At 38.1% G+C, this 288,358-nt stretch overlaps 2 protein-coding genes, 1 non-coding gene and 1 pseudogene across 8 annotated transcripts; 2 read left to right on the forward strand and 2 right to left on the reverse strand.

The window, feature by feature from the left end:
• Positions 1 to 28,648: 28,648 nt before the first annotated feature.
• On the reverse strand, positions 28,649 to 177,981 carry WRN (WRN RecQ like helicase). 4 transcript variants are annotated; one of them, XM_064368777.1, is made up of 35 exons: positions 177,820 to 177,981; positions 154,464 to 154,571; positions 153,726 to 153,838; positions 147,682 to 147,827; positions 147,061 to 147,209; positions 145,556 to 145,705; positions 144,043 to 144,112; positions 136,156 to 136,270; positions 132,737 to 133,166; positions 130,211 to 130,291; positions 128,751 to 128,831; positions 114,893 to 115,031; positions 113,832 to 113,907; positions 106,264 to 106,331; positions 105,868 to 105,976; positions 104,894 to 104,962; positions 102,258 to 102,340; positions 98,098 to 98,204; positions 88,562 to 88,749; positions 84,273 to 84,447; positions 80,445 to 80,626; positions 76,436 to 76,537; positions 76,058 to 76,150; positions 69,420 to 69,561; positions 60,420 to 60,590; positions 60,245 to 60,339; positions 59,322 to 59,397; positions 58,373 to 58,446; positions 54,766 to 54,841; positions 54,412 to 54,524; positions 51,755 to 51,869; positions 47,622 to 47,753; positions 44,385 to 44,547; positions 35,397 to 35,587; positions 28,649 to 29,396 (listed from the first exon to the last, which is right to left on the reverse strand). In XM_064368777.1, the coding sequence occupies exons 2-35, from the start codon at positions 154,557 to 154,559 to the stop codon at positions 29,289 to 29,291; spliced, it is 4,278 nt and encodes a 1,425-aa protein (XP_064224847.1). In that variant the 5' UTR covers positions 154,560 to 154,571; positions 177,820 to 177,981; the 3' UTR covers positions 28,649 to 29,288. The 4 variants fall into 4 exon arrangements, with proteins under 4 accessions (XP_064224847.1, XP_064224845.1, XP_064224846.1 ...); XM_064368775.1 differs by having other exon boundaries at positions 35,379 to 35,587; XM_064368776.1 differs by having other exon boundaries at positions 35,379 to 35,587; positions 154,464 to 154,606.
• A 471-nt stretch (positions 177,982 to 178,452) lies between these two features.
• Positions 178,453 to 233,867, forward strand: PURG (purine rich element binding protein G). Of its 3 annotated transcripts, none has more exons than XM_064368891.1 (3): positions 178,453 to 178,719; positions 179,010 to 179,879; positions 233,255 to 233,867. In XM_064368891.1, exons 2-3 carry the CDS (start codon positions 179,016 to 179,018, stop codon positions 233,309 to 233,311), a joined length of 921 nt encoding a protein of 306 aa, XP_064224961.1. In that variant the 5' UTR covers positions 178,453 to 178,719; positions 179,010 to 179,015; the 3' UTR covers positions 233,312 to 233,867. The 3 variants fall into 3 exon arrangements, with proteins under 3 accessions (XP_064224961.1, XP_064224960.1, XP_064224959.1); XM_064368890.1 differs by lacking the exon at positions 233,255 to 233,867 and adding an exon at positions 214,332 to 215,230; XM_064368889.1 differs by lacking the exon at positions 233,255 to 233,867 and having other exon boundaries at positions 179,010 to 180,967.
• Positions 219,582 to 226,263, forward strand: LOC105728425 (acyl-CoA:lysophosphatidylglycerol acyltransferase 1-like; annotated as a pseudogene).
• A 42,071-nt stretch (positions 233,868 to 275,938) lies between the features above and the next one.
• Positions 275,939 to 276,045, reverse strand: LOC135271495 (U6 spliceosomal RNA). The gene has a single exon (XR_010339659.1). It is a non-coding gene; the product is annotated as a U6 spliceosomal RNA (small nuclear RNA).
• Positions 276,046 to 288,358: the final 12,313 nt, after the last annotated feature.

Raw genomic sequence — 288,358 nt, forward strand, 5'->3', positions numbered from 1 at the left:
TCTGAGACCAGCCTTACCAACATGGTAAACTCCATCTCTACTAATTCCAGCTACTCAGGAGGCTGAGGCAGGAGAATCACTTGAAGCCAGAAGGCAGAGGTTGCAGTGAGCCAAGATTGCATCATGCACTCCAGCCTGGGTACGGAGTAAGACTCTTCTGTCTAAATAATAATAATAATGATTGAAATATCTAGTTTCTTATAACAGTAAAAGTTCCCAAACTTTTACTGGCTTCTGTTTGGAGGTGGGGAAGCAGGTGTGTGGTTCCTCTGTCCCTCCTCTCACCTAGCCTACTTCTTTCCCCACTGGGAAGCTACAGTTCCAGACCCCTCCATGGTCAGAGCCACGTGGCAGCAAGTGAGGAAGTAAGGGATTCTTGCTGGCCTAGATTTCCCACGTGGGTTTGGCTGTTCATTGCACGTAGATTATGGTGGTGCTTTCCATGGGAACTTCAGAAGTTCCCACAACCTAGGGAACCTCTTAGCCACTCCTCCTTCAACCCTTGGGCATCTTCTCTCTGCTGGTCAACCTTGTACAACAGGCCCCAAGAAGACCCCATACCAGACCTTTACCTGACTTGGCGTAAATGTGTCCACAGGAAATGACCCCACATCCCTTTCCCTGACATTCTCTAGGAAGGCAGGCCACCGCCAGCGCAGCAGCACCCTCCCTGCTCTGTCACAGGAGCAGTTCATTGGCCCTTCTCTCGCCCTCTGGAGTTCCCACACAAGTGTGAGACCCAATCTTCTGTGGCTCCCTGCTGTGGTAAACACATTTCACAATGATTCCACTGGCCTCATAGAAGTCCTCACAGGTTGGGAATAGAAAACATAAACCAGGCGCAGTGGCTCACTCCTGTAATCCCAGCACTTTGGGAGGTCAAGGTGGGTGGATCACAAGGTCAAAAGTTCGAGACCAGCCTGGCCAATATGGTGAAACCCCATCTCTACTAAAAATACAAAAATTATCTGGGCATGGCAGCACACACCTGTAGTCCCAGCTACTCAGGAGACTGAGGCAGAAGAATAGCTTGAACCAGGGAAGTGGGAGGTGGAGGTTGCAGTGAGCCCAGATGGCACCACTGCACTCCAGCCTGGGCTACAGAGTGGGACTCCATCAAAAGGAAGGAAAGAAGGAAGGAGAGAAAGAAAGAGAGAGAGAGAGAGAAAGAAAGAAAGAAAAGAAAGAAAGAAAGAGAAGGAAGGAAGGAAAGCAATACCCTCTCAGCCCTTCACCTTCACCAAAGGGGGCATTTATCTGTGCACATGTATCCATTGACAGATGAATAGATAGGTAAAATAAAGTACATTTACTTACATGGGATCACACCATTTTTAACAACACATATTTATTTAATTTCACTTGAATTTCACAGAACAAAAATCAACTGGAATTGTGAACATCAAATCAATGTTCTTTAGATTTTATTTCTTAAAATAGCCTTCAAAGGATAACAAAAAAGGTTGAGGAAAACTGAGTTTTCAGTCATTAGGATCTTTTTTCTTACATGTTTCCATTTTAAGGATAAATAACTAACTCCCTACTATGAAAGAACACATCCTCCCGTACCCTCTCTCCAAATTACTTCAGTTTTTTTAGGTATATTGTTAAGATTTATGCCACTTCATATTCTCAAATCATGGCTCTTAGTGATTTTAGTAAGAGATATATATTTATTTATTTATTTTTTTTTTTTTTTGAGACGGAGTTTCGCTCTTGTTACCCAGGCTGGAGCGCAATGGCGCGATCTCGGCTCACCGCAATCTCCGCCTCCTGGGTCCAGGCAATTCTCCTGCCTCAGCCTCCTGAGTAGCTGGGATTACAGGCACGCGCCACCGTGCCCAGCTAATTTTTTGTATTAGTAGAGACGGGGTTTCACCATGTTGACCAGGATGGTCTCGATCTCTTGACCTCGTGATCCACCCGCCTCGGCCTCCCAAAGTGCTGGGATTACAAGAGATATATATTTAAATGAATTCAGTGAATCCCCAAGACATTTTATTACAGCTTCCCTATTGTATATTTTGATTCAATTCGTATTTTTCTAAATTCATTGGCAAAAAAAAAATTCATGGAGGTTGTATTTTCTTCATGCTTTTAAATCTAAAATTTAAATCTTCAAGGTAACGTACACCAGAAGTCTTTAGTTAAAGGACATCTTTGGCCAGGCATGGTGGCTCATGCCTGTAATCCCAGCTACTGGGGAGGCTGAGACATGAGAATAACTTGAATCTGGGAGGCAAAGGTTACAGTGAGCCAAGATCATGCCACTGCACTCCTGCCTGGGCAACAGAGTAAGACTGAGTCAGGAAAAAAAAAAAGCTTTTTTTTTTTTGTTTGTCTTCCATGTACTTGTTTAAACCACCCAAGCTGATCCTCTCTGGAGTTACCGATAATTCCTAGTTGTGGGTTTCTGTTGTCAGGCCACCCTTGCCCAGTCATCTGGCCAGGAGGAACAGGTCTTTCTTGTAGCTTTTTTCTTCTATGCCTGTGGGTGACTGCAGGTTGGAGCCTTCTGCAGCTCTGTGTCCAGGATATAAGGGAAGTGATAAGGAAACCCAGGGAACTGCCCACTGTGTTGTGTTCCAGGTCCTGAGGTCCCTAGGTAGTCCACCTTCTTTTTTCACCTTATAGAGCCTTCCATAAATTTCTGTGCTTTGTTCAGAGTTTTTTAGTCATAAGGAGGATCTGAGAAGAATGGGGTCATTCCTTCTTTGGAGTCATCAGAAGTCTGAAAATTTTTGATGTGTAAAATTTGGTTGTTGATTTGGTTTTTATATAAAAAAGCATTGGTGAGAAAAAAACAATCCTGTGAGTGACTGAAGATGCATAAAGGTAGGGAATAGCATATCCTCTGCAAGATATTCCAAACATTGGATTTGAGGAATTATAAATGAATGTAATACTATTCAGCACTATCAAGAAATTAGCTATCAAGCCATGAAAAGACATGGAAGAACCCTATTACTGAGTTAAAGAAGTCAGGACTTACACCAGAGGGAGGGATGAATAACAGAGCACAGAGAATTTTGGGGGGGCAGTGAAACTATTCTGTATTCTGTATGACACTGTAATGGCCAATATATCTCATCATACATTTGTCAATACCCACAGAATGTACAACACCAAGAGGGAATCCTCATGTAAGCTATGGAGCTTGGGAAATAATGCTGTGTTGACACAGGTTCATCGATTGTAACAAACATACCATTCTGGAGGGGGATAGGGAGTATACTAGTCCGTTCTCACACTGCTAATAAAGATATACCCAAGACTGGGTAATTTAAAAAGAAAAGGAGGTTTAATGGACTTACAGTTCCACATGGCTGGGGAGACATCACAATTATAGAGCAAAGGGACTTCTTACATGGCACCAGGCAAGAGAGGACTTGTGCAGGGAAGCCCCTCTTTATAAAACCATCAGAGCTCATGAGACTTATTCACTATCATGAGAACAGCAAGGGAAAGATTTGCCCCCACAATCCAATTACCTTCCACCAGGTCCCTCCCACAACACATGAGAATTGTGGGAGCTACAATTCAAGATGAGAATTGGTGGGGGACACAGCCAAAACATATCTGGGAGGTTCTGCATAGAGGTACTGTTTTTCTGGAACACTCTTTACTTTCTTCTCAATTTTGCTGTGAACCTGAAACTGCTATAAAAAAATAAAGTCTGGGTTTTTTTTAATTTTTTACTTTTAAATGAGCAATAAACAGATGTCAACACCAAGATGAATTAGATACTGGAATTATCTGACAAGTATTTTATAATACTTGTCAGATAATTAATACAGATAATAAAATATTTTATAATATCTTTATTATAAAGTGCTTCAACAAGCAATTACAAATTCTCTTGAAACAAGTGAAAATTTCAGCAAAAAGGGAAGTTATTGAAAAATAACCAAATGGAAATTTGAGAACTGAGAAACAATAATCAAAATAAAACCTGTGTGGTTGAACTCAATAATAGAGATTATAGAGGACAGAATCAGTGGACTTGAGGATAGATCAATGGAATTTACCCAATCTGAACAACAGAGAAAAGAAAGACCGAGATAAAATGAACCGAGAATCTCAAAGACCAGTGGGACGATAACGAAGAGAGCATCATATCACTGAAATATTTCAAGAAGAGAAGAAGACAATAGAACTGAAAAAATTAAGTAAAATTTGGCGGAACACTAAACCGACAGTTTCAAAAAGCTACATGAACTATCATAAGCAGGATAAACTCAAACAAATTCACACCACGACATATCAAATTAAACTTGTAAAACGTAAAGACAGAGTCTTGAAGGCAACTAGACAGAAAGCACACATTACTTACAGGGAAATACCAGTTTGAATGAAAGAGGATTTCTCTTCTGAAACCATAAAAGACAGCAGAAAGTAGCATAACAGTTTTCAAGTACTTAGAGAAAAAAGAACTATCACTCACAAATTCTATAACCAGTGAAAATATCCTTTGGGAATGAAGGGGAAATAAGGACATTCTCAGTTGAAGAAAAACTGAGAATCTGTTGCTAGCAAATCTGTCCTTAGAGAATGGCTAAAGGAAGTTTTTCAAACAGAAAGGAAATGATAACAGAAGAATGCTTGAAACTTTAGGAAAGAATGAAGAACATCAAAACAGGGGTAAACATAATAGACGATCCTATTCTAATGAGTGTCTTAAATTATATTTGAAGGTTAAAGCCAAAATAACACTATCTGGTGTGGTGATCAATGAATGCAGAGGAAATACTTGAGACACATGTTTTAAAATGGGAAGGGTAAAGGAATCTAAATAGAGGTAAGTTTCCCACGCTTGCCTTCAACAGGAAAAATATTGACAACGGCAGAACGTGAGTCTTGACATGTGTATATGGTAACACCTAGAGCAACCTCTAAGAAAACCGTACAAAGAGATGTACCCAAAATGCTATAAATAAATCAAGATGAAACCTTAAAAATATTTAAATAACCCACACAAAGTGAGAATAGAGGAATAAGAAACAAAGAAAATAAACAGAAAACAAATGACAAAATGGCAGACAAGCCTTAACACATATGAAAAGACAAGCTACAAACTAGGAGAAAATATTTTCAAACAATGTATCCAACGAAGTACTAGTATCTAGAATATATTTTTAAAACTCTCAAAACTCAACAGTTTTTTGGAAATCCCATGTCTTTTTTTTTTTTTTTGGAGACAGAGTCTCATTCTGTTGCCCAGGCTGGAGTGCAGTGGTGCTATCTCGGCTCACTGCAACCTCCACCTCCCAGGTTCAAGCAATTCTCCTGCCTCAGCCTCCCAAGTAGTTGGGATTACAGGTGCATGCCACCACGCCCTGCTAATTTTTGTATTTTCAGTAGAGACAGGGTTTCACCATGTTAGCCAGGCTGTTCTCAAACTCCTGACCTTGTGATCCACACGCCTCAGTCTCCAAAGTGCTAGGATTACAGGCGTGAGCCACCGCGCCTGGCCCCACCATGTCTTAAAAGACATGAAGTGTTTCACCAAGTGGATATACAGATGGCAAATAAGTACATGAAAGATGTTCAACATCATTAGCACTAGTGAACACAAAAACCTGTACACAAATGTTCATAGCAGCTTTATTCATAATAGTTAAAAATGAAAACAACCCTGATGTTTTCTACCAGGTGACTGATTAAACAAACAATGCGGCATTCATACCATGGAAAACTAGGTGGCAATGAAAAGGAACAAGCTACTGATACATGCAACAACTTGGATGAAATCTCCAGTGAATTACACTGAGTGGAAGAGCCAATCTCAGCTGGGCGCAGTGACTCATGCCTGTAATCCCAGCAATTTGAGAGGCTGAGGCAGGTAGATCACCCGAAGTTGGGAGTTCGAGACCAGCCTGACCAACCTGGTGAAACCCTGTCTCTACTAAAAATACAAAAAAATTAGCTGGGTGTGGTGGTGGGCACCTGTAATCCCAGCTACTTGGGAGGCTGACTCAGGAGAATCACTTCAACCCGGGAGGTGGAGGTTGCAGTGAGTCGAGATCACTCCATTGCACGCCAGCCTGAGTGACAAAAGCAAAACTCCATCTCAAAAAAAAAAAAAAAGGAAAAGCCAATCTCAGAGATGAGAAACTGTATGATTCCATTTATCTACCATTTTTGAAATGACAAAATTGTAGAAATGTATAACAGATTAATGGGTTGCCAGGGGTGAGGGATGGGGGTGGGGAGAAGGAGGCAGGTGTGGCTATGAAAGAGTAACACCAGGTTCTTTGTGGTGATGAAAAAGTAACTCGACTGTATCAATATCAATATCCTGGTTATTATATTTGTAAAATACCCCCATTAGAAGAAACTGTGTGAAAGAAGACACAGGATTTGAATATACAATAGTCTTAAAAGCAGAAGTTCAGACTGGGCGTGGTGGTTCACATCCTTAATCCCAGCACTTTGGGAGGCTAAGGCAGGTGGATCACGAGGTCAAGGGATCGAGACCATCCTGGCCAATATGGTGAAACCCTATCTCTACTAAAAATACAAAAATCAGCTGGGCATGGTGGCGCACACCTGTAGTCTCAGCTACTCGGGAGGCTGAGGCATGAAAATCGCTTGAACCCGGGAGGCAGAGGTTTCAGTGAGCCAAGATTGTGCCACTGCACTCCAGCCTGGTGACAGAGCAAGACTCCATCTCAAAAAAAAAAAAGTACAACTTTAATAAAACGTTTTTGGAACATTTTTCTGAGGGATGTTACCCATTCTTATATATTGGCCTATAGTAAAATTAACGTTTAATTTCTAACCTAGGCCCACTGAAATTCTAACGAGGCTGTTATTCTGGTCTCAGTGAAGGACAGTCAACTTGGTTCAACTCCACAATTGCTAAAATGAATATATATTATAAGTTTTAGTAATGTTTCCTAATCCTAATGGAGCCAGATGAAACCACCACTAATCATGAAAAGAATGGGAGGCGGATAGCTTATTTTCATACTCTCTTACTAAGGTCAAGAATAGTAACACCCTCTAAAAAACATACTTAGTGTGTGCAAGAAGACAGCATTCTGCTCTTGGCTGGGGGGCGCTTTCGGCAGCCCTCAGCTGCCCACCTCTCCTGAAGATCCTCCTGCCTGCCATCGTTCTCTCAAGGTTTTTATGTGCCTCACTGGTGCTCTTCTCAGTGTCCTTTACAGGCCTTTCCTCTTCTACTCACCATCTCTATGCTGGAAATCTCAGAGCCCATTTCTGTATAGAGAGCTCTTCTCTACAGATAGTCTCTGCCTGAGTGATCCCGCAGATAGTCTCTGCCTGAGTGATCCCGTCTATTTCTCAGTATGTAGATATCACCCTTATGTTGGTGACCTGAAATTTTCTCTATCCTGCCCACCCGCCTCTTCCCTGAAGTCCATACTCATATCTCCAGCTTTTACTCAATTATTTCACAGGCATCTCAACCTTAACATGTCTAAAACTGAAGACATAATCTACACACACGCACATACACACACGCAAACAAGCCTGGTCAACATGGCAAAACCCTGTCCCTACAAAAAATACCAAAATTAGCTGGGTGTGGTGGTAAGCGCCTGTAGTCTCAGCTACTCAGGAGGCTGAGGTACAAGAATAGCTTAAACCCAGAAGGCAGAGGTTGTGAAGCAGGAGCGGCAGGGAACAAATCTTTTGAACACAGAACTGAGGAGGGAAGTGGCTTTTTACTTGGCCAGGAGCTGCATGGGGGCTACAGCCTCATTCACCGAGCTCCCCGAGCTGCAGCTTCTCTTCCCTTTTATAGGCTTACAATGCTAAAGGGGAAACTGAGGTGGACCTATGTTATTGTTTATTTGCTGGATGTTTGACCTTACAATCTTTTGTCTTTACTGATTTGCTGATTTATATGCAGCATGAGTGGTGACTAGCAGGAGAGGGGGCTTACAGAGACAAGGCAAAAGCAACAAGCTGTTTGTTGGTAGAGGTGTTTCCAGGAGGGAGCCTGGTCTGTGGAGCTGTGGGGGCATGAACCAGTGCTGGGCTCCAGCCAGCAGAGATAGCATTCATCTGCAGCTCTTTCAAGAGCTAACAGATAGCAGAGATCCTGAGAAAATAACTCCCTTTTTAATTGCAGTGAGCTGAGGTCACACCACTGAACTCTAGCCTGGGCAACAGAGCAAGATTCCAACTCAAAAGAAAAAAGAAAGAGTGAGGGCCCATTCCACTTAGGGAAAGAACCTAAAGTTCCCCAGAGAAATGAGGGTAGAAGAAGAAGGAAAGGAGCCTTAAAGCAAGGCACAGCATACACATACACCCCTGGGAAGGTGATGGCCTAAGGAGATGCTGGGGAAAACAGGAATAGCAAGGAGATGGGATTACTTGGCAAGGAGCGTGCAGTGGAAATCCATACACATGAATACACACTCCCTGCAGAAATCTTTAGAAAAGTCCATGTGGCTCTTACATTCTTACTGTGTGAATAAATTCTCTTGAGGTATAGTAAGTTCTCCATTCAAACTAATGTGTGGGGCAGGTGGTGGACAGAAGATTCATGCCTTTTTTTTTGGAGACAATGTCTTGTTCTGTCACCTAGGCTGGACTGGACTACAGTGGCACCATCATAGCTTATTATAGCCTGGAATTCCTGGACTCAAGCAATCCTCCCTCCTCAGACTCCCAAGTCGCTGAGAGTATAGATGTGCACCACCATGCCTGGTTTGTTTATTTATTTATTTATTTATTTATTTATTTAGAGATAGAGTCTTGCTCTCTCACCCAGGCTGCAGTACAGTGGTGCAATCTGGGATCACTGTAACCTCCGCCTCCCGGGTTCAAGTGATTCTCCTGCCTCAGCCTCCTGAGTAGCTGGGATTACAGGCATACATCATCATGCTAAACTTCTGGCTAATTTTTGTATTTTTAGTAGAACAGGGTCTCACCATGTCAGCCAAGTTGGTCTCGAACTCCTGCTCAAATGATCCACCTGCCTTGGGCTCACAAAGTGCTGGAATTACAGGCGTGAGCTACGGCACCCAAGATCCTGGGATTCCTTTAAAAAAAAAAAAAAAGTCATAGGGAGAGTTCTCCAGTTTTCCAACATGTACTCAGCAGAGAATACAAGTTAATTACATTGAGATCACTGAGGAAAGGCAGGAGAGGGTAGTGATCCGCCAGCATCTGGCATATACTGTGTGAAGGGAGGAGTTGGAAAAAATCCAAAAAATCTTTCCATCTTCAGGAGATTATACATTAAAAGAATTAATCATATTTAGCAGTATCAGCATATTTAATACTGTTTGTTGATAAGTAAAGTAAAAATTAAAATTAGGTGAGGCCCAGCTGAATGTCCTAGCATTCACACAGAGCAAGAAATGGCCCAATACATTTCAGCACGACAGAGAGGACCATTTTTCATAAGAGCAGAGACCGAGTCCTGCTAATAAGAGAAATAGTTTTTCTTTATATAGGACTAGACTGCAATGTTTATTTGAAAATTGCCTTATAGGCTGGGTGCAGTGGCTCACACCTGGAATCCCAGCACTTTGAGAGGCCGAGGTGGGTGGATCACCTGAGGTCAGGAGTTGGAGACCACCCTGGCCAACTTGGTAAAACCCCATCTCTACTAAAAGTACAAAAATTATCTGGGTGTGGTGGCACAAGCCTTTATCCCAGCCACTCGGGAGACTGTGGCAGGAGTCTCACTTGAACTCAGGAGGTGGGGGTGGCAGTGAGCCAAGATGGCGCCACTGCACTCCAGCCTGGCGACAGAGTGAGACTCCATCTCAAAAAAAAAAAAAAAATTGCCCTATAGACAGTTGATTTGTTGATTTCCTAGCAGTTCTCCATACAGAAAAACTACACTAAACATGAACCACTGTTCACTTCCCTGGACTCCAGCCCAGTCTCCAGCCTGAAAACTTCTGCAAAAGCAAACATCATCTTTTTCACTAGGCTCATGGACATCCAAGATGTATTCAGGTAGGAACCAGGAAAGATTCAGGTAGGAACCAAGAAGATCTTTTCGTGATGGAGATGGATTTCGTGAGGGAGAACAGGGTGTTATCCAAATAAGAATTATAAAGAGGGCATATATAAGGCTCAGAGTAAGCCAGGCATGATGGCGGCACATGCCTGTAATCCCAGTACTTTGGGAGGCCAAGGCGGGAGGACTGCTTGAAGCCACAAATTCAAGACCAGTCTGGGAAACAAAGTGAGACACCCAGCTGGGTGTGGTGGCTCATGCCTGGAATCCCAGCATTTTGGGAGGCCGAGGCAGGTGGATTACCTGAGGTCAGGAGTTCAAGACTAGGCTGGTCAGCATAGCAAAACCCTGTCTCTACTAAAAATACAAAAATTAGCTGGGTGTGGTGGTGCACACTTGTAATCCCAGCTACTCAGGAGGCTGAGGCAGAAGAATCACTTGAACCCAGGAGACAGAGGTTGCAGTCAGCCAAGATCGCACCACTGCACTCCAGCCTGGGTGACAGAGTCAGACCCCATCTCACAAAACAAAACAAAACACAAAAAGCAAAGTAGGCCCTATCTCTATAAAAAAAAGAAAAGACCCAGGAGAGGAGTCTGAGAGCAGGAGAGGCAGAGACAGGAAGACCCCATCTTTGTACTGCCCTGTAGGACAGCAAAGGTCAATCTTTGGGAAGTGAAAGGGGATCAAAAATAACAAAAAAGAGAAAAAAAAAGGAAAAGAGGATCAATAACATCAGGAAAAGACTTGACACCACATCAAAGTTCCCTGTTTTATGTCTGACTTCGGCACTTTCTTCTGGCAACAGGCTCTAATCAAACACAAACAAAATCCTCCAATTCAGAGAGGCCGGAGCTTAAGCTGATGGTAATAAGGACTCAAAGCTTGGCCCTACAAGTGACTTCAGAAAACAAAATGTACAAAGAGAGAGACACAGTGCCAACCTCACTTATCGTGGGTTGAGTGGAGTCGTTGCTGTGGGAGGCTCCTAATGGGGGTGGTCTGAGCACTTAGAGCAAGAGGCACGGCCTCTGCTGACCTTGGCTTCCACAATAAACATGGAAAAGAAGTGACTTGGCTCAGCTGTGAAGTTCTGAGCCATTCAACTGCCTTGAGCTATAGCTTTCTTGATGCTTCCACAGTCAATTAGAAATTAAACTGGCAGAATAAAACAGAAAAGACAGGCGGCCCTATTTCTCCTTTTCCTAGGACTGAAAGATTTAAAAAGGCACCCATAGCTCTCTGAATCTCAAATTCTAACACTGGAAATACAGAAAATTATATACCTGTAAGATTGAACTAACAAGGGAAAGTGCTATACTTGTGGCTTAAAAGTAGACTACTGGGAAATGGAAGTATACATCCCCCTATGAGATAACTTTTCTACAGGAAACATACAGAAACCTTCAAAACACCCTATTGCATTATCACTATGATTCAGAAGGATGTTGCATCTTAGATAGAGGAGCAATTGGTTTTAGATATAAGGGAAATTGCAGGTGATATGAAATATAATGGAAGCAGTGAATGAAGGAGTTGGACATCACAGGAAAATCCTGTAGAAAATTGGTAGTCCAACTTGAGAAACTTCCCCAGAACTCAGAAGAGAAAGGTATCATGATGAGGGATGAAAGAAGAGATGTGAAAGGTCATATCACAGTGGCGTGGACTAGTCTAGGGGTCACTCAGGTCTGGGTTTCAATCCTGGCTCTGCCACTTACTAAATAAGCAATTTAGGAAATTATGTAGCCTTCCTAAGCCTTATTTTCCTCATCTGTAAATTTGAATCAATAATAATAGGGCAGGGCATAGTGGTCACACCTGTAATCCCAGCACTTTGGGAGACTGAAGTAGGAGGATCACTTGAGCCCAGGAGTTTGAGGCTGCAGTGAGCTATGATCACATGACAGTGCTCCAGCCTGGGCGACAGAGCAAGACCCAGTCCCTAAAAAAAATAATTTTTTTAAAATAGCATCTGAGTCTTAGGGATTGATGTAAGATTTAAGAGAGAAAAACAAAACACTCAATAAATGTTACTGGTGATGCTGTTGCTGGTGCTGATGAAACTGATGACATGAGTGACAATGAGCTTGTAAATATACTTGTAATAAGGATAGCAGAATGAGAGAATGAAGTAGATAGTGCTGTGATAAAGAAGATGTTTTAGCTACAAGTAATAGCAAACCCACTAAAGCAACTTAACAATAAGCAAACTTGTTAACTCACAAAAAAAGAAGTCCCAAGGTAGGGCAGCCTCTCAACCATATCAGGATCTAAATTCTTTCCATTTCTGTATTCTGTCAGATCAGAGAGTCAGCTGTTCCCCTCAAGTTTGCCAGATGGCTTCAGCAGCTATAGGCTTTATATACATCCCCCCGCACCAACATCTACACCAAGATAGGGACTTTTTCCTCACATTCCTCTTTTAGAAGCAAAGAAGCCTTGCTGAGAAGCACTCCTAACCCAATGGACTTCTCTTGTTGTCTCATTGGTCAGAATTAAGCTCCAAGCCCACCCCTAAACAAAGGGAACAGAGAACTGGATTGCTGTGATGTACATTTGCAGTCTAGATGCTATAGCAATTGGCATATCATGATTTTTTTTGTCCACTCCACTCTGTCGCCCAGGCTGGAGTGCAATGGCACAATCTCAACTCACTGCAACCTCCTCCTCCTGGGTTCAGGAGATTCTCCAGCCTCAGCCTCCCAAGTAGCTAGAAATACAGGCAGAAGCCACCATGCCCAGCTAGTTTTTAGGATAGACAGGGTTTTGCCATGTTGGTCAGGCTTGGTCTTGAACTCCTGACCTCAAGTGATCCACCTGCCTTGGCCTCCCAAAGTGCTGGGATTACAGGTGTAAGCCACTGCATCCGGTTGGCATATCTGATTAATATATAAAAGTAGACTTTTAACAAGCCATATTCTCTCGCTACAGGGTAATGTTTACATTAGCAATGCAATTAGCTGCAAATAACAAAATACAGCCAGCAGCAGCTGGGCATTCGTTTGACTTACATCACCATGAGTCTTGCTGGTACAATGATGCCATCGGGGACACAGATCCTTTCTATCTTTCTGCCCTGCCATCAGCCTGTTAGATTTTTATCCTTATGCTTTCTTTTTCCCGTTTGCATTTCAGTGAGGAGGAGAAGGAAAGAGCAAATGGGTTTTCTGCTGGTAAGTCTTTGTCTTTTTGTTCCGAGGGGACTCTCTCCAAGGACCTGTATCTCCATCTCTCTTGTCAGAGCTGGGTAACATGCCCTAACTACCTGCAGGAAACACTTGAGCAATTTTAGCTGGAAAACATTGAGCAGTTTTAGCTAGGCAGTTTGCTGCCTTCAACAAAACCTGAGTTCAGTTCCTAGAGAAAAACAGAAGAAATGGGTAAGACTAGACATCAAAAAGGAGCATAGCACTTTCAGAAGTCAAACCTCTTGCAAATTTAAAATGAGTCTCCTTAGTAATCCCTGGATGTAAGAGGAAGTAAGAATTGTAACACCATCTATACCGATGGCAGTGGGAATACTACACGCCAAAGCACATGGAAAGAATCCCACAGTAGTCAGAAGAAGATTTGGGACTTTATGCATTTTTATTATTAAGTTTTTAAAAAATGAAAATAAATAAATAAATTGAAGGAACTAGAAAAAGAACACAAAATTAATCCACAGAAGCAGAAGTTGGAATTATGGTAAAAGTTGGTAAGTTATGGTAAAAGCAGAAAATTATTGTAAGTTATGGTAAAAGCAGAAAACAATTAATCATAAAATTAAAAAGAAATAGAATTGATAAATAAATACCAAGGCTGTTCTTTGTAAAGAAAGTAAAAGACACAAATTATAGGAAAGCTGAACCAAGGAAAACTGGAATAAAACAAAAATGTAATGAATGAGAAATGGAATATAATCACAGAGAGAGAGGAAAATCTTCATTTAAGAGATAATACCACCAAACAATTTTTAACAATAAATGAGATGATTTTGATCAAACTAGTTATCTCTATACGGATATAAATCATCACAACTGACTCAAGAAGAAATTATTTTCAAAAACAAAAAAACAGTAGGAAATATCAATAAAGAAGAAAATGCAAATATGTAGGGTATACTTGGGGGGAAAAAAAGATGAAGAATATCTCAATTTTTTAATAGAACTGGGATAGCCATATCCTAGTTTATTTGGTTTGTACATATGTACATGAGTATAAATATGTATGGTTTCTTTGGTTTGTACATATGTATAAGTATGTACATATGTACAGTGATCATTACAAAACATATCAAAATATCACATAAATATAAATATAATTTAAAAATATATAAATATAAATATTTATATGATGCTTTGATATAAGCATACAAGGTGTAATGATCTAATCAGGGTAATTAGCATAACCATTATCTCAAGCATTTATCACTTCTTTGTGTGAGGAACTTCCAATGCCAATCTTTTAGTTATTTTGAAATATATAATAACCAGGAACAGTGGCTCCTGCCTGTAATCCCAGCAATTCAGGAGGCTGAGGTGGGAGGATTGCCTGAGCACAGGAGTTCAAGACCAGCTTGGGCAAAGTAGTGAGACCTTGTATCTTAAAATGTATACATATTCTGTAAATCAGCTACGTCTTAAATCAGCTACCTTGACTTGCTCCGACATGTCTGAACAGCACTGGGGAAGCTCCAAACCCTGGGGCAAGCCATTCCTTATTTGGAAACCCTCCTGACCTTCTCCTGACTGGCTTCCTCTCCTTCCTTGTCTTCTTTCCCTTTATCTACTCAGGAAATTTCCAAGTTTTTGGCCAATCAGGTCAAGCATAGAATGCGAGGTCCCATTCTGGCAAATGGAAACCGGACACAGCAGTAGGGCGCTTGCATCAGGTTATGAAAGTTATAAACGTCCCTGTCTCCTTTGTTCAGGTGTGCTCTCATGGCAAGACTGCCAGTGAGCTGCACCCTTCCTGCGGGAAGTAAACTAGCCTTGCTGAGTAATCCATTGCCTCGGCATGGACTTTTCCTGACGTTATAAACCCGTTTCCAACATTCTAGGTATCTGGATGTGAATAAGTCCAAATCATCACCCTCCACATTCTAGTGGAGAAACAGAGCCGTGCTGTCCAATACCGTAGCCACCAGCCATAGGTGGCTATTTCAATGTAAATTCATTTTAATTTCATTCAACTAAAATGGTAATGTGTCAGTTGCACCAGCCACATTATATAGTGCTCAATAGTGACTATATGAATACATGTGGCTTGTGGCTACCATATTCAACAGCAGAGAATTACATAGCATTATCATAGAACATCAGGACCACAGGACACAAGAGGACAGGCTGGGATACAGGGTAGTGGCGCTGGAACCGTTTTTGGTATGTTAGTCAAGGAAGGCTTCTCTAGAGAGATGACATTTGAGCAATGGCCTGAATGATTACACCATTTAAAAAGGAAATCTACCGATAACCTTAGCAAGAAATGTCAAGGACCTACATGAGAATAATGCTAAAACTTTCCTTATTGAACTGAATTTTGAAGGCCAAAGAAATCACGAAGTGGAGCTGATAGACCTGAAGTCTGGGCAAAGCAGAAGAATGAGGGGAAAGAAAACAAATTAAGTGTGCAGGTGGGTAGCGGGGTAATGGGAAGGCCTGACCCCCCACCCAGCACATCCCCTGTGCTGCTCACTGATTCTCGATCTTGACACACCCCACCCTGCACACAACACTCTGGTTCAATCAATACCTTGTTACTAGCTGGGCACAGTGGTTCACGCCTGTAATCGCAGCACTTTGGGAGGCTGAGATGGGCAGATGACTTGAGGTCAGGAGTTCAAGACCAGCCTGGCCAACATGGTGAAACTCCATCTCTACTAAAAATACAAAAATTAGCTGGGCGTGGTGGCACATGCCTGTAGTCCCAGCTACTCAGGAGGCCGAGGCAGGAGAATCACTTGAACCCAGGAGGTGGAGTTTGCAGTGAGCCAAGATCACACCACTGCACTTCAGCCTGGGCAACAAAGCAAGACTCTGTTTAAAAAAAAAAAAAAACCTGTTACTTCCCACATGCCATTCCATGCCTTTTATGCCCCTGCTCTACTGGCCCCTGCATCTGAAATGCCCTTCTCCTGTTCTCCACCCTGCAATTTTTTTTTTTGTTTAGGTGGATTCTCACTCTGTCGCCCCGGCTGGAGTGCAGTGGTGTGATCTCGGCTCACTGCAACCTCTGCCTCCCAGGTTCAAGCGATTCTCATGCCTCAGCCTCCCCAGTAGCTGGGATTACAAGTGTGTGCCACCACACCCAGCTAATTTTTTTTTTTTTAATAGAGACAGAGTTTCATCATGTTGGCCAGGCTGGTATCAAACTCCTGACCTCTTCTTTTTTCTTTCTTTTATTTTTTCTAAGATAGGGTCTTGCTCTGTCACCTGGGCTGGAGTACAGTGATGCCATCACGACTCACTCAGGCTCAACCTCATAGGCTCAAGGGATCCTCCCAACTCAGCCTCCAGAGTAGCTGGGACTACAGGTATGCATCACCACACCCAGCTAATTTTTGTATTTTTTATAAAGACCGGGTTTCATCATGTTGCCCTGGCTGGTCTCAAACTCCTAACTTTGTCAAGCAACCCGCCCGCCTCGGCCTTCCAAAGTGCTGGGATTACAGGCGTGAGCCACCTTGCCTGGCGGCTGATTCACATCCCGTAGAAGATCCAGACATCGTCTTCTCAGAAGCCCTCCCTGTTCCAGCAAGCTAGGTCTGAGTTCTCTTTCCAGAAGCTGCCCTAAGCCCCAGAGCCACCAAATTTGGAGATTTGGAGGATGTGCATATTTGTTGGAAAGGGCCTCGTCTTCCCGTCTATGTAACCAGAATACCCAGCACACTACAGAGGCCGAGGCAGGGCTACTCTCTTTGTGCTGGTTGTAGGGTTTGCTCTTCTCCAGACCAGCTGAGGTTAGAAGCAGAAAATCGACTGAGCTCCCCATTGTCTATGACAGAAAGACATCCAATGCCCCACCTGATCACCCTGATTTTCACATTATTTTGTCCTGCAAAAATCCTGCATTGATAAGTGGATGGACCAAAACCAAACACAACCAAATCAAAATGCTCTTGATTTTCCAGGGCCATAAAACCCGAAAATACCACATCTGACCAGTAGATGGTGCTCGTGAACCAATGAGGTAAAACGTTTGGTTCCTCCCTGTATGAGAATGAGTCAAATGAGGGGAAAAGCCGATAGGCTTTTGGTGAATGCTTAAAACAGTATACAATTCACGTGAGTCACTAAAAATAATAGACTGTCCCTATCAGGATCCAAAACAAAGAAGGTCTAGGGGGCCTGCCGAGTCCCACCCACCTCTTCTCTAAGGGTTCGAGTTCCAGCAGCCGCCTTCCTCCTTGTTCCTGGCTTGCAAGTTCAGCGCTTCCTCCGCATCTTAAATGTCCCTCCCCTTACTCAGTAAGCCTTGGAGGAAATTTAAAGTGATTTGTATTCTGTGACTTTCAGACTGTGATTTACCAGATAACTAATTCATGAACCAGAATATTGCATAAACTTCCGGGTATTTGATTATTCCAATTATTTTCTTTAAAGGTTCTGGAATGCCTATACCTTGAATCCATTGTTAATGAAGAGCAAGCATTACTCTGGCACCTCAAGAAATCTAGCCCCGTGCTCGATAGCTTTTCTACGGGCAAAGGATGAGAACAGCTGGCTTTTATTATTCCTACGCTGTGCTAAATGCAGCACCGTATTCAATTCTCCAACGGCTTTAGCTATGCCTCTATTTCCTCTTCCACACAATGGTGTTAACAAAAGACATTTAGAGTGGATCTACTTGCTCAAAGTTACAGTTACATGTTGTCAAACCCAGGCTAATTCCAGAGCTCAACCCTCACTTTCTCAGCAAGGCGTTTCCTGTCCCAAACTGAAACAGTGCAAGTCCCCTCCCCTGCTGTGTCCTCCTACCACTTTGTCACCATCTAAGGAAGAATATTTCATTTGTTTTGTTTGTTGCTGTATTCCAGCACCTACAACAGTGCCTGGCACATAGTAAGTGCTCAATAAATATTTGTTGAATATTTACTTCCATCTCTGTCAACTTGGATAATCAGATCAGTGGATCCCACTTTGGGGGGCTGACACCCCAGATTTCCGACCAAGGACAAAGAAGGGTCACACAACAGACTGACAAGTAGTGATTTTGCCAAGTAGTTGCCTGCCAAGTATTATCTAGAGAGAGAGAGATTGCTTCTCTCTGGACACCCAGCCACTGACGCTGTGCCTTTTCTGTCTACTATTTCCATAGCGACAGCTGAGTGAATACAACCACGTGACAGCCATTGTTAAATGGTCTATACGCATCGTGTCTAATTCCAGCAACGTCTCTGCATGTTACAAACAAGGCTCAGAGTGTCTAAATAATTTATCCAAAGTCACCCAGCTAGGAGATGGGACCTTACTGAATGTGTGGCTGACTGCTGAGATCCAGGTGTAGTAATAAAGGGATGTTGTGTGGTCCATAGGACTGGAAAACAAATATAATCTGGACATCTTAACAGAGGGCAACATGAAGGGTAACTGGGTCCAAGGACCAGATGGGATTGCGGATCTCAGTGGATACCTGCATGGGAGACAGAGATGACGAGGGTACTCGTGCCTCCCCAGATGCCAAAGCTTTGACCAGAATCCTGGAGCACTTAGGCATCACCATTCATTTATCTATTCATGTGTTTATTTATTCAACAGGTATTTACTGAGTTCCCTCTGTGTGCCAGGATTTTTTTCCAGGTGCTAAAGATATAGAAGTAAACAAAACAGACAAGAATCCCTGCTGTCAAGGAGCTTACAGTCTAGCAGAGAGAGGTCATATATTTAAGTATTGGAACAGATATGAGAGAATGGGACAGGGCACAGAGATTTTAAGTAAATTACTCACAGTATAGTACCATTTGAATAGACTGGAAGGAGTTGACGGAGTTTGCCTGTGGTTATCTGTGAAACAGCATAGCAGGTGAAAAGAGCAATCAGGACAAATGCATGTTACTCGGGCGGGGGGGCACTGCTTGGTGAAATCACATTCTCCCCTAAGACATAGCATGCCTGGTGTCTTCCAGGAATAAGACGTCGATCACCACCTGCGGAAGTCTGTTCTGCAGATCCTAACTCAATGACAGATGAATAAATGAACTCTCACACGTATTTCAGTGATTCAAGTGGGCTAGGGATGGTTGTCGGCTGCTTTCAGAGGGCAACTGCAGCCAATTAACTAAGACTCCCTCCACATACTCACATTTATTCAGTATAAATTTCACAACAGAGGTTCTAAGTCAACATGCTTGTGGACAATTGACATGGTCAAAAGAGTGGTTTTATGAATGATAAAAGCTTTAGGTTCAGGGGTCCAGAATAAACATTATTAATGGGTAATTAATTCCCTTGACCTCCCCGTGAGAGGACCATCCAGCACAAAGTTTACATAAGCAAACAAATTAGAGACAAAGGAATGCAGGGTAAACAGATTTAAACTGGGAAAGCCTTTTATCGTCCCTATCTTTTCCCTAACATAATGGACCAGCCACCTTTGGCCTGGCCCAATAAAACCTTTCAGCCTTCCAAAAGGTTTGAGACTATAATCTATAACTTTCTCTAGTATTTCCCTAATATTTTGCCAGCCATCCTGAGTGAATATCAACAAGGAACAATTCAGGATCTGGTATGGCTGGAGCAGAGAGAAGGACAGGGAGGAGTGAGAGCAAGACAGTAGGAGATGAGTCAGAGAAGGACTGAGTACAGATCCCAGCAGGGCTTGCAGGTCCCTGTCAGAGCTTCAGGTTTTACTCACAGGAAAAGGAGGAGGAGGGGGAACCTTGAAATGATTGAGTCTACCCAAAATAAACCATGATAACATTTTTTTTACTATCAGGAGGAATTGGGGTTTAAAATAGAGATTTCTGGGCAGGTATGGTGGCTCATACCTGCAACCCCAACACTTTGGGAGGCCAAGATGGAAGGTTCCCTTGAAGCCAAGAATTCAAAACCAGCCTGGGCAACACAGCAAGATCCTATGTCTACAAAGAATTTAAAAATTAGCCAGGAGTGGTGGTATGTGCCCGTAGTCCCAGCTACTCAGGAGGCTGAGATAATTCAAGCCTGCAGTGACCTATGATCACGTCACTGCAACTCCAGCTTGGGCAACAGAGCAAGACCCTAGCTCTACAAAATAAATAAAAGTGACTCCTGAGATATAGAAAGCAAAAGCAACATTTTTGAGATGTTGAATTTGAAGCCTATGAAATTCTATCTACCACATACATAAAGGTAATATTTTACTTTTATTTTGCAAAATGGCTAGGAGGAAAGAAAATCTTTCCCCCTACAAAATCCACACACGGCTTTGATAGGCAATTCTAATAAGCTTGTTAGTCACAGTGTTCACTAAGTAGCTTTTTGCTGTTGGGTTGTTTGGGTTTTTGTTTTGCTGCAATTTCATAAATTTAGCACCACTCTGGGAGGCTGGCACCAACACGTGATAAAAACATTGACTTCTTTGGGAGGCCGAGGTGGGTGGATCACGAGGTCAAGAGATCGAGACCATCCTGGCCAACATGGTGAAACCCCATCTCTATTAAAAATAAAAAAAAAATTAGCTGGGCGTGGTGGCGCACGCCTGTAGTCCCAGCTACTTGGGAGGCTGAGGTAGGAGAATTGCAGAGGTTGCAGTAAGCCGAGATTGTACCACTGCACTCCAGCCTGGCTCCTGGCAATGGAGCAAGACTCTGTCTCTAAATAAATAAATAAATAAATAAATAAATAAATTAAATAAAATAAAATAAATAAAAAAACATTGACTTAAGTTTCTTTTCTCATGTCTGCTTTTGCAAAGTTTAATAGTTTGGAATGGATACCAAATGAGTAATTAATGGGTAAGTGGGGATCTCCCTCTCTGAAGAAGAAAATGTACATGCTTGTGACTTTGTAACAAACGAACATAGATATTAATTATGGAGAAAAACCTATTGCTATGTGGCTGCTTGTCTAGACCACTGGGTCTCACCACCTGTTGAGTTGATAATGGATCACTTGAGCCCAGGAGTTCGAAACCAGCCTGGGCAACATAGTGAGTCCCCATCTCTAAAAAAAAAAATTGTTTTGTTTTTAACTAGCCAGGCATAGTGGTGTGCACCTGTGTCCCACCTACTCAGAAGGCTGAGGCAGGAAGAATGTTTGAGTCCAGGAGTTTGAGACTGTAGTGAACCATGATCATGCCACTGCACTCCAGCTGGGTGACAGAGTGAGACCCTCGTCCCCACCCATCCCCGTCAAAAAAAGAGTTGGTAGTGAATGAATGGTGTGTGGCTGTAGTCAGACAAACTTAGTGAGAAGATGAGGAAGGCATGAAAAACCAGTAAGCAAAAATAATGGTAAAATATATTGGTCCACTATATCATTGTTGACTAAAAAAAATCGTACTTTAGTGTTTACAAAATGGAAGTAAAATTGTATATAACACCACACAGAAAACTAGGAAGGAAACATTCAGAAAACAGTGGAAGCTTGCTGAGCTTCTTGTGTCCAAGAGAACAGACAGGCCTGGCTCTAATATATCTTTGGGACCCAAGACAAAGGAACAAATGGAAGCCCAAATATGAAATACATAAGTCAGTCAGGCTAACACCTTTAAATACAGTCTATCCTCCTACCTAGACAAATATATAACAACCTGGAAGACCAGACCAGATTTGAATTTCAAATGCTCGGATTCCTTAGGATTCTGTGCTGTTGGTGTGGGGAGAATCAGCCCATGGACACAACCCACTCCTTCTCCCCTGGCTTCATGCTGCACCACCAAGGGGCTATGGACATTGGGCCTGGATATCAAGCCTTGTCCATAACCTCTGCAAACAGCCATTATTTGACCATCTTTCAGACCAAGAAATGAACTCATCAGATGGGGAAACAGGGCCAGAAGCCCCTGCAGCCCCTGGAGGCTCAGGAGTGTCTGAGCCAGGCATTCTGGAGTACTGTGCAGTGTGGGCATGGTCTAGAGAAGGGAGACAGTGTGATCCAGTGAGCATGCCCCCTGGCTCCAAGGATTCTTCACCTCATGGGAAAGGTGGAGAATGTCTTCTCGTGAAGGCTTAGCTGCTGGGGAGTTTAACAGAAGTAGGTAGTCAGGTCTATGGTAGCACCAGAATGAGCTCCCACTGGAGTTCTCAGAGCCTCAGGGCTGGAAGGATTCCGTCCACCTCTTCAGCTTTTCCTAGACTCTTTGGGGGCCAAGAAGATCTAACATATTCCAGCAAACCTAGACCAACAGTTCCCTTGAGGTCCAAGAATCTTCTTAGAATCCTTCACATTCATAACCTTGCCCTGGGGCTTTCCAGACCTCCAGCCAGCACCCTAAGATCCTGCTCACCTGCCAGTCCTACGCATCAAGAGATGGCTCAAGAGAGGTGGATGGAGGCTAACATTCGGAATGGAGGAAAAGCAAAAGTAATGGTTGCCATCATCCCAGAATGTCCTGGCCACTTTATATTTATTGAAAGCAGGGCCATGTGTTTTGACTCATGCCTTGGGAGGCTGAGGCCAAGAGTTTGAGACTTGTCTGGGCAACATAGAAAGACTCCATCTCTACAGAAAAATTAGGGGGCGTGGTGGCACATGTCTGTCATCTCAGTACTTGGGAGGCTGAGGCTAGCTGATTGCTTGAGTACAGGAGTTTGAGGCTGCAGTGAGCTATGATTGCACCACTGCACTTCAAAGTCTAGGTGACAGAGTGAGATTGTGCCTCTAAAAATAGATAGGTAGGTAGGTAGGTAGGTAGGTAGATAGATAGATAGATAGATAGATAGATAGATAGGTGGGCAGGCAGGCAGGGCGTGGTGGTTCATGCCTGTAATCCCAGCTCTTTGGAAAGCCAAGGTGGGAGGATCACTTGATCCTAGGAGCTCAAGATCAGCCTGGGCAACATAGGGAGACTCCATTTCTATTTTTTAAAAAGTTTTTAAAATTTTAAATAAATAAATGCAATATATATTTAACAAATACAGAGACTATCGAAATTTAAACAGCTGGCCCTTCTACCCTTCTAATTGAAGTGGGAGGATTGCCTGAGCCCAGGAGTTTGAGACCAGCCTGGGTAACAAAGGGAGTCCCTGTCTCTATTTTTTTTAAAGTTCTTAAAATTTTAACTAAATAAATGCAATATATATTGATATGATTTAAAAGACACAGAGATTATAAAAATTTAAATAGCCAATCCTTCTACCCTTCCAATTCCACTCCCCTGAAATAACAAATGTTAATGATCAGGAATGTTTCAGTCCATAACTTTAAAAAAAAATTGCACAAGTCCTTCACATGATCTCTTTTTTTTCAGAGGGTCCATTTTTTTCTCATATCTTATTATGTGAAGTAAATGTTTTCTTTAAAATGCTTTGTTTCTTGTAGAAAAAACTTTTTGTGAATTTTTCATTGAATCTTCAGAGTAAATCTCTCCCTCTTAAGCATGAGATCTCTGTTGCATTTTCTTCACTTATTCCATCTTTCATGCATCTAGCATGTTGTCTTGCATGCTACAAATGCAAATGTTTACTGACTGAAGACATAAATAAGTATAATACATACCTGTCAATTTTTAAATACTAAGAGAATAAAGCTGATTGTGAAGCTAACGTTTAATTTTCTGAGACATAAGGCTCTGGTTTAATGAATCGATATTATTAGAATATAGTAATTGTAGTAATTTAGTACTAAGAGTAACCTATTAGATATCTTTCTCTTGCAAGTGAAATCTGTTTAAATACTTCTATGTAATAACAAAGTTAAATATTCATATGAAATATCTCCAATAATAAAGGTAAATACCTTTCAAATGGTAGGGTTCCTACTTAAAAATCACAAGCAGATACTAATTTTTCAATGATGCATTTTATATTGCAGTCACAAGAGTAATCTGTTACTCAAATCAGATAAATTATCTCAAGCATTAAATATTAAATATGTACTTATTCCTTAATCCTAAAACATTACTACTGCAGGTTTAATATATTCTGAATTCTACTTAGGTCTACATTTTCTCAAGGTTTAAACACATTTACCCAGTAAGGAAACGAGTACATTAACTCAAATGATTTCTGGATTACGTTCCCAACCATAATCTGGTAAATACCTTCTCAGATAGTTGAGACTGCTGAAGTCTGCTACCCCATCAAGGCTGTAATTAACCTTCTTCACTGTTTTTGTGTTTTTGCAATTCTTTTCCATAAGATAGTTAAATGTCTATTAAGTTCAAAAACTACTTTGAGTATATTCTGTTGGATCTTTCATGCTCTTAGTTAATCGTATGCAACCTATTTGGATAGGAAGAATCCTATCTTCTATTCTTATGCTATCTGGTAGGGCTACAGCTTTTTTGAATTCCAGATAACAGGGCTTTGTCTGACTCTATGGTCACAGGCTACACCTAGGGAATTGGCCGTCAACTCACCTGTTACTGTAGTAAATAGTTCGTAAAGTGCCGAGGTTACTCCGGGCCAGCTACTAGCACCTGGTGATCAGGCAGGTACACAGAGCTTCCAAACACACTCGGGTGGTAGGGAGCAAGAAGAGGGAAACTAGGAAGATACTAGGTTGGTGCAAAAGTAATTGCTGTTTTTACCATTACTTCTAAGCCCCGCCCCACTGGACCTGGAAAAGGAAGGAGAGGGGGTCTCGTCTGACTCCGCCCCGCAAGGGGAAGGGGGTTTGCCTCTGAGGGTGGGAAGCATGACTAGATTTGAATCCAGGACGCTGGGGTCCTGGTGGCACGCCAGTGGGCCCCCTCCCTGCACCCCTGTGACTAATCCAACCTCCCTACACCCTCAAATGACAAGTTCAGCCCTCAAAGCCCCCGGTGACGACTCCAGCTGCGCTGTCGTTCTTCACACAGGGTGGGACGGACTTTCAAAGACTTGGAGATCCCACAAGTGTGAGTTGGAGTCCTTCCTCCACTAGTTCCCAGTTCCCCTACCCTGAGCACTGACTTAGGCGCCATTGAATTTTCCATAAGAAATCGCTCTCGTGTATAGAGCGCTTGTTCTGTGCCATTACTTCTAATGGCAAAAACCGCAACTTTTGTTACCAGTGGAAGGTGTCCAGGTTCTTGGTGACTTGAATGAAGAATTGGACAAAAGGCACAAAACAAGTTAAGAATGAAGCAGCAAAAGCAGAAATTTTTGAAAATAAAAGTACCCTCCACAGGCTCCAGGACTCAAGAACCAATCGGAGGCTGAAGTGAAGTCACAATGGTTACACCCTATGCAAGCATCTGATTGGTTATGGAAAGCAACCAATCAGAGGTTAAAGTGAAGTTACAAAGTTATATTTCTATGCAGACAAGACTTGGCCAGCAATCAGTCTGATTGGTTACAAAGTGACTTTCCTATGCAGAAAGCAACCAATCAGAGATACTTTAAATTTTCCATCATGACACAGAAAGGTGTGAGGGAGGGGGATTGCGAAGGGAGTTGCCTCTGGTCCTTTTTTTATTTAGGTGTGAAAAGTTGGGGTTTTCCTTTTGATGTAGTTCTAGGAAGTCAGAGTGAATCCGCCTTAGGTTCCCTGCCTCCAGACACTATTCTTCTGCCTCACTTATGTACCAACCTAATACAACAACCCATGCAGTACTTGAAGATTCAGGAAGCCTCTGCCTCCATCCAGGAGCTGCCTCGTCCGATACTCTGTGTTAACTATCTCTGAAATTCCATATCCTCTGAGATTAAAAACACTTTACATCTTCTGTGTCTGCTGGCAGGTCTTTCCACCAATCACATCACTGTGCTTTTGTGACAACTGAACACAACTGGAAGTGAAAAACAACTCCTCATTCAAAGAGGTTTAAGGTAAGTAAAGGGAAGTTAACGACCCATGTTTCTGAAATATTCAGAAGTAGGGCTGATTACAGGAAAGACATGAACCAGCAGCTCAGCAGGCCACATGCCTACCCCAGATCCAAAGGCTGTTACTAGGGACTAGCTTAGATGAGGTCACAGGTGCCAATCCAATATCCAGGTGGGAATTATTCTCCTTGGAACTAACCCCAGCAAAAATCAAGAGCCACAAGAAATGGGGAAAGAGAGAATTTATGCTGGGAAGGCATAAAGCCTGCTACTGATGATAACATACACAACAACAACAAAATTCTCTCTCTCCCCGTCTGGCTATGTATATGCCATGAGACTATACCATATTTCAAGAATGTGCAAAGCAGCTGGGCATAGTGGTGCACACCTGTAGTCCCAGCTACTCAGGAGGCGGAGACAGAGGTATCACATGAGCCCAAGAATTCGAGGCTATAGTATGCTATGATCATGCCTGTGAATAGCCACTGCACTCCAACCTAGGAAACACAGCAAGATCCTGTCTCTGCTGTCTAAAATAGCAAAAAAACTGAGAGCAACTTTAATGTCCAACAATATGAAGTTAAATAATTCATGGTACACATTTATAATATTACATCAGCATTTCTCAATCTCTTAGGTCTGAGAATCCCTTTATACTCCTAAAAAAATCATTGAGGACCCCAAAGAGCTTTGTTAATACAGGTTATATCTATCACTACCACTTTAGAAATTAAAATGGACATTTAAAAATGTTGTTTTATTTAAAAATAGCAGTAAACATAATACACTAACATACTTTAAAAAAAACTAATATTTTTAAACAGAACAGCAGCATTGTTTTACATTTTGCAAATCTCATTGGCTTAATAGAAGTGGCTAGATTCTCAGATCTGCTTCTGCATTCAATCTGTTTTGATATGCTGTTTTGGCTAAAGTATATGAAAAAATCTGACTCTACACAGGCATGTAGTTGGAAAAGAGTATTTTTAGCCTGTTCAGATAATGGTGGATATTATTCTCTGAAATTTTACCAAAAACTGGACAAATGATAGTTTCTTAAAGATTAGCTGCAGAATGTACTGAAACTATATCAATCAACTTTTTCATACTGTTATATTCAAATCCATTGATCCATCTTGTGCTTAGAACAGATCTTTCACCCAGTCATGATTTCTTTTCTTTTTTTTTTTTTCCTGAGATGGAGTCTTGCTGTGTTGCCAGGCTGGAGTGTGATGGCACAATCTCAGCTCACTGCAATCTCCACCTTTCGGGTTCAAGCAATTCTGCCTCAGCATCCTGAGAAGCTGGAATTACAGGAGTGAGCCACCACATCCAGTTAATTTTTGTATTTTTAGTAGAGACGCAGTTTCACCATGTTGGCCAGGATGGTCTCGATCTCCTGACCTCGTGATCTACCCACCTCGGCCTCCCAAAGTGCTGGGATTACAGGTGTGAGCCACTGCTCCCGGCCTCAGTCATGATATTACCTATTAGTCATCCAGAACATACTGATTCACTGAGTTACACGTATCTTCTAAACACAGAAAAAATCTTTATATAATATTAAAAACTCAAATTTGTCAATTACTATCCATCTCATTAGAAAAGGCTTTTTGTAAGGCACAAATGGGGGCTCACATCTGTAATCCCATTATTTTCGGAGGCTGAAGGAGGGAGGACTGCTTGAGGCCAGGCACTCAAGACCAGCCTGGGCAACATAGAGACCTCATTTCTACAAAACATAAAAAGAAAAAATCAGCAGGGCATGGTGGCATACACCTGTAGTTCCAGGTACTCAGAGGCTGAGGTGGGAGGATCACTTGAGCCCAGGAGTTCAAGGTTAATAGTGAGCTATGATCACACCATTACACTCCAGTCTTGGTGAAAGAGTGAGAATGTGTGTCTTAAAAGGAAAAAAGGAAGAAAGAGAGAAAAAAGAGAAGTCTCTATGTTAAGGAAAGCTGTCAAGCTTCTAGTGGGGGAACACAAGTTTTCCAAAATTATACATTTTGCTAGAAATCTCCAATTTTATCATTGGCACAACAAATACCATCAGTTGTTTTCTGTGAAGAGGCCAACTTTGTTCAATTTTGAATGTCTGCCAAAAACATCCAAATCCAAATAACCAATCATCGTTTTTCATTAGTCATTCTTTTCAGTAAAAATAGCATTCCATGAAAAAAAAGCAGCAAATTCAACTGGCAACTCGAGTCATCAAACAAGTGTTTCTCCTGGAGACAGCCTCGTACCTAGGCATGCAGCGGACACGTCTGTGCGTACCTGCCACTCCAACACACAGGATATTCATAGGGTATTGCAGATGCACATGCAAACTCATGGAAATGCAGTAGACATGGCTGGAGAACTACATATCACATGTTTAACAGGCACTACTACCTTCTGATAATGGAATGCAGAAAAACGGGAATATACAAGACTTTTATATTTTACCTAAAAACAAATGAATATTAAAAAGTCTGGCAGGATACACAAAAGGGGTTGAGTAATTAGCTACTAGTAAAACTATGCATGTTTTTTTTTCCCATTTTTCTCACTTCCCTGGATTTTCTAGTCCTTTTATGATAAAGATATATTTGTTTCTTAACAACAGTTATTTTTATTTACAAAACAGCCAAACAAAGGCTTTGAAATGTATGGTGAAATGCTTAAAGTTATATAAACCATCGTTTATCCAACTCTGTCACAGTATAGGTTTTAAATTAAGTCACACGTGCTACATAAGAAAGATTAGAATCAAATTCTGACATCCTTGAAAAACACAGTACTCAAAGTAATTAATAAAAGTTAAAAAAAATATAATATTCAATATGAAAAGCATGTTTATTATTTGAAAAATAATAGACATACATAGAAATGTACAGTTGCCTAGTGCAACTGGTATCCATTTTACATTTTTTACATTCTTTTTCCCTATTTAATGGCACCCAAAATGTGGTTTCATTTTCATTGACCTGGTCAACTAATACCACTTTATAATGTGTATAAGAGCTTCTTCAAAAGATAGTAAAGACAATTTGTAAAATAACTAAGCTTTCTTACATTTACAAAACAGAATTTTGGAAATATATGAATATTTTATATCACGTGATTACCATGTAACTACTAATCTGTTATCTATATCAAATCACAGCACATAACATTTTCCAAATACGTTGTTTTAATAAAGAGATTAGAAAATAGGACAGTAACAGTTTCTTAAAACAATCTTACAGGAAGTCTAATTTAATATTCTTTTAGGTGATGTACTCACATAGGTGCCCAGAAGACCCAGAAACTTTACGTGAATTGTGGAAGGCTGATTAGTTTTTCAATGAACAGGTGAGTTTTATTTTGTGATTCGAATCATTTGTAAGCCAAAATACGATTCCTTACTCTTCAGAAGTAAATATGCTCTCCTCTTATAATACAGCAAGATACATAATTGTTTCGGTAACTGGCAGCTTAACTAAAAAGACCTCTGTTTTTTGTTTTGGCCATTAATTTTTTGCTGGTATCACTTTCTCCGGCAAACCATGCAGGTAATTTTCTCTTTCTCTCTGCAGATGAAGTCTATAGGAAATAGAAAGAAAAAGAAATCTTTGTACTACTGAGAAGGGGTATTAAGTTGCAAAAAAGCAACACAGGTTCCTGAATATACGCACCCATCTTTTCTCCCCTATCCAAACAAAACAGTGGTATCTATAGAATTTATTTCTGGATCAAAAAGTAAATATATATATAAGAGAGACAAAATCACTATATCATTTCTTCAGGCAATTACTTGCCATCTTATCATATAGTCTTAGACACTCAAGACACCCGGTTCAGGAAGTAAAAAAGTGGACATTATTTCAGATCTATGTCCCATGATGTACTTGCTTTGAGTTGACCAAAATGGTGAATTTAATGTTCTGAGGAAGGAACATGCCTGGGCATGTATACACACACAAAGTTATATTAGAAATGTGAAAAAGAATATAGCTTCTAACATCTACAATGGTAGATAAACAGACTGGACCAATCAACACCATGTAGAGTGCCCAAGGCATAATACACTTAACAAACATTTGCTAAATAAATGGAAAAAATAAAAGTTTCTTATCTCACAGACTCATCTGAGAATCACTACAGATCCACTTCCCAGAGAAACATAAACATGCACAACACTTGCACACACATTTTAGCAGCTCACATGCCAAAAAGCCTCTAAACTTCATGTTAAACATTCTTGAAAAAAAATAATTTAAGGCTAGGTGAGGTGGCTCATGCCTGCAATCCCAACACTTTGGGAGGCTGAGGGAGGAGGATCACTGGAGCCCAGGAGGTCAGGGCTGCAGTGAGCTATAATCACACCACTGCACTCCAGCCTGGGCAACAGAATAAGACCCTGTCTCGAAAAACAAAAGAATACAAAGGCAATGTTTGGGTACTATACCATCTGCACATGAAAAAAAATGAAATAACTTTAAGTAGATAAGTGTTTCATCAAACTAAAGTGGCACACATTTGTGTTATCTCAGAGTACTAGATCCTCAGGATAACATGATAGAGAAACCACTCCATCATGAGTACACCCTGGAATCCACAGAGTTAATCTGGTTATTATTAATAGAAGTAATTAAGGGATTTTACGGTAAGGTTGGCCTTATCTAAGGTACAAAGTGTCTGTTAGCCTAAAATACAAAAATACTGTTTATTGTATTTCAAGAATGAAAACCATCTAGATATTGTTCATCAGCTGCTTGCTATGTTTGATTATATTTTCTATGTTTAAAAAAGGTTTTGAAATATTTAACAGTAGGAAAACAGCAAAAGATCCTTGGCAGAAGACTCTGAAACTTCATTATTTTAAAAAGGTAAAAACTTAGCTGTTCCAGCTTAAGAAATCCACGTTAGAGAAAACGGCTTTTTACACATCAGCAAAAGCTAAAGAAAAAACTGGCTAAGATTGCAACTTTGTTCTTAGGTACCCACCTGCAAGGAGAGAAGAGAAAACCAAAAGAATGGATGAGGCTTATATACATTGTAAGATACTATGACTTAGAAATAATAAATATTGGGAATATAAGGTGGCATACGGAAAAGGCATTTTGCATTTTTCTATCAGTGATGTTGAGCTTTTCTTCATGTGTTTGTTGGTACATAAATGTCTTCTTTTGAAGTCCTTTGTCCACTTTTTAATGTTTTTTTTCTTGTAATTTTCTTTTTTTTTTTTTTTAGAGATGGAGTCTTGCTCTGTCACCCAGGCTGGAGTGCAGTAGCACCATCTTGGCTCAATGCAACCTCGGCCTCCTAGGTTCAAGCTATTCTTCTGCCTCAGCCTCCCGAATAGCTGGGACTATAGGTGCATGCCACCATGCCTGGCTAATTTTTTGTATTTTTAGTAGAGATGGGGTTTCACTGTGTTAGCCAGGATGGTCTCAATCTCCTGACCTCGTGATCCGCCTGCCTCGGCCTCCCAAAGTGCTGGGATTACAGGCGTGAGTCACTGTGCCCAGCTTTCTTGTAAATTTGTTTATGTTCATTGTAGATTCCGGATATTGGACCTTTGTCAGATAAATAGATTGCAAAAATTTTCTCCCACTCTGCCAAAAGAGGAGGACATCTGAACAGCAGTAGAACAAAGGAAGAAACCCTAAGTCGTGTTGTAGCCTAGTACCAAAGAGCAGCATAGACTTGAAACCAGGCAGAACTAGGTTTGAACTGTAATTGAGCCACTTGCTAAATTTATGACATTATGCATGTTAGTTAAGCTTCAATGTCTTCTCAGAGAAGTGGAAATAATAGTACATAACATCACTGAATTATTTGGAATTAAATAAGAATAAATATAAAATATCAAAACACATTCTGATTTCTTCTTCACACTCATTAACCAGTACCTAATATCATTTCAAGTCTTCTATATTTCTATATATGTGATCATCAGTGTTTATAATGTAATTATAATAATGATCTTATTTCATTGAGAAAAGGGGGGAAATGCTTACTTACACTGAGTGTATCTTTTGAGTGTCAACAGTAAGTATTTGAAGAGGTCCTCAGTATGAGATCTAAGTCACTTAATAGAAACAATGCCTTCCAGTGTCTATTTCCTTCATCAGTAGAGGACTAAAATTCCCAGCAATCAAAACAAAACTTTAAGGTGCTCTTTACATCTTTTTAATACTTCCAACTCTGTTACCAAACTATTACCATTAAGTTACGAATAGGAAACATCAACTCTTGTACTGATTATATGTGCACACACAGATGTAAGCAAATAGAGAAATAGGAAGTTACTTTCACATTTAATTTCATTTATAACCAAGGTGAATCCATATAGTTACCACGCCTGATACATTTGTCATGAAAACTATTTTCATAAACCAGTTTTACCTGTGAATATGAATCTGTAAATAAATCTTCTACAAAACAATTTGTGTATAATACTGTGTATTTTAATTTATAATTAAACTCAGTGGCCGAGCAGGAAATGTCATACATTATCTCTTATACAGTCAAGAAAAATAAGAAGAAAAAAATGACATAGGAGGAGAGAGTACTGGGAAGACGGTGGCAGGAGCAGCAGCAGCAAAGCTTTTTAACCTTTCTGAACTCCAGAATTAAGACAGAACTAGATAGCAAAACCCAAAGTCCATTGTGGATATTTACAATAAAACCAAGTGTAAAGGTATCCTTGGGAAACCCAAATTATAAGCATGTAGGGGCACACCACCCACACCCATTAAGACCTGCACGGTACTGGCAACTGTACACAAGAAAGCAGAGGCAAGCAGGGAGGTGTCTGAGAACAGGAGAACCCCAGGATAGCCCTCAGGCATACACTGGAAAGACGGATTAATGAGAAATTAATCTGATAATAGCATCTGAAAATGGGAGGGCTTTTGTCTAAGCCAATAGAAGTGAGTACAAGGAATCCACAGTGGTCTCTTAGGTGAAGAGAGCAGATGACTACTCTGAACCCTGGGACCAGCCAAGGCTGCCTTCCAGAAGGCTCCACATTCAGGAGAAACCACTGGGGCTAAATCAAAACCAAGCAGGACAGGTACAACAGAGACAAAGAGAAGAGAAAGCCCAGATAAAAATGGCAGAGTAGATGTCATAAACCAAGTTTCCACAGTATAGACATTACACAAAAACATTAGAGACAGATGTCAAATTGGCCTTCTTTTGAAAGTACAGAAAAACTAATTTCATATGAAAATGAGCAGAAGTATCAAGGTCAAATCTTCGATACCAGAAAGACTTGCTTAGATACAAAATAAAACTGTAGCCTTTCAAAATGAACTGGAAAACATTAGAAAAATTATCCAAAACACAAAAGGACATCACAAATCAAAATTAGAGAAATTCAAAACTGAAGGGGAAAAATGAGGAAAAGAATCAGAAATAAAAGGAAAAAATTATATAAGTCTTCAGTTAATAGGGTTGCTCCTTTGGTTAAAATAAAATAAGTATATATAAACAAAAAAAAGAATGTTTAAATCTAAAAAATGTGTTAAAAATAATTAAAAAATAAGTGAATACTAAGCTATGTGGAATACAGAAATAAATACAACTGATTACATTAAAAGAGAAATAGAAGTGAAAAAGAAGAGAAAAATTTAAATTAAAGAGAAATGAAGAAGTAAAAAGAATTAATGAAAAGTGACAAATACTGAAGCTAAGTAAAGAAGATCCAACATACATGTATAGCAGGAGTTCCTGAAGAAGAAATACGAAGCAACAGAACAAAATACTAAAAAGTATGATTTTAAAAAACTGTATAGAAATAAAATTTTTAAAAAACTATCATTTAAGAAAACTTTGCAGAAATGAACAAATACTACATAAAGAGTCCACCATGTACCTACAGATATTGAATCAGAATTATCAATGCCAAGACATCACCTTTCGCTGTTAAACAAAGACATGATTGAGCTTCTATCTTAATAGCAAACACAAGAGATGTAAACATAACAATGTGTCAACTAATTAAAAAAAATTGTTCTAATGACTTTATCCTTTGTCAGAAACCTCATAATTCTAAAATGAAACAGACTAAGGCATATAAATCAGGTCAGTAGAGAAGATGAATGTTAACATATGACAAATTCTGAAACTAGGTCTCCAACACTCCACAGAAACCAGCTTTTCATACAAGAAGGTCAATGAAGACAAAGTGCTTTGGATGACTCACTCACTTCTTATCTACTTTCCAGACCCAATACCTTTGTTCCCCTAAATAGGAGAAAAAGGCCAAATTAGGTATACCTTTCAGAATCCAGTAAACTTTGTCAGATTTCTTCCCACCCAACCCCCCCCCCCCAAATTCCCCCCATTCTCTTGTTGGCACCTAATGTTACTGAAATAGGGAAAAAGCAAAAATTGTAATACATAGTTAAAATAATATTTTACTACAAATGTGCTTCAGTATTAAGGGAAAATAATGTTACACATTTTCCTATATTGACAGGTTGAAGTTGGGAAAAAATAAGAGGGTCTTAGGCATCTGGTATACATTATAGAAATGAAAGGCTGGTATTAGAAGCTAAATTTCATTAATCCCACCCCAAATATATTTTCTTTAATGTTCATCTTATAGCTAGGTCAGTTATAAACAATATAAAGAATTCCAACTAATTAAATTTCATTAGATTATCTAGGACATGACTATATAAAGACCTAACTGAAATACAGAATTTTAAAAGACCAATTCCCCTTATTTTTAAGCATTTGAAAAAGGTAGGAGTGTAGCTGGTGGACATCCTACAAAGATTACCTTAGAACTAAAGTGAAATTCCTAATACTCTAATATAAATAATCACCACCACCTACTACCACACTCTATTTACCAACTAAGAACTAAAACAAATTTTTAATCATTTCAAAAACATTTGTAATGGAGTCATGTAATTTTAGAACTGGAAAATACTAAAGGTCAAATTTTCAAATTTATGTAACATTTAATAGGGTCGTATTACTAAATAATATTCTCTGATTGCTATTTATTTCTCTCACGCCATACATAGAGTAATTATTTATGAAGCATTTGATTTTAATAAAACATACCATCTAACAAAATAGTACATTTGTCATCTTTCTCTCATCATGCAAAAGCACTAGGATATGCTCAGAGCCACGAGCAACAATAACCCTTGTACTTCAGAACACAGCATGATGAACGACGGAATGATAGTCAACCAGTCTGGGAGGTATTTATAATATAATTTGTTTTCACTTTCATTAACTACATAAATTGCCACATGCTTAAATCCATTAACCATACCTCCCAAAAAAAGATTTTCCAGGGTATACAGTCAATATGAGGTACAGGTAAAATTTAAGCTGACATTCTACAAAATAAGCTAAACAGATGGACTAAACCCCCCTTTTACTGTCTTTTTATCACTTCTCAGATCATACTTATGAAAAGCAAAGGAAATGTAGCACATAGAGAATGTAATCATATCAGAATTTATAACAGTTCAAAAAATGTAGCATTCTAGTACTAGGATATGGAAACTGAACAAACTGACACTGTAAGAAAATTCTATATATAATTAACACCTTGGTATTGATGCCTACTTCTTCCTTGCTTCTCTTAGAAGTTGAACAGATCTCTTCAGAGCTGGGAAAACATCTCCTTAGGTTGGAATCACACGAAGGTTGAAGTCCGCTGTCAGGACCATGTTTAAGTATCTCAATCGCCATGTGGATAAGGTACGTGTCAATGTTTTCAGGAACTAGCATTCTGATTTGGTTAATTTTACGCATATCTGTAAAAGATAAAAAACTCCATTTCAAGATAAGTTATAGAGAACATTTTAGAAAACCTATGAGCTAGAAACAGTGAAATATTTTGTAGAAAGGGAGGATGAAGGTTGCCAAAGAAAAGTTTCCTCTTTCAAATGCCTATAGCCCCATGGAATGGAAATGGAGTAAAAACTTCCCTTGGGTATCACCTGAAGCCCCTGCCTCCAAGATCCAAAGTCAGGTCAGTACTATTGACACTGCGTAAATTGTGTTTCAAACTGTCTTTTGTGGGCTCCCCTGAGAATCAAAACCACCATTCACAGAATTGTTCTAAAGGAAATTGTGCTTCCAATTCCAAATATCGATTATAATTAGTTTGCTCTTAAAATAACTTATTCTCATCACTTCTTGGCCTTCTGCCTAAGATCAAGTATAAAAATAATTTATTCTTTAAGTAGAAGCTAATCGCACTTGTAAATAAGACTCTAATAAAAAGGATTATTTCAAAGGCTATTATTGTAATAACAAGAGATATCAATTATTTTAAATACATATTAACTAGAAGAGATTTCTGGGAACATATTTCTTATTTTCAGAATCAAGAAACTTTATGTTTTTCGCAACTCAACAGAACTAATTCAGACTGTGTCAATTTCTTGACACCTTCTAAAATTATGTAGCACTCTCCTATAGGCAAGCCAATAATTATGTTTCAGTGCTTCCTTCCAACATCACATTCTTCTGCAATGCTCCAGAGGGTGGTAAACCCAAGTAGTTTAGAACCTACTCATTCATCTTCACCCAATTTACAAAACATATCAAACATTTGACACCCAATTCAAATTAGTGATCAGAAACCAAGTATTTTTCAAATGACAACCTGAAAAGACGTTTCCTTTTTTAAATGTGGCTACTAGAAAATTTTAAATTGCATACGTAGCTCACATTATATTTCTACTGATAGTGCTGTTTTAGGAAGACCATATAAATTTTCCCACACTTGAAACCAAGTAATACAACTACAATGCATTAAATTCATTTTCTTCTGCAGGTATTTAGAAATTAGAAAAAAATAAACTATGTACGATTAATTTCTTCATACTATAAATGTAATATTTACAAACCAATTTAGGGAAAAAAACACAAGCTTGAGCTATTATCATGCCATGGGCTAAACAAATTAATTGTAAAAGAAAAAATAAGACATTTTATTCTCTTTTGAATCACTTTATTTCTAAAATTAGAATGTCCTTTTCATAAAATTATGATACATAAACATCTGCTTATGGTGTTAAACTACTATTAATGATTTAAATTTAAATGTATAAAGTTAATATAATTTCTAGATATAATTTAAAAATTCATACATGTTCCTAATACATTTCTATAAATACCCTTTATATTTCTCTGTAAATTCATCCTGTATTTTATATATATGCAAATAAGTGGCATTCAGCTTTAACAGGTGCATCTTATTCTGCTCTAACTTCCCATGTAAATAAGTGCTGAAAACATCTACTGGAGAATTAATGACAACACTGGCTACATGCCTTCAGTGTTTTAAAAGGGATCATATTACCCTTACTCTCCTAGTAGACCCCTTGGAAGCCACTCTTTAATTTTCCAGTTGCATGCACATAAAGAATGGGAGAATAAAATTCATCAAAATGCTATCTAGGTACCTTATTCAATGCCTTCATTTATTATTAAGCATAGTTAGAATCCCAAATCCATACACAGAGTTTAAAATTACATAAACAAGGAGAAACTAAAAGAATACAAAGGTACAAAGCTCCTTTAAATATAGTTTTCCAGACAAAACCTACTTAACAAATAAGACTACGAAAATAATAGCTACATTTTCTCAATTCATAATTACTCTATTTTTAGGTAAAGATTGTGTCGTAATAAAATAGAGGAAACTTCTCAATTCAGGATTGTACAAAGTTCAGATTTCAATCAAACTTGTTTTTTATAACACTAAATTATGTGGCATGGCTACAGTTAAATAAAACATGAAAATAACATATCTGAATTGTTATTATGGTATGTATATCCTCATTCCTTGTTATTATCATTTATAATCCAACAATGTTTTCTCCAGTAAGAGAACAAAGAGTATTTTATAAAGGAAAAATAAGAATCCAAAAGCACAATCTCACATCGATAAATGATAGTTTGGTGATTATAAGTGTACTATCAAAAGAAATAAAAGAGGGCCGGGCTCAGTGGCTCACACCTGTAATCCTGGCACTTAGGGAGGCTGAGGTGGGAGGATCACTTGAGGCTAAGAGTTCAAGACTAGCCTGGGCAATGTAGTGAGACCCCATCTCTACAAAAATATTTAAAAATTAGCCAGATATGGTCCCAGCTACTTGAGAGGCTGAAGTGGAAGGACTGCTTGAGACCAAGAGTTCAAGGTTGCAGTGAGCTATGATTGTGCCACTGCCCTCCAGCCTGGGCAACAGAGTGAAACCTTGTCTCAAAAAAAAAAAAAAAAAAAGCTCATGGTTATCACAACCTTCTTAACCTCCTCTATTTTGGATTTAAAAGTAGGCTTCAAAAATATACGTTTTCATATTATATGTGCAACTGCATACAGCGTATTAACAGGACAATGAAATACGTTTTTAATAAGTATATCTTAAGAATTTTTCATTATATTCTGCTTGATTTTAATATTTCTTACTTTTAAAAGTTATCTAACATTAGAAATTAAAATTGCAAATCTCAGAATGTAGAAGGTACTAGATATGGTAAGGGGTATTCAAAGGCACTCAATACATAAAGATATGAAACTGATTATAAGTAAGTTAATTTGTTTCACTCATCAAGTTAGAGTTTATATATCCATATCCTATATCAGGATTAGAAACTGCATATTTCTTTCAAGTTAATTGGCATTACAACTTTAACACTAGTAAAAAGAGAAACTTGCTCAGTCATTAATCTTAGACATGATATTAAAACAGTTTTATAACTCTCTAGGTCTCACATTCCTTATCTCCAAAACAGGGTGGGAATAGTAAAGGGAAAGTGTAATCATTTCCAATTTCATTTCCTAATCTAAAGTTCTGTAACTTTGTGCCTATATGATTTAGAAAGCAAATTAACAGCACTTAAATTCTTTACCATAGGCAAATAAAACAGATGTTGTCAATATAGACTGAATAATATGAAATTTTCCTTTACCATTTGACCCTGCTCATAATGAACTGATGTTAGAACATCCATTTAGGACATCAAGAATATATGCCCAAGAATTCTTTAGTGTGAATGCGCGCGTGCGCGCGCGCGCACACACACACACACACATCATTATATAAACTGCATGTTTCTATAAAATAGGAAACCTTCTTTCTTATGTACACATTAAATTCATATATTCTAAAATGCCTATTAAAAATGACAGACTACAAAAATAATCATATTTAGAGGGTATGTTAAGATACCACAAAATTTTACCATCTATGTCTTCAGTCATCATCATCATCATCATATTCACCACCACCACATATTACCAGTGTGCCAGAGCTTTCTGAACAGTATCTAATTTACAGTCATGCATAATGATGTTTCAGTCAACAACGGGCAGCAAACAGGAACAAGTATACATTACATTATCATGGAGCTGAAAAATACCTATCACCTAGTGACATCACAGTCATCATAACATCACAATGCAAAGCATCACCCATGTGTTTGTGGTGGTGATGGTGTACAAACCTACTCTGCTGACAGGTATAGAAGTCTAGCACATACAATTATGTATAGTACATAAACCTGATAATGATAATAAATGCTGTTACTATGTTTTTGTGTTTGCTATACTATACATTTTATCATTGTATTTTAAAAGCTCACTGTAAAACAGGCAGGCCCTTATGGAGGTGTCCAGAAGAAGGCATTGCTATCATAGTAGATGACAGCCTCATGCATGTTACTGCCCCTGAAGACCTTCTGGTGGGACAAGATTGCAGGTGGAAGACAGTGACACTGATGATCCTGATCCCACATAGGTCTTGGCTAATGTGTGGGTTTGTGTCTTAGTTTTTAATAACAACAACAAAATGTATAAAGTAAAAACATTTAACAAAATTAAAAACAGAAAGCTTATAGAACGATATATAGAAAATATATTTGTACAGCAGTACAATATGTATTTTAAGCTAAGTGTTATTACAAAAGAGTAAAAAAAATTTAATTAAAAACATTACAGTAAGGTAAGGGTAAGCTATTAGTGGTGAGAGAAAAAAATTTTCAGACTCTTATTTTAGTCTCAAGGGTACATATGCAGGTTCGTTAAATAGGTAAATTCATACCACTAGAGTTAGTGTAGCCTAAATGCAGTGTTGATAAAGTCCACAGCAGTACACAAAATCCTCAGTCCTCAAATTCACTCACCACTCACTCACTGACTCACCCACAGCAAATCTCAGGGTGCAAGCTCCATTCGTGGTAAGTGCCCTGTACAGGTGTACCCTTTTTTATCTTTTTTTGTTTTTGTTTTTGTTTTTGAGACAGTCTTGCTCTGTCTCCCAGGCTGGAGTACAATGGAGCGATCTCCGCTCACAGCAACCTCTGCCTCCTGGGTTCAAGCAATTCTCCTGCCTCAGCCTCCCGAGTAGCTGGGATTACAGGGGCACACCACCACACCGGGCTAATTTTTATATTTTAAGTAGAAACGGGATTTCACCATGTTGGCCAGGCTGGTCTCAAACTCCTGACCTCAGGTGATCGGCCTGCCTTGGCCTCCCAAAGTGCTGGGATTACTGGTGGCGTGAGCCACCGTGCCCAGGCCCCCCCCCTTTTTTTTTAATCTTTTACACTGTATTTTTGCTGTGCCTTTTCTATGTTTCACTACGTTTACATACACAAATATTTACCACTGTGTTATAATTGCCTACAATATTCAGTAACGTCACACGCTGTACAGGTTTGAAGCCAGGAGCAACGGGCTATGCTTTATAGCCTAGGTGTGTAGTAGGCTACACCATCTAGGTTTGTTTAAGTTCATTCTGTGAGGTTCCCACAACACGAAATCACCTAATGACACATTTCTCCGAATTCATCCCCATCATTAAGTGACGCATGACTGTATTTCTCACAATTCTATAAGAGAGGCAATATTAACTCTCCCTGTCTTAGAGATGAGAAAACTGAGGCTTAGGAAAATTGGGTCACTTGATGGAGGTCACAGAGCAATGAAATGCTAGAGCCAAGGTCTAAATACAGATCTGTCTATTGCCAAAGCCTATGCTCTTACTGACTAGACCAACACTACCTGTAAGTTTCAGGATATAAAGAAGGCAGCTAAATGACAGCAAAAATGTCCATAGAAAAAAAGGGGGGGAACTGCACAAATTCTTTTTTTTGTTTGTTTGAGATGGAGTCTCAGTCTGTTTGTTGTCCAGACTGGAGTACAATGGCGTGATCTCAGCTCACTGCAATCTCCACCTTCCTGTGGGGGGTGGTTTTTGCAAGCGATTCTCCTGCCTCAGCCTTCCAAGCAGCTGGGATTACAGGCAAGCACCACCAAGCCCAGCTAATTTTTGTATTTTTAGTAGAGATGGGATTTCACCACGTTGGCTAGGCTGGTCTCAAACTCCTGACCTCAGGTGACCTGTCTGCCTCGCCCTCCCAAAGTGCTGGGATTACAGGCATGAGCCACCACGCCTGGCCTGCACAAATTCTTTCAGAGAATACTGCCTAGTACTCGACATCTCATCAAAAGATGCAAACTGCTTTAAGTCCTGAGAGACAATACATTTCTAAAGGAAAAAAAATTCCTGACTGTGAGCATCAAGAAGACATTTGAGTCTTTTTGGCTTTCTCTAAAATGCTATCTCATTCTGCACTGGAGAAACAGAGGTTTTGACAACCATAAATCTAATCCTACAGAGTAATTACTATTTTCCTCCCTCTGCCTTAATTTCTGAAGTTAGGAAGATTAGGTGACTAGGAGAGGTGGCCAGCTTTCTGTTAACATGCCTCTCTACCCTACCTTGGATGTTTTACAGCTCAGTTCAGGATTTGGCCCTTAGGTTTTCAAATTTAGAAATCTAACTTAATCTTAGGAAATCAGTATTAACCAGGTTCACCAAATGCTAACTTAATAACTTACATCATTAATTTGTATGTATCACACAGATAAATACTCAAATTAGCATGACTACATGCATTCCTTACATACAGATCTGCACAGGAGGTTATCATCAGAAAGCTAGGAAGTAATACAGAAGCAGAATTCATTATTTGAAGTATTCCTCAAATATAATTTTTTCCCAATTTTTAATGCCTGTTATTTCTTCTTGTTGCTCAAATGACATTGGGTAATTTTTCTCCTTTTATCCTTATTGTGTTAATTAACATTTAAAGATTTTTTCCAATCTTGAGTCATTTTAGTATTCCTGCACAAACTAAACTCGTCAGGGTTCAATGTCTTTTTTTTTTTTTTTTAAGATGGAGTCTCGCTCTGTCACCCAGGCTGGAGTACAGTGACATGATCTCGGCTCACTGCAACCTCTGCCTCCCTGGTTCAAGCAATTCTCCTGCCTCATCCTCCAAGTAGCTGGGATTACAGGCATGTGCCACCACTCCTGGCTAATTTTTGTATTTTTAGTAGAGACGAGGTTTCACCATGTTGGCCAGGCTGGTCTTGAACTCCTGACCTCAAGTCAACTGCCTGTCTCAGCCTCACAAAGTGCTAGGATAACAGATGAGTCACTATGCCTGGCATAATATCTTTTTTTATATATCTAATTTTTCGGGGGAGAGATTTATTGTGCTTATGGGATAGCTTTGGTCTTTTAATTTTCTACCTCAGATTTTTATTTTCTGATTTTATTATTTTTAATTATAACTTTTATTTTAGATTGAGGTAGTACAGGGGCAGGTTTGTTACATAAGTATATTACAGGATGCTGAAGTCTGAGGTATAATTGATCCCATCACCCAGGTAGTGAGCATAGTACCCAATATGTAGTTTCTCAACCATTATTACTTCCCTCCCCTCAGTAGTCCCAGTGTCTATTTTTCCTTTTTCTTCTTCCTCTTTTTCTTTTTGAGACAGGATCTCACTCTGTTACTCAGGATGGAGTGTAGTGGCATGATCACGGCTCATTTTATCCTCCAACTCCTGAGCTTAAGCTTTCCTCCCGCTTCAGCCTCCCAGGTAGCTGGGACTAAAGGTACACGCCACCACGTCTGGCTAATTTTCTTGTTTTGTAGAGATTGGGGGGATCACACTATGTTGCTCAGACTGGTCTTGACCTCCTGAGCTCAAGCAATCCTTCCATCTAGGTCTCCCAAAGTGCTGGGATTTCAGACATAAGCCACCACACCTGGCCTGTTCTCATTTTTATATCCAAGTGCACCAACTTTAGCTTCCGCTTGTAAGAACGAACATGTAGTATTTGGTTTTCTATTTCAAACATGTCATATTGACATACCTTATAAATAGGTTATTTATTTACTCTACTTGGAGTCCCCTGGCCACTCTCCTGAATCCCTGGAACTTAGATGACCACTACCCCAACTTGCCTCCGTGTCTCTCCTTTCCCTGTGCTTCTACCGTGATCAACGGAAGTGAAGAAGTGTTTGTTCTTTGGACCTTCAGTCAAGTCATGCTCAAGCCTAGAAATAATCCTGTCTTCTAATTGACTTATTTTTGTTCAGATCCATTTAAGTACAGTATTGACTGTGCTTTCAGAGAGTTATCTTCCAGATTCTTGGGGGGAATTGTTCACAAGTGGGAAAGACGTTGAGGTAAAAAGTAATTATCTGCACCGCAGCTTTGGAGATGAGGCTTTTGGTATGGCCACTACTCTATCCTAACAGTCTAACGAAATGTATCAGAGTTATTGAGTTATAAGACCCCAAGTTTGTATTTACACATGTAGGACAGAAAATCCTCTAATGCACCTCCTCTTTACTTCTGCTAAAAAAAAAAAAGGGTAATAATTTAAAATATTTCTACAGGGCAAGCAAATGGGCTTGCTCCCTGTGAGCACAGCTGAGGTCCTGCAGCAAAGTGACAGGAAGTCCTTCTACATGGGGGCCCATAGAACTTGGTCTGTCCCTTCCATGTCATAGTAACTGATACCAGTGACTGTGTTGATTAGAAAGGCTATTCAAGTGAAACCAATGGCAAGGACTCAGAGGGTTTAGGGAAGAACTAGGAGTCAGGAAGCTACTAAGAACGAATGTGGAGAAAAATGTGGTTTTTGCAAGTGGTGAGGTAGAAATTAGAAAAAAATAAAAGTGCACTGTTTTGGATGGTGGGGAAGTTGTAGCCTTAAGCTGAAAAGGAAAATAAAAATTTCTCAGTATGTTGGCCGAGTGCAGTGGCTCACATCTGTAATCCCAGCACTTTGGGAGGCCGAGGTAGGTGGATCATCTGAGGTCAGGAGTTTGAGACCAGCCTGGCCAACATGGAAAACCTTGCTGTCTCTATTAAAAAATACAACAATTAGCTGGGCATGGTGGTGCACACCTGTAGTCCCAGTTACTCAGGAGGCTGAAGCAAGAGAATTACTTGAACCCGGGAGGTGGAGGTTGCAGTGAGCCAAGATCATGCCACTGCACTCCAGCCTGGGAAACAGAACAAGACTCTGTCTCAAAAAAAAATTTCTCAGTATATTTTCCTCTGAGTGATAATGGGAAGAAAGACTGTTTTCCGAAAACAAGGAAAAGAATCACAAAAGTAAGGTTTTCATAACAGCATAAAGGATTAATGCTGTTAAAAGTGAAAAAGATTAGCAGATTGCTTGTTTACTTCATCAGGTCATTAAGGCTGCAGAATAAGGTCATGCTTCTCACCTGAGTTGATGGGAGGGTTTCGGATAACATCAGCAATAATCTTCTGAACCTCTGGAGTCAGGCCTGCTCGCTCCAAATCGAGGGGGCAGCCAGCTTTCACCGCTTGGGATAAATGCATGCCAACTGTCATGAGAGGCAGAATCCTGCTCTCAGCTATGCTCTTCTAGAGAAAGAACAGCAAAAGAACCCAGTGAATTTTAAAAGTGTCCACTCCACTCATGGAAAGACAATGTCCAAAACATTCAGGTAGTAAATGCACAGTGTGAAATAAACAACGAACTCAATCTTTAATTTTCATTTTCAGAATTCCTTTAAAACTACCCCCATTGGAGGAAGGCAGCAAATCACGCTGCCATGTGTGTACCTATGCAACAATCTTGCATGTTCTTTACATGTACCCCAAAACCTAAAATGCAATAAAAAAAATTTAAAAAAAAACTACTCCCATTATAGCTCTCCATAGGTTCTACTTTTTATACTTACACTGTATTGAATAAAACAAAATCACCCAGCTTTACTATTCAATCCTCACCCCTCTCTAATTATTCACTTTAGAAAGCCATTAGTGACAGAGAAGTCATTCTCTGTAAGTCTAATAGTTGTCACAACCTCTGAAAACAAAGTAAACTGTAACCCAATACTCTATACACTTGAAGTAACACATGATGCTCTGGTTACATGAATTTCCAAGAAGACAAATCCTAAAATGCTTATTGATAACACAAGGCTCCAGATGCATTCTATAAAAGGTTCCTCAGAAGACTTTAATAGGTGTTTGAAATTGGCTCTATTCATAAAATAATAATAACCACAGTTTCACAAGGGCTGTCAGCATTTTCCTACTATTGAACTTCACACGAACAGCGCTACATATTTATACAGTTCTTTAAACAAATGTGGCTCCAAATACATTTCAGATACTTATTAGGTAAAACATTCTTTGAAACACTCAGAAAGCTTAGTCACTCAGCTCTTATTTCATGATCCTCTCTTTCAATACATTTTCAAAGTCTGAATTTAGACTGTATTTGCATGAATGTTGACATCTTCACAAAACAGAGCATTTAAGGCAATGTTTTTCATCCTTCAAAGGTAGGTTTTAAATTACTTTCATTAAATGTCTACTAGAAAAGTGTGCACCATGTGTGCATAATATCAGGGTTATTCGATACCAGGTTTCAAATTACCTCCAACTAATTGTAGTATTGCTCCTGATTAATTAGTCTAAGCATGTTTAATTCTGTGGTTAACTGGCAAGACACTCTCAGACTCCTGGGAGGTAAGGATAATTAAACCACCATATTACACTATATAATACAACCAAATAATAGCAAAAGACACAAATGAAGATATAACAGTCTTCACATCTTTAATCAGGAATACATAAACTAACACATGAAACCTCATATTATGGCTGAGCATTAGAATACACTTGATTCAGAAAATTTGGAGACAATGCCAAATTTTCTTAGTAACTGTTTTCATTTCTACTATATATAAATGGTCAAATTAGGCATATATAGGCATATTTAATATGTACATGTAAGCTATTATTTACATAAGAAATTGAACTTAAAATTCCCATTTATTATGTGATTTATTTCAAAAATAATATAGTAAAATTATTTGGTTTCTTGGGCAATGGCCTTTGTAAGGAACTTCAAGAAACATGATTGTCAAATTAGAACATTTATTCAGTAAGATAAGCTATGGACTGCTTATTCTTATTTATTTTTAAATTACAAAACCTGAACAAAAAGTGTGTAACATAGGCACTAGTGGATGGAAGCACAGACAACAGAAAAGCAGGCATTGGACCAATATCACTTGTTCCAAATCAACTCAATGTCAATTCAATCACTTGTTCCAAATCAACTCAATGATGGGAACTCAGACTTAATTGGAAGCTTCATTCTGTCCCATTCCATTAAAACTTACTTTCCGGGGGCCGGGCGCGGTGGCTCACGCCTATAATCCCAGCACTTTGGGAGGCTGAGGTGGGTGGATCACAAGGTCAAGAGATCGAGACCATCCTGGTCAACAAGGTGAAACCCCGTCTCTACTAAAAAATACAAAAATTAGCTGGGCATGGTGGCGCATGCCTGTAGTCCCAGCTACTCGGGAGGCTGAGGCAGGAGAATTGCTTGAACCCAGGAGGCGGAGGTTGCGGTGAGCCGAGATCACGCCACTGCACTCCAGCCTGGGTAACAAGAGCAAAATCTCCGTCTCAAAAAAAAAAAAAAAAAAACTTACTTTCCATTTTATATACAAAAAAAACTCAACAGTCTTAAAGATTTATCTTAGATCAATGAAGAAGCATTACATATGGTCTTTTTTTTTTTTGAGATAGAGTCTTGCTCTGTTGTCCAGGCTGGAATGCGGTGGCACAATCTCAGCTCACTGCAACCCCCGCCTCCTGAGTTTAAGCAATTCCCAAGCCTCAGCCTCCCAAGTATCTGAGATTACAGGCGCGTGTCACCACGCCCGGCTAATTTTTGCATTTTTGGTAGAGACAGGGTCTCCCTGTGTTGTCCAAGCTGGTCTCAAACCCCTGGCCTCAAACCCCTGGCCTCAAGAATTCCGCCTGCCTTGGCCTCCCAAAGTGCTGGGATTACAGGTGTAAGCCACCACACCCAGCCTATGTATAGTCATTTTTTACAATAATTAGATTGTTTTCAAAGAGCATCAAAACAGTACTAGAAGAGATAGAATGAAACACAATTTTTTAAAAACATATTTCCAGTTGTTTGGCTATGCTTCCAGAAATCCAGTATGTATTTTTTGTACACATACAAGAATATGTGACTAAGTAAGAATGCATATGCACACACATATACATCTGTATGTTTGTTTTTCTCACAGTTTTGCACCTTCCTTTTTCTTAATGTATCTTGAGATTGTTTCTTAACACTGAGAATATTTATAGTTTTTAAACTATTAGTCCCATTTTAAAATACAGCTGTTGTAGTATCACTGAGCTACAAATATGTTTATCAGTACCCCAATACAACCTCTAGAAGATATTCATGGTCAGACTCAATTTGCTGCTATTACTTAAACAGGGAGGCTTAACAGAAAAAGAAAACAACGTTCTCTTTTAAAACTAAAGATAAAATGAGATTTATTGTGGGGTTGGAAGAAATTGATCCCAAGTCTGAGCTTTAATACTGAAAAGCTGATAAAACACAAGTTTAAATAAACTAAAAAAATTCCCTGTAACTTGAAAGTAACACTTACCAAAGGCATCTTCTTTTCTTGGAATAAAGAGTATGTGATGGCCATAGACTGTGAAAGTGTGCTTATTTTATTTTTTGCTACCAGACTCATCTTCTGTTCTTCTTGAGGTTTTGTACTTGAAAAGAGGTCTGTCTACAGAATTTTAAATGTAGCACAAATGATCAGTAGTATCAGTATAATAGAATATAAATATGACCATTAGCCATTAAGAAAAAAATAACACAAGTTAAACCTAAGCAACAAATAATTCCCTCTTTTATGGGGAGCTCAAAAAGAAGCTGGATTTTTAACGTATTGATTTAAGAAGGTAAAATAAGGCTAGATCACACACATTTTTAATAAAATATTTGTAATAACAAACATTTCCTAGTCTTTAACCAATAAGAAGGACTACTGAGAAAAGGAACTATAATGTGACCCACTCTGTCTTTAAATAAGTCCCTAGTCCCCTGGAAATGAATACCAAATGAATGAGTGAATAAACAGAATCAATATTCGAATTTAGGTACTATAGCCACTAATATAAAGAAATATAACATTCTCTCTACATATCTAATTTTAAGCGATACATCCCAACTAGAAATCTAAGTATTCTATAAAATCTTAAATATGGCTCCTTAAGAAATTTAAGAGAAAAAAAAATTTAAAGAAAAAAGGGGGGAACAATTGAAAAACAAGATTAATGAAAAATAATTAAATCTTTTTAGAGGCTGAATAAAGGTAAAGAGACAACTATTTTTTTAACTACACATAAAAGGTAAATTAAAACAGCATACTATAGTCATAATAAAACCTGTAACAAACTTAATAATTTAAAGAAGAGCCTAGTCTCTTGATGAATAATATTGGTATCATTTTGATAAGGTATTTATCATGTGGTCTACTATATATGTATACATATATGAGGAAATGTGTCTATGAGCTTTTCTTTTGGAAAGAAATTTACTTTTTGTTTCCATACTCTGTTATTAGGGAGTTCAAGAAATTTATTAGTTGAGTATTAATTTACTGCTTGGTGAGAAACATAAATGTTTCTGTTTTACTTTTTACATGCTATATAGATGATGCCTAATGTTAGAATTTAAATGATCTGACCCAAGGTAATAAAATGTGCTTGCCAAACCTGTCGGGGGATTATATTTTACACATGGAAGAATCTCAGAGCTAAACTCTCACATCAACACAAAAGACCATGTCAATCAAATAACCCTAGCAGTGGAAATTTCATGTTCTGAGCATATGGTGGACCTAATAAAACAGTCTCAAGGGTTGCATGTTTCTGTTTCTATTTTACAGCTTCAGAATAGCTGCATTTTGCAATTTTTAGGAATTCTATCAAGACAAAATAGGTATTTACTAAGGAAGCATTGTTGGCTGTTCAGAGTAGTCACCCCACTATGGCATCGCCATGGTCTAGGCTGGCATTTCAGTACTCATCCTCACAATCTCAAAAGTCTAATGTGTCTTGTTACAGCAGAGTTGCAATACCCATCTGTTGAACTTAGTTTTATGTGTATGTGTGTGTATATATATCTGTATACATATTAGAAAGCAAATTCATTCATTCATTAACCTCTGAGGCATAAAACTGGACAGTTTCACTTGGCCCAACCAGGCTGTTCTGTCCTATATAGAAGCCAGGACACCTGAAAGTTGTTAGCAAGTTTGGAATACAACAAAGACACTTTTTTTCTATCACCCAGGCTGGAGTATTACGGTACAATCATGGCTCACTGCAGCCTCAAATCCCCAGGCTCAAGCAATCTTCTTACCTCAGCATCCCAAATAGCTGGGATTACAGGCTAGTACCACCACGGGTGGCTAATTTAAAAAAAAAAAATTGCTTTTGTAGAGATGGGGTCTCACTATGTTGCCCAGGTTGGTTTCTAACTCCTGGCCTCAAGCAATCTGCCCGTCTTGGCCTCCCAAAGTGCTGGGATTATAGGCATGAGGGCTCATACCTCGCCATAAGGGAACTTCTGATAGTGCCTTAAGTAGTCTCTAATAACAAAGATTAAGTTGAGGCATTCTCCTTGCGAATTAAACTATAATATTCAAATCTAGTTAGCGAAAAATGTCTTTTTATCTGAATAGTGCTTAGGTAAGCTTTGCCAATATTGCCTTTTCTATTTCTATCTTTCTATAATTGACCACTCATCTTTTTTTTTTAAGGTTTATTGTGGGAAATATCAAACATATACACAAGTCAAGAGAATGCTAAGATGTGCATCATCCAGTTTCAGCAATTGTCATTCATAGCCAATCATATTTCATCAACACCTTCAGGTATTTTCTAACTACCCTGCCCCTACCCCTGATTTTTTTACATATATAATATTTGTACATATTTGTACCATATATGTTCATATGGTCTTTTATCTAGACTATGATTTGATTAGATTTTCGATTACTAGAATCACATTGTAGCCCTACCATCCTAAGAGTATTACTTCAGATAACTTTGCCCAGTATTTTAGATATCCCTAAACCCTTTAATTGTGCATTTATGGATGATATCATTATTTTATTCCATAAATTCTCCAAAAATATATTTATATACAAGTATTTTAGCATATTTTTCCTAAATGGCCATCTTAATGTGTTTAATACACATGTCGTATTATAATTTTTAATGTGTACTGTGACAGCAAGAAATTTTACTTAAAATTTAAAATATATATATATATATATTCAAGGCTAATGAAACTCATGAATAACAAAACTTGCTTAATAAACATTAAAGTTGATTCATTTTTTTTAAATAAATGGTTTCAATTTGCAGAATAACGCAAATATACTTTCTAATCACAGAAATTAGCAGTCATCTTCTGTATCCAGAAGGTTCATAAAGGTTTCATACCTATTATGAATTTACCTTTTGCCCTACTTCAGTTTCCTCTCCTGAAGGGGAGTTGGGAGAGATCACTCACTCATTATTAAATAATATCACTAATTCATAAAAGAAGATACTACTGTCAAGTGTCCAAAGCGAGGGAACTTACTCAATTACTGCTGGTAGGTATGACAGTCTTTATCAAACCATTAAGACATTAGAATTTCATTTCCAAAAACTCAATAAGAAATAAGAATTTTCACATGATGTCTTATATAAGAGTATGAAAAGGAAAATTTAAAGTTGCCAAAGATATTCTATATCAAAAGAGGGAAATGCTACATTGAAAAAGCAGAAGGGTTTTCTACTTATAGTTAGAGAAAGATTTTTCTAAAGTAGGATCCAACTGTGCCTGCCCAAAGCTTCTAGGAGCTTCTTGGAAGTAAAACATAGTCCCTTAATACTGCCTTGTATGTGTTTAACTCTTCCAGCGTTTTACACTCATCCCATGTCTTTTATTTTTGTAATGTCATCCGTTGTTTCCTGGATGTGGAGAGGGAAGGAAGTGTCATTTCCACGGTGTAGCTGAGAAGGTGGAGACCCACGGAAGTTAAAGGACATGTGCAGGTTCCCCAGGTGAACAACTGTAAGGAAGAACTAAAGTCCTGATTCCCTGACTCCAAGACCAGGAGTCTCCCCTCTACCTCCCACTGCCTCACCTTCTGCAGAGTATACACCATTGAGTCTAATACATGGAGTTTAGAGAAAATTCCAAACTTCTGGAAATGGTCACTTATGGCAGGATAAGCAGTAATAAAAGGATATGAAGGAAATGCTATTAAAACTGAAGAGAATAATATGAAATTCACTTACTATCAAAAGACAGCATTGCTGAAAGGGGAGGGGGGATTAGAGAATACGCTAAACCAAAAGAAACTGGCTGAGCTCCTGACCAACTCATAGCAAGGATAACTTTTCAGCTTTAATTTCCAGCTACCACATTTGAGTGTAAAATTATATTTTATCAACCTAAAATAATGTTTCAAATTTAAAAACAAAACCTCCCAATGAAACAGAAAGACGTCAGCAGCCTGGACAACTACTTTTTAGTATCATCTTTAAAAGTAGATAACTGACATGTTTTTACAACAGATTGTAAAAACAATCTGAATTCATTTTCTAAGTGTCCAGTCTGGAAATGCAAATAAAGTGAGAAAATGTTGCTTCTGAAGGATACTTTTGAAATAACTACAAAAAAATGCTTATTCTCTAAGAGCTCCTGCAAACCACAGTATTTTACCTGAACACTCTTTGTTTGGCAGAAATGTTTGATGACTTCCAATAGAGGGGCCAACATGGCAGCTTTGCCTTCAGAAACACCATCAATCCTTTTCACGTCTGCAACCGTAGTTGGTCTGTGTTTAAAGACAACAACAAAAAAAGGTCAAGAAACCACTGAAACAGTATCACTCCAACAATATAGCTGATGTTCAGCTTCATAATGATCTCAATAAATATATAGTTTCTCCAACAACTAAAACAACGTATAATAGAAGTAACCATGTTTTATTTTATTTATTTATTTATTTATTTATTTTTGAGACGGAGTTTTGCTCTTGATACTCAGGCTGGAGCGCAATGGCGCGATCTCGGCTCACCGCAATCTCCGCCTCCTGGGTTCAGGCAATTCTCCTGCCTCAGCCTCCTGAGTAGCTGGGATTACAGGCACGCGCCACCGTGCCCAGCTAATTTTTTGTATTAGTAGAGACGGGGTTTCACCATGTTGACCAAGATGGTCTCGATCTCTTGACCTCGTGATCCACCCGCCTCGGCCTCCCAAAGTGCTGGGATTACAGGCTTGAGCCACCGCGCCCGGCCGTAACCATGTTTTATAATTTCTTTCTTTGCTTTCCACCATTTAAAGATTTGTTGTTTTATCAACTTATGAATAAAAACGCTATTGCCCCCATCACCACAAAAACACAGTTAACTGGTAAACAGGCCACTGTCATAAAGGAACAGGTTAACACCTCATATATTCACTTTATTACTGATTTTATTATTATTTTTATAGACATGAAAAGGAAAACTATGAGGCTCTACCTGGAAACAACTAAGAGGCTAAGAAAATCTCAGAAGAAAATCTCATTTATTATTGTCTTCTACAAAGTATTTACCTGTAACAGTAAATCTGCCAATTCCTTCAGAATTTTAGCTCAGTATTTTTTATTGTGTCCAATACCCAAGAAACTATACAATGCCCTCTTTCTACAAATCTGCCAATCTAATGATTATTCTTTTTCATTAAATATCTCCTCTGAATATTAAAGTATGGTCTTAGAATAGTTATTTTTTAACAAACGAATTAGTGTCAGATGTAGCACTGTGTAGTATCATTAGAAAATTCTGCAGTCAAGTAACATCTATTGGATGCAATTTAGTGACAGAAACAATTTTTTCAAAGGAAGCAAAAGACAAATACAATTACCAAGCAACTATTCTTGGGAAGGAATTTCCTCTAAATATGTAATGATCACCTCGTGTTTATGAGGCATTGTGCTAGGTGCTATGGGAAACACACAAAGTGATGAAGAGCTAATATCTTTATTTGGAGTTTAAAATCTAGAAGATATAATAATATATGTTTACTGCTAATTACAAAAAAAATAAAATATAGAATTGTGTGTTAAGTGACAGAGAAGCATCTTTAGATTTCATCTGAAAATCCTTTATGAATTCAAGAGAGCGAATTACTTGGCTGATAAGATTATAAAAGACCTTATTATAGTCTTGATGATAATAAAGCAAGAAATAGTAACACAGCAAGATCTTAAGGAATTTCTTAAAAGGAGTTTTAAGGAATCAAGGAAACTACAAGGAGAAGGAACATGGTAAATAAATATATGGAAGTTGAAAATGGGTCTTCAACAAGTGGTAAACAATCCAGGTAAGATAAATCATTTCAACTTCTGTGATGTAGATGGAAAAGTAAGTTTAAGTTCATAAATGGAGGGCCCTGAATTCTAAGCTAGAAAGAAACCATTTAAGCAGAAGTATGATATGATAAAAGGAGATTTAATTTGGCACTCATATATTGGATGAAACAGAGAGAGAGAATAAAGGGTTAATAGTTAAGCTGTTTCCCTTGAAATAGGTCCAGGGAAAATAGTCAGAACTAACTTGATGTCATGAGGAAGGAGGAGGAAGGTATAGACAGGCAACAGGGAACCTGTTTCACAAAAGGTTTGAAAACTATTTAAGTAACAAGAGGCCAGGCAAAGTGGCTCACACCTGTGGTGCTAGCACTTTGGAGACTGAGGCACGAAGACTGCTTGAGCTTACAAGTTCAAGACCAGTCTGGGCAATATGGCAAAACTTTGTCTCTACAAAAAATACAAAAATTAGCTGGGCATGGTGGCATGTCTTGTAGTCCCAGCTACTCAGGAAGCTGAGGTGGGAGAATAGCTTGAGCCTGGGAGGTCGAGGCTGCAGTGGGCAGTGATCACACTACACTCCAGCATGGACAATAGAGTGAGACCTGTCTTGAGAAATAAAAAAGAAGAAGAAGAGGAAGGGGTTTTATATTGGAGGAGAGAAAATTCGGATCAGAGGTTTTAAGCATTAAGAACCTCTGACTAGGAATCTGAAGGTATGATAATAAAAAATAAAGAATCCAAAAAGAGAAGTTTCGGCATTCGGATAAAATGCAGGGTGGGTAGATAATGAGTTAGATTTTATATATGTTGAATCTGATGGCTGAAAATGTAGCTGGTTTTTCTTCATAAAGAAACATGGTACTAAAGCTAGGCAAAGAGATAAGGATCACAGCAGGGGGAATCTGAGTCGCCTCCCAGATGTGACAGTGGAAGCCATGATCATGTTATCAACTTAGATATATTTTCCAAATCTATTTTGTTAGAAGGAAATAAATGAGAACACATGCAAAAGATAGTTTACCTCATTTTGGCCATATCCACCAGTATCTTGTTTGTTGCCAGAATAGCTGGGGGAACATCCATTTTATTGGCTTGTTTCTGCCTAGCTTCTACCAATTTGCCATATAATACAGTCTGAACAAAAAACAAAGAAACAACTCAACACTTTAAAAAATGTACATAGAAAGATCCAGTCCTTTATTTTTAGAGCTTCAGATACCACATTTTTCCTTAAAATGAATACAAACTGAAATATAAACTCAGACTCTTAGCTCAAGAACAATTTTTAAAATACTGGCAAAATACAGAATTTTAAGAATGCACGGAATCATAACAACTCCATCATAAACTAATTACCTGTTTACAAAAGACTTACCTGAGTCTCTTGCTCTTGTGCCGAAATAACAGGCTCTGAGGCACTGTGAAATTTTTCCAGTGACTGCACCATGATACTAAAATATTTAAAAGAAAACAAATAATAAAAACTTTTCTTTCTCCTCATTTATTTTCTATTTTATCCCCTAAATGAGAATATCTTTCCAAATCAGTACTAACATTTACTCTTCATGATACCAATAAGGTAATTTGTTATTTAAATGACAGCAGCCTAGATTTTAAACATTTTGGATCAAATACATTCATTATAAAGGTAAAAATTGCAATTTGAGTTCATTACAAAATTGATGTGTTTTAAAAAGAGCATTTGTCCCATTCTCTTCCTCAACCAAATGCTTTTGAAAGAAAATATTCTTTTATCCATACTGAAGATGGCACAATAACATCTTTTAATTTACTGGGATACAATAGGTATTAACCAAGGTTTCTTAACATACTGGTATACAATTTATGGTCCTTGCTATAACATCATACATTTTTTGGTCGGTGGGGAAGAAGAAACAAGAGGAGAACAAGAAGCATTCTTAGAAATTCAAAATTTGATAACTAAAATTAAAATGTCACCAGGTGGGAGGGGATAAAAGTCAAGGCACGCTCCAAATGAGTAAATAAACAATGAGAGATTGAAACAGGATAAAAGAAAATTAGGAAAAGGAGCACTAAAAATGAAGAAAAACAAAGAGAATCACTAACACCAGGAAAAAAATAAAGGTAGTGGTGGCCATAAGAACACAGTTGGGTTAGTAGTATGTACATAATATTTGTGTAGTTATAATAATATAAATACAATATTATATTATATTAAAAATGTATAAAAACACATTATTAGTATGATGAAACATAATTATATTGGTAGGGGAATGAACAAGGGGAACTCTACCATGATAGGAAGTCAGTAGAAAATTTCTAACATCAGTAAGTCAAAAAAAAAAAATAGTACTCTAACTGTGTCATTCAGAAATAAGAAAGCAAATGCCAGAGAAATCAGCTGGAAGATTTGAAGATGACAGCCTCTATGAAAAAAAGTAAAGTGGGTTTGGGAAGAGTGTGGACTAGTATGCTTGTTACAAGCCATTAATTTCCAATTAACTTTTTAAATCAAGTATAGGTATTATTTTAATGAAAATTTAAATAAACCTTAAAATAATAGTTATTGATATATAAGCATCCTGCTCACTTCTGTACACAAAGCCCATAGATTTAAATTAATCTCTGGACTACTCCCTAGGTATCCCAAACTCAGTATGTCTATCTTGATTTTAATCAGAATCAACTTCTTCCAAACACCTATTAATGTCAATATTTTGACCTACTCTCATGAATCACAAATATTCTTCATGACATCTAGAATAGTGAATATTTTCCAGAAGGTTTTCTGTAAAACCTCTTTAAAGCCTTTTTCTGATCATCACTATCTATGGAAGCTAAAGCATTACAAAATGTATTTCTTAAATAATAATACTTGAAAGGTGAATTTACTTCTGGATCCATGAGCTACAGACTGGATGTTGAGTTAGCAGTCATGAAAACAACATTAATCTCCTTATATGTCTCCATTACGGCTCTTGGTGACTAGCTGTTGTCAGTAATATTTTGAAAGGAATCTTTTGTCTAAGCAGGTTTCAACAATGGGCTTAAGATATTCAGTAAACTATGCTATAAACAGGTATCATCAAGACTTTATTGTTACATGTATGTAGCACAGGCTGAGTAGATATAGCATAATTCTTAAGGCCCTAGGATTTTCAGAAGGCTAAGTGAGCACTGGCTTCAACTTAAAGTCACCAGCTGCATCAGCCTCCAACAAGAGAGTCAGCTTGTCCTTTGAAGCTCTGAAGCCAGCCATTGACTTCTCCTCTCTAGCTATGAAAGTACTAGACAGCTCCTTCTGGTAGAAAGCATTTGGTCTACATTCAAAGTCTGTTAGTGAAGGTACCTTCATTGATGATCTTAGCTAGAGCTTCTGGATAACTTGCTACCGTTTCTGTATCAGCACTTGCTGCTTCACTTCGCGCTTTTACGTTAGGCAGATGGCTTATTTCCTTAAACTTCATGAACCAACCTCTGCTGGCCTCAAACTTTTATTCTGTAGCTTCCTCACCTCTCTCAGCTTTCCAAGAATTGAAGAGAGTTTGGGCTTTGCTCTGGATTAGGCTTTGGCTCAAGGGAATGTTGTGACTGGTTTGATCTCCTATAGAGACCACTAGAACTTTCTCCATATCAGCAATAAGGCTGCTTTGCTTTCTTATCATTGGTGTATTCACTGGAGCAGCATTTTTAATTTCCTTCAGGAACTTTTGCCTTTGCATGGCTGTTTGGTGCAAAAGGCCTAGCTTTTGGTCTACCGCAATTTTCAACACGGCTTCCTCACTAAGCTTAATCATTTTTAGCTTTTGATTTAAAGTGAGACACATGTGAATCTTCCTTTCACTTACTGCAGTGGCTCACCCCTGTAAGCCCATCACTTTGGGAGGCCACAGCAGGCAGATCACCTGAGGTCAGGAGTTTGAGACCAGTCTGGACAACATGGCAAAACCCGTCTCTATTAAAAATACAAAAAATAGCCAGGCATGTTGGCGAGCGCCTGTAGTTCCAGCTACTCAGGAGGCTGAGATGAGAGAATCACTTGAACCCAGGACTGGAGAACTGCTTGAACCTGGGAGGCAGAGGTTGCAGTGAGCTGAGATTGTGCCACTGCACTCCAGCCTCAGTCTCAAAAAAAAAAAAAAACCAAACACTTAGAGACTATTGTAGTTATTCATTGGTCTAATTTCAATTTTGCTGTATCTCAGAGAACAGGGAGGCCCTCAGAGAGTGACAGAAATGGTGAATGGCCAGTCAGTGCAGGAGTCAGAACTCATACAACACTTATTTAGTTTGCTGCCTTATATGGGCATGGTTAACAGCACCCCAAAACAATTACAATAGTAATGTCGAAGATCACTAATCACAGATCACCATAATATATATGATAATAATGAAAAGATCTGAAATACTGCAAGAATTACCAAAACATAACACAAAGACATGACAACAGAACATGCTATTGGAAAATGGTGCTGATATGACCTGTTTGACATAAGGTTGCCATAAAGCTTTAATTTATATGAAATGCAATATCTGCAAGTCACAATAAAATGAAGTATGCCTGTATATATTTCATACAAATAAAAATAAATAGTGTCTTGATGCTAGAGGTAGACAAAGATTTGAAAGCCAGCTTGGCCATTAGCCGTATGCTCTTGAACAAGTTAGTCAACTTCTTAACCCTTGGTATCTTCAACTATAAAATGGCAATAAATAATAACAGCTGTTAGGCTGTTGTAAGAATTAAACGAGATACCACATATAAAGTTCTTAGTGTTTAACATAATGCCTGGCAAACAGTAATATCCAAGAAGTGTTAGCTATTAAATTAACATTATTATTTTATAGCTCACTTTAATAATTTTAATACTGAAGGGCTTATGTTTTAAATTTAACTTCCTTTTGCCAATAAAATAACCCGACATCTGACAGTCCTTTCTCTTTAGAAAAAAAAATACTCATAAAGTAAGTATAGAACATAAAAATATGGAACTCCGTACCTTTTTTTAGAAATGCTACTCCCGGAAGAAATCTTATCACATGGTTTGTAAGAATATAACTTCTCCAAGTTAGACTGCATTTAAACATATAAAGGTCCATTAAAAAAAAAGTCTCGAAAAACTTTTAAATGTGAAGAAAATAAGATACAAAAATCTCACAATCCCAATTTTTCCTTTGCCTAATCAAGCCATCAAATAAATCACCTGAAAATAGCCTCCTAAATTATCAGTTTCTAAAGTTCTAAAGGCAGCTAGAAACACAATCCAATGTCCTATCCCTCCCAAAACTACAGAAATAAATCATCAAAAGAATGCTTTAAGATATAGCAAGTGCCAAAGTTATAAAAACAATTCAATTACATTCTGCATACTTCAATAAAGCAGAAAAGGCTCACCAGAAAATACAATTCACTCTATTTGTCTATTATTCCAGTGTTCTAATTAGCTGAGGTCTGCCAGTGGATTAGTATTTAATCTGTAATAGTTATCTAAGATCTAAGGCCAAAAAAAAAAGCAAGAAAGTATGTGAGAGAGAGAGAGTGTGTGTGTGTGTGTGTCTGAGTCTGTGTGTGAGTGTGTGTGTGTGTCTGAGTGTGTGTGTGTCTATGTCTGCATGTGTAGCTTTAATAAGAACACTTAGGAATCAGGCTTATTTTTTTATCAACTATAAGCATTATAACATGTGAACACTCTAACCCAACTGACTTAGAAAATAGGTTTAAAAGAATCCAAATAAAATCCTTTCTCAAATACTTCTAATTCTTTATTAGTCCCAGAAATTATATACCATATATTTTAGTCTGTTCACATCACTTCTCTTGCCAAATTTTATGTTTTGTTATATATGCCATTTTCTCTTTAATTGGAAGAGAATTAAAATATAAAACTTTAAACAGATGTTGAATCAATCAAGAATGAAATAAATAAGAATGATTTCTTTAAAACAAACCTTCTTCTCTGCAGTTAATTCAACTGGTACTTGATTATAAGAATGCTGTTTGGTGTCTGAAGATACAGTTTTCGAGCTGAAAAATAATAAAATTAAATTATCTCAAATGTTAAAATGCAAGTATCTAATTCATGAATCATCATACTCTCACTCTCAGAAAGAGATAAGATTATCCTTTTAGAACTGGCAATTTTTAAAACTGAATTTTTTTCCAGAAAAAGCTTTAGAAGCTTTAAGAAGTTTGAAAGAAAAAACTTACAAGTGATCAACAGCATGTAAAGGTACTAAAAAGTAAGCAACACATGTATTCCCTTTTCACTTCTACACACAAGAAGTAAATACGATATATGGATTCCTTAGCATTGATTTCAATACTGCTTCTTTAATCAATGAGACAGAAGTTTTCTAAATACCATGGTCAGCTACTTCCCATCAACCACGAAAGTGTTCTGGCTGGGAGCAGTGGATCATGCCGGCAATCCCAGTGGTTTGGGAGGCTGAGGCAGGAGGATCACTTGAGTTCAAGAGTTCAAGACCAGCCTAGGAAACACAACAAGACCCTGTCTCTATACAAAAAATTAAAATATATTAGCTGGGCATAGTAGTACATGCCTGTAGTCTCAGCTACTCAGGCGGCTGAGGATCACTTGAGCCCAGGAGATTGAGGCTGCAGTGAGCTATGATCACACCACTGCACTCCAGCTTGTGCGACAGAGACCTTGTCTCTTAACAAAAGAAAAGAAAAGTGCTCTATGATTTATCCTTTCCTCGCAGATCCCTTCCCCCAAACTGACTAAAATAGGCATATAAAAACAAATGGCTAATTCATTTTACCTGTGAGATGCCTATAAATTGGTATAATTTGAATCACATAAATAGTAACAAAACCCAGAAGTTACAAGAAAAAATACTGAAAAATGAACCTAGGCAGAAGAAACTTCTTTGGACACAATTCTTCATTAGCTTGAAGGACGAGGCTCTGAGATTCTGTATTAGCTTTATGAAGCCAATTTCTACCCTATCAAAAGCAAGAAGGATCTTTTAATACAGAGTGGGAAACAAAATTAAGTAAAAAAGGCAAACTCCTACACTGTTTACCTTTTTCGTAAGCATGCAAATCTTCACAAATTTGTTACGCCCAGAAACTTCTACCAAGAATCCCTCAATGATGAGCTGATGGGAAAAAGCCTTCCACCAACTCTCTGCTTGATCCTTGCCAGTGCCAAATAAACTGTGCCTGCGATATTGATCTGCAAGACGCTGAGAATTCTGAAAAAAGGAATAAAATCAGTATCTAAAAATGCTAATTTAAACATACAGGTTAAGTAAAACGCAGACCTGTCTATTGATTCTTTGGATTTACACTAAATTTCAGCTTTAAAAACCCACAAAAATGTTATACCAATCGTGGTCATTCTGAACACTCACAAATAAATGTATTATCAAAATAATGTTCCTTTTGTGTCTTAAATAATGGCAGGAAATTTCACATATAATTCAGATGCATTTCCCAGTGTATAGGTTTAGACATGGGTTTGGAATACTTAGCTTTTGTTATTTAGACCTCTCGGCAAACTCACATTATTGTTTGAAACAGTGATCAAAATCCTACAGCTTGAGACTAGAACCCTGAGAATTATATAAAAGGCAATGCAAACCAACAGCTACTCATCCATGAGTGCAGTGCAACAACTCACAGCTTCCAATGCATTTTTGTTTTTACTGTGCTTCTGTACATGATGCACTGCGAAGTTTACTTAATCATTTATGATTTAGCTGCTTCATTGAGATACACCAGGAAAAGCAGGTGCATGCTAAGCAGCTGATGGTTTTGAGGTATGTTTTCCTAAGTGAAAGGACAATTCCCATGGGAGGCTCTTCACAGCCATCAAGTTCTAGAAATGTTAGGAAAGCTAGTCTGTCAATATGCACCTCTGTTGTTCTCTAACAGAGAGGACTCTCCTGCTTTCACTCCCTACAGTATTTTTCATTACTTTGTCCTCTTACTGCTTCTTTCATTCATCCTATACATTTAAATACTAATTTTAAATATATATAGAAGTACATGGGCCAGGCACAGTGGTTCACACCTGTAATCCCAACACTATGGGAGGATCACTTGAGCCCAGGAGCTCGAGACCATCCTGGGCAACACACTGAGACCCCCATCTCTACAAAAAATAAAAAATTAGCAAAGTATGCTGGTGTGTACCTTTCATCCCAGGTACCCAGGAGCAGTAGCTGAGGCAGGAGAATTGTTTGAGCTCAACAGATCAAGACTGCAGTGAGCTATGATGACATCACTGCACTCCAACCTGAGCAACAGAGTAAGACCCTGTTGCAAAAAAAAAAAAAAAAAAGTACACAAACACAGGGATTCATGGAAAATTATTCACATTAAATGTATTTGTGGTGAATATGACTGACTGTAATTCAAGGGTTATTCTAACTTCCACTATGAATTCTTCCACTGCAGAATCTGGGACGATACATATACTACTTCTCAAACTCCCTTTCAGCTAGGGTTCTGGGTTCTGTATATTTGCATGACAGGTGTAAGCAGGAAGTGAGGCTAAGGCTACTCCTCTGCTGTTTTTGCAGGCATGCATAATTGTGGAGGTATTTAATTTTTATAAGAAAGTGTGAGCCAAGAATCCAGCATACAATGACCAGCTTCATAAGTATCAATAGGTATTCATTTTGTGGTTACAAATTATAGCAGATTAACATTGGCAATGCAGTTTAATCAAGAAGCCATCTGTCAACTTGGGAAGCTTCCACTACAGCACCTAACCCCAAACTGCATTGAGTAGGAAGCTGTAATAATCAGGAAGGTTCCACCTTTGCTTGCTCTGCAAACCAACGTATGTCGTTCTTGTTCTGTTTTAGAATGCTTGTATTTGCATTTTTAACATTCCACAATGGTAAACCTGTAATCATAATGTTTTCATCAATTCAATAAAACCAATACATTTGTAATAGAGAGCTTTATAGTTGCCACGGTTCTACTGCATAATAGTTCACCATGGGTTAGGTGCTGCAGTGGAAGCTTCCCAAGTTGACAGATGGCTTCTTGATCACAGAACCTTGTCAACAATATCATAAGCCATTTAATCCCTGTAATAAATACCTTTCTGCTTAAATTCACTGGAATGATTAGGAGCAATTTAAATTTCTATATAAAAATGCAGTCTAAAATTCTAGAAAAAGGCAGACTATAACTCAACATTCTTACATTTCATATATACCCTAATGAAGGTTTCATAATCAATTAAAAATCCAGGGATCAAAATTAAAAGACTATATAAAATGGGTTGCAGCAAACTTAACTAAGGCAACTATAAGGCTCTCTATTACAAACGTATTGGTTTTATTGAACTGATGAAAACACTATGATTACAGGTTTATCATTGTGGAATGTTAAAAATGTAAATACAAGCATTCTAAAACAAAACAAGAATGACATACTTAAATGTAACAATATACTGCTTTAATATTTGAGAATCTTCCCAAGTATATGACTGAAAACAAAAATAAATCGTATCATAAATATTAATATGCTTGTCATTTACTACTATTTCTAAGATGTAGATTTGCCAAAAAATAGGCCGAATAAGGGTGATCTTTCACAAAAAGGAAGCTAGGATGAAATTAGGTAAAGCAGGATAAATTCCCAACAGAGATAAACAGAGCATTGTCTATATATTGAACTTAAAACATAGGCTTCTGATAGGCATAGTTAAGATAATCTGTACCATGCTGTCCTAAATCTTAACAATAAAAACAGAATTTTTAATAGCTAAGGAATGAATTTTAGTGTCCTGATTATATTTATTAAATTATGATCAGAACAAGATTAAGAGAAATATAAACACCCAGGTACAATGTGGCACCTCCTTTCTTGTTAACAAGTCCTGTCTGTGCTAACCCTGACTTAGGACTGATTTGAGTAGAATGTTTAAAAGTCAAACATATGTAGCATAAACAAGTCTAGAGATTGAACGTATGACATGAGAATTACAGTTAATACAACCGTACTGTATTTGGGATTCCTACTAAATGAGTAGATTTCAGCTGCTTTTGCCACAAAAACAAAAAAAAATGGTAATAACGTAAGATAATGGATATGTTAATTAGTTTCACTAATCATTTTACTATACAGAGGTAACTCATAACATCATATTATATACCTTATATACATAATATAATTTATTTTTATAAGTAAAATAAGATTAAACATCATGGAATTTCAGAGCTGGAGGGAATGATGGAGCTTTTTGATCTATCTTAGTCATTTTTACTTTTATTGTTAACAAATTATCAGAGGCTCAAAGATATTAGATGGTAGCCTAATGTCTCACTGTATACCTGTACTAAAGCTAAGACTAGAACATAGGCCTCCAGATGACTAGTTCTGATTTTTTTTTTTTTTTTTTGAGACAGGGTCTCTCTTTGTTACTCAAGCTGGAGTGCAGAGGTTCAATCATAGCTCACCTCAATCTGCTGGACTCAAGGATCCTTCCGCCTCAGAGTCCCAAGTAGCTGGCACTACAGGTATCTTCCACTATGTCTGTTAATATTTTTCGAATTATTTTGTAGGGATGGAGTCTCACTATGTTGCTTAGATTGGTCTTAAACTCCTGGACTTGAGAGACCCTCGTGCCTCTGCCTCTCAAAGTGCTGGGATTACAGGCGTAAAAGCTAATTTTTTCTTATTATACCATACACATGCACGAGCACTCACAAGCATGCACACACACATACACACCTCACATGCACACACACATACACCCACACACCCCACACGCACACACACTCACGCCTCACATGCACATACACACACACCCAATATACATACATGTGGAGGCTCTTGAGCTACGTTACCTGGGTTCAAGTCATAGCTCTGGCAAGTTATTTATCTTCTATTTCCTCATCTAATATGCAGATATATTCATTTTTATCTCTGGAGGATGCTGTGAAGATTAAGTCCATAACCAGGACAAAGCCTGGTTCGGTAATGTTAATCTGCTTTTTATTAGTTAACAGCTGATCCTTTAACTCAACCCAAATTTCTTAACCTAAGAGTAAAAGGCATGACTTGGTATCTTGTGGGGTTTCTTCCCTGGAACGCTTGTTAATGGTACTCTCCAAGTGCTAGGGGTTACCTTTGTAGTAGTTTTATTGCTTGCAAACACCAAAAGTATCAAGTTGCCTAACTAGACTCACTAGCTTTCTAGACACTAAAAATTACTCTTCGGGCTTTTCCTTTCATAAGCAGAAAAAAACATTTATTAGTATGAAGCAATGAGGTTTTATCTGATCAGTACGGAGTAACTGTTCCTTCCCCTCATAATCAATAACTATGAACACTGTGTACTACGTGAATATATTTACGTTGCCTGGTTTCCATGGCAATCACCATGAAGAGGATGAAACATCTTTGCTTTAAAGCAGAGTATCTTTGTTTTAAAGGAATCATATTCCCTTTTTACTAAAACAAGTAACATTTAAAAAAAAAAAAAACACAACACAGTAGGAATTTTCAACAACAAATGCTTAATGATTTCACACTCTGAACAAAGCCTTCTCTGTTAATTGCTTAAGTGTTCTAGTTAATTTTGCAGGTTGTCCACTGATAGAGTAAAAACTACCTACGATGAAAAAGCTGCTCTTTCATTCATTTCAAACAGGGTATTGCTCTATCACCCAGGCTGGAATACAGTGGTGTAATCATGGCTCACTGCAGTCCTGAATTCCTAGATTCAATAGATCCTCTCACCTCAACCTTCCCATAAGGAGGACTACACACTCACACCGCCACACTTAGCTAATTTTTAATTTCTTTTTTTAGAGATGGAGTCTCACTATGTTGCCCAGGCTGGTCTCGAACTCCTAGTCTCAAGCAATCCTCCCACTTTGGCTTCCCAAAGTGCTGGAATTATAGATGTAAGTCACTGTGTCCATTGGGCATAAAAATACAAATTTCAAACTGCACGTAACAGCATAATAAATAGAAAAGACACTAGACTAGCAGGCAGGAAAGCCGTTTGCTCATCCTGACTCTGGCACAAAGTAACAGTATGACCTAGGGCAGGTCATTCAGCTTTCAATCTAACTCAATTTCAACTACAGTAAAATAAGGCAATAATGTTAAACAGTCTTTTTGCCAATGTTACATCTAAGCAGGTATACTTCTGTGGGATTCCATCTCAAAATAAAAATTTTCAGACCAGGCACAGTGGCTCATGCCTGTAATCCCAACCTGGGGAAGCCAAGGTGGGAGGCTCACTTGCGCCCAGGGGTTCGAGACCAGTCTGGGCAACATAAGAAAACTCTGTCTCTACAAAAAAGTTAGCTGGGCATGGTGGCATGCACCTGTAGTCCCATGTACTCAGAAGGTCAAGGAGGTAGGATCACTTAATCTGGGAACTTTGAGGCTGCTGTGACCTATGATCACGCCACTGTACTTAGAGCCTGGGTGACATATCTCCTTCTTTCCCTTTATAAATCAGATAGAAAAATAAGGGTCACCAAAATGGACATATCATGGAATGTGGAAACCTACTAATTGATGGGTAAGTGTTAGAATAAAGAGAACTGACTGCTCAGAGTAGATGACCCAAAGTATCAGTTTCTGGTAAAAGCGAAATCTTTACACCAGTATCTGATAGAGAAAAAGAACAAAAACAAACAAGCAAAATAAAAAACTTGCCACTTCTCCATAGTAACTTCTTTAAAAAATCACCACTGCTTTTTGTACTGTGAATGCCACATTCTTCTCCACCCTTCTTCCCTCATTCCTTCTCTGAATGAATGTCCAAATCAACAGTATCACACCAAAATCTACCATATACTCTACAAAAGTAGGAAGTTCTAGCAATACCCTCATGAGGACTCCTCTAATTTCTCTAAACACTTTCTCTCTTCAGAACTTCAATAACATTTATATTTACTCATAGGTCCCTTATCTCTTCCTCCGCAACATTACACTTATTTATTCTTAAGTAACACCTTCCATACTAGATGATGCATCTCATCTAATTAAACTTTGAATCCCCCTCAAAATACAACACAGTGCCTTATACAAAACTACATGTTTAATAATTAGTGGAAAAAAATAGTTATAAACTCCAACTCAGGAAATTTTAAACTCAGCATGGAACAGTGAATCTCAATGCTCTGGGAGGCCAAGGGTGGAGGGATCTCACTTCGTAAAATGTTCCCCTTAACTTCAGCCCAGGAGTTTGAGACAGGCAAGGCAACATGGGGAGACCTCACGTCTACAAAAAAATTTTTTTTCAAAAATAGCTGGGTCTGGTGGCACTTGTGGTCCCAGTTACTCTGGAGGCTGAAGTGGGAGGATTGCTTGAGCCCAGGAGTTCAAGGCTGCAGCAAGCTATGATCACACCACTGCATTCCAGTCTGGGCAACTCCTAAGTTCTTAAACTACAAAATGCCCATAGCCATTGTTAAAAATACTTTAACTTCCTTTGAGAGTAGGGGCGGGGGTGCTTTATCCCAGTTCCTACAGGCCAAGAAGCTCACAGCTGCAACTTTAGGGCTTCAGAAAGTCATTGTGAGCTATAATTCAATGTGCAAAATAAAACCAAAAGATAACGTAGTGATAATTATCTACAGGAATATATTTCATTCAGATGAAATAGCTTGTCTGGAAAATAGAATGGATAACTCTCTCCTGTTAGACAGTTTGAAAATTACAAGGGTGATTAAAACTACCAACAGTTTCAACAACTGTCTATAATCAAATCATGTTTTATCAAAACTACTCTCTAATTCTAGTGCCACAACAAGGTTTGGCATTCTATTAATGTGATCAGAAAAGAAGTTTCACATAATCTCTCAGTTACGAAAATTAATGAGCGTGTTTTTATTTTCTAATCTATAAAATTAAGGCCATTGCATATCTTATCACATTTATACAGTGTTTAAAGATTTTTATATGGTAAACTGTTTAGAAAGCTAAAACAAAGTTCCTTAAGTAATACCTTTACTGTTTAATTTCTAATCAAACTCGTGGCTGCAAAACAAAATTTTAAATTCCATTCACAAACTTTTAGATAGGCTACATAATTATTTATACTATTTAGAAAAATCTTGTGTAAGAGAGAATTAAATGCTGCTGATACTGTATATTATATATTTATACACATTATCTCTTTAAATTCCAATCATTTGCAGTTCAAAATGTTTATTTTACAGATCGAAATCACACACAAAGATATTAAATTTTCTTAAGTTGGTTAAGGGGATCATTTTACTAAATTCTCAAAGGAATTATAATGATAATTTTGAAAACAATATCCCAGGATACCAAGATCACTGAAAGGGGGAGAAAAAAAACTTGCCTTATTTTCACTGCATTTAGTGTCTACAGATTTTCATTAAGTAGTACTTTTAAAAAAGTTTTACTTTTATCTAGCAAGGGTAGTATAATATTTCACAGAGGATAAACTTCCTAATTTGAGGACTCCCAGAAGAGACTGTCAGTATAAGTGGTCTGATTTGGTTTTTTAATAGGTGAAATCTGATCTCTCTTGTGGCCAGTTCAAGTTTGTCAAGGAGCCTACTTAGACTTATTTGTTGATACTGGATATGGCTGGATTATACCAAATTAAAACAAGAATAATTTTTATAAATTATACATTCAATTGGGATACACAAGTTTTGAAGGCGATAGAGACAATACATTTTCATAGATCTCAATTATATTTAAGTTGTCCCTTACAACTAAAATTCATGTTATAAAAAATAGTTTCACTCATAGCATCTAAAACAGTTCCTTAGGCAACACTTCTGCTATTAAATTTCTAATCCAACTTGTGATTTGCAAATAAAATTTTAAACTCCACTTAGAATCTAAAAACATCAGCACGTGAAAAACAACAGAAGTTTTCAACATATTTCATTTAAAATATTTCACAACTAATTTAATATGTTCCTTTCTAAACAAAATAAAAACTCAGAAAGTATTTACACGAAGCATTTCAGTATTTCACAAATAAATGCTTACCTAAATGACTTTTTAAATTCTACATTCAAAATGAAAATTTTAATCTCTATTTTAAAGTATATTTTAATAAATATGCATATTTGCAAAGTATCCTATCTCTCACTCTTGATTTAGTCAGCCAATATCAGTGTGTAATACTTAGCTTTGCTTTATAGACTTTTAAATCTGGGGGAAAAATCATATAAAGAAAAGGACTACAGAACAAGCTTTCGGATTGCAAGGGTCATATCTTCACATTTGTACCTGTGGTTGTTTAGGAGAATACTGGCACATTAATCACTCCAAAAAAAAAAGTAGCTGAACTTTGCCAGGCACAGTGGCTCACACCTGTAATCCCAGCACTTTGGGAGGCCGAGATGGGTGAATCACCTGAGGTCAGGTGTTCGAGACCAGTCTGGCCAACATGGTAATACCCCGTCTTTACTGAAAATACAAATTTCAGTCAGATGTGGTGGCAGGGACCTGTAATCCCAGCTACTTGGGAGGCTGAGGCAGGAGAACTGGCTTCAACCCCGGAGGCTGAGGTTGCAGTGAGCTGAGACTGCGCCACTGCACTCCAGCCTGGGTGAGAGAGCAAGGCTCCGTCTCAAAAAAAAAAGTAGCTGAATTTAATTGACTATTGATTCATTAGTAAAATCAAAAAAATTAGATATTTACAAAATAGTCCATATAACTAAAGTTCTCCTTGAAGAATCTGATAGTTTCCTGGAGAAAAGGACAATTTTGTTCTACCTGTCCCTTAACACAATGAAAGTTAACTTTTCTTCATTATCCTAAGTAAGACTAGTCTAGGGATTCACCCAACTGCAATGTGATACACTAGCACAACGCTTCCAGACTGAACTGCAGAGCTGACCATGGCTTGGAACATGAAAACAGTGGAAGATGCCATACACACAGGTTTTATCGAAAGTAATGAATGGAGTGTTTAACTGGAACTTACTATGACTCTATGAGTTCCTAATAACCCATCTGAAGTCAAAGCTACAATCATAATACGGTAAATCTCTGAAGAAAAGCATAATAGAACTAAAAGAACGATGAAGGGAATTCACAGATATACTTACAGATCCTCGGAGAAATAAAATTGGAAGCCCAATTCCAAATTTTTCCCCTAAGATGTCCACAGCAGACAAGAGCTGAAATGCTTGTGGACCAAAGTCCCAAGATGCATCTTCTGAGTCATCCATGGAATAGCAATGACCCAATCTAAATAAAAATAATAACATATGAAGAAAGCTTAGCCAAGGCATGTATCTTTAGAAACTGAAAGATTTAGCATAACAATGAGCCAAGAAAAAAAATCTCAAATGTGCCAACTGCTCCAGAAACTACGAATAAAGTTCATTTTAGCCAAGCGTGTAAAGTATCTAAAATATGAAAAATATAAAGTAGCATAACAGACAGGTTATGCTGATGGTTCTCAATCCTAGTGCCCTAGAAGCAAGTTTCATGCAAGGTGCCTCAGACCACAGAAAGGAATAATGTTATTAATAGTATGAGCAAGCAGAGTCGCCGTATTTATAGTTAGAACAGCTCCACTTACTTGACCAATTATATAAATACTGGACCTCAAGGTTAAGGGTGTGTTGCAAAAACAGATTTGTTGCCCCCCAACCCCGCAAAAAAAAAAAAAAGGCTTTCAGCTTAGAAAAACACATCTCAGTTGCTGCCTCTTTCTTCTGCCACTGCTGGTGCTGTTTATGGGCTCACTCATTCGGGGCAGACCTGGTACCTCTTTTGTAAAGCAGCAGCTGAGGAGACTGCCGCACTCACCAGGATCCACAAAAAGCCCAAGGAAGAAGACTGAGAACAAGGATTATGTTCATTTGAAGGTGGTGGGGCAGGACGGCACTGTGGTGCAGTTTAAGATGAAGAGGCATGCACCACTTAGTAAACCAAAGAAAGCCTATTATGAGGGACACGGTTTGTCAGTGAGGCAGATCAGGTTTCAATCTGACAGGCAGCCAATCAATGAACCAGATATATCTGCACATTTGGAAGCGAGGCTTAAGATAAAATTGATGTGTTCCAGAAACACACATGGAGATGTCTACTAAAAGGGGGACCTGCCACTTTACTGAAGAACTCTGCTCTTCCAGACCAAGAATACAGTCTCAAGGAGAGAGCTGTAATTTGGCTGGACATGGTGGCTCACGCCTGTAATCTCAGCATTTTGGAAGGCCAAGGTGGGTGGATCACTTGAAGTCAGCCATTCAAGACCAGCCTAGCCAACATGGTAAAACCCCATCTCTACTAAAAATACAAAAATTAGCCGGGCAAGGTGGCACGCACCTATAACCCCAGCCACTCAGGAAACTGAGGAAGGAGAATGGCTTGAACCTGAGAGGCAGAGGCTGCAGTGAGCTGAGATGGTGACACTACACTCCAGCCTGGGTGACAAGAGCAAAACTCCATCTCAAAAAAAAAAAAAAAAAAAAAAGAATGAAAGTTGCAATTTGTTTCCACCACATCCTGACTACATAGAGTTTTCTCTATTCTTTCATTTTCCCTTCCTCATTATCTTATTGCACATAAAGTAACTGGTGTATGTCCACAAGTATATTACTTTTCTTTTTTTTTTTTAACTAAATGTCCAATAATATGTTTGGATTGACTTCGAATGCAGATGGGATGGGAAAAAGAAGCATCAGTTCTGTGAAGACTCCCTCTCTCCCCTGGTGGCCTGCTCATTCAGCTCTTATCTTTATACTCCAGGATGCTATTTTGCTTTAGCAAAAAACAATATAAAAATCCTCGCATACCTTGTCCAATTGGAGAATTTTAATGTTTTTCATTCATCATTGTAAAACCAAGGACAATTTTATAACCGTTTTTATGTAGCTGTTACATATAGACCAATCTGTCTTTAAGGAGAAATAAATTACTCTAGTAATCGTAACTCCAAGATAGTTTTCCCTTAGTCAAGTGTCTTGTTTAAATAAACTTCTTGTTTAAAATGAAAAAAGAAAAAAACCCAAATCCTATGCTATAAATTGTTAAACAATTTATATAATAATGACTGTAAAATATGACACAATTATTATAAACCTTTCATTTAAGTAGATTTGGAAGTTAAATTCCTAAGTCACCCTTCAGGTAGATCTGAAATAATCATAAATTCAAATGAGAATTCTTTAAGTAGGCTGAGAACAAAAGGACTCATTAAAGAAAATCTGCTATAGAGTTCAACTACCTAACTCAATTGCTTTCCTTAGAACAAGTATCTTTGAAATAGCAATAAGAAAGCATTTAATATTCCAGACATAATAATGTGGGGAAAAAAACTATGCTTAGGTTTACTCTCCTACTCTAATCTCTTTAGCGAGATGCTTAGCTGATTAATCTTCTTTTCTATTATGAGTATTTCAAGCTATCAAATTCCCACAAAGTACTATCTATGCTGCCTCTTACCAGTTTTTTGTTGTTGTTAAAATTTTGTAGCGTTGGGGTCTCATTATGTTGCCCAGTCTGGTCTTGAACTCCTGGCCTCAAGTGATCCTCTCTCCTCAGCCTCCCAAAGAGCTGGAATGACAGGTGTGAGCCACCATGCCCTCTTATCTTTTAATTTATATTATTATAATTATCCGTAAGTTCTAAAAATGTTAATGCATATTAATATAGTTATCTCTAGGTTTAGATTTTTTTAATTTCCAATTTGATTTTTTGAGTATGACTTATTTAAGGGTTAATTTTAATTTCCAAATGCATGAGAATTTTGTTGTCTATCCACTTATTTACTTCTAGCTCAAATGCATTATGGTCAGAAAATGTGGTGAGAAAAGTTTCAAATTCACTGAAAATTTTTGAGACAAGCTAGTCTAGTACAGGGTCAGAAAACAGTTTCTATAGAGGACCAGATAGTAAGTATTTCAGGCATTTGGGGCCATGACAGGCTTTGCAGTCAAGCACTCAACTCAAGCAGTCACAGATTACATATAAGCAAAAGGTGCAGCTGTGTTCCAAGAAAAGTTTATTTACAAAAACATTAGTCGAGTGTGATGGCTCATGCCTATAAGCCCAGCACTTTAGGAGGCTGAGGCAGGAGGACTGACTGATGCCAGGAGTTTGAAAACCAGCCTAGGCAACATACCAAGACTCTGTCTCTACCGATGATTTTTTTTTTTTTAATTAACTGGGCATGGCAGTGCATGCCTGTAGCTACTTGGGAGGCTGAGGTGAGAAAATTGCTTGAGCTCAGTAATCCAAGGTTACAGTGAGCTATGGTCCTATCACTGCTCTCCAGCTTGGGTGACAGAGTGAGACCTACGTCAAAAAAAAAAAAAAAAAAAGCAGCATGCAGATTTCACCCACAGGCCATAGTTTGCCAGCCCATGCTCTAACGCATAGTTTTTGGAAACATTCTATGTATGTTTGAGAAGCCAAGTCTTTCAGTGCTTCTCAATCAGTGTGCTACAAACAAATAAGTTGTAAGTGTGCTGAAAGGTTAATCACTCCAGATCTTAGGGTTTTGGACAGAAACTGATCTCTGACAATTAGCCCAGTGTGTTATATACACCTATCATTTGCCATGTGGGCCATGAAGTAAACATACTTGAGATACACTGCTATAGTTGCTTGGTCTAGGATTCTATATACTATGTATCTGATAAATCAAACTTGTTACTATGTTGACCAAATTTTCCATAATGTACTAATTTTTGGATTGTATATCCTACCAATAACTAAAAATTTTATCAAATTCTCCCACTTTGATGGTGAATTTATTGATTTCTCCACCTCTTCTGTCGGCTTTGTGCTTTATGTATTTGTTGGAATTTTTTTTTTTTTTAAATAAAGACAGGGTCTTGCTATGTTTCCCAGACTGTTCTCAGTCTTAGGTTCAAGTAATTCTCCTGCCTTGGCCTTCCAAGGTGCTGGGACTACAGGTGTGAGCCACCATGTCCAGACCAATTGTTTTTCTTTTTTATTCATTTATTTTTTATGTGAGATGGAGTCTTACTCTGAAGCCCAGCCTGGAGTGCAATGGTGCCATCACAGCTCAATGCAACTGCAGTCTTGACCTTCCAGGCTCAAGTGGTCTTCCCACCTCAGCCTCCAGAGTAGCTGGGACTAGAGAGGCACATGCCACCATACCTAGCTAAGTATATATATTTTTTTATTTTTTATTTTCATAGAGACACAGTCTTGCTTTTTTGCCCAGGATGGTCTCAAAAAATCATGGTCTCAAGTGATCCTCCCACCTCAGCTGATATTACAGGTGTGACCCACAGCACCAGGCAACTTGCTGTTTGTTGGTTGTTGTTTTGTTTTTTGTTTTTTGTTTTTTTTTGAGATGCATAGAACAATTCTGTCTTCTTAGTGAAGAAACTATTTCTCATTAAACAGAGAACAACTCCATCCCTAATAATGCTTCATTTGTCTTAAAGCTATTGCACTTAGGTATGTAGCTAATCCAGCTAGGTGAATAATTTGTTTTGATTTTATTTTTTCAATTAACATAGGCAAATTGGTTGTGTGTATGTGTAAAGTTCTACAAATTTTAAGACACCCACAGATTCATCTAACTCCCATCACAATCAGGGCACGACAAATCTAACACTCCAAAACACTGCCTTGTACTACCCTTTGGAATCATACCTTCTCCTTTCCCCTAATCTCTGACAACCACTGATCTTTTCTTCCTCCCTCTTGTATTGTTTAATGTTTCAAAGAGTATTATATAAATGGAATCATGATATAGAATTGGTATTATTTTGTCTTCTAAATGTTTGATAGAATTTGTCGTTGAAACCTTTTGTGCTAGGAAATTTCATTTTCAGAGATTTTTAACATAGAATTCAATGTCTCTAATGGTCGTAAGACTATGCAGGTTATTTAACTCGCTGTAAGTTTAATTGGTTTGAGATTATCAAGAAATTGTCCCACTTCATCTAAATTATTAAGTTATGTTCTGAGTTGTCCACAGAGTTCCCTTATCATCCCTATTAATACCTGTGGAGTCTGCAGTGAAATCCCCTTTCATTTCTGGTATTGGCTATCTGTGTCTCTTCTCTTTCTGTCAGTCTTGTTAGAAGTTTATATCAATTTTGTTGATCTTTACACAGAATGAGATTTTGAGCTGATTTTCTCTATTGTTTTTCTGTTTTTTATTCATTGATTTACACTCTTATCTTTATTATTTCCTTCTGTTTGCTTCCTTTTGATTTATTTTGCTCTTATTTGCTTGTTAAGATGGAAGCTTAGGTTTCAATTTGAGACCTTTCTTTTATAATATAGGTATTTAATACTATAAATTTCCTTCTCAGTAGTGCATTAGCTGCATCTCACACATTTTGTATTTTCATTTCATTCAGTTCAAAACATTTTCTAATTTGCCTGGCAACTTCCTCTTTGACTCATGTATTTATTTAGAGCTGTGTTATTTAATTTCCAAGGTTGTTGACTTCTGTTATCTTTCTGTTATTGCTTTCTAGTTTAATTCCATTATAGCCAAAAAAATACAAGATTCTTAAATTTGTCAAGGTTTGTTTTATGACTCTGAATATCATTTATGTTCATGAATATTGCATCTGCACTTGAAAAGAATGTGTACTCTGCTGTTTCTGGGTAGAATGTTCTATAAAAGTCAATGATATCCAGTATGTTGATAGTCCTGTTCATTTCTTCTATCTTCTTACTGATTTTTTGGTCTGTTAGTTTTATTGCTTATTGAGAGATGTTGGAAGTCACCAAATGTAATCATAGGTTTCTCTATTTCTCCTTTTGATTCTTTCAGTCCTTTTGGTAAGTATATATATATATATATATATTTAGGATGATGCCTTCTTGGTTATAATGATTAATATAATGCATCAACCTGGCTAGCCTATGACAGCAATTGTTTGGTCAAACACTAATCTAGATGTTGCTGTAAAATATTTTGTAGATGTCATTAACATCTACAATCCGTTGACTTTAAATATACAAGATTACTGTCAATAATGTGGGTGGGTCTCATCCACTCAGGGGCAGGACTAAAGAGCGAAAACTAGGTTTTCTAGAGGAGAAATTCTGCCTTAAGACTGCTACATCACCTCTTGCCTGAGTTTCCAGCCTATTGGTCTGCTCTACCAATTTCAGAACTGCCAACCCCCACAGTTTCGTGAGCTAATTCCTCAAAATCAGTCCCCTCATCCCACTTTCCCCACATCTGTTTTCCCTTCCCCTCCCCATACATATACACATAACATCAATGGTCCTGCTTTGCTGGTGAACTCTGACAGATACAATGGTGAAATGATCCTTTTACATCATATAATATCCTTCTTTATCCTGATAATATTCTTCCCTCCAAAGTCTCCATTGTCTGATATTAAAGTAACAACTCCAGCTTCCTTCTGATTAATGTTTTCATGGAATGTAATGTTTCATTCTTTTTTAAACCTATCTATATAATTAGAGTGGATTTTTTATGGACAACATATAGAACAAGGTCATGTTTTTAAACCAATTCTTACAATTTACGCCTTTAAATAATATTTTAGATCATTTACATTTAATATAACTATTGATATATTTAGATTTAGGCTACCATTTCATTGCTTTATCTATTTTTTTTAAGCAAAACACTTTAACATTGTTTGCTTTCTCTTATATCTAAACGCATTCATTGATTTTACCAGTCAACAAAAATTCAGTTAAACATGAAAAGGAAGAGAAACAAAGACTTTTAGAATGTCCATCTATAATAAGAAATCTTTACCTGGATCTGCAGTTATCACAGCATTTTTCAGTTCCCGTAATTCCCAAGGAGGCTTTTTGTACTTGTTTGTCCTCAAAATGAGACAAGATGATTCTACCCAAGACAAAATTTTAAATTAAATAAAAGAACAAAAACATATATGTTAAATTCATTCCTGAAAATAATGAGGGAAAAATCGTCATTAATTGATCCACTTAGGACCTCATTATTTGACTTTAGTTTACTAAGGCACAAAGAAGTTTGCCTTAAAAATTCAGCACACACGTAACATCAACAAAATATTTTTTAAAAATACTTATAATTATTTAGCAAAACTGTTTTCTTAAAAGAGCATCATAGACAAATCCATATCACTGGCATAAAATAAATAATCCATACCGTCTCCTACACCTGCTAGAATGAAGATACTTTTCCATCTTTGACATCATCTTTAATTTGTATAATCGAAATGTCTCATTATGTATCTCAGCAAGGAGGAGCCTGTCAATTAAAAACATCACAAGAATATGTAAAACTACTGGCAACTTTCTTTTTATTTACTTATTACTGTTTATTTTTCATAACCTATAAAACCCACATCCCATCAAGATAAAAAACATTTCTATCATCTCAGAAAGTTCTGTTGTATTCCTTTCCAGTCAATGACCCCCATAAGAGGTAAACATTTTTCTGATTTTATAAAAATTGCTTTTGAAAAAATTCTACCTGTGTCCAAGTGTCAGTTCGTTAGCTGCTTTGAAAAGGTATCATAAACTCTGAAGTTCTTCATTTCGATTTAACATGTCACACAGTTTTTGGCCTCAAACAAGGCTTCTATAATTTATTAATTTTTACCTTTTCCCAGTAAAAAGGTTATGCTTTAATTTATTTTGTATAAGAAACTAAAATCATTGATGTAAGGAATACTGAAAGAAGCTCAAATTTGAGCCTTTACCTTTATCAGCTCTTCAGGACTTCTCGCCCTCCAAAACTGTCTCTTAGTATTATGGGTTATTATGGGATACCAATAAAGTATTAGAATTAAGTTCCTTTCTCAATCAATTATAACTGATTAGTTTGCCATATCAAATTTATTCAAAATTATTAAATAACATTAAAGAGATGTTTGCTTTTTTAAAGTCAATGTTGCCATAATTCATTGTGACTCTGTTAATTTCTAGTCTTCTGTGAAGAAAGCCCATGAATATCAAATAGCAGATGACAACAATCTCCCAAATAGCTTTGCATATCTTTGCAAGAATAAATAAAAATCTGTGTTAACTAGGTTTCAGATATCTCAAAAGAAAACAATAATTTACTTATAATATCTAAGGGATAGCATTAGTAAAATCCTCATCAAAATAGACTTCACTCACTAATATTTTGACTATTCAACCTTCTGACTGATTAAATGTCTCTGTATAATTCTCAAGGAGTTCTGGAAAGTCTGAATATACAAAGGATCTGTTATTCAAAAACATTCTTGTCATCTGAAACCACCAGCCACCATGACCTTCCATGTAATTATCCCCAAAATCTCTTCCGACAGTTGACCCTAGCTGCTAGGTTAACCATATACAGTTTCTCCTTATCCACGGAGGATATATTCCAAGACCTCCAGTGGATGCCTGAAGCCACAGAATAGTACCAGATTCTATATGTATTATGTTTTTTTCTGTACATACATATCAATGAAAAAGTTTAATTTATAAATTAAATTTTAAAAATTATATAAATTAGGCACAGTACTCTTGTGCTTTGGGGCCACTCTTAAGTAAAATAAGCGCTATTTGAACACAAGCACTGCGATACTGCAACAAGTGACTAACAGATGGAGTAAATACAATGTGAATACACAAGACAAAGGGATGATTCTAAGGGAGTTCAGGCCAACTGAGTAGGATGGCATGAGATTTAATTACACTACTCAAAACCACCAGTGATTTAAAACTTACGAATTATTTATTTCTGGAATTTTCTATGTAATATTTTGAATGTGGTTGTAAGTAACTAAAACTACAGAAAGTGAAAATACAGATAAAGGGTTAAAAATGAGTACTTTTTTGCTTTATTTTGTTTGTTTATTTAGCTTACCTTGTTCCTCTCCTATAGAAAAAAACAAAAAACAAGAAAACAAACACCCACACTCTCAGAACTGGGTCGTTCTTTGTATTTGGTTCAGATGACCTACATTTAACTTATCAAGTGTCAGTAACAAATTTGACAACACAAAACTACAACTCATAACAGCAAATAAATAAATATTTATTCTTCTTTTGGGATTACAAAAATAAGTCCAATATTCCACAGAATAAAAACAATTTGAAAATAAGAAAAATTCTAAAGCATTCATAGAAATCAGTTGAATCCAGTGAAAGATTTATTGAACTGAGATTATTATGCAAATTATTCTCGCTTAAAAAAAGATTACTATAACTTTGGGGTTTGACTATTTAAGGTAACAGCAAATGCAGACATTGGGACTTTACCTGTGGTATGAATTCTGCATTAAAAATACAAATTTACATGAAGATTACATGATGACTGGAAAAGTTTCTTCTCTCAGTGATAGAATTACAGCATAAGATAGACTCCAAAAATTTTGTGAGTAACTGACCTTTCCAGGTGAGAACAAGCAACCTCACTTATTCTTAGACTTTCTAGTTTTTTCTAGAAGAGGTTTGTCACCAGAATGATACAGATCCCTCCACAATCTTTGCTCAATTCTTTTTTATCCTGATTAACCCTATAATTTTAGTTTCCTCAGAATTGATGCAAAGAGTAACCTGTCCATACTAAAAATTCAAGTATGGGTTGCTGGCACCACTATTTGATTTGAATCACTGTTCTTCCTGTTAACTCTTAATGAGATAACCATTTAAAATATCTTCTAAGACCCAGATAAATAAGAACTGTATTTATTGATGAACCTTCAAATGCACAATATAAAACTAGACATTAATGTACTCGGTACCTTTAACAAAATACACAAAATCAGAATTGGTAGGAATCAACTTATGTTTGATACAGCCTATATTTAATAGTAACATGTACAGCTGTGTTGTATCCCAATTATTTAAATTAGTTCATACGAAACTTGACAGATATGTTTCTAAAGGTAAATAAGAATTGTTCTGTACAAAAAAGGATGGTTTTGCCGTATTCTACGTTAAGAAGGAAAAGCTACTGACTACTCAGAAGGAAAACCTTAAAATTTGCATCAAACATTTTTATCTAATTAACCAGTATTCTTCTTTCAGATTTGAACTATCACTTCCACAAGGAAGCCTTATCTGACCATTTAACTTGGTAAATACCACACACCATTATATATTCTCACTACTCAATGCAATTTCCCTTCATAACACTTAACACAGTTATAATTTTAAATATGTTGCATGATTCCTTTTTAAAAACTTTTGATTGTCAACATTTTCAAACACAAAAGGAGAATAGTAAAATGAAGCCTATGTATCCATAGTTATATGATTCTCTAAAGAACTACCATACCCATTATACTGAGTTCTGTGGAAACAGGTACTTTGCTTTTCTTTACTATTATATTTCCAACACATAGTATAGTTCATGGAACACAGTGGGCACTCAAAACACATTGTTTAATGATGCATAAAAACAAAAACTGTAGTAGGAGGCACTCTCTTATCATTTTACTAAAATGACCTAATATGTCCATTCAAGATCTCAATTCATTCAGCTACACAAAGGTGTATCTGAAAATCTTTGCAAGATGAAGTTTTCCTTTACAATAAAAATCTCACAGACTTAAGTGCCAACAAACTACTTGTTGAGTACTTAAGTGGAATGGTTCTCCTGTACTTAAATACTGAATACTTAATATTTATTTATGGCAGTCTATCAGTGCAGTGCAACACAATGATTCACACACAGTCAAGGAGACCTGGTATGGTCTGATGGAACTAACCAAGGAAACAAATGGTAACAAGAGTCGAACAGGGATTGGGAGAATTCCTGTGGAATAATCACCACTGTAGCATGGGAAGAAAGAATCAGTAACAAAATCAATGGTAGCTGAAGTAACTATGGCTGAAGACATCACAACCTGAGAGGATCTGAGGAGAGGAAAAGAACCTGTTCATTAGTGCACAATGGTGGAAAGTATTCCATAGGCTCTCTGTTACAGGCTCAAGTATTGTCCTGATTTAGTTAATTTCTCACACTAGGGCATCTGAAATTAGCTCATCTCCTCCAAGTGGCAACTATTACCACAAATGTTTTCTTACATGTCCTCTGGATTCGGGGAGGTTTTTTGACTTTAAATGCACTCACTAATCACTTGGAATACTGGAAATAGCCTCAAATACTTTTGAGGTTTATATGGAAGGAAAGAAAGAAATCTGTAAGAGTAAAAACAATAAATGTTTTTTACCTATTTAAGTTAATGTCTGCTGGAGCCCAGAGGACATGACAAGAACTTTGAAGTCCATCACGACCAGCTCTACCAATCTCCTGATAATATGATTCCATTTCCTTAGGCGCACCGTAATGAATGACTTGGCGAATGTCAGCTTTATTAATGCCCATTCCAAAAGCTATGGTAGCTATGACACACTGAGAATAAATCACAACACAGTTTGATAAACACATTTAGCAGAACTAAAGCCTTACATCTATACCTTTTTGTAAGAAAAATTTGTTCATTAACTTAAGTCCCTGGCATAAAATGGAATTTAATGTGATTTCAACCACTCATTTATAGATTATCTGCCCAATTTACAAGTTAAGGACTGGTGACTAGAAATGGGATTTCTGTTCACTCTCTATAAAAAATTATAAATAAAGTGGTTTATCTGAACTCCTAAGAATACGAGACACAAAAGAGACTCAAAATATTTACTGTATTAAAGAAAACTTTTATATTACAATGAAGTTTCAAGTGTCCTTACCTGATTGAAGAGTATCTTAACATTTTCTTAATACTATCTAAGATGGAAGCTTCTCATTAAAGATAGTGGGATGAAACATGATGCATTATCTCTGCATCTTTAAGAGGATAAAATTGATAGAATGTCTCAAATGTATGAATATACTAAGATAAGTTTACACAATTGTGGAAATTGTAGGGAAGAATTAGGGATAAGACATAGAAAAGATTTTTTTAAAGTATTAACGATAAAAATACCAATAGATAAGAAAGAAAAATAGCCATAATATACTACATGGCTCAGAGATTATAAAAGGCACTTATAGAGTAATAATTATGTAAATCTTACACACTGATCTAGCCAAAATTATGATATAAACATAATAGGAGAAAAGGAGCTTAGAAATACATGGACAAGGTAAGAAAAAAGGACAGTAAAGAATGTGAAAGAGAGCTAAACTTACATCTTTCGGATAGATAATGCCTACATCTAATACACAAATAAACAAAAAATTAAGTAGGAGCCATTGAAGTAAATTATGGCAAGATATAGTGGTAAGCATCAAAAGAATCAGCTAAAATGGTTGGGAGTGGAAGACAGAAGTGAGGAAGGCATGAGGCCTTGAAGCTTTTCACTGTAAGCACAGTAGACCTATTTGCATGCCATTTAATAAAGAAAGATTACATGCTAAGATGGACCAGGAATATGAATGAAAGAAAAAAGAAGGAAAGAAAAGAAAGGAGGGAGGAAAGGAGGAAAATGCTGAATAAGTAAAAGAAAGTCTGAGAAAGGTGAGAAAAAGTAAATTTAGGAATGAATATCATACTAAGTAAAAGCTTTGGCTGAGTAAGACACTGCAATTTTGCTATATTTAAGAGTGAATAAGCAATACAATAGTAATTCTAATTTTCATTATATGATATTATTTTTAGATGAGATCAACCTATTTTACAGACATGATATTCAAACTATCCTTATAAACTCTCAGGTGTAAAGATATTTTATCAAATAATTCATTTACAACATCATTCCTAAAAGGAAAGGATTCAGACATCTTGAAATGGGAGATGAAATACAAAAAGATACAAAACTAAAAGTGAGAATTAAAAGTAAGAATGCCTATCTACATGCAAATGTGGTTGGATCTGGTTATAATAATAAGAAAGAAAAGTACACTTTTTCTAAAATTATAAAAGAAAATCTAGATTCTAAGCATCACTCAGTCTAAGACATTAAGAGCTACAGATTTCACCTCCATTTTTAGACTCACACTAAGGTACGTATCAACTGTAAAAACACAGCAAAGTGAATATCTAGAATTCTATACATTATGCACTCAGTAGATATTCAATTCTCAGTAGCAAATAAATCAATTGCAAGAGCACCTGACTATTCTATATAGATGATGATATTTTCATCATCTTCAGAAAGTGTCTGAGAACTTTCAATGCAAATATGAAGCTTGTGAATTCTTTGTAATGTCAAAGAAGGAGTACATCGGGCCAGCTGTCAGATCAAATAGAATATCTGACATCAACCTAGGGAGAAAAAAACAGTATCAATTTTTTAATTTTTGTAACGTGGATAAAAATTTGTGACATCTTGCCATAGAAAGGGAGCATAGAGTAACACATACATGCATATACTCTTCCAGAAATTAGGTGTAATTAATGATCATTGTGAAGTTTCCTAAGCCATATTTCAAAGCATTAATGTTTTCATGAAGCTGTGTATTGGCAGGAATATCAGGTGCATCCAATAAAGTCTCTTGTCACAACATAATTCGAATCAAGTTTGTATTCTTTCATGTTTTGGGAGATGTTTTACTTTAAATGAATAATTACTAATACATTAAGATAGAAGAAATTGAAGATTGATTATTAAGAGCAGTAGCAGTAGCAGCTAATGAATTTTATTTGACAATATTGAAGAGACTGAAACAACAGAACAAAAATATAAACACTGAAGAATCTGGACAAAATTTCTATTCTAAACAGTTATGAATAGTATTCCTATCTTTGGAAAGAGGGAAAAGAGAGACTAGATGCTTTCAGGCAGGTATGCATTACAGCATGACTATGTGTAGTGAACTTTCTAGAGAGTGAATATGAACATACTTAAGATAAGCTTTTCAACAACATTAGCTGAGGATGGGTAACAACTTGGTATCAGAAGGAGAGATGGCTAGAGAGGAAATGGATGACCAGAGGGACAGAAAATGCCAGAGCTAAAGTTAAATTCCTAACTTCAGAGGAGGGCTGTTCCCTGGGCTTATAGTGACAGAGTATGGATTTCATGCTGACAGTGTCAAGTTGTTGACTTAAACCTACTTATGTGCCTTGAACTTAAATCCTTCCAAATATTCTCTATGATACCCACTGAGCCAGTCCAATCAGGACAGGAATTTCAACCGTAGAATTTCACAATAACTGCATCGATACCCTTTCCCTTCTTCAGTTTCTCTTCTTTAAATCAATCCAACTTATTTCCCCCAGTCTACTGTTTCTATAATCCTATTATCTTGTTCAAAAACACAGAGTAATATATCATGATGGTTTTCAAATGATTCTGTGGCACTCCAAGGATTTTAAGACCCCAACAGGGACTGTCCTCAAAGTTTGGAGGCTCTTGGACCTCCTTTTCCCTCACATCAACTTCAGCCAGAGTTATTCTACTTTAATCCATTTTATCTATTACATAAAATTTTATTTAAACTAAAAATTCTAAGGCTAAAGTACTCAAGAAAAACTACAGGTGTAGGACACCAAGCCTGGACTGCTTCTTTGCAAGTTTTAAAGCCATCTATAACCTGGCCAACCAACCCATTCAACTGTCCTCCCAAGTCTCTTACAGTTCCACCCTGCCTCTTTGTCCATACTTTGTGCCATTCCTACCCCACATTCTCGTTCCCTCCAACCATTCCAAACCAGTCACAATTTCCTGAACCCAGTATACACTCTCATAAAGTATCTCTGTACCTGCTAGTCCTTCCTATAATTCTAAACCAATTTGTTTCCCTCATCACCTACTGGCCTGGCATACTTGAATAACTTTTCTTTACATGTTCAGACTCCAATTGCATTTTCCCGGATGGACCATCCCCATTGCACAATTACCTCGACAGAGCTAGTGCTCCCTCCTCTGTGCACCTAAGCACCAGGGACAGGCTGCTGTTTATACTAATCTGCAAGTTTGTTCTCTCACATTTATCAGAGGGACTGCTTTTTGTTCAACACAAAGAAAGTATTCAATAAAGATCTGGTAAATAAACACTTGAGAAATATCTATTTCCACTATGAGCAACAGAAAGCAATGACGACTGATCCTCATACCTGAATTTCATCTCTCACAAACCTATGATGAGTGTCTTTCCTTTGGCTAAAACTCATGCCCGCATGGTATGTTCCACAGGATAGTTTCAGTTTCCTAAGTTCAGCTGTAACTTGTTCTGTCATTTTTCTGGAAGGGCAATAGATGATTGTTGGACCTTCAAATTCCCAGCAGGTACTAAAGAAAAAGAATAAAAGAGCAAATGTATATACTGTATATATGCTTCAGACCAGTTTTGGTTTTATCTTATTTCATTTTTCCTTTCTATTTTCTAAACAAAAGACTAAAGGAAGAGAGCCTATCAAAAATAATGATATATTTAAGTGCATGAAAATTTAAAACATTATGGAGAATCAAATGTGCAAATAAATTGTGTGAAGTCCCCAAAACTCAGTTTGACTGTTTTAGTTCAAATTAAAGCTAAAACCAGAAACAAATTTATTTGTTTTAGCTAAAACTTTGATAAAAACTTATAAATAAAAGATAAAAATACTTTGGGGAATGCAAGGAGCCAGATTAACAATTAGTCTGGTGAGGGTTTACATAGGAGTATGTACAAAATTTGTTACACTTTTCTTATTCTCTCTTATGATAATAAAGAAGAGCTTCTAAATGTTTACTAAAGCAAGAGCTTTCTTATAATATTGAAAGATTGCATTTACAGTTCCAAGAAGTATTTACTAGTAATCTTGAGACTGAATGTTTTAGAAAACATCTATTAGAATGTCTGTTGCAAAAACTTGTGCTTCTTTATTAAAAGTGTAAACAATTTCCGTAGAAGTATAAACAATTTCCATGTTCTATTTCCACAGAACATTTTACTTAATGTCTAAAAATATTCATTTACATAAATATATTCATTTATGCTGCAATATAAAAATATATATACTATTTTAGATTTAGGAAAAGTTATTTAATTTTAAATGCATATAACCTTTGATCTAATTTCAATTTTAGGATTCTAATTACAAAAATATTTGCTTATCAGCCAAAAGATAAATGTAAATAAATATTCACAGCAAAACTATAGCAGTAAAAAGTCATCTAAATGTTCATCATTACGTACACTGATACTATGGGATATTAAGCAAATGCTTAAAAATTAAACATTAAAAAAATTGTAAAAGCTTTAAAGACTATGGCAAAAGCCACTGAAAACTTAAGCAGAGGAAAAAAGGCAGTAATTTCACTCTAAGAGTCATACTGAATAATCTGCTCAAAGCTATTTTTGACAGCAACCAAATGGGCTTCAGTATCAAAAATTCACAGTAAACTACTTAATGGGGTGAAAAATATATAAGGTTTTTTTTAGTGTATAAAAATCTTATTTTAAGGAAGGGTGTGGTGGCTCATGCCTGTAATCCCAGCACTTTGGGAAGCCAAGGCAGGCCGATTACCTGAGGTCAGGAGTTTGAGGCCAGCCTGGCCAACATGGTGAAACCCCGCCTCTACTAAAAATATAAAAATTAGCAGAGCATGGTGGTGTGCAACTGTAATCCCAGTTACCAAGGAGGTTGAGGCAGGAGAATCGCTGGAACCCAGGAGGCAGAGGCTGCAGTGAACTGAGATCACACCACAGCACTCAAGCCTGGGTGTACAGCAAGACTCCATCTCCAAAAAAAAAAAAAATCTTATTTTAAAAACATGTTTTCAAAGAAGAAAAAACTACTCATCAAAACCCGGATATTGTAATATCCTGTATATTAAGGCTCTAATTTAAGAAAACACAATATATGGAAAGATAGTAAAGATACTTTAAATGAAAAAAAATTTGCAGAAATAATAGATATAGTATGCAACTATTTCTGTACCAACTTAACAACAACAACAAACCGCAAGTGTACAACTGCAGAGTGGTAGAGTCAGAGAAAAGAAGTCTATATAACTAAATGCCAAAATACCAACAGTGACCACAAATGAGGAACGGAATTGAAAAATTGGAGCCCTTTTCAATCTATATGCATCAGTGCTGTTCAGATTGATATTGACCAGGTATCGCTCTTTTTTGAAAAAGGTGGAAAATATATAAAAATTTGAACTTACGTAACAGATAAATCAAAAGAGTAAAAATTCCTATTACAAAAGGAGTCATTACTATGCTAAGTGATTCTCTAAAGACGGCTATTTCTTCTCAATTTTCAGAGCGGGGGAAATTCTAATCTAATCTAATTAACCACTAGATTACATAAGAGAGGTTTGTCTATCTCATTTAAATGTATTATGAATATATTATAATTAAGACTTTAACAAAATAAGGTTAGTTTAAGAAACACCTTAGCTCAATGGATAAAAAAAAATATGAATACTGAGGCCAGGTGCAGTGGCTCACTCCTGTAATCCCAGCACTTTGGGAGGTCGAGGTGGGCAGATCAGGAAGTCAAGAGATCAAGACCATCCTGGCCAGCATGGTAAAATCCTGTCTCTCCTAAAAGTACAAAATTAGCTAGGCATGGTAGCGCATGCCTGTAGTCCCAGCCACTCAAGAGGCTGAGTCAGGAGAATCGTTTGAACCCGGGAGTTGGAGGTTACAGTGAGCCAAGATCATGCCACTGCACTCCAGCCTGGTAAGAGAGAGAGATTGATTCTGTCAAAAAAAAAAAAATTTTTAATACTGATAAACAAAGGAATTTGGCAGAATTAAAGGGAAGAAGATGGAACTAAAGGGCAACGATGCTCTAAAGCCTTAATTAGCCTCCACCTCACTGCTCATTAAGAGGAAAATTTTTGTTCACCTAAGATCTGCAGACAGCGTTCTGACTCTCAATGGTTTCCTGCTATCATAAGTCTTCTTAGAGGATTAAAAATGGGTATAAAAATCTTTCCTGATCTGCTTTTAAAAAAAAATCATATTAAATATCAAGATCTTTGATAATGCTGAATGTTACACTGAGTCTGGTCTTTATTCCCTAGTAAAAAGTTCCAGAAAAGGATTCCAGAATTAAGTATGTGTTTTCAGACAGTAATTTTTAAACTGTGCATAGAAAGCAACAAGGAGCACTGGGGAGGGAGGATATCTGTTGGGGAAATTATAATAGCCAGGACTAAAAAGTAACAAATACCTCAATTAGTAGAGTCAACATGAAAAACAGTGAGAAAGAAACATTTGCATAGGATATTTTAAGAGGACCACAGTATCAGAAAAACAGGAGGACAATATTATACACAAAAAAAGGCAAACTGCTTTAAAAAGGAAAGTACTGCCGGGCGCAGTGGCTCATGTCTGTAATCCCAGTGCTTTGAGAGGCCGACGCAGGTGGATCATGAGGTCAGGAGTTTGAGACCAGATTGGCCAGCATGGTGAAACCTCGTCTCTACTAAGAAATACAAAATTAGTCGGGCATGGTGGCACACACCTGTAATTTCAGCTATGGAGACTGAGGCAGGAGAATAGCTTGAACCCAGGAGGCAGAGGTTGCAGTGAGCCAGGATCGCGCTACTGCACTCCAGCCTGGGTGACAGAGCAAGACACCCTCTCAAAAAAATAAAATGAAATAAACATTATAAACTTTTCACTAAGCAGATATCAGAAAGTAAAGCTCAACAAAACTTAACATATATATATAATGCCTTTAAACAAAATAAACAGAAAAAAAGTATTAATGACAGTTTCCTCATCAGTAAAATGAAAATAATATGTAACTTACTGAGCAGTTATAAAGATTAAATTAGATCACTTATATAAAGTGCCTATGATAGTCTCTGAAACACAATACAGGCTCCAATGTGTTTATAGAATAAGCTTCCTAAGCTTCTTAAGACTGAAGTTAAGTAATTAGTAAACTAGACATAATTCAGATGAAAGAGTCATTTTATGTTTGCTTGTTTACTTGTCAATCATTAAGAGTATATGTCCTAGCCAGGCATGGTGGTGTGGAGCCTGTAGTTCCAACTACTTGGGAGGCTGAGAGGAGGAATGCTTGAGCCCAGGAGTTTGAGGCTGCTGTGGGTTGTGATTACATCACTGCACTCCAGCCTGGCAACAGCAAGACCCTGTCTCTATGAATAAATTAATAAAATTTTAAAAAATAAAAATACATAATATATGCCCTGTTTAAGCAACAGAATGGGGTAATAAACTATTAGAAGAATTAGTTTCTGCTTTTAAAAATAGACTATTCTCAATCACTGAATTGATTATATAACATCATGCTTGACTTGAACCAAAACTAGGTGGAATTTGAAATGTTAAATATGCATTAGAAGGAAATCATAAATAACATAAAATACGTAAGTTGTTAAAAAAAAGAAAAAGGAAATCATTACCAAAATTCATCAACCATTAAATCCTTACTTTGTTTTTCTGACAAGAAATGGCTTCAGATCCTCAAGGATATTCCCTGTTTTTCGTCCAACTTCTAAATATAGGTTTGGTCGATCAAAACCAGTACAGGTGATCTGAGGATTTTTCAGATTTAAGCAACATACAATGTCTTGCCGGATTGAAGAACTTGCAGTAGCAGTAACGGCAACAATTGGAACCTGAATGAAGTAAAATATATTTAAAAAAGGAGAGAGCTCATTCATTCTGATAGGTCTATTGCTTTCTTACAAAAAGACTGGTAAGACATCGGTCAGAGGTACAATGTCAAAGACGCAAACGTAAAGTTTTTTTGTAAAGAAAAAATCTCTGTACTAACTTGTTTTTCAGCCTTCTGGATACAATATTTATTTTTTAAAAATCAGAAACCATTTAAATAAAACACTAAATCCACAAGGTTTCCAAATGCAATTTACCTTGTCTTATTAAATTAAGCCTACTTGTTAGCTATCTACTTCTCCATTTATTATTTTTCAATATTTATTACATTTGAAATAGTGCTGATATAAGCAGGGGGTATATTATGCCTTATATTTGATTCATATATGATTCATAAATGATAAACACTTCAATTCACAGAAAATCTAACTATGTAAAACAATTAAGTCTTTTTTTTTTTTTTTGGCCTCCTGTTAAATACACAGGTTTATAGCTTTCACAAATCTAGAAGCAAAGTTCCAATGACCTGGATAACCTCTCTTCAGTTGTACTGAGATAATCAATAACATACTATATATAGGTAACATGTATAAATAAAACATGTATTATTAATTGATTGTTAGCAAGGACTTCTTGACTGAATTGGCAGACAGAGCAGGAGACTCAGCAGTTATCAGGAAACACATGAGTATGTCATCTTCCAGAAATTCTAAGGTATGGTAACAATATGCCTCTCCAAAAACTAGATTTCATAGTTCTGTCCTGATTATTATAGGAAGTTACATTTAACTATGGTATTTATTTATAATCACAAAAAATGGACTGTCTTACCGTTGTTTCTAAATTGTCAGCTGTTCTATCATCAAGAATATAACTTTCTTAAAAATATTCTTTTTGGCTCATGACAAATACAAGAAACAATATTCTCATAAAATAGCTCTTCAGATGATCTGCATCTATTTTACAAACAAACTATAGCAATTATCTTGTATATAAGTGGAAATTTATGTGCAATTTACCAATTTGCAAAGAAGAAATTATAGAGTATGACTCAAAATTAAAACAAAATCAATTTATTAAAAATTATAAACTACTTTTACAATCATTATAACTTTACTGTATTACAAATTATCTCCAAATTCAAATTTTTTTCAAATTAAAAAAATTAATTCAAAACTAATGTGACTAGGTAATGAGCATCATTTTTGCATTTTGTGAAACTATTTTAAAAGGCAACCCCAAAATTAATTTCATTGATTTTTGACTTACAATCAGATTGTTCTCTGAATTTATAGTGCCTGCCTAGAAACTTAGAGATGAACGAGCTAATCTACAAAGAGACTGGTTTCTCTAATCAAGCCCTAACATGGGTGTACCTCTGTTAATACACAGGTACTAACAAATAATAAGGTTAAAAAAAGGGAAATTTAAAAAGCAGAAGTTCTTAGAATATGCACATTCTCAATCCCAAAATAAAGCATTTTTACCAGTTTAAATGTTTTAGTCAAATAATTTATATAAATGCACTAATGAAATACTTGTTTAACTGCATATTAAAAACAGTGTTTTTCAGGATACAGTCCATAAGAAAAGAAGGTTGGGTTTGTTTCTAAGCAATATAATGTATACGTGGACAGGTAATGTAGTTATGAAAATAAGGAAATATGCGTGAAACATGACACATCTTTAAGAAGTTAACAGAAAAACCAGGCAAAAGAACGGCACTATAGCGGAAAAAATCTGTCTTGGAAGCAGATTGGTTGAGTTGAAATCTTGTTTTTGCCACTTACTAGATGTGAGATTTTGAGCTCTTAAGCTTTGGTTTCCTCATCTATAAAATGGCTAAAATAACAGTGCCAATCTCATAAAGCTGCGAAGATCAAGTGAGATAAAACATGGAAAGTGCTGAACATAATGCATGAAATATAGAAAGAACTCAAAAAGTTTCAACTATTTCAAATATTGTAATTGCAATAATTGAAAAGAACTCTATATAAGAACTCCAGAGACCTGAGTATTACTCCCAGATTTGCAACTGACATTTGCAAGGGCTCAGTTTTTTCAGCCCAAAACATGAGATGGAGAGGGCTATATGATTTGTTATACCCTTCCAACTTAAAAATTCCCATCTTGCTACCAGAAATTCCCTATTCCAGCAATCTGGTAACAGTGAAAATCACTATAAATTTACTCTTTTGCCTCAACATTCTAGGAAGTTACAGCTAAGAATGTTGCTTATACAATTAGAAAATAAAGTAACAGAATATATTAAAAATTAATGATAAACTTCCACTTCAGCAATGAATAGAACCTTTTCTCTTATAAATATGCGGTATTTTATGACATTTAAAATACATAAACTAGAGTGAAGCTTAAAAACAACACACAGGCAGGCTATGAGAAGGGTGAAAATACATCCTCGTTTGCTGGAACGTTCCCAGTTCATGCCTTCAGTCACGGCATAATTATTAATAGTTTGAACTCTTTAATTTTCAGGAGCAAACTGCTTTGGGTAACAAATTATACTGCCACTTACTTCTTAACTCACAAATGTATTTTTTAAGTTGGCAGGTCTTAATTTCTTTTTTAACAGGCATCAAGTTTTGCTAAATCAAACAACCAAATATAAATTAAACTTATGACTATAAATTTAGGAAGATCTTAAACATATACTTCAGTGATGTAGTGCCCACAGATTGAGAAAATTATAAGTATTCCACCTGCTTCTAAATACAGGTCATGTGGCTAATTCTAACTGTACTACATAACATCACACATCATTCATTCATTCATTCATTCACTCATTCCAAATAGTTATTGAGTACCTACTATGTGTTAATCTTTGTGATAGGTACTGGGGAGAAAGTAGTGGAAAACCCCCACACGTCTCACAGATTTCACAGTTCCTCTAACTTGAAATGTAAAGAACTTTAAGACTGATGCAAAGCTTTCTGCCTGGCTGTTCTGTCTCGAGACTTACTTTGTCTGATACCCTCCAAATAGGAGTCTTTGTGCCAAACAGCTTAGTGATCTCTGCTGTTTTAGAACTTACTGAAATAATACAGTGCAAAACATTCTAGGTTTATAGCTGTTGTCCTAGTATAACTGGAATCAGAAGGAGAAAAAAAGCACCAAGAGCAGTGAGAAAAAATGATAGTACTATAACCACCAGGTGGCATGTCTCACCACTTAGCTAATAAAGACAGTTCTTGAAAACACCATGGGAAAAAGGTTTTCTCAGCCATTGCTCGGCCAACACCCTCCCTGCACTGGAGGCTCAACAGAAGGAATGTGCTTTAATCCTCCCAAGAAATGAAAATGATCCAATGACATCCATGGCCAGACATAATAAAAGATTTAATTCAAACTAAAAAATATTTAAGAACTGTATAAAATATTTAAAACTCCTTTAACACAATCCTTCTAGAATCAAAGGCCTAGGAAAGGATTACAGAAGGTAATCTTCCTAGTTTCCAAAAGCTTACTTTAAACCATTTTAAATTAACGGAAATCAGTCCTCCAGGTGTACTATGCCTAGTGACTTTCACCATAGAAATCCCTTCTATCCTATTACATGTACTATTGACACTGTTCATCTTTTTGTATTATTTGTACCACTTCATAATACCATTTATTGTTTGGTACTGTTACTCCTACTTTTATAGGTATGAATCTAAACTCCTTTACTGAACTATGAGCTACTTGAGGGCAAAAACTATGTTTTATGCCTCTTTCAAATCATTTGCTTTAGAAACTAGCATGATGTCATATGGTGTAGCTACTTATGGCCCAACTCTATACTGCTCACTACCTGTTCTGGAAAGTCACTTTACTGATTCTCAGTCTTCCCATCAGAATTCATTCATTCATTCCTTTACCCCGTTATATACTGAGCACCTCCTATGAGCCAGGTATTGTTGCAGATTTTATAAACCGAACCATCAAAACCTCCTCCCTACAAAGAATATTCTAGGGAAGGACTCAGAAAATTAACAAAATGTAACACAGTAAGTTAAACAGTGATAGTGCTATTTGTAAAACAGCAAAGGTTCACGAGAAATGTTGAATGACGGGGAAGGGGGAACTAATTTGATATTTTAAATACCGCGGCCCAGACAGCCTAAATGCAAAAAACCTGGGAGAATTAGGGGAAAACATCCTATCGATAATGTGGGGGAAACATATTCAGGGAGAGAAAGCAGCAGGAGCAAAGCCCAGGCACTGGAGCATGCCTGGAATGTCTGAAGAACAACAAGGAAGGTGGTGTGGCTGAATCCGGTGAACAAGGAGACAGGGAGTAGAGTAGGACATCTAACTAACTGACCTCTGAGGTCAGTTAGAAAATGGAAGGTCAGAGAGAAAACGGAAGGTCAGTTCACATAAGGCTTGGTAATACATAGTAAGGACTTTTGCCTTTATTTAGAGTGAAATGGCATGTTGCTAGATGGTTCTGTGCAAAAGACATGATCTATCTGACTTCTATTTTTAAAGTATCACTCTGGATGCTATGTTGAAACAGAATGAAGGATGGGAAAAGTGAAAGCAGGAGGCTCTAAGGATATGGTGGCTTGTACCAGGGGAATGGCAGGGATCAAGAGAGAAGTGATCTAATTCTGCATATATTCTGAAGAACTCTTGAGATTTCCTTACTATTTAAATATACAGTGGAGTGTGAGAAAAAGAGGAAAACTGAGGAAAATTCCAAAATTTTGGCCAATGAAGTTGCTATGAACAAGATGGAGGAAAGTGAGGAGAGAGCAGATCTGGAGTGCTACGCAGAGGTCAGTTAGGAAGAGGTTAAGTTTGAGATGCCTGTTGGTCATCTCAGAAGAGGCATGTTGAGTGGTTATATAGATGTGTGCCTGTATGTACACACACATATATGTACATATATTCTATTAAATGGCTAAAATGAAAAAATCGTGACAACACCAAATGCTGGCAAAGAGGCAAAAAAACTGGATCACTCATATATTGCTGGTATCAGTCTATGATGGAGATATAAATTTGGGAGTTCTCAGTATAGAAATGGTACTTAAAATTGTAGGACACGCATGATGGCTCACATCTTTAATCCCAGCACTTTGCGAGGCCAAGGCAAGGTGGATCACCTGAGGTCGGGAGTTTGAGACCAGCCTGGCCAACATGGTGAAACCCCGTTTCTACTAAAAATACAAAAATTAGCCAGGCATGGTGGTGCGCACCTGTAATCCCAGTTACTGAGGAGGCTGAGGCAGGAGAATCACTTAAACCCAGGAGGTGGAGGTTCCAGTGAGCTGAGATCACACCACTGCATTCCAGCCTGGGCAACAAGAACGAAACTCCGTCTCAAAAAATAAAATAAAACTGTATGTTGGGTGAAATCACCAAGGGAATGAGTGCAAAGGTAGGTCCAAAGACTAAGGTTCTTGGAAGGCCAACATTAAAAGGGCAGAGAGATGAGAAGAAACAAACAGGAGGCTGAGAATAAAGAGACAGTAAGGAAACAAGAAATCCAGTAGTGTATGCTGTCCTATGTGACTGCTGAAGAAATATTTCAAGTAGTATGAAGATTTTAATAGCTACCTTGTTGAACCATGATACAAAAATCTGACCCAAGGCAAGCCACATCACTGGAGTTCAATTCACACAGTTTGATTTTCCCTCAATATAAACTTGCTAACTAGTTTTTTGTTTGTTCTGTTTTAATATCTGCTCCAACCAAATCTCTGTGAGATGAGCTAACAAAAGAAACTATTTTTGAGATGCCTCTCAATTTGCTATCTATAAGCAAGATTAATGAGCAATGAAATTGAACTAGAAAATCTACCAAAAGAATAACAAACAATTTCTAACACAGTATACTCACACAACTGTGAAATCCTGGGCTCAGAGGCCACCACTGCCTTACTACTATCAAGAAAACTTAAACATAAGCCAACTTTATTTACATTCAAAATTAAAATAACAGGCTAGAGAACCCAAAAATAGACCCACATAAATGCACCCAAATGACTTTCAACAAAGGGGCAAACACAATGTAATAGGGGAAGGACAGTCTATTCAATAAGGGGTCTGCAGCAATTTAACATCTATTGGGAAAACAATGAAACTTGACCTAAACCTCACACCTTATGCAAAATTTAACTCAAAATGGATCACAGACCTAAAACATAAAGCTGTAACAATTTTAGGAAAGAACCACAGGAGAAAATCTTCAGGATCTCGGTAGGGCCAGGTGAAGAACACAATCCATAAAAGAAGAAATGATAAATTGGATTTCACTAAAATTTAAAATATTTACTCTAAGAAAGACATGGTAAAAAGAATGAAAAAACAAGTTGTAAAGTGAAAAATATTTGAAACTACATATCTGATGAAGGACTCATATCTACAATGTATTTTTTAAACTCTTAAAACTCAACAGAAAAAGCCAAGCACTCTAATTAAATGAGGAATTTCACCAGAAGCAAATTAGCATATGAAAAGACATTCAACATCATCAGCCATGAGAGAAATGCAAATTAAAGGCGAGATACCACTCAACACCTATCAAAATGGCTAAAATAAAACACAGTCACAGCAACAAACAGTGGCAAGGATGACAAATCATTCACACACTGCTGATAGGATGTAAAATGGTACAGCCACTTTGGAAAAGCAGTTTGGCAATTCCTTAAAAACTAAAAATATACTGCTGGACATTTATCCCAGAGAAATGAAATCAAGTTGTTTAACCATTCACCTATTGAAGAACCTCTGAGATATACACAAATGTTCATAGCACCTTTATTCATAATAACCAAAAACTGGAAAACAACCCAAAAGTTCTTCAACAGGTGAACAGCTAAACTGTGGTACAGCTGTACCATGGAATACTCTGTAATAAAAAATAGACTTCCAAAATACAGTCATGTAGTACTTAATGGCATTTCAGTTAATGACGGACCACAGATAGAACAGTGGTCCCATAAGATTATAATGGAGCTGAAAAATTCCTATCACCAAGTGATGTCATAGCCATCATAATGTATTAGCACAAGGCACTGCTCACCTTTGTGGTGATGCTAGCGTCAATAAACCTACTGCACAGCTAGTCATTAAAAAGTATAGCACATACAATCATATACAGTATATAACTTGATGAATGAGAATAAACTATACCCTTTTCCATTATTTTAGAGTATACTCCTTCTATATTTTTTAAAGTTAACTGTAAAACAGCCTCAGGCCAGTCCTTCAGGAGGTATCTAGGAGAAGGCATTGTTATCATAGATGACAGCTCCATGCACTTCCAGCGAGACAAGATGCGGAGCAACACTGATGATTCTGACCCTGTGTAGGTCTAGGCTGATGTGTGTGTTTGTATTTCAATTTTTTTAAAAAAAGTTTAAAAAATTTTTTTAAATTTAAAATAAAGACTTATGGAATACATTAATCAAGGAAGAAAAAATGTTTGTACAACTGTACAGGGTGCTCATGCTTTAAGCTAAGTGTTATTACAAGAGTCCAAACTCAAAAAGTCTTTTTGGGTTTATGAAGCAAAGTTACTGTAAGCTGAGATTAATTTATTATTGAAGAAAGAAAATTTTTAAAGAAAAATTTAAAATAAATTTAGTGTAGCCTAAGTTATAAAGTCTACAACGTGTACAGTAATGTCCTTGGCCTTCACGCTCACTCACCACTCACTTGATCACCTGGAGCAACTTCGAGTCCTACAAGTTCCATTGGCAGGAAGCACCCTATACAGGTACACCATCTTTTATCTTTTATACTGTATTTTTACTGTACCTTTTTCTACATTAGATATGTTTAGATACACAAATACTTAACATTGTATTACAATTGCTTGGAGTATTTATTATAGTAACACACTATACAGATTTACAGCCTAGGAGCAACAGACTCTACCATATAGCCTAGGTGTGCAGTAAGCTTTATCATCCAGTTTGTCTAAGTACATGTTCAGACAACCATGAAATGTCCTATACACACATTTCTCAGAACATAGCCCTGTTGTTAAGCAACATGTGATCACATACAGCTTCGATGGATCTCAAGATAATTGTGTTGAGTGGAAAAAACTAAATTCCAAAAGGTGACAAATTGCACGATTCCATGAATATAACATTTCTTGAAACAAAACTTTAGAGATAGAGACTAGATTTCTGGTTGCCAGTAGCCAGGGCTAGGGGTGGAAAGAACAGCTCCAGGGAGCTTTGTGGTACGGGAACATTTGGTATTCTGACTGCATTGGTAGTTACACAAATGTACATGAGATTAAACTGTATAGAACAATACATATCCATATAAAAGAGTACTTATAAAACTAGAGAAGTAGGAGTAAACTCTAGATACTATACAAATGTCATATTCCTAGTTTTGATATTGTACTATAGTTATGCAAGATGTTACTGTTCAGGAAACTGGGTGAAAGGTACATAGGACCTCTCTTCTTGTGAATCTACAATTTTCAAAATAAAAAATAAACAGCACTAGTATTGTGGGGTTTTAACCCATTCATGTAAATATGCCATTCATGTAGAATATTCATGTAAAAATTTGCTTTTTTTTTTTTTTTTCAGATGGAGTTTCACTTTTGTCGCCCAGGCTGGAGTGCAATGGCACAATCTCAGCTCACTGCAACCTCCGCCTCCTGGGTTCAAGTGATTCTCCTGCCTCAGCCTCCTGAGTAGCTGCAATTGCAGGCACCTGAGACCATGACCAGCTAATTTTTGTATTTTTAGCAGAGATGGGGTTTCACCATGTTGACCAGTTGGTCTTGAACTCCTGACCTCAGGTGATCCATCTGCCTCAGCCTCCCAAAGTGCTGGGATTACAGGCGTGAGCCACCACGCCCAGCCAAAATTTGCTACTTTTTATAATTAAAAGAAAGAGAAATTCTAATACTGAAAACCTTAATAAAAATATCTGTAGAATAGTTCAAATTTTAGGTTTTGAATGTGATACAAGAAGGCGTAACTGGGCTTTCACAGCATCCTAGAGTAAAAGGACATATGGATGAAAGATCACTGAGAAGACATTAGAATAAATATGGCTCACAGCCTGTTTTGTTATGGCTCGCCAGTGAAAAATGTAACTCTTTACGTTTTTAGAGGGTTACTAACACGGAGAGGAATACGTGATACAGACTACATGTGGCCTATAAAGCTTGAAATATTCATTATCTGGTCTTTTCAGAAAAGGTTTGTCAAGCCTTGTTCTACTGTATTCCTCAATAGATTATATGCCAGCTTTAGAATTTAATAATAAAATAGTTCTCTTTTTACATTATCCATTTGCTCTTCTATAGAGAAGTTTTCAGCTTTTTGACCACTCCCTTTGGGGACGTTAGATTTGGCAAAGCTTACCAATGGGAGTGCTGTCTTTAGGGAGCCCAGTTTCCTGAATGAATTTCTAAAATCATGCCCCCACTCAGAAATACAGTGAGCCTCATCCACAGCAATGAGTGTGATACCTATAAAAAAAGAAAAACATATAATGGAAAAGATAAAGTTCAAAAGGAAAAAATAAACTCATAAACTCATTTACATCTCCAAAGGAGATGTAATAACCAAAATCAAAGTATCTGGTTCCTATAAAAACATAAGCATAAATACCATCATATTAACACCAAAAATCATTATTGGGAGTAAGGAGAGGGGAGATATATGAATAAAATGCTTAATTTTAAAAGGAAATATTTATGTATTAATCCAAATAATACATTTATTGGATCTCAGCTTTCATCACTATTCCTTGGAGAGATGAATTGCTTACTGTGACTTTGTCCCCAAAACTATCACTCGTGAACCACCTGCATTTCTCTTTGGTAATACTTTAAATTTTATCTCATGTGTTAGCTATTAAAAGAGATAAAAAGAGTCAGCCTATTTCTACTGAAATTAACTGCACTGCCATCCATGATTGATCGCATATCATATTGCAGAGAGTCCTCCGAAATGCCAGGCTAGGGCACAGGAGGACAGCCACATTTTCTCATGTAAAATGGTATGGGAAGAACTAAACCACATGATGTACTAAGTAGGCAAGAAGTAATGTAACTTGTTCTTTCTTCCTCTAGTAGCTTCTCTACTCTGCCCCCACACCAGACACACACACTGAAAAGGAATCAATAGTGTGTTATAATGCATGTCAGAAAAGGATTTTATCATAAAATCATCCATTAAAATGTCTTCAGATTTTTCAAAGTAGTAACAGTCATAACAGTCATGCTTTTGCCCTTAATTAACAAATTGATACATAAGAATAATTTTTTCCTTTAATGAGCATAATCATTCTTTGATACTTCTCTGAGCATTAATAATGTTTGAACACTAGGAGGAAGATGATTAAAAAGCTCTAAAGTCAGACTGCCCGGATGCAAAACCTGGCTCCACCACCCACCATGTGTATTACCTTAAGCAAGTTACTTTCCAAGTCTCAGTCCTCTCACAAGTAAAATGTGGATAATAATAGTACCTAGCATTTTCTAGATGCTCAAAAGGTTAAATTCAACCATTCACTTAAAATGCTAAAATAGGGCCTGGCACACACAAAAACAGGGTCAATTTAAAAAATACTAATACTACTATTATGGTTAATAAATGTTCACTATTATCTAAATACTTTTCTAGGAATAAAGAGACTAATAAAATACAATCCATGACCTGAGGAGCTCCCAATTTTAAAAGAGGAGACAGACGTGCAAATAAACAATTACAATTCATTGAGATTACAAGCTACGACAGTCCTAAGAGAGTATGGAGGAGAAAGAAAGCCAAAAACAAACAAACAAAAAACTTACTAAACATGGGTACAAAGTCAGTTATTTGTATCAAAATTCTCTGGGTACTACTGAGTGGCTGGAAAAAATTCAATATTATCACTATAATTATTTGGGCTTTAGAAACTAAATCTGAGTGACTGATTTTCTTTTTCTCTCTCTCTTTCTTTCCTTCTTTCTTATTCCTTCCTTCCTTTTTTCTCTCTCTCTTTCTTTTGTAACTGGGACTACAACAGGTACCATGCTCAGCTCATTTTTTATTTATTTTTTATTTTTTAAGAGATAGGGTCTCACTGTGTTGCCCAGGCTGATCTCGAACTCTTGGGTTCAAGCAATACTCCTACTTCAGCCCAGATTTTAAAGTAAACAGGTTAAAAACAGAGATGATGGTCTCTTTTATTTAAAACTTTCCTTTGTTTTAAAAGTTTTAGTTACAGGTTTGACAAACTAGCTTTTAATGGAGCTAAACCTTGTCCCTCAAAAACAATTTAGACAAGCTTTTGCTAACATTCACTTAAGTTAAAAGTTTGGTTGGTAAGGAGCCTCTCTATAAAATTATGTTTGCTGTTTCTGTTAAAAATCCAGACTACTTAAGTAATTTAACATTTACCTAAAAATGAGGAATCTGATTAGCTAAATGTCAGACTGCTGTACAAATAACATCCTGCATATATTCATTTTTGCAAGCATTGTACAATTTCCTGCCACAAAAGGCAAAGGAAAATATTTCAAAAATAATTTTTATTTAATTTATCCCTTTTTATTCAACACCGAGTCAACCAGAGAACATTTTCATCCATCAAAAGCAAAGTATGGTGCTCTAATTATTGCAGTGTTCATAATTCATCCATTACAAAAAATAAAAATAGAGAGTTTTAACTACTTGTCAAAAGTATTAAGTATTTGCTTAAATACTTCAGCTTATTATTCATTTAACACTATCACAGAAACAAAGCAAATAGTAAAAACGTACCCAGACCACTATGGACATAGACCCTAGCTTTTGCAATACAACCCATGAAACTTACATATGGGGTAGTTATGCTTAATCCAAAGTGAAATATTCACAAGAACTTATAGGAAATATATCAAATTCATTGTTCATTAAAGGCAAAAAATACAGTATGTCAATAAGGGAGTTTAAGAGCTCATGAACGTACTCATTGCTAATATATTTAATGAAATGTTCATTGCTGCCCCCATTCTTTTTTTTCTTTTGAGATGAAGTCTTGCTCTGTCACCCAGGCTGGAGTGCAGTGGCACGATCTCAGCTCACTGCAAACTCTGCCTCCCAGGTTCAAGTGATTCTCCTGCCTCGGCCCCCCAAGTAGCTAGGACTATCAGCAGGCGCCACCACACAGGGCTAATTTTTTGTATTTTTCGGAGAGACAGGGTTTCACCATGCTAGCCAAGATGGTCTCGATCTCCTGATCTCATGATTCACCCACCTCAGCCTCCCAAAGTGTTAGGATTACAGGCATGAGCCATCGCCCCAGCGCTGCCCTCATTCTTTTTTTAGTTTTAATACATACTAAAAGATACAAGTTTGTTTTCATTATATTGTTAGAAAAATTATCAAATGCTTTCTGACAGTTATATGAAAGTAACCATTAAATGGATGTTGCAATTTGAAAGCCTAACCTATCTGGAATTATTTCAATATATAATTATACAAAAAGATCATATGATACTGAAAAACCAAATTTGGTTAGGTTGACTGAAGGTGTGAAATAGGGGCATTTGCAATAGAAGCCATGATTGCAATTCTTGGAGAGTTATGCCTAACCACCAAGAAGAAAAAAAAATTTTTTTCCTGAGGCATGGTCTCACTCTGTTGCTCAGGGTGGAGTGCAGCAGCCTGATCTCAGCTCACCACAGCCTCTATCTCCCAAGCTCAAACAATCTTCCGACCTCAGCCTCCCAAGTAGCTGGGACTACAGGCATGCACCACTAGGCTCAGCCAATTTTTTAAAAAATTATTTGTAGAGACAAGGTCTCATTATACTGAGGCTTTAAAATATTTTTAAGTACCAAAAAAAAAAGCACTATCAGCTTTTGACTAATTCTTTATCTACACTTTCTAGGAAATAAACTCTGACTTATCTAAGTTTGTTATTTTGTGTAATAAATTATACTCACTAGCGGCAAATAATCAAAGGTACTGTAGTTTCCAACCCTGGCTATACATCAGAATTACCTGTGAAAAGCCACCAATGCCAGGTGCCGCCCCAGGCCTGTTAAATCAGAATTTCCAAGGTTGGGGGTTAGTTACCTACTTTTTTTTTTTTTAAGTTTGAAAAGTGATTCTTATGAACAAGGAAGGTAGAAAACCACTACATTGACTTAATTTAGATACCGAACATGAAAAACAAATAAATTAAAATTTCATAAAACCTAGGATTCAACATTCATTCAACAATATGTTTAAGTGTCAAGCACCGCACTGGGGAAATATAAATTTTAAAAAGTGTTATTTTTCCCTTGAAAAGTTTATAGCCTAGCAGAAGAAAACAGATATATAAACAGGTAATTATGATAACAGAGTCTAATTTCTACAGCAAAAGGAATTATAGAATACCATGGGATAAGATAGGTGAAACACCAAGTTGGACAGTCAAGAGATTTCTTGAAGGTAATAATGTTTGAAATAAACTTTAACAGAAGTGAAATCCAGTGTTCATCCATAGATTTAACCTTAAAGATTAACTCAGCAAGTATTTACAGAGCTCCTTCTTAATCACTTACCAATATCAGCCTCAAGTTGCTGGAGTAGGCTCAAGTTACCTGAACAGTATTCTGGAGTTAAATACACAATCCGATATTTGCCTCTGTAAAAACAAACAAAAGAAAAAAAAACAGGAAAGGAAACATATTAACAATAAAGAAAACAATCATCTCAAGGAATTACAACTTAAAATCAAAATATCTGATGGATTTTTTCTTGAAATAATATTTTATGTCACAAAAATCTAAAAGAGTGCTACATCATGCATGTGTATAGACAATATTCACATACATTTGTTCTCTGATTTCTCTTCTATGCATCAAAATTGAAAGTGGCAATGCCTGTCAGGGAGTACTTAGCACTAAGGTGACACTGGAAGCCGGGCTCTGATGTCCAGCAGTCTAGCTAGGAAACTAAAGTTACCGGGTTCAGTGGTCAAACCTATAATAAACCGTTCACGGTGTTTATCAGTCCGCCTGCACACCACCCTCCTGTCTTGAGAACTATAACCTACTATCCTGTTTTCCTACATTCATGTTCATTCTACATATTTTGCTGACTTGCCTAAAACAGATTGGGCCAAACACTGTGTTAACGTAAAGCCAATTAATCGCTGTCCTGAAATCTGGAGGTTTGATGAAACAAGTTTCTGCAAGTGGCAGGACCTGCAACATGTTTTTTTAAAAAGAAGAGTTACAAAGCAACCATCTTCTGTTTTGTGACTAGAAAAGCAGAGAATGTTTATCTCTTCAGAGAGAAAAATAAGGAAGACTCACTAAAGACTACAGATAAAAAGAAAGTCCTATTGTATTTTGCAAACCCAATTCTACTCTCTTCCTAAGGGCTAATTTCTCTTAAGTGGGATCTATGAGACATTTCTTTATCCTTAATATAAAATTCAACATACACTTATGCTAACTTGAGTTAATTTCTATTCTGGGTAGACAGAATCCTAATTAAGACAATGTTTGTAATAAGCCTAAGTCTGGGGCAAAATATTTACAGAGTCTGTTCTCCCAACACGAAAAAAGTAGCCTAGGCATCTATCAGTAAGAAAATGTAAAAACAAACTGTGTTATATTCTATGAAATACAATAAAATAACAGATACTAAAAAAAATTTAAAAGAAAACTACACAGGTGCAGTGGTTCACGCCTATAAACCCAGCACTTTGGAAGGCCAAGGCAGGAGGATCGCTTTCTAATTTTATCTCAGAAAAAATTAAATTAGAAAAAAGAAAATTAAACATATATCCACCACATGATCCAGTCATTCCACTCCTTGATATATATCAATAAAATGAAATATATGTCCATACAAGGACTTACATACAACTGTTCATAGCAGCTTTATTTGTAATAACCCCAAACTGGAAACAATCCTGAGGCCAGGAGTTCAAGACCAGCCTGGGCAATCAAGCAAGACCCTGTATCTACAAAAAATTTAAAAATTAGCCAGGCATGGTGGCACACGCCTGTAGTCCAAGCTACTTGGGAGGCAGGAGGATAGCTTGAGCCTAGTAGTTAGAGGTTGCAGTGAGCTATGATTGCACCAGTGTCCTCTGGCCTGGGTGACAGAAGGAGACCTTGTCTCTAAAAAAACAAAAACAAAATAAAAAACTACTGATACATGCAACAGCATGGAAGAATCTCAGAAGCATTACGCCAAATGAAAGAAGTCTTACACAAAAGAGTTCATATTGTGTGACTGCATTTATATGACATTCTAGCACAGACAATACTAAACTATGGTAGAGAAAACTAGAGCACTGGCTTGCCTAGGATGCAGATGGAAGGACAGACTGGGGAGGCACATGAAGAAACTTTCTAGAGGGTCAGTAATATTCTGTATCTTATTAGAGGTTTGGTTTACATCTTTGTATGTATTTATCAAAATTCAGTAAATACACGTGTGCCTCGGGTGTATCTATATACTAATATATACACAAAGAAAGCAACTGCTTAATGGGCATGGGTGTTCTTTTGGGAGTGATGAAAATGTTCTGAATTAGAACATCCATATATACGAATATATATTAATAAGTGTGTGTATGTGTGCATATGTGTATATACGTTTCTGTGTGTACATATATATACATATGCACACAAAATAGGTGTGTGTATGTGTGCCTGAGATGATATTCTCCTGAGGAATTACATTATGACAGAATTGGCTGGGCAAGAGACCTAGAATCCAGCCCCTGCTCAGCCACAGTCACTGAGTGACTTTGGGAAAATTACTTGTCTCTGAGCCTCAGTTTTCTCATCTATAAAATGAGACAAATCTAGATAATCTCTAACTTCTCTTCCAAAACCAAAATTTTTAAAATTCTGTGACTACAATGCTAATCTTATAGCCCAATAACTGAGAGTAAAATATTTCTTTAAGTTTGAAGGATTTAAAAAGTAACAGTCCTGCAATGGTATTATAAAAAATAAAATATATTTTAAAATCATGGACTTTTTTTTCCAAGCATTTAATAAAATTTGTTTGCATACAAAATTCTCTCATATACTACAGACATGTGACCAAATGATTAGAAATCATATAAATTACTCACAACTTCCTCAGCAACATGTAGTTCACCCATGTAACAAACTTGCACATGTACCTCATGAATCCAAAATAAAAGTTGAGGGGAAAAAAAATTACTCACATTTTAACATCTCTTAGAACATCTTCTGACTGTGCTGATCCAAGGAAGCAGGCTGGGATATTGGACATTCTATAAGAAGAAAAACAAACATTCTGGCACTGTATACACACTACACCTATCAGTTTCATTCTTAAGTGAGAAAGAATAAAGAAATATAACAATGTATATTCCTGTTCTCTACAATTTTCTCTTTTTCTGTCACTTACTAACTTGATAAGCAAATTCCTTCAAGGGTCTTATCAGAAGGCAAGTTTTTTAAGGTGGGTTTTGAAAGAGACTGTAAGCTCAAGGAAGCAGGGGATGATGGGAGGTAAAGGAATAGGCTGCTAGACCCTATTCCTTCTATCTAACTGTATGTTTGTACTCATTAACCAACAGCAGGGTAACTACAGTTAATAACAATAATATTGTATATTTCAAAATAACCCAAAGAAAATATTTAAAATGTTCCCAGCACAAAGAAATGATAAATGTTCGAAGTGATGAACAAATGCCCTGATTTGATCATTACATATTATGATCATTACATATTATGATCAAAATACCACAGTACTCCAGAAATATGTACGGATATTATGTATTAATTTAAAAACAGATAGCAAGCTCAGGTTGAAGAAGCTGAAAAGTTTTTCACAGATAAAAAAATACTTCCATATATACACTTCTTATCAAGCTAAAAAGCAAGGGTAACAGAAAGAGAAAATAATTTTGAGATATTCAATGTAAACCACCATAAAGTAATGATTTTTTTTTTTTTAATTTTATTGGGGCCACCTGGTAGCTTTGAATTACAGAGAACTCAAGAAAGAAGATAAGCTCTTCCACTGAAGTGTCATTTATTACTAGTAAAGATAAAGCAATACCTGTAGAAATGTGTTATTGTGAACTAGATTTTAACATGCATGATGGAACAGATGTTTCATCCACAGAAGAAAAAAATAAGGTGATGTTGTGGCAATGATAACATGACTTACCTAAGCTGCAGCACTTGGTCTTCCATCAGAGAAATAAGAGGCGAGATGACAAGGCCAATCTTGCCTACATAAAGAGGTGGATACTGGAAGCACAAACTCTTTCCATATCCTTGAAAAGAAAATAATATGTTCACAGAAATAAAAATAAACATTTGATGCTTTAATTTCCTTTTACGATGTACTTATTACAGATGAATGGTCAATACTAGTATGCTATCTTCCTAAGAGGTAATTGATACATAAATCCGAGCATCTGTTCTCTGTTCACTGTCTTCTATATTTTACACCATTTGTAGTGGCATCTGTATTTTGAGGGTTTAACGAAAGATTAAGCATTTCAAACTCTTTATGTTTTATTTTTGAAAGGATTAGGTTATTTGCTTAAATACAACTTACCAGTTGCCATGACAGCAACATTATCTCTTCTTTCTTCCAATATTGAATGAATCACTTTCCACTGAACCCTTGAAGGTGAAAAGCAAAAACCTGTTTTGTTTTATTAATAAGAAACCCAAGGTACAGATTAAAATCCATTCAGTTTTTCATTTCCTTTAATAGAATTTATTTTTGAACTTCATACATAAATCCGCACAAACCCTGGAACTTTAAAGCAAAGAACTCCATTTGACCAACCTCCCATTCAAGCTAACTAACAACTACCATTTAGTATATGTATTAAATTTCATTACATACATCTAAAGTAAAAAACAGATTCTAAGCTTCATACTAGATATCCAAAAGAATCAATGCTTTAAACTAGTAAGAGAAATGCTCCAGGGACAAGGACTGACTGAAAAGGGAAATAAGGGAACTCTGTGAGGTGATGATAATAATATCTCTTGATAAGAATTTAGGTTACATAGATATGTATATGTACCCTTAAAATTTGCAAATATATGCTTAAAGTTTCATATTTCCTTATATGAAAATTTTATACCAAAACAAAAAAATTAAATAAATATTTAACTCTAGTTAATAATTTATATGCTGAAATACTTAGGTGGAAGTGTAACAGTGTCCTCAACTGACCCTGAGATGCATTTTAAAACTTCAATGAATTAATGGATGGATAGAGAGATATGAATGGATGGGTATGTGATAAAGCAAGTATAGTAATAATACTAGAATGTAGGTGGTGGGTATACAGATATGCACAGAAAAAAGTTCTTTCACCTTTACTACATCTTGGGAAATTTTCTTAATAAAATACTAAGGGTAAAAATCAGTTGAAGAGGTGGTCTTCTGGCATGCCATTAATGACCTATTCTTAACTAAGGGCTGGCTACAGGATGCACAGTTTATGAAAATTCATTGATCTGTACACCATGCACGCTTTTCTATATGTAAGACAAAAAATGTTTAAGATCAAAAGAAAAAAGAAAGAAATACTTCAGTAGATTATATTTTAAGTTCTCAGAATAGGAAAAATTTTCCTATTTTCACATGCTTATTAGTTTTATTCAAATTTACTTGTTCATCTCATTCATCTCATTTTATCCTTACAAAAATGTGCCCATTAGATGTAAACACATTTTGAGTACATTAAAATAGATAAGATTACCACTATTCCTCAAATTGTTGTATTAAGAACTTCTAGTACATCAGCATGTTCTGGGTAATATGATACACAAAACAGGCACATAGACACTCATTTAATGAAAACAAGTCAGTATTAAATTAACATTTACTTGTAAGTACCTTAAACTAGTGTCTACTCAGAACTGCTCAGTTAAAGGAAAATCATTTTTCCTCACTTATAAAAACAATGTGCGGAAATGAATTTTATAAATATTACTTTGAAATAATGTTGCAGCCACATAGAAAATACAGTGTGGCGGGATTAGATCCAAGATGGCCGCTTAGGAGGAACTCGGGAATGCAGCTCCGAGAGAAAGCACAGAGGGTGAGTGGACGCCGTATTTCCAGACTGATTTTTACTGCCCACAGACCAGGAGATTCACACGCAGAGAAGCCACACGGGTCACCAGCGCCGCTGGCGCCGCTGGCTTGAACGGCGCAGCCGCTGGGCCGGCACCCTGAGGCAAGGGTTCACTGTATAAAGTGAGAGAGTCTGAGTCCCCTATAAGCCAGCAAGGGGAGCTGAAACGGGGAGCCAGGCCAGCGCCACGAATCTCAGAGCCGCGGCTTTAGCCAACGCAGCGGCTCCGGAGGCAGATCAGATGAGACGGTGTCCCCTCTTACCCAGCAAGAAGACCTGAAACACAACTGAAACCGGGACAGTCCAGCTCTGTGGAGGAGGGGCGTTCTCCATAGGCACCCTGCTGTTCTGTACCAAGGCAATCCGCCACTACAGAGACTCCGTCACTACAGGGGCGGGCCAACATAGCGGAAGCAGTTCTAACTGCACCCAGAAGCTCACACGGAAGCTGGGTGGAGCCCACAGCAGCTTAGCGAAGCCTCTGCAACCTGAGTGTGACTAGGCTGCCACCTTGTGGGCAGGGAAAACAGCAACCGCACAGGGGAACATCATAAAACAGTAACTCCCTGGGACAGAAAACCTCGGGGGAAGAGCAGGGGGTTTATGAGTTCTGCCACAGCAGACTTAAAATTACCAAAATCAGAAAGACAACAACTACAAAGTCAGCAGGTGGAAAAATCCACAAAGATGGGAAGAAACCAGCGCAAAAAGGATGAAAACACCCAAAACCAGAACACTTCTCCTCCTACAAGGGATCACAACTCCCCACCAGCAAGGGAACAAGACTGGACGGAGAATGAGTGTGATGAAATGACAGAATCAGCTTTCAGAAAGTGGATAATAAGAAACTTCCGTGAGCTAAAAGAACATGTTCTAACCCAATGCAAAGAAACTAAGAACCTTGAAAAAAGACTTGACGAAATGCTAACAAGAATGGACAACTTAGAGAGGAATATGAGCGAATTGATGGAGCTGAAAAACACAACACGAGAACTTCGTGAAGCATGCACAAGTTTCAACAGCCGAATTGACCAAGCTGAAGAAAGGATATCAGAGGTCGAAGATCAACTCAATGAAATAAAACGAGAAGGCAAGATTAGAGAAAACAGGGTAAAAAGGAATGAACAAAGTCAACAAGAAATATGGGACTATGTGAAAAGACCTAATCTACGTTTGATAGGTGTACCTGAATGTGACGAAGAGAATGCATCCAAGCTGGAAAATACTCTTCAGGATATTATCCAGGAAAACTTCCCCAACCTAACAAGGCAGGCCGAGATTCAAGTCCAGGAAATACAGAGAACACCACAAAGATACTCCTCTAGAAGAGCAACCCCAAGACACATAATCATCAGACTCACCAGGGTTGAAATGAAGGAGAAAATACTAAGGGCAGCCAGAGAGAAAGGTCGGGTTACCCACAAAGGGAAGCCCATCAGACTCACTGCAGATCTCTCAGCAGAAACCCTACAGGCCAGAAGAGACTGGGGGCCGATATTCAACATCCTTAAGGAAAAGAACTTTCAACCCAGAATTTCGTATCCAGCCAAACTAAGCTTCATAAGTGAAGGAAAAATAAAATCCTTTGTGAACAAGCAAGAACTCAGAGAGTTCATCACCACCAGACCAGCTCTACAAGAGCTCCTGAAGGAGGCACTACACATAGAAAAGAACAACCAGTACCAGCCACTCCAAAAACACACAAAAAGGTAAAGAGCATCAACACAATGAAGAATCTGCATCAACCAAAGGGCAAAACAGCCACCTAGCACCAAAATGACAGGATTGAATTCACACATAACAATATTAACCCTAAATGTAAACGGACTAAATGCCCCAATCAAAAGACACAGACTGGCAAATTGGATAAAAAGCCAAAACCCATCAGTGTGCTGTATACAGGAAACCCATCTCGCATGCAAGGATACACAAAGGCTCAAAATAAAGGGATGGAGGAAGATTTACCAAGCAAATGGAGAGCAAAAAAAAGCAGGAGTTGCAATTCTCATCTCTGATAAAATAGACTTTAAAGCAACAAAGATCAAAAGAGACAAAGAAGGACATTACATAATGGTAAAAGGATCAATGCAGCAAGAAGAGCTAACGATCCTAAATATATATGCACCTAATACAGGAGCACCCAGATACATAAGGCAAGTTCTTAAAGACTTACAAAGAGACTTAGACTCCCACACAATAATAGTGGGAGACTTCAACACACCACTGTCAATATTAGACAGATCAACGAGACAGAAAATTAACAAGGATATCCAGGACTTGAACTCAGACCTGGAACAAGCAAACCTAATAGACATTTACAGAACTCTCCACCCCAAATCCACAGAATATACATTCTTCTCAGCACCACATCACACCTACTCTAAAATTGACCACATAATTGGAAGTAAATCACTCCTCAGCAAATGCAAAAGAACGGAAACCATAACAAACAGTCTCTCAGACCACAGTGCAATCAAGTTAGAACTCAGAATTCAGAAACCAACCCAGAACCGCACAGCTTCATGGAAAATGAACAACTTTCTCCTGAATGTTGACTGGATAAACAATGAAATGAAGGCAGAAATAAAGACGTTCTTCGAAACCAACGAGAATGAAGACACCACATACCAGAATCTCTGGGACACATTTAAAGCAGTCTCTAGAGGAAAATATATAGCAATAAGTGCCCACATGAGAAGAAAGGAGAGATCTAAAATTGACACCCTATCATCAAAATTGAAAGAGCTAGAGGAGCAAGATCAAAAAAACTCAAAACCTAGCAGAAGACAAGAAATAACTAAGATCAAAGCAGAATTGAAGGAGATAGAGACACAAAAAACCCTTCAAAAAATCAATAAATCCAGGAGCTGGTTTTTTGAAAAGATCAACAAAATAGACAGACCACTAGCCAGACTAATAAAAAAGAAAAGAGAGAATAACCAAATAGATGCAATAAAAAATGACAAAGGGGATATCACCACAGATTCCACAGAAATTCAAACCATCATCAGAGATTATTACAAACAACTCTATGCACATAAATTAGAAAACCTGGAGGAAATGGATAAATTCCTGGACAGCTGCCTCCTGCCAAGCCTAAACCAGGAAGAAGTCGAAACCCTGAATAGACCAATAACAAGGTCTGAAGTCGAGGCAGCAATTAAGAGCCTACCACCCAAAAAAAGCCCAGGCCCAGATGGTTTCACAGCCGAATTCTACCAGACATACAAAGAGGAACTGATACCATTCCTACTGAAACTATTCCAAATAATCCAAAAAGAGGGAATCCTTCCCAAATCATTTTATGAGACCAACATCATCCTAATACCAAAACCCGGCAGAGACTCAACAAGAAAAGAAAACTACAGGCCAATATCCATGATGAACATAGATGCAAAAATCTTCAATAAAATAATGGCAAGCCGATTACAACAGCACATCAAAAAGCTTATCCACCATGATCAAGTAGGATTCATCCCGGGGATGCAAGGCTGGTTCAATATACGCAAGTCTATAAATGTAATTCACCACATAAACAGAACCAAAGACAAAAACCACATGATTATCTCAATTGATGCAGAGAAGGCCTTCGACAAAATTCAACAGCCCTTTATGCTAAAAACCCTCAATAAACTAGGTATCGATGGAACGTATCTCAAAATAATAAAAGCTATTTACGACAAACCGACAGCCAATATCATACTGAACGGGCAAAAACTGGAAGCATTCCCTTTGAAATCTGGCACTAGACAAGGATGCCCTCTCTCACCACTCCTATTCAATATAGTACTGGAAGTTCTAGCCAGAGCAATCAGGCAAGAAAAAGAAATAAAGGGTATTCAATTAGGAAAGGAGGAAGTCAAATTGTCTCTATTTGCAGACGACATGATTGTATATCTAGAAGACCCCCTCATCTCAGCCCAAAAGCTCCTGAAACTGATAAGCAACTTCAGCAAAGTCTCAGGATACAAAATCAATGTGCAAAAATCACAAGCGTTCCTATACACCAATAACAGACTTAAAGAGAGCCAAATCAAGAACGAACTGCCATTCACAATCGCTACAAAGAGAATAAAATACCTAGGAATACAACTAACAAGGAATGTAAAGGACCTCTTCAAGGAGAACTACAAATCACTGCTCAACGAAATAAGAGAGGACACAAACAGATGGAGAAACATTCCATGTTCATGGTTAGGAAGAATTAATATCGTGAAAATGGCCATACTGCCCAAAATAATATACAGATTCAATGCTATCCCCATCAAGCTACCAATGACCTTCTTCACAGAACTGGAAAAAACCACCTTAAACTTCATATGGAACCAAAAGAGAGCCCGCATAGCCAAGTCAATTCTAAGCAAAAAGAACAAAGCAGGAGGCATCACACTACCAGACATCAAACTCTACTACAAGGCTACAGTAATCAAAACAGCATGGTACTGGTACCAAAACAGAGATATAGACCAATGGAACAGAACAGAGGCATCGGAGGCAACACAACATATCTACAACCACCTGATCTTTGACAAACCTGATAAAAACAAGCAATGGGGAAAGGATTCCCTGTTCAATAAGTGGTGTTGGGAAAACTGGCTAGCCATATGCAGAAAGCAGAAAATGGACCCCTTCCTGACACCTTACACTAAAATTGACTCCAGATGGATTAAAGACTTAAACATAAGACCTAACACCATAAAAACACTAGAAGGAAACCTAGGCAAAACCATTCAGGACATAGGCGTAGGCAAGGACTTCATGACCAAAACACCAAAAGCATTGGCAACAAAAGCCAAAATAGACAAATGGGACCTAATCAAACTCCACAGCTTCTGCACAGCAAAAGAAACAGTCAATAGAGTGAATCGGCAACCAACAGAATGGGAAAAAATTTTTGCAGCCTACCCATCTGACAAAGGGCTGATATCCAGAATTTACAACGAGCTAAAAAAGATTTACAAGAAAAAAACAAACAAGCCCATTCAAAAGTGGGCGAAGGACATGAACAGATACTTTACAAAAGAAGACATACATGAGGCCAACAAGCATATGAAAAAATGCTCATCATCACTGGCCATTAGAGAAATGCAAATCAAAACTACATTGAGATACCATCTCACACCAGTTAGAATGGCAATCATTAAAAAATCTGGAGACAACAGATGCTGGAGAGGATGTGGAGAAATAGGAACACTTTTACACTGTTGGTGGGAGTGTAAATTAGTTCAACCATTGTGGAAAACAGTGTGGCGATTCCTCAAGGACCTAGAAATAGAAATTCCATTTGACCCAGCAATCCCATTACTGGGCATATATCCAAAGGATTATAAATCGTTCTACTATAAGGACACATGCACACGAATGTTCATTGCAGCACAGTTTACAATAGCAAAGACCTGGAACCAACCCAAATGCCCATCGATGATAGACTGGACAGGAAAAATGTGGCACATATACACCATGGAATATTATGCAGCCATTAAAAACGAGGAGTTCGCGTCCTTTGTAGGGACATGGATGAACCTGGAAACCATCATTCTCAGCAAACTGACACAAGAACACAAAATCAAACACCACATGTTCTCACTCATAGGCGGGTGTTGAACAAGGAGAACACATGGACACAGGGAGGGGAGCACTATACATGGGGGTCTGTTGTGGGGGAGTGGGGGGGACAGCGGGGGGGTGGGGAGTTGGGGAGGGATAGCATGGGGAGAAATGCCAGATATGGGTGAAGGGGAGGAAGGCAGCAAATCACACTGCCACGTATGCACCTAAGCAACAACCTTGCATGTTTTTCACATGTACCCCAAAACCTAAAATGCAATAAAAAAAAAAAAAAAAAAAAAAAAAAGAAATATACATGAGAAAAAAAAAAAAAAAAAAAAAAAAAGAAAATACAGTGTGGCATGTGTAACCATAGTGAAGTTGTGCTGTTGCTTCTAAGTCAATGGACTATTTGCCTTTTTCCTTTTTTAAAAGAAAATACTGAATATGTGATTTGATTAACTGAGATTATACTCACGGTTTAAAACTGGAATGGCCAAAATATGTCTTGAGGCAAGTAATTTGCTCTGCATTGGGTGCTGGCAACAAGGAGTCTTGAAATAAAATAAAATGGGCATTTATGTTCAAACAGAAAAACACCATGAAGAGGGAGAAAACGGTTTATTTCATTGGCTTTTTTGAAAGAATACAGTGATAGCTACCATGTGTCACTGTTTTCTATTTTTTAATTCCAATACAAATTGGCCCTCTGGGTACCATATATGACTCCAAGAAAACACTTGGATTACTTTTAAGTGTTAGAATTTTGTTGTGATTCACACTTTGCCAGCACTATTTTAAAAAATCGATGTTTTAGAATCAGGTATACTTCTAAAATCTAACATTTGAACAAACCATGGCAAGCAATATAGCAATCCAAATGTTAAAATATAACCCACCTTCAATTAATGGTAATCAGAAATGTTAGACTAAAAAAGTCCACGGATAAAATAAAATCTTCATTTTAGTTATCCAAAGCTAAATGTAGTTACACCTAAATTAAGTTACCAAAATCTCGTTTAGTTTAGTTACCTAAATCTAATGTAGTTAGGAAAACTCAAGTTACCTCATCTTTGGTCAAAATTCTAACTGCACAGCATAATGAAGTTAGGTTAGCTCTACCCAACTCACCTTCCCTGTCCAATGTGAGCTTGAAAGATTCATGAGTAGCCAAGAAAGGGAAAAAAAAAAATCAAGGTAATTTGCCACTAAACAAATGAAAGTTCATCACTAGAGTTCTCAGCTTTAATAATTCTAAATGAGAACTATACTGATTTGGAGAAATCACATCTGTATTTAACAAGAAAACAAAAGGAAAGATTTTTATCATCATAATGCTACTATTACTCTATTTCTGCAGGCAGTAAGATTTTACTTTATAGTGACAAAAGCACTAAGGAGACAAAAGCTCATAAGGATCCAATAATTAATTCTATGCCACAAAGTCTCTGACCTCCAAACCATCCAAAACTGGACCCTAAGTTAAAGTCAGTGGTAGGTATCAGAGGTGAGTCATTTCAAACACACTTCAGCACTTACCCTTATCATCATCTTCTTCCTCTTCATTAGCTTCATTTTCATCATCTTCTTCTTTAGTAGGAAGACTCAGATTTCTCTCCATTTCTAAGCATTTAGAATGAGTTGGTTCTACCGTGCCACTATTGAGGTTTTCTAAAGACTGAAAGTTTAAAAGAAATTTTAAAAGCAAAACCACTGACAGTGTCGTATCTTTTTCACCAAACACAAAAGGACTATTATTAACAGGGCCTACAATTTTGTTGAAAGCTGGCAGATGTGCAAGCCATACTACAAAAGAACATGTGTGCTCCAGTTTAAATATGTGCTCATGAATGGTTTCTAAGGCGCAAGGCCAAAGATGGAACATTTCCAGAATAAGCAAGGCTCATTAATAGCATATAATAAACTGCCCCTGGAGAAACCCAACATACGTTTTAAATTTGGATAATTTAAAACGTTTTTTCTTTATTGCACTTCAATATTTTTGATTCTCAAGTAGTAAATGTGGATTTTAATGTTATTTTTGTAACAAGTTTCTCTATATCATGAGTCGGTCACATTCTTTTTGAATAAGGCTGAAACTATAAACAAACAATAAATGTGTTTTGGAACTGTCAAAACAACAAAAGATTCAAATCGTTTTAGAAAAGGAATATTATAAATGTGAAATAAAGTTATTTGTTTTTATTTTGGTTGGAGAGTATCTGTATTCTCCCTTAAATAAAGATAATCTATTTCAAGAATATTTCAAAATTGTTTCCTCTATAACATTTTTTAACTATGAAGAGAGAGGAAGACTTTATTAAACTACAGTTTTCATTTTCTCTTTTTATTAAATCTTTCATTTAATATTTTGACTTTGAAGGTTTTTTTAAAAAGTATGTTCATTTCAAACCTTAAGGTGAAAAAAATGTGTTTCTCTTTGTTTTATTTTATTCAAGTCTACAAACAGAATGCATTTTTTAAACAGAGTTCTCTTAAAATATGGGCATCCAGGTTGCATTCTAAGAGATTTAATGTATATGTTTGTAGAAGTCCACATGTTTCCTATAAATGTACTATTGGAAGAGTACTTCTCAGAGAAATGGATAATTAATAACAAAATACAATTCAGTATTTATGTTCTAGTTTTATCGTTAGCTAATATTTATTAAACACTTACGGCCGGGCGCGGTGGCTCAAGCCTGTAATCCCAGCACTTTGGGAGGCCGAGGCGGGTGGATCACGAGGTCAGGAGATCGAGACCATCCTGGTCAACATGGTGAAACCCCGTCTCTACTAAAAATACAAAAAATTAGCTGGGCACGGTGGCGCGTGCCTGTAATCCCAGCTACTCAGGAGGCTGAGGCAGGAGAATTGCCTGAACCCAGGAGGCGGAGGTTGCGGTGAGCCGAGATAGTGCCATTGCACTCCAGCCTGGGTAACAAGAGCGAAACTCCGTCTCAAAAAAAAAAAAAAAAAAACACTTACTAGTTGCCAGGCTTTTCACAAGCAACACTTTAAATAATAATCCTAACTGAGTATCAAAAATGCTAAGAAACTTGCCCAAAGTCACACAGCTACTAACTGGAAAAGGAGATTCAAACCCACATCTGAATTCAGAATCTACTTTTTTTTTTTTAATTGAGACGGGGTCTCACTCTGTAACAAGGCTAGAGTGCAGTGGCACGGTCATGGCTTACTGCAGCCTCAACCTCCTCAGTCTCAGATGATCCTCCCAACACCTTAGACTCCCAAGTAACTGGGACTATAGGTACACGCCACCAGACTCAGTCCAGTCAATTCTCAAATTTTTTTATAGAGACAGGGTTTTGCCATGCTGCCCAGGCTGGTCTCAAACTCCTGGAATTAAGTGAACCTCCTGCCTTGGCCTCCCAAACTGCTGAGAGTACATGCGTGAGCCACCAAGCCTGGCCTTAGAATATACATTCCTACTCATTACCCACTACTTGGCCTCAAAACTAAAAAAGGAAATTAATGTCATTTCATAAAAACAAAAAAACTTATCAATCTAAAGATTAGGAATAAAAAATATGCATAAAGGTAAACTTCTGTGTTTTTCTTCATTTTTTTACTTAATTTAGCTAAACTGGCTTTTCTTATTAAACATCTTTGGTTCATAACACCTGACAAAGAAATTAGACGTAAAGGAGTGGAAAATATATAAATTATAAAGTACTATTTTCAATTTCGATAATAAAAGAGAGTAAAACTGAACCATTTAATCCATTAGAAAACTATAGATGTAATATATCCACAGTAAATAATACCAAAGAAAGTAAAGATGATTACTGAATGTATAAAAACCAAACTTCCAGCTTCTGCCAAGATGGTGGAATAGGAACAGCTCCCGTGACCATTTCCCAGCAAGAGGGACACAGAAGCTGGGTGATTGGCATCACCTCACCTGGGAAGCACAAGGGACCGGAGAACTCCCTCTTCTAGACAAGGGAAGCCATTAGGGAATTTTCCTGACACTTTGGCACTCTGGCTCAGATGCTGTGCTTTTCCCACAGTCTTCACAATCCACAGACCAGGATATTTCCTCCAGTGCCTACAATACCAGTGCCCCAAGTTTCCAGCACAAATCTGGGTGACCGTTTTGGACGCTGCAGTTTTTTTTTTCTCATACCCCAGTGGCTCCTGGAACACCAGTGAGACAGAACTGCTCATTCCCCTGAAAAAGGGGGCTGAAGCCAGGGAGCCAAGTGATCTGGCTTGGCAGGTCCCACCCCCACAAAGACCAGCAAGCTAAGATCTACTGGCTTGAAACTCCTGCAGTCAACACAGCAGTCTGAGCTCCACCTGGGATGTTCAAGCTCATGGCGGGAGGGGCGTCTGCCATTGCTGAGGCTCAGGTGTAGGCGGTTTTACCCTGGCCTGTGTAAACAAAGTCACCTAGAAGTTTACACAGCAACTGGGCAGAGCCTACAGCAGCTCAGCAAGACCTCTGCAGGCAGACTGTCACTAGACTTCCTTCTTGTTGGACAGGGCATCTCTGAAAAAAGGCAGCAGCCTGTCATGGACTTATAAAGCCCCCACCTTCCTGGGACAGAGCACCTGGGAAAAGGGGTGGTTGTGGGTTCAGCTTCAGCAGACTTAAACGTCCCTGCCCAGCAGCTCTGAAGGAAGCAACGGATCTCCCAACACAGCCCTCAAGCTCTGATAAGAGACAGACTGCCTCCTGAAGTGGCTCCCTGACCCCTGTGTATCCTGACTGGGAGACATCTCCCAGCAGGGGCAGAAAGACACCTCATGCAAGACAGCTCTGGCTGGCATCTTGTGGGTACCCTTCTGGGATGAAGCTACCAGAGGAAGGAACAGGCAGCAATCTTTGCTGTTCTGCAGCCCCTGCTGGTCATTCCCAGGCAAACAGGTTCTGGAGTGGACCTCCAGCAAACTCCAGCAGATCTACAGCAGAGGGACCTGTTATAAAGGAAAACTAACAAACAGAATGAAATAGTTTCAACATCAACAGAAAGGACGTCCACTCAGAGACCCCATCCAAAGATCACCAATTCCAAAGACCAAAGGTAGATAAATCCACAAAGATGGGAAGAAACCAGCACAAAAAGGCTGAAATCTCCAAAAGCCAGAATGCCTCTTCTCCTCCAAGGGATCATAAATCCTGACCAGCAAGGGAACAAAACTGGATGAAGAATGAGTTTGACAAATTGATAGAAGCAGGCTTCAGGTGGGTAATAATGTAACCAGATTAGATGCAACCAGATTTTCTGGTACTCAGGTTCTTGGCCTCTCCAACCCTGAAGAATGGGAAAGGAGGCCTCAGTGTCGCAGTGAGTGTTACAGCTCACATAGAACTCATGGACCCAAAGAGTGTGCAGTAGTGTGGTTTATTAGAGCGAAAGGACAGCTTCCACACAGTGGAAGGGGACCCAGAAGGGGTGCCACTGCAGGCTTGCGCAGCTGGAGCTTATACCCCTGAGTTATTCCCTCCCCTTTCTTGTTCTCGTCCAATGAGAGGGTTTTTTTTTTTCAAACTTTCTCTGGATCAGTTGATCTTTGAATCCTTTACCAGATTGGTTACTGTTTTAAAACCCTGTGTCACTGAGCCTCTGCCTTGAGGAGCCAGAGGCTGGAAAATTCCTGTACTGGGAACAAAGCGCCTAGCTGACCCTGGAAGTTCCTCTAACACAGTCCCTCAGTCCCCACTCTGAAAAGGCAAGTCCAACTGCTGTTGGGACATGGGCGACAACTGCTCTAACTACTTCCTGCTGAACTAGGGCGAAGAAAGGGGCCCTGCAGTTGAGGTTTCCTCTGGAGGGGAGTCTTCTGGGGGTGCAAGTCAATCCAGTGGTCTGTGATAGAAATGAGACAAGGACATTTGGGGTTCCATTTGTAGGACCATTTGTAGCTTCATGGCCTCAATTCTGGAAGAAATGAATTTGGCAAGAAAGTTAAAGATGCAAGGCCCAAAGCAACCAATAATGGGATGGTTATTAAAGGGCTCAGAAGAGGGGAAAGCCAGGGTAGCCAGTTGTTAAGCAAACTCCATGATCCTATTTCTTGGCAGTCCTTAGCCCTGTGTTCTATTTGGTCCCTGAGTTCTTTAACCTTGTTTAGGACAATGCCTGATTGGTTTACAAAGTAACAGCATTCTTCTCCTAAAAAGAGACAAGCTCCTCCTCTCTCTGCCATTAACAGATCCAGGGCCCTTCGATTTTGAAGAGCCATGGCACCTAAAGGGTTAAGCTGCTTTTGTAGAGTTACGAGAGAATCAGCAACCTTTTCCATGTCATTATTTAATTCCTGGGATAGTTTATAGTAAAGCTGAGTGGAGGTAGTAATTCCTCCAATACCAGTACTAAGTCTGCCTATTATTCCAGCCCCCATGATGAATGGAAGAATTGGGGTCCGCATATGGCGTAACCTGGCCAAGACAAGGCTCTACAATTCAGAGTCTGTGTAAATGATCATGGGGGGCCCTAGGAAGGATAAGGGGCATATTTCTTCCAGGGTATTGTTTAGACAGCAGTAGGCTAAGAAGCCACAAAGAATAAGCCTGGTGCTAGGCAGTTGAGGCCTGGGGATAAAGTAACCCAGTTTCAGCATAGAGAAGCATTGGAGTTGTTAGTAAAGTTCACGCAAGTGAAGTTGGAGGCAGATAGAATTTGTAGATTGGGGCCGGGCACAGTGGCTCACGCCTGTAATCCTAGCACTTTGGGAGGCCGAGGTGGGTGGATCACCTGAGGTCAGGAGTTCAAGACCAGCCTGGCCATCATGGTGAAGCCCCATCTTATAAAATAAAAAGAATTTGTAGATTGGTTACCAAGGGACCTACAAGCCCCATATGATTTGAGGGTGGGTTAGTTGTGTGCCGTAAGTATGGAATTGGAACCAGGATATATGGTTTGAAGCGTAGTGGGAGGCATATGCAACAGTCAGTTGGGTTGTCGGAGGAGGCCTCATGCATCCCCGTGAGAGTGGTGTTAAATAAGTTGAGCAGATGGGAGTGCATGTGAAGTGTCTCGTGTAACTTAGAAAGGTCCAGGCCTTTGTAGGGACTGGGGGTACTTCGTGGTTTGCCTAAGCTAGAGATTACTTCCTGGAGATGCTGTTCCTGTGCCTGATCTTGAACTCCACCCCCATCTGAAGTCCCAATGTGGTTAAAATCTGTCCAGTAGGCGGTGGTTCCCTTGGCAGCTAGACCATTAGGCCCAGTTATCGTTCCTGTCCAATAAGTGTGTGAGTTGTATGTGCACAGGGAAGCAGATGTATAGCACTTTTTGTGCATACAAGTATAAAATATAAAAGAGGCTGGTAGACCTAATCCCCAAGACTAACCAGAAAGTGGACTTTTTCCCTGTTATATATTATTCCAGTTGTAACCCCTTTGGGTGCATTTGCAGGTAGGATGGAAGTGAACCAGGGGACAGACAGCAAAGAGGACAATGAGGACCACAAGAGAGGTCATAGTAAGAGAGTGATAATATCAGAGGGAGAGAAAGAGAGCTATTGGAGATATAATTAGGCAGAAAGCCACGGATATGGAGAGTCTATGGTATGTGGGCCAAGCCTTATGGGTGACCACATATACACTGGTTGCAAACAGTAAAGTTAAGAGTGATATTCCTGTCAATGCCAGAATATAAGTTAGACTCATGAGTTAGTTACTTTCCTGAGGGTCTCATCAGAAAAGCAACTGCAAATCCTCTAATGGCTTCCAGATGTATGAAGGGTACTTCAGAGAGTAGAGAAGAGGGACCCTGGTCTTTCTGAGGAAAAGTCCAAGGTTTTAGCCATGTGTGATGGATCCACAAGTCAATTCCCACCACCTTAACTGCCATTGGGGTAGACAGAATGACTGAAAATGTCCTTCGCAAGATGGACCTGTTGCCTACAAAGTTGGGCTGCTGATTTGGAAACCTTATATCTACAGGTGGCCAGAAGGTTTAGGAGGTCCTGGGTGGCCTGCTGACACTGGGTTTCTGTGTTAGCAGTTAAAAGTAAGTCAACCATGTATTGGAGGACCAGGGTACCTGGATGTGAAAAATGACTAAGGTCCTGAACTCTAAAGCCTGGCCAAACAGGAGAGGGCTATCACAAAAGCCCTGGGGTAACACTGCCCAGTGAGCTGAGAAGTGTGGTCTGAAGGGTCTTCAAAGGTAAACAGAAACTGGGAGTCAGGACATAATGGAACACAGAAAAAAGCATCCTTAAGGTCCCAGACTGTAAACCATTGTGCCTCTCCCAGTATTTGAGACAGAAAGGTGTATGGGTTGGATACAGCTGGGTATAAAGGGATCACAGCTACACTGATAAACCTGAGATCTTGCACCAGCCTCCACTGTCCATCAAGTTTTTGTACTCCTAAAATTGGAGTATTACAAGGGCTGTTACAGGACCTTATTACACTCTGAGCTTTAAAATTTTTCACAATATCCTGTACCCCTTTTTGGCCTCCAGTCTCAGGGGATACTATCTTTGGTAAGGAAAACAGATGGGATCCTTTAGCTTTATTTGAATCAAGCAGGCATTCTTTGCCTGTCCAAATTGTACCTTCATTGTCCAAATTGTACCTCCATTGCTCAAACCTCAGGATTAATCCCTTCTTCAAATAATGGGCAGCAGAGAGGGATCTTTTCCCTGACATTCACATAGACAATGGTTCCTGCTCTGGCTAACAAGTCCCACCCTAGTAAGGGAGTGGGACTTTTGGGCATGATGAGGAAGGCATGGGAGAAGAGCACAGCTCCCCAGTAAAAGCTTAGGGGCTAGGAGAAATATCGGGAAACTGCTTGTCCTAGGACTCCTCGGACAGTTACAGACTGGGAGGACAACCATCCAGGACAAGAGAGTAAAACTGAGAAGGCTGCACCAGTTTTCAGAAGAAGATCAACCTCCTGGCCCTCTATGGTTAACTTTACCCTGTGCTGGCCCTTGCCCCAGGCACCCTCAGTCCTACTGTTGGGCCATCTGGTTAGCCACCTCAGGGCCTGGGAACCTTTGTCCCCTGGGACAGTGTGCCTTCCAGTGATCCTCTCAGCACAGTGGGCAAGGACAAGGAGATGGTCCATTCCTCTTGGGACAATCTTTTTTAAAGTGTCCCAGTAGGCCACAGTGGTAGCAAGCTTTGCCAGACTGGTGGATAAGTCAAGCCTTTCCCCTTTCCAAGCCTCTTAGGTACACCTGCCTGAGGGCCACGACTAGGGCCGCGGCCTTTTTCTTGTCCCTCCTGTCCCTTTTAGCTTGTTCCTCCTGATCTCTATTATAAAACACCAAGGTTACCAGATTTAGTAATGATTCTAGACTTTGTTCTGGCCCCAGAATCAGCTTTTGGAGCTTTCCTCTAATGTCCACTGCTGATTGCATAATAAATTTGTCTTTTAGTATTAGCTGACCCTTGATGGAGTCTGGTGACAGGGGAGTATATTTTCTTAAGGCTTCCCGTAACTGCTCAAGGAAGGCTGTTGGGTTTTCTTCCTTTTCTGGGTTATGGTGGATAACACTGCGTAGTTCATTGGTTTCTTTCTAGTCCATCTTAACCCCTCGAGTACACAGGTCCATAGGTGCCTACAATTCCAGTCCCCAAGTTCTGAGTCAGGATCCCAGTAAGGGTCCACACTAGGGACGGCCAGTTGACCTGTAGGGAATCTTTCCCTTTCCTGTGGCGTCATTTTGTCATTCACTTGACTAAGGTATCAAGTGCCCCGAACTCTTGAGCCGCTGTTAAGAGCAGCATTTCTCTCATTACTGGTTAAGGTCTGACTAAGCAGTAACATGATATCTTTCCAAACTAGTTCAAAGGATTGACCCAGGCCCTGCAGAACATCTATGTATCTGTCTGGGTCATCTGAAAATTTTCCTAAGTCTGCCTTGATTTGCTTTAAGTCAGAAAGTGAAAAGGGAGCACATACTTTGGTTGGCTGAAATTTTCCTCCTACAGTCTGTAGAGGGCAGAGTTGGGGCATCCTAGTAGCCTGTGGTGCCTTGGTCGTTTCGGTTTTCCCTGATTCCACTTGGGTCATAGGAGCTGGAGAGAGCCTGTTGGCATTGGTGGAAGGAGGAGCCATAGGGAGTCTTAGGTATGAGGGTAGTCCCAGGGAGCGGCCAATAGAACATAAGTTTCAACCTTTACATAGTTGAGGATTATCTCGTAGAGACAAGAAAGTTTGCACATAGGGACTTCACTCCACTTACTTTCCCTCCTACAGAAAAGGTCTAATTGTAGAAGGGTAACTGTCAACCCTGGGGCAGTTACCCCAGCAGCACAGCACTCTGTAAATTTCCTGTGCCCTAGATGCATGATCATCTCGTGGGCCTTCCCCATTTGCCATGTTCAATTACACTTACCAGCGTAATGGGCATATCCTCACTGCCTAATGTCCTTTTTTGGCCACCTTAAAGGACATGGGGACTGACAGGTTTAGTGACCTGTACTGGTGTGCCCTTGAAGAACCAGGACAGTGAGGCTTAGGCAATGGGCACCATTTATATTCCTGAGCAAGGGTCCAATTAACATAGGTTTGACCATAAAACTCCCCCAGGAGGATAAATTCCTTGAGAAGGGTCTCTAAATATAACAATCTTAAAGCAAGTAATGGCTGACTGCAGGGCCAAGGCCAGGACAATGCCCTCTGGCCAAAGCCTTTTCTCCCCACTTTCCATCACAAGAGTATGGCCTATTGCTGTGGGCCCTGTAATTAATTATTTGAGTCTCAGACCAGGTCTGACTATGGTGCTCTAGATGGAGAGGTTCTGCCATACAGAGGGCTGATCCCAAACATGAGAAATGGTAGGTTGTAGGGTCCTGGCACCATTCGGTTGTATTGGGAAATTGTGGGTAACAGAAAATAAAATGTCCTACAGCCTCCAGTACACACACAGGCTCAAATTAAAGGGATGGAGGAAGATTTAACAAGCAAATAGAGAGCAAAAAAAAAGGGGGCTGCAATCCTAGTCTCTGATAAAACAGACTTTAAACCAACAAAGATCAAGAGAGACAAAGAAAGAGCGAAACTCCATCTCAAAAAAAAAAAAGAGACAAAGAAGGGCATTACATAATAGTAAAGGGATCAATGCAACAAGAAGAGCTAACTATCCTAAATATATATACACCCAGTATGAGAACACCCAGATACATAAAGCAAGTTCTTAACGACCTACAAAGAGACTTAAACTTCCACACAATAATAGTGGGAGACTTTAACACCCCACTGCCAATATGAGTCAGATCAACGAGACAGAAAATTAACAATGATATCCATGACTTGAACTCAGATCTGGACCAAGCAAACCTAATGGATATCTACAGAACTCTCCACCCCAAATCCACAGAATATACATTCTTCTCAGCATCACGTCACACTTACTCTAAAATTGACCACATAATTGGAAGTAAAACACTCCTCAGCAAATACAAAAGAATGGAAATCATAACAAACAGTCTCTCAAACCACAGTGTAATCAAATTAGAACTCAGGATTAAGAAACTCACTCAAAACCGCAAAACTACATAGAAACTGAACAACCTACTCCTGAATGGCTACTGGATAAATAATGAAACGAAGGTAGAAATAAAGATGTCCTTCAAAAACAATGAGAACGAAGACACAATGTACCAAAATCTCTGGGACACATTTTAATCAATGTCTAGAGGGAAATTTATAGCACTAAATGCCCACAAGAGAAATGAGGAAAGATCTAAAATCGACACCTTACCATCACAATTAAAAGAACTAGAGCAAGATCAAATTCAAAAGCCAGCAGAAGACAAGAATTAACTAAGACCAGAGTAGAACTGAAGGAGACAGAGACACAAAAAAACCCTTCAAAAAAAAAATCAACAAATCCAGGATCTGGTTTTTTGAAAAGATCAACAAAGTAGACCACTAGCCAGACTAATAAAGAAGAAAAGAGAGAAGAATCAAATAGATGCGATAAAAAATGAGAAAGGGGATATCACCACCTATCCCACAGAAATACAAACTACCATCAGAAAATGCTACAAACACTTCTATGCAAATAAACCAGTAAATCTAGAAGAAATGGATAAATTCTTGGACACTTACACCCTCCCAAGACTAAACCAGTAAGAAGCTAAATCCCTGAATAGACCAATAACAAGGTCTGAAATTGAGGCAGTAATTAATAGCCTACCAACCAAAAAAAGTCCAGGACCAGATGGGTTCACAGCCGAATTCTACCAGAGGTACAAAGAGGAGCTGATACTATTCCTTCTGAAACTATTCCAAACAATACAAAAAGAGGGAATCCTCCCTAACTCATTTTATGAGACCAACATCATCCTGATACCAAACCTGACAGAGACACAACTAAAAAAGGAAATTTCAGGCCAATATTGATGCCAAAATCATCAATAAAATACCGGCAAACTGAATCCAACAGCACATCAAAAAGCTTATCTGTCGCAATCAAGTCAGCTTCATCCTTGGGATGCAAGATTGGTTCAACATATGCAAATCCATAAACATAATCCATCACATAAACAGAACCAAAGACAAAAACCACATGAATAACTCAATAGATGCAGAGAAGGCCTTCAACAAATTCAACAGCCCTTTATGCTAAAAACTCTCAATAAACTGAGTATCAATGGAACATATCTCAAAATAATAAGAGCTATTCATGAAAAACCCACAGCCAGTATCATACTAAATGGGCAAAAACTGGAAGCACTCCCTTTGAAAGCCAGCACAAAACAAGGATGCCCTCTCTCACCACTCCTATTCAACATAGTATTGGAAATTCCGGCCAGGGCAATCAGGCAAGAAAAAGAAATAAAGGGTATTTGATTAGAAAAAGAGGAAATCAAATCGTCTCTATTTGCAGATGACATGATTGTATATTTAGAAGACCCTACTATCTCAGCCCAAAATTTCCTTAAGCTGATAAGCAACTTCAGCAAAGTCTCAGGATACAAAATCAATGTGCAAAAATCACAAGCATTCCTATATATATACCAGCAATAGACAGACAGACAGCCAAACCATGAGTGAACTCCCATTTACAATTGCTACAAAGAGAATAAAATACCTAGGAATACAACTAACAAGGCATGTGAATGACCTCTTCAAGAACTACAAACCACTGCTAAAGAAATAAGAGAGGACATAAACAGATGGAAGAATATTCCATGCTCATGGTTAGGAAGCATCAATATCATGAAAATGGCCATATTGCCCAAACTAATTTACAGATTCAAGGCTATCCCCATCAAGCTACTATTGTCTTTGTTCACAGAATTGGAAAAAAATACCTTAAACTTCATATGGAACCAAAAGAGAGCCCACATAGCCAAGACAATCCTAAGCAAAAAGAACAAAGCTGGAGGCATCACGTTACCTGACTTCAAACTATACTACAAGGCTACAGTAATCAAAACAGCACGGTACTGGTACCAAAACAGAGACATAGACCAATGGAACAGAACAGAGGCCTCGGAAATAAGACCACACATCTACAATCATCTGATCTTTGACAAACCTGACAAAAACAAACAATAGGGAAAGGATTCCCTATTTAATAAATGGTGTTGGGAAAACTATCTAGTCATATGCAGAAAGCTGAAACTGGATCCCTTCCTTACACCTTATACAAAAATTAACTCCAGGTGGATTAAAGATTTAAACCCAAGACCTAACACCATAAAATCCCTAGAAGAAAACCTGGGCAATACCATTCAGGACATAGGCATGGGCAAAGACTTCATGACTAAAACACCAAAAGCAATGGCAACAAAAGCCAAAATCGACAAATAGGATCCAATTAAACTTAAGCGTTTCTGCACAGCAAAAGAAACTGTCATCAGAGGAAACAGGCAACCTACAGAACGGGAGAAAAATTTTAGTCTACCCATCTGACAAAAGGCTAATATCCAGATTCTATGGTGAACTTAAACAAATTTACAAGAAAAAAAACAAACAACCCCATCAAAAAGTGGGTGAAGGATATGAACAGACACTTCTCAAAAGAAGACATTTATGCAGCCAATGACATATGAAAAAAAGTTCATCACTGGTCTAATTAAAGAAATGCAAATCAAAACCACACTGAGATACTATCTCATGCCAGTTAGAATGGTAATCATTAACAAATCAGGAGACAACAGATACTGGAGAGGATGTGGAGAAATAAGAACGCTTTTACACTATTGGTGGGAGTGTAAATTAATTCAACCATTGTTTAAGACAATGTGGCGATTCCTCAAAGATCGAGGTATAGAAATACCATTTGACCCAGCAATCTCATTACTGGGTATATACCCAAAGAATTATAAATCATTCTATTATAAAGACACATGCACACATATGTTTATTGCGGCACTGTTCACAATAGCAAAGACTTGGAACCAACTCAAATGCCCATTAATGATAGACTGGATAAAGAAAATGTGGCACATATACACCATGGAATACTATGCAGCCATTAAAAAGGACTGAGTTCATGTCCTTTGCAGGGACATGGATGAAGATGGAAACCATCATTCTCAGCAAACTGACACAAGAACAGAAAACAGAACACTGCACATTCTCACTCATAAGTGGGTGCCGAACAATAAGCACGCATGGACACAGAGAGGGGAACATCACAAACCAGGGCCTGCTGGGGAGTGGGGGTTAGGGGAGGGATAGCATTAGGAGAAATAATGTAGATGACGGGGTGATGGATGCAGCAAATCACCATGGCACATGTATACCTATGTAACAAACCTGCACATTCTGCACATGTACCTCAGAACTTAAAGTATAATAAAATAAACTTTTAAATAAAAACAGTACACATGGATTGGAAGAAAGGAAAATCACTTTCAATACTGGACAGCTGAATCACTACCCACCTTCTAGGAAAAAAATTACAAGAAAGTAACATAAGAAGAAACACAGGGCTGGATGCAGCACCTCACACCTGCAGTCCCAGCACACAGGGAGGCTAAGTCCAGTCGATTACTTAAGCCCAGGAGTTCAAGACCATCCTGGGCAACACAGTGAAACCCCATCTCTACAAAAAATACAAAACTAAGCTGGACGTATTGGCGCATGCCTGAAATCCCAGCTACTCAGAAGGCTTAAGCAGGAGGATCACTTAAGCCATGGAGGTGAAGGCTACAGTGAGCTAAGATGGTGCCACTGCACTCCAGCCTGGGTAACAGAGTGGCCCTGTCTCAAAAAAAAAAAAAGGAACAAGGAAAGCACATTTAAAATTAGTATATTACCTCTAACCCATTATTCATAGACTACATAAAAGAAATATGAATTGCAAAACATGAAATCTATTGTTACATAATTAGTAGTGATCTCATTGCGGTGGAACCTGGGTTAGAATTAGTTAACATTTTACCTAATTAAATGTCCTTTGGAAAGAACTTGAAGTAACATTTCTATAATTGTAAACATACCTTAAGCATCTCCATTTCTAAATCTTCATCGCTCTCAATTACGTAGGATGTATCATTTTCATTATCATTGGGAGATAAATGCTTTTAAAAAAAGTTGTAAGCATTAATTTCCAATATAATTGACCTCATATCCTCTTTTCTGCAGAATAAAACTCCTATATACTAGATATCTTAGACAACCTCCTCTCCCCTAATGGATAAATATATAATATATATTTATATGTTTATACGATAGATAAAAAAGGGAGAGAGAGAACAATAAACAAGGAAACAAAGAATAACAGAGAAAGAAAGAAATACAGTTAGGAATACAAAGTTAGATAAACAGATGAAATAAAATCCCTGATCTAAACAAGAACACAAAATGACAAGTTCAACTCAGGTTAAACAATGTCAAACTCTGTCTCCCAAACTTTTTGAGTATAAAAACTCTTTGCAATGTTGAAAAATGCCGTACAAAGAACAATAGTTGTTCTTTGACATCCACGATTTTACAAAGATTACAAAAAACTACCATAATTTTAATAGCTTTAAATAAATCAATATTTTACAAATGGCATTCTACACACATTTGAAAAATAGTGTCAGAGATGTTATTTATTCAGTCTATTGCCAACGTTTGGATATAAGGAAACTTTTCAATAATTTAGCATCTCCAGGAACCAAATGTCCAACAAGATGGGAGCCCCCACAAAAATCCATACAAAGAAAACCCTCAAAAAATGCCAAATATTTAAAGAGGAAGTAGGAAAAGGAAGTACAGCCTTAATTAACCTGCAAAATTTAATTAAAAAAATTGAAAATAAGTTTTTACTAGGAAAAAAAGTTTTTTATTTTTTTACAAGTTCTTTTACTTCTTATTTAATAAATGAAGAAAACGATACTTAGTACCCAATAAAAAATGGCAAAAACAGGTGTAAAAGATGTCAGTCAAATCATGAGATCCTAAGCCAGGCATGGTGGCTCATACCTGTATCCTAGCACTTTGGGAGGCCAAGGCAGGCAGATCACTTGAGGTCAGGAGTTCAAGACCAGCATGGCGAAAATGGTGAAACCCCATCTCTACTAAAAATACAAAAATAAGCCAGGCATGGTGGCAGACACCTGTAATCCCAGCTACTCAGGAGGCTGAGACAGGAGAAATCACTTGAACTGGGAGGTAGAGGTTGCAGTGAGTAGAGACGGCACCACTGCACTCCAGCCTGGGTGACAGAGTGAGACCCTGTCCCCCCCCAAAAAAAAAAGAAGGAACAAAGAAAGCACATTTAAAATTAGCATATTACCTCTAACTCATTATTCACAGACTACATAAGATAAAGGAAACATGAATTGGAAAACGTGAAATCTAATGTTATATAATTAGTAGCAATTTGACTGTGGTAGAACCTGGGTTAGAATTAGCTAATATTTTACTTAATGAAATGTCCTTTGAAGTAGTGTTTCTGTAATTTTAAACGTACCTTAAGCATCTCCATTTCTAAATCTTCATCGCTCTCAATTATGTAGGATGTATCCTTTTCATTATCATTGGGAGATAAACACTTTAAAAAGAAGTATTAAGCATTAATTCCCAATACAATTGATTTCATATCCTCTTTTCTGCAGAATAAAACTGCTACATACTAGATATCTTTACACAACTTCCTCTTCCCTAATGGATAATATATATATTTACATGTTTATACAATAGATTAAAAGGGGAGAGAGAAAACAATGAACAAGGAAACAAAGAACAAAAGAGAAAGAAAGAAATACAGTTAGGAATACAAAGTTAGATAAAGAGATGAAATAAAATCCCTGATCTAAACAAGAACACAAAATGACAAGTTCAACTCAGGTTAAACAATGTTAGACTCTGTCTCCCAAACTTTTTGAGTATAAGAACTCTTCACAATGTTGAAAAATGCTGCACAAAGAACAATAGTTGTTCTTTGACATCTATTGTTTTAAAAAAGATTACAAAAACCACTATGATTATAATAGCTTTAAATAAATGAGGATTTTACAAATAGCATTCTATACACATTTGAAAAATCGTGTCAGAGATGTTATTTATTCAGCTATTGCCAATGTTTGGATGTGAGGAAACTTTTCAATAGTTTGACATCTCCAGGAACCAAGTATCCAACAAGATGGGAGCCCCCACAAAAATCCATAGAAAGAAAACCCTCAAAAAATGCCAAGTATTTAAACAGGAAATAGGAAAAGGAAGTACAGCCTTAATTAACCTGCAAAATTTAAACAACAACAAAAAATTGAAAATAAGTTTTTACGAGGAAAAATATTCCTTTATTTTTTACAAGTTCTTTTACTTCTTATTTAATAAATAAATACTAATAATTAGTACTCAATTAAAAAATGGCAAAAATTGGTATAAAAGATACCAGTCAAATCATGAAATCCTAGGTGTGGTGGCTCACACTTGTAATCCCAGCACCTTGGGAGGCCGAGGTGGGCAGATCACTTGAGGTCAGGAGTTCGAGACCAGCCTGGCCAACATGGTGAAACCTCGTCTCAACTAAAAATATAAAAATCAGCCAGGCATGGTGGCGAGCACCTGTAATCTCAGCTACTGGGGAGGCTAAGGCAAAAGAATAGCTTGAACCAGGGAGGTAGAGGTTGCAGTGAGCCGAGACTGTGCCACTACACTCCAGCTTGGACGACAGAGCTAGATTCCATCTAAAAAAAAAAAACCTTGAAATCCTGGTAATTCTATAACTTTATATGAAACATATCATTAAAAGTGTATACCTAATCAGAAATTCCCAGAAAATCAAAGGTAAATGCAGATGTTAGCAAAAACTGGTATTTCCCAAAAGGGGAACATGCTTTATAAATGGTTGGTATAAGAATATTTTGAAACCCCTTTTAAGATAAAATGCATTTATATACTGATAGAAGTGATTACTAATAGTTACCAAAATATAGAGAACTGCTCAAATACTAAAATTTTTGTTGCCATTAGGAAGATGATGGGGAAATAACTCTAATTAAATGGTCAAATCTAATTTTTAAAAAAAACTTATCATGAAATAAAATACAAAATTTCAGAAAATACAAGCATCTTAAGTAATTTTGTAAACTAATGAAAAACAAATGAGAAATTAAGAAATTAATTTAATGAAGAAATTAAGGAAAAAATGTGACTATGAGATGACAGTAAAACTAGTGTCAAGGAAAAACATCAGGAGTTTACTAGAAACCCTCTCACATGAGCAAGCAAAGAAATTCTGGACCAGCCACAGTGGATCACACCGAGAATCCCAACACATTGGGAGGCCAAGGTAGGTGGATCCCACTTGAGTCCAGGAGTTGGAGACCAGTCTGGGCAAAACCCCATCTCTACAAAAAATACAAAAATTAGCTGAGTGTGGTGGCAGAGGCCTGTGGTTCCAGCTACTAGGGAGGCTGAGGTGGGAAGATCACTTAAGCCCAGGAGTTGAAAGCTGCAGGAAGCCAAGATTATGCCACTGCACTCCAGCCTGGAGGACAGAGCAAGACCCTGTCTCAAAAACAAGAAAGAAAAAACAATTCTGTATAAAGAAATAAAAACAACCCCCAAAAATCAAGTCAGAAGAGTCAACACTAGTAAATATGAAGAGAATCTACAAAAAGCAGAGATACCTATTATGAAAAAAGCATACGAAATTATAAAATAGCAAATTACTACAAATGTCTGTTGACACTATACAATCTTTCCACTACACAATGCTGCATATCATACTACGTCAGGAACAGCAAACTACGGCTCACAAGCCAAATGCGGCCCACTGCCTGTCTTTGTAGATAAAGTTTTATTGAAACACACACAGGCACATTTGTTTACATTTGTTTGTGGCTGCTTTCACACTACAATAGCAGAACTGAGTAACTGCAACAGAGACTCTACGTCCCACAAACCCTAAAATATTTACTATCCGCCCGTTTACAGAAAAAAAGCGAGACCCTACTAAAAACTAAAAATGTGCTTCCTCTTTATTTAGTACCTCAGTAGATTTATAAGCAGTATTACTAAGATATTCTTCCTGAGCCTGCTGTTCCAAAATTTGGAGTTCATGTTCTGTAATAGCTAAAGACATCAAACAAGCTCTTTCCGTATTCTCTTTCAATTTATTGTCTTCTACTCCATCTTCAAATCTATCTTCTTTTCGTTTCACTTTATTTCCAAGTACATCTTCTCCATCATGTTTAGCTAAATGATCAAGTGTTGGGTCCCATGTTTCATCTTCAAGGTTAATAAAATTTTTATGTTCTCTAATTTGTTTCTGTTGTACTGCCCCAGCAGTTGAATCTTCAAAGGATAATGAGTTTAAATTCCTGCTGGGCCTCAGTTCAGTCTCCATGTTAGTAGATGTAAATATCATCTTCCTCAGTGAATACAGATTTTCTGAAATATCCTTTAGTAAGATAGAAACCCTAAAAAAAATTAAGAAAGGTTAATTCAATTTTAATTGCATTAACTATAAGGACAAATTGTGAAGCTTTTTAATAAGTAAAAGCTTTCTAAGCTGACCTTACTTAAAAGATCCATAGTATTAAAGCTGTTCTTCATTCCCTAATGCCCATATATAATTACAGCTTATAGGCTACTCTTCAGCATCAAGGAACTTCTGCACCTACAGTTGACTTGTATGTTTACTAAGAGTCAGTAGTGCTTGGTCTTGAATTTGTTTAGGCCAACTACATGTTTTTTGTTGATTAATTAAGTGTAAAGTAAGTTGATGATACATGACCACACACACACAAAAAAAAAACCTATTTCATTAAATTCCAAGTTGAATACATGGAAAGATTTTGTAAATTTATTTTTTTGTTTAAAAAAAAAGTTGTTTAATTAAACTGTGATTAAAGAACCCTAAAAGTCTGAAGAAAAATCAAAATGCCTAGGACTCTGCATTCAGATTGCTTCAAGTGTCTTAATTTTTCACTCTGTCTTAAAGAATTGGAAATTGTCGGTGGTACATTACAAGTGTGGTTTAAACACAAAACGCTATGCAGAACTCCAAACAGCTGGCCTGTATATAATGAAAAAGCTTTGACATATACCAAAAGACTGGGAACAAACAAATATTTTTTAACATTATTATTATTATACTTTAAGTATAATACCTTTATCATTATTATAAGTTCTGGGGTACATGTGCAGATCATGCAGGTTTGTTACATATGTATACACATATCATGGCGGTTTGCTGCAACCATCCCCTGTCATCTACATTAGGTATTTCTCCTAATGTTATCCCTCCCCAATCATTAACACTTTAAGTTAAAAGAAAATTTTGGCCAAGCGCGATGGCTCACGCCGGTAATCCCAACACTCTGGGAAGCGAGGCAGGCGAATCACTCGAGGTCAGGAGTTCGAGACCAGCCTGGCCAACATGACAAACCCCTGTCTCTACTAAAAATACAAAAATTAGCCAGATGTGATGACACATGCCTATAATCTCAGCTACTCAGGAGGCTAAGGCAGGAGAATCGCTTGAATCCCAGAGGCAGAGGTTGCAGTGAGCTGAGATAGCACCACTACACTCCAGCCTGGGCAACAAGAACAAGACTCATCTCAAAAAAAAAAAGAAAAGAAAAAGAAAATTTTGATGATCCTGTTTTGGCTAATTTTTTCACTTCACTGATCAATTACTAGTCCCAACTGCAACACAAGAGTAGTTGTGCTATAATTTGAAAATGATGCTGTTTTGCATCTCCAAAAATCTCAGAACTTAACATTTTTGGAACAGAAAAAAATCAATTTCCCATCAGTAGGCAAATATAACAAGTGAGAAAATATGGATACGATGTATATAAATAAATACGAACTAAATTTCTTTACTCTTTAATTGCAGTTGCTAACGTATAACATCTTAACTAAGTAAGTTTAAATGACTATATTATAACCCAACCTAGTTAGTTGGAATGGAAAACACTGCTAGAGTGTAAAATAAGGAACAACATCTTGTCTATTTGTTAGAGCTAAAAGTATTTCATAAAAGCAGAAATTAGTGGAAGTGAAGGGAGTATGATGAGCATGGACATGTTTTACTCTTTAGTGATTTTGTTTAGGTCATCTAATATTTACGTATTTAAAATCAATACTTAATAAAATCTGGCATCCTTTTAAAATTTTATATTAACAATTCAAGTAAAAGTTTGATCCTTCATGGGAATAAACTATCAAAAGTACTAAGTGGTTTCAAAAGTTATTTCCAGTTACTTCCACACTGAAAACACCACTCCAAAGTTGGGCTCAAGCTTAAGCAGACAAAGTCTACATTAACACCAACAAAATCAAGAGCAAAATTAAATTCAAAAACTAAAAACACACTGCTACCATGTATTCAACTTGGAATTTAATGAAATAGGTTTTTTTGTGTGTGTGTGGTCATGTATCATCAATTTACTTTACAGTTAATTAATCAACAAAAAACATGTAGTTAACAGTATCCTTCCCCATTTGAAAGTTACATCTTTCAGAAATTCTCCAAGTTGCATTAAAAACTACCAAAACAAATTCTAGGGTGAAAAATTACTTGGAAAAAAGCTAAATTTCTATATCATAGTCTCAAATCTCAATCAAAATCTATCACAAATCTTATCCAGAAAAGCATACATTAACTGCACTTTTTCAGAATCAGAATGTTTTCTATTCCAAGTAAGAGCTTCACATTTCTACAAAGTATTTTTTGGCCCAAAATTACATTACCACATTCTAATTGTTCATTGTTCCAGAGCATTCCTGCTTTTAGAGATTTAATAAGCAAGTCATTCAGCAATTAAGGCCAGGACAAGGTCTGGTTCCAAAAAGACACAGCACCTGTATCCAAGGTCTATTAATCTGCATAACATTTGATCCAAATATTTTAAGTTATCTAGTGCTTTAGCTATAAAAGAATCTCTAAAATTGGAATGTCTTCCGTTCTAATAAGCTATTATTTAATTAGAATTCTTAAGTAATAATCAGGTAATAACAAAAAAATAAAGCTACCAAGTATGAAGTTGCTTTTGGTCACTATAGATTTCAAGTGACCAAACTATAAATGTTATTAAATGAAAGATACTCATCAACAGAAAGAAAATGACAACTTTGAATCTTAATTTTCCTCAATGTATACTTAATTTATTTTGCTTTGAAAAAAATATAAATATAATTTCAAAATGTATAATATGAATACAATTTCTATTCCTTTGTTTCATAAAACATCCTATAAAGCAAACAGAAAAGGCTTAAACCTTTGGATTCACTATTTAACAACTGGAAAGATCTCTCTCAAATTTATATATTAGTCTGTATGTGTGTATTCAAGCAAATTTCTATGAGTCTACCTTAATGAATAGTAATTCTTCATATATAGGAAAACGTGATAAAAAATAAATAAACAGAATTAAGGAAAAAAAAAAGGTAATATTTAACCTCCGTGGGTTTTCCAATTTGCTGAAAGTGTCAGGAAGATGCTTAGCCAGATCCATCACTTCCTCAGAGATTGAAGTCAACTGTTTTTTCATGTCACTAAGTTGGATTTCTTCCTCTGGGGGAATAAAATCAATATTAATTTTCAAACCACAAAGCAGAGATATTCATTTAGCCGCTTCATTAAATAATATTAGGGCTCAAATTTTCATTTTCTTTCCTTAAATGAATTCCAACAAAAAGACCTTCTTATTCAATTCCCAAATTGCCTCAGTGGCTTTCCTTCTCTTTCAAATTTTTACTGTTTAAATTTAAAGTAAATTCCAAATGATCTGCAGTCATATGTATCATAACCCAGCTGTTATTGACCTAGGCAGAAAGTGAAGATGGAAATGAGAATCTGAACCCGTCTGCACTATTGCAAAATCAGAAGTCAGTATAACACCATGTGTGCTGCTACTTAATAATACTGTTATTAATAGTATAGCCTTCTCTAACAGTCATCCCTCATTGCTTTCATTCCCTGTTATAACCAAAATAAAATATAAGCCTTTCTTTTTTTCCTTTTTTTTTGGGGCAGTGGAGGGAGAGTCTCACTCTGTCGCCCAGGCTGGAGTGCAGTTGAACAATCTCAGCTCACTGCAGCCTCTGCCTCCCAGCTTCAAGTGATTCTCATCCCTTAGCCTTTGGAGTAGCTGGGACTACAGGCATGTGCCACCATGCCCAGCTAAATTTTTTTGTATTTTTAGTAGAGACAGTGTTTCATAATGTGGGCCAGGCAGGTCTCCAACTTCTGGCCTCAAGTGATCCACCCACCTTGGCCTCCCAAAGTGCTGGGATTACAGGCACAAGCTACCACCCCCGACCAGAATAAAATGTAAGCCTTTCTAATCAGTGATCATCTTCCAAAGTCTCAACTTCATCCCATCTGGCATATCATTGCCATCAACAGCACAAAGCCTGCCCTGCTTTCCCAAACACTTCCCCTGTTTAGAATTTATTCATCATCATTTCTCTTGTCCTTCAAAAGTCCATCTCCTCTGAAGCCCATGAGACAGAGCTCTATAACCTGCTATTCCTGATTACTACAGTTATCTTGTCAGCTCCAAATTGCATCCTTTCATCCCTGGAAGATCTTAGTGCCTGGTTTATTGTCTTTCCCTCCACTATTACTCCTGTGATCACTGCCAGTGACTTCAACATCCACAGGCCAGTTCCTTAACCCCTCCATTTCCAACAAACTTGTCTTCAACAGATCTTAGCCATTCAATTCCATAGTTATATCACTGACCTTATAATTGCCAATAAAATCACCACTTCCAGACTTCAACTGTAAGCCTTCCACCCTACCAACACTAGCATGCCTATCTTTCCTTCCAGCATGCATTCCCCAACAATACTTTGACACTTTCAGAATCAAATGAATTGATCCTATCACCTTTTCCTTATCTATTGCCCTCCCTACTCCCATTCCCCACTGAACCTTACATCCCTCTCTTACCCACATTACAGTAATCATTCCTTTGTATCTACAGACTCTCAACTCGTTTGCTTTCCACCTCCCCCTTTCCCCCCACGGCACTTACCTGGCAAAACCACTACTCTTAATAAAACCCACCTTTTTTACCTACCTGATGCCTACACCCAAGCAATTTAATATACTTGAAAATAAAGCACATCGATGATGACACAGATTTCAAATGAACCCTCAGTACTGACTGTTAATTCTTCTACATTTCCCACTCTCAAAACGACTATTTCAAACCTCTTCATCTCTGTGAACCTCTAACACCTGTTTGACCCTCCTATTACTCAGAGAACTTCACCTCTTATTTCACTAAGAAAAATGAAGTAATAACAAGAGAATTACCTCATCTTCCCACTTTTCAATTTGCTAATTATTCTGTCTTCAGATATCTACTCCCATTTACAGCGAAATTCCTTGAGTTTTCTATACTCACTGTCTCAAATTTTCTGCTCCCATTTCCTCCCAAACCAACTCCAACTAAGCTTTCACCCAAATCAGTAGAGCAAAGCTGCTTTTGAAAAGGTTACTGGAGCCAGGCGCACTGGCTCATGCCTGTAATCCCAACACTTTGAGAGGCCAAGGCGGGTGGATCACTTGTGGCAGGAGTTCAAGACCAGCCTGGCCAACGTGGTGAAACCCCGTCTCTATTAAAACTACAAAAATTAGCTGGGCATGGTGGCGGGCACTTGTAATCCCAGCTACTGGAAAGGCTGAGGCAGGAGAATTGCTTGATCCCGAGAGGCAGAGGTTGCAGTGACCCAACATCTGTGCCACTACACTCCAGCCTGGGTGACAGAGAAAAACTCCATCTCAATAAAAAAAACAAAGAAAGAAAAGGTTACTGATGGCCTCCACACCGTCAAACCTGTTAATTCTAGACTCTCATCTCACTCAACCTCTCCAAATGATTTAAAGCAGTTGACAACTTCTTCCTACTTAAGACATTTTCTTCAGGTGGCTTCAGAACTAAACACCTCCTGTACTTCCCTCCTTCATTAGTGGCCCCCCTATAGTCCTCTTTGCTGCTCTCTCCTCATCTTCCCAACCTCTAAATGCTGGTGTCCCTTTGATGTCAGTATCACGTCTATTTCATTCACTCCTTGTTTTATCACATTCAGTCTCACTGCTTTAACTACCATGGGATCAGAATTACATCTCCAACCTTAACCTTGAACTTCGGGATCATATTTCCAACTAAGATATCCTCTTGGATAGCCATAATCATCTAAAACTTAGGATATCCAACACCGAAATCTAAAGTTTTCTTACCCAAACCTGTTCTTCTCATAGATTGTCCACTATAACTGACCTTTCCATTTATCAGATAATCTGACCAAAATATCTTCAATGTTCTGTCAATCTTTATATCTAACCCCATACAGGGAATTCATCAGCAAATCCCTCACAATATAGATCTTCAAAATACCTATACAAACTATCACTTCTCACCACTTCCATTGCTATTAGCCTAATCCAAACAATTATCATCTACTGCCTGGACTGTTACAACAGCCTCCTCACTCTCTGCCTAAATACCCTCGGGCCAGACATTTTTCAGCTTACAACAACCAGAAAAATCTTTACAAAATAAAATTTTGATTATATCATGCTTCTGCTCCAAACCCTCTATGGGTTTCCCAGCACCCATTATCATGTTTATTTTCATTAATAAGACATGAAGTCAGATTCACAGCCTACAAGGCCCTAAGTGATGTGGCCCATGTTCCTTTTCTAGCCTCATTTCCTGCCACTCTTACCTTCACTCATTTCGTTCAGTTATATGCAGTTCCTCCAAACAAGCCAGCCAATCACCCTACGAGGCTTTGCACTTTCTTCCCTCTAAGCCTGCTGTGCTCTTCCTTCAGATAACCACATGGCTTCCTCACTTCACCCAAAGAAAATGAAGGGGCGTGGTGTGTTTGGTTCATGAATTTTCCCTAGCAACTCTAACAGTGCCTGACATATGAACACCTAACAAGTAAGTGTCACATGAATCAATAAATATTCGCTTTCCAAACTAAGCTTCTACAAAAATAGTTGTTTACACATGCCTTAGTTATTTCTAAAACAAGCTTCTAAGAAAATGTTTTCAAGCCAGATGCAGTGGCCTGAAACCCCAGGTATTTGGGAGGCTGAGGCAGGAGGATCACCTGAGGCTACGAGTTTGAGCCAGCCTGAGCAACATAGTGAGACCCTGTCTGTTTCCACATTCCTTAGCTCTTACTCCTCTATTCATGTTAATATGATTTCCACCCACCTCATACTCTTGCTATGGTTATAAGACCTTTGTGTTACCAAAGCCTGTGGACTCTTCTCTGTTTGAACAGCACATGCCCCAAGGGACCACTCCTCAAAACACTCCTTTGCTACTCAGTACAGCAAAGCTACTGTTTAAAAGATTACAAATGGCTGGCACATTGCCAAATCTAATGATGAATTCTAAGTCCTCAGTTTCTCACTCTCAGCAAAATGTAAAACAGTTGATAGCATCCACCTACTTAAAACATGTTCTTCACTTAGCTTTCTGCATACCACACCTCCTAATTTCCTCGATGTCTATGGCAACTCCTTTGGTGTCCCCTCCTCCATGCAAATGTTCAACACTAAGAGTTCCTGGGGATTCTCAGTCCCAACTCTCTAACTCAAACTGTCCTCTGCACTACAGCCAACAGAACTAACGCTTGCACCACCTCCACCTAGCTGTCTTACAGGTCTCCCTCCCTTAACACACTAAAATCAACTGTGATGACACATCCCAAAATCTTGCTCTTCCTTAATGCTTTTCATCCCTGTTGCTCATGCTAACAACACAGGAATAATCCTTGACATATGTCTTTCATCATTACCTCAAATTCCATTGGTTTAGTAAATGTATCTTGAGGCTGGGCATGGTGGCTCATGGCTGCTCTATCAAATGCATTTTGAGGTCAGGTGTGGTAGCTTATGCCTGTAATCCCAGCACTTTGGGAGGCTGAAGGCAGGTGGATCACTTGAGACCAGGAGTTCGAGACCAGCCTGGCCAACACGGCGAAACCCAATCTCCACTAAAAATACAAAAATTAGCTGCGCATGGTGGCAGGCACCTGTAATCCCAGCTACTCGGGAGGCTGAGGCAGGGGAATCACTTGAACCCAAGAAGCAGAGGCTGCAGTAACCTAAGATCACATCGCTACTCTCCAGCCTGGGTGACAGAGCGAGGCTCCATCTCAAAAAAAGGAAAAAAGTGAATTTTTTATCTGTCAACTTCTCTCCGTTCTCTATACAATTAACTGATTTAAAATGCCACTACCTCTCACTTAGATTATTGTCACAGTCTCCCAAAAGATCTTACCACGGTGATACCTGCCCTCATCCAACCATCCATTTTTTTATCCTAGAGCCCAAGTTCTCATTTTTTAAATGCAATTCACTTCACTGCTGTTTAAAGCCCTCAGTCACTTCGATTGCTCTTGGGAGGAAATATAAACTCCTTACCAGGGCCCATCTGTTTTCCTTTTTCGGCTTTGCCATCATCCATCCAGCCCTATTCAATGTTCACTATACTGGACTACTTTCAATTATCTATAGATACCATGATTTCTCTTACCTCTGAAACTTGGCACCTGCAGTTTCCTGTGCCCATTCTTTCCCATATTCTTCTGCTAGCTCTTTTTTTTGTTTTTTGAGATGGAGTCTCACTCTTGTCGCCCAGGCTGGCGTGCAATGGCACGATCTCGGCTCACTACAACCTCCACCTCCCAGATTCAAGCAATTCTGCTGCCTCAGGCTCCCAAGTAGCTGGGATCACAGGTGCCTGCCACCACATCCAGCTAATTTTTTATATTTTTAGTAAAGACAATGTTTCACCATTTTGGCCAGGTTGGTCTCAAACCCCTGACCTCAGGTGATCCACATACCTCAGTCTCCCAAAGTGATAGGATTACAGGCATGAGCCACCAGACCTGGACTTAGCTAACTCTTGCTCAGATTTCAGGTCTTGATTTTACCTGCACTTTCTCCAGGAAATATTCTAGAATATTTCCCCCAATATGTGTCAGATGTCTCCCCGTGTGCTAACTACAGCACCTTGTTTTCCCAGGACATATGACTCATCTCCTTATACTGAAATTGCTTTTTTCACTCATCTATATCCCCAATAAACCTATAAGCCCCTCAGGAAACAGATCATGCCTGTCTGTTCACTACGGTATTCCCATATCATAAAATGCTCAACAATATTTAACAAATGAGTAAATGTGTCTTTAACTACTATATAATTTGGTGTTTATTAACTACCATCTTGGGAATAAGTCAATGAGGAAACAATGTGTAAATATCCTTTTATGTTCTAATCTAATTTTTATCCTTTAACAAGAAGAAAAAAACAGTCTAATAAAAAGCAAAAGAGAAAAGTGTTCATTTGAAAATATCATCCACATATACATGAAGAAAATTAGAGAACAGTGAGGCTGATACTTCTGGCTAAGAAACAGAAAGGAAGGAAAGGAAGAAGGAAAGAAAAAAATGGTAATCTTAGTTACGAGGTTGGTACAAAAGTAATTGCGGTCTTTGCCATTAAAAATTACCAAAACCACAATTATTTTTGCACCAACCTAGTATAATTCACTGGGATCTCAGTCAAGATGTCACAATATACTCACATATATAATGTAAGAAAGGGGGGAAAAAATGTGGTCAAATAATGTAGCATTGCAATGACAGGTACACAGATACCGGGACTTCCAGTACTGTGTTATTAATATATGTTACCTCAGTGAAAAATATTGTAAACATTCCTTGGAAGCATTTTCACCAAAACTGCACAAGTAACAAAATTGTACATGTAACCTACATGCAATTCCACAAGGCACAAAACCAGAAAAATATAAATCTCCTGTTAAATTTTAGTTTTATTATGAGTTAAATAAGTTCTTATATACTGTTTACCAAATCAGCTTAAAATAATCTATCACTTGCCTCAGTTAATTAAGATACAGTCATTCCTCTGTATCCTTGAGGGATAGGTTCCAGAACCACCCCCCAGCATGGATAGCAAATCCATAGATGATCAAGTCCTTTATATAAATCCGTAGATGATCAAGTCTCTTATATAAAATGCTTTAGTATCTGCATATAACCTATGTACATTGTCCTGTACACTTTAAATTATCTCTAGATTTCTTATAATTCCTTATACAATGCCTACACTTCCCTTCATTCATATGGATTCAATGTGATACTCCATGCAAGAAATTCAAGTTTTCATTTTTTTAAACTGTGAAGTTTTTGGTGTTTTTTTTTCTGGAATGTTCTCAATCTGCAGTTGGTTGAATCCACAGATGCAGAACCCAGGGGTATCGAAGCTTACTCTAAGTTACAACCACAGGATCTCTGACTACAGAGAATCAGCAGGCATTCATCAGAAGTGGCTCTCCGGGGAGGGGAAGAAAGTATAAAGACTATTCTACCTTAACATATAAAGGAGGGCTGTCACCCACAGAGGCTCTGATTCTCTTCTCAATGACAATTATAAAGAATATCATATCATTTTATCTGAGGCAGTCATGCCATATTTTTAAGAGTATTTAGCAAAATGGTCTAATTTAATTAACATCTTAACAAACACAATCATTTTCTTAACAAATACATTCCTCCAAAAGGAAGCTACAAGAATAGTGATAACTTTACACAAATCAATACAGATGCTTTGAATACTTTGTCCCATTTAGTGTTCACAATTATTCTATAAAACGTATTATGCTAGTATCCACATTCCACGCTTGGTGAAACAGGTACATCCCAGGTCACGTGGCTGGGATTCACGCTGGTCTATGCAACACAAAAGCCTGGAGCTCATCCACTCCATTACGTGACTCTTTCTGCTTTCCCTGGACCTCTAAAAACAGCACTGAAGTTGAATGACACGTCCATTCTTTTTGAAGAAAGACGACAGAAAAAAATTAAAATGTAAACCAGTATGCTTGAAAGCATTATAAAATGCTCAACAATAAGTAATAAATGAATAAATGCATCTTTAACTACTGTATCACTTAGTCTTTTAAATCATTATATACAAAGCATTTTAAATAGTTATAGCAAGGATGTATAATCTCCAGACTGGGAGAAAGCTGGTTGTGTCACTGACATTATGAAAGCCACAAAGCCCCAACTCTAGAAGCCTAATACATAGCAATGCTACAAAGTAAAAGGAAGGGCTGCTTTGTCACAAGTAACAAAGGTGAAACACTAATCTTGGGCAGCACTGCTCACACATTCAAGAAGTTACGGTACTAAATGCTTTGCAAATATGTGAATATTGCCTTTTTTGGAGATAAGCCTCACAAAAAACTGAATTCACATTTTATTTATGGATCTTAACATACCTTTATTTATAGCAAACATTTGCAGAGCATCATCCATAATTTCTAATTTTCGGGAAATAATGAAACCAGCCTATAAAAAAAATAAAAACAAAAACAAAAAGAGTATGCTGAAGATGACCAAAATAAAACTGTAAGTCCCATCTTCAAAAAAATCGAAGAGAATGATTCGCAAAGCACCCAAACATGGAATTCAACCTATTATGTGACACAAATACCAGTATGTCTCCATTTAAAAATCATACCAATTATGAAAATTAAGAAAGTAAGCTGCCTAAGCCTTAAAAGTTTGTTTTCACTTTTTTACATTCGATATTACATACAATATCCAAATCAAATAACCTATAATGGAATCTCACAAAATCCAATCTAGTAAGAGAAATCTTACTTCAATCAACTGAGAATGTTAGTCAATGTATGAACAGTCCTCCTTCTAAGTCATGTTCACAACGACAATCAAGTCACATTGATTTTTCATGAATAAAAATGCTACAGAACTTGTGCTAGTTCTCAAGAAGTTTGGGGATATCTTTTAAAGCAAAATTATCATCCTAACAAAAATGAATTGTTTGCTGGTTACAAATCAAAGGAGTTTCCATTCCTTTGATAGATGCAAAGGACAAACAATAAAAAGTTCATCTACAAATAAAAGCTTCAATTAGGAGAAAACATTCACTATGGAATAAAATATGTTTCTTTAAAAACACAGAATATCCCAGCACTTTGGGAGGCCGAGGCGGGTGGATCACGAGGTCAAGAGATCGAGACCATCCTGGTCAACACGGTGAAACCCCGTCTCTACTAAAAATACAACAAATTAGCTGGGCATGGTGGCACATGCCTGTAATCCCAGCTACTCAGGAGGCTGAGGCAAGAGAATTGCCTGAACCCAGGAGGCGGAGGTTGCGGTGAGCCGAGATTGAGCCATTGCACTCCAGCCTGGGTAAGAAGAGTGAAACTCCGTCTTCAAAAAAAAAAAAAAAAAAAAAGATTAGCCCAGATTTCACTACATACAAACATGTAAATATAAAAATATGCCTAATGGCAGCAACAAGCTAAACTTGGAAGCAATTTTTCTAAAATTTCACCACATTTTATATATAAATGTAAGAAATAAGGCTTGTTTCAAAATAGAAACTGTACTATAATTATTTTCATTCTGAATTGCTTATATATCAAATCCATCATTAGTACTATTTATGCTTGCTCAGCCTGGGTTTATTAGCCTTTCATGTTTTCAGCAAGTTCACATTTTTTTCACATACAAATTAGAGATGAATTTGGCTTCATGACAATGAAAATAACTAGCAATGAACAATCTGTTGATTGGTACTTGCTAATTAATATCGAGAATGAACAATTTCACTAAATGTCTTCCCAAGCATTTTCCAATGCCAAACTGATATAAAATATTTTGGTAGAGTTGTTGCCACTACTACAATAAAATTTTTCTAAAGTAATTTATAATAATGTTTTTAAAACACATCATCATTTCTAAAGATCTTTAAGCACGTACATAAGCATCAGTGGCTGCATACAGTTTCTGGTCCTCAGTGAGAGGAAATTTACTCCAATTGCTACAGCGGATAGACTTGTCTTTCAGAAGCTGTTTACCTAAGAGGTGTTTAACCAGACCGTTGAGGCTCCAGGTCTCTATACATTTCAGCTAGAAATGATGAAAAAGCAACACAGTAAAAATTAGTTCCTGTTTTCAGGTATTACCTAATGACATCAAATAAACATGCCATAAATAAAATTAGGAAATGTCATACCAAAATACAACCCACAGATAGCCTTCAACAAATTCCCTGTCACTAAAAGCCTCATTTGTAGTCCACACTGTAAGAATTCTTAATTCTAGAATTTCCATAATGTAGGTATTAAAATTCTTGGACTTTGAAAGTATTGTTCATGAAAAAAGTTGAATAGTTAGTAGGCTTTCTACTTCCCAGCCAAATGAATACTTGGCTAAATATGAGGATTTAATTTAATGACTTAATTAATAAAATATGTGAAATATAGGTAGTGGAACCGATCGCCAAACTTCCACGAAGAGCATTGTATCACAAGAGCTACATTATGCTCTCCCTTAAAAAAAATTTTTTTTAAAGTTATTGATATAAAAGGATTAAAAATATATACCTAAACACAATATTTACATTTGCAAATATATGAAAGTAAAAGAGTACCAAGAACTGGGAGGAAGAAAAGGAGAAGGCTTACTTAAAGAAACCGTATGGCAAGATAGTGAATTAGAACTAAAGGTTTTCCATTGTGGAAGACTGTGTGGAAATTCCTCAGAGACCTAAAGAATGAAATACCATTCGCCCCAGCAATCCCATGACTGGGTATATACCAAAGAGAACATAAATCATTCCGTTATAAAGACACATATATGTTCACTGCAGCACTATTTACAATAGCAAAGACACAGAATCAACCTAAATGCCCATCAATAATAGACTGGATAAAGAAAATGTGGTACATATACACCATGGAATACTATGCAGCCATTAAAAAAATAAGATCTTGTCCTTTGCAGGGACACGGATGGTGTTGGAGGCCATTATCCTTAGCAAACTAACACAGGAACAGTAAAGCAAATACCATATGTTCTCACTTATAAGTGGGAGCTAAATGATAACACACAGATGCATAGAGGGGAACAACACATACTGTGGGAGTTGGAAGGTGGGAGGAGGAAGAAAAGCAGGAAAAATGACTAATGGATACTGGGCTTAATACCTGGGTGATAAAATAATCTGTACAATAAACCCCAATGACACAAGTTTACAGATGTAACAAATCTTCACATGTACCCCTGAACTTGAAACAAAAGAACAAACAAAAAAACCTAAAGGTTTTCCTTATAGAACATTCACTTGGAACTTTTTTATTGCTACAAAAACATAATATAACTTAAATTATTTTTCCAAAAAAATCTAACATTCAGATAGAAAGTAGTCTGTACAACACAAAATTATCTCCATTATGAAAATAATATATATATATTGCTTTTACCTTTTTATTGGCAACATCTGTCAATTCTACAAAATTCTCCAATTTGACATCAAAGTCACGTAGAAGTTTCCACTGATCTCCTTCAATTCCTACACCTGCCTTTTTAATTGCTTTATTTTCAAGCAACATTTTTAATCTCTGCGGAAAAACTGTAACATTTTCTTGTTATTTCCATAAGTTCTGTCAAGTATGATGGATTTATTTCCTACTTCTTATATGTACCATGTTTATGTTTAAATTTGTGTTTAACATTAAGTTTAAATTCAGAAACACATTCACCTTGAGTATTTCTTAACTAATGCAACCAGTCTTGATTGATAAACAAGAAAAAACAACTAGCTTGAATGCCACTCCTGCTAGCACTGGCAGTATATATCCTGGTCATTTAGCCCCTTAAAATTTCAGTTTTCTCTAAAACAGAAAACATGTCAATGCCTCACAGGTATGTTGTGAAAATTAAATAAAACAAGGAATGTGAATGAATCAGGTAGAACATAAATACTTATATAAATTTAAGATCATGAGAGAATAGCTAGCTAAAGAAAGAACTTAATTGCATAGAGATAAAGTTGACCTATTTCAATTACCAACCATAGAAAAATGAAACAAAGAGATACCAACCTGACATGGAAGAAATGTGGAACAAATAACATTTGCTCTCAGACACACACAACTGAATTAGTGCAACTTTGCCAAGTTTCCCTTTATTGTATACTGGTGGCCACTCCATGTCAAATCCCACCACATCCCCATCTGACAGACTCATGCTAAAGGGAGAAAAATAGTGTAAATTAATTATGTTAAAAGTTTAAACTGCTGCATAAGTAAAGACATAATTCAAAAATTAAAAGGCAACCACAGACTGTTAGAAGATATCTGCAGCTAATACAACTGATAATGAACAGCCTTTAGAAAACATGTAAAATTCCTTGAAAAATAAGTAAGAAAAAACAAATTATTCAGCAGAAAAATTGAGAAAAATATGAACAGGTAATTCCCAAAAGAAAATCCAAATGACCAATAAATCCAAAAGATATGGCTGGGTATGGTGGTTTACGCCTGTAATCCCAGCACTTTGGGAGGTCAAGGCAGGAAGATTGCTTGAGACTAGGAGTTCAAGACCAACCTGTGCAACACAGCATGTCTCTACAAAATAATTTAAAAATTAGCTGGGCATTGTGGCGCACACCTGTAGCCCCAGCTACCCAGGAAGCTGAGCCAGGAGGATCACTCGAGTCCAGGAGTTAGAGATTAGTGTGAGCTATGATCGCATCACTGCACTTTAGCCTGGGCAAAAAGGCAAGACCCTGTCTCTAAGAAAAACAAAAATAAAAAATAAACTTTAAAAATCCAAAAAATATTTGAAGGCGCTACTTCTCACTAGAAGTCAGAGAAATGTAAATTAAGCCTACATGATTTCACAACTATCTGATCGATAAAAGGTAAAGTTTCAGAATACCAAGTGCTAAGAGGTTATCTACGAGTGGTTAATGTATAAATTGGTAAAATCCTTTTGGAAAAAACTTTGCCAATGACAGTATCTAACTGAAGATACATAAACACTATGACCTGGCAATTTTTGTCACAGATAAATGAAACCCTCAGATGTATACAAATAGGCATGTTTAAGAATGTGCATTGCAGCCAGGCGCAGTGGCTCACACCTATAATCAATCTCTGCACTTTGGGAGGCCAAGGTGGGCAGATCATGATGTCAGGAAATCAAGACCATCCTGGCCAACATAGTGAAACCCTTCTCTACTGAAAACACAAAAATTAGCCAGGCATGGTGGTGCGTACCTGTAATCCTAGCTACTCGGGAGGCTGAGGCAAGAGAACTGCTTGAACCAAGCAGTCGAAAGTTGCAGTGAGCCAAGATGGCACCACTGCACTCCAGCCTGGGGACAGTGAGAGACTCCTCTCCAAAAAAAAAAAAAAAAGGAATGTGCATTGCAACACTGTTCCTACTGGCAAAAATTAGAAACAAACTACATTTCCATTAACAAGAGAATGGATTGAACCAACTGTTGCATAATGAAACATTGTAAGATATAACAGTTAAAATGTTAACTACACAGATCAATAAGAAAAACTCTTATATAATATTTTCAGATATAAAATTATTAAGTAATATTATAAAAAACATGTGAGCGGCCAGACACAGTGCCTCACGCCTGTAATCCCAGTGCTTTGGGAGGCCACTTGAACCCAGGAGTTCAAAACCAGACTGGGCAACATAGTGAGACCGTCTTTAAAAAACGAAAATAAAAAAATTAGCTAGACGTGGTAGCACATACCAGTAGTCCTAGCTACTTGAGAGGCTAGGCAAAAGCATCACTTAAGCCCATAAGGTTAAGGCTGCATTATGCAAGAGCTCGCCACCACACTCCAGCTTAGACAACAGAACAAGACCCTGTTTTTATTAAAAAGAAAAAAAAATGCACAAAAATCACAGAAGTTATCTCAGAAGGGTACAGGGGGAGAATCAGAAAGAACACACATGGGACTTCAGCTGTATTTTATTGTTTCATTTCTTAATAAAGAATTGAAGAAAACAGGCTGGTGACAGTGGCTCACACCTGTAATCCCAGCACTTTGGGGGGCCAAGGCAGGCAGATTGCTTGAGTCCAGGAATTTGAGACCAGCCTGGGCAACACGGCAAAACCCCACCTCTATTAAAAAACAATACAAAAATTATCCAGGCGGCCGGGCGCGGTGGCTCACGCCTGTAATCCCAGCACTTTGGGAGGCCAAGGTGGGTGGATCACGAGGTCAAGAGATCGAGACCATCCTGGCCAACATGGTGAAACCCCGTCTCTACTAAAAATACAAAAAAATTAGTTGGGCATGGTGGCGCATGCCTGTAATCCCAGCTACTCAGGAGGCTGAGGCAGGAGAATTGCCTGACCCAGGAGGCGGAGGTTCCAGTGAGCCGAGATCGCGCCATTGCACTCCAGCCTGGGTAACAAGAGTGAAACTCTGTCTCCAAAAGAAAAAACAAAAACAAAACAAAACAAAAAAATTATCCAGGCATGGTGGTGCACACTTGTAGTCCCAGCTACTCAGGAGGCTGAGGTGGAAGGATCACTTCAGCCCAAGAGGGGGAGGCTGCAGTGAACTGAGATCACAGATCACACCACTGTCACTCCAGCATAAGGAACAGAGTGAGACTCTGTCTAAAAACAAAAGAAAAAAAACAAAGAAAATTAATACTCATATTTGATAAACAAAGTGGAAGGAATATGCATATTATTATAATGTTATCTATTATTGATACTTACCTATTTAACAGTTGTTAAAAACTGAAAATATATTTAAAAACTAAAAGAAACTCAACTTCTGCTTCAGGGCAACATGATATAACAAGGAAGATCAGACTCACCCTCCCACCACAAACAAATCCAAACTTGGACAAAACATATAAAACAACTGTTTTGGACACTAGACAACAGGCAGTACAGGACTGCGATCTCCAGTGGAAGGGAAATAAAGGGTGAACCTTACTGTTGCCCCACATTCTTCCTGTGACCCATTGCAGATAACAGAACAGGGAGAAGAATCCCAAGGAAAGAAGCACTGAGTTGGGGAGACAGAGTTCAGAGCCCTGGAAAGAGAAGGACCTGGAACTCACAGGGCAGAGTTCTGGAAAGGAGGAAGCTAGGCAGGAAAAGAGCTCCGGAAATCTTCCTAAGGGACGTCTTTGGTCTTTGAAGAATACGAAGACATGCATGCATAGACTAAAACTCTGTGGGTCTGGGCAAACAACCATAAGCTGAATGATTCCTAGGAAAGACTTACACAAAAGTAAGAGGCATTAAAGTTCTAAAAAGTCAGAGAAAAGATCGTTGATCACCAGAGGCAGTCAACAAAGACCCCACACAGGTCACATCTTATTACAGGGCTAAATTATCCTTAGACTTTAGGCAAACATGGACCTTCCCTGATCAAGCTTGAAAACAAGCCTCAAAACATAAAGTTGATCTTCAAGTAACTTAGATGTCTGACAAACAAAGTTCCTTTCTTTAAAGGAAAACAATAAAATCTAACATTCCACAAAGTAAAATCACAAAGCCTAATTTAAAAAATTAACAGCTGTAAGAATAAACAGAAAAATATGACCCATAACCAGGAGAAAAATCATCTAATAGAAAGAAAAATCCTACAATAATGGAATCAATATACAACGTACATTAATGTACAAGTACATTAAAACATCTATTATAAATGTTGAATATATTCAAGAATGCAAAAGAAACATGAATATAATGAAAGCTAAAATAGAAAAAAATTAAGAACAAAATGGAACTTCTATAGATAAGCAAAATATATAATATCTAAAAAAGAAATTCACAGGGATTGTGAATATTTTCATCAAATTTTAAAATATCCCATCCCACAGGATGGGATAAACAGATCAGATACTACAGAAGTACAAAATATAACTGAACTTGCAGACATAGGAAAAGAAACTATTCAAACTATTCAAAATGAAGCACAGAAAGAAAAAAGGAAGAAAGAAGAAAAGACTGAAAGGAAAGAGCCTCAGTGGCCTGCAACACAGTATAAATCGATCTTGTGTATATTAAGAGGCCGGGAAAGAAAAAAGAATAACAAGATAGGAGGAAAAAAGATCTGAAGACATTTTCTAAATTTGATTAAAGATATAAGCCCACAGATCCAAAAACTTTAATGAACTCCAAGCCAGATAAACACAAAACACATTACACAAGGGCACATCATAATCAAACTGTTGGAAACCTGTGGTAGCAAAAATTTTAAGAGTGTCCAGAGGAGGGAGAAAGCAAACAAACAACTCTGCCTACCTTTTACAAAATAAATACAAGTCATCAAAACTACTATTTTTCAAGTCACTTGTGCTAACTGCCTTCAGATATGATATACTATAGCAATGCTGAAGGTAAAATGGTAGAGTTAATATGTAATCATAAATAATAAATTTTACCTCCTCTGTGAAACTAATTTAATTCAGTATAATGAGTCCCAAAGGGACCAGATAGCTGTAGTAGAAGTAAGGACTCTTGAATGTTATTTCTAGCTTATATCTATACCAGTAGACCATTAATAAATAGTTTAACCTACTTCTGCCTTTTGTTTATTTGTTTGTCTGTTTGAGATAGGGTCTTGCCCTGTTGCCCAGGCTGGAGTGCAGTGGTGTGATCAAGGCTCACTACAACCTCAACCTCTTGGGCCAAAATGATCTTCCCACCTCGGCCTCCTGAGTAGCTAGGACCACAGACACCAAGATAATTTTTTAATTCTTTTGTAGGGATGGGGGGGTCTTACCATGGCTGTTCTCAAACTCCTGGGCTTAAGTGATCCTCCTGCCTTGGCCTTCCAAAGTGTAGGGATTACAGGCATGAGCCACTGTGCCCAGCACCTCTGCTCTTTTTTTTTTTTTTTTTTTTTTTTTTTTTGAGACGGAGTCTCGCTCTTGTTACCCAGGCTGGAGTGCAATGGCGCGATCTCGGCTCACCGCAACCTCCGCCTCCTGGGTTCAGGCAATTCTCCTGCCTCAGCCTCCTGAGTAGCTGGGATTACAGGCACGCGCCACCGTGCCCAGCTAATTTTTTTGTATTAATAGAGACGGGGTTTCACAATGTTGACCAGGATGGTCTCGATCTCTCGACCTCGTGATCCACCCGCCTCGGCCTCCCAAAGTGCTGGGATTACAGGCTTGAGCCACGGCGCCCGGCCACCTCTGCTCTTTTTAATTCAACAGTTTTTTGTTTGTTTGTTTGTTTTAAAGGACAGGTATAACAAGTTCAAAAAAGATCTGAATGAATTCCTTATTACTTCTGTTTCATGCTTTGAGAGCTTTAGATTACATTATTGCAGTCTTAATTTTACAAGGCAACCTTTAAAAGTACTAATAGACATTTCTAATGTTTAATTAGAACAGTTTTTAAGAATCATTTGCTACAATTGTTGCTAATTAAACACAAGAGAGCCAATCATAGCCATTATTCAATATTACTATGTAGATTTTTTAATGAAATATAAAGGTGTATTTAGAGGTTAAATAATTTTTGCATTTTTTTCCCTAAATTGGTAAAATAAATACAATGTGTTCAGTAGCTCTACATATAACATCTTTTTTTTTTTTGAGAGGACGTTTCGCTCTTGTTACCCAGGCTGGAGTGCAATGGCGCGATCTCGGCTCACCACAACCTCCGCCTCCTGGGTTCAGGCAATTCTCCTGCCTCAGCCTCCTGAGTAGCTGGGATTACAGGCACGTGCCACCACGCCCAGCTAAGTTGTTGTATTTTTAGTAGAGACGGGGTTTCACCATATTGACCAGGATGGTCTCGATCTCTTGACCTCGTGATCCACCCGCCTCGGCCTCCCAAAGTGCTGGGATTACAGGCGTGAGCCACCGCGCCCGGCCCCATATAACATCTTAAGTACTAAAAGTCAAAAAATTATCTAAAGTAATAGAAAAGCTTATTAATGAACAAACCAACAGATTATATATTAATTCAGTGATTATTTTTTATTTGAAAAGTAAAACTTGGTGATAGTCTATACATGAAAATATCTATTGAGCATACCTCAACTGTAAAACTCAGTATATTCACAAATATTACCATAATAGTACCTTCTAAGGGTCCAAATTCAAATGAAATCAGGAAATTCACATCTCTTACCTAATATCCTCTGACAGGAAAGAGCCATCACTAGCTTCATAACTATACACAATGGATCCGGTGAATTCTAAGAAGGGGAGGTCATCTTCAAAAACACTCTTCTGAACACATGCCTTGAGTTTAGTAAATTTCAAAATAGGTACAAAGTTCACATTAAATAACAAATGTTCACTGAAATAATAAAGTTCACTAAAGCATTCAATTTATAGTTCTAAGTGTTATAAATTAATGTTTTATAAACTAATTAAGTCATAAGGACAACTTAACAAAGATAAAGCCATCCTATTGTAAAGTTATTTTTCCAAACAAGTTTATTTTCAAACGTCTAATCCCATTTTCCTAAAATCATTTATTTTCCTGAGGTTTTTTTTTTCCTGGTAATTATATTCGTATTGTAGCTGTAAAAATAACGTTGCCTTGAAATGCTGAATACTGGCTGGTAAACAAAAAATTCAACACAGTTAATGTTAACTAAATTATCTGAACTAGAACAAACTGGTAAAGTCAACCATGCAAACTGAATACAAAAAGAGAAAGTATATGCTAAGAATTCTCACTTTGTAAACCCAATTAAAGTTTATTCCAGTTTACCCTTTCAACAACTAGGTCCTGGTGAATTCAGACAACAGCAACTCTGACCTAAACAATGACTTGAAGTTTTACAAGTAACAACTGACTCTGCACAGTCAAAGATAAATTAAATTTCCCACCTGAAAGAATAGTCAATGAACAATATACCTTTCTTTCTTCTACAGCACATCTTTTATTCTGCACAGACATCCGTTCAGGACATTTCCACTGCTGTGGAGTTGTTTCCAATTTTTTTTCATTCATCTTTGAAATATCCTATATGCAAAGTCCAAAAAACAACGTCCTGATGACTAAATACAAAACAATATTTGAAAGAAAACTGAGAGGTAGTACTGTAGATATAAATGAAAACCAAACATTCATATTTAAAGTAAGTTATGACACCTAGGTCCAAGCATAGGTTATAAGAGCTAGAATCGCAAAAGAAAAAAGATACAATATGCTGCATCTAATAATTATGTATTTAGTATTTCTTCCTTTTAAAACAAATCAGCCATTTTAATTGACTTGTATAATTCTGGCAGTTTCAACATTCCATTATTCTATGACTTTGATCCTTTTTCAAGAATAATTTTACCTCACTATCAAAAAAATCCTTTGATATATGAATTATTATGAATTCCTGACATCTTTAATTTTCTACATGATTATTCTGTCTTAAGATCTAAGTAAATTCAGCAAAACTATTAGATTTATTCACAAGTCTACCCAAAGATTTAATTTTGAAGATAGATAATAGCTCTTCTATATTAAGGTTTTTTATCATACTTCTTGCCCAGTAAGTGAACAAATTTCTCTAAGAACGAGTTTTTTAGATTTTTTAAAAAATTTGTTAGTATCTTTGAGGGCTCTCCTCAATGTAAACCAAAATTCAAATATAATTAAAGAAAACAGTGAATGAGAAACATCCAAAGGTGGTGTGTGCATTAAAAAAAAATAGAACATATTTGTTTTGTTAATAGTAAAATGGGGCCGGGTGCAGTGGCTCACGCCTGCAATCCCAGCACTTTGGGAGGCCAAGGTGGGCGGATCACAAGGTCAGGAGTTCAAGACCAGCCTGGCCAACATAGTGAAACCCTGTCGCTACTAAAATTACAAAAATTAGCCTGGTGTGGTGGCATGCACTTGTAGTCGCAGCTACTCAGGAGGCTGAGGAGGGAGAATCGCTTGAACCTGGGAAGCAGAGGTTGCAATGAGCTGAGACCATGCCATTGCATTCCAGCCTGGGTGACAGAGTGAGACTCTCTCAAAAAAAAAAAAAAAAAGTAACATGGATCCCTACCATAATATGACTTACACTAAATTAAAAAAGCATTAATTCAAGGCTTAGTTCTTAGTAAATTCCTCATACTTCAACCTTAGTTCCTATTACTTTAGCTTTCATAATAAGGAGGTAGTAGTTTTTAATGTAACACTAAAGAGTCTCATGATGAAACAGGATGTTAATATTAATCACAGCAACTATTTATGATTTGAGAACAGTCTGTTGTATTTGATATTTAACCATATAAATTCTAACAAAATTGAACAATATGCAGCAACTATCCCAAGCATGAATCAGAAACTGTAAATACTTACAATTTATGGAACAAAAATTTTTAAAGATTACTTTATCAAACATAAATTTTTCATATAGAACAAGCTCCATCGCTATTGTGCATTGGGAAGGAAAGGGTTAACAGAGCAGGTTTATAACTCATTCTTGCACCAGTGAGGGGAGAAGATGAAAGACCTCCACCAAGGTCCCCAGTAAACATCCTAATGACATCAAACCAGAAGGCAGCCTTGTAAACTTACTAAGGGTTTTTATTAGTAGAAAAATACCAAACAGTCCATATCTATAAAATGTTAACAAGAAAGAGCTCAACTATTTAGATTGTTTATTGAAAATAAGTCTGGAATTACGGATTAATTTATGCTTGAAAATGTGGGGTAGTCAAACAAACCACATAATTTAAAAAGCATAATACAGGAGTCATAAAACCAACAGTTTCCTTTGTGCAATGTTTTTGCACATATTGCTTAAAACTAGTCTGTTGGCTGGGCGCGGTGGCTCAAGCCTGTAATCCCAGCACTTTGGGAGGCCGAGGCGGGTGGATCACGAGGTCGAGAGATCGAGACCATCCTGGTCAACATTGTGAAACCCCGTCTCTATTAATACAAAAAAATTAGCTGGGCATGGTGGCGCGTGCCTGTAATCCCAGCTACTCAGGAGGCTGAGGCAGGAGAATTGCCTGAACCCAGGAGGCGGAGGTTGCGGTGAGCCGAGATCGCGCCATTGCACTCCAGCCTGGGTAACAAGAGCGAGACTCCGTCTCAAAAAAAAAAAAAAAAAAAAAACTAGTCTGTTAATCCAAAACCAAAATGTGTCCTAATGCAGAAGAAAGGTACATTTTTGGAATCTGTTTCTCACAGTTTGGGATTCAAAAAAAGAATGTTCTATCTTTTGGCGCTTGCCTCTATTAACTGAATCATGACCAAAGTTTGCTGGTGGGTAAGATCTAAGATTCACTGAATCAAAATTGACAACTCAACTCTTGGGGTTGCTACATGCATCATATGTAGTGAAAAATATGTAAAATACATATGCTTTATTAACTGTAAAGCATTTTGTATATGTCACTGGTTATTAATAAGTGTATATTTTGTCACAAATTCAAAATCCTTGACAGAAGTCAAAAGCTGAGTCCAGATTTTATATATATATAATCAGTTTTTAATCTTAAAATATATATTTATAAAGCTGGAAAACAAGTTTCTGCTATACTTACAGATCTCACTGGCAAAATGCCAGAAAACTGAGATTTTCCACAAATAACACAAACTTTATCAAAATACCTGTAGACTCCTGGAATTTTGTGAGTAATTCATTTACACTGCCAAAACAGAAACAAACTTCAATAACTCTTCTCTTCTATCTATAACACTAAAATCATTTTAATTTGAAATGTGTAATTTTTAGATGTAAATACTCTTTTGCATGAAGAATTCTATCTAGATACTTCCAGGCAAATAATTTGAACATAAATTTTTTTACAAACCTAACATCTTTGTCAAATTTTCTTAGATCTTGGGATAGATAAAAAGCACACAGAAAATTAATGTTGTGGAATAATATGCAATAGGGAAATCCTTTACCATACATGAGGATTGTAATTCCTGACAAGGTAAAGGTTATTCTTGGTCAAATTCACAGCCCAAAATAATTTATTTACATATTTAGTCACTATGTTATTGAAAATGTATGACTTTGACATGTTTTTTTCTAAAATCATGTCTTTTAGCTTCTGCACAGCAAAAGAAACTATCATCAGAGTGAACAGACAACTACGGAATGGGAGAACATTTTTGCAATCTATCCATCTGACAAAGGTCTAATATCCAGAATCTACAACGAACTCAAACAAATATACAAGAAAAAAAGTCCCATTAAAAAGTGGGCAAAGGATGTGAACAGACACTTCTCAAAAAGACATTTATGCAACCAACAAACATGAAAAAAAACTCAACATCACTGATCAGTAGAGAAATACAAATCAAAACCACAATGAGATACCCTCTCATGGCAGTCAGAATGGCATATATTAAAAAGTCAAGAAACAACAGGTGCTGGCAAGGCTGTGGAGAAATGGGAATGCTTTTACGCTGTTAGTGGGAATGTAAACTAGTTCAACCATTGTGGAAGACAGTGTGGTGATTCCTCAAAGACCTAGAACCAGAAATACCATTTGACCCTGCAATCCCATTACTGGGTATATACCCAAAGGAATATAAATCATTCTATTATAAAGATACATGCACACATATGTTCACTGCAGCACTATTCACAATAGCAAAGACATGGAAACAACCCAAATGCCCATCAGTGATAGATTGGATAAAGAAAATGTGGTACACAAACAAAGGAATACTATGCAGCCATAAAAAGGAATGAGATCATGTCCTTTGCAGGGACATGGATGAAGCAGGAAGTCCTTATCCTCAGCAAACTAACACAGGAATAGAAAACCAAATACTACATGTTCTTATTGTAAGTGGGAGCTAAACAATGAGAATACATGGACACAGGGAGGGGAACAACACACACTGAGTCCTGGAGGAGGGAAAGCATCAGGAAAAACAGCCAATGTATGTGGGGCTTAATACCTAGGTGATAGATTGATAGGTGCACCAAACCACCATGGCACACATTTACTTATTAACAAACCTGTATGTCCTGGACATGTATCCTAGAACTTAAAAAAAAAAAAAAATCATGTATTTTATCATTTCAGAATGCTTCATATTGTACCTTTAAAGGATTTTAAATCCCCCTTTAAAATAAGTAATGTATTTTGATTTTCTTTAGTTTGGACTTTTCCTGAAATCATCTACCACGATCTACAATTTATTAACCTTTGTCATTATTTTAAAGGCTGTCTGGAATCTTTTGTGTTGTTTTGTTGCTTAATTTTGTTTTTGGCCAGGCACAGCAGCTCAAGCCTGAAATCCTAGCACTTTGGGAGGCCAAAGCAGGGAGACTGTCTTCCCGCTTTGGCCTCCTGATTGAGGGCAAGAGTTCAAGACTAACCTGGTCAACATAGTGAGATCCCATCTCTTATCAAAAAAACAAAAACAAAAAACAGTTTTTTGTTTGAATGTTTTTTATTCTGAATGGCTTAATTGGAATATGTTTGTCTTTCAGTAGGGAAATGAAAATTAGTCTCATTCACAGGTAGTGTAAAAATTTAAGTTTTCCCCTTCACCTTACTTTCATTAGCTACTTTCTTCAGTTTCCTCTTTTTCTTTTTCCATTTTTCTGACTTGATGAAATTATCATGCATTCCCTTTTTCCTCGTTATTAATGTTAAAACACATTAGGTTTATGCTACACTCTACTCCTGATCAAGATTTTTTAACAATATTTTCTTCGAATTCTGCATAGCAACCACCACAAAGAAGTAAATGACAAAAGAGAAGGCTTTGCTCTCAGACTGAAAACTTTTTCACCATTAACTAGTATTCCAACAACTCGGTCTCTTTAAATTGTATGTATTTGAAGGGTGCAAAACTTCTTTAGGTCTAAAAGCTTCTCCTTTTCTTTAAGAAATATGTTAATTTATTCTGATGATTTAAGTAAGCTTTGAGTAAACTTGAACTTTTTTTCTATCAAGTATTTCAAAATATACTAAAGCTTTATCACAGACACACACTGACTTTGCTCTCTCTACTAGTACCATTAATTCTTCTCTAGGATTCAAATAACACCAATTAAACGTAACTTCTAAAACCATTTTAACTTCACTTTTCCAAAGCTGAATTTTTGCTCTGAATCCAAGAACTCTGTCATATACCTTAATATATTTTCCAAATGATTACTGCATTTTTTTAATGAGTGAATTCAAGCGCTCAAAATGTCGGTCAAGGATATCACTTTTTGAAGCCAATAACTACACTTCAATAAATTTGCAAAATAAGAACCACTCACGTGGAATAATTTAGATTTTTCCTTTTTGCTTATAAACCTTCTTTGGACTGTCCACATAATCAGCAATAAAATAGCTCATCACATTTCTTCACCTAAAGGTGAAAAGAAGGTATTGCAGGAGCTTGGATTTAGCTGGGCTAGCCATTTTAATTTTTAATATAATCATTTAATGTGAAACTCCAAACCACAGGCAAGTTTTAATTTACAACTGCGTCTCCATGAATAAGACAACCTGTTACTTAGAGTATAGTTTTAGACTGAAGTTAATGGAAAGCCTTTACATGTTCTGTCATTACCTGTCCCAAACTTCCGCTCTGTTTCCATAATATCTTGTGTGTTTCAAAGTATTCATTTATCATTTCAAATATTTCATCCCCAGTTGGTTTGGGAACTTCTCTTTGCCAAGCAAATAATGTCTTCTAGGTTGTTCTTTAGGGATTCTATACAGTCTTCAAACTGAGGATCATTACAAACATTTATGAATTCGTATCTGAAATGAATGCCTTTTTGACTAAATAATCTGGATTAGTGTTGTGTCTATGTCATTTGACAAATCTTCAATGTATCTTCTAATACAATAATTGAAAATGGCAGCTCTTCAATTTCCTTTGCCTCATTGGTCCCAAACGTAGTGTTCCGAATAGTCAGGAAAAATTTTCAGACTCAGCAACCCAGCAACGTACCTGGGATTCATTAATTGTACAACCCTATAACTAGCTTCTTGAGCTCAATCTGATGATCATGTTTATCAACCTCATAATAATAAATTATGGCTAAATAATTAAGCATGGTACATCCATAAAACAGAACACTACAGAGTCATTAAAAATAATGTTCTTATAATTATTCAAGTGAAAAAAGCAAATTAAAAAACAAAGGTGCAGTGGCTCATGCGTGTAATCCCAGCACTTTGGGAAGACAAGGCAGACGATTTGAGGCCAGGAGTTCAAGACCAGCCTTGGCAACATGGTGAAATCTTGTCTCTACTAAAATTACAAAAATTAGCTGGACATAGTGGTGCACACCTGTAATTCCAGTTACTCAGGAGGCTGAGGCACAAGAATCAGTTGAGCCCAGGAGGCAGAGGTTGCAGTGAGCCAAAATCTCGCCACTGCACTCCAGCCTGGGCAACAGAGCAAGACTCTATCACAAAAACAAAATTCGACTCTAATTGTATAAAATAAATTTTGTGTGCGTGCGTGTGTGTGTGTGTGTGTGTGTGTGTGTAAGTCTGGAGCAATGTATACCAAAACATTAGTGGTTATCTCATAATTGCAAATGGTTTTTCATATTCTTCTATATACTTTTCTATATATTCCAACTTTTCATGTGTTCCTTTTAACAATCAGGGGACAAAAGTATGTCAATAAATTAGGAAAATAATTTTTAATGAATAATCAAGGCTATATTTTTTCATAGAAGAAGGGTCAGCAAACTTTTTCTCTAAAGGGTTAGATAGTAAATATTCTAGGCCTTACAGGCCAGATGATCTTTGTCAAAACTACTCAAGTTTCTCATTATAGTACAGAAATCATAAACAATACTTAAGCATAACAATGTTACAATAAAACTTTACCTTTAGACACTGAAGCCTGGATTTACTTAAATTTCATAAAATAGTCTTCTTTTAACTTTTCAACCATTGAAAAATGTAGAAATCATTTAGCACATAGTGCAAAAACAAGCAGCAAGTCAAACATGACACACTGGATACCTTACGAACTTCTACTACAGAACACAGATAAAATGCTCTAAAACTGAAAGTCCAAGGCTGGCATCATTAACAACCCACTGTAGTGATTTTAATCTCCATAATTTATTCATAAAATATCCAATAAGAATGCTACTTCTTGGTGAAGACTTTTTGATAAATTAGTTGCAAAATGGTCCTCATAATAACTAAATGAGTGGAGCTACTCCGTAAGGTTGGTAATATTAGCCAATTAAATGCTAAGAGATTATCTGTCAAAATTATTAACTCTGTTTTGGAAGAAATTCATCTTAAGTGATTCTATTTGACGGCATTTCGATGTCAGTACAAGTTGTCTGTGGAAGTCACTTCTAGTTCAGAACAATAGAAATCACGCCAATAAGATTTTAGTTAGAACAAATTTAGAAAAATTAAGACCAATTACATTCCAAATTAGCTAAGAAAGGTAGCTTTTTAATCACCTAACCATACTCTACTTCACTCTGATAGAGGAGAGATTCACCTCAAGAGAAAAGCATTTTCCACTTTGAATAGTGTCACCTTCTAGAAAATAGACAGGTTTAACACCAGTCTCAAGAGGCCAGTCTCAAGAGAAAGTTGGGTTTTGGTGGATGAACTCAGAGATTTCTTTGTTCATAAAACCTCTAACTAGGTAAGGAAATTAATACCTACTGTTACCATGGTAACTGACTTGTCTAATTGCTTGAGGGCTAAACCAAATAAAGTATCCCACTCTTTTTGAAAAGCACTAAAAAAAAAAAAATTGTCAAGTTATATGACATATACAGACAATAATCTGAAGTTCAGGAAAAAATTATTAGTTAAATAATGCAATCCTTAACTCTGATAGCCAGGTATACTGTTTAATGTGGAAAAATTTCCACTTACTATTTAAAACAGTTCAATTATATTTTATTCAACATATGTAAAGGTTAATCTGTTGAAATGCACTGTTTTATAATACTGATTACTTAATAAAAATGCAAGAATATTTATAATTACTCTGAAATTTGCTAACAAAATATCACAAAAGAATAATTGCAATATTTAAGTTATAATTTCAATTTCTCATATTGGGCATTTATGCAAATTTTACAAATATCCATTGACTTTCACAATGCTTCTCTAAAGAAGAAAGCCGTATCTACATCACTTTGAACAAAGGAAAACTAATAACAAAGACTAGCTGATTTTGCAAAAGTTATGCAGACTGCTCTAGTATTGAAAATTATACTATGAAGAAGCAGGAAGAAGAGTGGAAAGAAATCTGGACTAAAAGTCAGAAAACCTAGGTTTCAATGCTGCTTTGCGTCAAAAAAAAAAAAAAAAAAAGTACCCAAAACTTAGAAGACAAAGAGAAGGCAGTATGTCATTTCAATGTCATATAAGAGCACAAGCTCATCCAACGATTATCAGTATTTCATTAGGGGACATATCTTTATTTGACTGGTAATTTACTAATCATTTAAAAACTCAGACTCTAATATCCACATGTTAAATAATACATTGTTTCATAAAGGTACAACTGAATCCTATCTAGTACAAAAGATAATCTCAAAGTCTATGGTTTTTATTGCCCTGTAACACAGCTTTGCATCTAATCTAGCAATCTTATTCCCAACTTTTTCCTCCAATGTCTATATCTTCACACTTCTCTGAACCAATGTTGTCATCCTGCTGGTTCCCTCATTAATATGGCACATATGACATGTGTTCCTTCTATGTTTGTACAAGAATTATCTTTAAATTATTTGGAAAATTCTGCTTTGACACTTGGTCACTTAGTAGCCATGTGACCTTGGACAAGTCACTTTACTTTCCTAAATTTTCATTTCCTCATTTGTAAAATGGGATTTTATTCCCATATTACTTGTCTTATGATATTATATCATTATTATATATTATTTGCTTTCTTGATCACAAGATGAAAGTAAAGGATAAACAGCAATACACATGACATCCCTTCTTTTAAACTATAATTACACGAGTTGGAATGATGACAGGACTAGTGATAGGTCTTTTACTGTTATTATATCTCTTCCCTATAGTATACTGGGATCCCTTTAGAGAGGTCAAGAAACTGTAGGCACAGATAAAAATAGCAAATCCATATGAATTAGAGAAGATATATAAATTCACTGACAGCTAATTAAGCACTGAAATACTTCATAAGTAGATATTCTTTTAAATTACAAATTCAAACAGAGAAGAGAAAATGGATTCATTTATCCAATTATCCAATGCTTCTTTCTTACCCACTGGACCTCACTCAAAAAAAAAGTATTGAATTTTAACACATATCTACTTTCTTTTTCTGAGACAGAGTCTAGCTCTGTTGCTCAGTCATAGCTCACTACAGCCTCAACCTCCCCAGGCTCAAGCAATTCTCCCACCTCAGCCTCCCAAGTAGCTGGGACTACAGGCATATGCCACCATGCCCAGCTAATTTTTGTATTTTTTTGTAGAAACAGGGTTTCACCATGTTGCCCAGGCTGGTCTCGAACTCCTGGCCTCAAGCAATCCTCCCTACCTCAGCCTCCCAAAGTGCTGAGATTACAGGCGTGAGCTACCGTGCTGGGCCTATTTTCTTTCTCTTTATACTACACAAACTATACAGAGGAGGTTTCCAACTACAGTCCAACTGACAACAGAAATTCATATACTCATCTAACTTTTCATGTGTGTGAAAAAGAATATTAAAAAAGAGATTTCAAGATAACTTATAAGATTGGATTAATAAGTGTTTTTCAAACATTCTGACACAGAAAGATTACAAAACCAAAGCAGCTTAAGTACTCCAGCAATTCAGTTTGGTTGTCAATACCCTAATTTTGATTAGAATCTCTGGGCTTCACCAACACAATTATGTTATTTTTACTGAGAACCAGCTTCCAGTCAAAAGAGTCTTTCATTTTTAACAAAAATACAAAACGCAATAAACTTTAAAAAAAAAAAATTCTGGGCTTGACTTATTTTATTAGATTACATATTTTCTGAAAATGTAACATTGCACAATGAGTTTTCATACATACCCGTATGACAGTAACTAATTTGTATATATACACACACAGATTGTGCATCTAGATACATATGCATGTATACAATCTATAGTTTATTGCAGACGATATCATTTATAAGGTATTCTCCTGTATGGTTTTTGAGAATTTCTTTCTACTTTTCCATGAACCAAAAAGAATTTGAAGGAGTAGAAGAAAACAGAGAAGAATCAAAGAATGCATGCCAAAGCCCTCATTAAATTCTCTAATTGAAGCTTTCAAGATTTTCATTAATCTATTATTACATTTCTGCTCATCTTAATTTCCCTCCAAACAGCCCAAGCAAGCAAACCAGAAAAGCTAAATAAAACCACTCATTCGCATCTGGGTTAACTGTAGTAAGACGATGTAATTTTTAAGAGTAGTAGAATGATAGTTTTGAGAGATCTGTTTTTTTATAGGTATCTAACAAATTTTCCTAATTGCCAAATATTATGTAAAGCACAATTTTGTACAAATAAAACCAAGTGAAATAAAATGTAAATGGAATCAAGCAAATAAACACAATAAAATGCCATTAATTTTAGCTAGCAACAAGGGTAAAGGACAAAAGCCACGTTCTTTGCTGTGTCATAGTGAGAAGCCGCAATGCCCATAAACCAGGAACATTACTTGACCTGAACTGAATCCATGGCACAGTGAAGTAAGTGCTTTATAACTGGATTTCACTACCCAACTGAATAATTCATTATTTTTAATGAATTTCCTCTGTTCTCTAAGTAGCTATAGCCAGTCAGCTGAAATCAACCATTATAAACTGGGAAACTGGAGAGAAAGTTTTCAAGTAAGTCAATTTAAAAACTTGCTTAGGCTGTCTATTTTTCCTTTTATATTTATTACTATTACTTCGTATGACCTGAGATAAAATTTTATAGGACTCATCAGTAAGTGGATGTTGACACTGCCTTGCCAGCATCCGTTCCACCCTGGACCCTTTATACGGTACTGATAAATTTTATTCAGGTAAAGATCAGTTACCCACAAAGCCAATGTGCTTTAAGGAAAGTGTCCCACTCCCAGCTCCCACATTAGAGCCAGTGGTCTAAAGGTAATCTGATTCCTTTTGCTACAGGATGATTCAGAAACTGAGCCCTAGCTGGGCGTACTGCCAGTAATCCCAGCTCCTCAGGCTGAGGCAGGAGCATGGCTTGAGTCTAGGAGTTTGAGACCAGCCTAGGCAACATGGCAAAACCCCATCTCTACAAAAACCACAAAAATGAGCCAGGTGCAATGGTACACATCTGTAGTCCCACCTACTTGGCAGACTGAGGTGGGAGGACTGCTTGAGCCCAGGAATTCAAGGCTGCAGTGAGCCATGATCGTGTCACTGCACTACAGCCTGGGTGAAAGAGAAAGACGCTGTCTCAAAAAAAAAAAAAAAAAAAAAATTCAGCATTGCCAGGTAGAAAGAGAAATGCATAAATTTTATAAGACCAATTTAAGTATAGGAGGAAGATGGAAAGGTAAAAGCAAAGACTGGCTTAAAAAGAAACCGGAAAATTAATACACAATTCTTTAAGCAGCTATAAATTTACCTAATCCAAATGTTACACAGTAAGTTCAAATATAGTCTCCTCAGACAGGGTAAGTTTATGTAATATGAATAAGATCAGCAATTCTGTGATTGTGTAATTCCTGGAAGAAAAAAGTCATCCTCCAGTCCAATTATTTTTCTACTGTACTTCAGAGACTCCGTTTTATGAATGAACAGCAAAAGCAAGTCAGGTACCAATAGGTGATGTATCCTGCTTCACATCAAAACTTCTAGCAGGAGCTAAAAAGCTTTGGTATTTTTTCTGATGGCTTCTATTATTCTTACCAGAGACTACAAATATCTCATATCTCTATCTTCTTGGTTTCAAAGACAGCTCAAGAGAAGGTGAATCTCTGCCCTACCTGAGGAGCTAGCCTAAAACACTAGCAGTAGAAGAGATCAGAAAAATGCACATATGAAAACAATACAGTCAGAAAGAAACAGAGGCTTGATATAGGCTCAGGAGGGAAGGTCACTGTTCTTTTTTTGGAGAACATGAAATTATTCTAATTTCTTATTTCCCCATGAACAAACTGTTTAAAAGCCATCCTCTTTCTTAATCCTCACTCATATTAAGCATTTTACCAAAGGAAAGAAAAAAAAATCACCTTTAAAAAAATCTGATTGCTATCACTAACTAGCTTTTACAAAAGATAAGCCTAATTTTTATCAAAGCTCCAAAGTCTCCTAAAATAAATAATTTTTCCATAGTTATCTCTTCGAGGACAGGTAATTTTATCTATTTGTTTAATAGGAGTAAATAAGGTAACCAGATTCAAAATAAGCATACTCAGATTAAGCTTATTTTTATATATCAGAAGGAATCAAATACAATTATATCCAAGTCCGAATTATACAATTATATCCAAAATGTATATCCAAAATCAATAAGAGCAAAAATGACAACCTACCTGGGAATAAACCTAACATAAAATATATAAGATCCATTTTAAAGACAACTAACAAATTTTATTAAGACAGTTAAAAAAGGACTGGATAAGACACACTGAGTTCCTGCATAGCCAGATCCAAAACTGTAAATATAGTAATTAAATCAATACACTCAAGAAGCAATACCAAAAAAATGTCAGCAGAATTTTTCATCGAACCACTGAGAAGAAAAAATGCTTAAAAGCAGCAAATATTTTTTGAAAAACAAGACCAAGGGAAAATTCACCATACTAAATATAAAGCAAAACTACAGTAATTAAAATGGTGTGGACTAGGCGCAAGGGCTCACGTCTGTAATCCCAGCACTTTGGGAGGCCAAGGTGGGCGGATCACCTGAGGTCTGAAGTTCAAGACCAGCCTGGCCAACATGGTAAAACCCCGTCTCTACTAAAAACACAAAAATTAGCTGGGCATGGTGGCAGGTGCCTGTAATCCCAGCTGCTAGGGAGGCTGAGGCAGGAGAATTGCTTGAACTCGGGAGGCAAAGGTTGCAGTGAACCAAGATCGTGCCATTGCACTCCAACCTGGGCAACAAGAGCAAGACTCCCTCTCAAAAACAAAAAAAAACAAAAACAAACAAAAAAAAGAGCACGGAATTGGTGTGAAAATACAGAAACAGATCAAAACATAGCATGTCCAATCCCATATACAGAAAACCCTAAAAACTGCAGAGAATTTGGAAGATGGTGAATATGTTCATCTGTTTGACTGCAGTAATCATTTCACTATGTATATGTGTATCAAAACATCGTGTTATACACTACATATATATTGCATAAATATATACAATAAATAAAACTTTCCATGTCCAGAAATAGATCCATGTAAATATGGAAATTTGACATATGATGGAGGCATTTCTTATCTTTGAGAAAGAACAAGTTATTCAATAAATGGGGCCAAAAAACTGGTTATAATTTTAATATATCATTATCAACAAAAATCTAAAAGATTGATCATATGCAGTAATTACAAGAGAGAAGGAATTGGCATCACCATTTTGAAAGATGTTCATACAAGGCATCAAAATTTTAAATCTGCATAACCTTCAAGTCAGTAATTACATCTGTCCTACAGAAATATTTGCACATACGCACAAGGATGTATGTAAAGGATGTTCACTACATCCCTTTGTAAAAGCAAAAACACAGAAAGCAGTAGGGTAAATTAAGAGTTAAATAAACAGAGACACATCCATAATATGGCATACTAAGCTGCAAGTGAAAGAATAAAATAGAACTATATTATTAACATTATTCTCTAAGATAAATGCTAAGTAAAATAGAGAGAAAATGAAGTATCAGTGGTAGTTTAAATTTTAAAGTAGAAAATGAAATTCTATGTATATATAAATGCAAAGAACAATCCAGGAAGACCCTCAAACAGGGTAAGTTTACAATATACAAACAAGAAGAAAAATCAGCAATTTTGTAATTATGGATTTCCTGGAAGGAAAAAAGTTACCTTCTAGCCCAATTATTTTTCTACTGTACTTCAGTGACTCAGTTTTATGAATGAAAAGCAAAAGCAGGTCAGGTACCAATTAATAGGGGACCCTACAGGTAACTGAATGGGATTGAGGTCAGGTATGTGAAGGAGGAATTTCAATACTTCTCACTTCATACTACTCTCAGTAATTTAATAAACAATTTCTTTCTCAGCAAGCATGATCATCACTCCCCCCGCCACTTCCTGTCTACGTCTTTCTTGCCATCTGAGAGTAGTATGAAGGGCCTCTGTAAGTAATAAAGTAAATAACAGTCTATATTTCTTCAAATTGAAGTCCTGAAGTTAAACATGTCTCATGGTTCTAGTAAAGTCCAGCATAGGAGGAGGAAAAAGAGGCTGATTACCTTAACACTAAGAAAGAAGACAATAACAATCCACTGTGTACCATAAATTTTAATAGCATCCTAATCTCCATTCAGTCCTCCTCACCCCATCCCACAATGTGTAACAGCAAAGTTTTAGGGATAGAATTGACCTCATCACCAAGACTACAGGTGAAATCCAACTGTCTCAAGGCCAATAGGAAAATCCAATTCCCCTTGCTACACACCTGATTGAAGCATAAGAGCTATAACCCAAGTCTCAGTTGTCTAGCCTCCATCTCCTGGCCATTATTATTGCTTCCAAGGCAGTCCAACTGCAACAAAGCTCAGGACTCTCCCTCTCTGGTGAGGGAAAGGATGCTTTTGCTCCTGCTAGATGTACTCATGGTTGATGCAAGCAGCCATCTTACAAGCATACCAGAAACCACCCTGAAGAAAGTTTCATAGAAGAGGGCCAAGCATAAAGCCAGAAAAATAGTCAGATCCCTGAGTGAGCTTGCCTGAAGGCCACTCTTCCTCAGTCTGTCTCCATTAAATAGACCAATAAACAACCTTTTATTGCTGAAGTCAGTTTGACTTTGGTTCTTCCATTACTTCCAACTGAAGGCACCCTTGACGACAGGATGGAATAATGTAAATATAATATCACTTCTTAATCTGATTTCTTTGAAGATTGTACAGAATTACATTTTCTTTATCTATCGTAATTTATTTAACAATTCCCTATTAATGATAATTAGGTTGCTTGCGAATTTTACCACAAATACTGTTCAATGAATACCTTTGTGGGTATGTGGATGTTGTTAGGCATTCCTATTATTATCTCTATAGGACAGATTCCTAGATATGAAATTACTAGGTCATAGAGTACTCTACTTCTCTGCTTACCTTCTCACCAATAAATTATTCACAATAGTCTGCTAATCCCAAAAGCAAGACTAGACAAAGAAGCAGCCCACACAGAAAGCCAAGAGAAACTTCCACAGTAGCCGGGTTAAACTAAACCCTTGGTGAAGGATTTCAAACCGACCACTACAAACAAGTACTTTAAGGCAGCTACTCCTCTTACAAGAAGAGTCTCATCAAAGAATAGACGTCCATGAAGGAGTATGGGTTGACTATTAGTTACAATATAGCCACATGTAACTCAACACCTAACTTTGTGGTGTTAGATATAAATTAAGTTGATGGTATTTAAGTGTTACTGGACCATCATCATCACCATGACCATTAACATCAAAACTACAGTCTTTTATATTTATATTCTACCCTTTCCCCACTATTTGTCTGGTGGGTCACAATCTTTGATGTATAATATCCAAAGGAGATAGTGCCTCCCAGTCTTCTGACCAGCTCTCCTCCAGTGATCTTGTCTGTATCCTGTTCCACCCATTTATTCCTACAAAGATACCATGTTATTACCAATGACAGAATCCTCTCATAATCTCAGTTCCACATATACCACTCTCCAATCAACACCTCCTGTTTTTCAAGTTCATTTCCTCCAGAAACTCAATTCTAACAATCCTGGGACCTGTAATCCAAAGGTCCTGCTAACATTTCATTGTCCTAAGACCCTGGGCAGTCCTTAATTTTCTTCTTGACCAGTTTAAATTTCAAGTTAATAACGACTTCCTTCCATACTCCCTCAAATTCATTGCTCTTCTAGCTTTATTACTAACTCCTGGCAAAACTCTAACCCTGAATAAAAAAGAACTCTTTACCTACTCTGTGCCTGTACCTATGCAGCTGAATGAATGTAGCAGGTGAAAAACACACCATTTTGACTGGTCTCACCTTAAATTTGTGACCACCAGCCTCAAGTGGGCCCTTGGTGCTTCCTAGCAATCCTACAACTTTTCCCTATTTACTATCCTCCCCTCCTAAGACTATTTCATACCTTCTCCTCTCCAATTAAACTTCATACCTCCTCCTCCAATCACCACTCTTAGCCTATAATCTTGCTTCAGATTTCACTAGAAGCAATCAAAAATGAATTTCTACAAGCTCTCACCCTGAAATCTATTCATGTAATTCTATCTGTACCCATATACTCTACTGTGGTGGTGAATTTTATGTGTCAATTTGAGTGGGCCATGGGGTGCCCAGATATTTAAACATTATTCCGGGTGTGTCTGTGAGGGTGTTTCTGGATAAGACTAACATTTGATTCAATAGACTGAGCAAAGCAGACTGCCTTCCCTAATGTGGGTAGTCCTTCAATTTGTTGAAGGCCTGAATAAATTAAAAGGCTAAGTAAGGGAAGATCTGCTCCCTCTGCCTGTCTTTGAGCTGGCACATTGGTCTTCTTCTGCCTTCAGACTTAGACTCAGACTAGAACTTACACCATAGGCTCTTCTGGTACTCAGACCTTCACAACTGGACTGGAACTACACCATTAGCTCCCCCGGGTATATCTCTTGGCAGATCTTAAGACTTTTATAAATCTCTTGATAGATACAGAGACAGAGACAGAGACAGAAATAGAAATGGAGACAGAGATATAAAGATCTCCTATTGGTTTTGTTTCTCAGGAGAACCCTGTCTAATACATCTACCTTTTCTTATGTAACTGTGGATGAACTACCTGTGCTCCTACATCCAACCCCTCCATGTGTGCAAACCTCTCAGCTACTCAAAGACATTTTCTCAAAAACAATTTCCCCTGTCTCCTACATCATCAACTTTTTCCTCTCTACTAGTCTGCCAGAAAAGACCCATCAACATACATGCAATTTTTCCCAACTGAAAAAAAGAAAAAAGAAAAAAACTCAACTCTAGGCTAACTGCTCCATTATTATTCTCCCCTTTGTAGAAAACTACTCAAAAGAATCATCTATACTAGCATCTGCGTTTCCATTCCTTTGATCCTTTCTTAAACCCATTGCAACCATTCCATTCCACCAACAGGGTTCATGTCAAGATTTCCAATGACCTTTATGTTGTCAAACCTTACAGCCAATTCTCAACTCTCATTTGAGTCAATGCACCATCAGTAAGTGACACATTTAATCACACCCATTTTCTTAAAACACTTTATTAGGCTTCTGTGATAATTCTTGAGTCTTCATCTGTATCAGTAACAATCCCCTTTCAGTATACTTTGTTGCTCCTTCCTACCTCCCCAATCTCTAAACATCACAACATTCCAGGATTAAAGTCACAGATCTGTTCTCTTCCCCCTCTGCACTCACTCCCTTAGAGAACACATCCAGTTTGCTGGCTTTTAAATTAGCTGTTATACACTAATGACTTACAAAGTTATATAAACAGCCTAGACCATTCCTCTTAACTTCAAACTTTGATAGCCAAATATTTACTGGATATTTAAATATTCAAATATTTACTGGATATTTGAATCTCTAATTGGCATACATATTCCACTCAATAGATACAAAGTTTCCCTAAACTGCTCCTTCTGAGTATTTCCCATCTTAGTAAGTAACCTCCATCTTTCTGGTTACTCATGCCAAAAGCCTTGGATTCATCCTGACTCATCTCTTCCTTTTACATTCTGCCTCTAATCTGTCAGCAAATACTGTTGGTTCTATCTTCAAAACAAAGCCAAAATTCTACCTTATCTCACCACTTCCGCTGCTACAAGCCATGTTACGCTGGTTCAAGTCATATCACCTTTTACCTGCTTTTCCCTATGGTCTAAGCTCAAAACAGTAGCAGAGTGATTCTGTTACAAGATAACTCAATTATAAGGACTATATAACATAAGTGACTGAGATTTACCCCAGAAAGGCAAGGGTGGTTCAACATAAGAAAATTAATCAATATAACACATCACATTAAGATAAGGAAGGAAAAACACCAGATGATCATCTCAATTGACACAAGGCATATAACAAAATCTAACACCCTTTCATGATAAAAACACTCAGAAAACTAGGAATAAAAGGGTATTTCCTCAACATGATAAAAGGCATTTATGAAAACCCATAGCTAACATCATACTTAATGGTAAAAGACTGAAAGTTGTCCACCTAAGACAGGAAGTAAGACAAGGATATCCACTTTCACCACTGCTTTTCAACATTGTATTGAAAGTTCTAGCCAGAGAAATTAGACATGGAAAAGAAATAAAAGGCATAAATAATGGAAAGGAAGAAGTAAAACTATCTGTATATAGAGGTGACATAATCCTATACAAAAATCTCAAAGAAAGCTACTAGATCTAATAAATAAATTCAACAAAGTTTCAGAGTACAACATCCACATTGAAATGTCAGCTGTTGTTATACACCAGAAATGAACAATTTGAAAGGAAACTAAGAAAGTAACTGCATTTACAATAGCAGCTAAAAGAATAAAATACCGAGGAATAAATTTAACCAAGGAGATAAAAAACAAGTATGCTGAAAAACTACAGAACGCTGCTGAAAGAAATTAAACACCAACAAATGGAAAGATATCCCATGTTCATGCACAGAAAGACTTAATATTGTTAAGATGTCAATACTACCCAAAGTTATCTACAGATTTAATGCATCCCTACCAAAAGTCCAAAAGCCTTTTCTGCAGAAATGGAAAAGGTGATCCTCAAATTCATCAGAATTGTAAGGGACCCCAAAAAGCCAAAGTAATTTTGAAAAAGAAGAATAAGGTTGGAGGACTCATGTTTCCCAACTTCTAAACTTCCTACAAAGCTACAGAAATCAAGAGTGTGGTACAGGCACAAAGACAAATATAAATAAAATGGACTCGAATTGAGATTCCAGAAGTAAATCCACAGATTTACAACCAGTTGATTTTTGACAAGGATGCCAAGTCCACTAAGCGGGGAAAGAATAAACTTTTCAACAGATGGTGATGAGACAACTGGATATCCACATGCAAAAGAGCGAAATTGGACCCCTACCTCATGCCATATAGCAAAAAAACTCAAAATGTATCAAAATAATACATAAGAATTAACTCAAAACTCCAACAGAAAAACTAAAACTATAAAACTATTAAAAGAAAACATAGCAGAAAATTTTCATGGCCTTGGATTTGGGAACAAATTCTTAGATACGACACCAAAAGCATAGACAACAAAAGAAAAAATGGATAAACTGCACTCTATAAAAATTTAAAACCTTTGTGAATCAAAGACCAATATCAAAGAGTAGAGACAATCCATAAAATGGGAGAAATTATTCGCAAACCATATATCCAATAAAGGTTTAATATTCAGAATATATAAAGATCATCTACGATACAACAGAAAAAAAAACTCAATTAAAAAATGGGCAAAGGACTTAATAGACAGTTCCCCAAAGAAGATATACAATGGCCAATAAGCACGTGAAAAGATGCTCAACATCATTTGTCATTAAAGAAATACAAAACAAAACCACACTAAGATATCACTTCCCACCACCTACTAGAATAGCTATACTTTTTAAAAAAGGAAATTAAGTTTTGGTGAGCATATGGAGAACTGGAACACTTGTACACTGCTCCCATGGAAAAATAGTTTTAGCAGTTCCTGAAAAAGCTAAGCCAAAAGCTTACCGTATGTCCACTCGTAGGTATATTCCCAAAAGAATTGAAAACAGGGACTCAAACAGATTCTTGTATGCCAATGTTAATAGCAGCATTATTCACCAATAGACAAAAGGTGGAAACAACCTAAGTATCTATCAACATATGAATAAATAAATAAAATATGATAAACAGTGGAATATCATTCAGCTATAAAAAGAAATCGAGTTATGATACACATCACAACACAGGTGAAACTTGAAAACATTCTCCTCACAAAAGATGCTGAATACCCAAAGCAATCTTGAGCTAAAAGAACAAAGCTAGATTGCCTAACTTCAAAATATACTAAACTCTGGTAATCAAAACAGCACAGTACTGGCATAAAAAGAGACACACAGGTAATAAAATAGAATAGAGAGCCAAGAAATAAAACCATGCATTTATAGCCAACTGATTTTTGACAAAAAAGCCAAGAATACACAATAGGGAAAGGTCAGACTCTTCAATAAATGGTGTTCGGAAAATGGGATAACCATACGCAGAAGAATGAAAGTAGTCAATTATCTCTCACCACATACAAAATCAACTAAAAACGGATTAAAGACTTAAACGTAAGACCCAAATCCATGAAATCACTTGAAGAAAACATGGGGGAAAAGCTCCCTAACATTGGTCTGGGCTAGAGGTTCCCAACCCCTGAGCCACAGATGAGTACCAATCCATGGCCTGTTAGGAACCAGGCCACACAGCAGGAGGTGACATCAGGCAAGCAAGCATTAGATTCTCATAGAAGCACAAACCCTATTGTGAATTGCACATGAAAGGGATGTAGGCTGCATGCTCCTTAGGAGAATCTAATGCCTTATGATCTGTCACTGTCTTCCATCACTCCCAGATAGGACCCTCAAGTTTCAGGAAACAAGCTCAGGGCTCCCACCGATTCTACATTATGGTGAACTGTATAATTATTCCATTATATATTACAATGTAATAATAATATAAAGTGCACAATAAATGTAATGAGCTTGAATCAACCTGAAACCATCCCCTCCCTCCTGTGGAGGGAAAAATTGTCTTCGATGATACCGGTCCTTGGTGCCAAAAAGGTTGGGGACCACTGGTCTGGGCAATGATTTTTTGGATATGATCTCAAAAGCAAAAGCTGGGATGGATAGGTGGTAGGAATGAAAAGATGTTGTTAATGAGTACAAAAATACAATTAGATAGAAGGAATGTTATCGGGCTTGATAGCTATATAGAGACAAAAAAAGGGTAAGTGATTGCCTGGGAAAGAGGGTGTGGTTGAGTACTAATGGTTATGGAGTTTCTTTGTTGGGTGATGAAAAAGTCCTAAAGGTGATTGTGATAAAGGCTGTACAACTCTGAAGACAAACTAAAAACCATTGTATTGTACACTTTAAATGGGTGAATTGTATGATATATGAATTATATCTCAAACTGTTTAAAAAAAATGCTGAGTAGAATTTGCCACATACAAAAAGACAAATATTTTATTATATTCCACTTATGTAGAATATCTAGAATAGGCAAATCTGTAGAGGAAGAATGTGCATTTGAAGTCACTAAGAGCTGGGTGGATGAGGCAATGGGGAGTTATTGCTTAAAAGTTACAGTTTCTGTTTGAAGTCGTTAAAAAGTCTTGAAATAGTGGTGGTGTCAACATCAAGATAATGGTAGAATAAAAAAATAGTGGTGGTAATGATTTCACAACATGATGAATATAATTAATGTCACTACATTGAACACTTAAAAATGGTTAAGATGGCAAATTTTATATTTTACCACAATTTTTTAGAAACATAATTCAGATCATGTTTCCCTAACAACTCTCCAACAGCTTCCCATCTTCCTCAGAATGAAAGCCTCAGTTTTCAAAATAGTCCATAAAGTTCTACACATTCTGCCCCACTTCCCTTTCTGGTCTGACCTCTGACCTCCTCTCCGCTCTCCTCCAGCTCACTAGGCCTCTTAAGTTGCTCTCTGAATATAAGGAGGCAGGTTCCCCAGGGCCTTTGTACTTTCTTCTCCTCCAGAGAATCTCAAGGTAAGTTCTCTCACTTCCTTGAACTCTGGACTCAAAAATTTCCTTCTCAATGAAGTCTTCCCAGACCACCTATTGTAAAACTGCAGCTCCCTATAGCCCCTCACCCACCATACACAGCCAATCTTCATCCCTCTTTCCTTTTTATTCTCCATTTCCACCTTCTGTCATCCTATACATTTTACCTTTTGCTTGTCTCCTTCCCCTAAGATGTAAGCTCCAAAAGCAGAGAGATGTTTGTCTGTTTTGTTCATTATTGGTATCTCTAGTGCCTAGAGCAGTCCTTAATATACATTTGTTGGATTAATAAAGGGAGATCACTGTGTGAAAAAAATAGAAGAAAATAAATGTTTATCTGAAGAATGCAAGGCCCTTTAAATTATCAGGCCCAGAGAGGCATCAGAATGAAAAGACAGTCCCATCTCACTCCCTCCTTGAGCTGGATAATTATCTCTTGAAGTCCACCTGCTATGTGGGCTCTAGACTGACACCAAGTAGCCATAAAAGGCCATATTCTGGACACGATAACTCATACCCTATGAGTTACAGTGTACAGCCAATCACTAAGCAATGGTATCTCTGTAAACCAGTAACAATTCCTCGCCAACTTTGTCTCAGCCCACTCCCTCCCTTCACCTTTAAAAACCTGCTTGTAACTAAGACTGAAGGAGCACTCCGCAAGGCAACTGGGAAGTGAGTCCTGGGCAGCTATACTCATTTTAGCTCAAGTAAACTGTTTAAATTATAATTTCGTGCCCCAGCCTCTTCCTCTTAGGTCGACACCACTATTCAATGACATCAAGATCTGAACTGTCCTACCTATTCCAATCTCCCACCCCTAGAAAGAAATGTACCAAACCATACAAGCCTGAAGTACTCCGACATACAAACCCCTATATTAGCATCCTAAGAATTATATTACCTTCTTCAATAGGGAGTAGTATTTTTCATATCAAACCTAGCCAAACAACTGAGATTCGACCAGAAAAAAAAAAAAAAAAAAAATCCATTAGTGACTGAGTGATTTGAACTCAAAAGAACCCATCATCACTTGCTAAATAATACACTGCAGGTTATTTCCCTCGACTTTGCTGTACAGACATGGAGTGACTCAGTTTCTCCCATAATAAAGGCCGTACTGGAAGAGAGAAATCCTAAGCGCGCAGGGTAAACATCAGGCTGGGGCCGGGAGGGGCGGGGAAGCACTTCTTGAATGGTGGAAGCTCCGAGAGACCCCTTTCCTGGCTGCTCCAGAGAGGGCAGGGAAAGGGAGAATGTCCGTTTTTCTGGAATCTCCCAAACACAACCCAGGGGCCTGCTCCGCGGGCCTGAGCACCTCCACGTCTCAGAAGCCTAGCACGATAGATACCCCGGGCACGGAGCTGGAAAACGAGAGTGGGAAGACAAGTTACCCTGAGAAGCGCCAGTCCAACAGGTCTTCTCCTTCAGCCGGATGACTGTGGAGCTCCACCACAAGCAAGAACTGCAACCCAGGCATCCAGGCTAGACACCAATTCACCAAAGTTTATTCCCGCGCTGCAGAGTACAAGCCTGCGCGTCTCCGGCGCACACAGTACACATCAGCTCCGGGAGACTGGGCCGCCCCGCCCCTCCGGCCCCGGCCCCGGCCCCGGCCCCGCCCCCGCTCCGACCCCACCCCCTTCCCCGCCCCCGGCCCGGCTTGCCTTCAGCGCGGCTCTGCAGCCCTCCCACCACAGCCCATCTAGCCCCGCCCAGCACGTCGCGGTGCGCATGCGCAGAGGCCCGTGCTGCCGCTAAGCCCCTCGGGAAATGTAGTCTCCTTGCAGGTGCCGCTGGGCCGCCAGAGTCCCGCATCCCGGCGGAATCCGGAGAAGTGAGAACACTCCCACCACCCGGTCCTCGTTCCCATCTTCATATCTGTCCAGTCCCCTCGCACTCCCGCTGCACCCCACACGCCAGGCTTCCGTCAGGGTGCGCACTGAAGAAGAGCGGAGACCCTCTTCCTCCCCTCAGCTGGCTGTGCCGGGGGAGGCGGGGTCCACCGCCCGCCCCCCGCCGTCGCTCTCTCCGCCTCCCCTCCCCTCCCCTCCCGGCGGGTGTGGGGCCGGTGTCCGAAGCCAGGCGGCGGCCCCCGCAGCGGCCGCAGGAGGGGCGGCGGCGGTGGGCGCCGCGGGCGATGCCCCTGCCCGGCTGCTCCGGCGGGGGGCAGTGCGAGCGGCGGCGGCGGGGGAGGAGGCGGGGGGCGGCGGCTGCAGCAGAGGGGCCGAGAGCTGGCGGCGGCGGCGGTGGTCGTGAAGGGCATCGGCGGCGGCGGTGAAGGCAGAGATGATGTGAGTGCCCGCCGGCTGCGGACCGAGGGCAGCGGAGCGCTGGGCGGGCGGCGGCGGCGTGCGGGTGCGGGCCCGGGGGCGGCGGAGGGATGCGGGAAGCGCGGGCAGAGCTGGAGCCGCCGCCGCCAACCGTCCGGCAGGGGCTAGAGCCCCGCGCTGCGGCGCCGGGGGAGCCGGGCCAGACGTGGGGGTCCCGGGCGGCGGCAGGGGCGGCCAGGCCGAGGGGCGTCTGCGATTGTTCTCAACACCCCTCCCCCACCCCACCCCGTGTGTCTGTTTGTCACTTGCAGCTGAAGATGGAAAGAGCCAGGCGAAGGGGAGGCGGCGGCGGCCGCGGCCGCGGAGGCAAGAATGTAGGGGGCTCTGGCCTAAGCAAGAGTAGACTGTATCCCCAGGCCCAGCACTCCCACTACCCCCACTACGCGGCCTCAGCCACCCCTAATCAGGCCGGGGGCGCAGCCGAAATCCAGGAGCTGGCCTCCAAACGAGTGGACATCCAGAAAAAGAGGTTTTACCTAGACGTGAAGCAAAGCTCACGGGGCCGCTTCCTAAAGATAGCCGAAGTCTGGATAGGTAGAGGCCGGCAGGACAACATCAGAAAGAGTAAACTGACCCTCTCCCTGTCTGTGGCAGCGGAGCTGAAGGACTGTCTAGGGGACTTCATCGAGCACTATGCCCACCTGGGCCTGAAAGGCCACCGGCAAGAGCATGGCCACAGCAAAGAGCAAGGCTCCAGGAGGAGACAGAAGCACTCGGCACCCTCCCCACCAGTCTCAGTGGGGTCCGAAGAGCATTCTCACAGTGTCCTGAAAACAGATTATATCGAGAGGGACAATAGGAAATATTACCTAGACCTAAAGGAAAATCAGCGGGGTCGCTTCCTACGGATTAGACAAACCATGATGCGGGGGACTGGCATGATAGGTTATTTTGGCCACAGTTTGGGCCAAGAACAGACTATTGTCCTCCCAGCACAAGGAATGATTGAGTTTCGTGATGCCTTGGTTCAGCTGATTGAAGACTATGGCGAAGGGGACATAGAAGAACGAAGAGGTGGAGACGATGACCCACTTGAACTCCCAGAGGGGACTTCTTTCAGAGTGGACAATAAAAGGTTCTACTTTGATGTGGGCTCTAATAAATATGGAATTTTCCTGAAGGTAAGTGAGGTGAGACCACCTTACCGTAATACTATTACTGTTCCATTCAAAGCTTGGACAAGGTTTGGGGAGAATTTTATCAAGTATGAAGAAGAGATGAGGAAAATTTGCAACAGCCATAAAGAAAAGAGAATGGATGGCAGAAAGGCCAGTGGTGAAGAACAAGAATGCCTCGACTAGAGTGAAATTGAACTCCATCAGGCAAAATTTAAAATAACAAATTGGCTAAAAGTACTGATCCATTATCATTTGAAGAAGTTCTTCCTCTTTTTTGGCCCTTTGTTATTAGTAATACCTCTAGTAGTTGATACTTCAAGAAGTCTGATTCTCATGTTATGTTACACATACATATCACTATAATTCTTACGGGAATTCCAACCTTCCCAGAGCTAAATAGTTTAGCTGCTTCAACTGCTCCAGACTATTGAAGTATTCAAATCAGCACAAAATGTGACATTCTAAATACCATAACTAAGATTTACATTGCACTATGACATAATCCTGAAAAAAGATACATATACTTCAATGGAAGTGTGACTTTCTAGTTAACAAATTCCCCAAAAAGTATTTCAATCCTACTTCATTAAAAGCTGCTAAGCTTATCTGTAGGGCAGTTACCACAGAAACAGAAATTGACCTCAAGTATATATTAATATATTTATTTATGAAAGTACAAGTAGACATATATTGTCCATTGGATAACTGAATATACCATCAAAGGATCAAATCTTATTATCTAATTAAACCTTAAAAATACAGTGTCACAGTATTTCTTAAGAGTTACTATAGTATTCTATAATTTCAAACTTTGTGGTAACCCTACATTTTATAGTTGCCATATCAAAGCCATGGGAGAGTTTTAATTGGTTATTCTAAGTTTAGTTACAATCCCTTCTTTACCTCTACTTATTGTTTTACGTATTTTTCTTGACTTACTAAAGTTTCAGGAATTATTTTTATGTCACATTGAGTGGGAGGCTTCATCCAATGGCTTTGCTAAGGAAATCTTGGTGTTTTAGCTTTTCATGCAATTTTAAGATGGTGAGCGGTTTCTTCCCCAAAATATATCATGGACTCAAGGTGTTATACTTAATGCTTCTTCTTTAACACTATTTCAAAAGGGTTGGTGCACCAATTAACTGATGTAAAAATATACCTGTAATAATATATTTTAGTAGCACTTTTGCAGTTGCTACCTTTAAAACCATGTCAACACTTCCAATATAAACCTGAATTTCACAGGTGTTTTAATTCCAGAGGGAGTGGGGATTTTTTTTCTAAAAAGAATTTAGAATACAAATTACCAATCTGAGAAAAATATTATTTGAAGATTGGTTATAAATATATTTGAAAGGAAAATTCAGGCATTTTCCAAGGTGCTCTTTCTGACTTTACACAAGACTCACCCATTTACCTGTATTAAAAATTACTTTCCAGGAAGTGCCACAGCAAGTTTTCAACACCTAAGCAATTTTTTAAACAAGTGGGTATAGTGTTATATGTGTACCAACCCATCCTGTATTAACTGACTGAAATTTCATCTATTCAGCTATTATTTTCTTCTGAATGAAATTGTTGTCTTTTATCTTGGCTTTAGTCACCTCCCACACAGTAAGTCCATCTAATCATATTTAAGAGCCTGAACACTGATTTCAACCCCCAAATATCACTCTCATTGATGAGAGCTGGCTGCAGGGATTCAAATCAGAATGTAGCTCTTCTTTTATATGCCAAATGTAATTTAAAATTATATCAGCAGTCTTTTTTCTTCCAGAAGTTTGTCCCCCAGTACATTTATGTGAAGTCACTAAGAAAACCTGATGGTATGAATTAAGAAAATTAATTTCATTGGTTTATGTTACTTAAAACAAGCAATCAGTAACCCCGACATATATACTGGTGTTAGTTTGCAGATTGTATTTCACACTTCCTCTAGTAGCGTGAAGGAATCTCATTAGTTCATTATAACTGTGGACCATCTGGATCACTATGGAACAACGGAAGGTTAGGAGATAATGTTAGTACCAGAGTTAATGGCACATGGTGGGTATTGTGACTCTAAAAGTAGCAAGGATTTTTAAACAGTCCTAACTGTAAAATAACTATGTAGGCTTGCTAAAAAAGTAGTTTTTGGTCTATGAAGGAGTGATGTGCACTTGAATTACTGTACTACTGATTGTTATTGCTGCCCATCATAGTGCCTATTAATAATAATCAACCTGTCAGATTTTGGCAAACTGGAGCTGTGAATATTCTAGTATTCGATTGTTCCTATTGCTATTGCTATGAGTGTATACTCTCTCTTAAAGTCTTCCTTTCTAAAATATTTATATCCATTAAGTCTAAATGATTTCCTTTTTCCTTTTGGATCTGATAAGATTTGAGTATGTGTCTATATATATATACACATATATACACACACTTATATATGTATATACACATATACATATATATGTTGTATACATACATTCAATACCATGTCAGACTTAAAGATAAATATCTTTAACTCACTGTATATAAACATTATTAAATTTACTTTTCCATTAATTATTTAAGTAAATATTAAGTAAAGAATTAGTTAAGCAGCCAAATTTTCTACCTTGTATGTATACTTCAAAGTTTTCACCATCTCAAAGCTGCAGATTAAATAGATGCATATATACTGGCAATTGAATATACTCTAAAATTATTAAGCCTTCTGCCAGTCCTTTTGTTTCATTTTTTCATAATCATTGAAAAATGAGATGATGCTATGATTTTTGATACTTAAAATTCCCAAGAACTCATTAGCCATAATTAAATATGATCCAGTTCAAAACTCTGGTCTTAGGACATGTATTGCCATGTATCTTATAAAATAAGCTACTATTCTTATCTGTGCAATATGCATTTTATTTATTGTCATTTGTAACATACATGGAGCTGCAAGTATACATGGTATCCTTCAAAGTAACAGAATCCCTGCCTTGAAGACATTAACCTCTTAAGGCAACTGGAAGCTAGAAGTTAAAAAATGAGCATGAAAGTTAGTAACCAAAAGTACTAGTTCACTGTATAATTCTAAAACACTGATGATGTTTGCACATAATAATCCTAGCATAATGTGGTACAGGCTCAAAACTGTAGTAATATAAGCTAATAGTATAAAATTTGGAAACGGGTTCCTCTTGATAGTTGGCAGTGTGCTCCTAGCAACTGAAAGCAGCACTAATCTGTTGCTTATATGCAAAAGATGCAATGTATTATAAAGATATTAAAGTTCTGCTACATTTTATAATTTTCCTTGTTAAAGCCCCAAACTGCCATGTCCCTGAAACTTGAGTCAAACACAAGCTTATTTGCACTAAAGAGCATGGCCAAAAAAATAAATGACAGGGTGGAAAAGCTAGTTGGAACCTCTTGAAATAATTGGTTCTAATAGGAGAATTTCACATTTGTCTATTTGAAAGCTATATGGTCCAGGCAGACAATCTGTCAGTTCACTAATTTAATAATGCACTTTACCTTTTGTATATAGAAGATGTACATTTATGCCACTTGACAGGTGGGATGTGTTTCAATAACTATGTAGTTAGAATCTATAGGGTGATCTCTTGCATGCATATGTTTGTGTTGGAACTGTTGTAGTAACAGGTTTCCATTAAATCAGTGTAATGGAGAAGAGTAGAAGATGCTTTTGAAACAAATCCCAGTATATTTAACAAAGAATTTTAAAGTAGAGTTCACATTTGATGTCTTAAGAACTATAATAAATAAAATACTATTTCCAACCCAAATTTGTATTACAGTGGAGACTATATTTAGTTGAGATTCCCCATAATGCCCTGAAAGTTAATTTGGGGAGTTTGTCCATACAAAAATTATTTTCAGTCATTGTTTCCTTGTTGATATGTGTTTAAGTAATGAATAAAAATGCAGTACATAATATTATACTCGAATTAAAAGTGTGGTTAGCTGATATGGCATTATTTAAAGAACACTCAGACTAAAGAAATAAAGTTTCAAGTTAAGGTAATGCAAGGAACCTATGAACAGTCACTAACACAAATATGATATCTCAAAATTCACGGAAGTACTAACCTTCACCAACTAAAAAGGGTATTGGGGGATTTAGTGTATCCTTCCATCTTAAAAACTTCCTAAGATGTACATGTGAAAACTAGATAACTGTTGCTTAATAATACTTTACTGAGAAACACTGTGTACTAACAATTCATCAAGTGTGCTATATTTACTGCATTAATTTTATATCTATAGATAAGAATACATTATATAGTCCTCCTATCTTAATATAATCATGTATTTATATTGTAATTTTGCAAATATTTTCCTTAAACATTTATCTGAGCTGCGCAATTTGAAAAGGATGAAATTGGAATATACCCTTAGATGCTCATTTTTAATAAGCAGCTACCGTTGAAAGCTGATGTATGTAGTATCATTCCTTTAAATTTCAGTTTATGGTATATTTTAATATTGAAATGATAGGACTTAATTTGAATTTTAAGTGGTTTTCTGAAAATAATTTTCATAGTGTGAGCTTTTTTTTTCCTGCTTATATCCAAATGTTTTTCATTGGAACTATTTATGAAATCCTATTTAAAGCTTTATGTAAGGGCTTTGCTTAGTCACCACTTAGTTTGAAGTCTGTCTTTACTAAAACACCAAACATCTTTGACAACATACAAAGAGAAGTTAACATTGATTCTATGCCTACAGAATAATACAGGTATAATACTTATCACTGCCTGAAAAGGGTCTTAAAATCTTTCTGAAATTTCCTTAAAGATTTCTTGAATTTCCAAGAGAAATGGTGGCTAATGGCTAGCCCATCAGAGAAAGAGAACAAGTGTGTTAACGTGCTGTTGAGACAACCAATAGTCCACCATACTGTAGCAATGACGTTCAGGGAGAATGTGTTTTTCCCAACTTAATGTCATGTGAAAATTGGGTTTTTAGATCACAGTAACTCTGTCATAAAGAAAATATACCCAAATTTAGTAGGTAGAGCTTAGAAAAATAATATATGTATAAGTATATATTTTCATGTATAATGGAAAAAATCAGTAGTTGTTATTAATTTGACATGCTATTTTAAATCATTTAAATTTATTTTGGTAATGAGATTTTAATCAATATTTTTGAATAGGGAAAAACATACATATAGTACAAAATGGAAACAGTACAGATGGGTAGAGGGTGAAAAGTAGCAACCAATGTTATCAATTTCTTGTGTATCCTTCTAGAGTTACTCTGCATATAAAAGCATATGTGTATGTATATATATATTCTTTTTAAAACATACAGATGAAAACATATATACTATCTTGTACCTAGTAGGTTCAATTTTAGATCTGTCATTTTAAGTGACTTTTTTTTACCTAGATATCACACTTGAGCTAGTTAATATATCACTTAATTTGAAATATATTATTATACCAAGGAAATATCAAGGAAATTTTGAATGAATCCCATTGGTATTTACTTAAAATGCAAATATAAGTGTATTTTAAATACACAGATACTCAGTTTATCCTACTAGTTTCCCTTCCCTTTTAGCCATCTTGCCTTCCTATATTCCCCTCACAAATATATTGGTCTTTTTTCTGAAGTAATGCGGTCAGGAGTGGCAAGATATTCAATAATTTAACCAAGTGTTGTCTTAAACAAACTGTGTTCTATAATGAAAAATGCCCATATTTAAAGGCTTTAATAAAGTATCACTTTTAGTCAATTTTTATTAATTCTGTTACTATTATCTTCATCCAAAGACCTTGCCATTATACGAGCAAATGAGTATTAGAACTATAGTAAAAGGGTATGCTATAATTCTGTTGAAATATTTTATTAGCATGAAGCCTTTATCTTTCTGAGAAAGGTATAACATTCATTTAGCAACCTCATCAAATCCAAGCAAATAGGTTACTCTAGATCCGATTGTTTAAAGCATTGACTTTTCACAGAAGGACCAAGAGTGTGTCAGAAGTCCTTGGGACCAACGGTGCTAGGATGATTTGGGGAATGAGTAAAAATTGGGGCGCTACAAGGTTACAAGTACAACTAAACTGTCTCCACTCTCTGCTGGAAGAATATAAAATGGTCAATATAATGTTTTAATGAAGTTAGCATTATTACTATTCCTATAAATATAAACAAAGCTGCTTTAACAGTTTTCTGAGCACCCCTCCCCAAAAATCATAATTCTCTTTTCATTCCCATCAAGAGTGCATTTTGAGATCACTTTTCTATTGACCACCAAGAAAAAATTATCTGAAAAATGAAAGATTCCATACTTGAGTCCTGAAAGATACTATCTAATTATGAATTAAAGCAACCAGAGTAAAAGATCCAGTGCAATTGTAAATATCTTTAAAAATGTGGGATGAGGAAGAATTTTTCAATGAATTGGTATCTGTGAATTTTATGAACATGTCATAAGGTTTAAAAATGTAAAGCATTGCTTTAAACTTCAGAATAATAACTTCATACTTGGTAGCATAATGTCCTGTTTATAAAATGAGAGAGGTGTTAAAAGATAAGATCCTCTTAAACATATTTTAAAAGCATAAAAGAATTTGCTGCTTTTATTTTCATGCTGAATAACTCATTATAAAATTCATTAAAAATTCATCTTTAGGAATGACTTTTGCTTAAATTTAGGCTAAAAAATATTAATAATTTCCTATCCTTAATTGAAGAATTTCCCATGTTGGTGCTTTCTGGTAAATTATATTTTTCAAACTTTATGATTCTTTTGAATATTTCTTATGAAAAGTTACATATTTTTATTGAGGCCAGTGACATCCACCAGTAAATAAAAACACAACGAATTAGTGCTACTATAGTGCAGTTACTTTGTGATATGAATATAAAGAAAAAGATAATTCATTTAAATGGAATATATAGTTTCGTATTTAATATTATTAACTTACTTTTGATTAGCAGTTCTCGATCTTCACATTTTACCCTCTTATGCTTAATTTCTGCAAAAAAAAATTGTTCTATTCTGTTTTCATTTTCTTAGAGAAAGGGAAAAACAGTCCCTAATGAAAAGTGTTTGTAGTATTTAAAAGAGTTGCTCAAAGTGTAAGAGTGGGGAAAAAAGGCTTATGTTGTTTTTTTTTTTTTTTGTCTTTATCAAAATAATTGTATAAATCTGATTATCTTATTTGATCTGATAAAAGCCAGGATTTTTTGTATTGGAAACTTTTGTATTCAAAAAAGTGTTTTATTTTTCGGAAAGAAAATGATTCTGTTGGTTAATACAGAAATCTTCAGGATTTTGTTGTGGATTTGATGAGGTCGCCTCTAGGCAGCAAATAGAAAAGAAGAAATAGAAAAGAGAAAGATAGTGGCTGATTATTCTGCTTGTCCATAACGAAATCCATCAAAGAGAAATAAATCATTCTCAAAACTCAATGTCTATTTAACCTTTAAAAGAGCATTTGAGAAAGAATAATAAGACCTAATTCTGCCAAGGTATGGCCTGACCCTGAGTAAATCATTCAACTTCTGTTGGATGATTTTCTTATGTGAAAAATGAACAGTATTGTGCTGGAAGCTAAGGTTCCCTCCTACTCTAAACGCTTAAAATTCTGTATCAGTGGACTGTGAAAGGAAAAATAGATGGATAATACCAGAGTTGGAAAGTGTGAGTTTCTCTGTTTACATTAAAAACAACTCTAATTATGCAGCAACCTGTGATGATACCTAACAGAACAATGCAAAAATGTCAGTTTTATAAAATGTATGTACTTCTTTAGCCACACAAAATAAAATTTTGTTTCTAGTCCTTATTAAGACCAAGTTGTTGTATACTAACTACATAACTATCCTAAACTTTAGTTTTTTAAAAGAAATGTTTTTAAATATTGATTATCTCCCATGTCTTCATTATTTCCAATATCTCGTTATTTGGAAGGAGCATTGCTTGTTTCTGCACATTCTGTAATCATTTTTTATATTCTGCGTGGCAAAGGAATTTTAGAAATTAATATCACTTCCTGAAATGCCGTTGTTCCTAAAATAACTATAAATCACCTTGTCAAATAATACTGCAGCTGTCATGGTAGTGGTCCCTACTGTCTTCGATTCCTTTTTGTTGATCCTATCAAATATCCTATGTTAGAAATAATGATGTGTGACAAAGACCATCAGAAAGGATACTGACCTGTGAACAGTATGGTTCTGTTTTAGAGGACCTGCAACTACTAGGGTATGCAAAGATTAAACATCTAATGGTTTGGGGGTTTTCTTAGCCTTAAGAAATGTCAAAGATTGATGATTGAAAGAGAGGGAAAGCAGTACACAAGGTTTTTGTCTTACAGGCATTTGTTTAAGCACCCTAGTCCTCAACTATGCAGTGCCCCCTCCTCTGCCAGTGGAGAGAATTAAAAAAGAGTGACACTTTTCTCTCTATACCTCTCTTTTTGTGCCTATTTGTTTATCAAAGACTGCATTTAAGAGTAACCTAAGTGTATTTTGAAATGCATATGCATGTGTATTTTGCTAATTTCAAAAGTTTCTGTGCACATAAGAAACATTCCATATGATAACTAATCTTTGCCCTGGTGGTACAAATAGCAATTTGGTTGGTCTGATTTCAACAAATTCTATAGAATGAATTGGCTGTTGTTAGAAAATGTTTTCTCTCTTTTCTCCTCCCTCTCCTCAAAATAGCAGATACATTGTAGATCATTGATTGCTTCTTTTTCAGTGATGTTTGAAACCTAAGTGGGATTTGAGAGAATAGTTTAGCTGGGCAGCTCTTTACCCTTGCCATTTTGTAGAAACTTCCCTCGGCTTCCCATCAGACATTCTAAGCAGCTTTACCAAAAGAACTCACCTACATGCCAAAATTACCCAGCAAAATAAAGCAACAGAACCATAAGAAAATGATGTAAGAGTAAGAATCAGGATATATACAGACACCTAAATTCACATTTCTTATCAGTTGCTAATTTACTTCAGAGACTGCTGTATTTTATTACTAGGTTCTTCAAACAAGCAATGTGATTTATTTCAATAGAACAAAATGTTTTGCTGCTTAGTAAATGCTCCAAAAAGTATATCTCATATTATAATCAGTTGTAAAAATAGAATTCTAAAATCCCATCCATTATCATCCTCTTTCCTTCTTCCCTCCTGTACACTGTACCCTGTTGGGAGTGGGTGAGGGCATTAATTTCTTTCACTATCACATGGACCCACTCCATCCTATTTATTTGTTCATATTACAAATGAAAGACAATAAAAACCAGAGCTGCTCTTTGAAAATTTAGAAATTGCCCTGTGAGCTAGATCTATAAACTCTAAGAAAGAAGGACTGCTACTTCACTGAACTATGCTCCACACTCTTCCCATGTTTCTATATAACAGTTTAAGATGCATAGAAAACAGATTTCACTTGGGATGACATGATCTGAAAGGTCAATAACTTCAACTTTTCAATACACAGTGCATCTTTAGAAAATATTTTTGACTAGCATGATTGACAGGTAATTTCAGAAATGAATTTGGGCTGTCATGGTGGCTCACACTTGTAATCCCAGCACTTTGGGAGGACAAGGTGGGCAAATCACTTGAGGTCAGGAATTCAAGGCCAGCCTAACCAACATGGTGCAACCCCGTCTCTACTAAAAATACAAACTTAGCTGGGCAAGGTGTCACACTCCTGTAATCCCAGCTACTCGGAAGGCTGAGGCAGGAAAATTGCCTGAACCCAAGAGGCTGAGGTTGCAGTGAACTGAGGAGGCACCATTGTACTCCTGCCTGGGTCGCGGAGTAAGATGCCATCTCAAAAAAAAAAAAATTAAAAAAGAAATGAATTTGGTCTCTAGAGAAGTTTCACCATGACTGTTGTAAAAGAGAAGGTGGTAAGAAAAGGAAGAGTCAATTAAGATTTATTAGTAATAATAACTATTATTGACCACCCACTGTGTATTACACATAGCTGGGCTCCTTATAGCTACTATTCCTAATCCTTATAACAACCTTATCATCCCTATTTTCATATAATTTTCCAGAGGTTTATAAACTAGTTCAGAATTTCAGAACTAATGTATTTGAACCAAAATTTACATCAAAGCCAAAGACTGTGCCCATTCAGTTAGGCCAAACTGCCTTTCAGACATCCTCTGAAACTGATTATTCCAACTCTAATAAAGCACAATTTACCCCCAGCCACCACTATACATCTGCCTCAGCTTTCTGGGAATTATTTTATCCAAAACCATCCCCCTATGTGTGGGACTAGTCTCACAATCCTCACCTTGCTTATGTGAGGATTCAGTTGGTTAAAATTGGTGCTAATAAATACAAGTTATTTGATCTTTAGTTTACAGATAAAATCTCTAATTCTGATAAACTATTTCCGATAAATGTCATAATTTTTTAAAGGGATCAGATCAAAAGAATGTAGAAGAGCTTCCTAGTTCCATCCCTAAGGGCAGACAGGAGACAAATTACTATTCACCATGGGTCTACTTTCATTTGCATGAACCAAAAACAAGTGGTTATGTTATCTTAGTTTCTGAATAAATCTTAACAATATTGTTGGAAGTTTTTTTTTATTTCTTACAACTTTTTCCTGCCATCTTACTGATATCTCATAACTTTTCCTGCCCTACTCCTCCCTATGGCATTCCACTCATTTTAATATTTAATTATCAAATTTCGTCCTCTTTGTCTTAACTCCAGTAGAAAAAATGGATAATTGCTCCATTTACACATACATATTTTTTCCTGTTACTATAGGGCCCTGATTTTCAAACTTCAGTGTGAATACAAATCACCTCAATGGTTTGTTAAACCACAGATTGCTGGCCCCAGCTCAGAGTTTCTGCTCAATAGGACTGGTGAGGAGGGGAGAAGACCAAGAATATGCATTTCTAACAGTCCCAAGGAAAGTGAGTGCTGCCGATCTAGGGGGACCCCACTTGAAGAACCACTGCCCTAGGCTGATGAGATTTTACCTTAGCTACAAAAGATAGTGAAGGAAAACCTCAGTCAAAACAACTAGAGTATCTGGGTAGAAGGAAGACTCTGATAGCTACTCCTTCTTCTGCCTTGAGAAGCTTACAAATCTTGAAACAAACAACTTTTTAAATAAGTTTGACCAGAGTTTTGTAAAAAATTATTTTCTTCCCTTTTTGATAACCTTCATGATTCCCTCTCATTTTTCAACAGTTATCTTGAGAGAAATCTGATGGGAATTAACAGTTATGAAGCCTCACGTGAAAAGCTTAGCTTTCTAATACATGGAGGCTGATGCATATTTTTAATTTATTATATAATTATGGTATATAAATGTTGGTAAAGAAAAGTGAACAATTTCTCTAAGAATTATTAATACGTCTTTAATGACTATTAAATATTAGGTCTTGAAGGACCTTGGAAGTAATTTAGTCCCTTAGTTTTCCATTTTGTGACATACATCCTGTAGCTCAAATGGTTCATAATTACTAGAATACACTAAGTAAACAATTTAAAGGCTAGAGCTGAAAATGCTAATTATCTCTTAAGACATATAAATGGCGAGAAACTAATTTCTTTTAAAAGCATATAATATTTATACCATCTTTCTGTATCCTCTCTGTACATATAGAATGGAGGAACTATATATACTGTAGTGTGTTTACAGCCTTTTTTTTTTTTTTTTTTAAGACAGAGTCTCACTCTGTTGCCCAGGATGGAGTGCAGTGACTCAATCTCTACTCACTGCAATCTCCGTCTCCCTGGTTCAAGCCATTCTCCAGCCCCAGGCTCCCAAGTAGCTGGGATTACAGGTGTGTGCCACCACACAGAGCTAATTTTTGTATTCTTAGTAGAAACGGGGTTTCGTCACATTGGCCAGGCTGGTCTGGAACTCCTGACCTCAAGTGATCTGCCCACCTTGGCCTCCCAAAGTGCTGGGATTACAGGCATGAGCTACCGCACCTAGCCTACAATACTTTTCTTTAGATTAACAATTGAACCCATTGCTTTAAAATTAGAGATGTTGGTGGGTGTGGTGGCTCACGCCTGTAATCCCAGCACTTTGGGAGGCCGAGGCAGACAGATCATTTGAGGTCAGGAGTTCGAAACCACCTTGACCTACATAGTGAAACCCCATCTCTACTAAAATACAAAGATTAGCCAGGCATAGTGACAAGCACCTGTAATCCCAGCTACTTGGGAGGCTGAGGTAGGAGAATCGCTTGAACCCAGGAGGTGGAGTTTGCAGTGAGCCTAGAGCTACTGAACTCCAACCTGGGTGACAGAACAAGACTCCCTCTCAAAAAAAAAAAAAAAAATATATATATATATATATAAATAAAATAAAGATGTTTCTTCTGAACACTCATTGATTCCATTTTCTGTAACATTTTTAAATAATTTATTCTATGCTTGCCAACCTTGTAGATATTCTGTACTATTATTAATATGTTGATTAAAATTAATAAAACCATATAATATCTAAATGTATATAATATTTATATATATAAACCTTAATGCTGTCATTCTAGTGGATTGCATCTTATTGAAGTATTAAATTAATTCATACATAGACATTTGGCAGTCTGCAAGTTCATTGACTTCTCCTAACAGCTACTACCTTTGAATGATTAGCACTCCAGAACACTGAATGAGTTCCTAATTGTGAAAATGATTAACTAACTGCTGACATAACAGAGATAGTCACAAACTCAAATGGATCATTATAGGCAGTGTGACTTTTTTTTTAATTCTCTATTCGTTTGTATCATAGCCACAAGATAAATTTTAGATTTAAAAAATTAAATGTGAGAATTATACTTTGAGTAGGCTTCAGACAGAATAGATTTATAGTAGAGTTCAGCTTAACATTAGGGCAAACTTCGATTGTGTGACTTCTTTGTTCCTGGAATTACTTAAGACAGAGACTAGACACACACTGAATGTGGGATGCATAAAGGGAATTAATAAATCAGAAAAGGTGAAACGTTATGGCTCAAAGATTCTTCTCTGCTCTGAGGGATTCAGAATTTGTTGAGAATAATCATTGGAACTTTTGCCTTCAGGCCTTCTGTTAATTTACCAGTTTGGATAAAGAAGTGTGATTTCAAATTTTCAAATATTATTGTGAAAACATATAAAGAAAAAAATGTTCTTCCCATCCCTTGTTATCACGAAACAATGTAAGAACTAGGTTTTAAATTTTCATGAGCTTTATTAAATGACTAGTTAAATAGTATTTATGAAATTTATTCTGCAAAATTAAGTCTACGTTTTATAATTTTCAAAGAAAATTTTCCTTTTAATCTTTTTACAAAAAGGATTATATGAAGGAATAAATTTAGTATTTGTAGTGCTATTTCAAAAGTACCTGCTATAGGTTTATTTAGAAAGACATAAGAGGCAGTAGAGTAAATTGGAAAACCAAATTATTGGATATTATCAATTTTTTTCTATAAAAATTCAGATTAAATTTTGTTTAAAGATTGAAGCATCTGTAATATCTTTCTTCATTTTTTCTTGCACTGCTAATTAAGGTGGAAAGGAGCAATATCGTTTGCTAATTTCATCTTAAATTTTTTGTTTTAGACAACAAGTTTTCACGTAGGTTCATTATTGCTACAAACACAATGATATCTAAATTCAGGACCTTATGAATTCATATGAAACTCGATTCTCCCTGGTAGTGTCCACTTTTTCCTTGTTACTCTTCTAAGCATCTGTGCTTTCTTGTGATACTGTAACATTCCAGATTTCAAGTGGGCAAATAGTGGCTTTTATGGAAAGATCTGAGTGGGTTTAAATGTTATTACACCAACATCTATAAACTATATTGCACATTTCTAAATATTTGGCTAAGCAAATTTACTACTCCACATAAATATTACACTCTCTCTCTCTCTCTCTCTCTATATATATATATATGTAAAATAGATATATAAAGTCTCTTATAGAGTATGTATAATATATTAAGCATATATATTGCACACACATATAGATACAATTTTTTACATATAAAAAAATTTTGAAAGAGATCCCAATCCTATTCACCTTTTCCTTGTCCCTGGAGAGGAAGTGGCAAATTGGTTTTATCTCGCTTGTATCTGCAATTGATTGGCTGCCCTAAAATGCTGTGTTCTTATCTACAGGGAGAGGGAAAAAACAGCATTCATGCCAAATATTTGCTATTTGTAATTCCTGCTTTAGAGACATAGAAGTTCTCATTGTAGCTCTAAAAATGTCAAGCTTAGCGAGATAGCTGGCAGTTGCAGCACAAACTACCATGTGACTCACCTGGAATGTGTCTCTTCTAATTCGTGAAAGAGATTATTTGAATCTCTTTTGTTTTCTTTTGATCATCCCTCATTTAAAAGAGCAGAGAATCTCCACTATGCCTCTTGAGGAGCTAGAATGATGGCCGTGATGATGTCATCAAGTATACTCTTAAGCATTAAACCCTGCATTTGCTTCTAATGAGTTCTAACCTCCATTAAAATGACAGCAGTTTCACCCTTTAAAGTTTAGTCCAGTGATTCTCAAACATTAGTGTGCAGAGTGTATTAAATAAAAATGTAGGTTTGGTCCCCATCCCCAGAGACTCTGATTTGATTGATGCAGAGAGAGGTTCTGAAATTGGCATTTTTCATTGTCTTACTCATTCTGATGTAAGTGGTCTGGAAGCCACTGTTTGTCATTGACTTAGACTGTGGACCTTAGACTTGCATTTTTTCTTCCATATCATTTTTTCCAACAGAAAGTGCTTAAGTTTTAAATACGGTCAGTCATGACACCATGGAATGATGATTTTTTTGCTTACAATATTAATAAGTAGTATCCAGGGCTCTATTTTATTTATTTGTTTATTTATTTATCTATTTATTTATTTATTTTTAAGACAGAGTCTCACTCTGTTGTCCAGGCTGGAGTGCAGTGATGCGATCTCAGCTTATTGCAACCTCTGCCTCCCAGGTTCAAGTGATTCTTACGCCTCAGCATCCTGAGTAGCTGAGACTACAGGAATGTGCCCCACACCTGGCTAATTTTTGTATTTTTGGTAGAGACAGGGTCTTGCCATGTTGGCCAGGCTGGTCTCAAACTCCTAGCCTCAAGTGATCCACCCGCCTTGGCCTCCCAAAGTGCTGGAATTACAGGTGCGAGCTACCGCGCCTGGCCTTGTTTTTTTGTTTTTTTGTTTTTTGATTTTGAGATAGGGTCTTGTTCTGTCACCCAGGCTGGAGTGCAGTGGCCCAATCACAGCTCACTGCAGCCTTGACTTCACAAGCACAAGCAGTCCTCCCACCTCAGCCTCCCAAGTAGCTGGGACCACAGGCGCGTGCCACCACAACTGGCTAATTTTTTATTTTTTGTAGCGATACATCTCTTTATGTTGCCCTGGTGAAAGTCCTGGGCTCAAGTATTTCTCCCACCGCAGCCTCCCAAAGTGCTGGATTACAGGCATGAGCCACTACACCCAACCAGAGCTCACTTTAAACACAGAAAGGCTAAATGCATAAATCCAGGTGTTTAATCTAAAATTTTGTATACTATCATATTGGCTAGCTTTCTGGGCAGTGATTACTGGAAATGCCAGTTTCTCACGCACTCCTAAACTCAAGTTCTAAGTCTGTCTGGTCTTACTTGACATCAGTCCGCTGGTTTCATACTCTCTGGATTTCACAACCAAACGTTCAGAGTCTTTGGAGCTAAGCGACTGGTCTTTCAGTCTCAAAAGTTGACCCTTTAAGTCTCAAATGACATTTCTCAACCTCTTTATTTTAATATATGTACGGTATAAAGCTATCATTTATCAGTAGTAGAAAAAAATAGGCTTAGTCAATCTTTGAAAGCCTCACTTCTGGTGATGGTGTTTTGTTGTTGTTGTTGTTGTTGTTGTTGTTTTCAATTGTGGTAAAAAAAATTGCGTAGCATAAAATGTACCATCTTAACTATTTCTAAGTGTTCAGTAATGTGTTCAGTAGCATTAAATATATTCACCTTGTCATGCAACCAATCTCCATAACTTTTTTGTCCTGCAAAACTGAAAAGCTATATCCATTAAACAACTTCCCATGTTCCTCTCTCCCCAAACCCTGGCAACTACCATTACACTTTTTTCTCACCCTTTTCTTTAAATAAGCAAGATATTTTCTTAACCCTTCTCCCATCCGTAATGGGTTTACAGTTATTGCTATTTAACTCCCCAAGTATAAACCTTATCTCTTGTATTAGAATTCTCACATGCAAAAAGATTTACAATTACAAAGCAGTTGTTCTTCTATTAAGATAAGATATGCTTATAATCTTTGAGTGAAGGTATTTTATCCTGGAAGCTTTTCAGATGATTTACGGGGGGAGGTAAGCCTTTATTCCTCTTGAGACCTATGGAACTCACTTTATGCTTCCTGGCTGGTTTGTTATTTTATTTGTTTGTTGAAGGTTTAAGGTTAGAGTTACCAAGGCAATTAGGCTTAAATCCTAGAATTTTCTTGTTTTTTTCCTATGTACATTCTAGGACTGTTTTAGCATAACATTTTATAACTTATGTAGTAGATTGGAAGTTTTTCTGGAATTGACAGATTAATGTTTACAAAATGAGTTCATAATCTTTGCTTATTCAGTATAAAACTGTTAGCTTTAAACAGCTTTATTAGAAACACAATTTGGGAGAAACTAGGTAAAAAACAGAAATGTATTTTTCTGCAAATGAACTGGCTGATTTTTTATTTTTTGTAGAGACAGCATCTCTTTATGTTGCCCTGGCTGGTGTTAAAGTCCTGGACTCAAGTATTTCTCCCACCTCAGCCTCCCAAAGTGCTGGGATTATAGGCATGAGCCACTATACCCAGCCAAGATGTAGTGCCTCTAGTTTCAAATGTTATTTTCAAAATCTTTGGCAGTAAGAAAATACTCAACCCGAGAAATACATTTTTTAAACTCTTAGTCTTTAAAAGTTTTTGTTTTGAAACATTTCTCTTGCTCGTTATTAAAATTTTTTTAAGAAATCAAAAAAAGCTGAAAGTTCTCTAGCAATATACATCTAAATAACCAAAAATGCTGTCATTATGAGTATGCTGCTTATGATCTTGCATAGGGAAAAAAAATCTATCTTTTCTTTGCCTAAATTATATTAGAACTAGCACAAAAACTGATTGATCATGACTCTTGGATAATGATAACTAAGTCTTCATTTTGTGACTTTAACAATTTATATCAATGCAATCTTAATGAGTTTTTCAGACAAATGCTATTTGTATTGAACCATTTAAAATAATTCCATAATCTGGAATAATTCAGATTTTTTTAGTGATCTGCTGCAACGTATTGGTATTATTGAATCTCATTTTTCCTTTGATTTCCATTATAAAATTAGAAATATTTTCTGGGGGAAAAATATTCCTTGAGTTGAAAAGATTTAGTGAAGGAGTTGTGTTGCAGCTGATTCAGTAATGTTCCAGGCAATTACCTTTTTTCGTTTGCAGTGCTCCCCTCACTATTTAAGATCTCTCCTCATTGTTCATCATATCACCCCGAAATCACAGTAGTTTATTTGATGCCATGCATTCCTCAGAGCATATGATGCCAGAACTTAACCTCCCCTTGATTTGTAGTTTCTAACCTAAGCTGGACGCTAATATTTTGCCAGTAGGAACCTTTATTTTATTATTTTTTTATTTATTTTTGAGACAGAGTTTTGCTCTTGTTGCCCAGGCTGGAGTGCAGTGGTGCAATCTCAGCTCACTGCAACCTTTGCCTCCCAGGTTCAAGTGATTCTCCTGCTTCAGCCTCCTGCATAGCTGGGATTACAGGCACCCACCACCACACCCCGCTAATTTTGTATTTTTAGTAGAGATGGGGTTTCACCATGTTGGACAGGCTGGTCTCGAACTCCTGACCTCAGGTGATCTGCCTGCCTCAGGCTTCCAAAGTGCTGGGATTGCAGGTGTGAGCCACCATGCCCAGCCAGGAACCTGTATATAGTACAATGAATTCCAGCCTGAAAATTCCCCAAGTTCTGAGCTTTTATTTCATAAATATTTACCTAATGTATCAATTATTATATTAAATTTACTTAGAATGAAGAAGCCTGCAAGATTTATAGCAACTAAGTTTAGTTTGCATTATTGTTCTTCAAGCATTATTAAACTTGCACTCCTCTTTAAGGGAGTTTTTGGGTCACTAGGTAACCGTGTGATTTGGTTTGTTAATCACTATTTATTGTTTGACTCATTTTTTCCAAGACCCATTATATTTAATGGCATACCAAGCTGTAATTCAAGCAGTGCCCTCTTTTAAGGTGATTTGCATCTGACTTCAGTCATATTAAATACAATCTACATTTTATTTGATGCAAATGTTTTATATTTTTATATGAAAAAAATTAACCTTAGGTAAACACAGAACTTGATTCTTAGATTCTTAATAACTCAATTCTAAATGATTAGTTAGTAAACTTATTACAAAATAACTATAAACTAAAGTGAATGTGAATGCTAAATTACTCACTCTATCTATGCTATAATTAATAAAGCCAAAAAAAAAAGTTGTGTATTATTTGGACTACCATTTCAATCATTCAGTAAATTTGGAAAAAAAAATCCTTGCAGTCTTGCTGCTGACCTCATGGTGTGCAGTAGTTTAGTATAGAGGTGCTGAGCTGTCTTTCAGAAACCTTGGATCTGTGCCTTCTAGCTGGGCCTCGGGCAAGTCATTTCACCTCTGTGGACCCCAGCTTGCTTGTCAATACATTGAGGGAACTGGATCAGAGTAGATGATCTCTAAGAACCCCTTCAATTTCTATATCCCTGACGTCAGTGAAACTTCTCTTAAAGTTAGTTTCTACTATCTTCTTTGGCCTTTTCTCCTTCTCCTCCCACTCCTCTTGGTTTCATCTCTCATCTGACATTTATTGACCATCCTTTCCTTCTTGGCATGGTTCATATTTAGTTATGGCCACTTTACAGTGTTGCAGTATGCTGCTTCTCTGCCTAATTTGTCCAGTTACCTTTTTTACCCTGCCATTTAATTTTACATGAAAATTATCTTGGAACTAACACAAAAACTAGTTGATTGTGATATATTATATATATAATCAGTAAGACTTATCTTTTGGCCCTGTACACAAAAGTTTTAAATAGGCAATTATTCCAGTTCCAAGAGATTTTTTTAGATGCAAAACCTAAAACTTGATAGAGTATATTTTAAACTTAAGTTTCCCATATGAAAAATCCTATCTCCTTAACTTGAATTTAAGTTTAAAAGCAGAGACTGTTTCTTCCTCTTTTGTATTCCCCTCTCCACCTTGCACTGGGCTGATTACTTAAATCATCTCTTTTCACTTAATCACCGGTATTCCTGTTCCTGTTTTGTCTTTGAAATCTTGTTGCTTCAGAATCACAGTACTTAACAGGCAAATCTAAATGGTGACAATTGTTAATGAAAGTGATAATTATTTGCTGTGTCATTTTTATTTCAAAGATGACTCAGAAATTAAGGGATGATTTGTTGCCTGCACACCCTAAATTTGATTTCAGAAATATTCCTTCCCTTGCTTAATGAATAAGTGATGCTGGGATAAGTGATGCTGTTCTTCTACTCATTCAATGAACATTGAGTGGTTACTTTTTGCTAAGCTCTCTGCTAGGGACTAGGGATACAATAACTTACGAAAGAAAACTATTTCGCTGCCGTTTGCTTTAAGTATGCCATATCCAAAGTTGTTTGATTCAAAGGAACTTTTGGAGCTTAATTACAGTATCATTTTGTTCATTCAACAGATGTTCAATCATTTGATTATCTGCCATGTGCCAGACAGTGTGTTGGTATATATGGAAGTGTATTTGAAACTGTCTAGTATAAAATGCTATACATTATTTTCCCTTTAACAATTTATTCTTTAAAGACGATTATCTACACACTGTCATAGTGCTCAAAATATATATTGTTGATGCAGATTTACACAAATACGATGATACTATTTTAAACAATAATTCTGTCTTCCTCATTCCAAATCTGCTTTGATGTCATAGGACGAAAATAACTATTCTGTTCCATCTCATGTGCCACTGTGTTCAAGTGGTAATGACTACCTGAGTCCTAGGTTGGGGATGATCATGAAGCTCCATTCAAGCCCATGGTAAAAGACTGTGATGATTTGTATGTGTTGATGGGGCAGTTAGATGAGGAAAGCAAGGAGTAGTTATATACATGTTACATGTTAGCCCTTCCTTCCCCAGGCTTTTGTATGCATCCTCACTTTAATTTTATTTCATTCTCATTGCATATACAATATAATCACAAATTCTTTTTCTCCTCATATGTTTGGACTGACAAAAATCCATCAGTGTTTTCAGCTATGATGACCATCTCACCAATGTCTTAGCCAATGCAACTGTGTTGGTAAATCCACAGGCGTAATAATTTTCACTGTAGAGACATTGCAATGAAGACAATTAAGAGATAAATTCAGTTAATCATGGGTATGAATGTGTCCTGAAAGTTTTTCCATAACTGGTCATTAATTATGAAATATTTTCTAATTCAATTAAATGTAAAAAGAATATGTAATTTTAAATTCTAATAATTTACATGTAAGTTAAAATCATTTTCCAAGTTCTTTTATGTATTATACTTCATTTTATCCTGATGAAACTCCTGATTTAGGTTAGTTCAATATCACCATCCCCATTTAACAGATGAAGAAAACCAAAGCCCAGCAGGTGAAATGATTTGCTGTAGTCACTTAGCTGCCTAATAAAAATACCAGGATTTTAACAAGCACATTGCTCATCGTAGCCTTAGTAATAGTAACATAGAAATTTAAAGTGGTAAACTTAACATCAAAATTTGGCAAAATCAAGCATGTATGTTTATAGTTCATTTAAAGAGTGTTTTGAAATGCATTCTAGGTATTTTGTTGCTTTCATCACATCTTTAGGCTCAATTCTGCACTCAGTAAACTCTTGGTTTTGGCTCTGGCAGACGGCCTGGCTGCTCACTGCATTGGTGCTCATGTCTGTGCACCAACTCTTTGCCAACCTCAGCCTCTGCCTCAAACTCTGAGTCTGTCCTCTGTGCTTAAGACTCCCTGCCTAAGCTTCCACCTTAGCTAATCTTCCAGAACTTAACCTTTCCTCATCTAACCCAAGTTTTTCGTAGCACCTGCATTGCAGAATGGCCCTCCAAAATTAATATTGTTTAGAGGATTTAAGAGGTAAAACTACTTCATTTGCATAGTAAGTCCAGTTAATTAAACATCAAGTAAATCTTTTTCCTGCATTTTTTTTCTGAGATAAGATCAGGCTGGAGTACACTGGTGCAGGGGCAGCCTTGACTTCCAGGGCTTAAGCAGTCCTCCCACCTCAGCCTCCTGAGTAGCTGAGATGACAGGTATGCACCACAAGACCCAGCTATTTTTTTCCATTTTTTATGGACACATGGTCTCACTATGTTGCCTAGGCCAGTTTTCCCTACATGCTATGAACAAAAGATAAACGAACACATGGTAAGTTAGAGGCAGGCTTTTTCAGAAACGTATTTGACAGGAATGATCCAGGTTTAATGAAACCAACTCAAGATCCCACTCTTTTTCATCTGCATCAGTACCGTGATTACAGTTGTTGACAGTGAAGGCCCTAGAGCACTGCAGTATTCTCATTTGCACATACAAAATTTAATCATGTTCATTATATTGTATTTGTTAAAGCAGAAAATCAAAATAATACATATTAGAAATATTTGCATTTCAATAGGATTAAAAGCATATTAATTAGGAATTGCTATTAAGTAAATGACTTCGCTCCCTGACATTCCCAGTTAACCACGGTTTTGTAGTATCACTGAGGAACTAACAGGTTAAATTCTGAATTCTTACATGCAGATTGAATTATTCCGTTTTTTGTTATTGTTGTTGTTGTTGTTGTTGTTTTGAGGCAGAGTGTCACTCTGTCACCCAGGCTGGAGTGCAGTGGCGAGATCTCAGCTCACTGCAACCTCCACCTCCCAGGTTCAAGCGATCCTCTCACCTCAGCCTCCCAAGCAGCTGGGACTACAAGTGCATGCCACCATGCCCAGCTAATTTTTGTATTTTTTGGCAGAGATGGGGTTTCACCATGTTGTCCAGACTGGTCTCAAACTCCTGACCTCAAGTGATCCATCCATCTTGGCCTCCCAAAGTGCTGGGATTAAAAGTGTGAGCCACCACACCTGGCCAAATTATTCTGTTTCTATATTTATTTATGGCCATAGAAGTTTCAGATTGGCTTAATCTGCACAAATTGCACAAATTATCATTTAGTTATAAATATAAAAGGCAGATCAATATGGCTAAGATTATCAAAGAGGAGCTTAATAGGAGTTCAACACTTCCCTTTTGCTGGGAGAAGAAAACAATGACTTTAATCCACTTCCTCTACCCCCTTAAGCAATAGCAGAAATTTCAGCTGTATTTTTAGGTATTGAATCCCCTAAAGTTATCAGGCAATCTCAGTGGCCTAGTATAAAGTGTAAACAGCACAGACCTTGGTGTCGCTCAGTCCTGGGTTCAAGTCCAAATTCTGTCACGTATTGTGTAATTTGGGTCAATTTATGTAACTGTATAGAGTTGTAAGAATTTATTCATTCAGCATTCATTGTATACTTATCAATCACCTACTGTGTGCTGGGCAATCTTTAAAGTCCAGGGGATTGTATTGATAACCAAACCTAAGGTTCCCTGCCCTCACAGAACCTAGAGTCAAACAGAATTCTCTTAAAGAAAGTTAAATGCGGCCGGGCACAGTGGCTCATGCCTGTAATCCCAAAGCTTTGGGACGCCAAGGTGGGCAGATCACCTGAGGTCAGGCATTCAAGACCAGCCTGGCCAGCATGGTGATACCCTGTCTCTACTAAAAATACAAAAATTAACCAGGAGTGATGGCGCGCACCTGTAATCTCAGCTACTCAGGAGACTGAGGCAGGAGAATCGCTTGAACCCAGGAGACAGAGGTTGCAGTGGCAGCAAGCCAAGATCCTGCCATTGCACTCCAGCCTGGGCAACAGAGCAAGACTCCATCTCAAAAAAAAAAAAAGAAAGAAAGTTAAATGCCTTCAGGTACATGAAACTGTTAACAAAGTGTCACATACTAAGCATTTAAAAAATATTAACATCATTATTCTTCCCAAACCACGAAATGGATGGTTCCCCAGAAAGTGTAACAAAATTATGCAAAATTCAAAGGGAGCCTCCTTTTACCATAGGAACCTTTAGGTGTAGCAGAGGCAAGGGAATTGGGCTGCTTATAATCTCACAAAACTGTTTTTAGTCAAATATAAAAGTGTGCACAATTGTGCAGGCAAAAATCCTTGCACAGGAAACAAAAAGCACTAACTATAAAAGAAAAAGCAATACATTAGACTCCATCAAAATTAAAATTTCATACTCATCCAGCGACACCACTAAAAAAATGAATACACTATCCATGGACTGGAAAATAATCGAAGCATAGTTTTACTCCTGGAGGAAATCAGAACAGCTTTGTTTTTTTCTTTTTTTAAAAAAAGATGATCGTTAGGCTGTTTGCATGATTGAGGGACCAATTGCTGCAGCACTAAAAGTGTTACATTCACCTATTTCCTCGTGCCTATGATTTTTCTTATCTAGCTCTACCACTGACTTTGATCATTTTTTGCCTGAAGGGGTCTTTGGGGGTAATATGACACCCTCATTTTACAAGAGATAGGAAAAATACTTGTGTGACTTTGACATCATTTAACTAGTCATTTCAGAACTTGAACTAGACGTTATTAAGTGGTCCTTCCACTATTCAGCGTTGTTTCTCTGATTACAGTGATTTTGCTTCAAAATCAGATTACCTAGTCTTCATTCAGAGTATTTGTTTTTATCCTTCAACTAGAAGAGTTTTCTCACCTCTTTATTTTCAAGTTGAAAACACTATTACAAGATTATATTAGTGGGTCATTTGACTCTGAAAAAAAAATAGCGTTTTGAAAGTTGATGTACACTTTAATCCTCAATTTCAGGATAATAAAGCACCATTATAATTTAGGCCCCAGTGACTGTCATGAAACAACTCTTAACAGACCACCATCTTAATACTGAGATTTTCCTCTTTCATAGTTGAACTATATTTTTTCTATAATGTAGCTCTTAGTACTCTATTTTTCTTTGATACTAATGATTCCTCTCACTCTCAGAAATATTTTCACAAAACACCACATGACTGTCCTTTCTGTTGATTGCAAAACTTTTTATCGTTCACTCTAGAGAGGCAAATAATGTCCTTTAGTATCACTAATTGAGTTTTTAAAAGAAAAATTTGATAGCTAAGAATTTGTTGTATCAATTTATTGTTTTTACAATTGAGTTATGATATATTTATGCAATTTTTATGTTAATAATAGCATAATAGCAGTAGCAATAATATGTGTGGCTTAGGGGTTTCAGAGTTTTTTAAAAAAAAACAAATTAAGTATGTGTATATGCCTTTCCCTTGACCATATTGAATTTGTAATGTGGAGTTAGAAGCCACTGTGTGAGGTAAGAAATAGCAATTCAAGGGGAATGAGAGAATATTCATTTATTTATTCAACAAATATGTATTGAGTTCTTCTGACAGGCCCAGCATTGTACTAGAGAAATTGCTTACTATTTTTATTTTTTCCCTTCTAATCTAAGGTGGAGATGATAATGAATAGTAAAATTATATGTTTTAGATGTCTTTGTATGTTATAGGTAGATATGGGATAGCAAAAGCCTTTGGTGAGTTTCACTTGGAATTAGAAAAAGAAGTAAATTAGAGAAATAATTGTCTGACTTCTGATGATAGTTTTAATTTTATAGATGAGTACTTGGCATGACATGTCGATAAATTCTGTCAAGGTCATTTCTGTTTTCTTCTCAAAACCAATAGAATTTTCTCACTTATTTTTAGAGTTGTCAGATAGTGTAATAAGGTTATTTCTGTAGGAAACTGGAAATTCATTGGATATTTGACTCTGACTGTAACCTCTTTAAAGTTGATGAGCGAGTGGCCCCTTAGATTTGAAGTGGTAAGGCAGTCATAAATTAGGTGCCCAGACACTGGCATTCCACATGGTTTTAAAGTATGGTAGACCATGTATACACTTGACTGTGCACCAAGCAGCTTAAGGTAAAATCTTGTTTCCTTCCCACCTAAAAGTTTGACGTGCATCAGTCTCCTTTCTCTACTAGTGCTGTCCTCCTGCTCCACTGGTAGCCCCTGATAGAAAATCTGTGTCCTCCATAGAGAATTTCTCGTGAATCCCTTTCCAGAGCTTGCTGTTCTCTATGTGATGGTTTGAAGGGAGAAGTTTTGAAATGAAAAAAAAAAAAAAGAAAAATGCCAACCATCTTCTGATGCTTCAGAAGGAATATTGTGTTTCATTGTAATGCATTTTAACATTTTTATTAAGATAGAATTTAATGAAATGCTCAGATATTAGCATATCATTCAGTCAGATTTGATGAATATGAAGGCACATGTCTGTCACCGCAGAAAGTTCCCATGTACCACTCCCCAGTCAACATTCCCCCACCCTGACTTCCAAAAGAAACCACTGATCAGATTTCTATCACCACAGGTTAGTTTTGTCTATTTTGGAATCCCCTGTTAACTGCATGTATTTTTCTTGTTTTTCTTTTCTCTTTTCTTTTCTTTACTTTTCATGACAGGATCTCACTCTGTCACCCAGGCTGGAGTGCAATGGCACCATCTCAGCTCGCTGCAACCTCCACCTCCCAGGCTTAAGCAATTCTCATTTTCAGCCTCCCAAGTAGCTGGGATTACAGGCACCATGCCCAGTTAACTTTTGTATTTTTTTGTAGAGATGGGGTTTCACCATGTTGCCCAGGCTGGTCTCAAACTCCTGACCTCAAGTGATCTGCCCATCTCAGCCTCCCAAAGTGCTGGGATTACAGGCATGGGCCATAATGCCTGGCCTGCATGTATTTTTCTCTGTTTGACTTATTTCACTCGACATAATAATTTTGAGATTGTCCATGTTGTTGAGTCTATCAGTAGAGTTTTCCTTTTATTGCTGATACTTTTTTAAAACAGGCAAGAAATAAGCAGATCATTGCTGAATATCTTGATTGACACATAACTACTATTAAAATCATGGCAGCAAACCTGCAGTAAGAATGCAGGGGGAGAAAATACCCTCTTATATTAATATTAAGTGACAGTACTTCTAACATTCAAACAACTCTCTCACCTTAATTAGCATTATATGCATCAAGAACTACTCTTTTGGAAGACTCTAAATTACTAAAAACAGAACCTGAGTTCACATCAGCAATTGTAGTAGCCATAAAACTATTACTGTTTCCGTCGCTTTATAGTTCTGCTTTGACTTCAGAAACTAGTTGTGAAAAAATAATCCCATTTGAGAATATTCTTTTTTTTTTTTTGTGAGACAGAGTCTTGCTCTGTTGCCCAGTCTGGAGTACAGTGGGGTGATCTTGGCTCACTGCAACTGCAACCTCCATCTCCCAGGTTCAAGCAATTCTCTTGCCTCAGCCTCCATTGTAACTGGCGCCTACTACCACTCCCAGCTAATTTCTGTATTTTTAGTAGAGATGGGTTTCACCATGTTGGCCAGGCTGGTCTTGAACTCCTGAACTCAAGTGATCCACCCACCTCGGGCTTCCAAAGTACTGGGATTACCTGCGTGAGCCACTGTACCCAGTCAAGGATATTCTTCTTATAGTATCTCCATTATCAAAACGTGCTGGAAAGAATGCTTCACTTGTTTATCAATATGATGATGCCTCAGGAGCTTTTTTTGCATTCTTAAAATTATGTAAATAGATCTGATGAACTCAGTTTTATTATTAGAAACTCATTTTGATCTTTAATTCCAAGCAAATATTGTATAAATGAAACAAGAGTAGATATAATAAGAGCACCATCCAGATTGCATTTTTGTTCTTCTGAAAGTCCTAGTTAAATTGTTTGCCATGTTATGAAAAAAGTCATTGAGATTCTGGGGAGTGGTAGAAAATTTAAGCAAAGATTACACTGTGATTCTAGGGAGCCATAGAAAATTGCGTACCAACAAACCTAAAGGGTGAATTTTGACTTTCTGCTATTGTATTTTTCAAGATAATTCTATCGTTAACAAAAAGGTGGCTGAACTTCAACAAAATAAAGGAGAGAATTGAGCTGGCCTTTGGCTAGTCCGCCCCCATTCTTACCATCTCCACCTTCAAGACCAAGGAGCTGCAGGAGCACAAAGAGATCCCAAAACATTGTCACATACCAACAGCCATTTCTTACTTTTATAAAAAGTTAGTATGGCTTTTTTTTTTTTTTTTTTTGAGACATAGTCTTGCTCTGTCACCTAGGCTGAAGTGCAGTGTAGTGGGGCAATCTCAGTTCATTGGAACCTCTACCTCCCGGGTTCAAGCAACTGTCCTGCCTCAGCCTCCCAAGTAGCTGGGATTACAAGTGGGTACCACCATGCCCGGCTAATTTTTGTATTTTTAGTAGAGTTGGGGTTTTGCCACATTGCCCAGGCTGGTCTCAAACTCCTGACATCAAGTGATCCGCCCACCTTGGCCTCCCAAAGTGGTGGATGGCAGGTGTGAGGCACCGTGCTGGGCCAATTTTCTATATTTATACAATTATTCAGCCAGAAAAAGAGTAGACATATAGTACCATAATGCTTATATCACTTCAGTGGGGGAAAAAAATGGTACCCTGAAGAAATAAGAAATGTAGCCAGAGTACGGAGAGAATACTGATAAAGTTTCAGATTAGTCCCGTTCTTGAAATACTTCTCATTTGCTTTTCTCATTTGTTTCACCTACCACTGAAATAGACATGGTTTCCTTTTCCCCTGTCATACTTACTTTTTTCTAAAGGTTCCTAAGTTATTTTACCATGTTCATATTTCATTCTGATAATTCCAAAAATACTGAAATGAATCTTCTCTTTAACATGACCTACTTTAGTGTGGAATTTGGCCTAAGTCTTATTTCTCATACAAAAGCAGTTACATTTGAATTACCAAGAGAATCTCGTTAGTATAATTTAACCCAGAAGGGCAACTTGCAGTGCTGTCATACTAAGCCTCAAGGATGTATCTTCTAAAGATTGATAAGTGCTTTTGAGCAATCGCTCAAAAGTGTGAATTAAAGTCTCTAAACAGTTCATTATCATTTTGGTTGTAGTAATTAATTTTAATTAACTGCTGATAATGTTTGTTTCCAGATGAAAAAATGAGGATATGGTCTTTGCTTGCATTTGAATATGGATAGTGCTATCCGTTTAATGTTAGAAAGGTAAAAGAGATCTCTCCCAGGCACAGTGGCTCATGCCTGTAATCCTAGCAGTTTGGGAGGCCGAGGCAGGTGGATCACCTGAGGTCAAGAGTTCGAGGCCAGCGTGGCCAACAGGGCAAAACTTGGTCTCTACTAAAAATACAAAAATTAGCCAGGCGTGATGGCAGGTGCCTGTAATCTCAGCTACTTGGGAGGCTGAGGCAGGAGAATCACTTGAACCCAGGAGGCGGAGGTTGCAATGAGCCAAGATCGTGCCATTGCACTGCAGCCTGGGCTTCAGAGAGAAACTCTGTCTCAAAAAATAAAATAAAATATTTTATATGGTATGGTTGCAAAAGAAGGAATAATGGTGGCTTAAAGGAAACATTTAATACACTTGTTCAAGACCTCCAAAACATCAAACTTTTTGGATTTAACTATCTTTTTTTTAAAAAAAAGAAAATATATTTCAAACACTGTACAGATTCCCATCTTGAGAAGAACCAGTTACCATAATATAGAATTTTAGAGCTAGAAGAGACTTTCAACATCATCTAGTCTTACCTCCTCAGTATTCAATAGTTCAATATAATTATTATCTTTTTATAGGTCTTAGCTTTCCTGCTCTAAATTCCAAAACAATGAAGAACGAGTAGTCCCCAGATCCCCTTTGTGTTTATGTATAAGTATCTTTTCATTCCTTCTGATACTCCCCATATTCATGCTAATGATTGCAGCTATGAGGATTATTTCCTTGATACATTATGCCTGAATTAGCTTAAGAAAAGAATAGTCTACCAGATGCACAACTTGTAATTTAAATGCTTGGCAAAGGTAAAGATGACTCATTCAGAGTTTTAGAAGTAGTTATAGTAATAATCAATCGTGTCATTGGTACTCTGGAAAACATATCATATGGGTTTTGCCACAGCGATTCAAGAGTGAGTAATACTACCCTCTTCAACAGTAATACTACCCAATTCAAGAGTACCATTTCAAAAGTGAGTAATACTACCCTATTCTTTAAGACAGTGTAATACTACCTACCCCACTGTATGGGTGAAGCAAAAGTACACCAGCACAGCTTTTTGTGGGGGTTAGGGGTAGGAAACTGTTATGGTGAAGTTTTTTGTTCTGTTTTCTCAGTCTAATTTCTCATTCATTCATTAAATCAACAGATATTTATTTGGCCTGTGAATAAATAAGCCTTATAATTTGGCCTTAGAAATATGAGCTAATCATTTCTCTGGGTCTGGATAATATAGCAGACAACAAGATCCAGTCTTTGGCCCCAAAGAGCATACAGTACAGATACTCACAACATGGACAATTTCTAGATAACTGCCCAGAGAGCAGAGAAGATACAAGATCATTATAAACCCTGTGCAGCCCAACCACTGCACAAGCAATTTATTAACTTTGCCTTGCTCGTTGGGATAAAGTGGGAAATAGCCGTTATAATTAGTTGTGAGGCTTTTTGGAAATGAAAACAGCTACAAAAGAGCTGAATAATAGAAAACACTATTAAATTATAGGGTAGAAATGACTCTCATAGGTATGTTCCGTATTTATGTCAACACTATGGGACCACTACCAGGGAAAAGCTGTTTTAGGTAAATACAATTGCCTAGCTTTTACAAAGTTAAGAAAATACCTGTGTGTATTAACAAGAAAAATTGTGGAATCTTATTTTGGGTATTACATGAGCTAAATATAGTTGGACTATCACACATACTATGAAGTTTCTATAAATCTGTAGCTTCTATTAAGAATTTCAGTGTTTATTGGAAATATTTCTCCAATGTTTAAATGCTGAAACTATCCAAGGCTATTATTCACAAACAAGGGATTGTATTTTAATACTCAGAAACTGTAGGAAGTTTTGTTAAATAAGATGAATATCTATCCTATGACTAACCTGTCAGTATGTTGGATTTGGGGGAGTTATCAGTGATTTATTATGCCAGATCTTTTTTTATTTTAGTTATGTTTTTAAAATTTGTTAATTCAGAAGATGAGGTTGCCAATTTATATCCCACTGTACACCCTCAAAAGATGAATTTATAGAATGGGCCATGTCTTTAAGATGCTTTTATATAGTCATTCTTAAACTTAACTTTCAGATGCTCAAGGAAGGAACCTATTTAGACAGTTATTTAATGTTCTGTGACTATGACCTAATCTTGATTTTAACATTAGTACTTTTATGTTCTTACCAGCTTTTACCCTAATTAAATGGGGCACTACACCGCAGAGTTTAGCCTGTGGCATAGTGGAGCCCAGGTCATCTGTCACAGAGAATCATAATCTTAACATTCTCTCTTTCCTCGGAACAATAGAATTTTGGGGTGGGGGAAAATATTAGTTTATAATGAGGCAACTCTAATTTTTTCACACTCAGAAGCAACAAAAATGTTTAAAATTTAACTTTCTGTTCATTCCATTTATTTGCAAATATATATTAATATAATTATTACATGAGTAAGCGATCTTCATTTTTATTGCCATCCCTTATTTGCCAAATTTAATAATATGGAGAACCTCCACATAGTTGCATATTATTTTATTTGTTCTACATGTTGGTGCTTTGTTCTCTACTGTCCTTTTATCATTATATTATCTCTGAACATTTCCTTTTAGTGTTTCTATTTAGACTAAAGAAATAGAAGCATGAAAATTAATAAACCATGCATCAGACATTTTTGCTGGACCTTACAGGAATGAGCAGTTAAGGCTAGAACCCTCAATGTTTAATACTGTTTTCAAACCTCAATTGTTACATATATTGTCAGTTCAGTGATTGAAGACAATGTGCATACGTAGACAAATAGATAAAAACAGGATAATTAAACCAGTGTTTTTTTTTTTTATTTTAAGAGAAAACACATATGACTTCTGTGCATTGCATGGCAGAGTATTACTAAAATTTGCCTAAACAAACTATCATGATGTTTTCAGGTTTTATGGGAATGCTTTGACTATATAGTACTTGGATTTCAATCCTCATAATCGCAAAGGCTCTTCACAGTTATTTAAAACAAAAAAACTAAGACTATACTGTTTGTAGAAAGTAGCATTCATCTTCTTGGTTATATTTGTGCTAAATTTATGAATCTATATTCTATCGATATGAAAAAGGTAAAACTGTACATGTTTTAAAGTTTGAAAAGTACCATTGTGCATTTTAGAAAAATATTCAGTAACTTGTGGCACTTTGGTAAAGGAATGTGCAATTATAAAGGTTAATCCCATTTTATTTTGTTTTTCTAATTCCCAGCAATTATTCTTACTAGGCTTTGGAGACAAAATGAAACCCAATTTTAAGACTAGCACTTTTTTCCTACTGGTAATTCCTGTTTTTCTAATTATATGGAACATTTAACTTAAACCATTCTTTGCAATGAGTTTTAGCTAACTCATTCCAACTTTAAAACCTTTAATTTAAGAAACATTTTAAATTAATCCAGTGGTAACCAGAAGCATGTTTTAGGTATCATGAGCACTTAATCTTGTGCCTGATTTTGGTAATTTTCTCATAAAAATAACTAAATTCCTGAAAAAGAATATTCAAACATTTTAATTAGTTTTCATTGGTCATAAATAATTGAGTAGTTGTCCATATAGTCATAATTTATCTAAAATCTGGAGCTGCCAAGACAGCTAAGTACATGGCTGTGCCTAAAACATACCCATATCCCCTAAAGACAAATGACAAGACTTGGAAGAAACAGAATTCTGTATTGTTATGGGTATCATATATATATATATATGCTATTTTATATATATATATGTGTGTGTGTATATATATATATATATATATATACACGCACATACACTTATGTTCTATTAGGTTACCAGTATTTTACTGTCAAGCACCTATGGGTAATAGAAGCAAAATACAAATGAATATAAATGCTGAACTTTAGATGTTGGCACCAATATAGATTATGCATAAGCTGTTGCAATAAAAGATTCATTGTGCCTGTACCTGAAGAATTTACCTTAGGTTTTCTCTGGCCTTGTTTGTTTAAGCCTGCATGATCATTTTAAATGTAAAAACAGCAGGATATATGAATGAATGAATAAAATGATGGCCCTGTTTGCCATGGGATTAAATACTCTGTTGAATTTTCTGTGGGGCATTGGCTGTTGTATATTACATCATAAACTATATTGTTCACAAGCAACATAAGTCTTATACACAAATCACAGAATTTAGAAATTATACATCTTCCCCTTTCCCCACAAAATGAATTCAGAATTGACAATTCAAATGTATAATTTTAAGCTGCTAATTATTAAAATTTATTAATACCTTATGGATTGAAGATTACGTGAAATAAAAGCTACAAAAGAATGCTAATTAATAATATAACTCCATATACTATCAAACTTCTGATAGCTTTGAGTTCTTATAAAGCCTTAAAATATTTTAATGATAAATTAATTACCTGGAAAAGAAGGCACTTTATTACCTTGAACTAGCTATTCGTCTGTATAGAATATGTCAAAATCCCTTAAATTATTCTTTATCCTTTTATAAATTTATCCTAGTTATACGTTTTTCTAAAGCCTCTTACAGTATAATGTATTAATTCAAACTACTGTAACTTAACAGAAAAATTGTCAACATGATATAACCAATGAATAATACAGAAATGAAACTCAAGAATAACAAAAATATATGTGATAACAAGACTGTTAGTCTAAGTTGGTCTACAATCATTTGAGATTTTTAAATGGTGTAAAATTTTAAGGCTTTTTCATTGAACAATTTTTAGACAGTTTTTATTTCTAAATCTTATTTTTAATTGGTACTACCTTGTCTTGAAATGTTGATCAAATGTAAAGGCAATCGTAATTATTAAGCCATTCCATTATAACTCAATTTTGTTTTAGTTGAGATTTTTTAGTGTAATTCTAAAACATTAAAACATCAGTTTGTTTCTTTTTTGCTCAAGTCAGCCATGCCTCGTGAACTATCAAATTTAAATCATCAACATGGATGTGCTGCTGTGTATAGCAGTTTCCTCTTCAGAAAATTAGTACCTGATTTAAACAAGGAATTTAGTTCAGCAGAAAAAGCATAGGATAATTTTTTCAAAAGGGTTCAACCCTCTCAAGTTAAACCTTAACATCTTTCAGACACTCATAAGGATAGACTTTTATCCAAGAAATTTCTTCAACTGTAAAATATTTCAAAGTGAGCAAACTCCACTTTCTTTTTTGCTTGAGGGGCAATACACTTTTACAATAACACATTTTTCTATAAGTTTACTTATCTTTAAGTCACTCTTTGTGGCGGCCATTTTTCCATCTCTAATTTTGAATGTTTCACTAAATGTAAATGCAGTTTCATAGACAGTCTTATCATTACATGATATAGAAAGGAGTCCAGTTTATCAGAGGTCTATCCTTGTTAAGGGGAGACCAAACACAAATTCCATGTCAGTTGTTCAGTTTGGTTCATTGTTTTCTTTCAAAAATAAGGTATATTAACCCAAAGGTATATTAATGTCATGGCATGAACAATCTTCAGTGTAGACCTATTGAGTATTTTGTGATGCTGAGTAACAGATGTTTCTCAACTCTCTGTGATGCTAAATATTTTCCTTAGAAAGTTTTGTTTAATGTTAGATTGTTGTTCCGAAAGATGTTGGTCCTAGTGGGATTTTTTTTTAAACTTGGAAGACAAATAAACGCATGTATTACAAATATAGAAATGGTGAATTGTAAACCTGCCATATAGTACTGATTTCTATTTTCAAAAATGTTTTGCTGTTAAATATATACAACATAAAATTGCTGCCGTACTGTAATTGAGTACTTTTTCCTAAACGACCCTGTTATCACTATTCCAGAATTAGAAGTTGGGCGGATACATGATTGATTCATGTGTCTGCATAGATGCTTCAAGGTATATTCTCCTCTTGGTGAGTAAAACTATATTTTCCTTGGCATCAATGCATTGAGATCTGAATATACCTGTATCTATCAATCCTTATTACACATTTCTTATACAGTAGCTTCAAATATGCCAAAATTGGCCTAGACACAACTAAAAATTTAGGGTTTGTTACATGCTTTCTAACAGAAAGGTTTTCATTGAGATTAATTATGGGTTTGTACTGTGAAAATAGTGGAACACCCTTGAAAACTTCATGTTTGCTAAATTAAAATTAATATTTTTTCTTTAGCTCACAAATTATCCCAAATCCAGAGAGAATATCAACATTTTTCACTGTTGTCAAATCAAGCATAAGGAACAGCCCCATGATACTACAAAAACAGTTGAGGAATAAGGAATAAATCTCTTATGTTACACCTCAGAATAAAGGCATTCGGTGAAAGAAATGAACTGAAGTTCATCATGAATGCAAGGCCTCTGTACTTGACATTCCTCCACGGAAAGGAAGACAAGTATCAACACCACTGGCATCATTTCCAAACTGATCTTATGTGGAGTAATTTCCACCACATTGAAGTACTTTTCGACTCTATCCGGTATTTAGGTTTTGTTTTTTTAATTCATCAAGCCTTTCTGCTTTCAAACCACCATTTGTCAGCCTTGAGGTAGAGAGACGTATAGATTTGAAAATACTTTCTTAAGAGATCATGTAACTATATAACTCTGAATTTAAAAATTGAGGAGGGGAGGGATAATTTCAACCCACTGCCTCTTACCAGAAACATTTTTTTAAATCTGTAACTGCTTTAGTGTTAACAGGGTACAAGGTGGTTTTTGTCCCGTATTGTTCTTAAAAGGTTCTCATTTATTGTGATTGTATTGTACTGTATGAAAACAAATCATAAATTGCCTTGTATTGTTTATAATAGACCATACCACGTACTACTCAGTTTTTATGTTCCAAGTTTTTCAGTGATGCATGTTAACAGTTAGGTCCTAAAATTCTGTGGTGCTAATTCTCCCATACCCAATGGTGCTTTTGTGGATGCTAACTGCACACATGCTGAACAAAGCTTGAAGTTTAAAACTTTCCTCCCTTCCTCTGTTTATATGAAGTAAAATAAAATAACTTGAATTTGTCTCAAAGTATCACTGACAATCTAATAAACTTGTTTATATGTGTGATTACTTTGGATTCTTAATTATTTTACGGAAAGCATCTCAGCTCTATTGGGCCCCAAAAGTTGATTTTGTGTTTATTTCATTATATCATTTGTGCCCCAAAATTTGTGGTATCTTAAGAATTTAAATGCAGTTTGTCTGGCTTACAAAATCATCTTTAGGTAGGATCTATAGAAAAAAGACCTATCAGAACTGGAAAGTAAGTTGAGAAGATCAAAAATGTGCCAATACAGTCTATTATAGTGGCTTTATCTATTTTGTAATTTATTAATAAGGTTTTATCATCTGGTGGAGCCAGGAGATAACATTTGCATGAAAACAAGTATGCCTTCAAACAAGTATGCCTTCAAAACCTTTATTGCAACTCAAATGACATTGAAAAGGCCATTCCTATAAGCTGATATTAAAAGTTCCCCTCCTCATATATGAAAATAAGGTCAAAAAAATTAAATTGGAATTTTCCAAGACAAACTGACATCATATGCCAGAATGTCATAATAGATAAACTCATGGCAATGGTTTTATTGGATTTTTAGCTTCTGCATCTATATTAAATCACAACAGAAGGCCAAGTGAACCCGCTAATATCTTCATGAGGGCAGAGGGCTGTTTCTCTGAAGCCAAAGATAAATTCAATATAAAGGCACTATGTAAATTTGCATTCCAACCTTGGTACTTTGCCTAACTCTTGGGTAATGTTAAAATTTGAAAAGAAACAATTGAAACAAATGGATTAAAGCTCCTTGAGCAACAACCATTGACCTTAAATAGAAGATGATCAAACCTATCAGTCTAATAATCTAGCAGGTCTCATGACTGAAATGATATTCCCATACTACTATGGTTCTTCATTATAAAAAGAACTTCAGGCACAGTAATTTTTGCCTCAAATAGCTATTAATTTGTGTCTAACTTCTAACATCAAAAAATGAAGTTTAACGAATAGCGCCAATTTGAACCCTAAGCTCGCTTCTGTGACTATCTTAAATAAATGCAATATTTACTAAATCACAGCCTCTCACCAAAGATATTTCAACAATATATTTTTCTAACCACCTTAAAAGCATTCCATTTTATGAAAACTGGTAAATAATAAATGTGCTATAAATTAATTTCACATTTTCTTCTGGAAGAAAAATCTGTTTAATCTACATGAAAAGATCTCTAATTTATACCCACAGTAAATCAGATTTCTATATTAATTTTCATCATTGTTTGTCCCATCAAAAAGATTATCCTGAAAAATGCTTATCAGCTTTTGTTGGTAGTAGTGAATTTTTTTAAAAAAAACTTATCAATCTTAAATAACATGAATGAACCTTGTAAGTTTGGCTCCTCTGTAAGATGGTCCCTCTCTAAATGAAAACATTTTTTAAATTACACAATATATCCGTTTTTATAGCTTTATTAGCATTATTTTTGTCAGTTGTCTTTTCTGTTCCTAAAACAGTAATTTTCCCTTAGAGATCTTATGCTCAAGGTATCCTCCCTAAATCCTTATAGGAAAGCATTTTGAAAAACAGACCCAAATGTTTTCTTTCCAGTAAGGAAAATCTTCTATAATAAATTCCACGTATACTCAAAGCATAACAGTACTCAAATTAGGGAAGTAATTTTTCTCATCAGGAATTGCTTTAAGTTTGCAAATGGCCAATAATAATAAAAAGCCAATCTGCAATCTACATCACTTCAGATTTGTCTTCATGCAATCTTTTTAAAAAACTGTTGAAGTAGGTGAATACTGATTTGCACTAGGACTAAAGTTATTTTTCTTACCTCCTACTTTATCCTTTATCCCTGGCAGAGATTCAAAGGTGGTGAAAAGCCTCTTGGAAAATAACTGAGAAGTAATACAATACACACAACATAAGAGAGTGGTAGTTCATAGGACCGAATAAATCATGAAATGCAGTGAACTCAGAGCTACACATATTCTTCCAAATTGTTCCCTTCTTACACTTTCACAAAGCAAGTTTCCCATCAGAAAAGACTTAACAAAAGACTGGCATGTGAAGATCAAAAGGACTGAATGAAAAGGCTGGCCCTCAGTTTTGTGTATTTAGAAGTTCAGTTTTTTTGTAGCTAAGAAGACTTTGATGAAAGAAGAAGTAAAAAAGAAAAAGAAAAAAGGAAACTCAGTTTTGTTAGTTCATTCTGAGTGAATTCACAAGAGATTCCTTTTAAACAAGGTCACAAAGAAAACATCTTGAATAACAGATAGTCAATGGAGAAACCAATTAATTTACAATAAAAAATAAAGTGTTACACCTAGGGAGTGGTTTGGAAAGAAGCTGTGCATAAGAAGTGAACTTTGAAGTTTGCTTTTATAGTTTTTGAATATTATTTCATGATAAGCATGTATTATTTTATAGTTTATAAAGGACTTTTTTTAAAGGAAAGAAATCAACTGCTAGACGTACTAGAATACCTATATCAACTGGTCAGCACATTCTCTTTCCAGTAGGAAAATCTGCTTTTTTTTCTTTGATACAGAGTCTGACTCTGTCACTGAGGTGGCAGTGCAGTGGCAGGATCACAGCTCATAGGCTCAAGTAATCCTCCCACCTCAACCTCCCAAGTAATTAGGACCACAGGCACGGGCCATTACACCTGGCTAACTTTTTATTTTTTGTAGAGAGAGCATCTCCCTATGTTTCCCAGGCTGGTCTTAAAGTCCTGGGCTTGAGCAGTCCTTCCAAAGTGTTGGAATTACAGGCATGAACCACTGCACCCAGCTGGAAAATCTACTTCTAGAACCTGATTAATGTCAGAACATTGATTGGCAAGTATAAAATCAGATAAAGGAAAATGACTAATATTCATAAATAGGTTATGACGGGTTTCCTGATACAGACCTTCCAAGAAAACAAGAATAACCACAGCAGCATATCAGCTCAGAGCACAGTCACCGCAAGTCAGAGATGGAAACCGCTAACAAATCCTTATGCTTTAAATCTTTTTTTCTAGATTCCTTGTGACCCGCCATCTTTCAGTGTGAAAATTATTGCTTATTGATTAAGCCACATGCTATCTTGCATTTAGTATCACTTTAGGATTTTCAATGATAGAATATCATTTCATATATATCATTCATCATTAAGCATTATCATTAATCTTACTACATAATCATATCATTACATTATTATATAATCATTATTTTTATTTTGCTTGTTTGTTTGTTTTTGAGAAATAGGGTCTCACTCTGTCGCCCAAGCTGGAGTGCAGTGGCGTGACCGTGGTTCACTGCAGCCTCAAACTCCTGCCCTCAAGCAGTCCTCCTGCCTTGGCCTCCCAAAATGCTAGGATTACAGGCACAAGCCACCATGCCCGGCCTATTATTTTTTTATAATCATTATTATTAATCACTAAGTATTATTAATCATTCATTCTCATTATAAATATCATTCTTCATTAACAAAAGTTTTACATACAATAGCTCTCTGACCATGACCCTTCTTGATAGAGATTTAGGGAACATCCAAATTAAGCAGAAGCGACTAATGAAAGAGCAAGATGCCTCCCTTAACCCTCCTGGTAGATCTTGCCTATTAACAAACCATAGCAGCTGAGAGCAGCTCACACCTGTAATCCCAGCATTTTCGGAGGTCAAGGCAGGTGAGCCCAGGAGTTCAAGACCAGCCTAGGTAACATGGTGAAAACCCATCTCTACCAAAAATTCAAAAATTAGTGCCTGTAGTCCCAGCTACTCAGGAGGCTGAGGCTGGAGGATTGCTTGAGCCCAGGAGGTCGAGGCTACAGTGAGCTGTGATCATGCTATTGCACTCCAACCTGGGTGACAGAGCAAGACCCTGTCTCAAAAAAAAAAAAAGTAGGCCATAGTATTTATTTTTTATTTATTTATTTTTGAGACGGAGTTTAGCTCTTGTTGTCAAGGCTGGAGCGCAATGGTATGATCTCGGCTCACCACAACCTCTGCCTCCCAGGTTCAAGCGATTCTCCTGCCTCAGCCTCCCGAGTAGCTGGGATTAACAGGCATGTGCCACCACACCCGGCTAATTTTTCGTATTTTTAGTAGAGACGGGGTTTCCCCATGTTGGTCAGTCTGGTCAAAAGTACTGGGATTACAGGTGTGAGCCACCGCGCCCAGCCAGGCCATAGTATTTATTTCAAATGGCCAGATACAGATCTAGAGTCTTTCTCAACTCGGCACTCTCCTGGCAGCTGCTCCCAGTTGACTACACTTAGCATGCAAGATTGACATAGTTGCCTTTCTGCCTTAGACACCCACCAGCACATATACATGCCATCTGTGTTAGTCTGGGTCCTCCAAGAAGCAGATGCCAAGATGGAATTAGATGTGCAAGAGATTTATTAGAGGAAATGCCAGTGAGGGAAAATGGAGAAGGAGCTGGTGGAGGAGACATCAGACTCAGATGCAAGTCCGCCCCCTGTGAAGGAGAAGAGAGGAGAGGGGAGGGAGGTAGAAAGGAAGTTACTCCTAAGACTGCAGTGAAATTATAAGCAAGATTCAGCCAGGCCTAGCGGAGTCCTTGAGCCAAAGTCACTCTTCAGAAGAGGCCAGCATTTTGCAGGTTCAGCCTCCTTAGTATCCCTGTCACACTCATTTATTGGCTAGGAGCAGCCTAGGGGGAGACCACCCGCAGGGCTAACATGACGATAGATTTCAGAGCATCACAGCTGGATCTGTGGGCCAGTTAGGCGGAGACTTAGAGCTGTTCAGTGCCAATAGGAGTCTGTGGTGGCCATGAAAATGCATCTCTCAGATTTCCTTCTACAGGGAACATAACTGACTCATGGTCTATTTCTGCATTCTGTGCTGCTGGCTTTTGGATGGTGTGGTATTCAAGTCCTACTTACACCATCCACTTCCTTTGCTGTGAAGCGGTCCCCTAGTTGGATGCCTCTGTCTCTGCTGCCACGGCCACTCTGTCGATGTGCCCATTCTGCCAATTCTGAGGTGGCCAATGGCAGTCTGATCCAGGTCAACTGTCCGAGTCACTGTCAACTTGGTTGTTCAGTGCCTCTCTCATGATGGATGGCTTCTGATGGATGTTAACATGTGATACAAAACTCTTCACAGTCTGGGCTGGGTACGGTGGTTCATGCCTGTAATCCCAGCACTTTGGGAGGCCAAGGCGGGTGGATCACTGATGCCAGGAGTTCCAGACCAGCCTGGGCAACATGGTAAAACCCTGACTCTACTAAAAATACAAGGACAAAAACTTAGCCAGGTATGGTAGAGCACATCTGTAATCCCAGCTACTTGGGAGGCTGAGGCCGGAGAATCACTTGAATCCAGGAGGCGGGGGTTGCAGGGAATCAAGATTGCACATCTGCACTCTAAGCCTGGGTGACAGAGCAAGACTCCATCTCAAAGAAAAAAGAAAAACTTCACAGTCTGTGCCTGCTCCCATATGTGCACCTACAAGCCTCTACTCCAGGCCTCTTAGACCCAATCTTCCAGTCCTTTTCTTTCCAGGCTCCTGGCCAGATAGCTAGGCCATCAGTCACTCCCCAGAAACTGTGAATATGCTTACCCAGGCCACTTCTTCCATGCAAAGTAGATGACCAGGTGCACGGCTCATCTGGTGTATAGTCTCCTTTCTACGTAATCGTCCCCAGCATGCACCCACCCACATTATGCTGGGACTGAACCTTAGTTATCAGGCAGGGGAGATGAGGGCACCTACCGGGGGAACATGTGTTGCCTTGTGAAGCAGGGGCCTCTGCAGCATCTTCTTACACAACAGAAGCACTACCTCTTACCAGAAAGGATGGGGCACTTTTGCAAGCCCAAAGAATTGGGAAAAAAGGTGGCAGTCTGCCCAGATAATATATTCAAGAGCCTCCATCTACATACCCTCATCCCAGTTTTTAGGGTCCCAAGTTTTCCCAGGGTCCCAGGTATTCCCCGAATGCCCCACCCCCATCCCCACCACTGCCAACCCATTCGTCACTGACTATTCAAACATCTAGGAGTCTCTGCAATTCTGACTATTTCATCCTCACCTGTTCAACCGTGCCTCCTCTCCCACACTGCGGGAGGTAAGGGCCTCCTTGTAAGATGCCGAAAGAGGCTCTTGCCTCCCACACTTAGCCATTTACTGCTTGCTTAACTGCTCTCATTATCCCTTAGCTAGCAGCCACACAACTTAGCAGTAAACAGCCAACAATTTTGCTGTCTTTGAGGACATTTTTCTCTCCATAACTTTCAAATGCTTCAATCATCACACCTGCAACATCTTCCCCCGCTCCACCCACCAGGAAATCTTCCCAGATCAACATCAATGAAACCTTTCACCTTTCACTCACCACCTTAGGCTAGGGACTATCCACACCCCACCTATCAACCAAGTCAATATCCTCTTTGCCCACTGGAAGGTTAGTAGGTCAATTCAAAATCATAATCTTACCATCTGTTTTCTTGGATCCTTCTTGGTACTACTTTTGCCAGCACAGGACATCTGAGAAGCAAAAGCCAAGATAGGATTAGGCATGTAAGAGATGTACCGGGTCAAATGCTGGTGAGGGAAAATGGGGGGCTGGAGGAGGCTGGGTGAGACATCAGACTCCATGATGATCCCACCCTATGAAGGAGTGAACAAAGAGCTTAGCTTGCAGCATTGCAATAAAAATGATTCAGCAAGGCCAAAGGGAATGCTCAAGCCAAAGGTGCTTTTTAGAGGAGTCTTATGTCTTCAGAAATGGGCCTGCCTTAGTATGCTGCCATGAGCAGTCAATGGGAACACTGCAGAAGAAGCAGAGTCCTGGCCTGCACAGGAATGGAGGTCAGAATACTGCAGTTTGTGCCTTTAGTTACTTACCCTCCCTGAAGAAGATCAGAGAGGCACATTCCCAGGGCTGCCATGCCATTGCATGGAGGCATTTGGGATCACAAAGCAAATCTCAGCCATTAATGAAATGGCCATGCTTATTTTGCTTAGTTTGAGAGGGAGATAATTTTTATTCCTATACTCAAAATCGGGGGAAAAGAATCACCCTAATTAGAGTCTGAATTGATCATAAGTAATAAACTTAAAGTAATACTAAAGTATCTTGATATGACATTTAATAGCAAAACTCGACTCTTCATTGTTGACAGTTCAATGAATAGTCCTCCAAATTAATTTATACAAATACATTAACACGTGAATATAATTTAAAAAATCTTTTTATATGTCTAAGTATATATATGTATGCATATCAGTTAGTTTGGAATATATATGTGTGTGTGTGTGTAGATATATATATATATATATATATATATCTACAAACACACACATTTTGAGACAGAGTCTTGCTCTGTCACCCAGGCTGGAGTGCAGTGGTGCAATTTTGGCTCACTGCAATCTCCACCTCCCAGGTTCAAGTGATTTTCCTGCCTCAGCCTCCCAAGTAGCTGGGATTATAGGCATGTGTCATCACACCCAGCTAATTTTTGTATTTTTTTAAATTAGAGATGGGGTTTGCCATGTTGGCTAGGCTTGTTTTGAACTCATGGCCTCAAGTGATCCACTCACCTTGGCCTCCCAAAGTGATTACAGGCATGAGCCACCACACATGGCCTTAATTTATAAATAAAATGATGTTTTACTATACCCAATTATACTACATCCAAATTGTTTTCCTTAATATTACAACTTTTGCTCCTCACAACTTTTTAAAAATAATACTTTAAAAAATTGATTAGCTGGGCGTGGTGACGGGCACTAGTAATCCCAGCTACTTGGGAGGATGAGGCAAGAGAATCGCTTGAACCTGGCAGCCAGAGGTTGCAGTGAGCCAAGATCGTGCCATTGCACCCCAGCCTGGGCAAAAATAGCAAAATTCTGTCTCAAAAAAAAAAAATTAACCAGGCGTAGTGGTGTGCCCCTGTAATCCTGGCTGCTTGGGAGGCTGAGGCAGGAGAATCGCTTGAACCCAGGAGGTGGAGGTTGCAGTGAGCCGAGATTGCACCACTACACTCCAGACTGGGTGACAGAGCTAGACTCCTCCTCCCCCCTCCAAAAAAAGCGACAGAATGGGGAGAAGAAAGCAATTTCAAAAGATGAAGCAGTGATGTTGGTGAATCATCAGGCAACAGATGTGTGCACACTGATGATGTGCCTCCAGGACAAAGGGCTGGTTGTCGCTCAGGGAGATGTCTTTATAAGACAAGGAAGATCTTATCCTGACCAACAGCTGCTGCTTCTCAAGAAGCTCTTAGAAAATAATTACAGGAGCAGAGATCGAAAATGGATTGTTTTGTTTCCAGAAGGGGGCTTCCTCAGGAAGAGCGAGAAACAAGTCCGGCATTTGCCAAGAAAAATAACTTGCCATTTCTTACACAGGTCACTCTGCCTAGGTCTGAGGCAATAAAAATGGTTTCAAATGTGCTTGTAGCACAACAGGAAAATGGAAGTCCAGCAGGAGGAGACGCTAAAGAATTAGACAGCAGGAGAGATCCAAGATGGCTGATGATTAGCAGCTCGGGCACGTACCTCCCAGTGAAAGCGCAGGGAACGAGAGGACGCCACACTTTCAGACGAAAATTAGTTGCTCATGGACCAGGAGATTCCCAGTGAAGGAGATCCACGGGTCGCCAGGGCGACTCTTGTGGCCGGCGTGGCGGTTTTACTGGTGCCTTAGCACGCCAGTTCTTGGTGCAGAGTCCGGAGATTCCCGGGCAGAAAAGTACCATCAATCTTAACACCGCTGTTTTGGCCGGCTCAGTGGATTGCTCAGATTTCGGCGCAGGGAATCAACAAGTTGGACGTCAGAGACCCAGTTAGAAAGTCGGTAATTATAAAGACGACAGATGGACAAATATATAATGAAGGGAAGAAACCAGCGTAAGAAGGTAGAGAATACTCAAAATCAGAATGCCTCTCCCTCTACAGGGGATTGCAATTCCTCATCAGTAACGGAACAAGGCTTAATAGATTACACCTGTGTTCCAATAACAGAAGCAGGTTTCAAAACGTGGGTGATAAGAAACTTCTGTGAATTAAAAGAACTTGTTCTAACCCAATGCAAAGAAACTAAGAACCTTGAAAAAAGGTTTGACGAAATGTTAACGAGAATGGACAATTTAGAAAGGAATATAAGTGAATTGATGGAGCTGAAAAACACAACACGAGAACTTCGCGAAGCATGCACAAGTTTAAACAGTCGAATTGATCAAGCAGAAGGAAGGATATCAGAAGTCGAGGACCAGCTCAGTGAAATGAAACGAGAAGACAAGAATGCAGAAAAAAGGATGAAAAGGAATGAGCAAAGTCTCCAGGAAATTTGGGACTATGTGAAAAGACCTAATTTACGTTTGATAGGTGTACCTGAATGTGATGAAGAGAATGAATCCAAGTTGGAAAATACTCTTCAGGATATCATTCAGGAAAATTTTCCCAACCTGGCAAGGCAGGGTAATATTCAACTCCAGGTAATACAGAGAACACCACAAAGATATTCTTCAAGAAGACCAACCCCAAGGCACATAATCGCCAGATTTATTAGGGTTGAAATGAAGGAGAAAATACTAAGGGCAGCCAGAGAGAAAGGTCAGGTTACCCATAAAGGGAAACCTATCAGACTTACAGCAGATCTCTCAGCAGAAACCCTACAAGCCAGAAAAGAGTGGGGACCAATATTTAACATCCTTAAAGAAAAGAACTTTCAACCCAGAATTTCCTATCCAGCCAAACTAAGCTTTATGAGCGAAGGAAAAATTAAATCTTTTGCGAACAAACAAGTACTTAGAGAGTTCACCACCACCAGGCCTGCTTTACAAGAGCTTCTGAAAGAAGCACTATACATATAAAGGAACAACCAATATCAGCCTTTCCAAAAATACATCAAAAAGCAAAGAACTTTAACACAATAAAAAATTTACATCAACTAATGGGCAAAACAGCCAGCTAGCATCAAACGCCGGTATTAAACTTATATATATTTTAATTGGATAAAAAGCCAAAACCCATCGGTATGCTGCATCCGGGCCCATCTTACATGCAACAATACACAAAGACTCAGAGAGAAGGAGGAAGATTTACCAATCAAACAGAGAGTAAAAATAAACTAATAAACAAAAAGCAGGAGATGCAATTCTCGCCTCTGATAAAGTAGACTTTAAAGCAACAAAGATCAAAAGAGGCGAGGAATGACATTACATAATGGCAAAAGGATCAATGCAACAAGAAGAGCTAACGATTCTATAGATCAACGAGATAGAAAATTAACAAGGATATTCAGAACTTGAACTCAGACCCGGAACAAGTAAACTTAATAAACATTTATAGAACTCTCCACTTCAAATACACAAAACATACATTACCACCTCACACCTATTCCAAAGGTGACTATATAATTGGAAGTAAATCACTCCTCAGTAATCGCATAGCATTTCATAGGTTTAAATTAAATATTGGTTGGCTGTTTGTTTGTTATCTTCTTCCCTTATTCCTTCCTGACTACATCATTAAGTATAATTATCAGTATAAAAGAGGTTTTCAATACCCATTACTAAATTGCATTCTAGCCTGAGCAAGAAAGCAATACTCCCATTCTCTCTCCCTCTTTCTTTTCCTTCTTCCTCCTCCCCATTCTGTCTCTCTCTTTCTCTTCCTTTTTCCTCCTTCCTATTCTCTCTCTCTCTCTAAAAAAAAAAAAAAAAAAAAAAAAAAAAAAAAAAAGAATTAGACAGCAAATCAAAATTATCCAGTGGATAATAGATACAACGATAGCTTATCCCAAAGCTGAACCCATAGATATTCAAACCTGGATCCTTGGATACAGGAAATCAACAGTCATACATGTACATTACAGGCTCTTTCCAATTAAATATGTACACCCGGAGACTGATGGCCTTACCAATTGGCTCGATTCACGGTTTATGGAAAAAGAGGACCTCATCACATTTTTATGAAACAGGAGCTTTTCCACCTTCCAAGGGCCTTAAGGAAGCTGTTTCCAGGGAGATAACCCTCAGCAACATGCGGATATTCCTCATACAGTCTTTGGCATTTTTGTCAGGCTGTATGTGGTACAACGTCATTCAGTATTTTTACCATTGCCTGTTTTAGGGATTGACTGGGATTCGTCAAGGTCACCACAAGAGTTCAGACTTTCTTTCATAAGTGTGCATTATTTTACACATGCCAATCAGAATATATTTTTTAAAAAAGCAAAAGAAATTCAATGGATGGATTAATATTTATCCCCCTTTGGGATAGTTCAAAACTCTACTAAAATAAGGATTAGTAATAAAAAAATTGTTACATACTTCATACAACATAAAATTCACTATTTGAAAGTGTGCATTTGGTTGTTTTATTAGATTCATTGTGTTGTGTAACCATCACCACATCATCTAGAATATTTTCATCCTTGCAAAAAGAAATGCTGTATCTATTAGCATTAAGTCCCAATTCTTCCTATCTCTCAGACTTTGTCAGCCACTAATCTACCGTCTCTGTGGGTTCCCTATTCTGGACATTACATATCAACAGAATCATACAATATGTGGCTTTCTGTGTCTGGCTTCTTTCAGATTAACCCATGCTGTAGGATATACCAGTAATTCATTCCTTTTAATGAATAATATTCTATCATATGGATATAGCACTTTCTGTTTATCCATTTATCAGATGAGCATTTGGGTTGTTTCCACTTTTTGTCTATTATGAATAATACCACTATGAGCATTCATACACAAGTTTTTACATATATTTTCAGTTCTCTTGGGTATATATGATACCTAGGAGTATAATTTCTGGGTCATATGGTAACTCTATGTTTAATTTTTTAAACAACTGTTAAACTGTTGTCTACACTGGCTGTACCATTGTATATCTCCAGCAGCAAGCTATTTATTTATTTATTTAGAGACAAAGTCTCAGTCTTTCACTCTGATTGAATTGCAATGGCATGACCACAGATCACCGCAACCTTGACCTCTGGGGCTTAAGCAATCCTTTTACCTCAGCCTCCTGAGTAGCTGTAACTACAGGCATGTGCCACCATGCCCAGCTAATATTTTTTTTCTTTTGTAGAAACAGGGTTTCACCATATTGCCCAGCCTAGTCTTGAACTCCTGGACTCAAGCAATCCACCCACTTTGGCCTGCCAAAGTACTGGGATTATAGGCATAACTCACCACACCTGGTCTATTTCTTATATTTAAAATATCTTGAGTATCTTTCTGTATGTAGACATGAATAAAATTCTTTTTAGTAATTTTACAATTCCATAGTGTGAAGGCATCACAATTTCTTTAACTAATCCCCTAATAATGAGCATTGCATTGTTCACAGAGTTTTACAATGTCGACCAAGGCTATATTAAACATATTTTACACATATCTGAAATGAAGTGTCTTGGTCATAAAAGATGTATATTTTAATTGTTTTATTGTGGCATAAATGACATACAAGCCACTGTGCATATTTCAGATGAACAATTGGGTGTTGATTATGTATACAACCATGAAACCTTCACTACAATCAAAAGAATAAACATATCCTCAGGATCTAGGAGAATTCGAAATAATAATAAACATATCCATTACCTAAAAAAATTTCCTTCCCTCTGACACCCATTCTGATCCTATCACCAGGCAACCATTGACCTACTTTCCATCAACATAGATAAGTTCGCATTTTCTATAGTTTTAAATTGACTCATACAGTATGTACTCTTTTTTAATGTGGCTTCTTTTACTCAGCATGTTTATTTTGAGATTCAGCCATATTGTTGTGTGTATCAATAGTTCATTTATTTATATTATCCCATGGATATGGATATGCTGAATTTATATGGATGCTGAATGTGTTCATTTATTCATTTATTGATGAACATTTGGCCTAATTCAGTCTTTGGCTATTAAAAATAAAGCAACTATAAAAAGTTGTATTCAAGTGTTGTTACATACGTTTGCTTTCACTTCTCTTTGGTAAACACCTAGGAATGGAATGACTGGTTCACATGGTAAGTATATGTTTAACTTTTAAAGAAGCTGTCAAACTATTTTCCAAAGTGCTTATTCCACTTTACATTCCCACCAGCAATCCTTCAACAACCCCACTGATAATTGGTATGGTTGGCTTTTTAAATTTCGCCATTCAAGTAGGATGTTGGGGCATCTCTTGTGGGGTTTTCATGGGCATTTCCCTAATGACTAGGGATGCTGTGAATCTTTTCACACGCTTATTTACTATCCATACATCTTTGGCCAAGTGTCAAATCTTTGCCCATGTTTGGTTTGCGCATTTGTTGATCGCCTTGTTTGCATTTTAAGAGTTCTTGGCCAGGCACGGTAGCTCACACCTGTAATCCTAGCACTTTGGGAGGCCGAGGTCGGGGGATCACCTGAGGTTGGGAGTTCGAGACCAGCCTGACTAAGATGGAGAAACCCCGTCTCTACTAAAAATACAAAAAATTACCTGGGCGTGGTGGCGCGTGCCTGTAATTCCAGCTACTCAGGAAGCTGAGGCAGGAGAATCGCTTGAACCTGGGAGGCGGAGGTTGCGTTGAGCCGAGATCGTGCCATTGCACTCAATTCCCCCGGCAACAAGAGCGAAACTCCGTCTCAAAAAAAAAAAAAAAAAAAACAGAGAGAGTTCTTTAAACAAGTTCCATTTAGGATTTGCAAACATTTTCTTCCAGTCTATGGCTTGCCTTTTTTTTTTAAGCAATGGCTTTCAAAGAACATTTGCATTTGATTTAATTTTGGTAACGTTCGCCTTATCAATTGTTTCTTTTGTGAACTGCGCTTTTGATTGCATAGCTACAATCTCTATGCCTAACCCCAGGTCACAAAGATTTTCTCCAACGTTTTCTTTCATAAGTTTTATAATTGTATATGTTATTTTAGGTCTATGACACGTGTACACAGTTTTAGTATGTGGTTTAGGATAAAGGTCAAAGTTCGTTTTATTACAAAAGAATATCAAATAATTCTAATACAATCTGTTGGAAAGACTACTCATTTCCATTGATTTACCCTTGCTCTTTGTTGAAAATCAGTTGTCCATCTATGCATAGCTCTATTTCTGGACTTTCTATTCTATTCCATTGATATATTTATATATCTAAGTACCAACACTCCACTGTCCTGATTAAAATGTCTTGAAATCAGGAAGCATTAGTCTCTCAACTTTCTTATTCTTTATAATGTCATTTTGGCTATTCTAGGTCCTTCACATTTCCAAATGAATCTGAGTCGGTTTTCCAATGTCTAAAATAAAGCCTGATGGAATTTTTGAAGAGATTGCATTCAATCTATATATCCGTGTGGGGAAAATTGAGATTTTAACAATATTGAGTTTTTGACACATGAATGTTATCTACCTCTCCATTTATTTGGCTCTTCTTTTTATCTCATGAACTGTAGTTTTAAATGAACACATCTTTTTCCAGATACATTCCTAAATATTCACAATTTTGATTTTACTATCACTCATGTTTTTATAATTTTTCTTATTGTTCATTCCTATCCTATAAAAATATAATTAATATTTGTATATTTTATATACAGTTGATTTTACTTTTGTATCTTGCAAACATGTGAGTGTGTGTATGTATACATGTATTATTGGACTAGACATACTTAATAGTTGGCAGAATACATTTTTTACTTGGTTTGGGGTAAAATTTAACAAAATGGGAACTAGAAGTCTCCCACTATCAACTTAGAATGATAGTAAGTTAAAAAACAATATCATATCCAGGGAGGACTGGCAGAGATTAATTCTATTCTTAGAGACCTGAATGATGCCGGGATTAGTGGTTCACGTTAAACATCCACTTAGTTCTTCAATCTAGCTCCTGCAAAAAATTGGATCTTGGAACATGGTAGTGGACTACCTCAAACTCTACTAAATAGTAGCCCAAATTGTACCTGCTGTGTCAGATGTGGTATCTTTGTTGGAGCAGATTAATACTGCTTCTGGTACATGGTATGTGGCCATTGAACTATCAAATGCCTTCTTTGCTGTCTCAGAAAGACAGATTAGAAAGTTTACATTCACTTGGGGCAGACTATATGTTTACTGTCTTGACACAGGGCTATGTCAAAATATGGCCCAGAGGGAACTGAATTCGCTGGCCATTCTGCAGAATATCACCATGGCCCATTGGATTGATGACATTATATTGATGAACATTATGCCCAGATGAACACAAAGTGGCAAATGTGTTGGAAGCTTCAGTAAGACACACATTCCAGACAACAGAGGGAAAAAACAGCAAAATTTCAAGAACCTACCAAATCAGCAAAGATATTCAGAGTTAATGGTCTAAGGCATGATGGGATATCCCCACAAAATTGAGGGACACATTAATATATCTCACACTTTCCACCAGTAGCAGGGAACCACAACACCTAGAAGGGATTTTCAAGTTCTGGAGGTATCATATTCTACACTCTGGCCTATTTTACCAAGTAACAGGGAAGCTTCCTGCTTTGAGTAAAGCACAGAGTAGTAAAGGGTCCTGCAGCAGATCCAGGCTGCAGTACAAACAGATCTGTCACTTTGACATTTGACCCAGCTAACCCTATGCTATTAGAGAAATCTGCTGTAGGCAAAGATGCCATATGGATTTTATTCCAACATAAGAATCACAATGCAGATCCCTAGGGTTCTGGGGCCAAATCATGACATCTGGAGCAGGTCATTTTAAACCATCTGAAAAGCAGCTCCCGGTATGCTATTAGGTTTTTGTAGAGATGGAATGCTTAGCTATGGGACAGGAAGTGACCATGTGTCCAGAACTACCCATCATGAACTGGATCTGTCTGACCCACAAAGTTATAAAGTCAGGTGCATTCAGCAGTATTTCATTTTAAGATGGAAGTTATACATTCAGGATACAGCACATGCAAAGGACAAAAGGCAAAAATAAACTGCACAAGCAGGTGCTCCAGCCCCCATGTCATTCTCCACTATTGCAGCAGCACCTCTCCCTCAGCTCACACCTGTGGATACCTAACAGGGCCCTTATGAACAGTTCACAGAGAAGGAAAAAGACAGGGCTTGGTTCATGGATGATGCGGCTCAATATGTGGGTACAAGTGAAAAATGGACTGCCACTGCACTATGACCCCACTCAGAGGTGACTCTGAAGACCAACAGAGAAGGGAGATCCTCCCAGTGGACAGAGCTTTTGTTGGTGCACCTGGGGTCATCCACTTTGTGCAAAAGAAAAATGGCCCAAGCTAAGACTATGCAAACTGATGGACAGTGGTAAATGATCTGGCTGTTTGGTAAAGACCTTGCAAGGAGAAGGATTGGAACTCTGCAAACAAGAAAATCTGGGGAAGAGGTTTGTAGATGGAAAGACTGGAGGAGTCAAGATGTGTTATCCACCAAAGAACATCAAGGAAGAGGCACTAAAAGACCAAGTGGCTAAAACAATCCACACGCATGTCTCAGAGACCCAGAACTTTTTCCCCAGGGAGTTTATCTATGACAAATACACAAACTTTGGTCCTTAATCGGATTATGTTCAGTACCAAACATTGCATTTTCTCCCAAATTGCAATTCTGATTACAGAAGAATTTCAATACTTTCCCCTCCATATTTAGTATGGTACCATTTACATAAAAAGAGAAAAAATGTTACTGCATATACTTGTATTTGCTTTAGAACTTGCATTTAAAAAAATATCACTGCATGTACTTGTATTTGCATAATATCTGATATGAGCTGGATCTGTGTCATCACCCAAATGTCATGTTGAATTGTAATCCCCAGTGTTGGAGGTGGGTCCTGGTGGGAGATGATTGGATCATGGGGGTGGGTCTTTCATGAATGGTTTAGCAGCATCCTTTTGGTGCTGTTCTCATGATAGAGTTTTCACGAGATCTGATTGCTTAAAAGTGTGTAGCACCTCCCCACACTCTCTCTCTTCCTTCTGCTCTGGCCATGTAAGATGTGCCTGCTTCCCCTTCACCTTCTGCCATGATTGTAAGTTTCCTGAGGACTCCCCAGAAGCAGACGCTTTCATGCTTCCTGTACAGCCTGCAGAACTGTAAGCCAATTAAACCTCTTTTCTCTATAAAGTACCTCTCAGGTATTTTTTTACAGCACTGCAAAATGGACTAATACATTATCCATGGAAAGACATACTAGAAACAAATGCAACTGATGCCTTGGAAAAGAGGAACTCTGTGTTAGATAGGGAAACAGACATTTTTTTTACTGTGTACACACTTACTTTTTCTGAAACCAAGTATTATCAATTCAAAAAATAAACTTGACCAAAAAGAAAATTCCAAAAGAGTCACTTACTCAAACAAAATATGTTTATCCTTTTTTTCCCTTCTATGCCTTCTTTTTCTAATTCTATACTCAAAGAAGTTGGCATGAAAGCTCTCAGCTGTCCATCTTCAAGACCTTCACAATCAGTTTCAGGCAAATGCAGCTTTTGCAGGCTCTTCTCTTTCCCTTACTATTTTCCTTTTCCATAGCTATTCTTTTTCATCTTCCAGTGAAGTTTTCTTTTTTTTCTGATGCAATCCTACTAATCTCTCCATGCTCTCTAGTTTGTTTGTATAATTCTTTGTTTCTACTTTGACCATTATCCCTATTAACCCGAGCCAGTAACAATCTAAGCTTCTCCCTCATTTCCTCTCTTTCTTTTTACATCCCCTTTTCAGCACCACTATCAATTTTAAATATCTTCATTTAATAGAATAACTCCAAGACCTAAGACAGGGTCTGGCACATACTAGGCTCTCATTATTTATTGAGCTGAATGATATTAGTGAGTGAATGAATGAATGAATGAATGAATGAATGACACACCCTGCCCAGAAGAGGTCAGCTCATTTTTTTTATATGCAACTTTAAAACAAATGTTTCTACTCTCAGATTTTGGAAGGCTATAGACCTTGTAACTGTCCTCAGAACTCCCCTAAAACTGATTTGGAGAGTCCCCACTCCTAACTGGAGGAACGTCTTGTTACTTGCTTGCCCACTATGGGGATATTTAATGAAATTGCAGAGATGGCTTGCTGTGCTTCATGTTTTCTCTGAATTCTCTAATCCCTCTGTCTCTCATTACTCTTGCAGGTCAAAGCAATTTGGCATGGTGTCTGGGCACTCAACACCTCTCTCCAATCAGCTTGAAGGCTGAGGCTACTAAGTTGAAAAGTGTCTTTGTCTCTCAGGACATACTTCTACCTCTTGTTGATTCATGGGTCTCAAAGCAGGAGAGTGAAAATTAAAAACTTTCCTGACAGTTCTCCAAGGAGGCCAGAGAGTAAAAGGTTAAAAACTCCAAGGCCCACCAAACAGATCAAATGTTCTTTGCCCCATACTCACAAAGTGTAGGTACTAACAACAACAACACAAATAGCTCATCTCCTTTCTGCATTCTGTCCTCTTGCCCCTGCTCCAATAAGCAAAGGTCTAAATACCGAAAATAACTAATTATATTCTGAATCTCTCACACAGTGAAGTAGTAATTATGCATTAGTGAAGAGCTCCAAGCTGAAGCCTGCTCTATTTAGCAGGAAACAACCCCCTCCTATTTATTAAGGATCTACTGTATCATTTATTTATCACATATCCACCATATGCTAGACACTATGTTATTTTCTTTCACATATGTGATCTTCCTTCATGTATCTTTTTATGTGCATTTATCCATTCATTGCTCAACTGGTAGCAGGAGAAAAAAGATTCCAACAGACAAATTATCTTCCTGACTTTCCTGGGTCCTCAACAATGAGGGCATAGGAGAAAATAAAGGGTTAGAGTAATTGGCTTTGATTTTCTTACAGATGGAGCATTGTTATTTAAATAGAATTTCTTTCTTTATGTTGTAGTTCCTGGTTTTAAAAGATGGTTTTGCGGTTGAGCTAAAACTAGATACACAGCATCAGTCATTTACATTCTCACTTGTTAATTACAACAGAAAACATCTCACTCTGTGTATGGATTTGAAATCACTGGCCACCCTCCAACTCTGTGAAAGATGAGATATAAACAGTAGCATGTCTCCCCGCTGAATAACTGAATACAACTATGTGATTTTGCTATGTCAATACTTAAAGTGGCATGTACTCCCATGTGCAAATTTGTTGGGGTTTAAATGGAAATAAAAGAAGATAGTTCACGAACATCCCTACAATCTAATTTTATAACATTTTCATCCCTCAAAAAAGAAAGCCCATCCCCATTAACTGTCAACCCCTGGATCCCCACTTATCAGCCTTAAGCAACCACTAATCTACTTTCTGTCTCTATAGATTTGCCTGTTCTGTACATTTCATATAAATGGAATTAAAGCTCATCCATGTAGCATGAATCAATACTTAGTTTATAAAGAAGGCTTTTTTAATATCCAAACATCAAATAAATTCTGTATGAGGTAATGATTAAGGCATACTGAAGATAAACATGTAATTTAGTTAGGTACCTAAATATCTTATTTTGATTGTGTCAAAGTAGGAATTTTTTATTTGCACATTTTGATAGACAGCTATATAATTTAAGTTCAGAAAATGATAATTAAAGAGAAAGACTAAATTAAGTAGGACATATTTTATACTTTATATAAGTAGGACATATTTTATACTTTAAATTTGGTGATATAGTTCTCCATTTTGGCAAATTCATAGATATCATGTGTCAAAAGACAAAACTACAATAATTTCATTTGAATATCTTAATTGGTAGCTGCTCCTGAAATCCCAGCACTTTGGGAGGCTGAGGCGGGCAGATCGCTTGAGCCCAGGAGTTCAAAACCAGTCTGGGCAAAACCCCATCTCCACAAAAAATACAAAAATTATCCAGGTGTGGTGGTGCATGCCTGTAGTTCCACCTACTCAGGAGGCTCAGATGGGAGGATCACTTGAGTCCAGGAGGTCAAGGCTGCAGTGAGCCATGATTGTGCCACTGCACTCCAGCCTGGGAGACAGAGCAAGATCCTGTCTTTAAAAAAAAAGAAAAAATCTTGGCTTATTTGCTATTCTAAAACCCAACAATACTTCATTCCGTTAAATAGAATAAATGTTCCAATGATCCAAGCAGAGAAGTTTGGTTTTATAGACAGGGCTGAAGAAAACAGAAAGAAAGAACGAAAAGTAGATTGGTCATTTCAAAGTTACTCTCCTTGGAAGGCAGGAACAAGAAAACAGAATGATAGAGAAATAACTGATTGATTAACATCCGATTACTGCAGTTTACCTTTTGTTGTAAGAATTAAAGCATCATGCTAATTAAAACTGACCTTTCTGGAAAATTATGCTGTTGTATCTCCCTCCTGATTTCTCAACAGGTCAGATAACAATTTAATTTGGTTTGGTGATATGGAACCTTGGACATGAGTGACACCATTCTGATTTTTAGTTTGATCTGTTGGGGCTTAGTGCAGGAGCTTAGTCCAAAGTAAAAATGTATAATTTCTATTTAACACATGGAAAGTTAATAGCTTTAATGTATTTCCAAAGAAAAAATTGGAAGAACTGAAAAACTGGGTGCTTGAAAACTGAAGAGATTGCTTTTCTTTAATCAAATACCAGAGGTCTGGAAACTCATTTTCGAGTAAAAATATTCAGTTGCCTCATACATAAAGCAAAGTCATGGGTTTTCCATCACGTAAAAGGAACATGAAAAAGATCATGCCAATTGTCAACTACTCTTAGGGCACCACACAGTGATATCTTTCAACAATTTGCTCCTAACTCTTCTCAGTTTGTCATAGGCCCCTTTGTGTTTCCTGGTTTTTACCCTCCTTTGACTTTCAGTTGCCTTCTCTCTATCTATGAACTGTTCTCTAAGCATCAGAAACATCTTGTATAGAGAAAGATAATACAAGTAACCAGGCACAGAACACCTAAGGGCCTTTTTCTTCAGAAGCCTACGGTGACAACCACATAATTGTTGGCTTTGCTGGGCTGTACAATAGGTAACTTCATGAATTCAATTGCTCTATCAAAGTACAGTATTCAGGGAAAAGGGGTTATTTAAATCTAATGCATATGGGGTCTATTATTATCAGGTTTTTAATATCAAGTCACATATTTTCCTAGGCATTTTGGGAACTCAAGTTTTAACAAGGATGAGCCCTTCCACAGCGTGTCTTATACATGGCTTTGATGTTCACCAACCTAGGTTCAAATTACAGCTCTGCCTACATATTAGCTGTGTGATCTTGGACAAAGAACTTACCTCATTTCCTCATTGTATTGGGTTGGTGGAAAAGCAATCACAGTTTTGCTTTACTTTTTTTTTTTTTTTTTTTTTTGAGATAGAGTTTCACTCTTGTTGCCCAGGCTGGAGTGCAACAGCGTGGTCTCTGCTCACTGCAACCTCTGCCTCCTGGGTTCTAGCCAATCTCCTGAGTAACTCAGCCTCCTGAATAGCTGGGATTACAGGCGCCCACCACTACGCCCAGCTACTTTTTGTAATTTTAGTAGAGACAGGGTTTCACCATGTTGGCCAGGCTGGTGTTGAACACCTGACCTCAGGTGATCTGCCCGCCTTGGCCTCCCAAAGTGATGGGATTACAGGCATGAGCCAACGCGCCCAACCCGCATTACTTTTAGTGGCAAAACCAAAATTACTTTTGCATCAACCTAATCCAATGAACACAATAATTATGTCCACTTAATTGGCTTATTGTGGGATTAGATGTGGAATAATAGATGGCCCATGGCAGACATTTAAAGAATAATAGCTTCTGTTACCACCACCACTGTCCATCACTGGTCTAGCAGTCTGTTCATTAGTAAATCTTAAATTGTTTCCAACCGATGCAAAAAAAAATTATTCATTGTAGTCAGTTCATTAACAAATATTTTTTAGAAACAGACAAATGCCAGTTGTCTGTTAGATTTTTTCCCCCTACTACTGTTCAGCAGACTATTTTTGGCATTACAGAGGAATAGCAATGAAAATGAACTTTTCTTTCCTTCCCTCCCAGTGTTTTCTCTCTTTGTGAAAATTGCTGCCAGCATGAATAGTCACTTAAACAGCAAGGGATGGTTCTTGTGTTTCAGGCAATCCCTGCCTGTTCCGGACATTATTGGCCCACTGATTAGATAGCAGTAGAAACAGGTCAGTGTAAGAATTTTAGCATTTGCATTTGAGGTTTCCTTTCTCATCCTCATCACTATATGGCAGAAAGTTGTTGGAGTGAAGAGAATTTATTCATTAAAAAAATGCTTCCATCTTTAATTTCTGCCCATTTGTACCTAGATAGGATAATTCGAAACAAAATTTGCTTTTTCTGTGAAGATGAAGCAAATTAGTTGTGCTCTTTGATTTGTATGTCATCTTTGACCTGTATGACTTGTATGTTCTACTTGAACAAAATCCAGGCTACATAGTCCATCTCATTTTTATTTCTGTTGTTGTTGTTTTGAGACAGAGTCTCACTCTGTCACCCAGGCTGGAGTGCAGTGGCGCAATCTTGGCTCACTGCAATCTCTGCCTCCTTGGTTCAAGTGATTCTCCTGCCTCAACCTCCCGAGTAGCTGGGATTATAGGTGCACACCACCATGTCTGGCTAATTTTTGTACTTTTAGTAGAGATGGGGTTTTACCATGTTGGCCAGACTGGTCTTGAACTCCTGGCCTCAGGTGATCCACGGGCCTCGGCCTCCCAAAGTGCTGGGATTACAGGTGTGAGCCACTGTGCCCAGCCTCATCTAGTTTTTAAATTTAAAGAATGCCATTCTTTGTGTGTTGTATGTTATAAACAATGTTCCATGTTAGGGTGAGGGAATAGCAAGCATTCTAAAGAATGATGCTTTTAATCCCAGACATGAGCTTCTTGACCACAGAAATTCCTGCATTTTCAAACTTGTGGAAGAGTGAATGCCCTTCCTTGGGAAATCTCACCTTATGTCTTTACTTCTCACTTCTCTGATCTTTTTCCCAAAAGCAAAACCTTAGGTTGATGAATTTCTCACTTGGAAAATGTTCATTTACAGTATTTGCAACTTGTTTTTAGGATAAGCTTGCTGATTTTTCACTACTGTATCCCTGACACCTACCACATAAGTATTCGGTACATGAAAATAGTAATGCTGAAATGATTTATTATGTTTTAAAGAAAGATATGTAAAATGTAGGCATTTGATCAAGGAGAACTCTGAGAGAGAAATCACTTGAGTACTTGTAAGTAAGACAACACAATCTTGCAAATTACCATTCTTCTATTGCTAGGGTGAAGTGATGATTTATTAAAGACAAATGTAAGAGGATCAATTAGTAGCTATGCTAAGCACTTGCTAAAATAGGAGATGATTCCCTCTTTTTGGATTGGACCTAATTTGGATCCTTTAAATAAATTATAGAAAAAGTTTTAAAATGCTGAAAGACTCAGAGACCAGTAAAAAATTTTAGTACCTATTTATTGTCTACTAACCAAAAAAAAAATTAACCAACATTCAGGTATTATCAAATCATTTTAGCCTTCTGCCTAAGGAAATCTTTACTTTTTCATATGTTCATTTAAATGTAACCCTCTCTACAGTCCATCAAAAAGACAAACACAGTTTTGTTTGGTTTGGTTTGATTTGGGATGGAGTCTCACTCTGTTGCCCAGGCTGGAGGGCAGTGGTGCAATCTCAGCTCACTGCAATCTCTGCCTCCTGGGTTCAAGCGATTCCCCTGCCTCAGCCTCCTGAGTAGCTGGGATTACAGGCACGTGCCACCACACTCAGCTAATTTTTTTGTATTTTTAGTAGAGACAGGGTTTCACCATGTTGGCCATGCTGGTCTCAAACTCCTGGCCACAAGTGATCCACCCCTCTTGGCCTCCAAAAGTGCTGAGATTTCAGGTGTGAACCGCTGCACCTGGCCTAGTTTGGCAAATTTGTTGACTGTATATTGAGTTTTACTCCAAGAGAATTTAACAACGGATAGACAAATTGCAATTTACTATGAAATGATATAAAATGCTGAATGGAATACTACTCAGGAATGAAAAAGACTCAATTACTGATTGAGAAATTACTTGCTATGGCAACATCCCCCACAAAGAACTGTTATGACAGTTTGACCACAACAAACATTGTTTTAGGAAATGGCTAGCCACAGAAAGTCTGCCACTCCCAACACTGAACACTCTCACCTCTTTTTTTCTGACACAGGGTCTCACTCTGTCACCCAGTCTGGAGTGCAGTGGTGCGATGAAAGCTCACTGCAGCCTCAAATTCCTGAGCTCAAACAGTCCTCTCGCCTCAGCTCCCAAGTACCTAGGACTACAGGTGCATCACCACACCTAGCTAATTTTAAAATTTTATGTGAGGATAAGATCTCATTGTGTTGTCCAGGCTGGTCTTGAACTCCTAGCTTCAAACAATGCTCCCTCCTCAGCTTTTCAAAGTGCTGGGACTACAGGCATGAGCCACCATGCCCGCCTTCCTCTTTTGAAATGTTCCTAAACTGCTCCCACTGGCTCCCTTTCAGCCAGCTGAGAACTGCCAAATGTACCTAAAAACCAATTAGAAAGTCTTGGCCCGGCACGGTGGCTCACGCCTGTAATCCCAGCACCCAGCATTTTGGGAGGCTGAGGCGGGTGGATCACCTGAGGTCGGGAGCTCAAGAGCAGCCTGAAAACACGGAGAAACCCCATCTCTCTCTACTAAAAAATACAAAATTAGCTGGGCGTGGTGGCGCATGCCTTTAATCCCAGCTACTCAGGAGGCTGAGAATCACTTGAACTGGGGAGGCGACATTGTGGTGAGCCGAGATCGCACCACTGCCCTTCAGCCTGGGCAACAAGAGCAAAACTGTCTCAAAAAACAAAAACAAAAACAAAAAAGGAAGTCAGTTTCCCCTGCTTCCAAAAATCCCACCCTAACAGAATATTTGCCAATCAGAGACTGTCCCAAGATTTCCTCTTTTTGCTCTATAAAAACTTACTTTTCTTTCTAACACCTTTGAACCCTTGCTGACACAAAAAGTGATGGCAAATGGGTTCCCTTACCACAAGTTTATGAATAACCAGCCTTTGCTAATTTTGTCTCAGACTTAGTTTTGTCTTTGACATGATACCAACAACATGGATGAAACCCAGAAACATCAAGTTGAGCAAAATAAACCATATCCTGCATAATTCCATTGATATAAAATTCTAGAACAAGAAAAACTAAACTTTGATGATGGAAATCAGGATAGTGGTTGCCACTGGGAATGGAATTGACTGGAAAGGGGATGAGGACCCTTTCTGGGTTGATGGAACATTTCCATCTGGGATGATGGAAGTGTTCTATAGATTGGTGTGATACTTACTCCAGTGCGGTGTATGTGTTTTTGAAAGCTTATTGATCTATATGATTAAGATTTATGCATTTTATGGTATGCAAATTGTACCTTAATTTTGAAAAGCTAGAACACCTCTGGTTTGGAAGTGTCAGAGATTATGGCATTTGGCGCCTAACCACAGTCAACTTAGATAAACCAAAGCTCTTCCTGCGCCTTATAAGGAAATCAACCATCTGTTTAATAAATCCAAGCTTTTGTACCTCAAAGTTGGCAATGGAGAAGGAATTCTTTTTTTTTTTTTTTTTTTAATAGAGCCTGGAGTCTCACCATGTTGCTCAGGCTGGTTTGAACTTCTGGGCTCAAGGGATCCTCACAACTTGGCCTCTCAAAATGCTGGGATTACAGGTGTGAGCCATTGCACCCAGCCAGAGGAGGAATTCCTAGACTAAAAATTGTGATCACTGGTGTTCTTACATGTTTACCATGTGCTTGATATACTTTAATCCCATTTAATCCCCTCAATAACCCTCTGAGGTAATACTGTTCTTCAATTTAAAAAAAAAAAAAAAGAGAGCGAGCTAAGGCCCAGGAACATTAAGTAAACGACTCAGTTTATTAGTAAATTGAAACTAGTAAGCCGAAAAGCTATTGTTCAAACCCAGGTTGTTGGAACAAACACTATGATTTTAATCATCCCATTGTGTTGGAGAATGGGTCAATTAGACATTGTAGCCCTGATATTAACCTTCAAAGTTCATTTCTCTTTAGGATCTCTCATTAGTCTGTTGTTACAAGACACCAAAAAATAACATGACATTTTTTAAAAAGTTTATTTCCATCCCTCACAATGGTCCAAAATAATGGTCCAGGTTGATAGGCAGATCTATCCACATGATCCTTTAGGGAGCCAGGCTAATTGCTGCCCTGCAGTCTCAATCTGTGACTTCCAAGGGCACCATATCAGGCAACTGGCAGGAGGAAAGAATCCTTCACCAAGACTGGGGAATCCATCATAAGCAGGTAAGGAAGAAGTTGCACAGACCACTTTTACTCATTCCAATGGGAACACTAAAGTCACATGGTCATACCTAGCTGCAAGGGAAGCTGGGAAATGTGGTCACTAGCTGTGCAGCTATGAAATAGCATATCTTTTTTTATTATGGAAGAAGAAAAGAATGGATTTTGTTGGACATTTAGTAGTCTCTGCCATATTACCCTATATGTGTTAGGTTGATGCAAAGTAATTGGGGTTTTGCCATTAAAAATAATGGCAAAGGAAGCTGGGTGGAGTGGCTTCCACCTGTAATCCCAGTACTTTTGGAGGCCAAGGCGGGCAGATCACTTGAGAGCAGGAGTTTAAGACCAGCCTGGCCAACATGGTGAAAACCCATCTCTACCAAAAAATACAAAAAAAAAAAAAAATTAGCCAGGCATGGTGGTGGGCCCCTGTATTCCCAGCTACTTGGGAGACTGAGGCACGAGGATTGCTTGAACCCAAGAGGCAGAGGTTGCAGTGAGCTGAGATGGTACCACTGCACTCCAGCCTGGGCAACAGAGTGGGATCCTGTCTCAAAAAAAAAAAAAGTAATAGCAAAAACTGCAATTACTTTTATACCAACTACATATATATATATATATATATATATATATATATATATATATAATACATAAATTATTAATTTTCCTAAATACACCTCACACACAGCTCAGACTAACTTGGGGAAACAATAAAAGAGAAAAAAATCATGCACAATGTACCGCAAAATAACATAGCCTGCAAGACACAGTTTGCTTGTTGAAGCCCTCGGGCCTCATCTTTTTCCACCCCTAGTCTATTTCATGAGGTATTATCACAATCCACAATTTACAATTGTCAGAGGAAAAAAGAACCACAGTCAAATTAGCTCAAGTGAAAAGACTTTTTTTGGAAAGAACACACAGGTGCTCAAGAATGCATTCACAGGCAGGAAGCAAAACAGAGCTGATTGAACTACATAGGAACTGGAAAAAGAAAGATCTGAATTACACTCGTTCATTCAATAAAGACTTATTGAGCATCTATCCTGAGCTGCTGGGAACTGTTCTAAATGAAGCAGACACAGCAGTAAAAAATGTCCATGAGCAAACCTTTAGCAGAGAGTTTGCATTATGTGGTGGAGGCAGACAATAATCTAAATAAATAAATAAAATATATACCATATGACATGGTCTAAAATGTCATGGAAGAAAAAGAAAGAATTAGAAGTAGAAAATATCAGAGTGTTTGTGATTTAAAAAAAAAATACAAAAAACTGCTCCCCAAACTCAACATCCTCTACTTCTGGCCACATAGCTAGATTACCCTCCCCAGCCTCTCTTTGTAGTTAGCTGTAGCCAAGTGACTAAGTTCTGCTCAAGGGATAATAAACATGTCATCCCCTTTCTGAAGACCTAACCCACAAAAACCACCTATACACAATCTGCTTCTCTTACCCCATGTTATCACTTAGTGAAGAGCACTCCTGAAACTGCCTTCACAAAAATTATGACAGTGAAAGAAATCTGACATTACTGACTCCATGCTGCTTATAACCTCACAAGTGAACTGCCTTTGTTAACTTTAACCCCCTCCCTGCCTGGGGATGGAAATCACTTTTGTAAGACTAATGAAAAGCCACAAGGTTAGGATTATACAAGGGGCCAAAATTCTGCTAGAATGTAGGTATAGTTAAATGATAACCAACCATTGTTCCCTAGCTTGCCTTTCTATAATCACTTACAGCTTGAGTCATGTACCCAGAGGTCACAAGATTTGTAACTTCCCCAGTTGCTCCTATAGAGTTTTCCTATTGTCAGAACCTAAGGGCTGGGCGTAGTGGTTCACACCTGTAATCCCAGCACTTTGGGAGGCTGAGACAGGAGGATTGCTTGAGCCCAGGAATTCAAGACCAGCCTGGGCAACATGGTGAAACCCTGTCTCTATCATAAAGAAACAAACAAATATTAAAACAAAAAGGAAACCTTAGTTTGATCTTTGAGATATTTTTCAACCTTTTGCATTCTGGTGACTGACTGACTCTACCTAGATCTGTAACTCATAACAAGGAACTAATCTCACCCAGAAACTCCCACCCAGAAACTGATTCAGCACATGAAGACAGTTTGGACATGCCTAAGATTTCATCTCCAACCAATTAGCAGCACTCATTCCCTAGCCCCCTGCCCACCAAATTATCCTGAAACACGTTAGCCTGTCAACTCACAGGGAGGTGGATTTGAGGGTTAACCCTCATCCTTCTGCTTATCTGGCCTTACGAGTATTATTGTCTCAATGTATCAGCCTTCCTGTGTGGCCAGCAAGAAGAACCTGTTGGGTAGCTATGACAAAGGCCTTAGAAGGAGGTGGAACTATAAGACTGAAAGATTCTGGGTCTCAGAATGACCACATAGATGGCTGTTCTTTACCCAGAAATCTCAAATTGGAGTTTATGTGAGCAAGAAGTAAATTACTATTTTGTCAAGCCACTGTGGTGAGAATTTATCTGTTATAGAGCGTTATTTACTCTACGCAGTATAGGAACTGGTATCAAAAATATAAATATGAGCCACTAAAGGAGAACAGAGCTTCAAGACAAAAGGACCTTAGGTCCCTGAATGATCAAGTGAAGACCACCCACCAACCCAGAGCACCCAGTTGGACCTCGTATAGCTAGAAACAAACTTCTATTATGTTTAACTATGGAAATGCATCTACTAAACCACTGAGTTATTTGTTTGTTTTTTGAGATGGAGTCTCACTCTGTCACCCAGGCTGGAGTGCAGTGAAGTGATCTTGGCTCACTGCAACCTCTACCTCCTGGCTTCAAGTAATCCACCTGCCTCAGCCTCCCAAAGATTACAGGCATGAATCACTGGGTTTTATCTATTGTAGCAGCTACCATTGCTTCCCCTAAGCAATTGGGATGCTGTTTAATCTCTGATCTGTTTAATCTTTTGGCCTGCATTGCCATGCCATTCTCCTGCTTCTCTTTGAAGACCACCTCTTAAGGCTCTCTACAACTTTGGCTGCAACAGGGATTTGCCCAATCCTGAAATCAACTCCAGCCCTGAGTATATATGACCTTTTAGTTCAAGTACACATAATCATCTGGTTGACTCACACTCTCATTGTTACAATTCCAGCTACTCTAAAGCAAAAATCTAACTGACCCATCCACAAGTTAGTTACCCACAACTTGTGCTACAGCTGTGGCAGAACAGTGTCTCCAAAAAAAGCACCTTAAGTAGGAAAATGATAAAGGCCGAATTTTCTATAGATACTACCTTTGCGTTTCTTACCCAGTAGTCCACACCCAGGCACTTGCCTCCCTGAAAATTCTCTTTAAAATCTATCTGTAAAAAAACCAAATCCCCAAATGGGACACTCTTCAGAGAAAACCCTCACTCTTCACAGGAGTGTGGCCTACTATTCCCCAACATATGCAACACATCAACCAAACCAGAATTCAACACTGACCCAGCCTCACAAAGCAATTGTAGAGTAGGCCAGGTGCAGTGGTGCACACCTGTAATCCCAGTATTTTGGGAGGCTCAGCTGGGAGGATCACTTGAACTCAGGAGTTCAAGACCAGCCTGGGCAACATGGTGAAACCCCATGTCTACAAAAAAAACAAAACAAAAAATGAGCCTGGTGTGGTGGAATGTACCTCTGGTTCCAGCTACTCAGGAGGCTGAGCCAGTAGGATCACTTGAGCCCATGGAGGTTGCAGTGAGCCGAGATTGTGCCACTGCACTACCGCCCGGGCAACAGCAAGACCCTGTCTCAAATAATAATAATAATAATAAGTTATAGAGTAGCAAACAGGACAGATTTTTTAAATCATTATGAGGTACTGTTAAGCGCCTTTGATCCCAGTTCCTGCTATTGTCCATGAAGACTTTGAAAAAAAATTACACTTAGATTATACTCACTGTTAATAAGAACCCTTGGCTGGAATCATTATGATTTATCCTGCATCTTCCATTGAGGGATGCATGAGGGCTTGAAATACCAGAACTCCTAAAATCACAATAATTCAATATCTACAAGACAATTTCATGTACATATAATAAGGAACATGATTTCTGATCTCCCATGCAATTAGTCAAGAGATAGAGTAAATCTTGAGTTTCTTTGAGAAATTAAGGCAATTCCTGACCTGAATGGACCAACTTTGGATTCTAAGGAGCTTTCAGAATATTCGTTAAGTGGTATCTATCACTGCCTCTGGTAGTGAGTGCAGAATTGAGGCAAAGGAAAGGAGGAAAGAAAAAGGAACACCTGTGGAAGCAAAAATTGGTCAGAAGATAGGAGAGGGACAATAGAAAGAGAAAAGGAGGCACATTGGCTCATGCCTGTAATCCCAGTACTTTGGGAGGCCGAGGCGGGCAGATCACGAGGTCAAAGATCAAGACTATCCTGGCCAACATGGTGAAACTCTGGATCTATTAAAAATACAAAAATTAGCTGGCGCAGTGGTGTGTGCTTGTAGTCACAGCTACTTGGGAAGCTGAGGCAGGAAAATTGCTTGAACCCAGGAGGCGGAAGTTGCAGTGAGCCAAGATCGTACCACTGCACTCCAGCCTGGTGACAGAGTGAGACTCCATCTCAAAAAAAAAAAAAAGAGAAAGAGAAAAGGAAATTTGAAGGCTGGGAAGTGAAAAATCACCTCCAGTAATTCCCGGAGGATTCTAAATGAAGGACACCATGGTCTGTCCACCTGGATGAAATCTGAGCTGGTTCCCTTATCAGCTTTCTGTAAATACTGTTCCCCTACCCGTCTAGCATGCACACACACACACACACGCACACACACACACACAAGACCATCTTACTACATTCTAATATGTATTTCCCAGCAACAGTTCACTTCAGTGTCTTGTATTCCCCATTGCTCCAAGTTTTTATGTGCTTTCAAAGTTACTATTTAAAGATTCCAAAGGTTGAGATCAAATAATCAGGGACTTAGAGTGGTTTGACTTACCAATGGAAAGTCAATGGTGTTTATACACCATCCATTTGTGTCTCTGACTTTGAGTCTTAATCTAGTTTTATAACTTAATAAGTCTTTCTTTGTACTGGGCTCTTCTACAATACTAACATTAGACTAAGAGGTATTCAGGGTGCAACAAGATTGTGTCCACTCAATATGTATCTGTAAGAAATAGCTCCTCTGTGACCTGTGAATGGGTAATTTCTTTGCCCCCACAGCATTGTTTTTGTAAGTTAATTTCATATAACGGTTTTGATCCAGCATTACTGTAATTGAGTAAGCCTCTTTAGAAGTAGATTATAAAGAAGAAAATTTAACTGAAATATTGCTTTTTTAAAAAGGCTGAGCTAAATGGATAATGATGATGGTTGTACAACATTGTGAATGTACTCAATACCATGAGATTGTACACTTAAAATAGTTAAAACAGTACATTTTGTTCTGTATATTTTATTACAGTAAAAAAGCCTAAGTTATATTAAAAATACTCATACAAGCCAAATGAGCAATGAAAAGGAGAAGCCATTGATTAATAAAAGGTTATATTAGAACAAGAAAGGCAACTCAAATTTGTGTACAGAAAAGAAAAAAGAAAATGTACAGGATTACGTAACTGAAAAGTCAAGTAATAAATGTTATATTTTAGGCATGGCCGGATTCAAATGTTCAATGTAATCCTAACTTCTGTCTCTACCGATTAGTCATGCTTTCCTCTGAATTAATTTCATTCTTATGTAGATATACCCTCAGATGATAGTAAAAATGGCTACCTGCAGCTTCAAGCTTGCCTCCTATCCCCTTAGCAATCACTTCAGAAAGAGAGTGACTGCTCCAAAATTTCACTGGCCTGACTTGAATTACTGCCAATTCATGAGCCAATTCCCATGACTAGGAAGATAGACTGCTCTGATTACCCAGGCAGAGTAAACTCCACCTAACCCACATAGAGTGAGAGTTTGGAATAGAGACTGGGACATTTTTTGCCAAAAATAAAAATAAAAAAAGGAAAATCAAAGGAAACATTTAGAGACTAAAGACAGAAACAAAATATCCTCACTTTATTTGATAATATCCCAGTAAGATGGAGTGCTTGCCTGCTTGCTAGTTTTTTAATACTGCATTTTTTTTTTTTTTTTTTTTTTTTTCTGAGATGGAGTCTCACTCTGTCACCTGGGCTGGAGTACAGTGGCACAATCTTGGCTTACTGCAACCTCTGCCTCCTGGGTTCAAGCAATCCTGCTGTCTCAGTCTCCCAAGTAGGTGGAATTACAGGTGCCTGCCATTATACCTGGCTAATTGTTTGTATTTTTAGTAGAGGTGGGGTTCACCATGTTGATCAGGCTGGTCTTGAACTCCTGACCTCAAGTGATCTACCTGCCTTGGCCTCCCAAAGTGCTGGGATTACAGGTGTGAGCCACTACACCCGGCCTGATGCTGCATTCCTTTATAGCTACCATTCTCTCTCTCTCTTTTCCTTTTTGGCCAATATTTTTGAGAAACTAATGTGCCCTTGTGATTTCCATTTAGAGTTGTTTTCTAAAGTGATACTAGAGTATGTTTCCATTTCCTTTCTCCTTTTCCCTATCCCTAATAATAAATGGACCACCATTTAGTATGGGAGTTATAGGTTGAATTTATGTCTTTGGTCCCATACTTCCTAATCTCCTCAGATTGTTTCAGTGAATGAAGGAGGAAATTGACTTTCATTGGTTACAATTATATAATTTACCTTCTGTGTCTTTTCTTCATACCTTCTACCTTCTGGTCACTTTAGAAAAAAGCTACCAAACCAAACAGATGTGACATTAACTCTCAGCTTTTGGAGTTCCTAAACATCGCACTAATAATGCAAGATGGCTAATGCACTCCAGACTCATTGACTTTGTCTTTGTGTTATCTCTCTCTCTCTCTCTCACACACACACATTCTTCTTCTTCTTCCCCTCCTCCTCCTCCTTCTCCTGCTGCTGCTGCTTCAAGAAACAAGGTTTTGCTCTGTTGCCTAGATTGTAGTGCAGTGTTTCAATCATAGCTCACTACAGCCTCTAACTCCTGATCTCAAGTAACCATCCTTCCTCTTCCTGCCAAGCATCTGGGACTATAGGCACATGCCACCATACCTGGCTAAATTTATATATACATAAAATTTAGAGATGGAGGTCTCACTATGTTGCCCATAGTGAACTGGCCTCAAGTGATCCTCCTGACTCGGCCTCTCAAAATGCTAAAATTACAGGCAGGAGCCACTGCATCTGACCCTTAATAGTTCTCAATGTCTGACTGTGACCAGAAGGCACACAGGTGCCCAAGAGGAGTGTTATACAACAGTCAGCAGACACTACCCGACTATTAATAGAGATAGGACTTGAATCCTTCTCAGCATCCCAAATTACTTTCTTTCCCTTCTTCACAAAACTATCTGAAAATGTAATCCAAGTGATTTAAATATGAAACAGAAAATAGCCCCATGCGTAGATAGCCTATCACCCTTGCCTCCTTGTTAAACTGAGGATCTTGACATCATTATTCCATTAGGCCAAGCAGTGATCAGGAATGAAAGGCTGACTCTGGAGGGTTGTGTTTAAGGTACATAAATGCTACCTGGGATGCATTTGTCAGGCAGAACAGACAGGGACTTTTCCTTTCTCATCAACAACCTGCTAACCCATGGAAAAATTTACCTAGCATCACCTTTGAAATCAGAAAACAGCATAGAATTTTGGGATTGTATAATAATATCAGTAAATTTTAATGAAGACCAGAAATCATCAGAGAGTAGGGAAAGCAAGCCCAAAATGAGCTCACAATCATTGGAAAGATTTTTACAAAGGAAAATCAGGTTAAAAAGAGAAAAAGCAGGCAAAGTAGTAAACAGGAAACAAGCACATATATTTGTAAATCAATTTAGAAGAGATGGAGAAAATGGAAGCTGATATGGTTTGGCTGTGTCCCCACCCAAATCTCATGTTGAATTGTAGCTCCCACAATTCCCACATGTTGAGGGAGGGACCGAGTAGGAGGTAATTGAATCATGGGGGCGGGTCTTTCCCAGACTGTTCTTGTGATAGGGATTAAGTCTCATGAGATCTGATGGTTTTATAAAGGGGAGTTTTCCTGTACAAGTTCACTTCTGCCTGCCACCATGTAAGACATGCCTTTCACCTTCTGCCATGATTGTGAGGCCTCCCTAGCCAGTGGAACTGTGAGCCCATTAAACCTCTCTCTTGTTATAAATCACCCAGTCTGGGGTATGTCTTTATCAACAGTGTGAAACCGGACTAATACAGCAGCCAAATAGACAGTCTTCCCAAATAGCCTACTAGGGAAAAAGCAACCAAGATGTGGCTAAAGGAAGTTCATAAAACGAGAGGATTCTGCCCTGCTCTACCATGAATCCAAAGTCCTGTATGTAACTTAGAGATTGGGAGGTGATGGGAAAAGCAGTCTGTGGAATCTGCCCTCAGTCAAACAAAAATGAAATTGAAGAGAATACTTGAGGGCTACTCAATGTTTTTTCCACCTCAAGCTTGCAAATTTCTCTGCATCTCTTATAATATTGCAGCAATTCAAAGTAGATCTGAACTACTAGAGGGTGGGAATAGAGAATGTCGTGATCAGATTTTGTGTTTCAGAGAAATCCCATGTCTGAGTTATTTTTTATCCTTAGACCTAGCAAAGTGGCAGGCACATTGTAGGTATTTAATAAATGTTTGTTGAATGTTGCAGCACATGCAGTCAGTACCTTGATCTTATCCTCTTCAACCATCCTGAAGTCACCAGCAGTTCCAGATGAGATATCTCGGTCTGAGCTGAACCAGGCTGCCCAGCATTCCTCTGTGAGAGGAATTTCTCTGCCTACAGGGGGTGTTCAGCCTGAGCACAGAGAAGAACAGAAGTGCCACAGAAATAATGCTCACTGAAGAAAGACAAAAGATGGTAGATGAAAAACCAAATTCTGGGCGAGGTGCAGTGGCTCACGCCTGTAACCCAAGCACTTTGGGAGGCCAAGGCAAGAGGATGGCTTGAGGCCAAGGCAAGAGGATGGCTTGAGGCCAACAGAGCCTGTCTCTACTAAACATATATATAGTATGTCACCTAGACTGGAGTGCAGTGGCATGATCTAGGCTCATTGCAACCTCTGCCTCCTGGGTTCAAGTGATCCTCCTGCCTCAACCTCCCTAGTAGCTGGGACCACAGGCACCCACCACCACGCCTGCTCATTTTTGTATTTTTAACAGTGTTGGTCAGGATGGTCTTGAACTCCTGACCTCAAGTGATCCACCCACTTTGGCCTCCCAAAGTCCTGTGATTACAGGTGTGAGCCACTGTGCCTGGCCAACAAAAAATAATTTAAAAAAAGTAGCCAGGTGTGGTGGTGCACACCTACAGTCCCAGCTACTGGCGAGGTTGAGGCAGGAGAATCCCTTGAGCTCAGGAGGTGGAGGCTGCAGTGAGCTATGACTGCACCACTGCACTCCAGCCTGGGTGACAGAGGCAGACCCTGTCTCTAAAGAAACAAAAAATAAAAGAAAACAAAAAACTCCCTTGCCAGTTCTGAGGTCCAGTTCCTTACATGGATAACAGCTGTGGGTAATGGACTCTATCTTCTGAGGCTCACAGCTGTTACCCATGTAAGGAAGTGGTTATGGACTTTCCTCTCTTATTTCTCCTTGCCCTCAACATGCTTCCTGGGATAACCTCTGCATAAATTACTTGCACCCAAATCTTTATCTCAGAAGTTGGAGGCTGGGAGTGGTGGCTCATGCCTGTAATCCCAGCACTTTGGGAGGCCAAGGTGGAAGGATCGCTTGAGGCCAGGACTTTAAGACCAGCCTGCTCAAAATAGCAAGACCTCATCTCTACAAAAGAATGAAAAAATTAGCCAGGGATGGTGATGCACACGCCTGTAGTCCCAGTTTCTGGGAGGCTGAGGCGGGAGGATCGCTTGAGCCCAGGGGTACAAAGTTGCAGTGAGCTACAATTGCATCACTGCACTCCAACCTGGGCAACAGATTAAGACCCTGTCTCAAAAAAAAAAAAAAATTGCTCATAACCTATTTTAAACCAAGTGACTCTCTTATTATTACCCTGATCTTGTAATTCCTTTCATAGAGTCCTGAGCTCTAAAGTTATTAGTTGGAGAGGAATGTGGATTTAAATCCCATGAGACAAATTTTGTCATTCATCAGTCAGGGTGAATAAAACATGAATAATAATCAGATTCTGTTGGTTATAAAGCCAAAGTAAGATATTCATTTATTAAAACTTTTTGAGATATCTGAACACCAAATTGTGTTGAACCAATCATTTATAACTTATTTCCAAGAGACTTGTATTAATACTAGTTATGAATTCGCTATATAGACTCAACCTATTCTCACCCAAATCACTTATCGTCTCTGTGGCTCCATTTTTCTTATTTGTGAAAGGGAGATAATCATGCTCACCAGCTCCTTCACAAGGACATTGTGAGGATTAATGAGTTAATGCTGGAGAAGCATGTTTCTGCCTTAGATGAATGTTGCTATATAAATGCAAATTATTGCATTACAGCTGGGCTTACATGTGAAATTGCAATGACTTTTAGATCCTAGATTCTAACACTGAGAAGTAATTCTAATGTGAACACAGCTTCGTTAATTTTTTGTGCAGGAGGAAAAGCAATCCGTGTGAAGGGTAGCCAGGAATATTAGAATTGCTTCTGATGCCTTCCCCCACCTTCTCTCTGTCTCTTAAGTGCTGGTTAGTTATGCATATGCTGTTTCCTCGGCCACTGATCAAGTTGTCCTTCCATCACCTTCTGGTTACTAGGTGCTCCTGTCATTCCTAAAGCCCTTTGAGGCTTATGCACATGAGCTTCTATTAAAGCAAAATTACTCTAAGGCCAGGCACAATGGTTTGAGCTTGTAATCCCAGCACTTTGGGAGGCCACAGTGGGAGGATCACTTGGGGCCAGGAGTTCAAGACCAGCCTGGGTGACATAGTGAGACCCCGTCCCTACAAAAAATTAAAAATTAGCAAGGTATGGTGGTGTGCACCTGTAGTCCTAGCTACTGGAGAGGCTGGGGCAGGAGGATCACTTGAGCCCAGGAGTTCAAGGTTATGGTGAGCTATGATCACACCATTGCACTCCAGCTTGTGTGACAGACAGAGACCCTGTCTCTTAAAAAAAACAATTAATAATTACAAAATAATAAAAAATTCTATATATTCTACTTTTTCAATTCTTACAGAATCCTTCTTCTATAGCCTAAAAGTTGATGTTCCCCCAAAATGCATTAGTTTCTCCCTATATTAGTTTGTAGGGCTGCCAAAAAAAAGCATCACAGACTGGGTGGCTTAAACAGCAGAAATTTATTGTCTCCCAATTCTGAAGGCTAGAAGTTTGAAATACATTGGAACCTAATACCCAATAAGATATTAATAGGTGGGGCCTTTGGGAAGTGATCAAATCACCAGGGCTCCATGCCAATGAATGGGGTTAGTGCCCTTAAGCAGCCCTCTCTCCTTCCCACCAAGCAGCAACAAGGGGCCGGCTTTTAAACTGAGCACACTCCCAGACACGGAATCAGCTGGCCAGTCTGCTGCTGCCTTGATCTTAGACTTCCCAGCCTCCAAAACTGTGAGAAATACGTTTCTGTTGCTTACAAATTACCCAGTCTGTGGTATTCTGTTATAGCAGCCCAAAGGGACTAAGAGTCCCTCTTTTTCTTAATTCGCCCCTTGGAATCTTGACTGGGTAGATTTCTGGGCAGTGGTGAAAAGAGGAAAGGAGACAAGCCTGTACTATTGCTGTGATCAAATTCCCCCTGCGTAAAACTTGGGCCACTCTCCATGATCTGCAGGCTGACATTCACACCCCTTAACCCAACACTCTGTGTAGCCCATTCCCAATCCAACCACAAGGCTCTTTCCATCCCTGTCTCTCACTACCATCCCATACAAAAAGAAACCCCCTTCTCTTATTTATCTTCACAGAGTGGGGTAGTGAATAAAAGCACTGGGCTTACACTTCAGAAGACCTGGATTTAGTCCTCCTTTTTAATCCCTTACTAGCGGTGTGACCTAGTATAAATTCTTTTCTAAGCTAAATTGTTTTTGTTTACATGCATGCATCTGGTACAAAATTCAAAAGATACAAAATGCAAAATGTGTAAAAGCAAGCATCCCCCCACATCCCCCGTTCCTCTCCCCAGAAGCAACCACTGTTAGAAGTTTCTAATTAATCTCTCTAGATACAGTCTATGCATATGTGAATGCATATATATATATATCCATAAAATAATTTGTTGTGATTTTGATTGGGATTCCATTGAATCTATCGATCATTGGGAAATTGATCAGTTAGAAATTGAATCAGTTGGGAAAGAACTGACATCTTGACAATATTGATGCAATCTTTCTATCTATGTATTTGGTATATTTTCCCATTTATTTACATCTTTGATTTCTTTCATCAGATTTTTATAGTTTCTCTCATGTCGATTTTATGCATATTTTGTTAGTTTTATTATACCTAAGCACTTCATTTTTTTGGATATAAATGCATGCATTTTAAATTTCAAATTCCAGTTGTTCTCTGCTGGTATGTAAGAAATCAGTTCACTTTTATATATCAATCTTGTATCCAGAAACCCTCCTATAACCACTTATTCATTACAAACATTTTTTGTTGTTAATTATTTGCATGTGCTGCATAGAAAATTTCTCACCTGCAAAGGCAATTTTATGTCATCCTTCCAAATGTGTATACACTTTATTTATTTCCTTTTCTTGTCTTATTGCATTAGCTAAGACGTTCGGTGAGATGTAGAATGGGAGTAGTGAGAGGGGACATCCTTGCCTTGATTCTGATCTTAGTGAGAAAGCCTCTAGTTTCTCACTGCATTCATTTGCTAGGGCTGCTAGAAGAAAGTACCACAGATTGGGTGGCTTAAACAACAGAAATTTATTTTCTCCCAATTCTGAAGGATAGAAATTTGAAATAAAGGTGTCAGCAGGGTTGGTTTCTTCTGAGGCCTCTCTCCTTGGCTTGCAAATGGCTGCCTTCTCCCTGTGTCTTCTCATGGCCTTCTCTCTGTACTTCTCTGTGTCCTAATTTCCTCTTTTTATGAAATTATGAAATGTTTTTCCTCCTATTAGACTGGGGCCCATCCTAATGACCTCAATTTAGCATAATTATCTCTTTAACAGCTCTATCCCCAAATACAGTCACATTCAGAAGTGCTAGGGATTAGGACATTGGCACATGAATTTAGAGGGGACTCAGTTCAATCTGTAGCAGTCACCATTAAGTATAATGTTAATTTTTTTGTAAATGTTTTTCACCAAGTTGAGAAAGTTCTCCTCTATTCCTAGTTTCCTGAAACCATATATGTATACATTGTTTAAAAAATAACATAAATGTCATCATCACATGATCTTTTAAAATTGGAAATCTGGGCCAGTGTAGTGGTCATACCTGTAATCCAGCACTTGGGGAGGTTAAAATGGGAGGGTCACTTGAGCTCAGCAGTTTAAGACCAGCCTGAGCAACATGTCAAGACCCCATTCCTAGAAAAAATTTAAAAATTAGTAGGGTGTGGTGGCATGTGCCTGTAGTCTCAGCTACTTGGGAGGCTGAGGCAGAAGAATTGCTTGAGTTCAGGAGTTTCAGACTGCATTGAGCTATGAACACTCCACGGTACTCTGGCCTGGGCAATAGAACAAGACGCCATCTCTAAATAAAAAACCCACAAAAAACAGAAATCCGATCTCATCACTCCCTTGTATAAAACTCTTCAGTATTTCCATTTCTGTTAGAAAAAGGGTAGCATCCTAATTACGTCCTTCATGGCCCTGCCTGCTCTGGCCTTTCCTTAACTCTCCAATCTCATCTTGTTCAACTTTCCCCTTCCCTCTCCATTTGGAATGCTATGGTTTAAATGTGTCCCCCGAAATTGATGCTGGAAACCTAATCCCTAATGTGGCAGTATTGAATGATGTACACTTTAAGAGGTGATTGGATCCTGAGGACTCTGCCTTCATGAAAGGATTAATCAGTTTGTAGATTAATGGATTAATGGGTTATCATGGGAGAAGAACTGTTGGCTTTATAAGAGGAAGAGAGACCTAAGCTAACACATTAGCACACTCAGCCACCCACCATGTGATGCCCTTTGCTACCTCAGGACTCTGATGAGTGTCCCCACCAGCAAGAAGGCCCTCACCAGATGCAGCCCCTTGACCTTGGATGCCTCGGCCTTTACAAGTGTAGACGTAAATTCCTTTTTTAAAGTAAATTTCCCAGTTGTAGGTATTCTGTTGTCAGCAACAGGAAACAAACGAATACACTGAGTATCCTGACTTGCTTCTGTTTCCTCTGAAAGAAGGGCTTCTGTGTCACACAGACCAGATCATGGCCTCCCTGCTATATACTCTGCATGCATGCTATTTATGAAAGTTGTGGTTGTATGCTTTTAGGATTTTTTATTTAATGTCTCCCTTGCCCTATGTAGTGTAAGCAGCATGAGTCAGGGATCATGGCTGTTTCGGTCGTCACAGTAACTTGGAAATTATATGATAAATAAATCTATAAAGTTAAGTTAATTATGATTGACCTACTTATCTATCTCTCTAGCTGTTGAATTCTTATCATTCTCTACCTTCTGAATTCTGTTATGTGACTATGTTTGATGATATATTACACAAATGAAAGGTAGCAGGCTGGCCAGGTGCAGTGGCTCATGCCTGTAATCCCAGCACTGTGGGAGGCCTAGGTGGGTGGATCATTTGAGGTCAGCAGTTCAAGAGTAGCCTGGCCAACATGGTGAAACTCCATCTCTACTAAAAATACAAAAATTAGCTGGGTGGTGGTGGCACACACCTGTAATCCCAGCTACTCATGAGGCTGAGGCAGGAGAATCACTTAAGCCTGGGAGGCAAAGGTTGCAGTGAGCCAAGACTGTGCCACTGCACTCCAATCTGGGTGACAGAGTGAGACCCTGTTTCAAAAAAAAAAAAAAAGAAATAGAGGTAGCAGGCCAGGCATGGTGGCTGATGCCTGTAATCGCAGCACTTTGGGAGGCCTAGGCAAATGAACCATTTAAAACCAAGAGTTCGAGACCAGCCTGGGCAACATAGCAAAACTCTGTCTCTAAAAAAAAATACAAAAACTAGCCAGGCATGGTGGTGCACAGCTATAGTTCCAGCTACTCAGGAGGCTGAGGTGGGAGGATTGCTTGAATCTGGGAAGCTGAAGCTGCCACGAGCTGTGGTTGCACGACTGCACTTTAGCCAGGGCAACAGAATGAGACCCTTTCTCCCCTCTACCCCGGAAGAAAGAAAGAATGAATGAATGAGAGAAAACGAGAGAGAGAAAGGGAGAGAGGAAGGGAAGAAAGAAAGAAGAAAGGTAGCAATATTATGGCCTGAATATACCTTGTGTAGGTGTGTTTCATTTCTGCAATGTCACACATGTTCTTTTCTATTGCCCCCTAATGTCCCAGCTTTATCTCAGGTGTCCCTCGTCTTTACTGACTCTTCTCCAGCCACTTTGGCATTTCAATATTTCAGTTTGATTTTAATCTAATACAAATAAGACTTCATAGTTGTTGTTTTTTAAGTCAAGTAGCACTGCTAGTTTCCAATTCACTCTGCGGTCCTATTCCACTTTTCCGGTAGTTTACCTATGTAGAGAATTTTAGGTTAAAACTATTTTCCCTGAAGATTTCGAGACATTTCTCCTCTGCTTTCTTGCTTCCAGTGTTACTGCTGCTAAATCTGACGCATTTCTGCTTCTTGATCCTTGCTGGAAATTGTAGAGTTTTCTCTTTGTTCCAGTGAGGGGGGTTCTGGGAAGACAGCCGCAGAAGCACGGCTTCTGAATCTCCCCAGAGCCCCACACATACACAGTCAGAGTAATTATATAGCAAAGTCAAAAGCAAAACTAGGTAACAAGATATCTCCATAAATCCCACAGTGCACCAGGTGAGGACAAACTCCCAGCAGCCATAGACCTGCATGGTGTCTGCGTTTATGCTGCAGCGCAGAGGGAAGCAGCAGGAGTCTATGAGATCTCAGAGCAGGAGAACCTTGACAGCCAACAGGTACTCACTGGAAAGCACGGTGGACCCAATTTACAACAGCTTCTGAAACTGGGGAAAGGTTTACAGGGTCTGCCCCTGTACAGCCTGCTGGACAAAACAAATATTAAAATCTTTCATTTGGAGTTGGGTGTGGTGGCTCACACCCGTAATCCCAGCACTTTGGGAGGCTGAGGCAGGGGGATCACCTGAGGTCAGGAGTTCGAGACCAGCCTGGCCAACGTGGTGAAACCCTGTCTCTACTAAAAATACAAAAATTAGCTGGTCGTGGTGGTGGGCACCTATAATCCTAGCTGCTTGGGATGCTGAGGCAGGAGAATCGCTTGAATCCAGGAGGCAGAGGTTGCAGTGAGCTGAGATCGCGCCACTGCACTCCAGCTTAGGTGACAGAGCAAGACTCTGTCTCCAAAAAATAAGTAAATAAAATAAAATCTGTCATTCAGGAAACCTTGCCCAAAATTTAAAAACACAGTCAGGTGCAGTGGTTCATGCCTATAATCTCACCATTTTGGGAGGCCAAGTCAGGAGGATCACCTGAGCCTAAAAGAGTTTGTACCCAGCCTGGGCAACATGGTAAGACCCTACCTCTAAAAAAAAAAAAATTAGCCAAGCATGATGGCATACACCTATGGTACCAGCTACTTGGGAGGCTGAGGCAGGAGGATCGCTTGAGCCCAGGAGGTCAAGTTTGACAATGAGCTTTGATCATGCCACTACACTCCAGCCTGGATGACAGAAGCAGACTCATCTCCAAAAATAATTTTAAATAAGTTAAATTTTAAAACAATTTAAAACTACATGTTGAAAGAGCACACCATGTTCCTAACTCTATCAACCTGAGATTCACCAAGACACATTTAAGAATGTGTCACCAAGACACATTCTTAAAAATTACCAGACTTTAAAATTATAAAGAAAAAATTATTTGGACCCTGAGGCAAAAAACAACAAGGAACAGAAGGAAAGAAAATTAGATAATCATCAAACTTTTGTCAGCAATGGTTTATACCAAAAGAAAACGGGATAACATATTTAAAACACTCAAGAAAAGAAACTGTGAGTCAAAGATTTTATACACAGTAAAACCGATTTTTAAGTATAACAGAATATAGGCAAACTATTATTAACACACAAAGATTCGGGGTTCCTTGCATGTTGTTCTCATGAGCCCTTCCTGTAGAATCTACTAAAGAACATGCTTCAAACAGCCAACAAAACTAGAAGGACAAAGAGAGTCAGCTTGCGTGTTCACTCAGGAAAAAAAAAAAAAGAAAAAGAAAGATAAAGAGAAGGACCGTTAGGACTCAAACATCCTGGTGTTACACTTTGAGTAGGTATTTCCTCATTCATTATCCTAGAAACTTAGAGGATGGTTTCAATCTTGAAACTCAGTAGTTCCAAACACTTTTGTATTTTTTCTTTGAAACTTTTCCTTTTTTTCATTTTTGTTCTCTTTCTGAAACTCCTAAACGTCAGTCCCACAATGACTGTTCCCACTTCAGATGCCAATGGCAAGCTCAGGTTTTGGCCTGGGCTTCTGACTTATTGGCTGTGAATCAGGGTTCCTATGACTCCCTCCTCAGGCTCAGTTAGTCTGTTAGAGCAGCTCATAGAACTAAGAAAACACTTTACTTCCATTTATTAGTTTATTTTATTTTATTTATTTTTTGAGATGGAGTCTCACTCTATTGCCTAGGCTGGAGTGCAGTGGTACAATCTCAGCTTACTGCCACCTCTGCCTCCTAAGTTCAAACGATTCTCCTGCCTCAGCCTCCTGAGTAGCTGGAACTAAAGGCACCCACCACCATGCCCAGCTAATTTTTTTTTTTTTTTTTTTTTTGTATTTTTAGTAGAGGTGGTGTTTCACCATGTTGGCCAGCTGGTCTCAAACTCCTGACCTCAGGTGATCCACCCACCCTAGCCCCACAAAGTGCTGGGATTACAGATGTGAGCCACTGCACCCAGCCCTTTTATTGGTTTATTATAAAGGGTATTACAAAGGATACAGAGAAACAGCCATTTGGGCAAGGTGTGCGAGACGGACTGTAGAGCTTCCATGCCCTCTCTGGGTGAACCATCCTCCAAAAACCCCCATGTCTTAGCTATCCAGGAGATCACTGAACCCAGGTCTTTTGGGTTTTTAAGGAGGCGTCATTATGTTGGCAGGACTGATTACATCATCGACCATTGATCTCAACTCAACCTTCAGATCTCTCCCCTCTCTGGAGGTCAAGGGTGGGACTACAAGTTCCAACCCTCTAATCACATGGTTGGTTCCCCTGGCAACCAGCCGCCATCCTGAGTGTATGCAGGAGTCTACCAAGGGCTACATTTTAGACCAAAAGATGCTCCCATCATCTAGGAAATTCCAATAAATATAGGAGCTGTGTGTCAGACACTCATATCACTCAGGGAATTACAAACATGTTGGGAGCTCTGTCAGTAATTAGGGGTCAAAGACAAAATATTAGAACAAACGATTCTCATAGCATCCCTATCTACAAGAGTTTTAGGAACTATGTATCAGCAAACAAGGACAAAGACCAAATGTATATTTCACAATGTCATGGTAGTATTGCAAGAGTTTTCATTGTAGAATTGCCTTGTGTATTTCTTTTGTATATACCTTCCATGAGGGCAGAAATATAATCATTCACTTGTGTATCTTCAGGCCCTCACACGCTGCCTTGCATATAGTAAATCCTCCATTCATTCATTAATTCATTGATTAATTATTTTCAAATGTCTTTCTTCATTTTCTTTAATTCCACCCATCCTTATAACTGAAAGCATTTCCTAATTATTCTAAATATACTACTGATGACCTGAGCCTGTAATATTATAATTACTTATTATGAGTACACAGTTTGTCACTCTAACTCAGCACTATGCCTGGTCTTGTGTGTGTAATTTCTTTCTTTCTTTTCTTTTCTTTCTTTCTTTCTTTTTCTTTCTGTTTTCTTCCTTCCTTCCTTTTTCTCCTTCCTTTCTCCTTTCTTTCTTTTTTTTTTTTTTTTTTAGGCAAAGTCTCGCTCTGTTGCCCAAGCTGGAGTGCAGTGGCACAATCTTGGCTCAGTACGACCTTCGCCTCCAAGGCTCAAGCAATCTTCCCACCCCAGTCTCTGGAATAGCTGGAACTACCTGGGCATGCCATCATGCCCAGGTAATATTTGCCTGTATTTTTCCCCCACTGTTTAATGAAGTATTCCTGAGGCTGCAGCAAGACATCCTCTAAGCAGGTTACTCTGTACCTTTTATACCTCTATTTTTGCATGCATACAAAAATATAGTATGTGTGTTATTAATTCATAAACTCCAGGAAAAGGACCATGTGCTATTCACCATGACATGTTTCTCCCCTAATGAAATGCCTGGCAGATCATAGGTGTGCACTGTACATTTGCCAAATAAGTGAGGGTCACTTATCTAACTAACTTCGTCTTATGACAAAAGTTAATTCTTATTCTAGATGATTTCTAAGAGTTGACCTTTGGTTTTATTGGTTTTTTACAAAACTTTGGTTATTTGTGCAGTCATCTGGGGTGTCTATAAATTAGGCCTTAAACTAGATGGGTAGGCATAAATTCTCAGATCTGTACCCACTGTTTTATTAATATTTGCTTTGTGTTTCTATAAATAAGCATGACGTGGCAATTCATCCACTGTGAAGCAAAGGACAGAATCGCTACACCCTTCCTTTATACCACTGATGTTGAAAGGTGGACACATTAATCATGATGGCAATAAATACCAGGATTTACTGGGAATACAAGCACAGGTCCAGAAGAAGGCTGCCAGCACTGAGAGCTCGCAAACCACACACACACACACACACACACACACACACACACGCGAGAAGGAATCCTTATCACCTCCAGTTCCAAAGGTGCAATGCAAAGACCCACTGGCTCGGCCCTGCTATGGTCCGTATTGTCTCTTGTTTGTTCTTCTCCCTCATCCAGAGGACCAGCTACTCAATTAATTAAGTAAGTCTCTTGGAAGAGCTGACAATGCGCCACTATGATAATCACCCTTTTAGGTCATGGTAGTGGAAATTTTGGGGGTCTCCTCTCAGATCCCTTTGGATTCTTTACCATTTCTAAGGACACTTCCCTCAGCTTCTGTGCCCTTTTGCTTTTGAGAGCTCACACCAGTGACTCTCTTTAGAGCACTGCCCAAGGACTGCAAGAGCTGATTTGTCCACATTTGCAGAGAGGTAGTTGTGCCTGGGAGGTTACCACTTCCTGGAGGGGCATATAGCCAATGACACGTGTGTGTTTGTGTGTGTGTGTGATGTGTGTGTCTGTGTGTCTGTTGTGTGTGTCTGTCTGTGTGTCTGTGTGTGTGGTTTGTGTGTGTGTGTAAGCCCACCTTCCTAATCTTGAGATGGTTGACCTTCAAAGGCAATTTTCACTCCAGCGGTCCCAACAGGGACATGCTGATGCTGAGTCTTTGGCCCCGATTGCATACTTGCTTTATTTCTTCCCCTTGTGTGTCCTGCTTCCCTGTTTTCTCATGGGTTTCTCCTGGGAGCACCTCATGATTAAATCGCTTATTCACAAATCCTTGTCTCACTGTCTGCTTTTGGGGAACTGAGCCTAAGGCAGGTGATTCAACAGGGGTCCTAGGAAGCTGATTCTAGCATGGGCTTCTGCAGCCGGGCCACTTGCCTGCCAGATGGCAACCAGGACTCCCTCCCTGGTGGGCTAAGTGGAAGGTTGATAGCCCTTGCCACACCGTAGAACTACAAACACTAAGACCTTCACTGTGGCGAAATGGGATGTGACTCAGAAGGACAAGAGGCCCTGGTGTCTATAATGTCTCTGTTGTTGGAGAAGCATGAAGGAAATGGTAATGAAAAGAACTGTGAAATTAGCTGATTTTTTCTGGGCATCTGATATGATTTGGCTTTTTGTCCGCACCCAAATCTCATCTTGAATTATAATATGAATTGTAATTCCTGCATGTTGGGGAAGGGACCACATGGGAGGTGATTAGATCATGAGGGTGGGTCCCCCAACCCATGCCGTTCTCATGATAATGAGTGAGTCTCACAAGATCTGCTAGTTTCATAAACTTGTGGCATTTCCCCCTGCTGGCACTTGTCTCTCCTGCTGCATGTGAAAAAGGGTGTGTTTGCTTCCCCTTCCACCATGATTATAAGTTTCCTGAGACTTCCCCAGCCATGTCGAACTGTGAGTCAATTAAATCTCTTCCCCTTATAAATTACCCAGTCTCAGGTATGTCTTTTTCAGCAGTGTGAGAATGGACTAATACAGCATCGCTGAGGCATTGAAGAGAAAATAGTAGGCTCAGGTGAGAAAGTCAGAAGGGCTCTGAAACACCACTTAAAGACAAGTTCATTTCCAGAAACCAGAAGCCATAGTGTGCTGAAGACCAGGCCTTGAATTGTAGGAGTAACAGAACTTCAGAGAAGGCTGAATCTGCAGCCTCATCAAGTCTCCTAAGCCAGAGGCAAGGCTTTGTCAGGGAAGGAGTGTGCATTTGAGACTCGGTATGACGACATCCAGGTGAATGCACTAGAGAACCTCGAACCCTCTGGGTCTGCAGAAGGGACCACTTCCCCTTGCGAGAGGTTAGCGGCACCCCCCACCCTCTGCACTGCTTACCTGGAGACTATGTAGAGGCCTCAAATGAGGCAGATGACTTGTGCTCCTCAAGACAACACTTACCCTCCTCAAGTTCAGCATCCCCCTCCCCTCCTGGTCACTAGACCAATAATGCAGCATGAGTCTCGCTCTGGCCTGTTTGGGCAAGTGCTGGCCCTACTAGGAAAAGAAAGGGAGTGGTCCCCAAGGGAGCCTCAAGGCTTGGCAGATATGTCCAGGAGTGGGCCTTGAGGGTGCTAGAATAAGTTGGAGGCCGTCTGCTAAGCTGGATAAAGGAGATTTTTAACACGAGGGCATTATCCTGTGACTTGAGACTCATGTCCAATCTCTTGGCAAAGTGATAAGAGCTGAATTTAAAAAGCTTGGAGACTAGGCGGTGGCTCATGCCTGTAATCCCAGTGCTATGGGAGGCCGAGGTGGGAGAATCACTTGAGGCCAGCAGTTCAAGACCAGCCTGGGAAACAAAGTGAGAACCCATCTCTACAAAAAAACTTTAAAAATTAGTCTGGCATGGTGGCACATGCTTGTAGTCCCAGCTACTCGGGAGGCTGAGGTAGGGGGATTGCTTGAGCCCAGGAGGTTGAGGCTGTGGTGAACCGTGAGTAAACCACTGCACTCCAGCCTAGGTGACAGAGCAAGACCCTGTCTCTGAAAAGTACATAAATAAATTAAAAGGCCCAGGGAAGATAACCTGTCAGAATGAGTTTATTTAAGACTCATGGACCCACCAGCTATCTGTTTTCCTTGAAAGAGCCCAGAGCACACTCCTTTCACTTACACAATAAGGAATGTGCTAATGAGAGGGGCACAGCACTCTGGAGACACTCAGTTGTGGGTCCCTCCGTTGCGTAGAGCTGATAGTTTAGGTACCATTATGAAACCATTCTTCATAATGGGGATGATAAGATTGTGGAATAATAGAGGTCAGCTGGTAGCTCTTAACCACCAGAGACAAGGTGAACTTAGTTACCGTAATGGTCGGCAACATTGGAATCATTTGTGGATGGGCCAGCTCATTGGCGTGAATCACAGATGGACTGGGCTGCCCTATAGTTTTATGCGGGAGTGGTTCTGAAAGACAGTGATGAAGGAAAACCCTCTCCGTGCGCTGAGTTTAACGCAGTTCATCCTATTATGCACTTTGTATGGAGAGAGAGAAGTGTTCTGGAAGAAGGATATCAAATACTCTTGGGCAGAGAGATACCGTGTTGCAGAAAAGGGAGTAGGAAGAATCTACTCCAGCATGGAGGAATAGTTTCATACTGACATTGTTTAGACTGCCACTGAACAGTAATAATACGAAGGAGGCTGACTTGTAGGCATTTTTATTATTTGTAAATTCTCTGCAGACAATACACACCTTTCTTGCCTGAACAAGAGTGGACCACTTCCATCACCATCCCCCTGGCTCACTACTGCTCATAAGCTCTGGTGAATAATTCACTTGGTTGATGAGAGGTCTGGAAGGAGCAAGACTGGGAACGTGAAAGCTTGGAGGCCTACTGCAGTAGGCCCAAAGGGTGAGGATCTTTTTTGCCCTATGAGTGCCCACCAGATGAGTTGCAGAAGAGGCATTCAACAACTCGGGGCTTCCCTAGACAGCCTGTATTCCTGGCCTCCTGTGCCTGAACAAAGATAGACTCCCCTCTTCAATGCTGATTCAGCTATTGTTGCTGCTAAATGTCTTGTCTATCAGTGGCAGAGACTGACACCTCTCTTAATATAATACAGTACTTTCCCTTCAGGAGACTAGCCAGTCCCACTGTGGCAAGCAGATGACCCCAGATTCCTTCTACCCTGAAAAGGGCAGTGATTGATCTTAGCTAAGGTTGATAATTCTCTGGATCTGACCTCCTTGCCCATAATACCACAGGATCCCACATAGCAAAGCTACAGACCAAGGAACCCACCTAACATTGAAGGAGTCACAGCGTGGGTCCATGACCACAAGGTCATTGATGATACCACAGACTACATCATCCAAGTATGGCTGGCTTGACGGAGCACTGGAATGCTCGTAAAGATGCAACTATGGGTCTGGGCACAGTGACTCACACCTATAATCCCAGCATTTTCGGAGGCTGAGGCAGGAGGATCGCTTGAGCCTAGGACTTTAAAACCAGCTTAGGCAAGATAGTGAGACCCCATCTCTAGAAAAGAATGAAAAAAATTAGTCAGGCATGGTGATGCATGCCCATGTAGTCCCAGCTACCAGGGAAGCTGAAGTAGGAGGATCACTTGAGCCCAGGAGAGTGAGGCTGCAGTCAGCTATGATTGCGCCACCTCAATCCAGCCTGGGACAGAGCAAGACCTCGTCTCAAAAACAAACAAACAAATACAAAAACAAATGATGCAACTATGGCACTAGCTAAGAGATGATTGGCAAGATGAGGCCTGTTTTTCAGTAGGTGATATATACCTTAAACTAGTGGCCAGTATATGGTACTGTGCCCCATAGGTAGAGCAGAGGGGCTCAGAAACCAACGAGCGAAAATAGAAGTAGGACTGCTATCACTTTTAGTGAACCCCTCGGGGGATTTGTCTATCTTGTCTCTACAAGTTTAGATTCTGTGAGTCTAGATATCCTAGTTGCCAAGAGTGGGACTGTTTCCACCAGAGGACACCATAAGAGTCCTAATAAACTTAAAGCTATGGCTGTCACATGGTCATACAGAGTTTGCTGTGGTTTCAGTGTTTGTCCTCTCAAAAACTCATGTTGAATTTGGTTGCCATTGTGATGATGCTGGAGACGGAATCTTTGGGAGGTGATTGGGTCATGAGAGTTCCATGTCGTGGTGGGATTAACGCTGTTACAAAAGGACGAGTTCAGTCCCCTTTTTGCCTCTTTGCCCTTCAACCTTCTGACATGTGATGACACAGCAAGAAAGCTTTTGTCAGATGCTGGTACCTTGACCTTGGACTTCTCAGCCTCCAGAACTGTGAGAAAATAAATTTCTGTTCATTATAAATTATCCTTTCTCAAGTATTCTGTTAAAACAACATAAAACACACTGAGACTGAGTTCCTCCTGTAATTACTATCCTGGGAGTTAATAATCCAGCAATCGACCCTATTCATCACGAGGAGATACAGCTGCTGCTACGGAGTGAGGCAAGAGGAATGTCTCTGAGACTCAAAGGATACACAGTAGGGGCAATTCCTGGTGCTCCGATGCCAAGTCTTAACTCTAAGTGGGAAATTGCAGCAAAAATGGCCGGGTAAAGTTCTAGTAATCATGTGCTCAGACCCTCTGGTTCACCTTATCAGATAAGCCACTGAGAGCAGCAGAAATACTCATACTGTGAGAGAATCTAGCATGAGTGGAAGAAGAGAGATGATGAATATCAGTTACGACTTAAAACCTACTTCAGCAATGGGAGCTTTAGCTAATCTCACCAACATCCCTCTGGTAAGTTCTCACCTCCCACCCCCTCCACAGAAATGTGATGATTAACCGCCATCCTGAAGCAGCTCTAACAGAATGGAACGAACTTTAAGTGAAACTCAAGTAGGTCTGTTAGACAGAGCGACTGATAGTGATTATTGTTGGTATTGTTGGTGATTTACTCAGATCCCTTATGATTCCTTTTCTTTTTTGAGACAGGGTCTCACTCTGTCACCCAGGCTGGAGTGCAGGGTTATAATCAGGACAATCAGGGCTTACTGCAGCCTTAACTTCCTGGGCTTAAGCAATCCTCCTGCCTCAGCCCCTCAAGTAGATGGGACTACAGGTGCACACATTTACAGCTGGCTAACTTGTATTTTTTCATAGAGATGGGGTTTTGCCATGCTGCCCAGGCTGGTCTTGAACTCCTGGGCTGAAGCAATCTGGCTGCCTCGGCCTCCCAAAATGCTGGGATTACAGGCATGAGCCACCTCACCTGGCCCCACTATGATTCCTTAATTCTGTGTGCTCCTTTCTCATTTTCTGTATTCTTTTGTTCTTACTGGCTTGTGCCTGCAACTGTTTTAATATGACTGCTTAAGAGCTACTAGAGCCATTGCCCAGGGGAAAGCCCAATGTTCCTTGGAATTTACATGCCCAGTAGAAGCCCTTAACAAGTGACAGAGTGGTGAAAGAATGCGAAAGTCGACCTTGCCTCAAGTTTCCACAAATTCTCAGAGCTGCCTATGGAATCGTGCTGAGGCTAGTAATATATTTGTGGTAGGCAGAATTCTAAGATGGCAACCAATGACCCCACACCCTTGTATGCTCCTCTTCTCTTGAGTATATGCAGGACTTGTGAATAGGATGAAATACCACTCCTTAGCCAGGTGTGGTGGTAGGCACCTGTAATCCTAGCTACTCTAAAGGCTGAGGCAGAGAATTGCTTGAACCTGGGAGGTAAGGTTGCAGGAAGCCGAGATCACACCACTGCACTCCAGCCTGGGTGACAGAGCGAGGCTCCGTCTCAAAAAAAAAAAGAAATACCACTCCGGTGATTATGTTGCAGTATATGGAAAAAGGAAAAATATTTTGCAGATGTAATTAAGGTTCCTAATCAGTTGACTTTGAGTTCATAAAGAAGGAAACCACCTGGAGTGGGCCTGACCTACTCAAGTGAGTCTTTCAAAGAAGGCTCAGGCCTTTCCTAAGATTAAAGAGATACTCTTTTGCCTACCTTGAAGAAACAAGCCACTGAGAGGAAGGAAATGAATTCTGTCATCAGTCGCGCGAGCTTAGAAGAAGACCTCAAGCCTCAAATGGGACCACAGCCCCAGATGACACCTTGATTACAGCCTTGTGAGACCCCATGTAGAGAACTCAGTTACACTGTGCCTGGACTTCTGACCTTCAGAAACTGTGAGATAATATACCATTATGTAAACCACTATGTTTGTGGTACAACGCAATAAGAAATTAACACAGTACCTGAATTCTTGCCTTTTTTCAACTTTCCTTTTCCTGTCCTGTATCCCCCACTCCCTTACCAGTTTCTCCTGGAAGCATTTCTTTAATAAATCACTTACACATGAATCCTTGACACAGGATGTGCTGCTGGGAGCACAAACCTCTAAGAGTCACCTCCCTTCCCAAGTATATCTTCAGCCACTGCTCAAAAATAGCCTCATCTCATTTTCCTCTCTCCATTCCTTTAATTTAATTTTTGTCCTCAAATGCTCTCTTCTTGAAAAGTGTAGCTTTGGAAGTACAGTTAGCTCAGGTCATTTGCTGCCTCATTTAGAATCTGTACAAAAGAAGGACATGACAATGGAGAACTCTGTCCAAGTTCCCTCTCTTGGTAAAGAATTCTAAGGCTGAATTGAAAACAGCCCCATCTAAACCAGGCACAGTGGTGTGTACCTGTAGTCCCAGCTACTTGGGAGGCTGAGGTGGGAGGATTGCTTAAGACTAGGAGTTGCAATCCAACCTGGGCAAAACAGTCAGATCCCCATCTCTTAAAAAAAAGAAAAAGAGAAAGACCAGGCCAATCTAGTCTGTCCCAAGGGGCAAAGGCAGAGTTCCCTTTGATAATAATATGAGGTATGAGAGGTAGACATAGAATTGTGTCCGGGGAAATTTTCAGTTTGGGCTGCATTTTACATCTAAAATAGGATATTATATCAGTGATGCTTGTGGTAAAAATCAAAATTCAAGTAACTGGGCAAAGGAGAAGGCAGGAACCAATGAAGGGGAGCTTCAGGAGTACCACATCAAAACTGGCCAAGCAAAAGGAAGTAATCTGGGCCAGGCATGATAACTCATGCCTGTGATCCCAGCACTTTGGGAGGCCAAGGCTAGAGGATCACTTGAGTTCAAGACCAGCCTGGGAAACATGGCAAAACCCTGCCTCTACAAAAAATACAAAAATTAGCTGGGCATAGTGGCATGCGCCTATAGTCCCAGCTACTTGGGAGGCTGAGATGGGAGGATCACTTGAGTCTGGGAGGTTGAGGCTACAGTGAGCTGTGTTCTCATCACTGCACTCTGTCTCAACAACAACAACAACAAACAGGAACTAATCTGAGCGAATTACATTTGTAGTAGAAGCCAATTTTCTGAAGTTGGTTTTTACCCACTCCTGGCACATCCTATGTGGGTTAGTTTGATTCATTAAAAGGACAGAAAGGGATAAAAAGTGAAAAAAAAAAAAAAAAAAACCAGTTGACGTGACTTTTTCCAACTTTTTTCCAGTCCATTTTCCCACTCAACATAGGAATTCCCTCAATAGCATCTCTCATAGATCTTCAAACAACTAATTTAATACTGAGATAATGAAGTGTTCATTTTGGGACAGCTCTGATTAGCAGAACCCTATTCTCCACAGTGAGCCAAGTCGGCCTCCTATGACTGCCATTTAGTCTTCATTCCAGTCTCTGAAATGGTTGCAGAGAAGTGCACTGCCTCTCCCACTTGGCAAGTGTCAGTCATTGCTTACTCAGGTCCTACCCTATGCTGGCTCAGGCTTGCTCATTTCTGAAACCCCTAAAAACGCAGTCTGGCAAGAAATGGGATGCTCTCCCCACTCATGAGTGGAGTTTGGATTATAAACCAGAGGTGAAGAGAGCCCTGGATGTCTACATGAGCACTGAGCAGCAGCCTGCCCATGTCCCGTGCCCCCAGCAAACAGACAGCAGACACACTCACACCCACTGACTGCTCCCCGGATAGCCAGTCTATCTGATCGGTCTACTGGGGTTCTCTGTCTCCATGCAGCTTCCCCACTGGAAACAAAGCTTGTTCTGATTCCAGCTTGGTAGACTACAATCCAAATTCCCTTCACCAAGTCTATTCCACCCTCCTCCCGTTAGAAATTCTTGAGTTTACAGGATAGCAAAAACAAAACCATTTACTAAAATGCCAAAACTCCCTCTGCTTGCGAGATCTAAAAAACTGGCTGAAATTGGTTGGAACCAATATGGCCAACTAGAGTCTGCACAGAATGAGCTTGCTGATGTCACAAGCCCAAATTTCCATCACATATTTCATGCTAACTCCTACCAAATTTGCATATCTGATCCGTGAGGTAGCATGAAGAAATGACTGTGGATGCATGGGGACTTTCCTGACCTCTACCCTTTCCTTCCACCAATCACCTATGAATCCCCCAATGCACCCCCCAAAACCTTTTCTAATAAAATTACTAGTTAGCACAGGGAGATAGATTCGAGCTAGACTCCTGTTTCTTTGTTGGTCACCCTGCAATACAAAGCTTTTATTTTCTCAAAAATCTGGCATCAGAGTACTGGCTTCTAGCACATCTGGCAGCAAGCGCTTTTGCTCAGTAGCAATATCTTCTTTTTATAGACAAGGAAACAAACCCCGAGAGTAAGTGCCCTGACAAAAGTCTTACAGCAAGTTTTGATTAAAAACTAATTACATGACACACAGTAGCATTTTGGGTATCGTTACTAGTAACATTCATTTAGATCTTTTTTTCTATCAACTTATACAAGGAAAACAACTCAAATGTATACAGAAACTAAGGCATTTTGGCAATTTGGTTTTAAAACAGTGTTACAAGCTTTTTTTTTTTTTTGTCTTTTTGTTTTTGTTTTTTTTTGGGGGGGGGGCGGCTGGAGTCTTGCTCTGTCTCCTAGGCTGGAGTGCAGTGGCACGATCTCGGCTCACTGCAACCTCTGCCTCTTGAGTTCAAGTGATTTCTCCCGCCTCAGCCTCCTGAGTTGCTGGGATTCCAGCCGTGCACCACCACACCTGGCTAATTTTTTGTATTTTTAGTAGAGACAGGTTTCACCACGTTGGCCAGGCTGGTCTTGAACGCCTGATCTCAGATAATCCACCTGCCTTGGCCTCCCAAACTGTTGGGATTACAGGCATGAGATACTGAGCCAGACCTGAGCTATATTTTTCTTATAATCAGACTTTTTCAAAGAACAAATCACATTGTACTACATTTTCCTCATTTTCTTATCTAAAGCACGTAAGATTCGATTTTAATTAAACTAGTGATACAGAATGACCAGAAATGATTGAGAGAGAAAGCAGGACTGAGATTGAAAGATAGAGATGAGACGGGACTATTGAGCAGAATTCCTTGAAAGAAGCTAGCAGGGGATCTTGGTTGAATGAAAAGAGGGTCTTAAGGAAAATGCAAGAGCACCAACTAGCCTGCTAGGGCTACTGTAACAAAATATCACAACAGAAATTAATGTTCTCACAATTCTGGAGTCTGGAAGTCCAGGATCAAGGTGTCTGCAGGGTTGGTTTCCACTGAGGCCTCTTTCTGGCTCCCAAATGACCATCTTCTCCCTGTATCCTCACATGGCCTTTCCTCTGTGCTTGAGGAGAGAGCTCTAGTGTCTAGTGTTTCTCCCCATCCCTGAACCTTTTTTTTTTTTTTGAGACAGGGTCTCACTCTGTCATCCAGGCTAGAGTACAGTGGCACAATCGTGGCTCACTGTAGCCTCAAATTCCTAAGCTCAAGCAATCCTCCTGTCTCAGCCTCCTGAGTAGCTGGGACTACAGGCACATGCCACTACACCCGGCTAATTTTTTTGTTTTTTGTAGAGACAAGGTGTCACTGTGTTACTTATGCTGGTCTTGAACTCATGGATTCAAGCCATCCTCCAGCCTCAGCCTCCCAAAGTGCTGGGATTACATGTGTTAGCCACTATGCCTGATATTTTCCTCTTCTTATAAGGACACCAGTCCTATCACATTAGGGTCCCGCTGTTATGACCTATTTAACCTTCTTTATCTCCTTGAAGGCCCTGTGTCCAAATACAGTGGCATTTCGGGTTAGGGCTTCAACTTATGAATTGGGGGGAATTTAGTCCATAGCAGGCACTCTTTCTGCTTTTGTCAACGTTAGGCACTAGCCTCGCGGTAGTTGTCTTCTGTGTTCATAGGAGAGAGGCAACAAAGAATTAGTGTTTGCCAGGGCAACAGCTGAGCCGCTGTGATACAGCATGCATTGTACGAGTACTGGGCTTAGCAGCCTCCAGGGAGCATGCAGTACCTGAATTCACCTCCTATTCTATATAAAATGCAATATAGAGGCCTTGGCCACTCTTCATCTTCTTGTGACAACTCACTCTGCATTTGACCAAATCAATTATTAACAAACTCCCAACTTTACTCATATTTTGTTCAGGACTTGCTGTCACCGGATAAATTGGTTTTATTTTCTTTTTTGGCAATACTGCAAGTTTCCTGCATAGGGTTATATTGACAGCATATATATTAAAACCAGACCAATGGATTGTTGATATCTGATACAAAAGACAAATGAGAATATTATGAAGGCCACTTGTAAATGCCAGATTAAATTTCTCCTTTGGACACTAAAGTTTACAGCAATAATTATATTTGTTAATTTTATTAAGCTCTTTATATAAAATATTTTTGTTCTTTTTCATTAAAAAGTTTAGTTGTAAAGGGTGGCCACTTCAAAATATGCCACTTTGGTCTGGGCACAGTGGCTCACACCTGTAATCCCAGCCCTTTGTGAGGCTGATGCAGGCAGATCGCCTGAGGTTAGGAGTTCAAGACCAGCCCAGCCAATATGGCAAAATCCCGTCTCTACTAAAAATACAAAAATTAGCCAGGCATGGTGACGCAAGCCTGTAGTCCCACGTACTCAGGAGGCTGGGGCAGGAGAATCGCTTGTGCAGTGAGCCAAGATCATGCCACTGTATTCCAGCCTGGGCAACAGAGTGAGACTCTGTCTGAAAAAAAGAATGCCACTTTGGCATAGAAATTATTTTGAGCTGAAGGCACATGAAAAGTAGCAGATATAAAAGGGACATTCCGTGGTCACACTTTTTTTTTTCTGTACCAGGAGAGAAAAAACATTCATATCACGAGTCAGGGAGTCAAGGCTGAGAAAAATCTATATAAACAGATATTGTTAAAATAACTCTTGTCTTAGTTTGCCTTCCCATACATTTTAGTTACTCTCCCACAATTGCCACTCTTTGTCCAACCTACCATATAAGCATTTGGGATCTGCCATTTCTTTGGGTCCTCATTTTCTCATGGGAACTTCCAGGTACATGTAAAATAAAACCTGTATGCTTTTCTTTTATTAATCCGTCTTATGACAACTGAATTTTCAGGGGGTTAGGGCTGAAACATATGAATTAGGGGGCAATTCAGTCCATAGCAGGCACTCTTTCTGCTTTTGTCAACATTAGGCACTAGCCTCGCTTCTTTTTTTTATTTTTTTAATAAGACAGAGCCTCACCCTGTCACCTAGGCTGGAGTACAATGATGCGATCTCGGCTCACTGCAACCTCCACCTCCCGGGTTCAAATGATTCTCCTGCCTCAGCCTCCCGAGTAGCTGTGATTATAGGTGCATGCCACCCTACCCAGCTAATTTTCATAGTTTTAGTACAGACAGGGTTTCACCATGTTGGACAGGCTAGTCTCAAACTCCCAACCTTGTGATCCTCCCACCTCGGCCTCCCAAAGTGCTGGGATTACAGGCATGAGCCACTGCACCCAGCCTTAGCCTCACTTCTTAACCTGAGACTCTAAGAGGACAGAAGTAAAGTTTTGCCTCCCTACAGTTGGAAAGATAATACATGATGTTGAAAAAAACATTCTGCGTGACATCAGCAACATGGCAGAATAGGAAGCTCCTGATTCTCCCTCCACCCACAGACACACCAAATAAATATCTATTCATGGGTTAATTCCTTCTGGGAGAAAGTTGGAGACCAGTTGAGAGACTCCTACCCACTGGGCAACTAACAAAATATCTGCATCGTACGGGTAGGAAGAACTGAGGCACACTTGGGGGTGGGCCCCACTACGGGCACTGCACCATCAAATTGGGAAAGGAACACCCAGCTCTTCCCTGTGGAGAGGAGGGTTTGGCCCTCACATATAGCACCCTAACTCTGAGGTTCCCCATGGTTTGGTTCTTAATTCACTGATTCTAGGAGCACAGGGGATTAAACACATGCGAGTTTCTCTAGACTGCAGGGAAAAAGCAGCAGTTTTACATGATTCTCAAGAATTTCCAAGGACTTCATACCCTGGGAGCAATGCAGAAAAGGGACTTTAAAAATGCAGACTTTGGCCAGGTGTGGTGGCTCATGCCTGTAATCCCAGCACTTTGGGAGGCCGAGGCAGGAGGATCACAAGGTCAGGAGTTCAAGACCAGCCTGGCCAATGTGGTGAAACCCCATCTCTACTGAAAGCACAAAAATTAGCAGGCGTGGTGACACGCCCCTGTAGTCCCAGCTACTCGGGAGACTGAGGCAGGAGAATAGCTTGAACTCGGGAGGCGGAGGTTGCAGTGAGCTGAGATCGGGTCACCACACTCCAACCTGGGAGACAGAGCAAGAATCTGTCTCAAAAAAAAAAAAAATGCAGCTTTCATTTCTCCCTGGAAGGGATTCATGACATACTCCCTCAATGGCTACTTGGCAGCCTGGCTTCTAACTAACTTGCATCAGAAAGTTAAAGGGACACACAAGTATTAAAGCATCCCTGCCTTCCTGAGAAGCAGATCTACCTCCTGAGCTTTCTCGCCCAGCTTACCCAGAAATAACTCCATGTCTATTAATCAGTCCTGGAAGGAGTTGGTCCACACATCAAGCATCCCAACTTGTGTTGCTTCCAACCAAAAAACAGCATCCTAAACTTTCTAGTTCTGGGGGCAAGGGCAGAGGGCACTGGCATACACATGTCTCTTTAGATCACAGAAAAAAGTGGCATGTAAGAACTTTCAGGGGCTTTATTCCCCAGGAGCAGTGCAAAGAAGGGGCTTTGAAAATACAGCTTCTTGTTTCTCCCAGGAAGGGGTTTATGCCATGCATCAAGCATCCAAACTGTTACAGCTGCCTCCCAGAGGGCTCCATCCTGAGCCTCTTAGCTCTGGGAGCAGAAGGGATTAGGCATATCTGAGACTCCCTAGATCATGGAACGAAGAGGTGGTTTTAAACAGATGTGCAAACACTTCCTGGGGCTGCACCCTGTTGGAGTAGTGCAGAAGAGAGGTGGAAATGTGCAGCTCCCACTTTCTCTTCGGAAGGGGCTTACAGTACACACCTCCAGTGGCTACTTGATGGCCAGGCTTCTAATGAACTTGCATCAGGAAACTAGTAGGACAAACAATAGCCCTTATCAGCCAGAGCCAGATCTTGGCACTTCCTAAGCCTTCTTTCTGGCCCACCCCATAAATCCAGGCCTATCCATTCTGCCTGGAAGGAGTTTTGCCATATACCGAGTGCCACAATTTCTATAGCTTCTCTTTATTTTATGTATGTATTTATTTATTTATTTATTATACTTTAAGTTCTGGGTACATGTGCAGATTGTGCCGGATTGTTACATAGGTATACACATGTCATGGCAGTTTGCTGCATCCATCCCCCCGTCACCTATACTGGGTATTTCTCCTAATGTTATCCCTCCCCAATCCCCCCACCCCCTGCTATCCCTCCCCTAGCCCTCCCACCTCCCAGCAGGCCCCAGTGTGTGATGATCCCCTCCCTGTGTCCATGTGTTCTCATTGCTCAACACCCACTTATGAGTGAGAACATGTGGCGTCTGGTTTTCTGTTCTCATGTCAGTTTGCTGAGAATGATGGTTTCTAGCTTCATCCATGTCCCTGCAAAGGACATGAACTCATCCTTTTTTATGGCTGCATAGTATTCCATGATACATATGTGCCACATTTTCTTTGTCCGGTCTATCATTGATGGGCATTTGGGTTGGTTCCAAGTCTTTGCTATTGTAAACAGTGCTGCAATGAACATACGTGTGTGCGTGTGTCTTTATAACAGAATGATTTATAATTCTTTGGGTATACAACCAGTAATGGGATTTCTAGGTCAAATGGTATTTCTATTTCTAGATCCTTGAGGAATCACCACACTGTCTTCTACGATGGTAAAAATATGGAACACTTCACAAATTTGCATGACATCCTTCTGCAGGGGCCATGCTAACCTTCTCTGTATCATTCCAATTTTAGTATATGTGCTGTCGAAGCGAGCACTATTTATTTACTTTTTTGTTTCTTGAGATGGAGTCTCCCAGTGTTGCCCAGGCCGGAGTGCATTGGTGCAATCTCGACTCGCTCCAACCTCCACCTCCTGGGTTCAAGTGATTCTCCTGCCTCAGCCTCTCAAGTAACTGGGAATAAGGTGTGCACCACCACACCCAGCTAATGTTTGTATTTTTAGTAGCAGCAGGATTTCACCATGTTGCCCAGGATGGTCTAGAACTCCTGACCTCAGGTGATCCACCTACCTTTGCCTCCCAAAGTGCTAGGATTATAGGCATGAGCCACTGTTCCCAGCCTATAGCTTCTCTTTAATGACCTAGATCTGGGAATCAGTGGGCTTTGCATATCTGAGTGACCCTACACCACACAAAACATAGAGGTAGATATACAATGGACCCACTTCCAGCAGCTATGTTCCCAGAATCAGAGAGTGCAACCTGAACATGAATACAGGCATTTGCCACAGATTCTCTATCCATCTTAGTGCAGAGAGTAAGAGAAAAACGCCTACACTCAGTTTCACGATGAAGACAGAAGGAACTGGAACATACCTTCAACACCGCAATTTTCCCAGCTACCTCTAGAGAGTCTAGCTCTTACCTTCTTTCCTCACCAGTCTTGAGGTACTAACAGGAAGTAGCACATCCTAAGTTCCAGTGGGGGTCACCTAAAACAGAGATAGCAGTCTGGACAAACACAAAGATTTGACAGGCACTTTAAAATCTCTGTAGTGAGACCCAATCTCCACAAAAGAATAAAACATTAGCCAGGCGTGGTAGTGCATGCTTGTAGTCCCACTGAAAGGCTGAGGTGGGAGGATCCCTTGAGCCCAGGAGGTCGATGCTGCTGCTGTGAGCTAGGATTGAGCCACTGCACTCCAGCCTGCGCAACAGAGTAAGACCCTGTCTTAATAAGTAAATAAAATATCTGGCACCTTAAAATCTCATGCATGAGGCAATATGACAAGAATGGGAGAGGTAATTGTCTTATCTAACATGTAGTAACCAACACAGAGAGTAAGGGAAAATGAAGAAATAGGGCAATATATTTCAAATAAAGGAAGAAGATAAATCTCCAGAAACTGACCAGAATGAAGTAAAGATGTGTGACTTATCTGACAAGGAATTAAAAATAATGGTTGTAAAGATGCTTACCAATGTCAGGAAAGCAACACAGAGCAAACTGAGAATTTCCTTTGCTTTTTGTTTTGTTTTTTATTTGAAGCAGGGTCTGGCTCTGTCACCCAGGCTGGAGTGAAATGATACAATATTGGCCTAATGCAACCTCCACCTCCCAGGCTCAAACTATCTTCCCATCTCAGCCTCCCCAGTAGCTGGTACTAAGGGCATGCCACTATGCCCAGCTAATGTTTGTATTTTTGGTAGAGATGGGGTTTTGCCATGTTGCCCAGCCTGGTCTTGAACTTCTGGGATCAAGCAATCCTCCTGCCCAAACTGAGAATTTTAACAAAGAAATAGGAAGTATTAAAAAATACCAAACAGAAATCACAGAGCTGAAAAATACTATAACCAAACTAAGAATTCAGTAGAGGCATTCAACAGCAGACAAGAGCAGGCAAGGGAAGAATGGATAAACTCGAAGACAGGTCACTGGAAATTATATAAGCAGAGGAGCAAAAAGTGAGGATAGTTTAAGAGACTTATGGGGCACCATCAAACATAACAACATATGTGCTATCAATGTACCAGAAAGAAAGGAGAGACAGAATGAGACAGAAAACATATCCAAAGAAACAATGATAGAAAACTTCCCACACTTGGGGAAGAAAATAGAAATCCAACTCCATCATCTCAGCCCCAAATCTCCTTAAGCTGATAAGCACCATCAGCAAAGTCTCAAGATACAAAATCAATGTGCAAAAATCACAAGCATTCCTATACACCAATAACAGACAGAGAGCCAAACCATGAGCAAACTCCCTTTCACAGTTTCTACAAAGAGAATAAAATACCTAGGAATACAACTAACAAAGGATGTAAAGGACCTCTTCAAGGAGAACTACAAACCACTGCTCAAGGAAATAAGAGAAGACACAAACAGATGGAAAAAATTACGTGCTCATGGTTAGGGTGTTGAACAAAGATGTAAAGGACCTCTTCAAGGAGAACTACAAACCACTGCTCAAGGAAATAAGAGAAGACACAAACAGATGGAAAAAATTACGTGCTCATGGTTAGGAAGAATCGCTATCGTGAAAATAGCCATACTGCCCAAAAGTAATTTATAGATTCAATGCTATCCTCATCAAGATACCAATGACCTTCTTCACAGAACTGGAAAAAAAAAACTTTAAACTTTATATGGAACCAAAAGAGAGTGTGCATAGCCAAGACAATCCTAAACAAAAAGAACAAAGCTGGAGGTGTCAAGCTACCTGACTTCTAACTATACTACAAGGCTATGGTAATTAAAACAGCATGGTAATGGCACCAAAACAGAGATATAGACCAATGGAACAGAACAGAGGCCTTGGAAGCAATGCCACACATCTACAACCATCTGATCTTTGACAAACCTGACAAAAGCAAGCAATGGGGAAAGGATTCCCTGTTTAATAAATGGTGTTGGGAAAACTGGCTAGCCATGTGCAGAAAGCAGAAATTTGACCCCTTTCTGACACCTTACACTAAAATTAACTCCAGGTGGATTAAAGATTTAAACATAAGACCTAACACCATAAAAACTCTAGAAGAAAATCTAGGCAATATCATTCAGGACATAGTCATAGGCAAGGACTTCGTGACTAAAACACCAAAAGCAATGGCAACAAAAGCCAAAATAGACAAATGGAATCTAATTAAACTTAAGAGTTTCTGCACAGCAAAAGTAACAATCATTAGAGTGAACCAGCAACCAACAGAATGGGAGAAAAGTTTTGCAATCTACCTAGAATCTACAAAGAACTAAAGCAGATTTACAAGAAAAAAAAAAAACCATTCAAAAGTGGGCAAAGGATATGAACAGACACTTTTCAAAAGAAGACACTTATTAGGCCAACAAACATGAAAAAATGCTCATCATCTCTGGTCATTAGAGAAATGCAAATCAAAACCACATGAGATACCATCTCAGGCCAGTTAGAATGGCGATCATTAAAAAATCTGGAGACAACAGATGCTGGAGAGCATGTGGAGAAACAGGAACACTTTTACACTGTTGGTGGGAGTGTAAATTAGTTCAACCATTGTGGAAGTCAGTGTGGCAATTCCGCAAAGATCTAGAAATAGAAATTCCATTTGACCCAGCAATCCCATTACTGGGTATATACCAAAAGGCTTATAAATCATTCTATTATAAAGACACATGCCCAAGTATGTTCACTGTGGCACTGTTTACAATGGCAAAGACCTGGAACCAACCCAAATGTCCATCAATGATAGACTGGACAAAGAAAATGTGGCACATATGCATCATGGAATACTATGCAGCCATAAAAATCGATGAGTTTGTGTCCTTTGTAGGGACATGGACGAATCTGGAAACCATCATTCTCAGCAAACTGACACAAGAACAGAAAACCAAACACCACATGTTCTCACTCATAGGCGGGTGTTGAACAATGAGAACACATGGACACAGGGAAGGGAGCATCACACACTGGGGTCTGTTGAGGGGGTGGGGGGCTAAGGGAGGGACAGCAGAGGGCAGGGAGGTTGGGGAGGTATAACACTGGGAGAAATGCCTGAGGTAGGTGACGGGGGGATGGAGACAGCAAACCACCATGGCCTGTGTGTACCTATGCAACAATCCTGCAAGATCTGTATAGGTACCCCAGAACTTAAAGTACAATTAAAAAAAAAAAAAGAAATCCATATCCAAGAAGAACAAAGGACACAAAATAAGATAATTCCAAAAAGACCTGCACTGAGGCATGTCATATTCAAATTATCAAATTAAAGACAAAGATAATTTTGAAAGCAGCAAGGGAATAACAAATTGTTACATACAAGGCAACCACCATAAGATTATCAGTGGATTTTTCAGAATAAACCTTATGGGCCAGAGGGAGTGTGGGGTAATATATGAAAATCCTGAAAGAAAAAAAAGTCAACCAATAATACTTTATCTGGTAACCTTGTATTTTAAAACTGAAGAGGTGACAAAGACTTTCTCAGACAACCAAAACCTGAGAGTTTATCACCACTAGAACTGCCTTACAAGAAATGCTAAAGAGAGTTTCCAAACTAAAGGAAGAGGATGCTAACTAAAATATGAAAACATTTGAAAGTAAAAGTAAGTACATTGTCAAATTCATAACACTCTAAAACTGTAATGACACTGGGTAAATCAATTATATCTCTAATACAAAAGTTAAAAGGCAAAACTGTTAAAAACGACTAAAGCTGTAATACTTTGTTAAGGATACAAACTATTACAACTGCAAATTGTAACATCAAAAACAGAAAATGTGGGATAGGCTGGGTGCAGTGGCTCATGACTGTAATCTTAGCAATTTGGGAGGTCAAGACAGGAGGATCTCATGAGCCCAGGAGTTCAAGATCATCCTGGGCAACACAGTGAAACTTTGTCTCTGCAAAAAAATAAAAAAATTAGCCAGGTATGGTGGTGCATGGCTGCAGTCCCAGAGACTCAGGAGGCTGAGGTGGGAGGATTGCTTGAGCCCAGGAGGTTGAGGCTACAGCAAGCCGTGACTGTAACACTGCATTCTAGCCTGGGTAACAGAGCACGACCCTGACTCAAAAAAAAAAAGAGAGAAAGAGAGAGTTAGGAACAGTGGCTCATGCCTGTAATTCCTACACTTCGGGAAGCTGAAGCAGGAGAGATATTTGAAGCCAGAAGTCCTAGATCAGCCTGGTCAACATAACAAGACCTTGTCTCTACAAAAAACTTTAAAATTAGCTGGGTGTGGTGGTATGCACCTTTAGTTCCAGCTTCTCAGGAGGCTGAGACAGGAGGCTTGCTTGAGCCCAGGAGTTCAAGACTGCAGTGACCTACAATCATGCTACTGCATTCCAGCCTGAGTGACTAAGCAAGACTTCATCTCAAAACAAAAACAAAGAAACGAAAACACAAAATGGGGGGCAAAGGGAGATAAAAGTGTAGAGTTTGTATATGTGATCCAAGTTAAATTGTTTTCAGCTTAACACAGCCAGTTATGAAGTGTTCTCTATAAGCCTCAGGGTAATTACAAAACAAAAGTCTATCATTTAAAAAATCCAACAACCCAGGAACATAAAGGAAAAAAATTAAATCTTTTTAAAAAAACTTTTATTTTAAGTTCAGGGGTGCATGTGCAGCTTTGTTTAAAAATTTAAATCTTATCTAGATTTCCTGCCCTTAAATACCTCACTCTCACGCACTACAGAAAATTATTGTTAACAGAATGATGTATTTTATTCTAGATTGCCTACTAAGGGCACGTGCTTGTGCGCACGCACACACACACACAAGCACATACAGAGTTTGTTACAATTTTAAACAAAAATTGGATGACACTATGTGTATGTGTGTGTTTTATACCTCAAATCTATCATAAACAAAAAAGGGAGATAAATGAGAATTCCAGAGTGTTGATAATTGTTGAAGCTAGATAATGGATGCATGGAGGTCTATTATTCTCTTTATTAATTGGTTTTAAAATACCATGAACATCATTCAGTTTGTGTGAATACAAAAATATCTCTCAAATATTTTTCATGATCAATAGCATTACATAGTATGAATGTGTTCGATTTTTTATTCTCCTTCTAATGAGTGTTAACTTTTTCTCTCCCCTCCTTTTTTATCTTTTTGCTTTTATAAATTATACCATGATTCTTATTCATTTATTCCTTCGTTAGTTCAAAAATATTTATGGAGGGCTTACAGTCTGTCAGGCTCAGATTTTCACTCTTATTTTTCTTTCTTTTTTTTTTCTTTTTTTGAGATGGCATCTTGCTCAGCCACCCAGGCTGGAGTGCAGTGGCACAGTCTTGGCTCACTGCAACCTCCACCTCCTGGGTTCAAGCAATTCTCCTGCCTCAGCCTCCTGAGTAACTGGGATTACAGGCACTCCCCACCACGTCTGGCTAATTTTTTTTGTATTTTTAGTAAAGACGGGTTTCACCATGTTGACCAGGCTGGTCTTGAACTCCTGACCTCAGGTGATCTGCCTGCCTCGTCCTCCCGAAGTACTAGGATTGCAGGCATGAGCCACCACGCCCAGCCATATTTTTCTATATATAAATAAAAATATTCTAGCCTTTACTCAGCAAAGTGGGAACTATATTACTATTTATATTTTGGTGTAATAGATACATTTATTAGTTCTATTATCAATTTATTTCAATGCATGAATTAAACATTTCTTTTTAATAGAAATAATGTTCTACTGTATAGCACCATTTACAAAGGGAGGCTTACAATAGGATAATTGAGTTTTCCATATGTTATGTCAGATATCTCTCCTTCCTGCTACCAACCTCCTACCCTAAATCAGGAGACACTTCATCACGAGGGTCAATTCTAATTTAGGAAGAAGACATTCAAGGGATTCTAAGCCAAGAACATTGAATTTGATATCATTACATCTACTATTTTGCACCTCTGAGACTTAGTACCTAAGTTGTAGTGACTAGTGTTCTTCTCTCTTGTTCCACGTTCCTGATTCTGATCTTAGTCACCTTTCCTGGCTGGCAATCTTTTTAGCACTGGAGATCTAAATTGTTCTCAATTGTTGGTTCCAGTGGTTGACCTACCTACTTGAGTCTGTTTTCCATTGCCTCCAGAATTCACCTGTATTTATTCTACAAGCCTCTTAAAGCACAGGTTACTCTGCATTTGGACTATCCTGAGATCAATCCTGTTGGATTTTCCAGCTGTCTTAAAAACTTTGTTCTGCCTATTGGTCTGGACTTCTTCCCATCCTCCCAGCCACGCTGTTGCATCTGCTATTGCAGGGCTTTTACTACCTTTAAAGTCTAGTTCTAGGTCTCTACAGCTTCTTATCTATCTGGGGTCTGGATCCACAAAAAGACTCTACAAACGTTCAAAAGACCATTCTCTACATTTCTCAAAATATTTCATACATGTTTCTAGAAATGGAGAGAAAGCATAAAGTAAGAGGTGTTCTGAAGAAAGAGAAGTCAGTAAATATCAAATTACAGTAGTTCAGGTGAGATTGGGAAAGACTTGATCTGTAAACAGAGATAATGACAGGCATGAGTGATCTCATGAGGATGGTTAATGACGAGTTTTCCAGAATAATTGCAATTGCATCATGTTGTTAGTAAATAGTACATTCTACAAAGTAGAAATCCTTGACCAAAATAAAATTTAAAATAGAAGCTATCAACCAAAAGATAGCTTTTTAAAAAAGTAATTGCCTGGAGATATTAAATAACACCTCTAACTCCTGGATAAAAGAGAAATTAAAACTGAATTTGTAGATTATTTAGAAAAGCAACAATGATAACTCTCCTTATCAAAACTTTTAGGATATAGCTAAAGCCATATTCAGAGAAAAATTCAAAGTTGTAAAAAACAGGAAAATGTGAAAATTGATCAATTATCTCAAGAAACAAAAAAAAATCTAAGAAAAGTAGAGCCAATGAATGTTCTAAGTATTACACTAAAATCAGAAACCAGAACGGAAAACATTGACAACTTTGACTATAAAACTTATTTTTAAACTCTAGAGCAAAATATGCCATACATAAAAACAAAATACAAACGACAAACTGGGAGAAAAAACATGCAACATATGGCAAAAATATAATACACTGAATAGGTACAAATATCTTTAAATCAATAAAAATGAACAAACACTTCAATAGAAAAATAAATGGGGATTAAACAGAAAATTTCCAAGAACTGAAGCTAAGACACAATCACGCAGATGAAAAGATAGTTAACTTCACTAGCGGTCAAAGAAATATAAACACGAACAATATATTTTTTAATTTATGAGGCTAAGAAAAATTTAGAGGAGAGGTTCCACCCAGAGCTGGCATGAGAAGGAGAAAATTGGCACTCTCCTCTGCTGTTGGTAGAATTGCAAACTGATGCAAATTTTATTTTGGAAGGTTGATTTTGACAATATGCCTTAAAATTTAAAGCTAGCATATTAACTAATTCAAGATCGTGGTCTAAGCAAATGTGTTTATCTCATACCTGTCAAAATCTCATTTAAGTGAAAGAAAATACATAAAAGGAAGTTCCTTGCCCAATGTAGAAACTATAACCAGAAACCTGCCGCCCAAATTAAAGGCCTGATGCATGGCTGAGCACCACTCCCCGCAAGGGTTTCTAGGAGAAACTCCAAGTTCACAGTGAGTTGGAGTTGGAGTGAGTTATGAAATAAGATAAATAATTGTACTGTTTGCATACAGAATACCTGATTGAGACGTTTGCTTCCTTGTTAAGTATGATGAGAATAAATTTCAAAATGAATTGGAAGACCAATGGGGACAGTGAGGCTTTCCAACTCCAGACACAAAAGAAAAAAGGAAGTGAGGAAAAAAAAAAACGTGCTGCACGAAATATACTATACACTCTGTCTCCACGTTAATGTCTTACTACAGCAAATGAAAGACCTGAGCGTAACTGGCCTTTATACACCTGTGCAATCTGCACTACTCTGATAGGAATCCTGTCTGTGCCCACATTCCTGCCCACCTTCCTTTAGAACCCTGTCTCCCCTCCTCTTCGTGAGAAAAGCTACCATGGAACAGACCTTCAGAATTGGAGGCACTCCAGGCCAGCTTGTGTACTGCACAATCTCATCTGTCATTGAAATGTATGCACCAACAACCTAGAGTCCCCAGACGCTCAAAACAAAACAAGAGCGTAAAGAAAACATTTAAGATAAATAAGCAGAGCAACCCCCTCTAGAAGAAAAAATATTTCAGGAAGAGGAGAGACCTAAAAATTTCTAATTATTGTCCTCAGAGAAATTTGAAAACTCAAAGAACCTGCAAAAGACACAAGCTGCTATTTTAAAAAAAAAAAAAAGATAAAAAGATGAAGCATGCACATTTGTACCCATTTAATAAGAACTGGGTGTAAATAAAATCAGAACATGTTATTCCAAATTTAAAGGAAAAGATCTGAACTGTAAGAGAGAAACTATAGCTGGGGCAAACAGAATTGCTTTTCAGGAAGGGAACAAAAATAACTCCTAAGGAAACATACCTTGACCATTATTATTATTATTTTGAGACAGGGTCTTGCTCTGTCACACAGGCTGAAGTGCAGTGACGCCATTGCAGCTCATTGCAGCCTCGACCTCCCGGGCTCAAGTGATCCTTCCACCTCAGCCTCCTGAGTAGCTGGGACTACAGGCACATACCACCACACCAGGCTAATTTTTGTATCCTATGGCATTTCTTAAGAAACTTATTTTCTGAAGGGTTTCAGTGTGAGCTCTACTCCCCAGGGTTTTACCTTTAACTTGAAGAATGTGTACCATAGTAGAGCTAAATAATGTTTGCTGAAGAATCAACCAGAGGACACGTCAAATGTATCCATTACCTTATTCTTAGACTTACATGTATTTCTCAAGTCTCTTGCTTCTTAGGCATAAAGTCAGTAACTTATGGGTTGGACTGGGATTGAAGAATCAATCACTAAATCAAAATATTTATTCAGTGCCATTTATATGCCTAGAACTCTGTACAACAAAAAATTTATTCAGCTAGTAGCATTAATACAAGTACATCTCTTTCCAAACAGGTGTGGGAAAAAAAAAAACTCTATGGACCCTATGGAAGGAGAAATCTTATACTAAAACTTCAGTAAGTCTTTTAAAAAAAGTATTTCAGACGTTTTTTACTTTTACATGGTTGTTTTCAGCATGTAAGTCTTTTGTATTATTTTATCATGGTTTTGTAGGTAAAAGGATAACATGCCTCTAAGACTAAGAAATTTAACTATTTAAACCTATTTTTTAGATAAAATTTACACGCCATAAAATTCAGCCTTTGAAATTACATATTTCATTGGTTTTCAGTATATTCACTATGTTGTGCAACTAAGAACACTATGTAATGCCAGCACATTTTCATCATCTCAAAGAGAAACATATCCATGAGCAGTCATTCACCATTTTCTATTCGCCTATTCTGGACATTTCATACAAGTGGAATCATACAATATATGATCTCTTGCTTGCTCACTCTCACCCTCTCATGCCTTTCTGCCTGACGCCATGGGATGACGCAGAACAAAGGTCTTCAACAGATGCCACTGCCATGCTTTTGGTCTTCCCAGCCTCCAGAACTATAAGCCAAATAAACTTCTAGTGTTTACAAATTACCCAGTCTGTAGTATTCTTTATAACAGCACTAAACAGACTAAGACAAAATGCTTTTTTTAATGTGAATTCATACAGATATACTTGCTGTTTGAAACTCTGTTATAGGTTTGTGTCCTATAGACAGAGGAATTCTAATAAGTACTGGTGTTGAGTGTAGCAAAATACACTTAAATCATGGTACAACCTCTCATCATGTGTACTATACACAGATGTGACCATGAAACACTAATATATCCCATAAACTAAAGCTAAGTATATCCCCAATTCAAGATCCCCACAGCTACATCCTACAATTGCACTCGACCTTTACAGCATCATCCTACATGAAGGAAAGCGAAAGAGGGAAAGTGAAATTGAATCAGTGGTCTTAACCACTTGCTTTTAAAATATGTGACTTTTGTAAATTTTAACCAAAACATACAACTATGCAAGGGCATTGCTGCAGCCCCTGTCAGGATCTTAGAGGAGGGATCATGAAACGAGGACCCTGAAACTTAATCTTCATTAGCTTCACGATAAATCCTCCTCTGACTATTTCACAGAGTGGTTGTGAGGATTAATGACATAACATGCTAGCTATTGACTTTGTTTTGCACAGTACTATAGAGATTCAATCACACAAGAATATCCCCTTTTTATGGTCGTATAAATTATTGCATCTCGGCCAGGTGTGGTGACTCATACCTGTAATCCCAGCACTTTGGGAGGCCGAGGCGCAGATCACGAGGTCAGGAGTTCAAGACCAGCCTGGCCAACATAATGAAACCCCATCTCTACTAAAAATACAAAAAATTATCCGAACATGGTGGCGGGCACCTGTAATCCCAGCTACTTGGGAGGCTGAAGCAGGAGATTTGCTTGAACCCAGGAGGCAGAGGTTGCAGTGAGTCACGATCGCGCCATTGTACTACAGCCCAGGCGACAGTGCGAGACTCCGTCTCAAAAAAAAAAGAAATTATTGCAGCTCAGTGAGTATATCTTTTCCCCAGATTAAAAAAAAATAACACCTAGGTCAGGTTCAGTGCGCACACCTCTATTCCCAGCACTTTGGAGGCTGAGTCAGGCAGATCACTTGAGTCCAGGAGTTGGAGACCAGGCTGGACAACATAGTGGGACCCCATCTCTACAAAAAATACAAAAATTAGCCAGGTGTGGTGATGTGTGCCTGTAGTCCCAGCTACTTTGGAGGCTGGGGTAGGAGAATCAACTGAGCCCAGGAAGTTGAGGCTGTAGTGCCATGATGGCACCATTGCACTCCAGCCTGGACGATGGAGTAGGACTCTATCTCAAAAAAATAAAAGAAAAGAAAACCACAAAAAGTATGACACTTACAAGGGAATAATGATGCCTTTTCCCTTTCATACAATGTATATTAACATGATTACTTCTTTTTTTAGTTGTATTTGTCTCTGATAGGCAGCTTAATATATGATAAAAGCCAAAAAGTCATATGGAAAAAATTTTTAAAAATTATATTAATGGAATATGTTAAAGGGTAATGGCAATGCCTAGAATATTTAGAATTCTATATAAATGTATCAACCTACAATTGTTGCTCAAAAAAAAGATATCACCTGGTTGGATCTTTTTTTCTAATATTTTCAGGCAAGAGAGTTTCTGCATTTCCAAAGAGAAGGAAGGATGGGTTGAGATTTGATTAAGCTTTTCAACAGAACAATAAGAATCTTTGGCACAGCCATGAATGGGAGGCCACACTGCTGTTAAACAGCGAGCTGGAGGTATAGATTTTTTTCAAGTTCGAAAGGCTGCTTCACTCAGCACTGATGTGAGGCTTGCTCGCTACAGTACTGGGTACACAGCTGCCCTCTACTGGATGAAATGACGATTTACCCAAGTTCATTGGAACTGGAATTAATTTACTCAAGCATTCACTTAGCTTTCAACAAATATTTATGACTATCTCAGGCACTGTGTTGAGCTTCAGGAATACAGAGGTGGGGAAGACACATTGCCTCCCCTCAAATAGCTCACAGGGAATTGAGGAAGACTTATAAGAAAATCAGTGAA

Source organism: Aotus nancymaae, unplaced genomic scaffold (assembly GCF_030222135.1).
Source record: "Aotus nancymaae isolate 86718 unplaced genomic scaffold, 86718_ANA_hifiasm-v0.15.2.pri h1tg000079l, whole genome shotgun sequence".
In the NCBI taxonomy this organism is placed as follows: Eukaryota; Metazoa; Chordata; class Mammalia; order Primates; family Aotidae; genus Aotus; species Aotus nancymaae.

What these genes read in the sequence shown, in the direction of transcription:
- WRN (XM_064368775.1), bottom strand. Translation starts at nt 154,559, where the DNA reads ATGAATGAAAAAAAATTGGAAACAACTCCACAGCAGTGGAAATGTCCT. An exon ending in GTGCTGTAGAAGAAAGAAAG is followed by an intron (nt 153,839 to 154,463) that starts GTATATTGTTCA and finishes ACTAAACTCAAG; the next exon opens with GCATGTGTTCAGAAGAGTGT. An exon ending in AATTAACTGCAGAGAAGAAG is followed by an intron (nt 58,447 to 59,321) that starts GTTTGTTTTAAA and finishes GTTTAAATGCAG; the next exon opens with TCTAACTTGGAGAAGTTATA.
- PURG (XM_064368889.1), top strand. Translation starts at nt 179,016, where the DNA reads ATGGAAAGAGCCAGGCGAAGGGGAGGCGGCGGCGGCCGCGGCCGCGGA.